General features: G+C 38.9%; 3 protein-coding genes across 8 annotated transcripts; 2 read left to right on the forward strand and 1 right to left on the reverse strand.

Moving 5' to 3' along the window:
* Positions 1 to 17,783: 17,783 nt before the first annotated feature.
* On the forward strand, positions 17,784 to 21,361 carry LOC109568818 (calcitonin receptor-stimulating peptide 2-like). Its single transcript, XM_070803142.1, has 5 exons — positions 17,784 to 17,876; positions 18,005 to 18,048; positions 18,886 to 18,980; positions 19,728 to 19,856; positions 20,399 to 21,361. The coding sequence occupies exons 3-5, from the start codon at positions 18,895 to 18,897 to the stop codon at positions 20,559 to 20,561; spliced, it is 378 nt and encodes a 125-aa protein (XP_070659243.1). The 5' UTR covers positions 17,784 to 17,876; positions 18,005 to 18,048; positions 18,886 to 18,894; the 3' UTR covers positions 20,562 to 21,361.
* Positions 21,362 to 26,449: 5,088 nt separating this feature from the next.
* CYP2R1 (cytochrome P450 family 2 subfamily R member 1) lies at positions 26,450 to 120,015 on the forward strand. 6 transcript variants are annotated; one of them, XM_070803627.1, is made up of 6 exons: positions 26,450 to 26,721; positions 34,708 to 34,849; positions 45,156 to 45,788; positions 47,378 to 47,707; positions 49,979 to 50,099; positions 94,270 to 120,015. In XM_070803627.1, the coding sequence occupies exons 1-6, from the start codon at positions 26,497 to 26,499 to the stop codon at positions 94,292 to 94,294; spliced, it is 1,476 nt and encodes a 491-aa protein (XP_070659728.1). In that variant the 5' UTR covers positions 26,450 to 26,496; the 3' UTR covers positions 94,295 to 120,015. The 6 variants fall into 6 exon arrangements, with proteins under 6 accessions (XP_070659728.1, XP_019830707.1, XP_070659732.1 ...); XM_019975148.2 differs by lacking the exon at positions 94,270 to 120,015 and having other exon boundaries at positions 26,451 to 26,721; positions 49,979 to 51,403; XM_070803632.1 differs by lacking the exons at positions 26,450 to 26,721; positions 94,270 to 120,015 and adding an exon at positions 26,993 to 27,123 and having other exon boundaries at positions 49,979 to 51,403.
* On the reverse strand, positions 69,639 to 231,594 carry PDE3B (phosphodiesterase 3B). The gene is made up of 16 exons (XM_019975147.2): positions 230,617 to 231,594; positions 133,881 to 133,931; positions 124,036 to 124,284; positions 121,094 to 121,236; positions 114,344 to 114,450; positions 106,977 to 107,178; positions 106,328 to 106,404; positions 100,881 to 101,032; positions 99,747 to 99,884; positions 96,784 to 96,895; positions 95,483 to 95,596; positions 87,027 to 87,214; positions 79,091 to 79,294; positions 76,697 to 76,858; positions 73,196 to 73,451; positions 69,639 to 71,992 (listed from the first exon to the last, which is right to left on the reverse strand). The coding sequence occupies exons 1-16, from the start codon at positions 231,592 to 231,594 to the stop codon at positions 71,778 to 71,780; spliced, it is 3,348 nt and encodes a 1,115-aa protein (XP_019830706.2). The 3' UTR covers positions 69,639 to 71,777.
* Between the last annotated feature and the right edge of the window lie 56,764 nt (positions 231,595 to 288,358).

Genomic DNA, 288,358 nt, shown 5'->3' on the forward strand with positions numbered 1-288,358 from the left:
ATGTGTGCTAAAACTTTGAAAACTGGATGGATATTACAATGACTTACCAAAACGATGATTTCTCCCAAAACAGATCTGTTACTCTGGCATTTTTCAGAACCTCCTAGAAATATCTACAAGGCTTTTAGCTCATGTCTTCCCCAAATCTATAGTGCACTAAGCAGGGTTCCCAAAAACTGTGTTGAGAATTTTCATATTGGTCTTCTTACATTCTTCAAATTTACTAGAAATTCACTTATTCAAGAGGGTTTGGAACATATACTATACTGTAAGAACTAGATACAAGAGTGAACGAGGCAGATATCATTCTTGCTTTAATGGAGCTTACAGTCTGATATGAAACAGATAATTATATGGGTTATAATCATATCAAGCAAAAAGAAAAATTTACTTTTTCAACAACGTCCCACTTATTCTACCTCATCACCATAGGAACTGGTTCTCCATCTTCCTGGAGAGAGAGCAGAAAAGATTTCTTAGTAGTATTTTGGCCAGTGAAAATTCCTGAGACAACAATAAAAGGAACAACTCACCACAGATTGACCATAAGGCAAACTGGGAAAAGGAGAAACCAACCCTTCTCTATCCTATGCTCTTTGCTCTGCCCTTGGGCTCCTCAGGGAGCTCATTGTTCACATTTTCATTTTAAATGGAAGTTTGCTGTGATGGCACTTATTGGTGCTAAAGAGAAGTTGGGCATTGATTGCTTAAGCCTGTTTAACTACTGGTTGAAGACAACTGGCCCTGGGCTGATGGGTTCCCAATGGGCCTTTAAGATCCTCCAGGCATTTTATGCCAATGGGTGACTTTGATCTGGACATTTGAAGGCTGATCAAAAACATCAGCTGAGAAAACTAATTACTTATTTGCCAAAAATGAAACACGATTTCTACTCATGTCCTCAGAACCCTATTATCCAGGGACACATTCCTCCCAAGGTTGCAGCCTGGATCACCAAGCCCTTGCCACATCACAGACTTTGTCTTTCTTCACTATGATTACACTCTTGAAAGAAACTACAAAATGCCCACTCATCAGGTATCCTTAGACTGAAGAGTTTCCTTAAACCGGACAAAGCTAAGAAGAAGAAACCAAGAAAATAGCCTCAGGATAACCTGAAATAGGCATCATAACATTTCATTACTGCCATCCTGACCATTACTGAATTCTTATTCAATGTCTGTAGGCCCTTCATTCACACCCAGATCTAATTTGTGTGGCTAATCTCTGTTTTTCCCCTGAGCACATTAGTTAAAGCTGTTGTTGTAAAAGACCATGAAACTGCTGATCATTACTCATAAAGGTTCACTTGGTATCTATTTACTCTGTACTTACGCACAAATCAGACAAGGGTTGTTTCTGTTCACCAGTACAGATTAATGCAGTAAATGTCCAAAAAGAGGCTTTTCATAATTCTTGATAAATATATAAGAAATATATAACATGTATAAATATATAAAATGTACATTTTATGAAGTAAATATATACAATAAATTTACAGGTTTGCACTCAGTGTTTGCAGATAGGCCTGTTGATCCCATACCATTCTACTAAGCATGGTTTTTGCTGTTTTGTTTTTCTGTTGTTGTGTATTTTACCACACACCAAATGAAAATGAGAGTGGGCAGACTGTTGGCAAAAGACAGTTACAGTGAAACCAGCAAGATGTGATAGTCGACAACCTGATGAACAGAAATGAAATAAAATACCTCTCAGTTCAGTTCAGTTCACTCACTCAGTCATATCTGACTCTTTGCGACCCCATGAAACACAGCACGCCAGGCCTTCCTGTCCATCACCAACTCCTGGAGTTTACCCAAACTCATGTCCACTGACTCAGTGATGCCATCCAACCATCTCATCCTCTATTGTCCCCTTCGCCTCCTGCCTTCAATCTTTCCTAACATCAGGTCTTTTCAAATGAGTCAACTCTTTACATCAGGTGACAAAAATATTGGAGTTTCAGCTTCAACATCAGTCCTTCCAATGAACACCCAGGACTGATCTCCTTTAGGATGGACTGGCTGGATCTCCTTGCAGTCCAAGGGACTTTCAAGAGTCTTCTCCAACACCACAGTTCAAAAGCATCAACTCTTCGGCACTCAGCTTTCTTTATAGTCCAACTCTCACATCCATACATGACCACTGGAAAAACCATAGCCTTGACTAGATGGACCTTTGTTGGAAAAGTAATATCTCTGCTTTTTAACATGCTGTCTAAGTTGGTTATAGGTTTTGTTCCAAGGAACAAGCGCCTTTTGATTTCATGGCTGCAGTCACCATCTGCAGTGATTTTGGAGCCCCAAAATACAAAGTCAGCCACTATTTCCACTGTTTACCCATCTATTTGCCATGAAGTGATGGGACCGGATGCCATGATCTTAGTCTTCTGAATGTGGAGCTTTAAGCCAATTTTTTCACTCTCCTCTTTGACTTTCATCAAGAGGCTCTTTAGTTGTTCTTCACTTTCTGCCATAAGGGTGGTATCATCTGCATATCTGAGGTTATTGATATTTCTCCCAGCAATCTTGATTTCAGCTTGTGCTTCCTCCAGCCCAGCGTTTCTCATGATGTACTCTGCATATAAGTTAAATAAGCAGGGTGACAATATACAGCCTTGACGTACTCCTTTTCCTATTTGGAACTAGTTGTATTATATTAATTTTAAACTGTAAAAAGAAAGATAATGTGATATCAACTAGTACAAGGCTGTTGGCCTTATATGTCTTCTTCTTTGTTTTTTGTTTTTTTTTTAATATTTATTTATTTAGCTGCCCTGGGTCTTAGTTGCGACATGTGGGATCTTTTGTTGAGGAGTGTCAGATCTATTCCCTGACCAGGGATGAAACTCAGACCCCTGCATTGAGAGCACAGGATCTTAGCCACTGGACCATCAGGGAAGTTCTGGTTCTGCATGTCTTATAGATGCTGAGAGTGGACAGTATTAGTGTCCAGCATGTTAAGTTATGTTCTTATAGTGTCAATGAAATCAAGAAAGTATTAAAAACTATATTCATTATATTCTTTTAAGAATGAAGAGGAGCACTGTTTGCAGATGACATGATTCTCTACATAGAAAACCCGAAAGACACAACCAGAAAATTACTAGAGCTAATCAATGAATATAGTAAAGTTGCAGGATATAAAATTAACACACAGAAATCCCTTGCATTCCTATACACTAACAATGAGAAAACAGAAAGAGAAGCTAAGGAAACAATTCCATTCACCACTGCGACAAAAAGAATAAAATACTTAGGAATAAATCTACCTAAAGAAACAAAAGACTTATATATAGAAAAACTATAAAACACTGATGAAAGAAATCAAAGATGACACAAATAGATGGAAAAATATATCATATTCCTGGATCGGAAGAATCAATATAATGCAAATGAGTATACTACCCAAAGCAATCTTTAGATTCAATGCAATTCTTATCAAGCTACCAATGGTATTTGTCAGAGAACTAGAACAAATAATTTCACAATTGGTATTAAAATACCAAAAACCTCGAATAGCCAAAGCAATCTTGAGAAAGAAGAATGGAACTGGCGGAATCAACCTACCTGACTTCAGACTATACGACAATGCTACAGTCATCAAGACAGTATGGTACTGGCACAAAAACAGAAATATAGATCCATGGAACAAAATAGAAAGCCCAGAGATAAATCCATGCACCTATGGACACCTTATCTTTGAAAAAGGAGGCAAGAATATACAATGGACAAAAGACGATTTCTTTATCAAGTGGTGCTGGGAAAAGAATGAAACTAGAACACTTTCTAACACCATACACAAAAATAAACTCAAAACGGATTAAAGATCTAAATGTAAGACCAGAAACTATAAAACTCCTAGAGGAAAACATAGGCAAAACACTCTCTGACATAAATCACAACAGGATCCTCTATGACCCACCTCCCAGAGTAAGGGAAATAAAAGCAAAAATAAACAAATGGGACCTAATTAAACTCAAAAGCTTTTGAACAACGAAGGAAACTATAAGTAAAGTAAAAAGACAGCCTTCAGGATGGGAGAAAATAATAGCAAACGAAGCAACTGACAAAGAATTAATCTCAAAAATATACAAGCAGCTCCTGCAGCTCAATTTCAGAAAAATAAACAACCCAATCAAAAAATGGGTCAAAGTACTAAACAGGCATTTCTCCAAAGAAGACATACAGATGGCTAACAAACACATGAAAAGATGCTCAACATCAATCATTATCAGAGAAATGCAAATTAAAAGCACAATGAGGTACCATCTCACACCAGTCAGAATGGCTGCTATCACAAAGTCTACAAACAAGAAATGCTGGAGAGGGTGCAGAGAAAAGGGAAGCCTCTTACACTGTTGGTGGGAATGCAAACTAGTACAGCCACTATGGAGAACAATGTAGAGATTGCTTTAAAAACTGGAAATAGAACTCCCACACAAGTCAGCAATCCCACTGCTGGGCATACACATCAAGGAAACCAGAACTGAAAGAGACACGTGTACCCCAATGGTCATCACAGCACTGTTTACAATAGCTAGGACATGGAAGCAACCTAGATGTCCATTGGCAGATGAATGGATAAGAAAGCTGTGGTACATGTACAGAATGGAATATTACTCAGTTATTAAAAAGAATGCATTTGAATCAGTTCTAATGAGGTGGATGAAACTGGAGCCTATTATACAGAGTGAAGTAAGTCAGAAAGAAAAACAGCAATACAGTATATTAATGCATATGTATGGAATTTAGAAAGATGGTAACAATGACCCTATATGCGAGACAGAAAAAGAGACACAGATGTAAATAACAGTCATTTGGACTTGATGGGAGAAGGTGAGGGTGGGATGATTTAAGAGAATAGTATTGAAACATGTACATTATCATATGTGAAACAGATCCCCAGTCCAGGTTTGATGCATGAGACAGGGCGCTCAGGGCCGGTGCACTGGGATGACCCTGAGGGATGAGATGGGAAGGGAGGTGGGAGCGGGGTTCCGGATGGGGGACACATGTACACCCATGGCTGATTCCTGTCAATGTATGGCAAAAACCACTACAATATTATAAAGTAATTAGGCTCCAATTAAAATAAATTAATTTTAAAAAATAAAAAAGAATGAAGAGGAGAATGCAATATATGTTTTCTAATTTTCCATACAAGTTGATGTAATTTGAAACTTGATGGCATGCGTGCTTTTGTGCTAAGTCTCTTCAGTCAGGTCCAATTCTGTGCAACCCTATAGTACAGACTATAGCCCAGCAGGCTCCTCTGTCCATGGGATTCTCTAAGGAAGAATACTGGAGTGGGTTCCCATGCCCTCCTCTAGGGGATCTTTCTGCCCCAGGGATTGAATCCATGTCTCTTATAAGTCTCCTGCATTGGCAGGTTGGTTCTTTTCTCTAGCAACACCTGGGAAGCCCACTTGATGGGGTAGAGATAAGCTTTTGTTTCAATAACAATAATAGCCCCGACTCAAGTGCATACTCCATGCCAGGCAGTGTGCCAGGTGTTTAAGATAAATTATCTTTAACCTGCTGGGCAATGACACTGCAACGTGACTAGGCAGGTATCTGAGAGGATAGGAAAGGCAGATTATTCTTTTGGGCCTTGGCTATTAGTTTTATTTTAAGAACTAAAAACCCAGATTGCCTCTTTCTTAAGAAAGCAGAGGAGTATGTAATGATTTCATTTAATTTACTCTATTAACCTGATACAATTTGGCACTTGAAGGGATAAGCCTTGTTTATAATAATAATAATGGCCACTACTCTTAAGTATCTGCTTCTTGCCAAGTAGGGGCTTCCCAGGTGGCTCAGATGGTAAAACATCTGCCCACATTGTGGGAGACCTGGATTTGATCCCTGGGTCAGGAAGATCCCTTGGAGAAGGAAATGGCAACCCACTCCAGTACACTTGCCTGGAAAATTCCATGGATGTAGGAGACTGGTAGGCTACAATCCATGGGGTTGCAAAGAGTCAGACATGACTGAATAACTTCACTCTCTTTCTTTACTACTTGCCAAGTAATATGTCTGGTCTTCAATATAAATACCTTTACTACTCCTAGACAGTTATTATTACTCCCATTTTACATGCTAAGAAACTGACTGAGGGAGATAACTGTGTGCTGGAGGACAAAAAGTGAGTAGTGGAAACAACTTAAATCCAGCTGGCTAAGACACCAACTTATCTTCATGACTCAGATAACCACGATGGCATGATCACTCACCTAGAGCCAGACATCCTGGAATGCAAAGTCAAGTGGGTCTTAGGAAGCATCACTATGAACAAAGCTAGTGGCGATTTTTCGAACAGTTGAGCTATTTCAAATTCTAAAAGATGATGCTGTACAAGTGCTGCACTCATATGCCAGCAAATTTGGAAAACTCAGCAGTGGCCATAGGACTGGAGAAGGTCAGTTTTCATTCCAATCCCAAAGAAAGGCAAAGCCAAAGGACACTCAAACTACCACACAATAGCAGTCATCTCACATGCTAGCAAAGTAATGCTCAAAATTCTCCAAGCCAGGCTTCAGCAATACATGAACCATGAACTTCCAGATGTTCAACCTGGATTTAGAAAAGGCAGAGGAACCAGAGATCAAATTGCCAACATCCATTGCATCATTGAAAAAACAAGAGAGTTCCAGAAAACCATCTACTTCTGCTTTATTGACTACGCCAAAGCCTTTGACTATGGATCACAACAAACTCTGTAAAATTCTTCAAGAGATGGGAATACCAGACCACCTTACCTGCCTTCTGAGCAATCTGTATGCAGGTCAAGAAGCAACAGTTAGAACTGGAAATGGAACAGACTGATTCCAAATTGGGAAAGGAGTACATCAAGGCTGTATATGGTCACCCTGCTTATTTAACTTATATACAGAGTACATCATATGAAATGCCGGGCTGAATGAAGCACAAGCTGGAATCAAGATTGTCAGGAGAAATACCAATAACCTCAGATACGCAGATGACACCACTCTTATGGCAGAAAGCAAAGAAGAACTAAAGAGCCTCTTGATGAAGGTGAAAGAGGAGAGTGAAAAAGTTGCCTTAAAACTCAACATTCAGAAAACAAAGATCATGGCATCCGTTCCCATCACTTCATGGGAAATAGATGGGGAAACAATGAAAACAGTGAGAGACTTTATATTTTCAGGCTCCAAAATCACTGCAGATGGTGACTGCATCCATGAAACTAAAAGACCCTTGCTCCTTGGAAGAAAAGCTATGACCAACCGAGACAGCATAGTAAACAGCGGAGACATTTCTTGGCCAACAAATGTCTGTCTAGTCAAAGCTATGGTTTTTCCAGTAGCCATGTATGGATGTAAGAGTTGGACTATAAAGAAAGCTGAGCACCAAAGAACTGATGCTTTTGAACTGTGGTGTTGGAGAAGACTCTTGAGAGTCCTTTGGATGGCAAGGAGATCAAACTAGTTAATCCTAAAGGAAATCAGTCCTGAATATTCATTGGAAGGACTAATGCTGAAGCTGAAACTCTAATACTTTGGCCACCTGATGTGAAGAACTGACTCCTTTGAAAAGATCCTGATGCTGGGAAAGATTGAAGACAGGAGGAGAAGGGGACGACAGAGAATGAGATAGTTGGGTGGCATCACCGACTTGATGGACATGAATTTGAGTAAGCTCCAGGAGTTGGTGATGGACAGGGAAGCCTAGAGTGCTGCAGTCCATGGGGCACAAAGAGTCAGACACGACTGAGTGACAGAACTGAACTGAACACACCAAAGTCTTACTTTTCCCAATCCCAGGTGACCCCTTACAGGCACCTCATGGTTCTCTGACAGTGTTCAAAAAGGAGTCATCAATGTTAGGACCTAATAGGAAGATTCCTATTTCATTCCTCTTTTCCATGGAGCATTGTTCTCAGCCTGGGAGAGGAGAGATATTCTGTATCTGGTAAGGCTGAACTAAGAGAGAATTTTAATCATCTAAGAAGAACCCATCCAGAGTAACTCCTTGACATGACCAGTTGAGTCTATCCATCCAGCCTGGTCCTCCTCAACCACACTCATTTCTTTCCCTGGAAGCTGAACTCACCCTAAAAACAACCTTTTGACTTCCAAAGGAATCTCTCCTGGTACTTGTAGCAAGAAGGAGCCTGCAGGGTTGGAAGGAGGCAGCCTGTGGAGGTTGGAAAAAGGAGCCTCCAGGGCAAGTCTGGACAGTGAAGTGGAGCCTGGTGTGCTGCAGTCTATGGGGTAGCAAACAGTTGGGCACAGCTGAGGAACTGAACAACAGGGTTAGAACTTCCCCAACCCCAGAAGTCCACACCCTAATCCTTGGAAATGCAAATATATTATTTTACATGGCAAATTCAGTTCAGTTCAGTCGCTCAGTCGTGTCCGACTCTTTGTGACCCCGTGGGCTACAGCACACCAGGCCTCCCTGTCCATCACCAACCCCTGGAGCTTACTCAAACTCATGTCCATTGAGTCAGTGGTGCCATCCAACCACCTCATCCTCTGTCATCCCCTTCTCTTCCTGCCTTTAATCTTTCCCAGTATCAGGGTCTTTTCAAATAAATCAGTTATTTGCATCAGGTGGCCAAAGTACTAGAGATTCAGCTTCAGCATCAGTCCTTCCAATGAATATTCAGGACTGATTTCCTTTAGGATGGACTGGTTGGATCTCCTTGCAGTTCTTTACATGCAAAAGAGACTTTGAAGATGTAATTAAACTAAGGACATTGAGATGGGGAGATTATCCTGGATTTATCCAGGTGAGTCCAATAAAATCACAAGACTCCTTCCAAGTAGAAGGAAGCAGAAGAGGAGGCTGGGGTGAGGTGATAGGAGGACTCAACTGGCCAATACTAAAAATGAAGGAAGGTTCTGAAAATGGAGGAAGGGGGCCTTGAGCCAAGGAACATGCTGGCCACTAGAAACAGGAAATGGAAAGGAAATTAATTCTTCTCTAGAACCTCCAGAAAGGACCCAAGCCTGCCAAGAATTTTGCAAATTGAGCACCACATTGGACCTGTGACTTCTAACCACAGACGTGTAAGTTAATAAACTTGTTTTGAGTTATGCCACTAGAGTAGTGATAATTTGCTATAGCAGCAATATGGAAGGAGTACTAATTCCCTGGGATTCCCAGGTGGCTCAGTGGTAAAGAACCCACCTGCCAATGCAGGAGACGTAAGAGACATTCAATCCCTGAGTCAGGAATATCCCCTGGAGGAAGGCATGGCAACCCACTCCAGTATTCTTGCCTCGAGAATCTCATAGACAGAGGAGCCTGGTGGGATTACAGTCCATAGGGTCACAAAGAGTCGGACGCTACTGAAGCGATTTAGCATGCACACACTAATTCCCTATCTTTTATTGTTTTTTAATTATTTCATCTGTGTGAGTATTACTTCCCTGTTGTTGCTACTGCTGCTACGTCACTTCAGTTGTGTCCGACTCTGCGACCCCATATACGGCAGCCCACCAGGCTTCGCCATCCCTGGGATTCTCCAGGCAAGAACACTAGAGTGGGTTGCCACTTCCTTCTCCAATGCATGAAAGTAAAAATTGAAAGTGAAGTCGCTCAGTCGTGTCCGACTCTTAGCGACCCCATGGACTGCAGCCTACCAGGCTCCTCCATCCATGGATTTTCCAGGCAAGAGTACTGGAGTCCTAGGAGACCATAATCATTCTTAGAGGAAAAGAATAAGACCAATCTCCTTTCTTTTTCAGGTTCAATTAGATATAAGCTTTAGGCTCTAGGTGAACTCACCAAGCAGTCACATTACAAAACTTCCGCTGACAACTTGCAGAAAGCATGGCATCCACGCAAGCACTAAGAGTTGTAGACCCATTTTTATTAAGAAGAGAAAGATCTGGTGCTGCCAGTCCAGGTGGCAAGCTCTCTCTCCCCTGTCAGAGGGCACTGTTACATATTTTACTATCAACAGTACAAGCGCTAACTATCACTCTGCCTCTTCCTCCTATTTTGAAAATTCTCCCTCTTCATGTTTAGCAACATTTTACAGACATATATCATACCTAAGCAGATAGACATAACATATATAACTATACATTATTGAATATACAATTGCTATTTTTATTTTGAACAAATTGTTATCTGTTGGATTAACTAAGTATAGGAAAAATAAATTGATCTGATACTTGATACCTATTCATGTTGTTTTATCACCTTTTTAATTTTTGGATGGCTGGACATGATGTACCAGGTCAAAGGAAATGCCAGAAATAGACCATTATGTGGTAGTGAGGTGTGGGGGCATGGAAAGATTTCCATAGCCCTATAATTAGGCCTCAGCCGTTTAGTGAGACTATTCCTCCAGACTGTGAGCTTCAAGGGTGTTTTTTCTTTTTTGTGTGTGTGTTTTTTCAATTTTTATACTTCCCCACATAGGTGAGAGAAGCAGCTAGAGAATCCTGGAGTTGGTGGTTTCCCTACTCCCACCTGAAAGCTTAGGAATGAAGTTAATTGGGAATTTCCCTTCTCCCAGGTCACTTAGGCTCTGATAATACCTCAGCAAAGTTAGGCTCTGATTAACTTAATAAGGGCAGACCTTATTAAGTAAAAACAGAATGCTCTGGTTCATTTCAAAAGGGTTCTTTTCTCCTTCCCAGGTTGAAATCACAAAGGAATTTTTCTCTAATATTTACTGTGAGAACCTAGTTGAGCTACTGGGGTTAAGTTGCAGATAGTGGCAACTTAGGAAGGTGAGCTTTTAAGTTTCAGAAATTGCCCACACTGAGCCTCCTACAAGTTGTCGGTTACAGTTCAGGTTTTCCTGCTCTGTCTGGGGCTGGTTTCAGGTGAGTTTGGCCTTGTGAGTGTCTGCTCTAGAAAGCCATTACTCCCTGCATTCACCTGTCTGTCTCCCAAGTCTTGAGGGCAGAAATTTGCCCACACAGTTCTTATCTCTCTTAGGGCTCCTAGAAGAATTGTTGATATTTTTATTCTATTTAACTTTTCATATGTTATTGTGATTTCTAAATTCCTTGTAAGTGGAACCCTATACAATCAATGTTCACTTAAAATTCTCTGGTTAATTGGACAGTTCTGAGTTTCCCCCAGACTGAAAAGAGTGAATTTGTGTTGTTGTTGCTACTACTCTGAAGATGTTATTGCTGGGGTTTTGCTGTTGTTACTGGTAGTGACTCTATATCATATACAAATTATATAGAATGAAAGGAATAACCTAGAGGAGAACTTCAGGAGAACATTCTTTGACATGAATTGTAGCAAGATTTTCTTAGATCTGTGTCCCAAGGCAAAATAAATGAAAGCAAAAATAAATAAATAGGACCTAATCAAATGCAAAAGCTCTTGCACAGCAAAGGAGCCCATCAACAAAACAAAAAGACAGCCTATGGAAGTGGGGGAAAATATTTACAAAGATGTAACTGACAGGGTGTCAATAGCAGAGATATACAAATAGCACATACAGCTCAATATCAAAAAAGCAAATGGCCCAATCAAAAAATGGGAGAAGGAGCTGAATATACATTTTTCTAAAGAAGACATACAGATGGCCAATCGGCATAAGAAAGGATATGTGATAGGAATCACTTCACACTAGTCAGAATAGCTATAATAATAATAATTGGTGGAAAGGGTGTGGAGAACAGGGAACCCTCCTACACTGTTGACGAGAATATAAACTGATGCAACCAGTATGGAGAGAAGTATGTAGGTTTCTTAAAAAATTAAAATAGAGATACCAAATGATCCAGAGATACCATATGCATTCCTGGGCATAATCTGGAGAAAACTATAATTCAGAAATATGCACGCACCCCAATGTTCAATAGCAGCACTGTTTAGCTAAGTCATGAAAAAAACCTAAATATTCCTCAGCAGATGAATGGATAAAGATGTGGTACATATATACAGTGGAATATTACTGACCCATAAAAAAGAATGAATTAATGCCATTTGCAACAACATGGATGCACCAAGAAATCATCACACTAAGTGAAGTAAGTTAGAAAGAAAAAGACAAATACCGTATGATATCACTTCTATGTGGAATCTAAAATATGACACAAATGAACTTATCTATGAAACAGAAACAGACTCACAGACATAGAGAACAGACTTGTGGTTGCCAAGGGGGAGGGATGGGTTGGGAGTTTGGGATTAACAGATACTATTATACATAGAATGAATAAACAACAAGGTTCTACTGTATAGCACAGGAAACTATATTCAATGTCCAGTGATTTAAAAAAATGGAAAAGAAGATGACAAAGAATGTATATATGTATATAACTGAAGAACTGTGCTGTACAGTAGAAATTAACACAGCATTGTAAATCAGCTATAAATGGGTAAAATAAGTTTCTTTAAAAAAATGTGTATACCGTGGCAGATGCATGTTGATATATGGCAAAACCAATACAATATTGTAAAGTTAAAAAAAATATATATATATATATATGTATATATATATATATAATAAAAATGGGTATATAGAGGAAAATTACTCAGCTATAAAAAGACTGAAATAATACCACTTGCAGCAACACAGATGGACCTATAGATTATCATTTTAAATGAACTAAGTCAGGCATAGATGAAGACAAATATCATATGAAATCACTTACATGTGAGATCTAAAAAAAGATACAAATAAACTTTTTACAAAACTGAAATAGATTCACATAGAAAACAAACTTATGTTTACTAAAGGGGGAAAGAGAGGAAGGGTAAGTTGTGCATTGGGAATTACATATACATACTATTATATATAAAACAGATAACAATGACTTACTGTATGCCATGGGGAACTATATTCAATATCTTATAATAACCTATAATGAAAAGAATCTGAAAGAATATATATATATATAACTAAATCACTTTGCTGTACACCTGAAATTAATAAAACTTTGTAAGTCAACTACACTTCAATAAAAAAAAAAAAAGAAAGAAAGAAAAGCCATCAGAAACAAGCTAAAAATTTTAAAAGACACATGCATCCCAGTGTTCATAGCAGCACTATTTACAGCAGCCAAGACCTGAAAACAACCAAAGTTCCCATCAGATGACTGACTTAAGATGTGGCACATATATACAATGGATTATTACTCAGCAAAAAAAGAGAAGGAAATTTTGTCATTGGCAACGACATGGATGACTGTAAAAAATATTATGCATAGTGAAAAGAGTCAGAGAAAGACAAATATTACATGATATCCCTTATATGTGAAATCTAAAATATAATACAAATGAATCTGTATACAAAACAGAAGCAAACGCACGTAGAAAACAAGTTTATGGTTACTGAAAGGGAGAGGGAATTAGAGAGGGACAAATTAGGAGTAACAGATAAAAACTATGTAAAATAGAAAAGAAACAGGATTTTCTGTATAGCACAAGGAATTATACCCTGTAATTATATCCTGTAATAACATATAATGGAATACAATCAGGGAAAAAAAAAAAAACTGAATCACTATGCTGTATGCCTGAAACTAATATAGTATTATAAATCAACTATACTTCAATTTAAAGAATAAAAGGCATAAGCCTTTAGGAGTCACCTTTTTTTTACTCTTATTTTTTAAAATATTCATTTATTTGGCTGTGCCGGATCTTGGTTGCATCATACAGAATCTTTCCTTAAGATGCGTTGACTCTGTAGTTGCAGGACTCAGGCATAGTTGCTCCACAGCATATGGGATCTTAGTTCCCTTGATCAGGGATCAAACCTGCCTCCCCTGCGTTACAAGGTGGATTTTTAAACTCTGGAACCACTAAGTCCCTAGGTGTAACCTTTTTAATTTGAAGATAATGAGAGGCATCTTTTTCTGCACTCCACCTACCAAGGACAGCAAGTCAGGACCTCAGACCTCCCAGGAGGCCTTAGAGTAGTATTTCAAACAGAGAGATCCAGAAACATGTTGGGCAGATAGGAGGGTGGAGATGCTGCATAACTGGGTGTTATACAGCATGCTTATTCTTGAGAGTGAGTGCAGGCTTCATAGATGTGGGTCATAATCATTCAGGGTGCAACTGAGAGTGAATGCCACATGGATCCCTCTGTGTGCCAGTGTAATTTTGCCTGTGCCTGTGGTTTAGGAGTAGGCACGTGTTTGGAGACAATATTGAGTTCATATGTGTGGAAAAGTATGACTTGAAACATGAGGATTAGGTTCCACAGTAAGTCTTCAACACCATCAAGACTGCAGCCAGCAAAAAAATTTTCCTTTTTGTATATTCCATCATGTAAAAAAAAAAAAGTTCACAAATTTGTGAAAGTGAAATCATGCTTTGATATGAAAGAAGATATCATAAGAGAAGCTAGCAAATATTTATAGATGAATGAAAATGAAGAATACAACATACTAAAAGTTATAGGATGCTATGAAAGCAATGCTAAAGAGGAAATTATAGCCTCAAATGCTTAATTAAAAAACAAGAAAGATTTCAAATCAACATTCTAACTTAACAACCTAAGAAACTAAGAAACAAAGAACAAATTAAATGCAAAGACATCAGAAAAAAGGAAGTAATAAAGACTGTAAGGATAAGGGTTTTTCACTCAGTTGAGTCCAACTCTGTGACTCCATGGACTGTAGAACACCAAGCTCCTCTAGCCATGGGATTCTCCAGGCAAGAATACTAGAGTAGGTTGCCATCCCCTTCTCCAGGGAATCTTCCCAACCCAGGGTCTCCCACTTTGCAGGCAGATTCTTTATCAGAGCCACCAGAGAGCAGGGTAAATGAAATAGAGGGAGAAAAAACAGTAGAGAAAAATCAAAGAATCCATAACTGGTTCTTCAAAAACATTAACAAAATTGACAATGTTTTACCTAGTAGACTAATTAAAAAAGAGAAGACTCATATTACTTAATCAGAAATGATAGAGGGACATTACTACCAATTTGATACAAATTTAAAAAATGAAATTTTATTGTGAAAAACCACATGCCAAAAAATTGGATAACCTAGGTGAAATGGACAAATTCCTAGAAACATAAAACCTACCAAAATTAAATCAAAAAGAAATAGAAAACCCAAGGGAATTCTCTGGCAGTCCAGTGGTTCAGACTCCACAAAACAAAGACTACTTTTGTTTCAAAGGGTAAGAGTGGGGAATTAAGACCCTGCAAGTCATGCCACTGGCTTCCCAGGTGGTGCTGAAAAGTTAAGTGAAAGTGTTATTGCTCAGTCATGTCTGACTGTGAGACCATGTGCACCACAGCCCGCCAGGCTCCTCTGTCCATGGAATTTTCCAGGCAAGAATAATGGAATGAGTTGCCATTCGTTTCTCCAGGGGATCTTCATGACCCAGGGATCAAACCTGGGTCTCCAGCATGCCAGGCCAATTCTTTATGTCTGAGCCACAGGTGGCACTAATGGTAAAGAATCCGCCTGCCAATGCGGGAGACACAAGAGAGGCAGCTTCAATCCCTGGGTCAGGAAAATCCCGGGGAGTAGGAAATAACAGTTCTGTTCAGTTGCTCAGTCATGTCTGATTCTTTGTGACCCCATGGACTGCAGCACACCAGCCTTCCCTGTCCATCACCAACTCCCGGAGCTTACTCAAACTCATGTCCATTGAGTCAGTGGTGCCACCCAACCATCTCATTCTCTGTCATCCCCTTTTCCTCCCGCCTTCAATCTTTGCCAGCATCGGGGTCTTTTCAAAGGAGTCAGTTCTTCACATCAGATGCCCAAAATATTGCAGTTTCAGCTTCAGCATCAGTCCTTCCAATGAATATTCAGGACTGATTTCCTTTAGGATTAACTGGTTTGATCTCCTTACCATCCAAAGGACTCTTAAGAGTCTTCTCCAACACCACAGTTCAAGAGCATCAGTTCTTCGGTGCTCAGCTTTCCTTATAGACTTGGACTTGCGCACTTCCCTCTAGTTACTCCGATCTCCGCGTCCCTTGCCGCCCGGTCTGAAGAGAGTCGATATCAGACACCCAGTTTCCCCGCCCCAAGATTTTATTCCCTTGAATTGATGCCACTCCTGGGCTTAAAAAGCAGAAAACTGGGATAAGAGCAGCTTCGAGGTTCACGTTCTGAGCCGTGAGACCACGAACCTGAAATGGAAGAGATGTGCCGCGAGGCAGGCGTGTCGAATGGAACACTGAGATTTCTTGACACTGAGGTCTGGGTGTGAACCTGTCACTCGGTCACTCATGTCTCGTTTCAGCTAGAATCATTTCTCCTGGGATCTGTGCCCCACCCCCAGCTCCCCCGCTCCGCAATGCCGCTGCAGTTCTTGCCGCGCTGGAGGTCTCTACAGGCTGTGTGGATCACGGACTGTGCGCTCAGACCCAGCGATCCTGTGTACAGGGAGAAGCGTCTTTCTCTGCGTTCTACCTGCTAAGGACAAGCCAGGACCTCGGACCTTCCTGGAAGGCTTAGAGCAGTCACTCCAACAGAGAGATCCAGAAACCTGTTGGCCAGGGTGTAGGAGGGTCGAGGTACTGGGCAATCGGGTTTTAGAGAACACGTTTATTCCAGAGAGTCATGGAAGTAGGGCGTAATTCTGCTCCTGCGTGCTGCACGCTTGCTGCCGGACTGTGAACATCACCTGGATGCCCCGGTGCACCAGTGTCATTTTGTGAGTGCCTGTGGTTAGGGAGCGCTCACCCGTTTGGAGTCAGTACTGAGTTTTGTGAGTGTGTAAGAGTAGACAGAAGCCAGCACGGGATTACACTCCGCCGGACTCTTCAGCACCATCAATCTTGGCGGGCTTTCTAGCAGAGGACTGAATTGCAGTAGATTAGAGTGCTGGGCTACCATCACAGGTCACTGGAACATCTTGGTAAACCGCAGCGGGCAGCTGGGCAAATGGTTGGGAAAGGAGGGTGAGCATTAGGTCATGAATGGTGGGGGAGGAGGCGTGGGTCTAGAGGTCCGCTTGGAAGCTGGGAGGCATCTAAGCCTTGCACTTCCCTGCTCATGCTCAGCGGGGCATCCAGCCCCTCCTTAACCAATGAAGGACCACCCAGCATGACTCCAGGTAGCCGCGGAGGGTGTTGATTGGGAAAATGTATCGTGATCTCACAGAATCTTCTATGAACTTCTTCTAGATCCCTAACTGGGTGGAGAACAGGTACATGGTTAGTAATGATAGCATTCCTTCAAGACTGGAATATGATTCCCATTTCAGAGATAAGTATGTTGAGACTTTACTAGTTTCTAGCCTGCAATCTTATTACCTGGCAAAGTTACAGCTGGAACAGAGCTGAAATCTGTCAAAGTTCCTAGACTTCCACGGCTTTATCTCCAGGTGCCCTGCTCTCCTACGCACGCTTCCTGCTGCCTGAATCTGACTCCCTGCTTGGGCACAGAATCATCAACTCTGCTGCGCATTAACCCTGAAGTGCTCTTGGACAGGGGTCTATGGTCAAATCAAGGGGATTCAGGATTCCCTGTAATGTTGGATTCTACCCTACAGAACTAGGAATGGAGTGGGATGCGTGGCTGTTCAAAACCTTTGAAACCGAACAGGTAAAATTAACCGTGACGTCAAATTGTCCTCAAATTCCAACTTACTTTTCCTGTGTTTTTCATTTGTCCTCACCAACCCCACTCTGTGTCCCCTTCCTACCCCCGCCATCAATGACCTCAGTGCAAATACAAGTGGGATGGTACTTCTGGATGCTCCATGTTCTGGATGCAAGTGGTGACATAATCCTCCTGGGGCTCACATCCTTCCCCTCATTGGTTGCCTGGAGCTCCTGGAACCCCCCCTAGACCCAGAGCAGCGGGAATAAAAGCAGCTGCTCGCGCTGGGAGGTTTCAGAGGCATTCAAGTGTCTCCACCACTTCTGCCAGAGTGCCATTGCCCACCGCCAAAGCTACTGCTGCTGCTCCTTCCTCTGCTCCCAGCCACCTGGTGCCGGCTATCAGGTAAGCCCGGACATTCCTGCTTAGCTGGGATTCTGTTTCTCTTTCTCCCCTTGCTTCCCTCTCTCTCTCCAGTACTTTTTCTTAGCGGATCTCCTCTTGTCTCAACGGCTCTGTCCATTGCTGTCCAGGTCTCTTCGACACACTGCGTTACTCTGCAAGGCTCCTTCCACAGGTAACCCTGAATGGTCTCAGTTTGCAAACTCCCTTCTTCACTCTCCTCATGCCCAGGCTGGCTCCAGTCTCTTTCTCGCGGCTCATGTACTTAGGTCAGTCTGGGATGCTGAAGCTCCCCAGGGCACTGCAGGCTGATCCTGATGCAGGAGTACCTTTATGAAGCCAGTGCTGTCATGGGTCACATTTTATGTCTAGTGGACCAAGGGAAATGCGTTTCAAATCCAGGACAGTGCAGGCAGGTGGGAAACAGGGACAGGTAGCTATTAAACAGAAGCCCTCATTTGTGGGTTCTGGGAATTTTTTTTTTTTTTTTTTTTTTTTTGCCAGTTTAAGTCCTGGGTCCCAATTTGAGACTTCCAGATTGATTCTTACTGGTCATATTTATCAATGTGAACAGCTGAGCATTGGAATTTGGTCTTTCAGTTTCTTGGGGATTCCAACAGCAGAAATTTGTCCTTGGGAACTTCCTTCCCCCACCATGTGTAGTAAAAGTCCCACACCAGCAGGACAGTTCTGGGTTGTACAAGCAGGAAACTGGTGGTCACAGGTACTCCCAGTGTGTCCTAAGTGTGTACGGTGTTGGTAGGGACCTATAGACCAACATCTTTTCACCCAATTTCCTGCCAGTTTTCTTTGCTAAACCAAGCATTCTACAGGCTTACTGGATCATCTAGTGGTTCACTTAGCTATTGCGCATATGATGGTGAAAGGGAGTGAAATGACCAGCCTGAAACCAGGACAACTGGGAGTTAGAGGCATAGGCAGGAGCAGAGCCCAGGTCTGTGGGCTCACGGAATTTAGACCTGCTACAGGTGGTGACATTCTTTTCTTGCAGAGAGGTATCATGGGGTTCTCGAAGCTGCCCCTCTTCCTGGTCCTCAGCATGCTGATCATCCACCAGGCAGGCATGCTCCAGGCAGCACCATTCAGGTAAGACAGCCCTGCCTGGAGCCCTGTCACTTCCCACAGCCCCTGGAATTATACAATTCTATGTTCTCAATTGTGCTGTGCTGAATCTGGCTCTTATGAGGGGGTGGTAATGTATGAATGTAAACATGTAGATACGTTTATCATAAATTTTTTATGAGATAAAGATGTATAGCACACAGTTTATAGACATATGATACATTATATTCCTTGCAAATTTCATATACTGTGAACCTCATAGCATTCTTTTGTTGATTTTTACCAGACATTTTTATCTTTAGGAAACCTAGTTACTAGTTTAACCATAATTTGTGCAATGAATTGCATCCTAATTTGCTAATTGCTTTGCCAATAAATGTTATTAAATCTGATATATAAAATCTGATATATATTTTATCTAATTTCTCACCTTCATTCAAATTACATTAAAGTGAAACCATTTTCAGATTTAAATAATTAATAATGGCTATATTTTATACTAAGCTCATAAAATTCCTGAAAATCTAACCATCACCTTTCACAAGTCTATATGATCCACTTGGACCAAGCCACTTCTCTAGGTCACACCAGATCCTAAATCCTGGTGAAGCAGCAATTTTGGATGAACAATGGCCTACGCCCTGTCCATTGAGAGCTGGTTTAGTCACATCTGTAGGGGAAGTCCCAGAATCCAAGAAACTTCATTGCTTATCCTAGAATGAGGACTTTCAGGGACTCGGAGCACCTGTTGCTCTTGTTTCTCCTCCCCAGGTCGGTCTGGAAAAATGGCCTTGTACCAGCTACACTCACTGAGGAGGAATCGTACTTCCTACTGGCCACAATGGTGAAATATTATGTGCAGAAGGCCAGTGAGCTGGAGTATGAAACTGAGGACTTCGGGTAAATCTGTGTATCCCTCTCAGAACATGGCTTACCTTCTCCATTGGCATACCAGGAAGACATATCCTTAAACATGAGATTGGGGGACTTCCTTGGTGGTCTGTGCTTCTGATGCAGGGGGTCCCAGTTTGATCCCTGGGTGGGGAACTCACGAGTTGGCCACATGTTGATCTCACATGTTGGCCAAAAAAAAAAAAAAATTGAGATTGGGATAGTGCCATAAGTGTCTCTCTCATCTCATAAGCCTTGGATGATTTTTAATTTACACAGAAAAGATGGCTGTTACAGATCTATGTTCTAAGACCAGTGACCCAAACCCCCTTTGTTTTATGATACCCCTGGAAATGTCTACAGGGAGTGATTGTAGTATTTTCCCTAATGCTCTAGGCTTTTCTACTGTGATGATCGTATTTAGCAGAAACATTTAAGGTTCACTGGTGCCTCTCAGAGTAGTAATTTTCCACTGATGGTCCCATGGGGCAGCACCTGCTCTCAACCTCTCACTGACAGATCTTTTCATTTTTCTCCATCCTACAAATCAGCATCATTGCCCAGGAGAGAACCAGTAATGCCGCCACTGGCATGACCCGTAAGATGGCAGGCTTCCTGGGCAAATCTGGGAGCAAGATTAAGAGGAACATCATGTCCACCAACGTGGCTCCAAAGCCTTTGGCCGGCACCACAGGGATCTTCAGAACCAAGTAGTGAAATAACTCCAGGAAGAAGGTGACCAGCCCAGTACTTCAAATGGCACAGCTGGTGGCTGGGTATTACAGACATGCATGCCACATTCTAACCCTCTCTTGGCCCGTACCTTAAAAAAATCCACAGCAGAGTTGCTGAGCCCAGTGTCTAGATACAGAACAGAGAGTCTCAATATCTGAAATCCCTCTAACTTGGGTTCATTTGTTTTCCAGTGTCTCCTGGTGATACTGAGATCATCTGCCGGGAAACATAGATCCTATTCATTTCAAAACACTGTTCCAGACTTCTCTGGTGATCCAGTAGTTAAGACTGCACACTTCCACTACAGGGGGCAAACGTTCGGGCCCTGGTTGGGGAACTAAGATCCCACATGCTTAAGATCCCTCACTGCAACATGCCACACCATGGTGCAGAAAAAGCAAGCATACAAACAAAAACTGCTCCTTGCAGTTATAATTGTGATTATTCTAGTTTTTGAGTTTGAAAGGCAAAGACCCGACCCTTTGAGAATATTCCCTACAATGTCATCTGGATTCAGAGATAGACTTGGGTTCAAATACTGTGTCCTCTACTATGTCACCATGGGCCAAACCCTCTATAAGCCTGTTTCCCCATTTAACTTGAAGGCAACAATACTAGCTACCTGTTAGCAGCTGAACTCTATTCTTGTAATTTGCAATGAAAGAAACTTGCAGAAAAAATAGCATGGAAGACCCGCATGTATGCATGCTTGATGTTGAAAATGTTCTTTTCCTTGAAGTAAACTGAAGCTAAATGCAAAATAAAATCATTTGCAGTTATCTAGTGTGCATCTTTTAAATATTTGATTCTATGTTCAGTAAATATGATTCATGTCTCATCGGCTTATCTGGCAGAAAATTAGGGCCCTGTCAGCCAACTTTGCCAAGAGGTATTACATCCATTATGAATTCAAACTAACTTAGTCTTCACAGACATATTTTGTCCTTAGAAGTATTTTGATTGTGAGATTTTTTTAGTGATAATATATCTGACAATGTTTATTAAATGGCAACCAAACCCTTAGTTTAAAACAAACTTAGCCAAAATACACTACATTTCCCTTGTGCTCTAAAGTTAGAATGTCCTTAAAATAACTTTAATATTCTTTAATGTGTGTGTGTATGCTCAGTCGTGTCTGACTCCTTGCAATCCCATGGACTGTAGCCTGCCAGGCTGCTCTGTCCATGGAATTCTCCAGGTAAGAATACTAGAGTGGGTTGCCATTTCCTATCCCAGGGGATCCTCCCAACCCAGGGATCAAACCTGCACCACTGAGGCACCTGGGAAGCCCAATCTTCTTTAATAAGCATGTTCAGTTTAACCTACTGTTTATTTTGCTTCTTCAAAGTTAACTCTTTTTAGAAGCACAGTCTAAGAATATTTATCAAGATCTTTTGCAAAGCAAGAGTAAAAAGGCTTCAAATTAGGACTTAAGTGACTCTCTGAGCGAGGTTCACAGATTTAAAGAATGGACTTGTCGTGTTCTAGTTCCTTACTCTTCCTACTTGGCACTCAAAGTTCCATAGAAGCCCAGTTGCTTGAGAAGAATTTCAGTAAACTTTGCAGTCAGTATGACTGTGGGGAATACAAGTCCCTGGCTATGAGCTAGTCCCGTGCCCCAGACAGCAAATTCTGACCTCCACTGATTACACTTCCTGTGTTATACAGGCTAATAATACTATTTCTTTACATCAGAAAACTTAACTATTTGTAATGATACATCTATTTGTGATTATTTGATTTATGTACACATTCCCCAATAGACTGTAAATACCATGAAAGTGAGGACCATAGCTAGTTTTGCTCACCATTACATCTCCAGCATTTAGTCTAGGAGGTGCTTAATAATTCTGTGATGAATGACTGAAGAAACATGTGCCAAGTCTAGAGCCCAGATTTCTGGTTCCACTGGTGCTGCCTTGCATTACCTTGGATAGAGAATTACATTTCCACTGAGTCTCAGATACCATGTTTGGAAGAGGGTTTTCAGCAAGATGGTCACTAAGTGTTTGTCCATCCACTTTAGACTTCTAATCTCTTTAAACATGAAGGAGGGAAGAGAAGTCGTCCAGATTAGAAAATGGCCCAGTAGGGTGCTGTAGGAGAGGCTGTGGCAGAGGGTGGTTGGCTGAGCATTCCTAGGAAATGGCATAAATGACTCCCGAATGAAGTGTGACCTGTCTACAGCCTTCGGAAAAATTGTGAAAGGAAAGAAGTTTCTCACTGAAAACTACTTTTTTCCTTATCAGTTTCTTAAATCCTCACACCCACCACCATCAACATGACCATGCTGACAACTCCAACAGATCAGTGTCCTCTCACCTCCCATTCTGTCCTGACTCTAAAAAAAAAAAAAAAAAAAAAAAAGCGAAAATAAACACATTCACATATAAGCGCACTTTTAAGAACTTTTTTTTTTTTTAAACACTTTACTCTCCTGCCATTGGGGTCTGCATTTTCCAATTTAAGCTGTTTGGGGGGATGTTTAACTCATACAAATTAAATAGTAAAGACTGAACTTCAGGCATGGTGGGAACTTTTTTTTAGTGGTTTAAGGGAGGCTTTCATAAGCTTCCTCAAATCCCATGCAGAAGTGCCACACTTTACCAGCTTTACCTCACTGCCTGACTCCTAGGAGCATCAACGAAATTCAAGTGCACAAACCCATCCTACATAACACTTTGTTAACAAAATCATCACTTAGGTACCCTTCCAGGGCTGAGACTCTGGTGAGGTATGTGAGGTATTCCCCTTGGGAGCAAATTAAGGGGGCACCAAAAAGCTTAGTAATCAAGGTGATATTTTAATGTTAACACTTTGAAATAAAAATGCAGAAAAAATTCATGATGAACAAGATACCAAGTTTTTAATGAGCCAACATCGGTATTGATTTTTTTTTTTTTTTTTTGCCTTAGGCTTCAACTCTTCCTCCCTTCCATTCGGATGAAACACAACTGTGAGTGTACATAATGAAATGTGCCAACAAGGCCCCTTGTGCTGATTGCATCACTGTAGGCTGGGGGAAGGGCTGTTGGGTGGGCACCCAGGGCTCAGACCATGGGAGCAGGCATCCAAGAACTGACAGGGAACCTTCAGAATGTGTCCTGGAGGGAGGCTTCCGAGTTCAAAAAAGAGGCTTCCGCTGGAGCACAGACACTCTTTAAAACCATTACCTGTCTGCACATAGAAACAGCAGAGCCATGTACAGGGTTTTCACATTCTTCAGGCAGCCATTCAGCCCTGCATACTGAAGAAGGGATCTCTGCCGTGAAACAGTGAAATACTTCATTTCCTGTTCTACCAAACATCCCTGTCCTGATAAAGTCCAGAGACAAACATAATATTGGTTGTTTTCTCTCACTGTAGGAGCAAATGCAGGGAGGGGGGACAAAGAGAGGGCTTTCTCTTCGCTGAGTGCTGAGAGAACACAGTAAACGATGACAGGAAGGATCTGTGTTCTGAGAGACTCTAAGTGAGTCGTGACGACCTCCCACACAGTGTCCCCAAGGGGCAGTGGGGGTGGGGATGAGGCATCTCATCAGTGCTGTTAGTGAGTCAGGCTGCCGTCAAGGCTTCAGCTCTCCTCTGCTAACGTAGGCAGGGGGAAAATGCCAAAGGAGAAATGCTCCTTACTTTATGTGAAAGGGAGAATATTTGGGGAGTGAAAATTAATCCTTTTTGAAAATAAATGATGGAAGGGGGCCACTCCTGAACCAAGCACCATACTGCCTAACAGCTGTGGCCAGCCAGACAACACAAGCGGGATGATGTTGGGGAAAGCAGGCAAGGGCTGACCTCAGACATCCAGTAGGTGATATGACTCCATTCCTGGTGCTTCTGCATCACTGTGCTCCACCTGCAATGCCAATATCCTCCCTGGGCCATTTCCACCGACCTTTGGTTAGACACTGAGGACTAAGTTTAGAATGGTCACCTAACATATTATTTTTTCCATTTTACTAGAAAGTTATTGATTAATAAGAATTTTAAGGAATCCCTAAAGGTAATATATTAGGCATTTGTAATAGGCAGTAGGTAGATATTCTGTGGCTGGAGATCCTGTGAAACATACAGGACACTGGAGAAGTCCATTTACCAGATAGTAAGCTCAAAACAGTTAAAAAGGAAAACTTAAGGCTAACGAACTACCTAGCTTCCCCTTCAGTGTTCTTGCATCAGAGATATAGAGAGACTAGAAACACTCTCAGAGGACAAGGCTTGCTTAGCAGATGGGGGCCTTTGCTCTTGGCATTCCTTCTTTGGAGTATTTTCCCCATATCTCTTCCCCTGAGTGCCCCTCCATCCCTACCCCTCACCTCCAATATATCCACATCCTAATTCCCAGAACCAGAGTATGTTAGGTTTCACGTCATGGAGCAATAAAATGGAATTAAGGTTGATAAGGGCTTCCCAGGTGGCTTAGAGGGTAAAGAGTCTGCCTGCAGTGTGGGAGACCCAGGTTCGATCCCTGGGTTGATAAACATCTGTCCGTTGAGAAGTGGAGATTATCCTGGATTATTCAGGTCCTAAGTAGAAGAGGCAGGCAGAGAAGGGGGCAGAAGGGTCATTGAGATCCAATGTGCTGCCTTTGAAGATGAAGGAAAGGGAACATGCCTTAAGAAATGTGCGTATCCCCTAAAATTTGAAAAAGGCAAGGAAACTAATTCTTCCATAGAGCTTCTAGAAGGAATGCAGGCATACAAACACCTAACTTTTGGCCTCTAAGACCCACTTTGGACTTCTGAGGACAAAAATCTGTAAGACAATAAATTTGTGGTTTTAAGGCACTCTAGTAATTTGTTACAGCAACAGTAGGAAACTAACACATCTTATCATTTGATCTAAGTTCAAATGTCATCTTAAAGAGACTTCTTGACATCTCTCACCTGATAAAGGATTTTCCCATGCCCAAGCACTTTCTATAACACATTTTCATTTTGTCTGCTTATTATTATCTACAATTACTTTACTAATGTGTTTACTACTTTTCCCTTTCACAAGAATGTAAGTTCTAGGAGGGTAGTGGTTTTCTTTTCACATATCATCTCCATTGCTTTGCATACTACTACATGGAAGATACTTAAATAATATCTGCAGTATGAATAAGCCTTAAGCTAACAAGGACCATAACATTCCTGCTACTGCTCAGTCACAAAGGGCAGCTGTTACAAGTGTCTCGTGGCCAGCAAGTCCTGTGTTGCAAGGAACTCCCAATACAAAACAGGAATAGAAGCAGAAATAGCAAACAGAATTTTCCAAGTAGTTAATCAGTTGCTTAATTTTAGGTACCTGGAAGCAAAAAGTTTGAACAGTAAGCACTATCCCTGGACAACTGTAGACCAGACAGCCTTCTGTGACGGCCAAATAGTAACCAGTTGGGGATGATCAGAAAGCTGTGAAAACATATGTAATTCACTCAGGTTGCCTAAATATCATGTAACCACAATTCATAAGGGAATCACATGTAAAAACACCTTATAACGTAAGGACAAAAGGATAAATTAAAAAAGGCCAAATCTTGAGATTACTTTCTTTTTATATTGATAGGTCAATTCTTTAATAGAAACTCTGAAGAGTATCAGCTTCTGCTAAAGACAACAGCGTTGATAATCTCCAGTTGTCTGGTCAGATACAAGCAGACCTGGTTCTTAAAAGGATAGCCACAGAAAGGGCTGGCTGCCAGGGACGTTGGATCCGCCTGCTCCAGTGAGCCGCGCATAAATCAAAAGGGCTGCACACCCTCCCATACCAGAACAAAGCCAGCAGTAACAAACCCGAGGGCCCTACGCTCAGCCAGCCAATGGCCATAGAAATGGGGCGGGACCTCGGGGGTAATGGACCAATAGGATGCGGTGGGGTTGGAGCTCTCCCCGGGTCCTAGGGCAGCGCGGGTTTGCAGCCCCCGCCCCAGGCCATGTGGGAGCCTCACAGCGCCGAGGCGTTCGCGGCAGCCCTCGGCGGGGTCTTCTTCCTGCTTCTCTTCGCCCTGGGGGTCCGCCAGCTGCTGAAGCAGAGACGGCCGTCGGGCTTCCCCCCGGGACCGTCGGGGCTGCCATTTATCGGCAACATCTACTCACTGGCCGCCTCGGCCGAACTCCCCCATGTCTACATGAAAAAACAGAGCCAGGTGTACGGCGAGGTACAGCCGACGGAGGGCCCGCGCCTTCCTCCCCGGGGTAGGGGATGGGGGTGGGAGTCCGATGCTCGTGGTTGCCAGTTGTCGGGACCCTGCTCCGTGTGCGCGCAGCGTGGGAGCAAGCCCGCTTCCTGTGCCAAGGGACAAGGTCCTCAGGCGGCGCCACTGCCGGGGGCTGGGGAAAGGAGAGCCCTGCCCATCCGTGAGCCCCGCCCACACCGACGCCCGCGGAATCTGGGCGGGATTCTCCCGCCCGCGAGGGCGAAGAGGTGCCGCTCCCGCGCATGTGCAGTGGGACCCTGGACCCGCGCCGGACGCCCCGTCGGGCGTCACAGGCGCCGACTTCAACGTTCGTTCCACGCGCCCGGCTTCTCGGGTTCACGGAACCTCACGCCGCGCGCGTAGGTTAGCGTCCCCTTACGGCTTCTGGGGATTTTCAGGGTTGAGTTAATGGTTAATAGGAGGTCTTTGGGTATTTGCATTTGAGAACGGCTGGTCTAGGCGTCTGCTGTGAGGAGGAGCGCAGGTGAAGGACTGTGAAAGAGCGAATGAATTAATGAGTGAAATCAGTGCGGTGTCCCACTGCTGTGCTGTCTACCTGGAGATAGGAGCGCCCTCGCAGCAAACACGGAGCCTCCCTTGCAGTGTGACCTCTCCAGGGCAGGTCTTCTAGTACTTTTTTTCGGCGGGGGAAATTTTGGCGCAGACCTGCTGAGTGACTTGTAGGGTTGCTGCACAGCTGCCAAAAGCAAGAGAAAGGCCAGAGTCCTAGCTTGCCTTGGGAAGAGTGTTCTAACGTGGAGGAGGCAGAAGTTTCCAGAAAACGCCTTGACCCAGCTCAGTTGATTTGTTTTAAATCCTTTCCTTTATAGGAAGCTACTAGCCAGACTCTGATAGGTTCTGTGATGAAGAGGTGAAGAAGGCAGTGTCAACATAAAAAAATGCCTGATGTGAGAGTTGGGAGTTAAATTTTATTTGGGGGCAAAATGAGGACTGCAGCCTGGGAGACAGCACCTCAGATAGCTCTGAGAAGCTGTTCCAGAGGCAATGGGGTAAGGCCGATATTTATGTGACTTTGGTGAAGGGGTTGTTCATGTAATCTGGGCACATATTTTTGCAGAAGGTTTTAGTAGTTGTGAGGAGAGGATGTCACCATGAATGAATTGAGTGCTTTTCTAGAAATGAAGAGATGTTAGAATTGGGTTCATAAATTCAGCTCCTGAAAATAGCAACCTATCTGAAGACCTGTTCTGCCAGTTTTTTGGAATGGAGTGCCTCCTTCCTGGTCTCCATCCTGACTGCCTTCAGGGCATAGTGAAGGTCAGCAGGTGCAACAGCACTTGATGTAGAGGTAGATGGCAAGTGCCAATTGGAAGTAGTTGACAGCAGTCACAGCCTGATTTTAGGTAGTTACAGTCCAGTGAGAGAGAAGCATTAATGATCAACCACAAATTGTGTGTGTTGTGAAAAAACAGGACTGTTGGGCAGTTGTGGCATTCAGGTTTGGGGTTACATTCATATTTAAACCAGTTTTTACAAGAATTATTCGAAGTTTCTGCAGTTCACTAATGGTCTCTATCACTATAGGAAGGCTGGACTTAAAGCAAATATATATAATTCTTAGATTTTATTTTCCATCCTCCAGTTCGTGAGTGTATTTGCATGGTTTTCATCAAATGTATTTGATTTCTGGTGTGTTGGTATGAAGTATCATCAGTATTACAGAGAAATCAGAAGATGTGAAAGAACAAGACCAGAGGTTGAGTCCTCTTTCAAAAAAGGTCAACATTTCTTAGGTTCTAGTTGATGTGGTGGTTGAACACTTCAGGCTAATGTTTACCATTTAAAGAGAACTGGGATTTTTTTTACAGCTGATGCATTATCTTTGCTATTGTTACTTGTTTTGCATGATAAATCATTTGTTCTTTTATTCCCTTAAGATTAATTACTGAGACCTTGTACAAGGGCAAGTATCGTACTCAGGCTTAGATCCCCAGATGGCTTAGGCAGAAAATGACTTCTCTTAAGAAAGCCATTCCTGGTTCTTTCTTTCTGGGGAACCCCTATCCCATCTGATGATAAACAATAGAATATATGAATGTGTTGGAAGATTGTCATCTTGGGATAGGTAGCTCTGGTTTAATGGATTTGTGGCACGAATTACCAGTTTTTTTGCTAGTACAACTATTTAAGGCAGCCATGGATCTTTACAGGCTTTCCTGATAGCTTAGTTGGTAAAGAATCCGCCTGCAATGCAGGAGACCTCGGTTCGATTCCTGGGTCAGGAAGATCCCCTGGAGAAGGGATAGGCTACCCAATCCAGTGTTCTTGGGCTTCCCTTGTGACTCAACAGGTAAAGAATCTGCCTGCAACGTGGGAGACCTGGGTTCGATCCCTGGGTTGGGAAGATCTCCTGGAGAAGGGAAAGGCTACCCACTGCAATATTCTGGCCTGAAGGGTTCCATGGACAGTATTGTCCATCGGGTTGCAAAGAGTCGGACACAACTGAGCAACTTTCATTTCCACTTTGGATCTTTACAAAGTGGTCTTTTTACTTAAGGTGGTAAAATCAAATAGGACTAACTGTGTTATTATATCCAAGAGTGGAGGGAGAAGAAAATGCAGAAATTGAAAGGATGTATGCATTGAAGAGTAGACATTGTTTGAATAAGTCTATTTTAGACTTAAGTTGAAAACCACCTAAAGTATTAACCCTTTAATCTGATTGTTCTTTATCTTAGTTGTGAAACACCCCTACAGGTCTCTCATTGTCTTAGAGATATTTTCCAATTATGACAAAGTCTCAGAGTTGGTTTGAGTTTTTAATGTACTATACTTTTCTTGGAAGCGGAAGGAAACTATTATCTTCTATACTTCTAGAAGGTTGTGGAAAGTTTATATGTCTTATAAATAGAATCTTATTTTTCTACTATGTTTCATGATGATCTGGAGATGTGTGCTCAGAGAAAGTCATGGACTTTAAAATTGCTTATGAGAAGTGACAATCACTTCAAGTGACAACTACTTTTATGAAGTCTGTGAATTCAATTCTCCTTCGTAATTCTTGAAAGGAAGACAGCCAGTCTTCAAGTCTTATACAGTCATTTTAAAGACATTCTTATATAGAAGTGTACCACACTGAGACTTAACATTACCTTAGAGATCCATCCTGAATGTGTAAGCTTCTGCAGTGACTAATCTTAACCCAGATTTCAGAAGCATTCCCTAGCTAGCAAAACTAGTATGAGGGGTTTTAACAGATTATTTTCAGGTAATGCACATAAGGATAATAAAGTAATTACTTTGAGGCAAGTGGAGTTGACAACCTATAATTTATTTATACAGTAAGCATTTATTGAGATTTATGCAAGGCATTGAATGAGATTTTATGGAGTGTTCGAAGATGAAAGGGATGAAATCACTGAATCAAAAGAGTTTATAATTTAGCCAACAAGCAGAAGATAAGCATTCATATAATGCTTCTGGTTTTTTGTGCCAGTGCTATGTTGCTTCAGTCGTGTCTCACTCTTTGTCTGTAACCCATTGTAACCCACCAGACTCCTCTGTCCATGGCATTTACCAGGGAAAAATACTGGAGTGGGTTGCCATTTCCTACTCCAGGGGATCTTCCTGACCCAGGGAGTGAACCTGTGTCTCCTGCATTGGCAGGCAGGTTCTTTTCCATTAGCGCCACCTTTGGTAGTATTGAATTAAGTGCCATGGGAGCTTTTAAGCATGTGCTGTGGTGGTTCAAGGGAAAAAGAGAATGCACCAAGAAAGGCTTCATGGTGGTTGGTCCCTAAAGACTTGGTGGTTTGGACAGTATGGCAGTCAAGGGGGGCATTCCAAATGAGAATACAGCCCAAGCAAATGTTGAAAAGTATATGGCAATTACCAGTTTTTATCAAAGGACTTTTTACATTCCTCTGTTATTAGCACTTAGTCTATAGTGTTGTAAAATATGCTTAAATGTGTTTCTCCACCACTTTTCTTTAATTCAACATATATTTATCAGTTGTTAGCATATGCTATGTACTATCCTAATTGTGGAGATTTAGCAATGAACAAAACAAGTGGAAATCCCTGCTCTTGTGTGGTTTATATTATAGTGATGGAAGGGAGGCAGTGAGCAGGACAGGAACAATGTAAACACAGTAAGTATATAACATGTTAGAGTATAAAATATAAAATAACTAAATTAGGGTAAGGAAGATGAAGAATACTAGGGGGTGAAATTTTAATGGGTTAGAGCAGGCCTCACTGCAAAAAAGGCATCTGAGAAAATACTGCAAGGAAGTGAAGTAGCAGGCTATGGGAATATCTAGGGGAAGAACATTCCAGGCCAAGGGAACAAGTACTAAGGCCTTGAAGCAGAAATATGCCATGTTGAGAGTCACCTGTAAAGAGACAAGAGGCAATTGAGATCATATAGAGGAGAAATGAAAGATTAGAGTGATGAAGATTACACTAAATGAAAGATTAGTGATGAAGCTGGTAAGAAACTGTCATATTTTGTCTGTATTGTTAAGTTGAAACATCATGACGGCTGAGAAGTGATGTGGGGCTTGGGTGAAAAATGGAGTCAACATGGCCAGCTCAGGACTTCCCTGGCTGTCCAGGGGTGAAGAATCTGTACTTCCTCTGCAGAGGGTGCAGATTCAATCTGTAATCAGGGAACTATGATCCAGCATGCTGTATAGTGTGGCTAAAAGAAAAAAAAAATCCAAAACAACAAACACCATGGGCAGTTTGGGACCTGAATATAGTTTAGGACATCTACCTGGTGTCCCAGAATTACGTGATATATGGAAAATCACACATCTGGTGTTGTAAGTATTGAGTGCTGAAAGTTGAGGAGGCACACAGGAGGAGGATTTTTTCTTTGTATTTACTTAAAATTATGCTTCTGGGAAAAGACTTTAAGACCATCCCCTTACTGCTTTGCAAACTGAAAAGAGCCCCTCCTTTGCTCAGCTGATAATCACTTCCTTTGTACTGAAACTCTCACACTGCCGCTATTGACATACCATTGCTTATGGCAGTCAGTCCACGACTCTTCCCCAAAGTTCCGGGTGTACCTTCTGCTCCGTTAGCAGGGTACATCCTTGTGCCAAAAACTCTTTTGCTCAGTTTGTTGATTCTGTTGCTACTTGGAGGTCTTTATCACTTTTTCTTCTGTAAATACTTCTGTTGAACTTCAGTTCTCTGCTAAGCCTGCATCCCACCCCCCCAAAATTGTGTGAATCATGGCCAAAATCCATTCTGCCTGTTTGCACAAAAATGAGGCTTGACTCAGTATTTTTGGCACTCAAAAACCTTCAGCTAGGGACTTCCATGGTGGTCCAGGGATTGAGAATCCGCTTTCCAATGCAGGGGACATGGGTTTGATCCCTGGTTGGGGAACTAAGATACTGCAGGATAACTACTGCAACAGGAGAAAGCCTGGATGCTGCAGCAAAGAGCCCTGTACACAGCGATGAACAGTGCTATATGGCCAAATTTTTTTTTTTTTTTTAAGTTCTCAGCCAGTGCCTGAGAGGATGAGGTTAAGCAATCATTGCATCTCACTGATAAGGTAGCACTGTTCCTTCACTGGATTAGGCCCCTATGTGGGGCTAACTAGAATAGAGTACCGGAGGTATGACATTTTAAGGGAACCTGTAGTGAAGCATGTGAGAAACTACAACAAGGAACAGGATGGATATTCCATCTTTTAGCTCAGAGGCAGCCACCTATACCAAAGTGGCAAATGCCTATACTCCAAGGTCAGATACCCTTAGGGCCCTCTGTTAACTTCATGGCATTCAGGGGCCTAAATAAATAAACCAGTGAGTTTCAGTATGTTTTGTTGAGGAAGGGGAAATTTTCCCCTCTGCCCCTCTTGAGTTCTTATGGCTGGACTAAGAATAGAATTGACACAAGACAGAGTAACAGGAGAGAAAGAAACACATTAGAATTCATGCGCATGGAGGTCTCGTAGAAATGGGATGGAGGAAATGACGAAAGCAGGCAGATTTTATATTTTTTAGATAAAGAACCAATAAATTTGCAAAGAATTGACAGGACAAGAAAAACTTTGGTTTTGGGTGCCCAATTAGTGAAGAATCTAAACAGGTCTTGTGATTGGGCAGTAAATTAAAGAAATAACAAGATTTGTTTAAAAAATGCTTCTCAGCCCCAAATTCCCTGTCTTTGGTAATCGGCAATAAGGAGTCCTAGGGCGATGAAAGTGAAAGTGGAGGGTGAAAAAGTTGGCTTAAAGCTCCACATTGAGAAAACGAAGATCATGGCATCTGGTCCCATCACTTCATGGGAAATAGATGGGGAAACAGTGGAAACAGTGTCAAACTTTATTTTTGGGGGCTCCAAAATCACTGCAGATGGTGACTGCAGCCATGAAATTAAAAGATGCTTACTCCTTGGAAGGAAAGTTATGACCAACCTAGATAGCATATTCAAAAGCAGAGACATTACTTTGCCAAGAAAGGTTTGTCTAGTCTATGGTTTTTCCTGTGGTCATGTATGGATTTGAGAGTTGGACTGTGAAGAAGGCTGAGTGCCGAAGAATTGATGCTTTTGAAGTGTGGTGTTGGAGAAGACTCTTGAGAGTCCCTTGGACTGCAAGGAGATCCAACCAGTCCATTCTGAAGGAGATCAACCCTGAGATTTCTTTGGAAGGAATGATGCTAAAGCTGAAACTCCAGTACTTTGGCCACCTCATGCGAAGAGTTGACTCATTGGAAAAGACTCTGATGCTTGGGGGAATTGGGGGCAGGAGGAGAAGGGGATGACAGAGGATGAGATGGCTGGATGGCATCACTGACTCAATGGACGTGAGTCTGAGTGAACTCCGGGAGTTGGTGATGGATAGGGAGGCCTGGCGTGCTGCGATTCGTGGGGTCACAAAGAGTCAGACACGACTGAGCGACTGAACTGAACTGAACTGAGGGCTTCCCTGGTGGCTCAGGTGGTAAAGAATCTGCCTGCAATGCAGGAGACCCAGGTTCAATCCCTGGGTCGGGAAGATCCCTGGAGAAGAAAATGGCAACCCACTCCAGTATTCTTGCCTGGAGAATTCCATGGACAAAGGAGCCTGGTGGGCTACAGTCTGTGGGGCCATAAAGAGCTGGGACATGACTGAGCAACTAACACCAGCACAACAACCTCCATATGCAGAGAGTACACCTTTCACATGAGAGATTTATTTCCTACTTTCAGGGAGATAAAAAGAGAGAGGTGTCCCTCATTTTTATTTATTTTTATTTTGGCTTGCAGGATCTCAGTTCCCTGCCAGGGATCACACCCAGGCCACAGCAATGGCAGTTCCAAGACCTAACCAGTAGGCCACAAGCGAACTCCCTAGAGTATCCTTTTTGTGTTGGCCATTTCTTCATTAACTTTTAATTCAAAATAATTAATGTGCCATTGAGGCATATTTTGGGATTACATATCCCAGGCCCCAACAAAAGTTGTCTTCAGTTTCAAGTCTCTTGGGCCTTCGACAATCCCCTCCCCTACCTAAACCTAGAATAATAAATGATATATAGATGGAGTCACCTCCTCAATTTTTCTTGGAAATAAACAGAGGTTCTGAGAGATCATTGACTGTTTTGAGTTGGAATGAATTTTAAAAGCGCGTATAACTCAAGTATTTCTTGATTTTCTATAGCAGCCCCGAAGCCCAAAAACATTAAGGGTTCTATCCAGTGACCTATATCTGTTTAATGGCAAAGCTTAAAGTATAACCCAGACCTCCTCAATCTGGTACTGTTTGCATTACAGCATTTACAAGATTATGTCTTCAGTCATTGAATGTGTAATGAAATCATTGTGCTTGATAGGTACTCTAAACAGTCAACTTGGTAATAAATGCCAGTATTTTCAAGAAATAACAAATACTGAGAGAGCTGGACTTAGTACATGTAGATTTCTCTGGTTATATTTCTCAATATATTTTTCCATTTAAATGTTTTTCTTTTCTTCTCAAAGATCTTCAGTTTGGATCTTGGAGGTATATCAGCTGTGGTTCTAAATGGCTATGATGTAGTAAAGGAATGCCTTGTTCATCAAAGTGAAATTTTTGCAGACAGACCATGTCTTCCTTTATTCATGAAGATGACAAAAATGGGAGGTATGTTTGTTTTCACCTATCTAGTGATTTACTAAACTATTATAAATCGCAGTTCTTATTTTATGTAAATTTATTACATAGTAGTGACTGAACAACTTACTTAAAACAACAGACTTAGGGACTGAACAACAACAATCACATAGTAGAGATTGGTTTCTGTTGTACTGATTAATTTATACCGTTCTGTTACAAGTCATGTCTGACTCTGCAACCCCGTGGACTGCAGCACGCCAGGCTCCTCTGTCCTCCATTATTTCCTGGAGTTTGTGAAAATTCATGTCTGTTGAATGTGTGATGCTATCTAACCATAACCACCTCATCCTCTGCTGCCCCCTTCTCCTTTTGCCTTCAGTCTTTCCCAGAATCAGGGTCTTTTCCAGTGAATCAGCTCTTCACATCAGGTGACCAAAGTATTGGAGCTTCAGCCTGGCATCAGTCTTTCCAATGAATATTTGGAGTTGATTTCCTTTAGGATTGACTGGTTTGATCTCCTTGCTCTCCAAGGGACTCTCAGAGAGTCTTGCCCAGCACCACAATTTGAAAGCATCAGTTCTTCCGTGCTCAGCCTTCTTTATGGCCCAACTCTCACATCTATACCTGACTACTGGAAAAAAAGTAGTCAGGCTTAAATTGAAGAAAATAGGGAAAACTGCTAAGACATTGAGGTATGACCTATATCAAATTCCTTATGATTATATAGTGGAGGTGATGAATAGATTAAAGGGATTAAATCTGGTAGACAGAGTGCCTGAAGATTGTGGACAGAAATTCATACTGATTAATAGGAAAGCATTAATTAGTTAATTTAAGTTTTAGAACCTAACATTTGAGGACTTTTAGGCTGTATTACACTCATATTTTACACGCTAATTCTTCTCTTGTAATCTAGTTCTAATAAATACTGTAAATGATGTTTTAAAGAATTAGCACAAGCAGGTTTTGTGAAACAAGTATACATATGTGTGCACACATACTGGAATCAGAAGTATGTTTTAAGCTAGTCTTGAGTGCTTGGTGACATTTTATGATCATTTTAGTTCTAAGTTTATAAACCCTGAAACAGCCTTTCTTAACTACTAATTAATATGATATGTAAATGAAGAACTGTACGGTATGTGTGAAGGACTAGTATTCTCTATGGTTTAGTCTTGATCAGTATCAGATGATTATATATTCAACAAGAGAGAAAGGCTGAAAGTTAATGGATGAGAAGAAAGCAACAGAAGACTAACATAGAATGTTGATGTCTATACATCCGTTTTCATAGTTAATAGTATGAGTTTTTATGAACTTCAAAATTTTCCAATTTAACGAGAGCTTCACACTTCATTTCCAAGAAAAATGCAATAGCTTGGTTACATAGACTAAAATATACATAGATTTAAAATGAAGAAGATAAAAAGTAACTATTAAATTGCAAAGCCAATCAACTTGTGCAAAGAAAATACCAACTTAAAAGGCTGAATTATCAGGCCAGGGTATGATGAACCTTGAAAGCAATAGTATAACTAAAAAGCAAATCTCCAACTTCTTAAATACTCTTCTAAGTAATAATTAGACCAACAAAGAAATTATACCACAAGTATAACAGAAGACCTTTTAGGAAATTATGAAAATGAATGATATGATCAGAATAATATTTAGGATAAAATATATGTTTTTTGGCATCGCCTTTAGTTGGAATGAAAAACATTCCATTAGAATTGGATTGGAATAAAAGCTGACCTTTTCCAGTTGTGTGGCCACTGCTGAGTTTTCCAAATTTGCTGGCATACTGACTGCAGCACTTTCACAGCATCGTCTTTTAGGATTCTAAATAGCTCAACTGGAATTCCATCACCTCCACTAGTTCCTAGTGATGCTTTCTAAGGCCCACTTGCCTTTGCATTCTAGGATGTCTGGCTCTAGGTGAGTGATCACACCATCGTGGTTATCTGAGTAATGAAAATCTTTTTTGTGTGGTTCTTCTGTGTATTCTTGCCACCTCTTCTTAATATCTTCTGCTTCTGTTAGGTCCATACCATTTCTGTACTTTATTGTGCCCATCTTTGCATGAAACGTTCCCTTGGTGTCTCTAATTTTCTTGAAGAGATCTCTAGTCTTTCCCATTCTATTGTTTTCCTCTATTTCTTTCCACTGATCACTGAGGAAGGCTTTCTTATCTCTCCTTGCTATTCTTTGAAACTCTGCATTCAAATGGGTATATCTTTCCTTTTCTCTTTTGTCTTTAGCTTCTTGTCTTTTCACAGTTATTTGTAAGGCCTCCTCAGACAGCCATTTTACTTTTTTGCATTTCTTTTTCTTGGGGATGGTCTTGATCCCTGCCTCCTGTACAGCGTCACGAACCTCTGTCCATAGTTCTGCAGGCACTCTGTCTATCAGATCTCATCCCTTAAATCTATTTCTCACTTCCACTGTATAATCATAAGGGATTTGATTTAGGTCATACCTGAATGGTCTAGTGGTTTTCCCTACTTTCTTCAATTTAAGTCTGAATTTGGCAATAAGGAGTTCATGATCTGAGCCACAGTCAGCTCCTGGTCTTGTTTTTTGCTGACTATATAGAGCTTCTCCATCTTTGGCTGCAAAGAATATAATCAGTCTAATTTCGGTTTTGACCATCTGTCCATGTGTAGTTTTTTCCTGTGTTGTTGGAAGAGGGTGTTTGCCACGACAGTGCGTTCTCTTGGCAAAACTTTGTTAGCCTTTGACCTGCTTCATTTTGTACTCCAAAGCCAAATTTACCTGTTACTCCAGGTGTTTCTTGATTTCCTACTTTTGCATTCCAGTGCCCTATAATGAAAAGGACAACTTTTTTGGGGTGTTAGTTCTAGAAGGTCTTGTAGGTCTTCATAGAACCATTCAACTTCAGCTTCTTCAGCATTACTGGTTGGGGCATAGACTTGGATTGCTGTGATATTGAATGGTTTGCCTTGGAAATGAACAGAAATCATTCTGTAATTTTTGAGATTGCATCCAAGTACTGCATTTTGGACTCTTTTGATGACTGTGACGGCTACTCCATTGTTCTAGGGGATTCTTGCCCACAGTAGTAGATATAATGGTTATCTGAGTTAAATTCACCCATTCCAGTCTATTTTAGTTCATTGATTCGTAAAATGTCGATGTTAACTCTTACCATATCCTGTTTGACCAATTCCAGTTTGCCTTGATTCATGGACCTAACATTCCAGGTTCCTATGCAATATTGCTCTTTACAGCATTGGACTTTACTTCCATCACCAGTCACATCCACAAATGGGTGTTGTTTTGCTTTGGCTCCGTCTCTTCATTCTTTCTGGAGTTATTTCTCCACTAACACATTCAAGTATGACCTAAATCAAATCCCTTACGATTATACAGTGGAAGTGAGAAATAGATTCAAGGGATTAGATCTGATAGAGTGCCTGATGAACTATGGATGGAGCTTCGTGACATAGTACAGGAGACAGGGATCAAGACCATCCCCAAGAAAAAGAAATGCAAAAAGGCAAAATGGTTGTCTGAGGAGGACTTACAAATAGCTGTGAAAAGAAGAGACATGAAAAGCAAAGGAGAAATGGAAAGATATACCTATTTGAATGCAGAGTTTCAAAGAATAGCAAGGAGAGAAAAGAAAGCCTTCCTCAGTGACCAGTGGGGAAAAACAGAGGAAAACAATAAAATGGGAAAGACTAGAGATCTCTTCAAGAAAATTAGAGACACCAAGGGAACGTTTCATGCAAAGATGGGCACAATAAAGGACAGAAATGGTATGGACCTAACAGAAGCAGAAGATATTAAGAAGAGGTGGCAAGAATACACAGAAGAACTATACAAAAAAGATATTCATGTCCCAGATAACCACGATGGTGTGATCACTCACCTAGAGCCAGACATCCTGGAATGTGAAGACAAGTGGGCCTTAGGAAGCATCACTAGGAACTAGTGGAGGTGATGGAATTCCAGTTGAGCTATTTAGAATCCTAAAAGATGATGCTGTGAAAATGCTGCACTCAATATACCAGCAAATTTGGAAAAGTCAGCAGTGGCCACAGGAATGGAAAAAGTCAGTTTTCATTCCAATCCCAAAGAAAGGCAAAGCCAAAGAATGCTCAAACTACCACACAATTGCACTCATCTCACATGCTAGTAAAGTAATGCTCAAAATTCTCCAAGCCAGACTTTAACAATATGTGAACTGTGAGTTTTCAGATGTTCAAGCTGGTTTTAGAAAAGGCAGAGGAACCAGAGATCAAATTGTCAATATCTGCTGGATGATTGAAAAAGCAAGAGAGTTCAAGAAAAACATCTATTTCTGCTTTATTGACTATGCCAAAGCCTTTGACTGTGTGGATCACAATAAACTGTGGAAAATTCTGAGAGAGATGGAAATACCAGACCACCTAACCTGCCTCTTGAGAAATCTGTATGCAGGTCAGGAAGCAACAGAACTGGACATGGAACAACAGACTGGTTCCAAATAGGAAAAGGAGTGCGTCAAGGCTGTATACTGTCACCCTGCTTATTTAACTTATATGCAGAGTACATCATGAGAAATGCTGGGTTGGAGGAAGCACAAGCTGGAATCAAGAATGCCAGGAGAAATACCAATAACCTCAGATACACAGGTGACACCACCCTTATGGCAGAAAGCAAAGGACTAAAGAGCCTCTTGATGAAAGTGAAAGAGGAGAGTGAAAAAGTTGGCTTAAAGCTCAACATTCAGAAACTAAGTTCACAGCATCTGGTCCCATTACTTCAAGGCAAATAGATGGGGAAACAGTGGCAGACTTTATTGTTTTGGGCTCCAAAACCACTCCAGAATGGTGTTTACAGCCATGAAATTAAAAGACGCTTACTCCTTGGCAGGAAAGTTGTGACCAATCTAGTCAGCATATTAAAAAGCAGAGATATTACTTTGCCAACAAAGGACCATCTAGTCAAGGCTATGGTTTTTCCAGTAGTCATGTATGGATGTGAGAGGTGGACTATAAAGCTGAGCGCCAAAGAATTGATGTTTTTGAACTGTGGTGATGGTGAAGACTCTTGAGAGTTCCTTAGACTGCAAGGATATCCAGCCAGTCCTTTCTAAAGGAGATCAGTCCTGAGTATTCATTGGAAGGACTGATTCTGAAACTGAAACTCCAGTACTTTGGCCACCTGATGGGAAGCGCTGACTCATTTGAAAGGACCCTAATGCTGGGAAAGATTGAAGGCAGGAGGAGAAGGGGATGACAGAGGATGAGATGGTTGGATGGCATCACCAACTCAATGGACATGAGTTTAGATAAACTCCGGGAGTTGGTGATGGACAGGGAGGCCTGGCCTGCTGTAGTCCATGGGGTCGCAAAGAGTCAGATACGACTGAGCGACTGAACTGAATTGATCTCCCGTAGCATATTGGGCACCTGCCCACCTGGGGAGTTCATCTTTTAGTGTCCTATCCTTTTGCCTTTTCATGCTGTTCATGGGGTTCTCAAGGCAAGAAGAATGCTGAAGTGGTTTGCCATTCCATTTTCCAGTGGACCTTGGTTTGTCAGAACTCTCCACCATGACCCACCCGTTTGGGTGGCCCTACATGGAATGGCTCATAGTCATTGAGTTAGACAAGGCTGGGGTCCATGTGATCAGTTTGGTTAATTTTCTGTGATTGTGGTTTTCATTCTATCTGCCCTCTGATGGATAAGGATAAGAGGCTTATGGAAGCTTCTTGATGGGAGAGACTGACTGAGGGAGAGTCTGGGTCTTGTTTTGATGGGCAGGGCCATGCTCAGTAAATCTTTAATCCAGTTTTCTGTTGATGGGTAGAGCTGTGTTTCCTCCCTGTTGTTTGACCTGAGGCCAAACTATGGTGGAGGTAATGAAGATAATGGCAACCTCCTTCAAAAGGTCCCATGCACTTCTGCATTCAGTGCCCCTGACCCTTAAGCAGGCCACGGTCAACCCAAGCCTCCACCAGAGACTCCTGGACACTCCCAGGCAAGTCTGGGCCAGTCTCTTGTGGGGCCACTGCTCCTTTCTCCTGGGTCCTGGTGCATACAAGGTTCTGTTTGTGCCTGCCAAGAGTCTGTTTCCCCAGTCCTGTGTAAGTTCTGGAGGCACTATGGTGGGGTTAATGGCGACCTCCTCCAAGAGGGCTTATGCCATTCATACCCAGGTCTACTGCACCCAGAGCTCCTGCCCCTGTGGCTGGCCAGTGCTGGCCCGTACCTTCGCAGGAGACACTCATACACAGCTCTGGCTCAGTCTCAGTCTCTGTAGCATCTCTGGATCCTGGTGTGCACAAGGTGTGTTTGAGCCCTCTGAGTGTCTCTGGTGCATAAGGGGTTTGATTCTAAACACGATTTCACCCCTCCTACCCTCTTGCTGGGGCTTCTCCTTTGCCCTTGGACATGGGGTATCTTTTTTTGGTGGGATCCAACATTCTCCAGTCGACGGTTGTTCAGCAGTGAGTTGTAGTTTTGGAGTTCTCGCAGGAGAAGATGAGCACACACCCTTCTACTGTGCTATTTTACACCCCTGGAAAGAGTGTAATCCTAAAGAATTTCCAATCCCAAAGAAAAGCAATGCCAAAGAATGTTCAAACTACCACACAATTACAGTCATCTCACATGCTAGCAAAGTAATGCTCAAAATTCTCCAAGCCAGGCTTCAGCAGTACGTGAACCATGAACTTCCAGATGTTCAAGCTGGGTTTAGAAAAGGCAGAGGAACCAGAGATCAAATTGCCAACATCCATTGGATCATCGAAAAAGCAAGAGAGTTCCAGAAAAATAATCTATTTCTGCTTTATTGACTATGCCAAAGCCTTTGACTGTGTGGATCACAACAAACTGTGGAAAATTCTTCAAGAGATGGGAATACCAGACCACCTGACCTGCCTCCTGAGCAATCTGTATGCAGGTCGAGACGCAACAGTTAGAACTGGACACGGAACAACAGACTGTATATTGTAACCCTGCTTATTTAACTTATATGCAGAGTACATCACGTGTAACGCTGAGCTGGATGAAGCACAAGCTGGAATCAAGATTGCCAGGAGAAGTATCAGTAACCTCAGATATGCAGATGACACCATCCTTACGGCAGAAAGCGAAGAAGAACTAAAGAGCCTCTTAATGAAAGTGGAAGTGGAGAGTGAACTCAACATTCAGAAAACTAAGATCATGGCATCCAATTCCATGACTTTATGGCAAATAGATGGGGAAACAGTGGAAACAAAGAGAGTTTATAGTTTGGGCTCCAAAATCACTGCAGATGGTGACTGTAGCCATAAAATTAAAAGACACTTGCTCCTTGGAAGAAAAACTACGACCAATCTAGACAGCATGTTAAAAAGCAAAGACATCACTTTGCCAACAAAGGTCCATCTAGTCAAAGCTATGGTTTTTCCAGTAGTCATGTATGGATGTGAGAGTTGGACCGTAAAGAAAGCTGAGCACTGAAGAATTGATGCTTTTGAACTGTGGGGTTAGAGAAGAGTCTTGAGAGTCCCTTTGACTGCAAGGAGATCAAACCAGTTAATCCTAAAGGAAATCAGTCCAGATTCTTTATTGGAAGGACTGATGCTGAAGCTGAAACTCCAATACTTTGGCCACCTGATGGGAAGAACTGACTCATTTGGAAAGACCCTGATTATGGGAAAGATTGAAGGCAGGGGGAGAAGGGGATGACAGAGGATGAGATGGTTGGATGGCATCACTGACTTGATGGACATGAGTTTGAGTAAGCTCTGGGAGTTGGTGATGGACAGGGAGGCCTGGCATGCAGCAGTTCATGGAGTCACAAAGAGTCAGACAGGACTGAGCGACTGAACTGAACTGTTTTTTGAAACTATAAATTTATAGTTTAGACTTTTTATCATGAAGAAATAAGAAGTATTCAGCTTAAGATTTTCAAGGAAATAATAAGAGAAAAAACAGAAAATTAGATGTGGAGTTTTGTTGTTGTTGTGGCCACAGTGTGTAGCTTGTAGCATCTTAGTTCCTAACAAGGGATTGAACACAGGCAAACGACAGTGAAAGTGTGGATCAAATTGAACACTGAACTAACCACTAACCACTGAACCACCAGGGAATTCCCTAGATGTGTGATATTAAGATACATGTACACTAAACTCTATATACTCAGAACTGGGAAATCAGATCCACCATAAACCCACTGTTTGAATAGGAAAAAGTGGCCCCTTTTTGGTGGGTTTGGCCCATGCCTAGGCATACAGATTGGCCAGTGTAGGCTTATAATCAGGTTCCTGTGTACCGTCTTATATGTAATTATATGCATATGTTACAAACATGTATCCTATATGCATACATTTCCCTTGGGCTTGCTGTCATCTCAGTGCCTGTGCACTAGTTCTCTACCTGCAGTGATCTTTCCTTGGATATCTGCCTGACTCACTTCCATCCTCTATGCCTTTACTTATGTCACCTTCTCACTGAGTGTTTTCCTGACCACTCTTACGTCTCTTACCTTGCTAAAGAATTTGTTTGACTCTTCTCGGTAGTATGTAAGGTCCATGAGAAAGAGCCATCTTTGCCTCTTTTTTTACTGATATATATCCCTGGCACTTTAGCTCCAGAAATACATTCATGTTGAGTGAATAGTCATCTGGGAGTATGGGGAAGAAAAGAGAGTATGGAATATAAGATTGTTGCACAGCCTTAAAGACCCTCTTATGTATGGTTAACTTTATCATCAGTTCAGTTCAGTCCAGTCGCTCAGTTGTGTCCGACTCTTTGCAACCCCATGAATCTCAGCACGCCAGGCCTCCCTGTCCATCACCAACTCCCGGAGTTTACTCAGACTCATGTCCATTGAGTCGGTGATGCCATCTAGCCATCTCATCCAATGTCTAAGTTCCAAATTTTGTGCAACAGCTGTTGCACAAAAGTTGTTGAAATGTGAATTATATAGGCACCTCAGGTAGACTAGAGAACATGACGTTTTTCATGATAGGTAGACCTATGTACCAATTACAAATGAAATTCCAAGTGAACTACATGTTACATAAATATATGTGCCGAGGATATTTTTTTTCTTGATAGTTGATTTAAAGGGAAGATATTCCATAGTACATAGAACAGCAGAGTGTTCTGTGGAGACTCTGAAATTTTAAGGCAAGTAATATTAGAAGTTTGAGTTTCATGTTTGTCTTTTTAGTTTGGGCTGCTATAACAAAAATATATAGAGGATGAGTGGCTTAAACAATAAACATTTATTGTCACAGATCTGGAGGCTAGGAAGTTCAAGATCAAGGTGCTAGCAGAACAGTGTCTAGAAAGAGCCTGCTTCCTATAGACTGTAGACTGCTGTCTTCTCCTGTATCCTCAAAAAACCAAGGGCCATCATCTCCACCCACATCCCTTCTTATAAGGGCACTGAGCTCATTCATGAGGGCTCATGACCTAATATGGCTTCCCTGGAGGCACAGTGGTAAAGAATCTGCCTGCCAGTGCAGGAGACACCAGTTCGATCCCTCAGTCAGGAAGACCCCCTGGAGAAGGAAATTACCCACTCCCATATTCTTGCTGGGAAAATCCCATGGGCAGTGAAGCCTGGCAGGCTACAGTCCATGGGGTCAAAAAGAGTCTGACATGACTTAGCAAATAAACAACAACAAACTCATTCATGAGGGCTCATGACCTAATTACTTCCCAAAGGCCCCACCACCTGATACCATCACACTGGGAACTGGCAGCACATTCAGTCCTTAGCACCTCCTTTTGGGTTGAGTATTTCCACTACCTCATTCAGGCCATCCTTGCCTCTGCCAGTTATATTATGTTACATATGCCTTTCATGGGAGTAATTTGCATTCTAAAATCTAGTCTCTCAAAGCAGAAAATTTCTAATTCTAGAAAGTTGATTTTTCAAGTATGTGTTTAGTCCAGAATAAAAAGTTGCCAACAGAACACACAGTCATTTGTCTTTTGTAAAATAAGCTTGTAGTAGAAGTTCAATAATAAAGTCATCCATGCTTACTTCACCCAGGTTCAATTACACAACATAGTTCAGTTTCTTGTGATGGAGATTATAGGTCTTTTCTGCCTGTCCTCAGGGAAGTATAGATAAGTGTATCGGTTTATAGTATTCCATGGCTACTGAGGAGTAAAGAATAGGGCTTGACTGCTGGGTCTAGTTTTAGTTTTATAGAAAATTTGAAGAAGAATGAATAACCATCTTCCCCAACCCCACTCTGCCACCATAGCATTTTTAACTGTTAGATACAGGGATGTAGGACTAATAAAATTTTTTAATAGTTTTATAAAAAGATAATTGGGAGAAAAATTACTAACCATCCCTTTTATTTTATTTTTTTTAGGCTTACTGAATTCCAGATATGGCCGAGGATGGGTTGATCACAGAAAATTAGCTGTAAATAGCTTTCGCTGTTTTGGATATGGCCAGAAATCTTTTGAATCTAAAATCTTAGAAGAAACCAAATTTTTCATTGATGCTGTTGAAACATACAATGGTAGCCCTTTTGACTTAAAACAATTAGTAACAAATGCTGTTTCAAACATAACCAATCTGGTCATTTTTGGAGAACGATTCACTTATGAAGACACTGATTTTCAGCACATGATTGAGTTATTTAGTGAAAATGTGGAACTAGCTGCCAGCGCCACAGTCTTCCTCTATAATGCCTTTCCATGGATTGGCATCTTACCTTTTGGAAAACATCAACAACTGTTTAGAAATGCAGCCGTGGTCTATGACTTTCTGTCTAGGCTTATTGAAAAAGCTTCCATCAACAGAAAACCTCAGTTACCTCAGCATTTTGTTGATGCTTATTTAGATGAGATGGAAAGAAGTAAAAATGACCCATCATCTACTTTCTCCAAAGAAAACTTAATTTTCTCTGTGGGTGAACTCATCATTGCTGGAACTGAAACTACAACTAATGTGCTGCGGTGGGCAGTTCTTTTCATGGCCCTTTATCCTAACATTCAAGGTGAGGATTCTCATCATCTTAAGATCTGTGCTTACATTTAGGGCTCACACATGTTTTACAGTCTTTGGCTGTATACAAAGCATTTCAGTTAGGAACTCCTGCTATGCTGTCCAAAAAGTGAAGTACTGAATAGCTATAAGGTTTTAAAAACTGTTAATTCATGTAAAAACCTCAGATATAAATCTTACAATACCTGTATTATAAATGAGGGAAAAGGCTAGGTGACTGATTTGCCCACTTCCTTCTAGTTCTAAGCCAGAACCTGAACCCTAGTTTTTTGGGAATTTTTGTTTGTTTGTTTGTTTGTTTTGGTTTGATTTTGGTTACACCACGCAACATCCAGAATCTTAGTTCCCCAACCAAGGATTGAACCCATGCCCTCTGCAGTGGAAACATGTAGTCTTTATAGCTGAACTGCCAGGAAAGTCCCAACCCTGGCTTTTTAAAAATTATTATTTATTTTTAATTGAAGGATGATTGTTTTACAATATTGTATTGGTTTCTGCCATACATCAACATGAATCAACCATAGGTATACATATGTCCCCTGCTTCTTGAACCTCCCTCCTAACCTCCCACCCCAGCCCACCTCTCTAGGTTGTTACAGAGCCCAGATTTGAATTCCCACTGACTCTTTACATGTGGTAGTCTATATGTTTCCATACTACTCTCCATTTGTCCCACCCTTTCCTTACCCCCAACCCTGTGCCCACAAGTCTGTTTTCCATGTCTGTGTTTCCATTGAAAGTGAAAGTCACTCAGTTGTGCCCAACTCTTTGTGACCCCATGGACTGTATATAGCCCACTTGGCTCCTCTGTCAATGGAATTGACCAGGCCAGAATACTGGAGTGGGTAGCCATTCCCTTCTCCAGGGGATCTTGCCAACCCAGGGATCAAACCCAGGTCTCCTGCCTTGTGGGCAGATTCTTTACTGTCTGAGCACCAGGGAAGCCCCTGAGTCCCCATTGCTGCCCTGCACATAGGTTCATCAGAAACATCTTTCTAGATTCCAAATATATGCATTAATATACAATATTTGTTTTTCTCTTTCAGACTTACCTCACTCTGTATAATAGGCTCTAGGTTCATCCACCTCATTAGAACAGACTCAAATATGTTCCTTTTATTCACTGAGTAATATTCCATTGTATGTGTATGTGTGTGTGTTTATATATATATCTCTGTCACAACTTTTTCCATTTATCTGTTGATGGATATTTGGGTTATTTCCATGTCTTAGCTATTGTGAATAGTGCTGCAATGAACATTACCAACCCTGGTTTTTTTTTAATTGAAGTTTCTAATGCTTCATTCTTTTCCTTGATGAGAGTAATGTTATTCTAATTCTAGATTTGTTTAATTTTTATTACCTACGTGTGTTTCACAGCACAGTTACTTGGAGTCTCAGGTACTGGTTGTATAAGATATGTGGCATGTATTTAAGTAGAACTCCCAGATAATGAAAAATCTGAATCTGAATGTACCCATGGCATGTTGGCTGGTTATCTTTTGTTTAATCCTAAAGAGAGTTTACTTTAGATATAATTCTAAGAATTGCATAATAATGGGAACACTTTTTCTCTTACAGGACAAGTTCAGAAAGAGATTGACTTGATTATAGGACCCAGTGGGAAGCCTTCTTGGGATGAAAAGTGCAAAATGCCTTATACCGAGGCAGTTTTGCATGAAGTTTTAAGGTTCTGTAACATAGTGCCATTGGGGATTTTCCATGCAACCTCTGAGGATGCAGTTGTACGTGGTTATTCCATTCCTAAAGGCACAACAGTAATCACAAATCTTTATTCTGTACACTTTGATGAAAAGTATTGGAGAGACCCAGAAATATTCTATCCAGAGCGATTTTTGGACAGCAGTGGACATTTTGCCAAGAAGGAAGCTTTGATTCCCTTTTCCCTAGGTAAGAGAGCTTTTTCACAGGGGCTTAACTTTAGAACAAAGTATAGTGATGATTAATTATGTGTAACATCTTAATCTGAAGCATTTTGTTGCAGAATTAATATCCCAACTCTGAAAACAGCATTGACTCTTACAGGAGAGAATGGTTTAATTAGATGTCATTAACACCTGTTTTTACTCAAAATAAACAAGGCATAATTTAGCAGCTAGAAAGTAACTGATGAGAAGCTCTGGCTTTTATTGAAAATCTCTTGCTTGTGAATTTTGACTTGTAATCAAAAATTTGTAGAGCTGGAAGTCAGTAACAGGCACCTTGAGAAACTGAGACCCAGGGACAGGAATGGCATCATAATTTAAAGTGAAACTGGAATCTAGCTCTCCTGATTTTTAATTATTATACCTTATCTCCAAAAATATTGCATCTCCTGAGAAAAAGTACATAGATCACAAGACCCATGGAAGATGGCTTGGAGAAATCTTTTCATTGGGGAAGGGTACACATACAGTCATTTGAAATGAAATGAACTTCTCCCGGGTCAATAGAACTAAGTGTTACACCTTAGATCTTTCATGGCATATCTCAGGCTCCGTTGCAAAGGAAGCAGAGACTGGAACTAATGAGCTTACAAAAGTACATGACCTGACAAAAGAAGGTAAAAAATGGGCCCTGGGAACTGAAATGCTAGGGCCCATTTCTATTCTTTGGAGCTTAAGAAAATCCTTTAATAAACATAACTTCCTCTCAGTTCAGTCGCTCAGTCATGTCCAACTCTGCGACCCCATGGACCACAGCACACCAGGCCTCTGTGTCCATCACCAACGCCTGGAGTTTACCCAGACTCATGTCCATTGAGTCAGTGATGCCATCCAACCATCTCATCCTCTGTCATCGCCTTCTCCTCCCGCTTTCAATCTTTCCCAGCATCAGGGTCTTTTTCAATGAGTCAGCTCTTCCCATCAGGTGCCCCAAATACTGGAGTTTCAGCTTCAACATCAGTCCTTCTAATGGACACTCAGGACTAATCTCCTTTAGGATGGACTGGTTGGATCTCCTTGCAGTCCAAGGGACTCTCAAGAGTCTTCTCCAGTACCACAGTTCAAAACCATCAATTCTTCCTTTGGCCCTCAGCTTTCTTTGTAGTCCAACTCTCACATCCATGCACGACTATTGGAAAAACTGTAGCTTTGATTAGACAGACGTTTGTTGGCAAAGTGATGTCTCTGCTTTTTAATATACTGTCTAGGCTGGTCATAACTTTCTTGCCAAGGAGTAAGCGTCTTTTAATATCATGGCTGCAGTCACCATCTACAGTGATTTTGGAGCCCCCAAAAACAAAGTCAGCCACTGTTTCCACTGTTTCCCCATCTACTTGCCGCGAAGTGATGGGACCAGATGCCATGATCTTCGTTTTCTGAATGTTGAGCTTTAAGCCAACTTTTTACTCTCCTCTTTCACTTTCATCAAAAAGCTCTTTAGTTCTTTGCTTTCTGCCATAAAGGTGGTATCATCTGAATATCTGAGGTTATTGATATTTCTCCCGGCAGTCTTGATTCCAGCTTGTGCTTCATCCAGCCGAGTGTTTCTCATGATGTGCTCTGCATATAAGCTAAATAAACAGGGTGACAATATACAGCCTTGACGTACTCCTTTTCCTATTTGGAACCAGTCTGTTGTTCCATGTCCAGTTCTAACTGTTGCTTCCTGATCTGCATACAGATTTCTCAAGAGGCAGATCAGGTGATCTGGTATTCCCATCTCTCTCAGAATATTCTCCAGTTTGTTGTGATCCACACAGTCAAAGGCTTTGGCATAGTCAATAAAGCAGAAATAGATGTTTTTCTGGAACTCTCTTGCTTTTTTGATGATGCAGCGGATATTGGCACTTTGATCTCTGGTTCCTCTGCCTTTTCTAAAACCAGCTTGAACGTCTGGAAGTTCACAGTTCACATATTGCTGAAGCCTGGCTTGGAGAATTTTGAGCATTACTTTACTAGCTTGTGAGATGAGTGCAGTTGTGCGGTAGTTTGAGCAGAGTTTTCCAAATTTGCTGACATGTTGAGTGCAGCACTTTCACAGCATCATCTTTTAGGATTTGAAATAGCTCAACTGGAAGCTCCATCACCTCCACTAGCTTTGTTCCTAGTGATGCTTCCTAAGGCCCACTTAACTTCCTCTAACATTCTTTAAATACCAGAGTTCCTGAAAGATATGTATTAAACATAAGTTTTGGTAAATAATTTTAAAAAACCATTATGCCTGCTTTCTGTTTAGGGAGAAGACATTGTCTTGGAGAACAGCTGGCTCGGATGGAAATGTTCCTGTTTTTCACAGCATTGCTTCAGAGGTTTCATTTGCATTTTCCACATGAACTGGTTCCAAATCTGAAGCCCAGGTTAGGCATGACATTGCAACCCCAGCCCTACCTCATCTGTGCAGAAAGACGCTGAAAGTACACAGATGTTTTGTGGAACAAGTTGTTTGCCTCACCCCCAAACCTTATTTAATTCCTGTGTTTGGACAGGAATCACAGCATCATAAAACCAAATGAACAGAGATGTTTCTTTAAAAACATCTACCATAATAATATGCATTAGTGTTAGTCGCTCAGTCGTGCCCAACTCTTTGCCACCCCATGGACTGTAGCCCACCAGGCTCCTCTGTCCGTGAGATTTTCCAGGCAAGGATACTGTAGTGGGTTGCCATTTCCTTCTCCAGGGGATCTTCCCAACCCAGGGATCAAACCTGGGTCTCCTGCACTGCAGGCAAATTCATTACCGACTGAGCTACAAGAGAAGCTCAATAATATGCCTTAGCCATTGTTTTTTCCTTATAAGTCTTATGACTTATAAGGTGGAATTATCTGAGGAAAACAGAAGTGCAGTCTATTCTGATTTGCTTCAAATAGCTGCCAGTGCCAGCTCCTTTCTAATCAGGTATTGTCATTAGTAGATTGTGTTACCACACAATCCAGTCCAGTTTCATAGTGGACTAAAGAAATTAGAACCCAAATAAGTGAGTTTGGACTACAGAGGTATTTTATTAGACTCAGTGATAGATGACAGAATATATATTATACAGTATATTTAATATGAAACCTGCTAATACTTTCAAGTCTTACTTCGTACTATAGTTTCATAAGAGTTGTATCATTTTTCCTACATATGAGGGTCCCTATGATATATAATAATGATATGATATTGATAATGATATATAATAATGTATTTAAAAATGACAGGTAGCATGACCTAGATGCTTCATGGTGTAATAAAGATCCTGTTTCTTCATATCCCTCAAGTTTGCTTTCCAGATGATACTAGCTTTATCTTAAGGCTGGCTTATGGAAGTACATGTTCTTTGCCCATGTCCTTTCAAGATATTGAGCTTGGATTGTTTTTGGGAGAGTAAAGGAGCTTTTCAGATGTTCCCTTAAGACTGTTCTTTGTGTCCCATAGGTCCTAACTAAGCTATGTGTCTACTCATTAACACTGTGTCTTGGGACTCCCCTTCGGTCCATTGGTTAAGACTCTGTGGTTCCAATGCAAGGGACACAGGTTCGATCCCTGGTCAGGGAACCAAGATCCCACGTGATATATGGCCAAAAGACCAAAATAAAAACAAAAAACCTGTCTTGTGAACATGAAAGCAACCCAAGTGCCCAGTAATAAATGATTGGATTAATAAAACGTGAGATATATATATGCTATTTATTTTCTTTACCTTGTATCTAAGGAAATGTTGTATTTTTCCCTAATCAAGGTAATGCAAACCTGATGAAAATTATTTAAGTATGTAGATTCACAACTTGTTAATGTTAGAAGAGGTCTGATCTCACTTGATGTGCTCATTTTATGGCTAAGGAAGTAGGCATTCAGACAGGGAAATGAAAAGCATGACCCTCTTTCACCTCATCCATGTATTTTTTTAATCCAAACTGTTTATTGGGATGGTTCCTCATTCATCCTGATTCAGAGTGCTTTTAGTGCTTCCATCTGAAGGAACATCCTTTTGTAAGCCTTGTTTTTCCTGCTGTGGGTGGTGGAGTCTTGCTGACTTTGCCAGAGTCCTAGTTAGCACATGGCTAACCATGGTGGTGATCTTCACAGCATTCTGGGCATTTCATATCCATGAGGTAAGAACTGCAACTCTGTACCAGGTGCTTCTTTTTATGTATTCTCTTCTGAAGAGGGATGAAGGGGCTTCTTTGTAAGAGGCACATTCTTGTCAGGAGGTCATCAGACCATCTCTTATTCTTTTTACTCGCACCCAATAATTTATACTATGCTTTATAGTTCATATGAGTGACTGAACTGAACTTACAGTTCATAAAGTTGTTTTCATACTGTCAGCGCTTGACTCTTTTCAGCCAATTAACTGGTAAAAGTAAAATACTGCAATTTTAGAAAAATATAAATTAACATGAATTTAGTAAGTAATCCATAATGGACAATATTTCTTTTTTGGAACTACATTGTAACAGACTATCGATCTACTATAGTGAGAAGGCCTTCTCTCTGATCAGTCAGTGGTGAGCTACTAACTTAAAATGTTAGAATTCACTTATGGTTTAAGATAGCAACTGAGCATACTTATTTCTTTACAAATGCCACTGAAATAACCATAAGGATAGAAAAAGGGATAAAGGCATTGATGATGGGGTTGGAGGGATATATTAGTGAATCAGCTACTTCCAGGTTCTAAAAGATGGAATGTAAATGGGATAATATTGAAAGAACCACAGATAGGACCATGCATAGACAAAGCCTGAGGTAGAGATGGGAGCTCATTCTTCACAGCTGATTATGGAAAAAGCAAGTGGTGAAGGAGAGTAGTACATAAGGACAGCAAGAGTGGAAAGAAATCATGTTGATGCTCCTGTCCCCACCCTGCTTTCCCTTCTTGTTTGTGCAGTTATAGAATGTGCTCCCAGCGCTAAAGTAAATGTCTAAATAAATTGAGTACTATGTCTGGGAGCTAGTGGTGCTCCTATATAGGGATTGGAGCTGTCGATTGGCAGCCCCTTAATTTGGTCTGATTTTGGACCTAAAGTTCTACATAATTCAAATGATTAATCAGGTGGGAGGGCAAATTTCAGTCAACCAAGTGATGACTGGGGAGACATCAGCAAAAGGGCTAGTGTTAAGAATTGAAAATATTTAACTATAGTACTAAGACTAAAACAAAGGCTGGAATAAGTGCAACAAAATAATATGTAAAAGTTTATACTCTGACAGTGTGGAAATAATGTATCTTAACAAAAATAAATGAGAGAAAAAAAGGTGGAAAGTAGAATAAATCTCATTGCTTCATGTATAATACTTAGAAGTCAAAGGATATAATTTGACAAATCAAGTAGTAAATGTGTGAGTAAATTTAAGAGTACAAAAGTAAATGGTAGTAATACTGCTTAAAATTGGGTCCTGGAGGACATGGAAGAAGAAAATGTCCATCCTAATTTATTACTCTTAGAAGAGAAGCAGATATTATCCAAACATATTATAAAAAGGTAGAAGCATAAAGATGACCACTAAATCAAAAATACAAGCCCACACACACACAAAAAAATACAAGGCTTCCTAAATGTCAGAACTAAAATTAATATTTTAATAAAGAACAGATTATATGAGAGAACTAAATAGGCTTATCTTACCTATTAAAACCATATTCAAATTGGATCACAGAGATAACTTGATGATATAGTTATGTTGTATATGAGAGACATCTAAAAAACTGATAAAAAGTTAAGAATATAAGGATGAGTAAGGTCATACCAGGCAAATGCAAATAGAAAGCATGACTCATGATCTTAATAAAACGAGGTAGAATTCAAGGCAGAAAGCATAAACAAGACAAAGAAATTCACTCTTTAATCCTAAAGACTCTGATTCTAGAAGAAGTTATAATAATTATGAATAACTGTTGCACCAAAAAGCAGCATCTTTCATGAAGCAAAGATGGCAAGAGGTACAAGGAAAAATGTATGGATGTATATTAATACTAAGAAACTAACTCACTTCTCTCAACCTAAGACAAAACAAGTGGATCTCAAAAAATGAAGATAAAGAAGACCTATGCTAAGAATTCCCTGGTTGTTCAGTGGTTAGGACTCCACTCTTCCACTGCAGGGAGCACAGGTTCAATCCTTTGTTGGGGAACTAAGATCCTGCGTGCCCTAAGTGAGGCAAAAAAAAAAAATAAAGTCGTCTGTACTCCATAATCAGTAAGGTAGAACTGAGGAATACACATCAAATTTTATATCTGATAATAGAGTATGCCATTTTTATACATGTTGATGAAAATTGACCATGCAATGGATCAAAAGTTGAACTTTGAAAAATTTCAGAAGTATAAATATTACAGATTTCATTATTTGAACATAAGATAATAAGAATGGGTATTAATAACAGAATAATAAAACCAAAAACCAAGATTGCCTTCGTATCTTGAAATTAAAATTGTAAAATAATCATTGGACAAGGGGAAAATGGAAACAATAATTGGAGAATTTCTAGAAAACATGATAAAAACATCAGAATCTATGGAATACAGCTGCAGTTGTCTTCAGAAGAAAATTCATGGCCCTATGTACTTGTTTAAATGAAAAATCTTGAGGATGAGCTAGGCATGCTTTTTTTAAAATTAGAAAAACAGCAAACCAAAGGAAAGTAGAAGGAAGAAATGACGAATTCTGGATAAACAGGAATTAATGAGTTAGACAATAGAAAATAAGACCAACAGGGTGTATCCTTTTTTAAAAAATCCATATGCTAAATCAGGGGTCAACAGTTTTATACTTCACAGGTGAAATCTGGCCCACCATCTGTTTTGTATGACCCCAAGTTAATGGTTTTTACACTTTTACATGCATGGTTAAAAAAAAGAATGGCTGAATGAGGGGAGTTAGGGTAAATGGATCAATATGTGATAAAGCAATATAGGAAAATGTAAATTCTAGCATCTAGATTGTTTAAGGGTATTTCTTCTATAATTCTTTCATCTTTTCTGTTTGAAATTTTTGATAAAATATTGGGAGGAACACTACAAACAAAATAATATTTTGTGATAAATGAAAATTTTCTGCATTTCAAATTTAATGTTCATAAAGTTATATCTCTTTCCAGAAAGAGAATTTTAATCATCGTAAGAAATTGATTTGTAGAACTCAGTGCAAAGAAGTTTGAAGACCTGAATGAAATGGATAATCTCCATGAAAACATAATTTACCAAAGTCTAGTTTTCATAAGAGAAAAAGTTGCCAAAGATGACCTTCAGAAAACTATTTGAGCTCTTCTAGAGCATAGAATGAAGAAGGAAATGGCAACCCACTCTAGTATTCTTGCCTGGAGAATTCCATGGACAGAGGAGCCTGGCAGGCTACAGTCCATGGGTTGCACAAATCAGACACAACTTAGTGATTAGAGAGAGTGAGAGAGAGCAGAGAAATGAAAAGGAAAATTTTTTTTTTTGGCTGCTCCACTCAGCATATGGAATCTTAGTTTCCAGATCAGGGATCAACCTGTGTCCCTTGCATTGGAAGCACAGAGTCTCTGAATCACTGGACCACCAGGGAAGTCCCCTGGATGTCAATTTAAATGTTCTAAATAAGTTATGCAGAAGGAAATGGCAACCCACTCCAGTGTTCTTGCCTGGAGAATCCCAGAGACAGAGGAGCCTGGTGGGAGGCCGTCTATGGGGTCGCACAGAGTCGGACACGACTGAAGTGACTTAGCAGCAGCAGCAGCAAATAAGTTATTAAGAAAGGATCCAGTAGTACACTTAAAAATTAATACATTCCAATTAAGTCGTTACTCTGGGAATATATGAATGGTTACAATATTAGAAAATGTTATTATTAATCATTTACAGAGAAAACTCATATGGACAAGCTCATACATACTGAAAAGACATTTGACAAAATTTAGCATTGAGTGAAATACAAATTGATAGAATGAATACATCAATATATACATATATACACCTCTAGGGGACTTCCCTGGTGGTACAGTGGTTAAGACTCCGAGCATAATGCAATGGTGGAGGTTCACTATCTAGTCAGGGAACTGAGATCCCACATGCTTCATGGTGTGACACACACAAAAAACCTATATATATATACCCACACATGCAAACAACATATATATACTATATATATATATATAGCAATTAGTATATACATTATATATATATAAGTATAATGTGTATTATATATGTTGTTGTTCAGTTGCCCAGTTGTGTCTGACTCTTTGCAACCCCATGGACTGCAGCATGCCAGGCCTCCCTGTCCCTCATCATGTATTATATACACACATTCCAAAACTGATGTGAAAATATTGGAGGGATTCCCGTAAAGTTACAAACAAGAAAATGAGTCCACTTTCACCATTCTGTTTTCACATTGTATTGGAGGTGTTCGCTAGCATGGTAACAACATTAGATTAAGAGACTTTGAGAGAGTAAAACTTTTTATTTGCAGATAATATGACTGTATTCCTGTACAATCTATGAAAAGAAATAGAAAGTAAGATTATTTAATGAAGTAATAGGATATTTGCTGACAAAGGTTCCTATCATCAAAGCTATGATTTTTCCAGTAATCATGTACAGGTGTGAGAATTGGACTAGAAGGAAGGCTGAGCGCCGAAGAATTGATGATGCTTTTGCACTGTGGTGTTGGAGAAGATTCTTCAGAGTCCCTTGGACAGCAAGGAGATCAAACCAGTCAATCCTAAAGGAACTCAATCCTGAATATTCATCGGAAGGACTGATGCTGAAGCTGAATCTCCAATACTTTGGCCACTTGATGCAAAGAGCTGATTCATTGGAAAAGACCCTGATGCTGGAAAAGATTGAGGGAAGGAGAAGGGGGCAACAGAGGATGAAATGGATGATATCACCGACTCAATGGACATGAGTTTGAGCAAACTCCAGGAGATACTGAAGGACCAGGAATCCTGGTATGCTGTAGTCCATAGGGTCACAAAGAGTCAGCATGACTTAGCAGAATATAAGATTTACATATAAAAAATCAATAGCTGTTATATATTACAGCAACCATTAGTAGATATATGGAAGAAAAAGTACTATTTTTCAATTTCAAAAAAAATAAAATACTTGGAATAAACATAATAAACATATACTGGAGTGGATAGCCTTTCCCTTCTCTAGGGGATCTTCCCAACCCAGGGATCAAACCCAGGTCTCCCACATTGCAGGCAGACTCTTTACCAGCTGAGCCACCAGGGAAGCCCCTTAGAAACAACAAGAACATGCAAAAGATGAGTGGGGAAAACATTAAAACATTCTTGAAGGAGCTGTCAGGGAGAAAGAAATTTTCCTGTACATTTCTGCATTCCTCTTGTATATCTAAGAATTAAATTGAGAGATTAACAAAAAATCAAACAATTTAAAAACATATATACATGGATGGGAGGGGCCTCAGAACACTGAGTATTGCCAAAATGGCTGAAGCCCTCAGGTTAAATACCTTTCTCAGCTAAAGACAGAAGAGGATGATCAAGGTGGGAAAAAGTCAGTTCTGGGAGGTTACCAAGAAAAGCACAGTAAACAGGCGAGTGTGAGGCAGATTTAAGTCGTTGACTTCTCCCAAGAGTTTCTGGAGCTTTGTTCATTTTCTGGTACAGAGACACCCTTAAAACTGGAGTTTTCCCTAAACAGTGTAAACTTCACTGAGGTTTTAGAGATTTCCCCAAGTCTGCTGTTTCTCTGAAAATGATCAGCTTAAAACAATATGTCATAGAGATGAATTTTAGGGTGGTAAATTCTGCTCTCCTACAGAGCTAATGAGGAGATTTTGACAACTGAATAAACATGTTCTTGGATAAGAAGACAACACAAAGATGTTGGTTCTCCCTAGGCTAAGGTGTGAATTTAATGAAACCGTGTAGTTTCTTTTATTTTTTTTTTCCATAAAACTAGACAAGCTGTTTCTAAAATTCACATAAAAAGGTAAAAGAATAGCCACAAACAATACCAGTGTGGGGGTTTTACCCCATCAGGTTTTGAAATATACTTTTGAGTTTGGCTAATTAAAATAGTTGTCATGGCATGGATAGAGTTGAAAAGAAAGAAATTCAAGTACATAAAAGAATAATCAAGTCAGTGGAGTAAAGATGGACGTTTTAGTAAATGGTACGACTACTTTTAGTCATTTGGTAACCAGTTAAAACATTTGAACCCATATCCCATGGCATATGCTTGATATTACTACTATAGACTGAAAAAAATGGACAGTCTAAATGTTGAGGATTATGCTTTATTTGGGGTATTACTGAGGATTTAAGCCTTAGATACAGCCTCTTGGAGATAAGGGAGAAGGCAGGATATATTGGAGTTTTTTGCAAAAAGCAAGCAAACAGAAACTCAGTGGTCGAACAGTGAAATATTACTGCTAATTAAGGAAAAAGCAGACTTCTAAAGTTAATGAGTTTAGCACTTTTCTGTGTATGGATAGATGCACGTCTGGGCCTATTTAAACTCTTCCTTTGACATGCACCTTAACTCTCTATAGCCAGTATCCTGTTTTTTCTCCATTTAGGGTGTGCACAGTGGTGGTGGTGGGTGGGGGTGGGGTGGGGGGGTGGAGTAGCTGCTGCAATGGCTGAAGGTTGAATGGCTGTTACCTCCTTCGTTTACATTCTGTAAACTTTTTTTTTTTTTTTTTTTGTAAACTTTTTTGTTTTGTTTAATATGATTTATCCTGGTGATCTCTCCATATTGCTACATATAAAACTTTTTTATTTTTTATATAGCCTTACATATTCTACTGCAGGATATACTATAGAAACATAAAACACAAAATAAAAACAACAACATAAATCCACTACAAGGCCAACAATAGTATAAGTGGAAACAAGCTGGGAAGATATAGGCAAATCTTATTGCCAACAAATGGCTAATCTCCCTAATATAAGAACACGGAAGGAAAAGTTTTAATAAATGCATTAGAAAACATTGGTCAGAAAAAAAGAAAAGAAAGTGAAGTTGCTCAGTCGTGTCCAACTCTTTGCAACCCCATGGACCCTACCAGGTTCCTCCGTCCATGAGATTTTCCAGGCAAGAGTATTGGAGTGGGTTGCCATTTCCTTCTCCAGGAGATCTTCCCGACCCAGGATTGAACCCAGGTCTCCTGCATTGTAGGCGGACACTTTACTGTCTGAGCCACCAGGGAAGCGTTGGTCAAAGGGCCAGTTATGACAGTTCACATAACATACACCACATTGTAAACATCTAAAAGATAACTAAACCTCACTCAAAAAAGAAATGCAAATGTAAACTTTACTAAGATAACATATCTCATTTATCATATAGCAAAAATCATAGAACTGTTAGGGGAAACACACTGACTGAAACTGCCCACCTGGCCAGCCACCATGGTGACCATTTGCTTGAGTTATTATGACGGGAGGCCCTTGTAAGGATCACGGAATTAACAAGTCACCAAAAACCGGCAGAATTAAAAGGAGACGTCTCATGTCCGACCACCTCCCAGAATTCTCACTCTCATTCATCTTGGCTGAGCAATGCCTGTACCACCAGGAAGGACCCTGAGTCAGAATAATTGGCCAAAGACAATCTGGAAACTAATCCATTATCATAAAACCTGATGCTGTGAGCCATGTGGCAGAGCAGCTCTTCTGGGTTCCCTTATGCGTCTGCTCTCCACCTGGACACCCTTTCCCAATAAAATCTCTTGCTTTTTCAGTGCATGTGTCCCCTTGGACAATACATTTACGAGTGCTCGCTCTTGGGCCCTGGAAGGCATCCCCCTTCCTGCAATAGAACTTGACAATAATCTCTATTGAGAAGGTAGTGCTGAAACATGCCCTTTCATACGTGGGTGATGAAATTACAAATTCACACACATTTCCTCTGGAAGGGAATTTGGCATTATCTATCAAATAATAGATGTATTTTGCTTTAGAATCTCTCCTGCAGATACACTTGAACACTTAAGAAGAGACATAAGTGCCAGGTTATTCACTGATGTGTTATTTGTAATAGCAAAAGGGAACAAAAAAGGTCAATGTAACAATACATATCTATCAACAGAGGAATAGTATAGCCTGTAATAAGATATACTATTATAGTAGTAATAACTTTAGAGTCAGGAAGTTTTCTTTGGAGTGATCTGTAGAGAGCTCCAGGATAAATCACATTAAAAAACAAAAAACAAGGAACAGCAACATACAGAATGTGGTAGCCAACCTCCGAAAATACCCTCAGTGACCCTCACCTGGTCTAATAACCTTGTTAATCACAGCTGGTCAGTGGGAGGGATAGAACGTGATGAAAGTGGTGGTGTATAAATTCTAAGGCTTGTCTAAAAGCATTGCAGCTTTTCACCTTGGTTTCTCTGACTGAGGAAGCCAGCCACCACGCCATGACGACACTCAAGCAAGTCCTGGGGAGAGGCCCATGTGGAGAGAAATTGAGGCCTCCCACCAACAGCCAAAGAATTGATGCCTTTGAACTGTGGTGGTAGAGAAGACTCTTGAGAGTCCCTTGGACAGCAAGGAGATCCAACCAGTCAATTCTAAAGGAGACCAGTCCTGAATATTCTTTGGAAGGACTGATGCTGAAGCTGAAACTCCAATACTTTGGCCACCTGATGTGAAGAACTGACTCCTTGGAAAAGACCCTGATGCTGGGAAAGATTGAAGGCAGGAGGAGAAGGGGATGACAGAGGATGAGATGGCTGGATGGCATCACTGACTCAATGGACATGAGTTTGAGCAAGCTCCAGGAATTGGTGATGGACAGGGAAGCCTGGCGTGCTGCAGTCCATGGGGTCGAAAAGAGTGGGACGCAACTGAGTGACTGAACTGAACTGACCAGTTGCCCAAATCAACTTGCCAACCTGCCAACCACACAAGTGAGCCAACTTTAAGGAAATAAATTCTCCTTAAACCTTGAGATGCCTGCAGACCTAGCTATCATCTAATTACGAACCCAGGAGAGAGATCCTGAGCCATTTCTAAATTCCTGATTCAAAAACTCGCAATAAATATAGTATCTGGTTTTCATCCACAGTTCCCTGGCTCACAGTTCCCAAAGCCTTGGAGGTTTCCTAAACAACAGGATCAGTGGGAGCAAGTTTTGTTACAGTATTTTGTCTGTTGTCCTCAATTCCTAAAAAAACTCTTCAGAGGCATAAAGGCAAAATGGGTGTCTTGTTATTCATAACAAGCGTTTTTCCACAACAATTGGGTTTATGTTAATGAGGTGATTTTGGACCGCACCTAAAGACTGGGGCTGGTTATCAGGGAACCAAGTTGATTAGAGGGTTGAAACTTCAGCCCCGCCCCCTGGTTACCTAGAAGGAAACAGATTCTGGAGATTGAGTTTATCACCAGTGCCTACAGATTTGATCAACCACACCTGTGTAGTGAAGCCTCCATTAAAAACCCAGAAGGCAGGGTTTCGAAGACTTCCCGGTTGGTAAAGCAGAATGTCTCTAACGGGCTGCTGTACCAGGCTCCAAACTCCAAGAGGACTGAATTTCCTTTGTTGCCCTACGAATCTCTTCATCTGGCTGTTGGCTCCTATGTTTTAATATCTTCAGTAAAAAGCTACTCCGTCTGGTGAGTAAATTGGTTTTCTAAGTTCTGTGAGCTGGTCTAGCAAATTGAATCCAAGGAGAGGGTTGTGGGAGTCTGGTTTATAGCTGGTTGGTGAGAAGTACAGGTAACAACGTGGACTTGAGACTGGCATCTGAGGGGGAGAGCTGTTTTGTGGGACTGAGCGCTCAGCTTGTGGGATTTGATGCTATCTCTGGGTAAACAGTGTCTGAGTTGAATTGTAGGACACTCAGGTGCTCTCGGAGAATTGCTCATTGGTGATGTGGGGGAAACCACACTCCTACATAGAAGTTTGTTCCAGAATTTTTTTTTTAGGTTTGATTTAAATAAAACTTAAGTTTGACATTAAAAATCTAGATTTCTTGTAATATGTTTTTTAAAAATCTAGATTTCTTGTGATATCCATATTTTCAGCTTTTCTTTAAAAAAAGAAGTGACATTTCCATCAATGCTGGGCTGGCGTTTTGAATAGCAAAAAACAATTAGAGCTGAACTGTGTTTTTTTACATGATATATACACATGTACTACACAAAGTCCACACCATCGAAGTTCATGTCATTATTTGAACGTTCTGTCTGATCTCATGGGTATTTGAACATGTCCCCCACACCCAACCTTTAAACATTTAAAGAAAGCTTCCACTTTGGTTCCCCTGTGAATCTTTGCTTCTCCCGGCTAAAATATCATAGGTTCTTTATCTGATTTGGCTCTTATCACTCTTCTCTGGACTTTTAATTTACCAGTGTTCCATTTATTTTATCTGGCTCTTTCAGAATGGGGTGGATGCAGACAGTATATTTTGAGGAATGCAAGTTAAGACACTTTTTGCTTTTTTATTTTTTTCCTTAACCAGAGGAACATAGGTAATTGACAACAGCTTCCAGGGCTGTTATCATGAGAGGGCTTATTAAATCAGCCCTTCTCCATTTTTCTGAAAGCAGTTATTTGAACTTAAATGCAATGAATCATACTAAGTCTTCTTAATGGTGGATATTTTATATCTTTTTGGATCTTCTTTGTCTTCATTCAGGCTGATGATACTGAAACACCTATTAAGGGAAAACAGATCGAGACAAAGCGTTAGCAACCAGATCTCCACTTACACTGTCTGTCTTCCTGATGACATTTAACTGCGAATATCCTCTTTAAAAGCTTTCCTTTGAAAAAGCAAGGACCGCCCTCCCCCCCCCCCCCACCTTCCCCCTCCCCCGCCCCCTGCCAGCTGGGACTTTTGACTATGTGTGAAGCCTCAAGAGATTTTAAAGTGTGTCTGGGACCCTGAACTTGGGGATCATTTCCAAGCTGAAACTGGTGACAGCAGAATTTGATGCTGTTCTCTGAAAATGCAATGAAAGTGTTAGTCACTCAGTTGTGGCCGACTCTTTGCAACCCCACGGACTGTAGCCCACCAGGCTCCTCTGTCCCTGGGATTCTCCAGGCAAGAATACTGGAGTGGGTTGCCATTTCCTTCTCCAGGGAATCTTCCCGACCCAGAGATGAACCTTGGTCTCCTGCATTGCAGGCAGATTCTGTACCACCTGAGCTGATGGGGAAAAATGCAGTAGAAATTTGTGTATCGATAGTATGTGACAATAGTGCCAAACTTTCTATTTTGAATAATTTAATTCTTTATCTCAATTCTTTGGGATTTCCTATTAGACAGTAATATCGTCTGTAAATAATGACTGGTATGTTTTGTCCTTTCCAATTTTAATGGATTTTATTTCTTACTGTTTTGGTTAGAACCTCCAGTAGAGTGCTGATGAAAAGTGATGGTGAGCATTCTTGTCTGTTTGAGGGAATGACTGACATTTCATTGTTAAATATGGGACACTGTCATTTCTTTTATGCATACCCCCCAAACTTACGTTTTAGGTTGATATTTTTTCCCTCTCTTCCATTCATCCATTCTTTTTTCATTCCTCTTCTTTTTCTTAAATGATTGACTTTTATTATTTTTTGCATTTATCGAGGTAGTAATTCTTTCTTCTCCTTTAATTGGTTAAAGTGCTTAATTACATTAATAAAAAAATTTTTTGAGGGGGTGCACCAAGCAGCTTGTGGGATCTTAGTTCCCTGAGTAGAGACTGAACCCTGAGCCCATGGCACTCATAACCACTGGACTGCCAGGGAACTTCCCAAATTTTCTGATGTTAATCCTTCTGTGCATAATAGCCCTCTTGGCCTAACTGCCTCCCAAAGGCCCACTTCCAAACATCATCTCACTGGGGATTAGGTTTCAACATATGAATTAGACCCATTGCAATGACCTTTTAGTCCAGCATCTCTTATCTGATAGTTCCTTACTAGTCCAAATTCTTAAGGAGGAATGTGATGGACTAAAGCTTAATCTATGGGTTAGAATTTGGGTTTGGTGTAAATTCTTGGATCAGACAACTGTGGCCAGAGGTCATATGGTTCCAAAAAGGTGGTCTAAACCACTGGAGACAATGTTTTCCAGAAAGGAAAGGTAGGCAATCAGACCTTTCTCTTTTCTATCTCTCATTCAATCCCTAAATTGTCTCAGTGTTGTCTTCAGAAGGTTAAGGCGTTGCAGGTATTACTGTCTACCTTTTCCTGCCAAGTTCAGCTATAACAGGTGGACCTTTACAGGCAAACTCTGTCCTGTCCATTTCTGAAATCGACGTATTCAGTGTAAGCGGTATTCAGTGTAATCGATGTATACAGTGTAAGTGTCCAATGTCTGCCAGCAGATGGGGTCTAGAAATTAGTCTGGCACACATAAGCAGAAAGTGTTTGTGTCTACAATACTGGTTTCCCCTCACCACTTACTAGGTCTTTTTTTTTTTATAGCCATAGTTAGCATATTTGTTTCATATGTGCAACATAACGATTACATATTTGTATAAGTGCAAGATAATCGTCACATCAACCAGGGGAATGACCACAGTCTAACTTTTTCCTCCCAGAAGTCTCCTTACATACTGCAAATAATATGATTCAGTCAGTTCAGTTCAGTCGCTCAGTCGTGTCTGAATCTTTGCAACCCTATGGACTGCAGCACGTCAGGCCTCCCTGTCCATCACCAACTCCCGGAGTTCACCCAAACCCATGTCCATTGAGTCGGTGGTGCCATCCAACCATCTCATTCTCTATTGTCCCCTTCCCCTCCCGCCTTCAGTCTTTCCCACCATCAGGGTCTTTTCCAAGGAGTCAGTTCTTCCCATCAGGTGGCCAAAGTATTGGAGTTCCAGCTTCAGCATCAGTCCTTCCAATAATCTGGACTGATTTCCTTTAGGATTAACTGATTTGATCTTCTTGCAGTCCAAGGGACTCTCAAGAGTCTTCTCCAACACCACAGTTCAAAAGCATCAATTCTTCGGCACTCAGCTTTCTGTATAGTTCAACTCTCAAATCCATGTGTGACTACTGGAAAAACCATAACTTGGATTAGACAGACCTTTGTTGGCAAAGTAATATCTGTGTTTTTTAATATGCTAAGTTGGTCATAGGTTTTCTTCCAAGGAGCAAGCGCCTTTTGATTTCATGGCTGTAGTCACCATCTGCAGTGATTTTGGAGCCTAAAAAAGTCTGACACTGTTTCCACTCTTTTCCCATCTATTTGCCATGAAGTGATGGGACTGGATGCCATGATCTTAGTTTTCTGAATGTTGAGCTTTAAGCCAACTTTTTCACTGTCCTTTCACTTTCATCAAGAGGCTCTTTAGTTCTTCTTTACTTTCTGCCATAAGGGTGGTGTCATCTGCATGTCTGAGGTTATTGATTTTCTCCCAGCAATTTTGATTCCAGCTTGTGCTTCTTCCAGCCCAGCATTTCTCATGATGTACTCTGCATATAAGTTAAATAAGCAGGGTGACAATATACAGCCTTGACTTAACTCCTTTCCCTACTTGGAACCAGTCTGTTGTTTCATGTCCAGTTCTAACTGCTGCTTCCTGATCTACATGCAGATTTCTCAAGAGGCAAGTCAGGTGATCTGCTATTCCCATCTCTTTAAGAATTTCCCAGAGTTTGTTGTGGTGTACACAGTCAAAAGCTTTGGTATAGTCAATAAAGCAGATGTTTTTCTGGAACTCTTGCTTTTTCGATGATCCAACGGATGTTGGCAATTTGATCTCTGGTTCTTCTGCCTTTTCTAAATCCATGTGGTTGCCCATGATCAAATGAGCATGAACTTGAGCATATCGACAAGGGATTTTTGTCAGTGACATCTCTGTGTAGCATTTGAGCTGCAACTCCAGTGAGTGTCCTGCCATGTGCACATACTTATCTCTGCTCCTGGGCTGTCCAGTACTTGTAGAAGAAACAGGAGATTCACCTTGTTGGTGTTGAAAATATTTGTTGAATGAGTGAATTAATAATGGATAAACAGTGCTGAGCAGCATCCCTCTTAATGGGAAAGATTATGGACATGAAAAATGTTTCCTGATAAGTGACTCCTGAGAGTCCTGGTTCCCAGAACGGAACAGTGCCAGGAGGTATCAGGCATCGTAATCTCGGCTGCTCTTAACACTCAAGTGGAGGACACCGGAGCCCAGAGGAGGGGTTTGGGACAGAAATTCCCTCTTAAACTAAGTAAGAATATGACTCCAAGAAATCTTTTCAAACACTAGGGCAGAGCAGGGGTGAGGGTGGGAAGACGGGGCAAAGGAAGGATATAGGAAGTAAATGGGGAACTGGTGACCTCTGCCCACAACATCTCCCTTGGGGCCTTTTCTAATTGGAAATCCCACCCTGGAGCCTGAAGCCTGGGTTCTGCAGGTCTCTTTTGCTGCACCTCCTCACCGGGAGTGTCCAGTTAACAAGAAGGATTTGAAGCCTTCAGTGTCTTTCACTTAATACAGCAGCTGCTTTGACACCACTCCATTTAGACAGCTCATTTCTGGTCCTTCATCCCATTAGAGGCAGCCCTTGCCTACTTCCATTTGTCTAAGGAGACTGGGCTTCTTAGAAGACCATTTACTGTAACTTATTCCATTAGAATCAGGAGCAAGAACAGTTTCTGCCATTGTCTGACAGACTAATCCAGGGCACCTAGAGATGGCTGTGAATTCACCCCCCCCCCCTGCCCCCCACACCTCCAAGCTTACAGGATTCCCGACCAAGAATCCAGCCCATACCCCCAGCGTGGAAGCACACAGTCCTAACCACAGGAGTGCTCAGGAATTCCTGGCTGTGAATGTTTAACCTGCAGAGTCCCTTTGGGCCGTCAACAGGAAGGGGACAGCAAATGTAGGGGAAAGCAGTTAAGGGGTGTGTCCTGACTGGAGCTTCAGCAGCAGCCCTAGGACAGGGAGGAGGTACCTGAGGAGCAGGTGATAGAAGATGGTGGGGGTGACAGGCAGGGTAAGGCAGATCTGGGTGTTCCTCCTTCATGCCCACCCCTCATGCACTTCTAGTTTATTGATTCTCAACCTTGGATGCTCACTGGAACCTCGTGGGACTTTTGCAAAATGCTGATACCTAAGTTCCACCCTTTCCTCCACATTCTGATTAAACCGGTCTGGTTTGTAGCCTGGGCATCAGGTTTAGAAAGCTTCCCAGGTGAAGAGCCTGTGAAAGGCTATGAAAGGAAATGAGAACATTTCATAGTAGAGAACTCGAAGGACCCCTCCAGAGCAAGGTTCTCAGGTGTAGCAACAGGCCAAGAGGGAAGGTCATCCACGTACAGTAGTTCCCTGCCAGTTTTCCCGTTTGTCCTCTTCTTTCGCTTCTAGTCATGTGGTCTCTGTCTTGTTTTCCTCACCTGTGAAATGGGTGCATGCGTGTGCTCAGCCATGTCTGACTCTTCATGACCCCAAGCACTGTAGCCCACCAGGCTCCTCTGCCCATGGAATTTTCCAGGCAAGAGTACTGGAGTGGGCTATTTCCTTCTCCGGGGGATCTTCCAGACCCAGGGATCGAACTCCACATCTCTTGCATTGGCAGGCAGCTATTTACCACTAGCGCCCTCCTGTTACCATTTTTGACTCTGAAGTTATTTAGGAGCAATTTCTTAAATCTATCCAGCATTCATAGTTTTCAGAGTTCTTTGCTATTTATTTCTAATTAATTGTTTTGTGATCATGGAACATGGTTTGATACATCTTTGAAATTTATTGAAACTTGTTTTATAGACAAGCGTGTGGTCAACTTTTTTTTCTTTTCCATTAGGATATTATTAAGGATATTGAATACAGTTCCTGTGGTCAACTTTTATAAATGTTCCTTCAATGTTTAACAAAATATTCTTTGTTGGATTTGAGGTTCAGTGTATGTCCAACAAATCAAGACTGTTCATTGTGCTATTTTTACTAATTTCTGGTCTATTTAACTTACTGAGTGTTAGGTCTCCTGCTTGAGTTGTAGATTTGTCCATTTTCTCTATCAAAAAAGTTCTACCAACTTTTGATTTATGCATCTTTGAGACTAACAGATAAGTACATTTGTTTTATGTACCTGGTGAATTTCCTACAAAACAGATGATAATACCTATAAAGGTTGTGACAAAAATATACCTACATTATGAGGGTTGTGACAATAATATACCTACATTATAAGGATTGTGATTTAAGCATCTTACATATTTTTTTTATCACATATTGAAGTTATCACTAAGAATAACGCCTAACACATCGTGAGTATGAGAAGATAATGTAGTCTTTTCTGGTTTCCATTGTTGGTGCTGAGAAGTTTGGATACTTTTAAAATTTCTTACTGCTTGTTCACCTTTGTCATTCCATATTTTCTTAAACATTTCATACGTCATTATTTTGTATTGTTTTTGATAATGCGATGTATAGTCTGAAGATATTGGGACGTCTAAATCGGCTATTTCTGCTATTCTTTCCTACGTCTGTTTCCTTGTGTTTGGCTGTTTTGTCAAAGTTCTCCAGAGAGAGAGAGAACCAACAGAACACATACACACCTCACTATCACATCCAAAATCTCCTTCTCTGGCATACCCTACCTCTGTGAATGACACTGACAGTTGTCCAGATCAGAAACCTGAAAGTTACTCTCATCATCTTTCTTACCATCACATCCAATTAATTGGGGCAAATTGATTCTATGTTTTAAATCTTAAGTCCATTTGCTTTACTGTTGTCCTACAACCCATCCTAGTCTATCTAGATCACTGAGGTTTCCCCATATCTAATCTTACTCTTCCACTCAACATGGTATGTTAGTTGAATGATCCTCACAAAATGTGAATCTAATTGTCACTTACAGATTAAACTTTATTCCAAAGGGAAATGGGGAAAAATTGAAAGGGTTTTAAGTGTCCTGTTGTGCTTTAAAAGGCCCTTCATGAACCACCTTCTCTCTACCATTCCTTCTTGCACTCTTAAGTCCCAGCTACCCTAAATCTCTTGGCTCCTCCAAGGTGGGTATGCTTTCTCTTCTCCTGGCCTCTACACATGCTGTTATTCTCTGTCCACAAGGTATCACCTCTGAGCTAACTCATTAAGTCTTCAGTTCTCAGCATTAAAATCTCTGGGACACTTTCATCCCTGCTCCACAAAACAGTCACTGCTCCCCCAACCCCCAACAAACACCCTCTAGAGCTGCTGACTGGCCTGGCAGCTACAGTAAAGAATGGCTTGGCTCTACTCATCTCTTCTGTGAAGGTTGTTCCTATGAGATGATGCAATATAGACAGAGACTGAAGCAGTGCCAGAATTCCTAGGATTCTTATAAAAATAAGTATAAAAATTTAACAGCATCAGAGTGAGAAGAGCAGAACAGTCTTCAAATCATGAAGTAACTTTAAAAAATAGCCTTTTATGGAGAAAAATGTCAGTAAACACACAGATATTATAGCACTACAAGATTATTTGTAAGACCAGTGACTTAAAACAGCGAATTCATGATGAAAATGATTCTAATTAAAAAATTAGTCTCATTAATAACCAAAATAGGACCTGCAATACGACTGGCTGCAATTTCTCAAGTAAGATTCCATCTACTAGTGCTGTTTATACTTAACATACACTCACATTCATTTCTTACAATTTATGAATTTAAGTTTCAGGAAGAATACTTTTTTAGTATTTGGGTTATTTTAATATATGTCAATTACTTAGTAAAGGTTAAATAATTTAAAGGTTAACTTAATGAGTTTTCAGTAATATCATTATAATAGCATAAAAACATGCTGCTTTTGAGAAAATAAAAATATACATTAAAAAACCCAATACAATGTTTTAGTAAAATAGTAAGGAAATTTGTCTCATTATGTACATATGCATGTGTATGAATTTTTATATATATATATGTACTTTTCAGTAGCAGAAATGTATTTCTGCAGGACAGAAAATGTACTCTAGAAAAACAGAAGCAAAGGATATATACACTGTAAGGGCAAACTCAGTAAATTAGATACAATTTTATTACTCAGTAATGAGGGACCGGTTTACAATGATGTGACAATGGTAGCAAAAATAGTAGGAAGGAGTTCAGCACTCAAAGTATCAAATAAATAAAGCTTAGTGATTCATTAAATATTCTGATATTATACAGGATCAAAACTTTCAACACTTCCATGGGTCCTTAACTGATATCTTTCAGATAAGCTATATAATCTAGATAGTTAAAAAATTGCTTGCTGACATCATACTTTAAAGGAATTACCTGGCACAGGAAACTCTACTCAATACTCTGTAATGACCTATATGGGAATAGAACCTAAAAGAGTGGGTATATGTATAACTGACTCACTCTGCCATACAGCAGAAACCAGCACACTGTTGTAAATCAACCATACGCTAATAAAAATTAATTTTAAAAAAGGAGTTATCTTGGAAAACAAAAAATGTTACATAACTTATTTTCCAAAGCCACATGGATTCAAAATATAATATGGTCTCTTAAGAATAATGGAAAATATTGGCCTACCATCTTGCTATCATTCTGGCTTGTACTTTATATATTCAAAAATTTTTCACAACCAGGGTATATATCTGGACCCTAGCAAGTTTATAAACATTGTAAATATGGTTCATTGAATTATCTTAATATGCTTTTGTGTAAATGGTATTACCAAAATATTTAATACTTTTAATATAAAAATTAAATAAGTACTCCCATCATTTACTTTATCTCAGAAACTAGACTTGTAGTTGGGCTCCAGATGTACTGAGTAGTCATAGGTCATTTCTGTTGTGTAGTCTCAAGGCAAAAGGAGATTAACAGAAAGATGAACATGGGTTTTATAGTAACTAAACACATGACACCCAAGATAGGGATCTAAAGATTAAGCACATATTCAATTACTTATTCAACATGTGACCTTTAGAGCACACACTATTTCATTTGTTCTTTATCTTTGATACGATTAATTGCATCTGATTTTTGTAGTAAGGCAAAAGACAGACATCTCCTTTTCCTTGGCTTTAATTAGTCTCAAATTCAAGAAGAGAGAATAATGCTTGTTTCATAAAAGGTTAATGTCAATATTAGGACAGGTTTTTGTTTTTCTTCTGACAAATTTGTGTTTATATTAAACTCAGTGTTTACAAATACTAATCCTGAGCAAGAGTAAAAATAAGAACAGTTTTGACTAAAGAATAAAATTCCTTCATTGTTAAACCTAAACAGCTTTAAAATTCAACCATGGAATATAAAATTGATAAGACTGGAATTCAGACTTCAGATGTCCACGGCAAACCTGAATACTCTGAGAAAGAACATACACGTAGTAGTAGATTTAAAAACAAAACAGTAAAAAGCATCAAAAATTGATGCACCTGGGTTTTGTTAAATATAACAAAGGTTACTCAGTCCTTCATGGATAAACCTAGCTGGAGAACACCGAACAGTGTACTGCATTAAACAGACCCCTCAGGAAGGCAACACTGGATTTCTCTTTTTAGATAGACAGAGACTGCTCCTCCCCACCTCCCCCAAAACAGTCAAAGACATAAAAGACACATTTGGAAATACAATATGAATCCTGTTTTGTGGGGCTTTTTGTTTGGGGGTTTTTTGTTTGTTTTTGGCTGTGCTGAGCGGCTTGCAGGATCTTAGTTCCCTGGCCGGGGACTGAACTCAAGCAGAGATTAAACCTGGGCCATAGCAGTGAAGGCGCCGAGTGGAATTCCCTTGTTGTTTTTTCTTTTTTTTAAATCATGTCTTTAAGAAAGCAGAAAGTTGGCCACTTAGGAAACTACAGTGAATTACTTGAGTTTTTAGGTACAGCTCCTGCCTCATGAACAATAAAAGCCTTCTACTCAGCAAAGCAGTATTATGACAAAGTATTTATACACCAGTAAAAGCACTGAGTATGGGCTTGGCAACACAAGTCAACTGAAACCAAGCTCTTAAGGATACTTTTCATCCGTGTGGTGAAAAAGTGCATGGGAGTGGGAAACGCTGGCACAGCAAGGATCCTCTCACAGTGTTAGGGCCTGTCGACCTAGGAGCGGTCAGCTCCAAGTCAGGGTGGTGAGCACTGGGCAATGACATCGACATAAGGCATGGCCCAAGGCACTTCTTCAACATGCCTTTTCTTTTATTCCAGCTGTCTCTCTTCCTCTTCATCTGCTTCTTCAATGACCTGAATCTCATCTCCTTGAGGTAAGGAAGAATTCTCCATCTGCAGTTTATTCCCATCAGCTTTACATTTCTCTTCTTCCTCTATGATTTCCTTCCATATCTTGTGGTTTTCGGTGAGATGGTGCATTAGCTGACAAAATATTTGCCGTCTGCCTTTCCGTCTTTGTGGTTCTGTGAAATTTAACACATGTGTATTCTAATCATAGCAATATGATTCAATCATTCAATAAATATCTGAGCGCCTGTTACATCCCAGGCATTTATTTAAGCACTGGGTTTAAAGTTATAGTAAGATTAAAATAATCTCTGCACCATGGGGCTCTCCTTCTAGTGGGAAGACCTAGATAAGCAAAGAAGCAAGACACTCGTGTGTTGGATAGTGTTAAGTATTATGGATAAAAATAAGTTAAGGTATTAGGGAAGATGGTGGGGGTGGGAGTTGTGGGGCAAAAGGAGGATAGTATTGAAATTTCAAATGATAATAATGCAAAGTTAAAAACCATCCTTCTAAGGGATTTTTTAAAAATGTGTTGAATTAAACACAATTATCAAAACTTTGGTGAGCATAAATAATTTTTACAAGTCAACTTTCCCAAGATGACATCAGATGGAAATGCCATACAATTACTCTTCACTATGCTACTCCTGAATACAAGGTAGGGTGGGGAAAAGTTCTTTTATTATCTTGTTCCACGCTATGTTATCTGTTCTGATTTATATAGCATGCTTGGGAAACAAAAACAGCTAGATATAATTTAAACCCTACATTAAAGAGCAAATAACTAGTTTAATTTATAGTTGCAAAGGTGACAATGATGTCTTTTTCATCTTCCATTTACACTCGTTGGTTTATATTGCTTTATATAGAAAAACTATGCCTTACAATTTGGTACTTCAAAGCCATAATGCTATAAAGCTTGGTTTTCCTCAGAGTCAAAAGAGTATATATTTTCCTCTTCTCCCAACTGGGTTGAATGAACTATTCCCAAGTCTATATGAAGGGTATGTTAACAGGAGTGCATGGTGTGAGAAGGGGTTAGGCAAAGGAGGACTAGTCCTTGAGACCAGCCACCTCACCTAAGTTCAGATTTGGCAACAGCTCCATCATGCGTGCACAGGCAGAGCCTGCTGAAGAGCACTGGCTGGAGGACAGCATCTCCAGAGATGCTGCTTTAACTCAGAATGCTTGTTGTATGATAGCATTCACATAGTGCCCAAGCAGTAGCTACTCAAACCGAGATTATTCAGTCTGCACACTTAGACAGTACTTAAGATATAACTACTGTATCTTTAAAAGGAAAGACCCAAATCCAAATTAAATGGACATTTGCAATTAACAACATTAAAGAAACGACAGTATCCCTATATTCTTACTAGAATTTAGATTGTCCTCTATTTCTTCATCCTCTGTATCTAATTCTTCAGCATCTTCTTCCTCATAACAACTTTCAGTATCATCGTCCTCTTCTGATTCTATCCACTGACCCGGTAGCAGACCAGCAGCGTCATAGGAGTTACACAGGGGACCCACTATGTGGGTGATAAAAGATTCCTGGAGTTTTGCTAGTTGAGGAGAAGAACGATCCATGAAGGGACTGATGGGCAAACCAAGATTTGCTTCTTCATCTCCCTGATCATATTAAAAAGGAAAGTACATCTTTAACTGCTGAGAGAATCACTGAGCTTTGTTGTTAAAATTTACCTTGAGGTTTTTTTAATCAAGAACAGTCTAACTCAAAATAATTTTTAGAAAGAAGTATCAATGAAAATTACTCTGTCATTCCAACTATAAAACTTTTTCTACTATTTGAAAAATCCTAAACAAGACTTTATTCTCACACTCCCAGTCAACCAGTATGGTTGATATACAGGCAGCAAGAAAAATATACATCTTTTCAACTAAGTTAAGCAAATAGTTATGAACAAATCAAAATTATACTACTAGAATATATAAATTCTATATAAACTGTCAAAATTCTATAGTATCAGACATAGATCCTCTTTCCCCTAGGGGGGAGATGGTATAATAGAAACATTTTTTGTTGCAGTTGTACCTCAAATGTAGAGTTGACTTTTCTAATGCTTTTCAACATCTCCCTTTTTTTTGTAACAGCAGAACCCTTTAATGAATCTAAATTAGAATATGTAAAACAGAAAGAGGTAGAGCAATTGTGTTTGAGGTGAGGATTTGCCCCAACTGCCTGGCCGGCGATCTGTGGTCCCCAGGGCTCTGGAGAGCACAGCTGGAGATCAGACACATGATTTCAGAACCTCCTTTGCTGCCTACAGCCTGTGTGGTGCTGGGCCAGCTCTATACCTAATTCACGTGTAAGATGTGAATAATCATCTACAGGGTTGCTATAGGATGACAAGCAGTATATATTGAGCACGGTGCTGAGCAGTCCTCAAACAGTAGTAACAATATTAACATTTTAGTGCCGAGTATCTGAACTGGTGGAGGGTGAAGACTCTTCACAGTGCACAAGTTCTGTAGGCAAGCAGTGTGTATCTGTGCTGAGCCAACACAATCCTGAGGAGACAACCAGAAACTGTCCTGAGATTAAAAAACTTACATGGCTTTGTTTCCTGTGAGGATGAACATTAATAATATTTAAAAAATGTATCTAGGTGGGTTTATTCATAGGATTCTACAGTTTCGTACATTTGACTTTTAAATAGGAGTTTGGTTTTTCTAAGCCCATGGCATGTAATGGGCTTTTTGCAACCTCTTGGAATTCTCCAGGCCAGAATACTGGAGTGAGTAGCCTTTCCCTTCTCCAGGGGATCTTCCCAAGGATTGAAGCCAGGTCTCCCGCCTTGCAGGAGGATTCTTTACAAGCTGAGCCACAAGGGAAGCCCAAGAATACTGGAGTGGGTAGCCTATCCCTTCTCCAGAGGATCTTCCTGCATTGCAGGTGGATTCTTTACCAACTGAGCTATCAAGGAAGCCTGATGTAATGGCTATAGAAGTACAAATAAAGACAGTATAATGAAATTAATTAAAAAAAAGGTTGAGCAAGGTTAGAAATTTGCATCCGTATCTAAAGAAAGCTGAATAGCATAACAAGACAGAAGGAAATCTGATGGTTTTGATGAGGGCTGACTTCCTATATACATTTAACCTTCATGACCACTGTGTTAGGGTTATCAAGTATATCATTTTTCTCCTTTGACACAGGAATAATGAAACTTAGAAAGATTAAGTGAAACTGTCTGAAATATTGTTTTTTTGTGTGACCTGGAATTATAATATTTTATTGAGCACTTATGTGTCAGAAAACTGTTATAAGAACTTGACATGTATTAATTCACTTAATCCACAAAGCAACCTTATGAGGTAGGTACCATCAATATTCCTGTTTTCTCAATGAGGAAATTGAGGCACAGAGAGGTTAAGTAACTTACCCAAGGTCACATTGCTGGTAAGGAAGAAGAGCCAGGATTCAACCTCAGGCATGGCTTCCAAGTTTGCTTAATAAGAATTAATCTCTATACTTTAAAGATATATTATAAAATGCATCTAAATGAAATTATCTCATTTTCTTTCACTGAATTAGTGGATTTTCTAAAACGGGCATTTTCTACCACTTTATTACTAATGTTTGTACAGATAATATAAAGACAGAATTTTCCCTAGCATAAAATTCTTTTGTGAATATGAACTGAAGCCTGAGGCAGTCTTCAATTATCTCTGAGAATGAGGATAGGAATATGCAAACCACTATACATACTGCAATCTACAAATTAAATATTTATAACTTTATTTCTTAAAATTATACATAATTTAGTTCAAATGTATCAGTGAAAATTATTCTAAGATTATTACTAAGATTTTACTAATCTGTTTTCATAATTACACAGTATGGTATTTTGTTAACTTGTAAACAGCACAGTATACACTATTTTATTGGGATGTTTAGCTAAGGTAGGTGAAAGACATGGTACATTTGCTGGTCACTCAGTACAGTCTGGGTGTGACAAGGTGTAACAGATAAGTGTGCATGGTTTGTAAGTATGCAGTGCGTCACTCCTACCAGAGTAGCAACTCATGGTGAGAAAGCCCTGACCCAGAAGTTTACTTGGTAAACCTCTTGATCTTTCTTGATCAGGGTCTAGTAAGGATTCCCAAGGAATACAATTCCAGTTAAGAGTATGTATTTGTTATTTTGTATTTGAGATAATGTAACATTAGACTTGTGGGGAAATCAGTATTTTTCTACAGTGTAGGGAGCCTCAAAATTGTACAAAAAAATAGGTAAAGACTGCAAAATAGTAGGATCATTTTAAAGACAACATTTAAAAACCCATGAGAAAACAGCATGTTGATATCTTAGAACCCTGAAAGCCACTGAGTGTCTACTTTGTCCCCATTTCTAGCTCTGATTTCTTACCCTTTGCCAGGACTTTGATCCTACATAACCCATCAACCCAGTTGATGTTTCTAAGGCAGTCTTTCTATAGCAGAGTTGAAAATGGCTTGATACTTTAAAAATACAGTCTAAATATATGCTGAATCAACTAAACAGCTTCTTTTGGAAATACATTATGCTTAGGTTATATAGGTTTTCAAGGTTGAAAGGGATCTTGGAATCATAATGTAGTCTTCCCTTAGCTCTAGACTGGAGTATATTCAACCTACTCCAGATTGACAATAAGCTATTACTTTTTTTTTTTTTTTAACTTCTGTCTTTCAATTTTAGCAACAAAGGCAAAGGAGCTGAGACAATATTAAAACCAGAGCAAATGCAACAATTTCTAACCATTTTTGGTTAAAGCAACTCATTTCAAGTATTTAATGTAGCTGTCCAAATCCAAAAGGCAGTGTCTTCAGATGACAGCTCTTAAAAGTCCCACCAATCCCATGTTTCAACTTACCTGCTCATAAAATTCATTGACAATGCCTTCTGTCCATTTCAAATGCAAGTCTCGAACTTTGGTTGGGCCATTAATATCTGCCAGTTTGATGCACACCTGGCACACTAAGAGGCGATCATTTTCATTACTCCATTCTATACCGTTACTATTTACATCATTGGCCTATCATTGGAAAAACAGAATTATTGTAGGTACTGAGGGCACAAGAGTCTGTTTTTTGTTTTGTTTATTTTTGGCTGCGCTGTTTGGCTTGTGGTATCTTAGTTCCCTGATTAGGGTTTGAATCCTCACCCATGGCAGTGAAAGCATGGAGTCCTAACCACTGGACTGCCAGGGAATTCCCCAACTTTTGTTTTTTACTGGATTATCTTAAAACTGTTTCCTGTCCTCTGGACAGGAAGGAATTTCAATAAATGTTTCTTTTGTTTGTGCCATGACATGTACCTCTATGGGTTAAATTTCTCTTTGAAGTGTCATTTACAGCTTTGTTTCAGTGGAAGTAGAGCACTGTATTATACAAGCAGAACAAACCATGAGTTTCAATATTTGTGATTACTGCAGAAAATTATAATTTGTGTATATTGTATATTGTACATATTAGTATATATGACATAAAATATATATGTATATGCAAAAGCAAATCATATAAGAATTGTAACTATTTGTCTCAGAAAGGCATGCTTAAAGATCTAACTGCAAAAGGCACAGTGATATAGCTGAAAGAATACAAGTCTTAAAAGCTGATCTCTATGGTTCTAAATCCTGCCTTAGTATGATTTACCAATCATTGAGTAATGCTGGAAAAATTACTTGAGCTCTTTGAGTCTATCTTTCTTCATCTATAAAATAGGAAAAATAATATCAATCTAGTTGTATTGCCTGAGGATTAACGAATGAAAAATGCACAGTTCATAGTAAACGCTAACATTGTTATTTAAATAAATGGTAGTTATCAGGCAAATTACCATGCCTTTCAAGAACTCAAATTTCTCTTGTAAGAAATAAAGTGAGAGGGCCAGATTAGTGACTTTGGAACTGTACTGTAATATTAGATTTTTAGTGGCATCCACCATCCTCCCTCCTTTTTTTTTTGGCTGTGCTGCATGACTTGAGGGATCTTAGTTCCCTAGCAGATTGAACCTGGACCTCCTGGGAATTCCCTGGCATCCACCCATTTTGTTAAAGGAACTCTATGTAGACCACCACCACAGAAAACAGTTAAAAGAAAGGCGAGCTCTTAAGATTGAAAGTATGTAGTCTAGGGAATTCCCTGGTAGTCCAGTGGTTAGGACTCTGCTTTCACTGCCAAGGCCTGGGTTCAATCCCTGCTCAGGGAACTAAGATCTGCAAGCTGTTCCCCATGTGTCACTCATGTGACATTTTCCTGAGACTACAAACAGATATCTCTGAGGAACACAGATTCCAAAGTTTTGGGCTAATCTTTCACCTGTAAAAAGAACTTCTGTTTACTTACTATGACTTAAGCGTTTAAATGAATTTTAAGTAAAAATAAAAATTAAATTAATAGAGCTACACAGCTATGAAGTAAGTTTAAAGGCAAACTGATATTGTGCTGATTTTTTTTCATAAATTTTTCATAAAAATTTTCATAAATTTTTTTTTCATTTATCAATATCACAACAGTGACACATACAGGCCTCCTTCCAGGAGGTTAAGTGTGTACTCCTTTGACACCCAGCCCCTCTACCCTGAAGGTAACACCTTCCTTTAGGGCAAGGATGTTATCAAGAAAACAATGGTTTCCTGCCTGCAAAATATGGGGCCTCTTTCCCTCAGGAATCTAAAGCAGTGGTTCTCAACGGTTTTTCACCCCAACCTCTGAGGGATACAACACGCTCCCATTAGTACCACCATCACACAATGGCAGTGATCAATTCCATGGTGAATGTGAGCTCTGTGAGGACAGCAACTTCAGCCTGTGTATGCCTTATTCTTAACTAGGATGACTGCACGCAGTGGGCAGTCCTAATAGACAGCAATTCAATGAGTGCTTCATTCTCAAGTACTTCTCCATTCCCACACCAGCCAGTTAAACACTTCACAACATAGAGAAGGGAAACAGGTACAGCAAAGCAGGAATAACTGGCTTCTTAGAAACACATATTTAATTTCATAAAATGCCTTTCTTGGCACTGTGCATAACTTTCTCAAATCTGTCCCTGAAAGCTTCAACTGACATAATTGGAAATGTCACAAGCAATCGTTATTTTTGGACATGTTATAATTTTTTTAATAGTGGCATATATATTGTCTTACCAGATTTATCATGACTTCATGAGTGATATTCTGACTTAACGTTAAAAAAATACCTTTTGTCAGTAACATCGACAATAATTTCTGCTTTGAAACCAGGAATTAATTTGCATAACAAACCTTGGCATTGAATTCAGCAAGGAAATCAAAATGCTTTTTAAGATCTGTGGCAAGGATTGCTTCTATGACTAAAAAACGAAAGCGCTTGAATTCCACATTGTCAAGATTAAGAAGGAAGTTGTATTCTGGACGAGAAAGATATAGAGTCCAGGCTGATGCAGCATGATGATTTTCCAAAACAGATCTGTCGTTGTATAAGACTGCCTAAAAAGGAACAAGAAAAATGAGGCAGGCATCTCAAAAGATATTGAACTTTAGTAATAAACAGAGTTAGGATCATGTTGGAAGAATACAATGAGTATCTATTACATGCCAGGCATTTTAATACTTGTGTAGAAGGGTTGATAATTTGATAAAGGATTAGACTGAAGTGCAAAGAGGATAAGGTACACTTTTCCAGCATTCATAGCTAGTAAGTGAAAGGGTAATTTGTCTCCAAGGTTCATCTTCCTTGCAGACACCATGCTGCCTACCAAGAGATATAAAGTTGATATTTGAGGTCTGCTTCCTTAAAGCAGTGAAACTTCTCAGATAAAGCTTCTGTAAATAAAATCATCAGGGACAGAGAGAGCAGGTTTCGGGATATATTACTATTCTTTAGTTAGCATGGAATGAATGGTGGTGGTGACTTAAGCAGAGGAACCCAGAATATTCTGTGCATGGTGAGCTGGAGACCCGTAAGTATGAGAAAGGCACATCCTATACTCCCAGCTGACACAGGACCTGGGAGTCAGAGAAGTATCAAACAGGTAAAAGCACAAATCCTCTGTCCAAGTGGTGTAGATCTAGGCACTGTATTTCCCATTTCACTTCAGTGGAAGACCCTGAGGTACCTCCTCAGTAGTCTAGGATTTGGGAATATAGATTCTAAAAATCACTGGATTACAGAATTTTTAAAGCTTCTTCCATCTCTCACAAGTAAAAATTTTTTTAAATTATTAAATATGCATGGTAATTAAGATGTTTAATTTGCTTCTGTTTTATGTATTGTTTTCTTTTTCCTTTTTGGCCACAAGGCATGTGGGGTCTTAGGTCTGACCTGGGATCGAACCCCCACACCTCTGCATTGGAAAGGGAAGTCTTAACCCCTGGACTGCCAGGGAAGTCCCCCAAGCATAGTAATTATTAAAAGAACTCTTATAGCTAGTGCTAAAGGCTGAGAATAAAAAATAAAAACACTGTCCCTATTTTCATGGCACTTTCTAATGAAAAAAGACAGATAAGAATATTGTATAATCTCAGCTACAATGCATATTCTGAGCCTAGTTAGGTCATTTTACAGATCTGTAAAAATTAATTATAGTCTAGATATAAACATAGATATTTACCATTTGATTTTTTTTAAAACATCATTTGATTTTAATGTTAGCAGTGATGATTTAAACTTTGGGTCACAAAAAGGTTGAAAAAAATATATGTCCATCAGTGGGTGAATAGATAAAGAAGATGCAATATATATACACAGAGTGGAGTATTTGTTAGCCATGAGAAGGAAGGGCATCCTAGCCTGGATGGACCTTGACAACAATATGCTAAGTGAGATAAGTTAGACAGAAAAAGACAAATGCTGATATCACTTATGTTTAATCTAAAACTGAACTCTATTTACAGTAGAACTAGGTGGTTACAAGAAGATGGGGAAATTGGGAGACAGTGGTCTAAGGGCACAAACATGCATTCAGAAGATGAATGGGACTTCCTTGATGGTCCAGTGGCTAAGACTCCATGCTCCCAATGCAGGGAGCACAGAATGAGATCCCCATGCCACAACTAAAGATCCTGTATGCTGCAACGAAGATCAAAGATCCTGTGTGCATTTACTGTACAGCACAGGGAACTACAGTCAAAATCTTGTAAGAACCCTATAATGGAAAACGATCTGAAAAATAATATATGTGGTTCATGTATAACTGAATCACCTTGCTGAAACATTGTAAGTCAACTATACTTCAATAAAACTTATGTATTATGGAATAAAAAAAAAGATCCTGTGGGCAGCAACTAAGAATTAGCACAGCCAAGTAAATAAATATATATATTTTAAAGTTGAATAAGTTCTGGAGATCTAATGTACAGCATTGTGATTATACAATCCTATATTATGAACTAAAAAGTTGCTAAAGACTAGATTTTAAATATTCTTACCACACACACCAAGAAGTTAATTATGTGATGTGATGGAGGTGTTAGCTATTGCTCTGGTGGTAATCATATTACAATATACGTGTCAAATTAAAACACTGAACATGTTCAACGTCAAAGACTTGCTAAGAAGTCAACTTACATATAAAAGTGATTTAACTAACTCATGTTTAAATCCAATAAAGACTGATAAATGATCAGAACAACTTTGTTCATGAAGAAGTAATCAAACTCCCAGGTCAATAAACCACAGTGCATAATGAGTGTCCTATAAAGCTACCGGACTTAAACTCTCAGTTAATGAGATCAGTTAAAAAAACAAGAAAACAAAAACCAGTAGTTCAGAATTCCTGCAGCATCCAAATTGCCCTTTGACATTACCAAAGAAATATAAAACTGAGGATGGAAAGAAATCTGAATCAATATTAGAATCTAGATATAATCACAATACTAGAAGCTTTAAAGACATGGTAAACATGGGAATGGATTGAGGAAAGGCCATCTAAGTCATCGCCTAAGAAGGAAAAACCCACCTGGAGAATAAGGGGACGGAGGCCTCTCCTGGACCCCAGTGAACAGACTGACTACCTCATGGGTTTGTGGAGGCAAGAATCATGGAGCAGTAAGGAAGAGGCAGATTCTACTTTAGAAAGAACACTGGACGGTCACACACATAGCAACAAGCAAAGCTTAACTTCAGGGAGGAAAACATTCCAAGTAAAACAGATAATGAATGAAGCCTCAGCTGGCTTTTACTGAAGGCACCTTGACAACTAGAAAATGAAGACCGTTTCCCCCCTAATTCAGAGCTGCAGTAACTTACATTCTTTGAATTTTTGCTAAAGCAACTTGCTACCTGCTTTCTCTAACTATGAATCTTCATTGTCTCCACAAGCAAATTTCTTCTCTAACATGGTAAAGCAATTTAGTTGGTCATAAAGTTTACTTTTACCCAGAGTCAAAAAGATTTGAAATGGAATGAGGTTTAATACAAAAGGATGGGGTTAATCTTAACAAATAATAAATACTTTTCAATAAATGAGCAAAAAGAAAAACCCATCAGACATAAACACTTAGATCAAACAGGAAGCTATGACAAATCTGAACAAATGTCTCCTGTTGAACCACAAGAAAAAGGAGACGTTAAAGTAAATCTCTAGGTCACAGTCGTAAGATTATAAGAAGGTATTTTAATCTTTCTGAAGTGAAGAATCTTGGATTAAGAAGGACTGTTTTCATTAAAAAACTAATATTCCTAACTGAAAAGAAAATCCAATAGAGGCAGTAAACAAATTAGGTGCAGCAGAAAACAATGCAGCTACTTTTTTTTTTAAGAAGTGCTTCTCTTTAAAGAAACAGTTTTGATAAGCAGCTTCCATCTAGGGACTCCTTTACCCTCAAGTTCTGCGTCCTAAGATTTCTGGTGATTAATCCTGTGTCTTCTAAGACCCTTGTCATAGTTTATCACTCTTGTTTTGCCTAAAACACATTTTTATGTACCTTTCTCAGATAGGATGGATGGAACATGATTTTTTTAAATCTTTGTATACCCAAGACTCTCTATTTTGCTCTTAACACTCAACTGTAGCTTAGCTGGATACAGAACTCTTAACTTGAAAATAATCCTTCTATGCCAGCACCATCTCCTCCCCTGTTTTACATTTTTCCTAGCATTTATAATCATCTCTCTTTTACACACACACACTTGTTGGTTTTTTCTTTACTAGAATGTGAGTTCCATATGGGCAGAATGTATTTTTTGCCTGTTTTGTTCAACAGTATTGCCTAGAATAGTGCCTGTCCTTCAGTATGCATTTCATAGCCTTGTGTAAGTTTTACTGCTAAGTCTCTTTAATTGGGAAGGATGAGTAGGAGGCCTGTTAATGTGGGTGGGGCTTGTTTACCCAGCAGGTTTTGCTTTGGAATTACCAGTGTGATTTCCAAAATGAGAAGGATTTACTCTGGAGTACTAAATCTCTTTGGCCATTTCCTTCAGTATTTAAGAGATGTGTTTTCTGCCTAGAAGTGAATAGATAAGTCACGGTAGCCTTGCTTTAAGGTGTATGGTGTATGTTATATGGGAGAGGTGTGTGTGTATGTGTGTAGCAGACAAGGGCAATGGCATCAGGAGTCGCCAGGGTTCCACTCAAACCTTGGCTTCCTTTCTAGTGTATTTTAATATCATTATATTTGCCCACATGATTTTCATTTTCCAAAAACAGTATGAAATTCTTTAACTTACTGGTGATAATATCCTTCTGCCTACTCCCCTCTGTTGTAATGCGTTTTATCTTTTATTATTATTTTGATCAGGAGGAAAGGGGGGGAAACGCACCTGCTTAGTTGCCATCTTGATCCATATTTGGGAGGACAAATGTTTATGACTGTCTCAGATCTATAGTTCTCAGTATTGTTTCCTTTGACCCCAAATCAAAATGTTTTGGCCAACTGCACTGGCAAAAAAGTTCGTTCAGTTTTAAGTACAAATAAAAGACATATATTTCATTTTCACCAAGAACTTTATTGAATGTGTTCACTAACCGAACAAACTTTTTGGCCAATCCAACTCAAACGGTAATATCTCAATCACTAATCAGCATCTTCCAGCCATCCATTCATTTGAAAATAGCTCAGAAATCTCTTATAATTTTAATACTGATGTCCCTCCAGGATAAACTTGACTGAATGTTTCCCCTTCTATGGCAGGGATTCAAAATAGTCTTCCTAAGTCTTCCCACACACTTCCCTTACCATGAGAAAGGAGAATGCTTGGTCCTATTGGTGGTATTATGCCCTATTGTCCCTTTTTATCATACACCAGAGAAATAATATCTTTCACTAATTATGGCCTGATTAGACTTATTGAGCTTCCTAAAATGAGAGAGACTGCTTTATTACCTAATAAACAGGTTAAGCCTCACGTTTTCACAAGAGTCCTTATCTCATAGGCACTGGCTGAAGAAGGTCTGGTGAACCTCATTACTTTGGGAACAATAGAGTATATTTCAGACAAGCTTAGCAGCCCAGCAGAGCAAAGAAATTAGGCATCCTTCAACATTCAGTACATGTTTCCTGAATGCCTTTTGTGTGCTAGGCATCATTCTAGGTATTAGGGAATAAAAGAAAAATGTCTGGCCTCATAGAAATTCATATTCCACTAAAATATACACAACAAAATACATAGTATGCTAAATGGTCGCTGCTGTGGAAAAAACAGAGGAGGAACATAACGAGTGTCATGGAGGAGCTTTTGAAATTTTAGGTGGAAGGAAGTCACAAAGGGATCTTTATAGATGTGTAGGGAAGGAGCACTGCGGGCGAGAGAACAGAAGGAGGCCAGGTTCTCAGAAAGGGAGTGTGCCTGGGACACAGGAGGAAATAGCAAGGAACCCAGTGAGGCTAGACCTGAGTGAGTTTAAAGAGAACTAATGGGGGCTAAGTCGTGTAGGACCTTCTGAGCCACTGTAATGACTGTCTTTTACTAGGAGTGAGGGTTCAGGGCAGAACAGGGCCCCTCTGGCTGCTGTGTGTTGAACCCGGACTGAAGAGCATCAGGAAGTAAGCGCAGAGACCAGGGAAAAGGCTATACTTTTTCACAGCTGAACTCTCTGATCAATTTCCTTTTCATTCCGGCCCTTCTCACTGCTTCATCTCTTGGCTGTCCTTAACAATGAGAGTTTAGAAATAACACATAGTTATTGACAGTGTCTAGACTTTATGTTTGTATTTTGTTCAGGACAACAGTTTTGAGTACATATAAATTATTGAATACATTCATGTGTCATTGTTTTAAACTATCTGCAGTGCAAGACAAACAACACTAGAATTCACTGACTTGTAATAGCCTTGAAGAAGAGGTAATATACAAGTCTGACTCACCTATACTCAATGCTGATCAAGAGAGAATGAAAGTAGAGAGTGGAATAGAATAGTAAATAATTTCTGTCTACGTGATAATCTGATCCAGCAGAAAACTTCCCAAATATTATCTCTTTTTACCCATACTCACATCAGGTACATATTTTGAGGTTCAGAAAGTAAGGGTTAATGGCCTAATGTCACACAGCTAATAGTGGGTAACCAGAAATCAAGCGCAGGTCTCTCCATCCCAAGACTAGTACTTTTTCTATTGTGCCCGTCTGTGACTTGCTATAGAACTAGGATTTTCAAAGATTATGAAGTGCTAGGCTAGAGAAAATGGGCATCTGATTCTTGCAGAGTGGGATTGCAAATGAGGAAATGTGCTTATAAGTGGGTTCAGTTCAGTTCAGTCGCTCAGTCATGTCCGACTCTTTGCAACCCCATGAATCGCAGGATGCCAGGCCTCCCTGTCCATCACCAACTCCCGGAGTTCACTCAGACTCATGTCCATCGAGTCAGTGATGCCATCCAGCCATCTCATCCTCTGTCGTCCCCTTCTCCTCCTGCCCCCAATATAAGTGGGTAATATCTCCCAAAGCAATTCTTAGAAAGTGGAAAAACATTAATATCTAGATTGAAATTCATCTAAAAGTTACCTGGAAATCATGAGCTATGAATAAAGTCTAATTAGAGAAAATGAATTACCTAGCACTTTTAATTTTCTCTCTCTCTCTGCATCCTATTCTTGTTCTGGCTAGAGAAACTATCTCCTATATTTTAAGTGCTGGGAGTGTGTGAAAGAAAGAGAAATGAGAAGAGGAACAGGGAGAATGGCTATAAAAGATGAAAGAATCAGAACTGAGGTTTGAACGTAGAGCAACAAAGTGAGGAAGTAAGACGAATTCAGTAAACAACATTGACAACTTGCTCTTTGTAAGCCAGGCAGGCAGGCAGAAATACAAAGCTGACATTTCAGGAATCATCTGCCTAAACAAAAACTCACAACCATACTTTTTGTTTTTTAGTTGCTAAGTCATCACACTAAATTCTGCTTAAAACCAAGCACAGCCATCCCTCAGTATCTTCAGGGAATTGGTTCTAGGACCCCTGCAGATGCTCATATAAAATATATATAAAGTAATGCAGTATTTTCATATAACCTACGCACATCCACTGTATACTTTAAATCTTCTCTAGATTACTTATAATACCTAATACAATGTAAACAGTTACTAGTATGCAGTAAATTTAAGTTTTGCTTTTTGGAACTTTCTGGAATTCTTAAAATTTTCAAACATTTTTGATCTGCAGTTGATTGAATCCAGGGAGGCAGAACTCCTGGATATGGAGGGCTGCCTGTATTTAGTTCCAAGTCCTAATATTTAAAGCTATTATAATTACAGCATCCATTTGTTGGAAACTCCTACCTCTTATGCAAATTGTGACCCTAAAGAAATCTTGCACCTTATCAACTGTACTGAATTCAAAAACAATGTACTAGAAGATTTTTTACATATATGAATATATGCTGAGCTAAGAGAATGCATATTATGGCATGTCTTAGAGGACAAAAAGAGGATAACAAAAATAATAACAATTCTCAGTTATTACAGTTTTTAGGCATATGAAGGATATGGCTAGAAGGAAGAGTAAGTCTTAACAGCTAGTCAAAATCTTACCAATTTGATCAAAGGCAAAGATACTGACAGCACAGGACTCCAGAATTTTATAAAAACAGTGAATTATTCTTTCAGGAATATTTTTATTTATCTTCCAGTTGAATATCTTTCCCTAACTCTTTAGCACATGTCATAACAACGTGTTTTATCCAACAGCAAAATGCTTCAACTGAAGAATGGTGTGCAAAGGGAAATGTAGCCTGGCTGTAAAATCTCAGCATCATTCCTCAGACTTTCTGAAAGTTATCTCCTACCTGAGGGGCATTGGTAGCCACTAGGAACGCATTTGTCCGTCCCGGGTGGTCGTAGTCATGCATGGCAGCTGCCACATACAGAGCCATCAGTTCCAGCGCAGGAATGTTTGAAGATAGACAGCCATAGCTCTCATCTGGAATCGAGCAGCTCCTCGACGAAATGTAAGCAATTCGCTCAGGGTTAATTGCTGAGGAACAAGCAAAATGAAAGAGCATTACATATAAAATCCTTACGGTGAGGCTAAAAGGAGCTTCCCAAAGGTAATATGATCATCTTATTTGTTGACTTACCTAAGAAATACTCTCTAAACATGGACATAAAATAGTATGCTATTTCCAACATACATGCTAACAGAGAGGAGCAGTGTTAAACACGACATGACAGGATTCTCATGATGCTCTGTTAACTCAAGCTAGTGGTTATCCTTAGAAACCTCTGATTTTCTAAACTTTTGTTATTTAAAGGTTAAACATAATGGCCAGAGTAATAGGAAAAAACAATCTAGAGAATAAAATTACATGAAACACTATAGAGACTTAGGAACTTAATATATTAACAAAGCAAGCATTTCAACATACATGCTTTTCAAATCTTACCCAAATAGATTTCCTTTCATTTGTAACCCTGACTACACTACTTCCTCTTCTTTTTCCTTCCATGAAGCCCCTTATAAAATACTGTAAAGAAAAACTCTGAAAACTGAAAAGGTATGGAAAACTGAGGAGTGATCCAGTCAGTATAATTCTTTGTATCTTCTAGTTAGAAACAATAATTTTACTCTCAGCACTGTGCTTTTGATGTCCTTAACACCTTACCATTTGTTTCTCCTTTTTTGGTAATTTGGTGGCTATACCTATTTAGATGGTCACTCAAATTGTTATTGCTAAAGGTATCTTAAAGTATTAAGAAGGAAATAATAAAGTATATTGTGAGTAGACAGCAAAGAAAACCACAAAGATATCAGAGAGATACAAAATTTCATTGGTTGTGTTCAGCAGGGGAAACAGAATAATGTCCTGACTTGTCAAAGTCCAAAAGGACTTTATCATGATTTAGTTCATTTAATATTTTCAATCACAAGGGTTTTTTAACATAATAACTTAAATACACAATACTGATAGTTATAAAGATACCTAATTATTTTCATGCTGTTTATATTTTGCACCTAAATTGAGTTTTAGAATTCCCCACACTAGAGCTTCTTTTAAAAATAAAAAGTAAAAACAAGATACTTAAATGTATGAATAAAGATATATTTAAACATTCAAGTTTCTAACAAGATTTAAATTACCAATATCAGAGTGAAAACTTTAATTTTTTCTGCATTATATGCATTCTGTAGTGCCCCTAGAATTTAGAATATATATATAAAATATTAAAAAATGCAAAAAATCCTTTTAAACTCAGTATATACTTACAATTGACATATTAGGATCTTAATACATTAGTCTGTGTATGTTTAATCTGAAATTACTAGTATAAAAAAAATACATGGCAAGACAACTAAATGGCCAGACAACTAGACATAAGTACTGAAGATTCCATTTAAAAGGAGGCCTCGGAAAAAGGCATTAGAGACTGAAAAGGAAGAGGCAGAACTATCTCTATTTGTAAATGACATGATTCTGTATACAGAAAGATCCTAAGAAATCCACTGGAAAAGTATTAAACTAAAAATGAGATCATAAAGGTTGCAGGGTACTAGATCAATATGCAAAAAATCCATTTTATTTCTCCACACTAGGGATAAATAATCAAAAAATGAACCCAAGAAAGCAATTCCATTTATACTAGCTTCAAAGAGACTAAAATACTTCGGAGTGAATTTCACAAAAGAAGTGAAAAACCAGTATCCTGAAAAATAAAAAACTTTGTTGAAAGAAATTAAGACAAATAAGTAGAAAAATATCCATGCTCATGGTTCAGGAGACTTAATATTGTTAAGATAGCAATACTCCCTCAAATGATCTATGGTTCAACATACTCCTGTCAATGTCCCAGCTGGCTTTTTTGTACAAGAGATATATAAACTGGCCCTAAAATTCATATGGAAATGAAAGAGATCCAGATTAGCCAAAACAATCTTGAAAAAGAATAATTTTGAAGTTTACTACAAAGCTTTAGTAACAAAAGATTGTGTGGTAATGACATAAGGATAGGTACATAGATTAATGGAACAGAACTGACTCCAGAAATAAATCCTTATACTTACGGTCAACTGATATTTGGATAAGGGAGCCAAGACCTTGTTGAGAGCCAACTATGCTTTGCATGATACAAGGCACTTTCATACATGTTGTTTCACTTAATGCCACATCTTAAAAGGCAGAAATGATTTTATAACGTTTAAGAACCAATCATGTAGAATACATAAAGAAATTTTTTCAACAAATGGTGTCAAGACAACTAGATTTCCATATGCTAAAGATGAATGTTAGACCTCTTCCTTACTTCATCCCCTCAAATTAGTTTTAGTGGATCCTAGACCTAAACTATGAAACTCTTAGAGCACTATGAAACCCTTAGAAGAAAACATAGTAAATCTTCATGACCTCAAGTTACACAAACCCTTTGTAGATATGACACCAAAAGCATGAGCAATGAAAGAAAAAATTAGTTAAACTTCATCAAAATTGAAAACTTTATGCTTTGATTGTTGTCATTCAGTCTCTCAGTCAAGTCTGACTCTGAACTCATGGACTGCAGCACACCAGGCTCCCCTGTCCCACACCATCTCCCAGAGCTTGCTTAAACTCATGTCTATTTAGCTGGTGATGCCATCCAACCATCTCATCCTCTGTCATCCCCTTCTCCTCCTGCCTGCAGTCTTTCCCAGCATCAGGGTCTTTTCTAATGAGTTGGCTCTTCACATCAGGTGGCCAAAATATTGCGGCTTCAGCATCAGTCCTTCCAATGAATATTCAGGACTGATTTCCTTTAGGATTAACTGGTTTGATCTCCTTGCAGTCCAAGGGACTCTCAAGAGTCTTCTCCAACACCACAGTCCAAAAGCATCAATTCTTTGGCTCTCAGCTTTCTTTATGGTTCAAGTGTCACGTCCATACATGACTACTGGAAAAACCATAGCTTTGACTAGACAGATCTTTATTAGCCAAGTAATGTCTCCGCTTTTTATTATGCTGTCTAGGTTTGTCATAGCTTATCTTCCAAGGAGCAAGCTTCTTTTAATTTTATGTCTGCAGTCACCATCTGCAGTGATTTTTGGAGCCAAAGAAAATAAAGTCTGTCACTGTTTCCATTGTTTCCCCATCTATTTGCCATGAAGTGATGGGACTGGATGCCATGATCTTATGCTTTGATAGACATCGTCAAAAAAGTGCAAAGATAACACAATGTGAGAAAATAGCAGCAAATCATAAATTTAATAAGACACTTGTATCCAGAACATATAAAAAACTTTTACAACTCAATAATGAAAAGACAAATGACAAAATTTTTAAATGGACAAAGGACAAATATACATATGACCTAAAAAACATGAAAAGATGCTCAACATCATTAGCTATTAGAAAAATGTGAATCAAAAAATCCACAGTGAGATACCACTTCACACCAACCACAGAATGGCTATCAAGAAGACAGATAATGATAAATGGCAGATAAATTAATATTAATTTATTATAATAATAAATTGGGATCTTCATACACTGCATGTGGGAATGTAAAATAGTGCAACCATTTTGGAAAATAGTTTGGCAGTTCCTCCAAATGTTAATCACAGAGTCACCTTATGACCCAGCAATTCCATAAAACTAGGTAGATGGCCAAGAGAAATGAAAACATAAACCCACACAAAAGCTGGTAGATGAATATTCATAGCAGCATTTATTCATAACCGCCCCAAAGTGAAAAGAACCCACATTTCCAATAGGTATACCTACATCAGTAAATTCAGAAAGATCAACCATTACCTTCCTTTGTCTTGATGTAACACTTAAAATCCATTCCCATATATGTTCCTCAGGTTTCTGCCAATATAAATTTAGGAAATTATTTTGGTATTCAGACTTAGATTGTGGCAGATCTGAGTTTAATTATGGATCACAAAGAAATGAGAGGTGGTGGGACTAGGTTTAGAGGTGAACTAGCATAAACCTACAAGTCAAGAATCTCAGGTGAGGTTGTTACAAGGTCTTCAGGCAACCAACATAAGGTGAAATGATTGTTTTTCAGCATGGAGGTACAGCAAGATATGAGGGGTTCAAGGTAATCAGATTTATTGAAATCGACTCAAATATTCTTCCAATTATAAGGGTCCTTTCTTTTCCAATCAATACCACAGCTCTGACATAAGAGGCCTAGTTGAGGCCATGAACTCAACTTGCATTGAATTTCAGGTAACTTCAGGATCAAACTTCGGATTATGTTTTCAGAAGTTACGATCCTCCTACTATAATAATTAAGAATTTTTTTTTAATTAAAAAATCTAATTATTTTTGTCTGCGCTGGTTCTTCACTGGTACTCAGGCCTTTCTCTAGTTGTGGTGAGCAGGGGCTACCCTCTAGTTGTAGTGCTCCAGCTTCTTGCAGTGGCTCCTCTTTTTGTGGAGCACAGGCGGTAGAGGGTGTGTGCTTCCATAGCTGCGTCAGGTGGGCTTAGCAGTTGCAGCTGCTGGGCTCTAAAGCACAGGCTCAGTAGTCGTGGCACACAGGCCTAAGTTATTTGGCGGCATGTGGGACCCCTTCTGGATCAGGGATCAAACTCAAGTCTCCTGCACTGGCAGGTGGATTCTTTACCACTTAGCCACCAGAAAAGTCAAGGAATTCTTTTAACTATCTGGTTCTCTAACCATTCATTAAAACTCTAAACTTGTTATTTCATTTCTTTTTTTATTGAAATATAATTAACGTGAAACACTGTGTAAATCTAAGGTATACAATGTGTTCATTTGATATATTTGTATACTGCAATATGATTACCACCTGTAGCATCAGCTAACACCTCTACGACACCACATAATTATCATTTCTTTTCCTGGGATGAGGTCAATTAAGATCTAGTCTCTCAGCAACTTTGAACTTTATAAGGTAGTGTTTATGACTATAACCACTATGCTGTGCATTAGCTCTCCAGGACTTATTTATCTACGAGCTCCAAGTTTGTAACCTTAAACAACATATCCCCAATTCCCTCACCCCCAGCCTCTGGTAACCACCATTACATTCTCTGTTTTTACAAGTTCAGCATTTTTATATTCCATATGTAACTGACATCATAAAGTATTTGTCTGATACTTCATTTAGCATAATGCCCTTAAGGCCCATCTGCTGCAAATGGCAGGATTTCCTCCTGTCTCATGGCTGAATAATATTCCATTGTGTGTACATGTACACACACACACACACATCTTTATCCATTCATGGATTATTTTCATGTCTTGGCTATTATGAATAATGCAGTAATAAATATGGAAGTGCATATATCTCTTCAAACTTCTATTTTCATTTCCTTTGGATATATACCCAGAAATTGCTCCTTCACATGATAGTTCTACTTTATTTTTTTGAGAAATAAAAATCTCAATACTACTGTTCACAGTGGCTGAACCAACCTGTCTTCCCTTTAACAGTGCACAAGCGTTCCCTTATATCCACATCTTGGCCGAAACTTGCCTCTTGTCTTGATGACAGCCATTCTAACAAGTGTGAGGTGATAGCCCACTGTGGTTTTGATTTGTGTTTCTCTGCCCATTGTTTAAAAATTGGATTTTTTGGGGTATTAAGTTGTATAAGTTCTTTATGTATGTTCGATATTAACCCCTTATACTCAGTATATGAACTACAAATATTTACTCCCATTCTGCAGGTTGCCTTTTCATTTTTAAAATTGTTTCCTTTGCTGTGTAGAAGCTTTTTAGTTTGATGCAGTCCCACTTGTTTATTTTTGCTTTTGTTGCTGTTACTTTTGGTGTCATAGTCATTTTTTCTATTCTCTACTGTAGTCAGAATAAAGCAGTGCATTTCATAGTCCTTATAGTCTTTGTTTCTACCACAGTTTTCCATTTCAGCAGCTACTTGGTTTTCCAAAGAAAACTGTTTCTACATATACTTTATTCCATAATATTGTATAAGGACTTATAACATTGCTAGTAAGAACTCAGAAGGAAGTGAGGAGCACAGAAAACAAGACACTGCCTTAGGGAATACTCAAATCCTCTTGAACAGGGTGATGGTGGAAAACTTCTGTTAAGGACACTGCCAAGAACCCACCATTGGAAACTAAGGAAAAGGGTGATTGTTAATATAGCAGCAGAAAGCTTGGTTGCACTGTATTCATGGAAGACAAAACATGTAGACAATGAACTTAGATATTTAGCTGAGGAGATTTCCAAGGAAAGTATTAAAGACAAGCCTGCTAACTTACTGTTTGAAATAAAATGTAAGAGGAGAGTGAGGAAGAATTGCTAAGCAAGAAGGTAAATCTGGGAAATCCTCAACCTGTCCAGACTGCACAAAATACGAGGAGAGATTCACCATCAGGAATGTGTACTCTGGACAGAAAACCAAGGTTGTAGTTGTACCGCTTTTTGCTAATTCCTTTGAAGGATGAAAAGGTCAGGGTCAGAGACATACTTGAAGCTGCTATGCTGCTGTCTTTGAAGAAGGGGCCATTAGCCATGGAATGCAGGTGGCTTGGGTAAGTTGGAGGAGGCAAGGAAACATTCTTCACTGGGGATTCCAGGAAGAAAACAGTCCTGCTGACACCTGGATTTTAGCCCAGTTGAATGATTTTCAGACTTCTGGATCCAGAATAATAAGTTAATAAATTTGTATTTTGTTTTTGACCACACCACACGGTATGTGGGATCTTAATTCCCTGACTAGGGATCACAGAGTCCTAACCACTTTGGCAGGGAATCCCCCAAATTTGTATCATTTTAAGCCACTAAGTCTGTAGTAATTTGTTACAGGAGCCATAGGAAAATAATACAGATTTTGGCACTTGGAAGTAGAGTGTTGCTGTAACAAATATCTAAAAATGTGGAGGTAGCTTTGGAATTGGCTAGTGAGTGAAGGCTGGAAAAATTCTGAAGAGTATGATAGAAACCAATAAAAGACATTAATTAATATATTCAAGAAGTTCACTGAACCCCCAAATAAGATGAATACAAAGAATATAACCTGAGTGTACCATGCACAAAATGCTAAAAACCAATAGCAAAAAGAAAAGGGACATGGTACCATTAAGGAGAAATAAACTTACGGCTGATTTGTCAACAGATATTATAGATGTCCGAAGATATAATGATATCTACAAATGTGCTGGAATAAGGATGCATTCTTCTAGGATAAAATAAATACATCTACAAACAAAAAGGCTGAAGAAAACAATCTCTGATGGAAGCACAGAACTACTGGAAAGAAGGAAGATCAGTATGAAAGTAAATATGGATGGCAGAGAAAAATGAATCAGTGACATCTGGCAAATCCATCAAACAATGGTGTAGTCCTTTAGACTAAACCACCAAAGAATGTGAAGAAGTGGCTAAGACTGAGACCTTTACACTGATTAGTATGATAACAATTCTCAGGCATTTGTAACTGAACAAATTCTGTCCTGATTTGTGTGTATTTCTTACTGGAGTATTTCTCCTCTCTTTTTTTCAATGTTTTAAGATTTTGGCTGCAGAGCTTTCAGGATCTCAGTTCCCTGATCAGGGATTGAACCCAAGCCATGACAGTAAAAGCACTAGATAGAGGTTTCCTCCCCTCTTTTATAAACTAGAATAAAAGAGCTGTGAATGTTACAATTCATCACATTTGCATCAATACAGTTATATTTATGATAAGGAAACAAAATTTGAATGTTAACAATTTTTTTTTAATATCACTGTTTAAATACTTATGTGAAGCTTTTAAACATGTCCCCCATCTGTTGGGAATGTTACATGTTTTAAATTTGCATGATATACCTAAAACAGAAAAAATAAGAACTGAAAGAAAAGCAAAACAGATTATCATAATATTCAGGATATTGGCTATCTCAGTGAAGAACCAGCAGGGTGGGACACAGACAAGAAACATGGTAAATTGAGTAGTATTGAATCTTCAAACGGGTAGTAAGTTTCCCAATTTGCATTCATCAAAATTTACATAATACTTTATATATACCCCTGGTGGCTCAGACAATAAAGCATCTGCCTACAATGCGGGAGACCTGGGTTCAATCCCTGGGTTGGGAAGATCTCCTGGAGAAGGGATGGCAACCCACTCCAGTATTCTTGCCTGAAAAATCCCATGGACAGAGGAACCTGGTAGGCTACAGTCCATGGGGTCGCAGTCAGTCAGACATGACTGAGAGATTTCCCATTCACTTTATTATAACAAAGGTGGCTTAATAAAAATGCTAAGAGAACAGAGATAATGAAATGAGATAGTTTGATTTATAATGCCTAATGAAATACTTTAAGGAAAGATTAGTAGAAGGGAGTACCTGTTTCATTTCCTGCTCCATGATCACTGTGGATCTCCTGTAGGCCAGGAATGGGCCGTGTTGTCAGATACCAAACAGCATGTAGGACGTCTGTGGCATGTATACGATTGTGATCTAAAGTCACCAAAATGTTTTATAAAAATGGTTATTTTGTTATTTTTAACATAGGACATTTTAAAAAGTACTTTCTAGTCTCACTGTATCCTCCTAAATAAAACATATGGCTTAGAATAATTTCCAACAATTAGGTTTTTGTTTCATCTTATTTTGTCGTTTCTTTCACATATACTATGAAAACATAGTATAGGGATCAAAGAAAAGACATCATTCCGGGGCTAACTTACTTAAGGTTACTTTTGCTTGTTTTTGGACCATGCCATTTGGCTTGCAGGATCTAGTTCCCGGAGCAGGGATGGAACCCATGACCCCCGCAGAGGAAGCACGGAGTCCTAACCACTAAGTCTAGCAGGCGCCAGGGAAGTCCCCAGAGACTCATCTTAACCAGTATATCCTAACTGGACGTGACAGTGAAGACTCTTCACCATGGCTTTCTTTTTCTCATTCCTTTCTTTTTCCCATTCCTCTGATCTTGAAGTACACCTTAAAGTATCATCTTATTCCATTTGTAAAATTCAGCCACTTTTCAAAATACATACTTTGTGATAATTATAGTACATATAATGCACGTTAAACTATTAAGCATCATTATTATTAATGAATCATGCCAATTTAAGAATAATTGGCTATTTCTCCAAAGAATGTTCCCCTGGAGGTTAAGTGTAGAATGAATCATAAAGAAAATTGTATTTTTTTCTACTATAAAATTAAAATTCTATTTTATCATAAAATCAAATTGCCATTAAAAATTATTCCACAAGTCAGGACACAGTTAAAAAATTCTGTGGGTAAATTTTAAACATTTTAAAATAAGAAATTTAGGAAACTCATGACAATATTACCAAACATCTGAAATGATAAGGTATTCATATAAATAATTAACACAGAAAACTTATACTATATAATTACATGAAAAAGCAGACTATAAATAAGGTATTAATAGTATGATTCACTTCATAAAAAATAAGTATATGTATAAGAAAAAGTCTTGAAGGATATATACTAAAATGTTAACAGCAGTCAATTAACTCTGGGTTGGAGGATGTAGATTTTCTTTTTAAATTACTATTTTTCAATTCTTCCAAACATGCAATTTAAAAAGTGTTTAAGGGACCATCTAAAGGGAGTTTACAAGGAATTTCAAAACCAGTATTATTTCAAGTTAAATAATATATAATACTTACAAGGAATGTCTCGATAACCATTTTCTAAAGCATGAAAGTAGTTCATGAATTGTAGAGTGGGAATTTTAAATATCTCCAATAAGCCAGTGTCTTGAAATAAGGTATACACAACCTAAATGTCAATTAAAAGAAAGTACACTTTAAAAACCAGAATTTCTATTTCTAGTTGAGTATAATGTTTTTTGATTTGCATTGGCAAAGCTAACTATGTACATGTCTCTAACTTAATAATTTATTAAAAATTTTCCTACAATGATTTCTTTCCAAAACATGAAGGAAGATACTACCCCAAAGCCCTTGAAAACCAGAGAACGATTACCATATCATATCCCAGTTTTAAAAATTTTCCACTCTTCCCTTCAGCTTTTCAGTCATAATTTATTGAAGGGCTTATGAATTGTATTCTAGTATAGCCCTAGGCGTTAAAGAGATGTCAGAACAATATATTTATCACATTTCTGACCCTAAATTACTCAACATGCTGCTGCTGCTAATTCGCTTCAGTCGTGTCCGACTCCGTGCGACCCCATAGATGGCAGCCCACCAGGCTCCCCCGTCCCTGGGATTCTCCAGGCAAGAACACTGGAGTGGGTTGCCATTTCCTTCTCCAATGCATGAAAGTGAAAAGTGAAAGTGAAGTCGCTCAGTTGTGTCTGACTCTTAGCAACCCCATGGACGGCAGCCTACCAGGCTCCTCTGTCCATGGGATTTTCCAGGCAAGAGTAATGGAGTGCCTTGCCATTGCCTTCTCTGACTCAACGTGATAAATTATGTGTTTTTTTTCACATATTTTATCCTTGTGTTCTCTCATTTCATTAATAAGATACTTTGGAGTTAATGACAGTGCTATTTCAGGAAGATTAATCTGACCCTGTTGTGTAGACCCATAAGGAAGAACCTTGAGTCTGGGTGGTAAAATGGAAGTATTTTTCCATGGTTCTAGCATGAAGTGGACCACCTGGCCTTGGGTAAAGCCCAGGGAAAGGGAAAGTGAAGTCGCTCAGTCGTGTCTGACTTTGTGACCCCATGAACCGTAACCTACCAGGCTCCTCTGTCCGTGGGATTTTCCAGGCAAGAGTACTGGAGTGGGTTGCCATTTCTTTCTCCAGGGGATCTTCCCAACCCAGGGATTGAACCTGGGTCTCCCGCACTGTAGGCACATGCTTTTACTGTCTAAGCCACCAGGACAGGGAGGACAGGTGAAAAAGATGAAGCCTAAGGAACACTGGACTGTATGAAAACAAGCTGGAATCAAGATTGCTGGGAGAAATACCAATAACCTTAGATATGCAGATGACACCATCCTTATGGCAGAAAGTGAAGAAGAACTAAAAAGCCACTTGATGAAAGTGAAAGTGGAGAGTGAAAAAGTTGGCTTAAAGCTCAACATTCAGAAAACGAAGATCATGGCATCTGGTCCCATCACTTCATGGGAAATAGATGGGGAAACAGTGGAAACAGTGTTAGACTTTATTTTTCTGGGCTCCAAAATCACTGCAGATGGTGACTGCAGCCATGAAATTAAAAGACACTTACTCCTTGGAAGGAAAGTTATGACCAACCTAGATAGCATATTCAAAAGCAGAGACATTACTTTGCCAACAAAGGTTCGTCTAGTCAAGGCTATGGTTTTTCCTGTGGTCATGTACGGATGTGAGAGTTGGACTGTGAAGAAGGCTGAGCACCGAAGGATTGATGCTTTTGAAGTGTGGTGTTGGAGAAGACTCTTGAGAGTCCCTTGGACTGCAAGGAGATCCAACCAGTCCATCCGAAAGGAGATCAGTCCTGGGTGTTCATTGGAAGGACTGATGTTGAAGCTGAAACTCCAAATTTTGGTCACCTGATGCGAAGAGCTGACTCATTTGAAAAGACCCTGATGTTAGGAAAGATTGAAGGCAGGAGGAGAAGGGGACAACAGAGGATGAGGTGGTTGGATGGCATCACTGACTCAATGGACATGAGTTTGGGTAAACTCCAGGAGTTGGTGATGGACAGGGAGGGCTGTCGTGCTGTTGTTCATGGGGTCTCAAAGAGTTGGACACGACTGAGCGACTGAACTGAAGTTTCAGTCCAAAGAGCTAGATCACCTTTCATGTCCTTTTAAATCTTAAGATTCAATAAAAAGTGAACCTTTATTACTTCTTTAGTATAAATTAAACCCCATTATTATGAACAATTAAACTACTTTTCATATATACATAAATTATAAGTACCTTATATTAATAGGAAAGTTATGACCAACCTAGATAGCATATTCAAAAGCAGACGTTACTTTGCCAACAAAGGTCCGTCTAGTCAAGGCTATGGTTTTTCCTGTGGTCATGTATGGATGTGAGAGTTGGACTGTGAAGAAGGCTGAGTGCCGAAGAATTGATGCTTTTGAACTGTGGTGTTGGAGAAGACTCTTGAGAGTCCCTTGGACTGCAAGGAGATACAACCAGTCTATTCTGAAGGAGATCAGCCCTGGGATTTCTTTGGAAGGAATGATGCTAAAGCTGAAACTCCAGCACTTTGGCCACCTCATGCGAAGAGTTGACTCATTGGAAAAGACTCTGATGATGGGAGGGATTGGGGGCAGGAGGAGAAGGGGACGACAGAGGATGAGATGGCTGGATGGCATCACTGACTCGATGGACGTGAGTCTGAGTGAACTCCGGGAGTTGGTGATGGATAGGGAGGCCTGGCGTGCTGCGATTCATGGGGTCGCAAAGAGTCGGACACGACTGAGCGACTGATCTGATCTGATTTGATATATTAATAGATTGTGCTTTTATATATATATATATATGGCTTTACATATTATAGGTTTCTCTTTTCAAATTTTCTACTGAAAACTTTATTTGTGAAAAAAAAAATTCAATGAATAATGTTGAACTTATATGTAAACCAGTATTATAATCTTAAGAATTTGCTTTTTATAAAGATTCAAAGAAAAATTAAAGCAGTAGAGATGTGAAACAAACCTGACTGAGGATCCTTCCTGATTTCTCTCCCATCTTTTCTACAAGTTCAAAAATTTGAAAATTCCAGTTACTCATATTTTCTATTAATGAGTCATAATCTTCTATTAAAATCAGATCCTGTGATGCTTCTTGTTCAATCTGTATATGTAGGGGGAAAAAACAAACCAACTTAACCTTACCTTTTATAAATATTGTTGTATCCACAGCTAAATGAGAACACTTAAAAATGAATAAAAAATGGTCAATATTATTGTTTATAACGGTTATTCTTAAATATAAACATGTCTTCTAGGCATCAAAAGACTTACTGGTCATTATACTACTTTTATAAATAAAAATATTTTATTTCCAAAAGACTACACAAATCTAAAATTTATCATTTTCATTTTGGAAGTTAAAGAGATCACGGGATAACAGATAGAAACTTAGATCCTTATACTGACATTTGTTACTAGGATAACTTCTCAAAAGAAATGGATGGATTTTTTCCCCCTAAAAAGCTTGAATTTTGAAAAAAAAATTAAGAAAAAAATGTCCTATGATTTAGATTACTTTCATTGTTTTTAATGACTGCACATACTTTATTGTCTCAGTTTAACATATATAATGAAAATATTAGCACAGAAAATAATATATTGACTATAAAACTAAAGAAATGTGTTCATTTAAAAGTGAATGCACTCAGTTCTAGGATGATGAATTTTAACGTAATTTTTTTAAATTCAAGGTTTTCCTTTTTTTTTAATTTTTATTTTATATTGGAATATAGTTAATTTTCACTGTTGTGTTAGTTTCAGATGTATGGCAAAGTAATTCAGTTATACATACACATATATCTATTCTTTTTCAGATTCTTACCTCATATAGGTTATTACAGAATATTGAATCGAGTTCCCTGTGCTATACTTTAGGTCTTTGTTGTTTATTTTATATATAGTAGTCTGTATATGTTAATCCCAAACCCCTCATTTATTTAAAGAAATTTTTCTTTCAGGTGTCACAGCGACTTTTCAGTAAAAACTTTAAGAAAATTATTGTATTAAAAACCTTGTGCTGGGCAAAAAATAATAAACTTAGTACTAACTAATAATATATTTCACCTTAACATAATCATATTGAAAGTTTATCTTTTACATTTGGTTGCTCTTCATTCTGTGCTGCTGCTTTTAGGTGATTTTCACCTTCCCAAAGTAATTTTCTGCCGTCTCTGTTCTCTGTTTCCACTTCTTGTTGAGCTTCGGTAAGGTTGAATGATGCTTTTGAGAAAACGGTATTGTCTTCGCCACCTTTCCAAACATATATAAAGTAATAAACAAGAATAAAACTTGTCCTATATGAACAACTTTATAAGAAAAGTTTGTAAAAAATATTCGGATAAATTGAACCACACTGGCATTCAATCTAAGCTGACACAATTAAGTTGTACCTTGCTGGACCATTTGGCGTAGGCACCTTGTGCTCAGGCCATGTTTCACCTGATACAGCTACTCATGGATGAAAGAGATGTGTGAATATTCACTGTAAAAATGAGACACTGAAAATGGCAGTCCCTCTCAATAGGAATTTTTTTAAAACCAATTTCAAGTAAACAATTTCTAATACTTCAAATTATTTGAGTTTTGGATATGAAAATTCTAAAGTCATAATTATGGATGAGATTAAGGCACATCTAAAAATTAAAACAATGTCATGAATTATTTCTTTACTAATGTCATTAATAATGTTCTTTTCCCCAAATTGCATGGAAATGGGATGTAGCATTGGTAGCTAACAGCATTCATTCATATGCAAAAAAATATGCATACTCATTCTATATGTAATAGATAAACAGGAAACTTTCCCCAAACCCATCAACAGTAAAATAAATAAACTGTAGTGTATTCACACAATTGAACACTGCAGAGCAAAAAGAATAAACTACAATCATAAACATCAATATAGTTTTTAAAAATACAGTGTCAAATGAAGGAAGACAGACACAGGTATACTCTGTGATTCTCTTTATGAAAAATTAAAAAACATATCAAAATGATACACATGAATACTGAAAGACAGGATAAACATTATCTTTGGGGGAGCAATTCCTGGAAGCAGGCATGGGAGGAATTTCTGAGGTGCTGGTAATATTTTATGGATCTGGGTGCTGATTATATATGTATATTAGATGTATGAAAATTTACCAAGCCACAAACTTCAGATTTACTTATTTTTCAACATGTAGGGATTTTTTTTAATAAAAGTTTTTTTTTAAGTGTTTTTCAGAGCACTCATTTGAGTTGACTTTCAGAAAAACTAGGCTTATTTATTCATTTTTATTGAAGTACAGGTGATTTACAAGGTTTGTTAATTTCTGCTGTAAAGCGCAGTGATTGTTATTCATATATATATATATATATATTCTTTACTTTCTTAATTTTTTAAATAAAAAAAAATTTTTTTGGCCCAGCAGCATGCAGGATTTTAGCTCCTCCAAAAGGGATCGAATCTGCAGCCCCTGCAGTGGAAGTACAGCGTCCTAAAACACTGGACTGCCAGGGAAGTCCTGCATTCTTTTATAGTCCTCTTTGCCATTATGATTTACCATAAGACATTGAATATAGTTCTCTGTGCTATTCACCAGGACCTTGTTATTTACCCATTCTATAGAGAATCCTTTGCACATCTGCTAATCCCTACCTCCCACCTCATCTCTACCCCAAACCCCTCCCTCTTGGCAACCAAAAGTCTGTTCTCTATACATGACTATCTAGTTTTAAAACGTTCACATCACCTCAAAAGGGGTTTCCCAGGTGGGGCTAGGTGGTTAAAGAACCCGCCTGCCAATGCAGGAGATAGAAGAGATGGGGGTTCGGGAAGATCCCTTGGAGGAGGGCATGGCAACCCACTCTAGTATTCGTGCCTGGAGAATCCCATGGACACTGTAGCCTGGTGGGCTACAGTCAGTCCATGGGGTCATAAAGAGTTGGACACGACTAAAGTGACTTCAAAAAATATCCTCATGCCTATTTACATGCCTTATTCTCAGGCAACTGCTATTCCAATTATTGTCACTATAAATTTGCATTTTCTAGAATTTCATATAAATAGAATCAAACAGTGTTTTATCTTTTTAGTTTGGTTTTCTTCACTTAAAATAATGTTTTAAAATTTATCCACATAGCAGCATATATCAGAAGTTTGTTCTTTTTTTGTTAATTAGAATCCTACAATATTTATTCAGTTACAAGTTGATGGAACATTTGGGTCATTTCCAGTTTAGCACTATCATGAATAAAGATGTCATAAGCAGACACAATCCTGTCTTTTGAGTGCTCTTATTTTTTCTGAGTAAATTCTTATCCTTGTTAGTGCTGGGTAATATGGTAAATTTATGTCTTATTTTTCTGTTGGTTTGTGTTTTGGTTTTTTTTTTTTGGCTGCGCCACACAGCATGATGCGGTATCTTAGTTTCCCGATCAGGGATCAAACCTGTGAACCTCTGGACCACCAGGGAAGTCTCTATGTCTAACTTTTAAAGAAACTGTCAAAATGTTTTCTGAAGAGGGTTTATTTTAACATTTTATATTTCCATCAGCAATGCACAAGGTTCCAATTTCTCTGCATTTTTGCCAACACATGGCATTGTCTATCTTTTTGATCACGCCTGTTCTAGTTTACTGGTATCTCAGTATAATACTAATTTGCATTTCCCTAATGACGTTAATCATTTTTTCATGTATTTACTACCCGTTCTCTATATCCTTCATATCCTTCACCAGAAGTCTTTCAACACAAAATATAAAATCTTTTGCTTGTGTTTTAATTGAGTTAGTTGATTTCTTACTATTGAGCTTTAAAAATTATATATCACAGATATAAGACCTTTATCAGATGTATAACTGCAAATTTTTCTCCCAATCTGTGGTTTGTCTTTCATTTTGTTACTGGTATCTTTTGAAGTGGAAATAAGTTTTGAAACCAGGTAGTATCAGTCCTCCAAATTTGTTGTTTTTCCAAATTGTTTTGACTTTTAGGTCATTTGTATTTCCATGTAAATTTTAACACCAACTTGTCGATTTCTACTTAAAAAAAAAAAAGCCTTGTGGAATTTGATCAGAATTCGGATGAATTTATAGATCAATTTGGAAGAACAGCCCTGTTGAAAGTACTGTTTTTTCCAATCTGTTTGCGGAATTTGATCAGAATTCGGATGAATTTATAGATCAATTTGGAAGAACAGCCCTGTTGAAAGTACTGTTTTTTCCAATCTGTTTGCTATTGCAATGTCTCTCAATTTATTTAGACTTTAATTTTTCTCAACAATCTTTTATAAATCTATTTTTGTGTTAAATTTATTCTAACTTTATTCTTTTTGATACTATTGTAAATGGAATTTTTTGGTAATTTTATTTATTTTTGGCTGCATTGGTTCTTCGTTGCTAAGTGCCTCTGGTTTTGGAGTGTGGGGGCTACTCTCTCTAGTTGCAGCGCATGATCTTCTCATTGAAGTGGCTTCTCTTGCTTCAGTAGCTGTGGCACATGGGCTTAGCTTCCCTGTGGCATGTGGAATCCTCCTGGACCGGGCATTGAACCTGTGTACCCCTCACTGGCCAGGGAATTCCCGTGGTGTAGTTGTAAAGAATCTGCCTGGAATGCAGGAGACCCAGGTTTGATCTCTGGGTTGGGAGGATCCCCTGGAGGAGAAAATGGCAACCCACTCCAGTATTCTTGCCTGGAAAATTCCATGGATAGAGGAGCCTGTAGGGCTACAGTCCATGGGGTTACAAAGAGTTGGACACAACTAAGCACGCACATACACACACCCTCACTGGCAGGTGGACGGACACACACACACACCCACACACACCACCCACACACACACACCCTCAGTGGCAGGTGGAGTCTTGACCACTGGACCAATAGGGAAGTCCTAGAAAGGTTTTCTTAATTTCAGTTTATGAGGGTTCATTTCTGGTATATAGAAATACAGTTGATTTTGTACATGATTTTGTCTCTTGTGACTCTGTGTGTGTGTGTGTGTGTGTATTCTTTGGAATTTTTTAACAAATGATCTGTGAATAAGAAGAGTTTTATTTATTTCCATTCAGGATTTCCTAATCTTTTTATCTTTCTAGAAATTTTCCTGGCTAGAACCTCCAGTACTATATTGAATAGAAGTGTTTAAAGCAAAAATCTTTCTTTTATTCTTGATCCTAGTGGGAAAGCATCAGTCTTTTTCCAGGAAGGATGATGTTAAACTTGTGTTTCTTTCAAAGATGCCCTTAATCAGGTTGACGAACTTTCCTAATACTATGTGTTTTCATCATGAAAGAGTGTTGGATTTTGTCAAATGTTTTTTGTGCATCTATTTAATTATCATGTGACTTCCCCCCCTCTTTATGGGGCGTATTACATTAATTAATTTTCAAATGCTATACCACCCCTGCATTCCTGGTATAAATACCAATGTCATGAATATGACATTTTATATGCTGCAAGATTCAGTGTGCTAGTATTTTGCTAAGGATATTGGCAATGTTAGTCTCTAGTTGTCTTTTCTTGTGATGCTTTTGTCTGGTTATGGTGTCAGAATAATTCTGGTTTTATTTATAGAATGAGTTGGGAAGTTTGCTCTACTGTTTTTGGAAGTATGTGAAGGATTGGTCTTCTTTGTTGTTGTTTTTTAATCTTTTAAAATGTAAACCCCCAAAACTATTATATTGTATACTACGGAAGGGTGAGTTTCAAAGTACGTGAAGAGACTGATATTCACCTGTAACCCCTGAAAGAGCCTATCTATTTCTGGTTTACCTTTATTCTTAAGATGCAGTACTGCAGAGTTTACCAAGTTAATCCTGTCATGGCAGCCTTTCAACTCTAATCTTTATCTCCGTAGTCCCAAGAAGCTGTCCCACGAAGCTACCAAAAGGGACTGTTTGTTCTATCAGTACTGGCCCCTCTGGAAGCAGCAAACACCTTTCGGTAGCCCCAAACTCGAGACTCATTTCCTTAGTCTCTATTCTCCTCCAGGTCTTACACTGGATATTCTGAGGAGCCTATGAGTTCTTCAGTGGCTTCAAGCAGATTGTTGTTGCTAATATTAATAGTTTGTAACTTTTCTAGCCACCTTCAGGAGGTATGTTGCTCTGAGTTACCTAGTTAACTATTACTGGATGCTTGAGTCATCAGTGTTTTAAAATTATAAAACAACTATAATTTTATCACCAACAATATTCCTTTTTTGAGGGTATGTTTCAGAATGATATAACTGACTAAATTTTAAAACAACTTGTTTGTGTAATTATTAAAATGTATGCAAACCCGAGCTTACATAATACAATTTAAATTTCAATGTTAATATAATTTCACTATTTATGAAGCCTAACCGTAACATAAGACTATGTTAATTTATACAGCACATTTTTACCCTTCAAAATACTTTCACCATCTATTATTTATAATTTGCTAGTAACTCCTCTGTAAAGTAGACAAAACATTGTTATCTTCGTTTTAAAGATGGATATCTTAACTCATTTATTCATTTTAAAAACAATGTTAAGATTGTTCTTAAAGTTAAAGACATATGACTTTTGCAGTCTCACCTGACTTTTCCCTGTGGCAGTCTGTACCAGACTCTGGTTCAGATGCTGAATCATATTTCAGTATTTGATGTCCACAGCTTGTAAAATAAAACAGGTAAATATGTATATATGACAAATGAGACAATTTTTGTTTTTATCTAAATACAGTCAGAAAATCTGTTTCTTTTTAAACTGTAAGATCCCAACTGCAAAATACCCTAATATTACAATCTCTCTATAAACTTAATAGGCTTTATCCTAGAAAACATCTTTGTCCCTGTGAAGGAAATAACATATTTTTAAAGTAACCCTGGGATCGGAGGTAAACACCATCGTAAAAGCAGAAATGAAAATGAACACCAAATGAACTGGTTACTGTAAGTAAGTACTAAATTAGTGCATAAAATTATTAGTACTAAAATAATTTTCATACATTTACTGATATCTTATGATGGATAAAATACCATTATATTTCCCTTTAGATGGAGATCATTTAGCTGGGAAATGAATAATAGCAGTGAAATGAAAAAACAATTGTTTAGAATAAAAACTACTAGATGAAGAAAAGGATATAGTATTAATCATCTAGTTATAATACAGAACTAGAAAACTATGAGTACTTTATTAAAATAACCTATATTTTGAAACCATAAACATCTGGGAAACTTACCTGTTACATAAATTGCTATCAGAATTTCTAAGCTGCTGATAAAAATCTGGTGAATTGGGTGTACTGCTCAGAGATTTGTGTAAAATGACAGGTGGTTTAGTAAGAAATTCAGCAGTATCAGGAAATTCTATAGGTGATCGGTTAGCTGGAGAGCCAGCAGACACTGGTCCATGACTGGGTGAATTCATGCTTGGTAAACCACCTTAAAAATTGAAAGAGAAGAAAGAGATATTATGTATGCATGTATCTGTTTATTGTCTATGTTTGGGTACTTATAAAGAGCATTCCCCTTCTTTAAAGAAAGCAAAGCATTTACAATTAAATGATAAAACTACATTTCTACATGGAGCTATCATCAAGACATTCTACGAATTCCGGCAGAATATAGACTATATTTGTTATCATCAATGACCGTGGAATAAGCACCCTGTGGCAGGCTGACACATAATAGTAAATACTAAGAGTACGAGGAAAACGTACATAATAATGATAATAACGTGTGTACACGATAATGTGTGGTACAGATTTTCCTAATCCATATTGATCTTCATCTGTCACATTTTGTGTCCCTACCAGCCTGATTATCCATTTTTACCATCTTTACTGTATTGTTTCAATACAATAAAATTCATTTTTATTTTGGAAACAGAGTTCTTAGTAGCACTAAGCAAGCTGAGTGTGATAAAATTATATGAGCATATGATAAAATTATATAAACACAACAGCAGATCCCTTAAATAAAATCTACATCTTTCCGAGCTCGTTCATTCATTCAACAAGTATTTGAGAGCCTATTATATGCTGGAAAATGTGCTGGGTTTCACAACAGAGAAAAAGATGCCATCCCTACAGTGTTCAACAAACCTAAAAAAGGCTAGTGGAAAATACAAACAAGTGCTAAGTGAGTGCTAAAATAAGAGGGGAAAAGTGCTTCAGAAATACATCCCTAATCCTGTTGATTTATTCAAGAGCCTTTGCTAGGTGCCTTGAACTAAGGGTGTATCTGGAGAAGTGTAGGTAGATTTAAAACTTTATTTCAAAAAAAAGATTCAAGTAAAGTGAGAATCAGAGAAGAAAGCAAATAACAGTTATTAAGGTATCATGGTATTTTCAGACATAGTTACAGATGTGTGTGATGATTAATTTTGTGTGTCAACTTGGCTGGGCTATCATGCACAGTTGTTTGGTTAAAATCTAGTCTAGATGTTGCTGTGAAGGTATTTTTCAGATGTGATTATCACTAGACTGAATAAAGCAGATAACCCATTGCTATGTGGGTTGGCCCCATTCAATGTGTTGAAGGCCTTAAGAAAAAAAACTGAGCCCCTCCAGAGTGGAAGGAATTTTGCTTTCAGATTGCCTTCAGAGTCAAGACTGCAATACTGACTCCTGCTACAATTTCCAGGTTGGCAGCCTGCCCTAATAGTTTTGGACCTGGCAATCTGCCAAGCCAATGCCCATCAATCAGTCAATCACTGTCCCCCTCTCCAATATATGTGTATGTATGTATGGGTATATACACATGCACAAACATCCTGTTCTGTTTTTCTGGAAAACCCTGACAAATACAATGTGTGTTCTTTTATTTAATCTTCATAATAACCCTGTGAATTAAACAGCATTTTCATTTTACATATGCAGGGCTGCCGCTGCTGTTCTATCAAACTGACCTGTTTAGAGGCTCCTATAATTTCATATAATGTTAGGGCTGAAAAAAAGATTTTTATAAATAATCTAGTCAAACACTTAAATGTTTCAGAAGAAGAAACTGAGGACTAGAGAGGGGAACTATCTTGCCTGCCAAAATAATGTTAGTTATTAACTGGAGACTAAAGTTCCAATTTTCAGCATTCTTTTCTCTAATTATACTGCTGCTGCTGCTAAGTTGCTTCAGTCGTGTCCAACTCTGTGCGACTCCATAGACAGCAGCCCACGAGGCTCCGCCATCTCTGGGATTCTCCTAGTGAGTGTCCAAAACTCTGACAAACAGGCTGAGAAGAATAAAGGATAAACTAATTTTAGAGTAGAAATTTGATATAATGTAGAAAAGCTTTTGAGGAGGACAGAATGGTACTGAAAACCCTTAGCAACCCTTAAGAAATAGTTTCTACAATACAGAGTCACCATTTTTATTCTAAACCTTTTAAACTGTGAAATATAACATACAGAAAAGTTATAACAGGAATGCTCACCACTCAGGCTAAAATATAAAACATGGCCAGAGATCAGAAACCCATGTCCAGTATCTAATTCTCAGTCCTTTCATTAAAGGAAAGCATTACTTTGACATTATGGTACTGTTTTTCTTGTCTTTCTTTATATTTGTACCACATATATATCTCTTTAACAATTTAGATTAGTTTTGCACTTTCTTTGAACTTTGTAAATGGAATCAGGCAGTATAAATGCTTTTATGCCTTGCTTACTTTACTCAACATTTTTAAAAGATATTTCACATGTTCACTCATTTTGAATGACATATAAAATTGTATGTATGAATATAGCACAATTTTATTTCTCTATTCAAGTACTGAACTGCCAAATTGTCTTCCAAAGTAACGGTAGCATTTTACTTTCCCATCAGTGATGTATGAGTGTTCCTACTTCTGAATATTTTTCCAATTCTTGTTAAACTGCCTTGAGAATTATAGACACCATAGTGGGTGTGAAGTCATGGTTCACTGTGGTTTTGATTTGCATTTCCCTAATGACTAATAATGCTGAGTATCTTTTCATGTGGGTAAGGGCCACTGGTATAACTCCTCTGGAGAAACATCTATTCAAATCTTTCACCAATTTTTTAGTGAGATCATTTGTGTTTTTATTACTGAGTTGTAAGATGTCTTCTGAAAGACTCTGGCCACCTGATGCGAAGAACTGACTCACTGGAAAAGACCCTGATGCTGAGAAAGATCAAAGGAGGGAGGAGAAGGGGACAACAGAGGATGAGATGGTTGGATGGCATCACCGACTCAACGGACATGAGTTTGAGCAAGCTCTGAGAGTTGGTTATGGACAGGGAAGCCTGGCATGCTGCAGCCCATGGGGTTGCAAAGAGTCGGACATGCCTGAGCGACTGAACTGAACTGAAGACATCTTTGTCTATTCTGAATACACAAGTTCATTGTCAAATTATAATTTGCAAATATTTTCTCCCATCTTATGGATTGTCTTCTCACTTTCTTTAGGTGTCTTTTGAAGTGCAAATGTTTTTAATTTTAATGAATTCCTATTATAAATTTTTTTCATTCATGCACTGTACTTTTGGTGTCATATCTAAGAATATCCAAAGTCACAAAGATTTTCTCTTATGTTTTCTTTTACAAGTTTTATGGTTTCATACTTACATTTGAGTTTATGAGCACTTTAGGTTAATTTTTGAGTATGATGACAGGTATGGTTCAAATTCACTCTTTTTCATATGTGTATCTATCTAGGTGTCCCAGCATCATTTATTAAAAACACTATTCCTTCCCCACTGGATTACTGTGGCACGCTGGCTGAAAATCAGTTGACCGTGTAAGGGTTTATTTCTGGACTCTCAATTCTACTCCATTGATTTGGAATATCCTTAGGCCAGTGTCACTGTCAATCAGTGTCTTGATAACCACAGCTTGGTAGCAAGTTTAAATTTATAAGTGTGAATGAGTCTCTCCATTTTTTTTTTTTTCTTTTTTACTAAAGATTGTTTTGGCTACTCTGGGTCCCTTGAATTCTGACATGAATTTTAGGATCAGCTTGTCAAATTTCTGCAAAGAAGCCAGCACAGATTTTGTTAAGGATTGTACTAAGTTTAGAACAATTTGAGGACTATTGCCCTCTTAACACCACCAAGTCTTCTGATCCATGAATATGGGATATCTTTCCATTTATCTGGGAATTCCCTGACAGGACTCCACACGTCCACTGCTGGGGGCTCAGGTTCAGTCTCTGGATGAGGAACTAAGATCCCACATGCCGTGCAGTACCAACCAACAACAAAATCATATTTGGGTCTTCTTTAATTTCAACGTTTTATAGTTTTCAGTGTACAAGTCTTGCACTGTTTTGCTAAATTTATCCCAAAGCATTTTATTCTTTTTGATGCTAACTTTAAATGGAATTCTTAATTTCAGTTTTGCACTGTTCATTGCTAGTATATAGAAATGTAACTGATTTTTGCATACAGATTTTGTATCCTGCCACACTGATTAATTTGTCTATTTGTTGTAATAGGTTTTAAGGAATTTCTTAGGATTTATAAATATAGGATGATGTTGTCTGCAAATAGTTTTACATCTTCCTTTCATTTGTTTTTACCTAAACTTCTCAGGGTAGACCTCTAACCCAATATTGAGTAGAAGTGATGACTATTTTATAATTATTTAAATTATTTTATAATTTTATCATATAATTTCTAGTTCTTTAAATTCGTTCTTTAGTGAGATATTGTTGTCATACTCTTCTTACTTTATGGTTTCCTTAAGTTCTTTAAAGATATAATGGTAGCAAATTCAAAGCCACTGCTAAATCCAAACTCCAAGCTCACTCAGGGAAATTCTGTTGGCTGTTTTTCATTGTCTACATGGCAAAAAATTCATGTTTCTTTGCATGCTTCATAATTTTTTTTTTATTGAAAACTGGACATTTTAGATACTATACTGTAACAATTCTAGTATCAGATCTCTCCCACCCTCAAGGTTTATGTGGCTTATTTTGTATTTGTTCATTTTATTTCTGACTATTCATTGAGTGATCTCCTGAACTCATAATGTAGATTTTTTTTCACTGAGGTGTGTAGCCACTGAGTGCTCTGATGCCTTTTTTCCCCTTTCCTCTTTGATTTATGCTTGACTTCTTAAGAGTCACCCGTGGGTCAGTATGATTTAGTTGAGACAGAAAATTTCTTTAAATGTCTTGCCTATGTGTCGTCATCTATTGATGAGAATATGTTTGAAAAGTTATAACTTCAAATTTCCAGGCAGTTTACAAAACAGCTTTAGCTTTTACTTCCTGCTTGTGCAGCACTTCAAGGTCAGCTACAGGTGGAGCCACCAGGGCCTTCTCCTTTCACACATCTTTCCTGAGCATGTGCACAGCCCTGAAAATGTGCTCAGCCTAGTAGATCTTCAGGAATATACCAGAGCTTTTCACTTTCCTGTGGTCATCTAGTGTCCAGGATTTCCTTTTAAATTTCCAGTCAGTTCTTGTTTGCCTCAGTTGATATCACAGCTTTACCCACTCAAAATGTTACTGGCAGAGGGTGTGGGTGTTTTTTGTTGCTGTTATTTTTCTGAAGAGCTGAGCTCTCAGTCAAATGAATTATCCACAACAACCTGGGAACAAGGACTTTTTCCAGTGAGTTTGGACAAAACATTTACTGTACTCTCAGGTTGTTGCTTTTAATGCAGTTTTTAAAGAGGTCAGACTCTAATGACTGCAAAGCCAGTGGCTTTTAGCTGTAGTACCACCGAGCTGGGGAGAGAGGGTTTGGGAACTGCTTTCAATTAAATTGTCACAGAACCTAATGCCTCACCAAGGTTCAGTAGTTTCTCTTGTACAGATGATTTCTAGTGTGTTCTCTGGCCTTTGTTAACTTCCAAAATTCTGCAACAGTTTAGTTTTTTGCTCCTATTTTTGTCCCTGGTGGCTCAGATGGTAAAGAATCTATCTGCAGTGCAGGAGACCCAGGTTTGATTCCTGGGTCAGGAAGATCCCCTGGAGGAGGGCATGGCAACCCACTCCAGTATTCTTGCTTGGAGAATTCCATGGACAGAGGAGCCTGGTGGGCTACAGTCCATGGGGTAGCAAAGAGCTGGACACGACTGAGCAACTAACACTTTTTTTATTTGACTGTCACACTGGATATTACAATGTACATCTTTGAAGTATTAGTTTCTTTTAAGTTTCTTTTAAGAACTTTTTAGTACTTTTCAATCACTGCTAGTATATCCAATGTACCCCTTTCCCCACCCTTTATGCCACTGTTTCCATATACTTCTTTATACATTATGCAAACTGCAGGGAGTCATTGTTTTCATGCACCCACATATTTAGGCTTCCCAGTGCTTTTCATTCATTCCTGCAGATCCATGCTTCAATGTGGATCACTTTCCTCCTTCCTAAAGAACTTTCTTTGCTAAATTCTCAGTAGTGCACATCTACAAGCAATACATTTTACCTTTTTTTGTATAAAAAAACTTGTTATTTCACCTTAAATTTTAAAGGATATCTTCACTGGATAAAGAATTTCAGGTTGGCAATTTTTGTTTTTGCAATACTTTAAATATGCCATTTCATCATCTTTGCTGACTATAGTTAATAATACTGTATTGTGTATTTGAAAGTTAAGAGAATAGATCTTGAAAGTTCTCATCACAAGAAAAAAAACTTGTAACTATGGTGACAGATGTTAAGTAGACTCATTATGGTGATCATTTTATAGTATATACAAACATCAAATCATTTTGTTGTACACCTAAAACAATATGTCAATTAATAGCCCCCACCTCACCCCCAAAGATTCTATTAAGGGTGGCTTATTAGGATATATCTTCCCTGATGGCTCAAATGGTAAAGCGTCTGCCTACAATGCGGGAGACCCGGGTTTGATTCCTGGTCAGGAAGATCCTCTGGAGAAGGAAATGGCAACCCACTCCAGTACTCTTGCTTGGAAAATCCCACAGATGGAGGAGCCTGGTTACAGTCCATGGGGTCGCAAAGAGTTGGACACGAATGAGCGACTTTGCTTTCACTTTGCTTTGTTTTGGTTTATTAGGATATAGGATACAGTCAGGATTTTTCCTACTCTCATATTAAGTTTTTTTTTTCCTCCCTCTACAATGACCATGCTACAAAAGAATGCCCTTTACTGAGGGTTTTCCTTTGTTCTTTGTCTACAGCTATTCAGGTTAAATAGTTCTATATTTTATCCCTGAATCCTTAGTGTCTAACAAAGTTCCTGATACATAGTATATGTTCAAAAATTAACAAATGAATGAGCAAATTGTCAACTAATAGCCAACCCAAACTGCTTAGTTTTATGTTAACTCAGAACACATAAAATGGTATTCAAAATTAGCTATGAATGTTGTTCTTCAGTTGCTAAGTCGTGTCTGACTCTTTGCGACCCCGTGAACTGCAGCACACCACGCTTTCCTGTCCTTCACTATCTCCCAGAGTTTGCTCAAGCTCATGTACATTGAGTCAGTGATGCCATCCAACCATCTCATCTATGAATAGGTAATTAAAACCCTGTTCTCAGCTAAGAATAGTTTCTGTTCGTATCTGAGAAAATATATTCTCAGCTATTAATAGGTAATGAAAAGTTTGCACTACCATATAGTTTGAGACCTCCCATATTTAAGTCACAAAGAATGATTTCTTACCAGCTCTTCTTAGACCTACATGGTGAGTTAACGATACAGATGATGACCTTTGCTTCGGGACTGTCAGTAGATTTGAACTAAAAGGCCCATTTAGATAGCATCCTTGACTAAAAGGGAAAGATAACAGGTTAAGATTTTTAAAAACATGAAAAATTCATTTTTTCCTTATGGTCTTCAATTCATTAGCAAATATCTGCTTATACATCCAGAGTAAACCAGGCACCAGCAAACTTTTCTGTAAAGAACCGAGTAGTAACTACTTTGGACTTTGCAGGCCATAAGGTCTCTGCAATTACTCAATTCTGCCACTGCGGTATAAAAACAGCCTTAACCAATGATAAACAAATGAGTATAATCATGGTTTTCAATATAATTTTATTGACAAAAAAACAGGTATGGGCCTCATTAGATCCATAGGCTGTAATTTGCTGAACCCTGGAAAGAAGCAGGTTATCCGTATCACTGGATTTCACCAGTGACTGGTGAAATACACTTCAGAGTCAAAGATTTCTGATTCAATAGGTCTGGGAAAAGGTCACAGATTGGCATGTCTGACAAGTGCTTAGGTGGTCCAGGGACCTCACTGACAATTACTGACCTAAAACATACAGTTTTTCACCATCTTCTGCTCCCCTTCTGCACAGATAATTGATTGCCCATTAACACAGTCATATCCTGTAACTGAAATATTTATTGTAGGTTTTAGGGTTCTTATGAAGAAATTAAATAGAGGTGAGCAATCACAGTATACCAATTGATATATAAAATGCATTTTAAGATTACATATTTTAAAGCCCTTGGCCGAGGGCCATACATATAGTACTTCCTTTCTTAGATATTCACTAGCCTGTTTTCTTCTGTTAGTCAACCCTGATGTGGGCAATTTGCCACAGGATTAAGAACAAATCTCGAGTCTTTATTTTTCACTCAACATTTTGTTAGTATAGGCTGAGTTCTCAGTAAGCTTCCCCCTCCCTCCAACTCCATTTTTTGTGTACTCCCATACCCTTACTCAAGAAAGATCTATTTTTCTGTGGCCTTAGAGGTTTTTGTCCATGTCTGTTATTATATATATCCATACCATATTACAGTTTCAGTGTTCACAGATTCTTATGCCTCACTAACTTGTGAATTCCTTTCAGGGGCCATAAGATACACCTCTTCATTCAGTTGTGGATACAGCACAGTCAGTGCCTGGTAAAGGTGTTCAGGAGACATTACTGGATTAAATGAATGATCTTGTCTTTAGATTGCTATTCTCACTTTTCAAGAGAACAGATCTTTTCTCTCTCCAGTTCTGAGTGAACGGACTCTTTCGCTAACTCCTGCTTTGGGGCTTTCTTTGGGCCTTTTTCTCTAAATCTAGTTTGTCTTATAATCTTATGAGAGAAAAAAATTCTGGATAACAAACAGAAGGCTTGTAAAAACAGTTGGCAACCAATTTATCAACAGAAAAATTTTCGTGAATAAAAATTATAAAAATAATAGCACTATTTTAAATATTACGTATCATCCATTATTTTAGGTAATTTGCATACTTCATCTCTTTTAGTCATCTGAACCACTTTGTTATTAGATAAGAAACCTGAGGCTTTGAGAGGCTTAGTATTGTGTTAAGCTAAAATTCACAGTGGCAGAGATAAAATTCAACTTCAAATTTCTCTGACTCTTAAATTTTTCTGACTCTGAAGTGTATGCTCTTTCCACAAGACAATTCTGATGTTATTTTTGTGTGTTTCTCCATCTGTTAAAATTAGAGGTTTAGAATAAAGAACTTCTACGATAACATCTAGCCTCTGCTGCTGCTGCTGCTAAGTCGCTTCAGTAGTGTCCGACTCTGTGTGACCCCATAGATGGCCTCCTACCAGGCTCCTCTGACCCTGGGATTCTCCAAGCAAGAACACTGGAGTGGGTTGCCATTTCCTTCTCCACTAGATTTTGTAATTTTTTTGCTCAAGCTAATAGTAATAATAATTTGTTCACAGCGTTTAAAAAAAAGGCAGTATGTACATAATAACACTCAATAAACTCATCTCCCTACCAGTGTGCAATCATTCTTTGTATTTGAATATTCATTGCCTTCAAAAGGAGTGGGAGAGATGGGGAAAGAAGAGTAGCAATGCCACCCAGGGCAATATTCAAATAGAACAATCTGTGTACTCTACCAACACCTACTTCCTTATTAATATTCAAAACAAAGACAGGTTTTTCTCCTCCACAGAAGAGCCTTGAAGCACACTCCCTAGTCTTCTACCTGAACGGGGGGCGAGGAGGGGGTGTCTTCTAGTAATTAAAATGGTTAGTTGTTTAGAATTGAGAAGTATAGGTCAAATTACAGGTTTTCAGCTCAGTTCCATAATCATCCCATTAATTCTTTGCCTAAAACCAGATAAATATTTACTGTAATAAGATATATAAAACAATACTGGAGAAAATAGAGGGCAAGATAGGCTAGGAGTCCCAGTGATTATTAATAGTTGGCAGGAAGATGATTAAAGTCAGAATTACATTGCAAGAGATGTCAAATGTTATGGTCATAGAGTTAAACCATATATTAACAGCTGATTTCTAAGACAATCAATGCAAATTACCTTGACAAGGTTTATATCACTTCATGTATTATTATTTTTTAAGTAGCTGTAAAAACTTGTTGGCTGTACAATGTCCAGATTTTGCAGAGTCATTATCTTAAGAACTGAGTGGGATGACACCAGTTAGCTGTCTTGAATCTCTGCAGTTCAAATAGGGTCCAGGCTTTAGTATAATTCGCTAATAAATTATGAGACACATAATTGAGAAGCTGGTTCCCAAGTACATTATTTAGGGGACATACTATTGCCAGGCAACATTATTAGGTTTAATTAAAGAGCACTTTCCATGATGAACGATGAATCAGAATAGGTTAAAGGCAAGCCTCTTTCTTTGGTGTGGGAGTACCTACAGCTGATAGCCCTCAAAGTTTTGGTATGGGATTTGCCTGTGTTTCCCCAGGGAAAATCTGTTCAAAGGAAATGGGCTGTGAGCTCTGAATTTGTACCGTCTGTCCACAGGGAGGGTCTGGGTCCCAGCAGTCCATGGACAACAGTTCAGCCAAGCTTTCAACTCTAGATACTAACGCTGTGCCTGGATAATTCAACTGTCAGCTAACTCCTCAAAACATAAATTCAACCTTGCTGGAATTTCCTGACCAGCAAAACTTCATCCTACGTCTGAAACTGAAGCAGAAAACAGTATCCAGTGTCATGTGGATAGCATACTCCTGCAAGATACTTGATAAGCAGCTTTTTATCTTCAAAGATCTAATGTAATCCCAAATTCTTCACAGTAGTCCAGCAGGTCTCAGAAGGGTCATAATGTCTAAAACAGGTAGGAAATGAAAATTTCCATGAAAGAGCAAAGAAAACGTGTTAAGGAGACTCAGAGGCAAAACAGATTACTTTTCCTTAGAGAACAAAGGAGGGGGTGTCAGGGTGTTACTCTGTAGCTGTGACATCTGAGCCCAGTCTTTAAGGACACACAGAAGTAAGGGTGAGAGGTCTATTCTAGGTAGAGGGGCACACATGTGCACAAACAGAGGGAATATCAAACAGTTTAACTTGCCTGGAGTTTCAGATAAATGAAAGTGATACTGGAGTTATTCTAGTGTTAAAAAGTAATGGCCTTCTTAATTAACCTCTCAAGTCCTCTCTGAGATGAACACTGGCAAGAAGAATAGGTAACACAGCAGCTGTTCAACTAGAACTACCTCTTCTTATGTTTTGCCTAGTATACCTACCACAAAGTTTATAATACTTCTTTTTTTTTCTCCAGGCAAAGCATTAAAAAAAAAACAAAATTAAGTCCTATATTACACTTTACACAAATAAGGCAGCTAAAAAGTATAATTCAGCTTAATTTTCTAAGGGAGTGAAACTAAAAAAGTTTTATGAGAAAACTTCAATGAAGTTTCCTCTTCAAGGAAGTGTCTTCTTTAAGGAAGACTCTAACACAACTTATGTGCCTGTTATTTTCATGTAGAGAGCTCCCCAAACCATTTTTCTACTCCTCTTTGAGGGACTGCTCATCTATCTCTGTTTAATTTTTCTAAGTAAGGGTGTAGCTTTGTCATGAGGGATTAACAGAATTTCAAATCTCAGGCTAGGAATTGGGACAGTATTCTACAGGCACGATAAAGGTTCAAAAACTTAATGATTAGAAGAAACAATATAATTACAATTTTGTTTAAGGACAATTTGTGGTGGAAGGTAGAAGATGGATTGGGTAGTGAAGAATATTAGAAATGGGAAGGATAATTCAACAGCCCACATAAGCAATAATGAAAGCATGAAATAATGTAGGCAAAGTGATAAAGGGAAAAGGGAACAGAATGGTAACAAGCTTTGGAGATTAGACGTGACAGCTGTTATCTGTAGAGTAAGGCAACAGGATGTAAAGACAACACCAAGGTTTTCTAGGTAGATCAGTTTTGTAAGCAACCACAAAACGAGAGGATTACAGCCAGCACTGTGCCGGGAAATGAGGACAGAATAACAGTAACAGAGGGAAAAGCAGCCGGAGAGATGAGAAATGAGGTTTCAGACACAGTTTCAGGGAACAAGAGGTTCAATATTTACATCATGTTGAAATCATGGGCAGGGTCATTTAAAATCATAGAGAAGCTTATGATCAGAATGTAGAGCTACATTCATATCAAAACCAGGAAATGTGCTCTCCATTCTGGAGCACTCTAATAAATTTGAAACGAATGCCTCATGAGTTCAGTCACAAGCCTGTTAGTTCTGTGCTTCTAAAACCTGAAGGTCCCCAAACAAAACGTCACCATATTAAAGATCTATAGCTGTGCGGTCTAATACGGTTGCCGTTTAGGTCTGTATGACAGCTGAGTATGGCTCTTTGTATTTTAACTAATTAAAATCAAATCAACTTTAAATTAAGTTCCTTAGTCATGATAGACACATTTCAAGTGATCAACAGACACACATACCTGGCGGCAACCAAACTGGACACACAGCTATAAAACATTCCCATCGTGACATCTCTACTGGACAGCACTGATCCAGAGACTTGAATTTCAAAAGGAAGAGGCTTGTAAATGCTTCACATGTTCCCCTTTACCCTATGTTCAAAGTACACTTAGAGATTCATTACAGAGCAGCTTCAGCTTCTGCACCCTAGAAAAATTCCTTCTAACCTCACCTCTTTAAAGGAGATGTTTCATAATACCACCAATTACTTTATAAAGTTCTAAATCTTTTATGAGGCATAATAATTTTGTTCTAATGAATATTAAGTAAATATATTGAATCTGCCTGCATTTACCTTTAATTCTGATATGTTCATATAAAAATTAGTTTTCCTTGGACCATGTTTCTATTTTATTATCGATTATGTGGAGGCAGTAGGATAAAAATAACCTTAACTCAATGTATCAGACATTTAATTTTAAAAGCGTTGCTGTTACGTCAGTGTGACGGAAAGATGAAAAAATAGAATCATTTTCATCATTCTTTCTTAAACTCAAAACTATTCTCAAGATGATGTCTCCCAGGGTTAAGAAATACCTGTCGTATTTTCAGTTCCTAACGTCATTTATTTCGTCATATCCTGCTTCCGTTATAAAAAAAAAAACAAACAAACAACAGCAACAAAAACTATTATCATGTTTAAGCTCTGGGCAAGCTTTGGACCAAAGCTCATTTTCCTGTGACGTTCTCTTCACACTTGAATCCATTCTTGTTTTATATATCATTTCACTGTTTTTCTTTTACAAAAATGCAGTTTCATTTAGTTGAACGTATTGTAGAAGATTCAAATTAATAAATCACAGAAGAATCTGGAAAATTACAATTCTCTGATATTTCATATATAAAATGCTAATACAGTTGAACAGAAATAGCTCTGATCCAACACTGCCACCTACTGTTTCAAATGTGTAACTACACAGATCAAGTTATTAAAGACCAACACATGCTCAGTCCTAAAAGAATGGTTTAATAGGAAATTTACATTGATTACAATTTTATTAACTATGGTTATATAACTGACTACATAGACACCTATAACTCACACAGGAGATAAATATCTGTCCTGGCCATTAAAAGGCAAAGTACCGAATCCTTTGTTTGCAGAGTAAATGGATATGCTTACATTCAGAAGATCAGGTCCTGCTATCTCCCAGCCTCACCTGGCTGTAGTTACCGACGCACTTCCTTTGCAGGATAAGCACTGCTTAGTGCCAGGTAAATCCTCAACAGGATACAGAATGTATTAGTAGTCTTAATTCCCCAGTAGGAAAGGGCTTGAAAGTGTCCTGCTACCGATATACTTCACGTCTGAGGCAGCATCTGGGGTGAACCTTGGGGGTGCTCCTGCTTTCACAAGTCAGAAACTATTGACCAACATGAAAACTCAGCCGTGGATGATGACTGCCTCTAACTTGGCCACCTCTACCGTGGCTTTCCCAGTTTCACATCTAAAACCGATTCTCGTTTTCTTACACTGCCTCCCTGGTTCATGTTCTTAGGTCTCCAGCATGCTTTGTACCCAACTTGCCTGTTTTGGGTGGAGAAGGCAGATTACCTTCTTTTTAAGGGTCAGTTTCTCTACCAGGCCACGTTACAAACCATGCTGTCCTATACCTAAAACACTTCCAGGGTTCCTTTAGGCTTTCAGAATTATTTCACACTTCATTCACAGAAACAGAGTGGCTGTAAGAGATTCAGGCTTCTTGAAAACGCTCTGGGATTTTACCTTAAAATGCCAAATTCTTGGTGAGGCCGTTTGCCATTATTGCGTTCCCACCTTGGAGAAGTCTGGTCGATAGGTGGCAGACCTGAGGTTCCCGAGCTCCTCCTCAGATGTGGGGTTGGTAAACTATTCCTACTGTTCAGCCCCTGTTGAATAATTTAACAGTGGTTAAAATTGTTACCCTTTAACATGCTGTAAATGTGATGCTAAAGATGGTACATGAAAATATCAGTACAAAGTACAACTAATCCTTGAACAACTTGGGAGTTAGGGGCACCAATATCCTTCATGCAGTTGAATATCCAGGTGTCATTTACAGCGGGCCCTCCCTACATGTTCTTCCTCCATATCTGAGATTCTACATCCATGGATTCCACCAACCGCAGATGGTGTAGAACTGTAGTATTTACTACTGAAAAAGATACTGCACACAAGCGGGCCCACACAGTTCAAACCCACGTCATTCAGGGAGCAACTGTACATTTTTAGCATGTACAGGAGAAGCAGAATGAATATGTTTTACTCCAAATATCACATTCTATACTGCTCTTTTATTTACCTTCCTCCTATTTAAAAATTGGTTTCTGAATTCCTGATAGTTTAACCAAAATTTTTTTCTTTTGTACATTTTATTCATAGTTTTATGAGAAATAAGCAACTGACAATTTAAAAAGTAGATGTACCCTGAAAAAACTACTTTTAGAGGCCAAGCTTAGGATCGGGGATGAGCCCTATTTCCTAAATCTTTTGTATTTTAAGTACAATGCTAATGTACATAGAGGCTAAACTGCAGAGTTCTGAGCTTCTGAATTAATGACTACATTAAATTCAGAACACCTTTCACATTAAGAATATTTATCCTAATTTTTGAAAATATTCTCTGGTTAATCCAAATGTTAAACCAGAATATTCCATTTTTGACCACTCTGAATAGGTTTTTTAGTGAAATTGACATAAAACCGTTTCTGCTTCTTATGCATTTCCCCTATGAGCAGACATGAAACCATCTCAGAGAGATAAATATGTCTTATATTTAAGTTTTCCCAAGGATGTTGATTTTATAAAGATTCAGTGTTAGTTACATTTACACTGAAAAAGCTGTTTACGTAACATGTTAGTTACATTTACATTGAAAAAGTTGTTTATGTACCATCCTTTCTGACTATAATTTAGGTCCATATAATCTTTCTTAGTTCTTATCATGCATATAAGACATTTACTTTAAATCATCTCTTCTAAGTCCCTTTTCTTTACTTTTTTCATAAATGCTTTTGCTCTTTTAAGTAACACCAGGCTTTTTATATTCTTTTCCAAAGCAGAGATAAAGTAGATATGAAATTTAAGTAAGAAGTTAAAAGAACACAAAGAAAAGAAATAAGGGTTACTTCCTGATTCTTCTGTGACTTATTCCTATCAGTAAATTGGAGTACTGAAATAAACCTGATTACCTAGATTTCGTTCAGGAAATGAGGCAATTAGGCATCCTGTTTGTTTAAAATGCTTCTAAAATGTACAAGTACACTTTTCTACATAGTAAACATAGTAACAAACAGAATACTGATATCAATGTGATTTTTTAAATTTCTTTGCCTGGCTGCATGGCTTGCAGGATCTCAGTTCTCCAACCAGAGACTGAACCCCAGCCACAGTAGTGAAAGCCTGGAATTCTAACCACGAGGCTGCCAGTGAACTCCCTCAATGCAATTTTTATGCCTAACAGTTTTAAGAATTATTACTTTTTAAAATTACTATTTGAAACCTCAAATGCCAATGGAAAATATAAAGGAAGAGCAACATACCAAATGAAAACCATTAATAACTCAAAATGTATTAATTATTTTATTGATGAAGTTATTGCTATCCCTATTTGATGCTGTGATTAATCCTTTTCTCATGGGTAGAGTGCTTTAAAAAAAATGTGTGTAACTACCATTGGGTTTTGAATAAGGCAGCTGCTATTCTATACACTTTAAAAATAGAGCATCACAACTACTTATGATCCAGATTTGTGATCAATAATTACCAAAATTTTGCCCTAATCAGGCTTACTTAATTTTTCAACATTTCTATATAACAATGCTGAGAATTAACAAAATGAATTGATGATCAAAGTCTCCAAAAACTATATTTAACCTTTTCTAAACTCTGTATACACTATTACAATGAAAATTAACTGATTGGAATTTCATCTTCTCTTAGTTTCTTTAACCAGTAGAACAAAGCAGTTAAAATAATCTCTAAAATATTTCTATTTTTAAAGTTTTATGATATTAACTACAGGTAAAGGTATCAATTTGACTATTGATAGCCAAATAAAAGAATTAAAAGCACTCTGAACATGCATAATATATACCTATTTAGAATAGTACTTATTATTTTCTAAAGGAAATCCTATTTTGAGTCAGTGATATTTAAAGAAAAATCAATCCCATGTCTAGTGATGGAAAAATCAGTGCCTATTGGGCTACAGTAATCTCCAGTGGGTAGGTAGAGAGTTCCAAAAAATGTGAAAATCAGTTTAATGCTATGGAATTTCATGACTATTATAATGATCGTTTTTTTTTTATTGGTCCAAAAAGAATTCCTGGTTTCCAAAAAATAAAATAGATTAATGACACAATTTGACTACTAGTTTGCTGTATAGCCTGAAAATAAATTTTCCTTCTGTTCTCTGCTTCTTAAAGATAATAAAAAATAGTTGTTACCAATGAAGTTATAACTGCTAATTACAGTAATATTATTCAGAATGAAAACTGAAAGCTTGCTTCATACTGAACTATTTGAAATTATAACTACCTCTGAAGTCCCAAGCAACTCAATGTACTATAAAGGAACCAAGCCCTTTAAAAAGAAATTCTATTTTATCTAAGATTTAAAGGAGCAGTTTTAATTCAAAAACATTATTAAACATGATAAATAGGGCTGGCTGATTATTGTATTTTGACCTTGTGAAGTTTTCGATCTCCTTTCTCAGCGGGGTCCTCTATCTCAGAGCAGGGATAAAATCCAGGAAATGGTGTGAGGGGATTCATCTTTGGCCTACAGGAGCCTGAGAAAGCACCCATCAAGCTACTGATACTCCGTAGGGAAGCAATGACTTGTGGAGGAAGGGTGGGGTCAACCAGAAGATCTGACACCATATTGCGAGCCTCATTTAGCACTGAAAGATCAACTCCACTTCCACCTCCAGAAATCTAGAAAAGAAAAAAAAAAAACAAGACATAAAATAACATATTTGTTAGACACAAAATTAAAAAAAAAAACTTTAAATCAAAGTCCATCTAACAATAGCTTAAGTAATTGAATCCTATTAAATATTAATTTTCACTTATTTGGACATAGCATAAATGATATAAGCAGTATGATTCTAAGCTTAAAATTTTGATGAAGTATATAACAGATATTGTGAACTTTAATTTTTTTCTACATTATTCATTAGTATATCTCATGTGGTATCAAAGGAGACAGTGATAAACTGAACTGAATGGTTAATACGGAAGGAATAACATGAGGCTGAGTCCTGAAGAATAGACAGAAAATACATTTTTCTTAATTTATAAATGTTTCATTGATAAATACATATATTTTTACTTTTCAAAAATACATATGTATTATGTTCAACTCAATTACCCACAGAAATCAGTGCTCTGGTGATCAGAATAGTGAATTAAATGTTACTTCTGTTGTTTTATTGCACCTTGAATTTACGTTTGGGTGTGTTTATAGTTCATAACTATTCATAGTATCTGTTGAGTTCACAGTTATGTATCCTCACCACATTTTTAAATTGAGAAGTGTTATGAAAGTTAGACCAATAATTAGCTTAATAATGTATTTGCTCTTTGAGGAATTCTTTTTTCTTAAGTATTATTTTGTATTACTTTATTTTAAAACATTCCCCATTATTGGGCCATAGCTCAGCTATTTCTAGTCTTTATAAGCGAACACCTCTCTTAATACGTCACTGTAGATAATTAGGCATATTTCTGATAGATAGCTTCCCGTTAACTTGAACTACTGAAGCAAAGTAAATGAACATGTTAAAACCACTATAAAACTACCCTCACATATGTTGGTCAAACCAGTATTTCCACAAATTGTATACAACAGTATCTGTTTTCCCACACTCTAAGAAATCTGTTGTCATTTGACTTGGGTGTTCCTTTATAGGCCGTGTGTCATTTCTCTCTGGCCGCTTCCAATATATTTTCTTTGCTTTTAATTTTCAAAAGTTTAATTAACATATTTTACAGAAGATTTGTTTTGGGGGGGGGGGGGAAACACTGATACTATTTGAGATTCACTCAGCTTTTAAATATATACATATATTTATTTATTTGGCTACACCGGGTCCTAGTTTCAGTATGTAGTATCTTTGGTTGCGGAATGCAAACTCTTAGTTACGGCATGTCGGATCTGTTTCCCTGACCAGGGATTGAACCCAGGCTCCCTGCACTGGAGTGCAGTGTTTTAGCCCCTGGGCCATCCAGGAAGTCCCTGCTCAGCTTCTTGAATTTGCAGAATTACATCTTTTGCAAAATTTGGGAAGTTTTCAGCTATTATTTCTTCAGATACTTTTTCAAACTCACTCTTTCTCCTGCTCAGACACAGATGATTATGAATCCAGGTCCTTAAGATTTTGTTCATTTTGCTTTAATTTCCATTATTGCATTTTGTAGCTCTATAAGCTTCCTCCCCCCTTTTTTGGTAACTTCTATTTTCTTTTTTTCCTGAGATTTTCTATTTCATTTACTTGTTTCAAAAGATTTGTAACTGCTTATTAAGACATTTTTATGATGGCCACTTTAAAATTCCTCAGTTCAGTTCAGTCATTCAGTTGTGCCTGACTCTTTGTGACCCCAGGAACCACAGCACACCAGGCCTCCCTGTCCATCACCAACTGCCAGAGTCTACCCAAACCCATGTCCATTAAGTCAGTGATGGCATCCAACCATCTCATCCTCTGTCATCCCCTTCTCCTGCCCCCAATCCCTCCCAGCATCAGAGTCTTTTCCAATGAGTCGATTCTCCGCATGAGGTGGCCAAAGTACTAGAGTTTCAGCTTTAACATCATTCCTTCCAAAGAAATCCCAGGGCTGATCTCCTTTAGAATGGACTGGTTGGATCTCCTTGCAGTCCAAGGGACTCTCAAGAGTCTTCTCCAACACCACAGTTTAAAAGCATCAATTCTTCGGTGCTCAGCTTTCTTTATCGTCCAACTCTCGCATCCATACATGACCACAGGAAAAACCACAGCCTTGACTAGACGGACGTTTGTTGACAAAGTAATATCTCTGCTTTTTAATATCCTGTCTAGGTTGGTCATAACTTTCCTTCCAAGGAGTAAGCATCTTTTAATTTCATGGCTGCAGTCACCATCTGCAGTGATTTGGGGGCCCAAAAAAATAAAAGTCTGACACTGTTTCCACTGTTTTCCCATCTATTTGCCATGAAGTGATGAGACCTGATGCCACGATCTTAGTTTTCTGAATGTTGGCTTTAAGCCAACTTTTTCACTCTCCTCTTTTCACTTTCATCAAGAGGCTCTTTAGTTCTTCTTCAATTTCTGCCATAAGGGTGGTGTCATCTGCGTATCTGAGGTTATTGATATTTCTCCCAGCAATCTTGATTCCAGCTTCTGTTTCATCCAGCCCAGCGTTTCTCATGATGTACTCTGCATAGAAGTTAAATAAGCAGGGTGACAGTATACAGCCTTGACGTACTCCTTTTCCTATTTGGAACCAGCCTATTGTTCCATGTCCAGTTCTAACTGTTGCTTCCTGACCTGCATACACATTTCTCAAGAGGCAGGTCAGGTAGTCTGGTATTCACATCTCTTTCAGAATTTTCCACAGTTTCTTGTGATCCACACAGTCAAAGGCTTTAGCGTAGTCAATAAAGCAGAAATAGATGTTTTTCTGGAACTCTCTTGCTTTTTCAATGATCCAACAGATGTTGGCAATTTGATCTCTGGTTCCTCTGCCTTTTCTAAAACCAGCTTGAACATCTGGAAGTTCATGATTCACATACTGCTGGAGCCTGGCTTGGAGAATTTTGAGCATTACTTTGCTAGCATGTGAGATGACAATTGTGTGGTAGTTTGAGCATCCTTTGGCATTGCCTTTCTTTGGGATTGGAATGAAAACTGACCTTTTCCAGTCCTGTGGCCACAGCTGAGTCTTCCAAATTTGCTGGCATATTGAGTGCAGCACTTTCACAGCATCATCTTTTAGGATTTGAAATAGCTCAACTGGAATTCCATCACCTCCACTAGCTTTGTTCGTAGTGATGCTTTCTAAGGCCCACTTGACTTCACATTCCAGGATGTCTGGCTCTAGGTGAGTGATCACACCATCGTGCTTATCTGGGTCGTGAAGATCTTTTTTGTACAGTTCTTCTGTGTATTCTTGCCATCTCTTCTTAAGATCTTCTGCTTCTGTTAGGTCCATACCATTTCTGTCCTTTATTGAGCCCATCTTTGCATGAAATGTTCCCTTGGTATCTCTAATTTTCTTGAAGAGATCTCTAGTCTTTCCCATTCTATTGTTTTCCTCTATTTCTTTGCACTGATCACTGAGGAAGGCTTTTTTATCTCTCCTTGCTGTTCTTTGGACCTCTGCATTCAAATGGGTATATCTTTCCATTTCTCCTTTGCTTTTTGCTTCTCTTCTTTTCACAGCTATTTGTAAGGTCTCCTCAGACACCCATTTTGCTTTTTTGCATTTCTTTTTCTTGGGGATGGTCTTGATTCCTATCTCCTGTACAATGTCACGAACCTCCGTCCATAGTTCCTCAGGCACTCTGTCTATCAGATCTAGTCCCTTAAATCTATTATAATTTCTAGTCAGTTTCAAATCTGAATCATCTTGGTGTTAATAATTGATTGTCTTTTCTCACTCAAGTTGTAAGTTTCCTGGTTCTTGATATGACAGGTGATTTTCAAAATTCTTGTCAATATTTTGGTAACTATGCTAGAAGACTCTGGGTCCTATTTACACCTTTTATAGTAAGAGGTGATCTTTCTGTTTAGGTTTAGTACTATGTCCTATACTGCTTTTTTCAGGCTGTAGTTCTAATGAAATTTAATTTTCAGGGCATTCACAGTGGTATTTTTAGTCTGCTTGATTTCCTTCTGGTTCCACCAGGGCTGGTGCCTAGGGGTGGGAGTTGCAATGTGAGAGACCTGGGTTTGATTTGATCCCTGGGTTGGGAAGATCCCCTGGAGAATGGCATGGCTACCCACTCTAGCATTTTGGCCTGGATAACTCCATGGACAGAGGAGCCTGGCAAGCTACAGTCTATGGGGTCGAAAAGAGTCAGCCACGACTGAGGAACTCCCCAGGTTGGGCTATCTGCTGCAAAGTCGGGGAAGGGAGTCTGCAGGTCACAGGACAAAGAGCACTTTCTGGGCCAGGCACATGTGTTGGGGAGACCTGGCCACCCCCTGCCTTGCTGGGGAAGGAGAGTCTCATGCTTAGTAGAGAATGAGCATACTTCTCTGGCCACTTCATATGAATGGAGTTCCAGATCAATTTGCCCTTGGTGTTGTTGGCAAGACTCATTCAGTTTTGAAGAAAGGAAGAGCCTACCAGCATCACAGTCTGTGGCTAGGTTGGAAGTCTACATTACCTTTTGCTGTTGGGTGACAGTTATAAGATATCCTATCACAGGTAGGGGTGTGTGGGAGGAGGGGAGTGAACATATATATATATATATATATGTTATATATTTAAAAAAAGAAAAGAGCAGTACAAAATAAGGTTGGAGAAGCATGTTGGAACCAATATTTGAGAACATCAGATTCCAGAATAAGGAATATGGACGATGGAAAGTCACAGATTTTGAGCAGGCCAGGGAGAAACACAGCAAGAAAAAGAGAAAGGAAGTGATGGAGGGCACTGAAAAGAATGCACTACTTATGATGTTAAAACCCGACAAATGTGAACGAGCATTCCAGCATACAGGCTAGCACGTGCAAATCTGCGGAGGCAGAAGCCTGTCTGGCTAGTTTGAGGAATAACAAAGAGGCCAGTGTAGCAGGGGCAGAGTAAATGAAAAAGAATGCGTAGATGAAGTCAGAGAACTAAAAGGGAGGAAAGGAAGGGACCTTATTGTGCAGGGTCTTTTAAGTCCGTGATTAGGACTTTAGTTTTTATTTTGGGTGAGATTGCAGCATAGTGAGCAAGAGACTGACATGACCTGATTTATTTCCAATCGAACTGAATATTCAAAGTATTTGTTATAATTTTAAGTTTAACTTAAATTATTTCCCATCAGCTTATATATTTGGCAAACTCTTGTTTTTGTACACAGAGTCAAGAATAAATTCTACATTTTACCAGTTATTGCGGGAGTGGAGGGGGGCGCACATAGGTGGCTGTGTGTCCCTGTAAATGCTAAAATATTTGCGATATGACCCTTAATAGGAAAAAACTTGTTAACTCCTAACTTATGCTATAATTTCAGAGATGCTTAGTATTTATTATTATTGAAATTAATATAATATTAGCTTATAAAATCCCTTATGATTATACAGTGGAAGTGAGAAATAGATTTAAGAGCCTAGATCTGATAGAGTGCCTGATGAACTATGAAGAGCTCTCTATAGTCTCAAGGGGCTGGGAGACCAAATATGGAATTTAGAGTTATAAAGACAGAGAGCTTTAAACACTTCCAAGCAAGATCCCAGAGAGAAGAGGAGAACAAAGATTCAAGCCTGAATTTGAAGCTGCCTTCCCCGCTGGAGATATTTGCCAATTTGTAAACAGAGGCCAAAAGATAGAGAAACCAAACAGAAATCCTCAAAAAGATTTCTATTTTGAAAGTAAAATAAAGCTGTCAGCAGTCTCAATGCTGGAGGGAACAAAACCAAAGAGTTCCGAGAACACTATGAACAAAAGAAACAAGAAAAGACAGAAAGCCTGAATAGTCCTAAAACTTTAAGAAACTTAATAATTTAAAACTTGTCCATAAGAAAGCTCCAAACTGAGATAGCTTCACCAGAGTATTCTTCCAAAGGAAGAAATGAAACCCATCTTACTAGACTCTTTTAGATAACAGAAAAAAAGTGGGGGGAATTTCCCACCTTATCTTATGAGGCCAGTATAACCTTTATGCCAAAAACATGATAAAAACAATAATCATAAGGCCAACTCTCATGTAAGCATGAATTCAAAATATTAATAAATAAAATCCAGTGATATATATTTTTAAAAAGAAAACAGTTCTTGATCAAATTTTCTTTATCTGGGAATCCAGGGATGGTTCAACACAGGCCCATAATTAATTTACCACATTAATAGAAAAAAATGGGGGAAAATTCAGGGATCATCTCAATAGACACAGAAAAAGCATCTGATAGAATTCTAGACCCATTTCTGACTTAGAAGAAAAAAGTTTTTGGTGAACTGGGATTAGGATAGAACTTCATTAATCTGATAAAGGGTGCCTATATTAAACATTAGTGGTGAGCATGTTGAATATTTTCTCCCTGAAGTCATGATGAGGACAAGGCTATCTACTAGTATCACTTCTATTCAACACTGCATTAGAAATCCTAAACCATATAGTTATACAAGAAAAGCCTCATATGATTGGAAATAATAAGCCTGTCTTTATTCATTGATGACATTATTATATCCCTAAAGACTCTAAAAGGATCCTCAGACAAGCTATTAGAATTAATAAGTAAATTTAGCAAGGACACTGGATACATGGGTCAATATATAAAAATCAATTAAACTCCCATGGGGCAGCACAAGTGGTTAAAAACATGGAATTTCTAAAAATTGCTACCTTTTACATTTTTCAACTTTAAAAATTAAATATCAAAGAACAAATCTAACAAAATAGATGCATGACACCTGCACTGAAAACATTATTAAGATAAACGATGACTCAGATAAGTGAAGGAATATACCATTTTCATGTATTGAAAGCCTCAGTATTATAAAGATGTAAATTCTCCTCATAGTGATCTATAGAGTCAATAAAATCTCAGTCGAAATCCTAGTATATTTTTTTGGATATGGAAATTTTCAAGTTTATTAAAGAATAGCCAAGATAATTTTGAGGAATAACAAAGCTAGAGAACTTACACTATTATAAAGTTATAGTAATTAAAATAACGAGTCTGGTATCAGTGTTTCAGGAGAGACAAATTGACAAACAGAATAGAAAGTCCTGAAACAAATCTACATTTTGTCACTTAAAAGACAAAGGTGATAATACAGTGCAAAGAAGAAAGATATATTTTTTTCAATAACTGGAAGTGGATCAATTAGATAACCATGTGGAAAAAAGCTGTCTTGATACATAAACCACAATACAGAAAAATCAATTCTAGATGTATTACAGATCTAAAAATGGAAAGTAGAACAATAAAACTGCTAGGAGGTAACAGGAGAGGGTAGACACTGCCCAGGGAGTAAACAAGATGTTCTTACGTAGGACACATACAAAAAACACTAAATAAAAAGGAAATAAGTTGACATAAAAGGAAATGATTGATGAATAGTGTTTTCAATAAGACACCATGATAAGCCACAGACAGGGAGAAGATTTCTTAAGGAATACTCATGTCCAAAATACATAAAGAACTCCTACTGATCACTAAGTAAAATGTAGATAATTGCTGGGGAAAAAATGGAGAAAAGATCTTCACCAGAGGATATCTGAGTAGCAAATTAACATGAAAAGATTCTCAACCTGATGAGCCATCAATGAAATGCAAATATTAAAACTACAATAAGATACTCTTCAACAGCTACCAGAATGATTTAAAACACACTACCAAGTGTTGACAAAGATGTGGATCAACTGGAAACATCTATATACTGCTGATGGCTGGGAGAAGTGATACAATCTCTTTGGAAAATTATCTTGTGCTTCCTACTAAAACTGAACATATACATGCATACCCCCCCTCTAACATCCAACAAAAGACATCAAGAATATTCCAGCAGCATAGCTTGAAATAGACAAAAAACTGAAAAATAAATGTCAGTCTACTATAGACTAGATGAATTGATTGTATATTCATTCAATAAAACACTAAATGGGATAAGAGTGGGTGAATTACTACTACACATAACAACAAATTAATCTTACAGAAAAATTTTGAAGTAAAACAGAAAACACATATGAGTGATTCCATTTACTTACAATTCAGAAAAAGACTAAGTTGTGATGACAGAAATCAGTATTGAAATAACACCTGGGAAAAGCTGATGACTAGGCAGGGGGCTTTTGGGGTGCTGAATTCATCTGAAAAATGGTCACATGTATATATTCACTCTGAGAAAATTCATCAAGTTGCACAGTTGTGACTTGTGCACTTTTATACATGAGTGTTACACTTCAAATTTTTTCTTTTTTTCGCCATGCTGCGTGGCCTACCGTATCTTTAATTCCTCGACCAGGGATCAAACTCGAGACCAGGACAGTAAAAACACCAAGTTCTAACCACCAGACTGCCAGGGAATCCCCTACATTTCGATTTTTTTTTTTTAAAGGACTATTTGAAAGGAAAAGAGAGGTAGAAGAAATAAAATTCTGTGGGACTACAAGCCCATGTGTGAACCATCACTGCTTACTTATCTTTAGATTTTAGCAGTAATTTAGATACTCTTTTCCTGGAGAAGGAAATACCAACCCACTTCAGTATTCTTGCCTGGAAAACTCCATGGACAGAGGAGCCTGGTGGGGTCCATGGGGTCGCAAAGAGTCGTCCACGACTGAGTGACTGAGCACATAGATACTCTTTTCATTGGAAACTGAGAATCTTGGTGGACATGACTGAGGCAAAGGCCACTACTGAGGTCAAGAAATCCCAGTCCCTTTTATTTAACAGGTCAGATGTAGCCTTCCTCACTTCACCTGACTAACAGTTACATCAGAGAATATAGGCTGTTGTGGTTATGCCATTTATTGTTTAAAAATAAGACTCAACCATTCAAAGGGGTGTTCATTTTTCAAAGTGTTATGTTTGAACAACTAACATTAAGTAAATAGATGTGATAAATAGTTAATGTTTCCGTACACACGTATGACAAGGATTTGATATTTATTAATGTTTATCTGTTAGTATAAAAAAACATCAGGTTTCAAAATAGCACATGGAATATAATATTACCATTTTTGTACTAAAATTATATAAACTATACATTTCAGTACACTGGAAAACTAGGAAAAGATCTATAAAGATATATATCAAAAGTTAACAAAGTTATTCCTTGATGTTTGATTTTCCTTTGTTCTCCTACACGTCTATTTTCAGTTTCACTGATACCAACATAAAGTGATGAAAAATCTTTAAAAAAGTCCATTTTGTATGATTCCATATGTGTATATCTATCTATATATATACATTTCATAAATAAAACTAATTTCTAGGAGTATGGATAGGGATTTTCTTTGGAGACATATGTAATGACTAGAATGGTACACAAGCGAGGCTTGTAGGATGCTGGTAATGTTCTATTTTTTGTTATGGGTACTAGTTACATGGGAACTTTAATTTGTGAAAATTCATTCATCTGTGCAGTTTTCTATTGATAAGCCCAGACTGTACCAGCAACATTTAAAAAGTAACTATATATGTTTGGTTACTGATCATTTTCTTTTCCTTTGCAATTAAAATTTATTTAAAAAAAATCTACCTAAATGAAGTTTTGGTTATTTTAATTCAGCTAAAGAAAAATCTTACGGCATAGAAATCTTTTGAATGTAATTTTATATGTCAAAAATTTGATTACAGATGTTAATTATTAGTGATATCATTTATATTTACCTGATAGTGAGGTTTATACCACTGCTTTAAATCCCAATCCCAAAGAATCATCTGAAAGAAAAAATAAATAAAAGAATTCATTTAGTTACAAAATGGAGCATCTTCAATTACAGATACAAAAACAGCTTAAATTTTGGGAGAGAAATTGGGGAGGTGAAAATAAAAATGATCTCTAGATGGAATATTTCATTAATTACACAATCTGTGATTGAAAAAGCAAGACAGTCAGAATAAAGTCACTAAACTAAGCTATATTAACCTTTAAAATATCTATTACCACAGAACCAAAAATATAAATCCAAAATCACATCCGTTTACTAAAAATACATGTAAAATGAGAAATCACCGCTCTCCCCGCTTCCCACCTTCTCCAAAGGCTCATAATTTGTCATTTTAAACCAGTGTCAGTAGGTGGTGCTACTTCCCTAGCAACAAGGCTCTGTTGTCCAAAGCACCTTTAAAAAGCTTGCCTGGGGTTTACATAAAGCATAAAAGAGTGGATTTATAAAAAGTTACACACAACCCTTTTGATTCACAGATTTAATTAGTTTCCCTGTTTCTCTTCTTTATAGATTATCAATAATAACTTCTTAGTACTAGACTAGTTTTCTCCTGCCCGTCTCTTCCTAGCAGGCTGTGGGGCTACTTCCCCATCCAACAGTCACTGCTCAAGGAGACAAAATTAGCTCAAATTTGGCAAGCTATAGCTGCTAACTACGATTAAAGCTAATTTCTTTTAAATTTACTTAAATTGATAAATAAGTTTCTTCCTTTTGCCTAAATAACTGATATAATGACAATTTTCTACATAGCTTTGAACCCTAACCGTGAACATGAGCCTAGTAAATTTGTAATCCAATCACACAATTTCTATGTACTAAAATATTTGTTTCTAGTCATAAGGCTCCTGATGCAAAAGATCTTAAAATGTTATTTCTTCTTTCATTGGTCCAATATTTCATTTAGAAGCTGACAGAATTTTTTTGTAAAGGTACAAATAATTTAGGCTTGGTAAGCCACATAAGGTCTCCATGGCATATTCTTTGCTTTTTGTTTTACAATCCTTTAAAATGAAAAAAACAATATTCTTAGCTCTGTGGCCACACACAAAAGGTTGCTAGCAGGATTTGGTTAGTGGGCTACAGCTTGGTGACCCCCTTTAAAAATCATTATTTGTCATTATCACCAACTTTTTGTCAACATCCTTGCAGAAGGTCATCTCTTGCCAGTGAAGAGAAACATATTTCTTCCCAAAGAAAATCCAGACATACTACAATCGCTTACAAAATTCATGGACTAGTACCTGCAAAATTGCTATGGTACAGCAACATGAAAAGAATTTAATATATATTAGTAGACTCATCAAATTTACACAGTATTTTATACAGTCCTAAGTGTGGTCCTCATAGAATTGCTTCAGGCTGTGATTTAAGCAGCATACAAAGACATTAATTAATGCAGTTTAAGACACTAATAACTTCCTAAGAACATTCACATTAAGATTAGAGTAACCTAAAATCCCTAAGTTTCTTGTATACTTGTCATAAAATGTAGTAGAAGTGTTAGTTGCTCAGTCATGTCTGACTCTATGACCCCATGGACTGTAGCCTGCCAGGCTCCTCCATCCATGGAATTCTCCAGGCAAAAATACTGGAGTGGGTTGCCATTCCCTTCTCCAGGGCATCTTCCTGACCCAGAGATGGAACCTGGGTCTCTTGCATTGCAGGCAGATTCTTTACCATCTGAGCCACCAGGGAATACATGTTCCATTTGCATGCTATGGTTACACAACTGGCTTTTTAGTCCCAAGTGCAATACCTTACTTCAGTTCTGATTTTAGCCTGTCCAAATTTCTTGGGAGAGTGGAATGCTGACCAGCCTATTTACCATTCTATTTACTATTTACCAATAAAAACTACCAAATTTACAAATTGTCATCATCATGACATTTGTAAATCTGATGTTTCCTTAAATTCACCAAAAAAAAAGTACAGAGTGGACAGGAATGAAGACAGGACCACCGGTTGGGTCACTAAAGATTACCTATGAGAGTTGTGTCTGAGTCTGCAAACTTGCCTAACATGCTATTGTCCAATCCATACTCCCACATTTCTTCTACAAGGGTACCATCAAATGGTGACATACCTGTGCCTCATTTCTCCTCATCAGTCTGAGTAGAAGTTGATTTCTTGCTAACTCCAGCATACTTTCATCATGAGGGTTTCTTAACATTCCTTGTTTCCCACCTACTACTCTGGTTTTGAATAAACTCTTGAGCAGTAGCTCAGTCTTATTTGCAGTCACTTTCTCTGTGATCAAAAATACATTTGCCAAAAAGCAGCAGGTCTTAGTCTAAAATCCCCTGCATATTAGGAACTGAAGACTGACTTCTGTGTAAACTGGACAAGTAGAATATTAGTGATTTTGAGAAAACAAAATTTCTGCCTAAGTAGTAGAAGATGTATGATCAGGAATCATACAGCTACAGCAAGACACATCTTAGAGCAGAGTTACTCAATGTGTGGTCCACAATAAAAAAGTACAGAAATGAAGAGTAAATGTTTAGAGATGTTTATACCAATTTGATATAAAATTTGATATTTCATGTTATTTGAATATTGCTTTTATCTGTTGAATTTGCATTCTTGGCATTGTGTTACACCTTATGTCGCCAATCAAAAAAATAAATGGCTCAAAATTGGTTTCCTAAAGCTCAAGGTACTAACAAAAACAGTAACATAAATAACTCCCAATAAATGTTAAGCCTAAATCAAGAACAATACTCTAATACAAACTCACTACAAATCTGTGGGTGTGATAATACCACACAAAACCATAAAAGCAAAAATATTACTAAACTATACAACCAGCTAAAAACTGGAATTTTTTTTTTTTAGACTGCATGTTATCTACTTTGAAACTTTTATGACAGTCACGCAAAATGTGAAGCCTTTTTGGTAAACCAGTAGAACTTTTCCAGAACAATCACATAAAGCTTTCTTATATGAAACTGAAGATTTCTGTTCCTAAAATAGAAGTGACATAAACTGGAGGCACCATTCAGATTCTGTGCTCCCCAAAGGAAAAGCATATAAAGAAGATAAACTATTGCCAAGAGATGTGTAAAATTAGCCACACAGATGATAAACTTTATGCTGGAAGAGAGAACAGACCAAAAAATCTCCAAAATGTATTTACTATGCAACACTTTGGAACATCACAGAACTGAAAAGGCATATAAGGTAAGAGTAATTACTGTCATATTTGTACATAGCAAATACTTTAGGGGCTTTCCTGGTGGCTCAAATGGTAACAGAGTCTGCCTACGGTACAGGAGACCTGAGTTCAATCTCTGGGTCAGGAAGATCCTTGGAGAAGGGACTGACAACCCTTCCGAGAATCCCGTGGACGGAGGAGCCTGGTGGGCTACAGTCCGTGGGGTTGCAAAGAGTAAATGCACACATGGGGTTAATCTAGACCAGTTCTTGGTTTATGTTCAATACACACAACAGACGATGGGGGGCAACCTTTTTATCATTGAAAAACGCATACTACAAAATAGGATTTTTTTCCTATTTAATCATTATTTTGTGAACTATGATACAGACTTGGAAATGTGCTGGAATTAGTTCTCAATCAGTTACTGCACATCAAAGAAGAGCCTGGCTAAACAATGAGAATATCTCTTAACTGCAGATCTATCACTGCTTTATTCACAGAAAACGGCTGGTGGTTAAAACACACACGCTGGGCACGATTCAGTGGTAGAGAAATAGTGTAAGAGTAAATGCATTCAATGTTTGGCCACACAAAGTACATCTTTTCGGTGTGCTGTGGGAAAATGCAGTGCAAATAAAAACTATAAATAGCAGATAGAAGTATTTTTTGCAATAAAATGCAAAGAGCTTCTATTTCTCAAGTTTTTAACCATGACAATGCCCATTAACTTAGCAACAGACACAGCCTCAAAAGTAATCTTCAGTGAGAAATCTCTTTATGATTACAGGGTCCATGTTGGATTTCAGTATTCAGAATCAACGTCAGAAAAACTACTTGCTGCATCCCACTGTAAATTACAATTTTGCTTTAATTTTTTCAATTTAAGAAAATAGAGAAAAGAATCTGGTTGGATATACAGATTGTGTTATATAGGTTGTGAATCTACAACACACAACCGATTTACTCATCAGTGAGCTAAAACAAATATCTTTAATATTGCAAACAATGTTCACTAATTTCATTTTTAAAAACTGAGTCATTTTAATGCATTTATTTAATACTCGTAGGTAACCGCCACACATACTGAATACACAGTGGATGGTGCATGAATATTAAAAGTTTAAGAAACATTGGTAGAAGCATTCATTCCTCCAAAATAACACATAGCTCTTTTACAATTTTACTTCCAAGCAGCCAATATATGTTCTATATCAATTGTTCCAAAGTCAGCAAAACCTAAACTTCACTCTCAATACCAAAGGAAATCCTATAAATAAATATAAGGATAAATAATTCAAATATTATTAAATTTTGAATCAAGTGAAAAAAGAGTTTTAGTGACTATGGTATGTTCTCAAAACATGGTTCTATTATATGATAAGACGTCATTTCATGAAAGTGAAGTGAAAGTGAAGTCGCTCAGTCATGTCCGACCCTCAGCGACCCCACGGACTGCAGCCTTCCAGGCTCCTCCGTCCATGGGATTTTCCAGGCAAGAGTACTGGAGTGGGGTGCCATTGCCTTCTCCACATTTCATGAAAGGATTAATTTTAATTGCTGTTTTTAGGAGCTTCCAGTACTCCATTTGTCTCTTTCCATCTAAATTCAAATTTACACAGTATCAGAAATTAGTATTTTCACACACTGTAGACATCTGTTCAAAAATACTTTTAAAAACAGTATTTTCAATTTAAGTAACATATGAGATGCCTATTATTAAAAAAAATTCTTTTAGTTGATTTGATAAAGTAAATCCAAAACTGTGCTTTTATAAACTCAGCTTTTCTTTGTGGTTAAAAAGTTGAATCCTGATTAAAGTTTCTGTTTGAATATGTTTGTAAGTCCAACATGCTTTACAGAGCTCTATGAAACCACCACCACCACAGTGAAACATCAGCAGCACAACCAGGAGATGTTATCAGGTTCAATTACGTCAATGAGGTTTTACTTCATTGTTCCCTAATGTAGCCAAGAAGAAAAACATATATGTGTCCTCAAGTTAAGCTTACAGAACTGTGACATTTATGTGAAATTTGAAAGATTAGCTATTATGTAACAGCTGTGAATTAACTGTTAAAACATACTTTATTTTCAGCATTTTTCACTTGAGCTTCGTGTATAAATCTAGGTTAATTTCTCAAATTTCAGTACTTTCAACTTTTTCTGTGCCTTTCAACTTTAGGCCCATTTAACTATGTTTATTGACCATAAACCAAAAACATAAAATAAATGGACACCCTAAAAAGCTAAACTAAAACTGTACAACTGTACTTTCTAATAGTCTAAAGTGCAACGACAGTCATCTTGACCCCTGCATGACAAATAAAGGCCCCAGTCAGAAAACCTGAGAATAAGGGCAAGAAAAAAAGGGTGTGTGTGTCTCTCCTGTGTGGTGGGGTGGAAACCTGAGAATAAGGGCCAAAAAAAGGTGGGGCAGGGTGTGTGGTGGGGGTGGAGACTAGTATTACTTGGAAACTAGCCTCATTTGCTATCCTTACCAATCAATCAAAACATACGACTACAGCTGTGGTGATTGAGCCTGCACGCTGTGCACCAGCACCGTCGGCCGCCTAATACACCATGGCTTCTTTAATCTTCACTAGAATTCTTTGTGGTAAGCCTATTTCCCCATTTTACAAATGACACAACAGAGACTAAAAAGGTGAAGTACCCTGCCCAGAGTCACATGACTAGTAAGTGGCAGAGACAGAAATTAAATTCAGATCTGTCTCATTGCAAAGCTTTTTAAGGATTCTTAAACTTTATGCTAAACGATCTTTTTTTTTCCCCACTTTGTATCGGGGTATAGCTGATTAACAATATTGTGACAGTCTCAGGTGAACAACGAAGGAAGTCAGCCATACATATGCATGTATTATGCTACACCATCCTATATTATCAGCACTACTATGTGCTAGTAATATGGCAGGTGCTTGGCAGCCATGTGGAATCACAACAATTGTGCAAGTAACCCCATTTATATATGGAGAAGTTAAGGCTTAGTGATTATACTAATTATTCTCCATTTGCCTCTCAGATCCCTTCTTTGTCCTCCTCTCCATGATGGGAAGGCTGACCCCGACACTCTGCATCTCCCAAGCTGCCATGCAGTTGACTTCTACTTAGGTTGGAAGATGATGGCAGGAAACTGGAGTGTGGGAGGAGAGGAAAATGGTTGTGCCCTTTCTGCTGCCTCCATGACTACAGCTCTTAATCAGTTGGTCTTCCCTTCCCAACTTCAGCTGTGACTCTGGAAACACTATTTCCATCCTTGCTCTATCAGCCTCAGGTGAGGTAACAGCTTTCTAGTGTTACTAGCTCTCGAGCTGCCTAACCATCCCTTGATCACCCTCTTAGGCTTGTTCCTTCTCTTAAGGTTTATTTGAACCACCTTGGAGTGAATTCCATTAATATTTCTTGCAATCCTAAATACAGGGACATTGTGAACCAAGTTCTATCAGGTGTCAGCTAGTAAACTGCAGTGGAGAAGGCGATGGCACCCCACTCCAGTATCTTGCCTGGAGAATCCCAGGGACGGGGGAGCCTGGTGGGCTGCCGTCTATGGGGTCGCACAGAGTCGGACACGACTGAAGCGACTTAGCAGCAGTAGCAGCAGTAAATTGCAGAGCGAGTATCTGAACTCAGATTTATCGCCCTTCAAATTTTATTCTCTTTCTACTACTATGCTGAAAGGATAATTATTTAAGCTTTTAATGAGATTTCTTTCCAAAAATAATAAAAAAAGATCATCAAATCATCAGATTACCCTCCAATACTTGATCCCGTATTTCCTGCATTTCATTCTGTTAGTACAGTTGAACTTGCTGAGCTCTAGTCAATGACTCACTTTTCCATAAATGGTCTAGATCCAATCTGCTGGTACCTGCATCTTGCTTCAGAAGTGTCCGACTCTTTGCAACTCCATGGACTGTAGCTCATCAGGCTTCCTCTGTCCGTAGGATTCTCCAGGCAAGAATACTGGAGTAGGCTGCCATGCCCTCCTCCATGGGTTTGATCCCAAGATCCAATCCAGGTGTCTACCTGAGAATGCTTCACAAGCAGCTCTCTCCCTCGCTCTTCCATCATTTTTTCTCTCTACTAAATCATTGCCATTATTCCCGTTAGACTATAAACATGCCGCAATTTCTCACCTCTCACACACACACAAACTTTTTCATGATCTTACACTCAGCCTGTATCCCATTTCTTTGCTCCCATTTATAGCAGAGTTCCTCAAGGGTAATGTTTACTTTTTGTTTCCAATTATTCTCCTATAATTCTCTCTGAGCTATACTAGGTGGTCCTTGAACATGCCAGGCCACTCCAATGAAGATTTTTTCCTAAAGCTGTACTGATAATTCAGAATTTATAACATAGCACTTAAAGTGTACATGTAAGTTTGGGCTTTTTTCTCAAAAGTTCCAAACTAGAAACAACAATATTTAAAGGGATGGTACAAATATAGGTTGAGTGGGAAAAATATGAAGTACTGAAGTCATAGAATGTTTGAAAAAGAGCTTTAATCTTTAAAAGTACCAACTAAAACATTTATAGCCTATTGATCTTATGAGACTTGTTTTTATCATTTGATGTTCTTAAATTGAATTAAAACACCTACTTTATTTTTAATCTTTCAGAATCATTTTAAAACAGTTTAACACACCAAGGTCTCATTAGCTGTGCTAAGGGAATTCAAGCACAGAGAGTCATTTTCTAAATATACGAAATAGCATCTATCTTATCAGTATTCTTAATCTCTTATCCACTCTAGATGTTTTCAAGTTTTTACCTACCTGCTTCTCTTCTAGACCCGTGTTCTTCTAGATGTATAACTTGGTACGTACCTCAACTAGTTTCTCTACCCTATCGTTAGGCAGAATTCTATCTCCATCTCAGACATGGTCTCTACATTCCTACTGAGAGATACATATTCTGGGGAGAATGTACCAAAAATAACTGAAAAAAAAAGGAATTGCAAGCCTATAACTTCCGTTTTTCCCCCAATGTGAATAGTGTTTTCCTTTTAAGTTACTGTATAATTTTACAGTATATTAGTTACTGTATAATTTTCCTTTTAAGTTACACCTGGGGCTTCCCCAGGTGGCTCAGTGGTAAAAATTCCACTTGCCAATGCAGGAGATGTGGGTTCAATCCCTGGTCTAGGAAGATGCTCTGGAGAAGAAAGTGGCAACCCACTCCAGTATTCGTGCCTGGGAAATCCCATGAACAGAAGAGCCTAGTGGGCTACAGTCCATGTGGCCACAAAGAGTCAGACACAACTCAGTTGCTGAACAACAACAAAAATAATTTTTCAGTATAGTTTAAGCAAAATATTAAATTAACAATAGCTAATATTAAAAGACCTTACTAAAACATGTAACAATTCAGGATCACATGGTGGTGGTGGTGTAGTCGCTAAGTCATGTTCGACTCTTGCAACCCCGTAGACTGTAGCCTGCCAGGCTCCTCTGTCCATGGGTTTCTCCAGGCAAGAATACAGGAGTGAGTTGCCATTTCTTTCTCCATCAGGATCACATGAGGAATGTCTTAATAAATATTTTTATGAACAAGAGCAAAAGAGAAAAAAACGTTCCACACCTCAATAGGAATATGCTACAAACTCGACTGTGATTTGGAAAAAAAACTGGGAAATCACAGTGGCCTTCTGGGGATTTAAGGTTGACCTAAAATCTAAAGACATGTTCCTCTATACTCTATGCCAGAGCCCAGGCTCTCAAACACTTTACTGTACTACTTCTCAGCTACTAAGCAGGCTACATTGCTCTGCTCCTCCCCGCCCCCACATCAACTCTATACTGCTCACAGAGCTGAAAGATCCACAAACTGCACACATTCAAGAAAAACAAAGGAACTATCTAGTCCTAGGCAGGCATACCCTCTGCCTAACAAAGCAAATATAACAGATTGGTTTTTTTTTTCTTCTGTGATTGCCCATTATAACTTATCTGAGAACAGATATAGTTTAAACTTAAGAATGATGAACCAACCAGACACCAGTCTTACTGGTAAAATAATTATATATATATATATATATATGGAAAATAAAATAACATGCAAATTCTCTGCTGGAAGTCCCTATGTTTAGGAATTCTCCTTGACTCTCCTGATATTTAGGACTCTAATGTTTATGCAGACACATAAGCTTTGTATTCCCAAACAACACAATGGAGAATCCCAATGGTATTTCGCCATGAGCAGAGAGTGTATTTCGCCAATAATGTGTAATCTTTGCCCCAAGAGGAGTACTTGAAGAGGGTTAGAATACTGCTGTAGGAAAAAAATCTAGAAATTCCCTCTAAGGGTTCAGCTTCAGGCTTTGATACCCTCTTGCAATCTGCCCACTCCACCCTGTCTTCGATCATTAGAACTATCAGTGCCCAGAACTATGGGCCCAGAAACCATTCAGATTATGGAGATTTCCCGTCTTCAAACATGTCCAGCCCATTTGGAGAGAGGGTGGAAATCATTGTAGGTAATAGCTAAATATTGTTTGGGTAATGCATTTTAAAGAGAACAAATGGTGACTTTTAATCAGTCTCAAGTCTTTTAGTGTCCTCAAATTCCTACCTCATTGCAACTAAAAGAAAAACCTAGTTGAAGGGGGCAGGCAACCTCAAGTATGGCAAACCATAGGCAACAAAAGAGGCTCTGAAAACCTTGTGTTTACTACATTAGGTACTCTGTGGGAGCCTAATTTAGATATACAGGTATTATTACCTTCAACCTATGAGATCACTTTTTATAAATAATTAAAGTAACTCGTTGAGTGAATAAATGACTCATTTTTTAGTTCCTCCTTCCTCTTCCCCATAACAATTCAATTCGATCTAGATGTTTCTGATTTTTTGCCATAACCGTATTTTCGGATTTTTATCATATCAGGCCTTGATCACTTTCAACAGCTTCCCATCAATTTTATCTACTTTATACAGTAAAATCAAACTTCAAAGCCATATATTATGGTACGCTCCCGTTAGAAATATTCAGAGTATATTTGAACTTAGGGGTATTTAGAAGTTAAGTCCAGTGTTCTCATTTTACAGATAAAGAAAACAAGGACCAGAGTAATTAAGTGATTTTTCTTTGTCTTTCCTACTCTCTACCTAAAATCACTCAACTAAAAACATCTACCTGTAAGCAGTCAAGTAAAACAAAGGAACTATTTGGTTTTAAATGAGACAAGTCTTCCCCTAAGGATTTGTTGTTGCTGTAGCTCAGTTGCTAAGTCACACTGGACTCTGCAACCCCATGGACGTAGCACACCAGGCTCTTCTGTCCTCCACTATCTCCTGGAGTTTGCTCAAATTCATGTACATTGAGTTAGTGGTTCTATCTCATTCTCTGCCACCCCTTCTCCTTTTATAATTCTACCAACTCATCTTTCCAACCAAATTCACATATGATTATCTCCCCAAACCCACGGGGGAAAATCTAACAACAAAAATCTGCTTACCACTTTCTACATCTGAGTTAAACCTTCCCAATTTCCTTGGTTCCTATTCTCTACTTCCTATTTCTTAATCTCTTAATGTAGCTGACCACTTAAAAGAAATACTTAAAGGCTACAATGGAGGAATTCTTTAATAAAGTTTTTTGAAAGTAGCAACTGGAAGTTCCTTTAGAAAGCCACAATCATGACTTAGATTATTCAATATGAACTACCACATTGCCAATATAATAAAGATTCAGGACCACAAACAAAGAACTCTTATTCTGTCAAATGGCTACATCTCCAAAACATAAGGGACATTTTATATAAAAAGGACTATATAGGAAAGTAGACAGGTATATGTAAGAATATTTTCTGGGCTTCCCTGGTGGTCCAGTGGTTAAGAATCTGCCTTGCAATGCGAAGGATGCAAAGGACACTGGTTTGATCCCTGGTCTGTGAAGATCCCACATGCTGGGGAGCAACAGTCCGTGCACCACAACTACTGAGCCAGCGCTGCAGCTACTGAAGCCGGCGTGCCTAGAGCCTGTGCTCTGCAACCAGAGAAGCCACTGCAATGAGAAGCCCACACACTGCAACGAAGACCCACCTTAGCCAAAAACATAAAAATAAACAAACCTATTTTTTTAAGTGTTTTCTTACCACTTGTTTATATAACTTGTCATGGGTAAAATTTTAAGTATCAGAGATACATTTACTAGGCCTTTTTCTGTGTTTTATTTATTTATTTTTTTTAGAACTGGGGTTTCCTTGGTGGCTCAGATGGTAAGAGTCTGCCTGCAATGCAGAAGACCTGGGTTGGATTCCTGGATTGGGAAGATCCCCTGGAGAAGGGAATGGCTGCTCACTCCAGTATTTCACTGCAGAATTCCATGGACAAAGGAGCCTAGAGGGTTACAGTCCATGGGTCACAAAGAGTCAGACATGATTGAGAAACTAACATTTTCATTTTCTCTTTCACCACTGGTTTATATAACTTCTCAGGGGTAAAATTTTAAGTAACAGAGATAAATTTACTATGCCCTTTCTTGCCTTTTTTCTTTTTTTTTAAAGAACAGATTATTAAATTTAGGAGATAGAAGTATTAAAGAAAATTATAAAAAGCATCAAAGTAGATTTTAATTAACCAAGAAACTTAAAAATGTATACTAACAAAACTATTTTTCCACTTAATATTAAATTTTACCACTTTTCATTTGGCATTTTTATCAGTCAGGTGGAAATTACTCAAGTTGGCAGCAGTATATTTGAGTGAACAAGTTTAGTCATGATAACAGATAAAAATTAAGCAAAGATAATAGCCCCATAGTGACTTGATATGAAAATGGAACCTCTAGTCAAAAAAAAAAAAAAAATCAGATTTCCCCAGGGATCATCAAAGTATCCCACAGTATCCCAAACATATGAAACAAAATGTACTAAAAGTTTTATGCTTTGCATAGGGAAAATGACTTTAATACCTTTTAAATACAGAGATAAATTTAACACATTTAAATAAAAATTTTACTAAGAGACCACTAAACACTAATTTTCCATGTATAAAATCATGAAAATCTGGAAACTAATTTAAATTAGCTAATACTACAATGTAACATGGATCGGCTAAAGAAACCGACAGATCAAAAGCAAGTTTCAAATAACTCTAGAGACCCTATCTAAAAACTCAGAGCAACTGTTGACTCTTTTGTTTGCTATCAATTTATTTTCAAACATGAAGCCTTCTGACAGTGCTGCACAAATAATACTCACCATTAGTTACTCCAACTGGCAAAGAAAAGGGAACCGACTGTTATATTAAGGTCTACCAATGATCAATATATTAGTAACAATTTAAAAAGACTTCTTAACTATCTGTCCCCCTGCCCCCTCCCCCAATTAATGGTTACTCACTCATTAGGGGACAAATGCACACAACCTAGCATTCTGCTGAGATTACTGAGTCCAGCACAATGGGAAATGGTGCTATTTTTTGACCATGAACCTATTACAAAATAAACTAACCTACTCTTTTTTGTAGCTGATAGTTAATGAACTCAGCTCGATAAACTATCAGCCTGGCAACATGGAGTCAGGACAGGCACTATTTACTGATTCACCAACTATTAAATAAATCAGATGCAAATTATGCACCTTCAGCCTCTAGGAGGACAAGGTCATCCCACCATCTAGCAAAGTTAGCACCTAGCACATAAGAGTTGCTTAATAAATACTTGTAGAAAGAATTAACCTGTAACTTGTCACATTAGTTATTATTTATTTTTGGTTGCACTGGGTCTTCACTGCTGTGCCTGCATGCTTTATCTAGTTGTGGTGAGCGGGGGCTACTCTTCACTGCAGTACGTGGGCTTCTCATGGTGGTGGCTTCTCCTGTTGCCGAGCATGGGCTCCAGGGCATGTGGGCTTCAGTAGTTGCAGCACATAGGCTCTAGAGCACACGATCTCTAGCTGTGGTGCTGGGCTTAGCTGCTCTGCAGCATGTGAAATCTTCTCCGACCAAGGATCGAACCCATGTCCCCTGAACTGGCAGGTGGATTCTTATCCACTATACCACCATGGAAGTCCCACTTTTCCCATTTTATAAGTTTGAAATTTTGATTATGTAGCCTATTAATGCTAATAGTAGCTAAATATTTAGCGAGAGCTTGCTTACCATATGACATGCTGTCCTCATTTTTACAATTAATCATGGCTGCAAGAGACGAAACTGACCAAGTTTACATGACAGCTGAGTGGCAGAACAAGAACTCAAACTGGTCTTTCTACCTACAAGATCCAGAATTTTAATAACAATATTTCACTGGAATGCTTGTAATTCATTATCATACTAAGAATCTCTACTATATAAGTCTCTCTTACCCCACAGCAAAGATCAGTTTACAAAAATATGAAAGTAAATGGGACTTCCCTGTTGATCCAGTGGCTAAGACTCCAGGCTCCCAATGCAGGGGGCCTGGGTTCAATCCCTGGTCAGGGAACAGGAGGTCCCACATGCTACAACTAAGAGAATCTCCTGCTGTAACTAAGATCCTGCCTGCTGCAATGAAGACCAAAGATCCCAAGTGCCAAACTAAGACTCGATGCAGCCAAAGAAATAAGTAAATAAATTTTTAGAATGTGAAAGTAAAGAATTTTCAAATGATAAATAATTATAATACATTACTTGCCTTCCTGGCATATAGTACTTGGTCTACTGCTGAAGCTGAGTTCTTAATCACTAAAAACAACATTTGCTTCTATTAGAGAACAGAACAACTTTATGCAATAGAAGAAGGAGCCTGCTGCTGCTCCTGCTGCTAAGTCGCTTCAGTCCGACTCTATGCGACCCCATAGACGGCAGCCCACCAGGCTCCGCCTTCCCTGGGATTCTCCAGGCAAGAACACTGGAGTGGGTTGCCATTTCCTTCTCCAATGCATGCAAGTGAAAAGTGAAAAGGAAGTCGCTCAGTCGTATCTGACTCTTCGCGACCCCATGGACTGCAGCCTACCAGGCTCCTGCGCCCATGGGATTTTCCAGGCAAGAGTACTGGAGTGGGGTGCCATCGCCTTCTCCTAGAAAACCAGGGGCTAAGCTATTTTGTTCCAGATGCCAGCATACAAAAGAATGCACTATCTTAAACCTGTTGTGAATATAAAATTAAGAATGTACTTTATAAAACATAAAGCACTACAGAAAATGCTCAGAAAATGGTATTTTCTGATTTTAATTGATTTTAATTGAATATAATTTCATCTGTTTATATGCTATTGTCCAAAATACATGTTGCCTAGATTGCTCACACTTAAGACTATGTTAGTGTGCATTGCTGTATAAACAATTTTGCTCCCTATGCTGAATATTCTCTATTTGTCCCTTCAGATCCACTCTCTAAATGGCAGTTTTCTCTCAGGAGGCTGAGCATTTTGGACTGCATCAAAAGGTTGTCATCTGGCTTTTCATGGGGGACTACAGGAGGCACCAGCAGGAGAGGAGAGGGCAGGAGGAGAGTGAGGCCGAGGTATTTATAGGTGAGGATACCATCAGCTCCCTCTGAGACAGCACAGGCTCACAGTAGCTCAATTCCTCCTCTAAAGCTGCAGCTCCTGTGAGGGACCTTCTTCTGTATCTCCCAGAGTTTTATCCCTTGTCTCTTCAGGCAGTAGTAAGGGTTATTTCCGTTACCTCTCTTCACACTTTTACAAATTAAAGTGAAAGTGTTAGTCACTCAGTTGTGTCCGTCTCTTTTCAACCCCTTGGACTGTATGCAGCTTGCCAGGTTCCTCTGTCCATGGAATTCTCCAGGTAAGAACACTGGAGTGGGTAGCTGTTCCCTTCTCCAGGGTATCTTCCCAACCCAGGGCTTGAACCTGGGTCTCCTGCATTGCAGGCAGATTCTTTACCATCTGAGCCACCAGGGAAACCCCCTTCCTCGGTTGGTGGGTAATGCCAAGCGGCAATGCCACTGCTGGTCACCCACACCCCGCACCGGACAGGCCAGGTTCCTGCTATAAATAGTTCTTTATTAAATGATCCTGTGGTGGTGGTTTAGTCGCTAAGTCATGTCCAACTCTTGTGACTCCATGGACTACAGCCTGCCAGGCTCCTGTACATTGGATTCTCCAGGCAAGAATACTGGAGTGGGTTGCCATTTCCTTCTCCAGGGGATCTTCCCGATCCAGGAATCGAACCTGAGTCTGCTGCACTGCAGGCAGATTCTTTACCAACTGAGCTATGAGGGAAATCCTATAATGATCCTCAGTTATTCCATTTTAGTGTGCCATTTGTTTCTCCCTAAAACCATGGCTGATGTACTACCCTACATCATGTGATTTAGGCACTGTTTTTCATAATTCTCCTTTAATATCCTTAGCACCCAGCATGAACACCTGCATACAAAGTATACTAGAAAGGATACTAGACAGAAAATAAGAATATCTTACTTCTGTTTTTACTTCTACCAATGACTAGCATCCACTAAATCAAAGAAGTTGGATTAAATGGTAAAGTCTGTTCCAGAAATGATGTGTTTTTTTTTTTTCTATACTGACAGCTGAAACCTCACCAATAGACTTTTGTGTTTGGATAATAATGAGAATACTTAAAAACAAATGAGTAATTGTTTAGCACTTTTTATTTAAAGGGCCAGAGAGTAAATATATTAGACTTTGTAAGCCAAAAAGCAAAATCAAAAGCTACTATGTAGGGCTTCTATAACTACAAACATATTGCTACAGTTGAAGTTTTTGTAATGAAGTTCTGCCCATGGGAAGAATGAAATGAATCTGGAAGGAGCATTTCATTTAATTGGGACTCCTTTATATAGTTGCTTTTCCCTATCCTCAACATCAGTGTCACCTGTTAATGTTCATCTGTAATGATCTTATATATGTCACCTTTGAAAATTTCTTTTCATACAGACAGGGACTGGCAAATATTGGTACCAGCCCACAAACAAGTGATTTTGATTGAATATAATCATTACTTTAAAGGTATTTATAGAATTATATTAGAGTAACTGTACAAAAAAGATCTTCACAACCCAGATAATCACAATGGTGTGATCACTCACCTAGAGCCAGACATCCTGGAATGCAAAGTCAAGTGGGCCTTAGGAAGCATCACTACAAACAAAGCTAGTGGAGGTGATGGAATTCCAGTTGAGCTATTTCAAATCCTAAAAGATGATGCTGTGAAAGTGCTGCAGTCAATATGTCAGCAAATTTGGGAAACTCAGTGCCCACAGGACTAGAAAAGGTCAGTTTTCATTCCAATCCCAAAGAAAGGCAATGCCAAAGAATGCTCAAATTACCGCACAATTGCACTCATCTCACATGCTAGTTAAGTAATGCTCAAAATTCTCCAAGTCAGACTTCAACAATACGTGAACCATGAACTTCAGATGTTCAAGCTGGTTTTAGAAAGGGCAGAGGAACAGTGGTTTTAGAAAGGGCAGAGGAACCAGAGATCAAATTGCCAACATCCTCTAGATCATCAAAAAAGCAAGACAGTTCCAGAAAAACATCTATTTCTGCTTTATTGACTATGCCAAAGCCTTTGACTGTGTGGATCACAACAAACCCCGTAAAATTCTTCAAGAGATGGGAATACCAGACCACCTGACCTGCCTCTTGAGAAACTTGTATGTAGGTCAGGAAGCAACAGTTAGAACTGGACATGGAACAACAGACTGGTTCCAATTAGGGAAAGGAGTACATCAAGGCTGTATACTGTCACCCTGCTTATTTAACTTCTGTGCAGAGTACATCATGAGAAACGCTGGGCTGGATGAAGCAGAAGCTAGAATCATGATTGCCGGGAGAAACAGCAATAACCTCAGATATGCAGACAACACCACCCTTATGGCAGAAAGTGAAGAAGAACTAAAGAGCCTCTTGATGAAAGTGAAAGAGGAGAGTGAAAAAGTTGGCTTAAAACTCAACATTCAGAAAACTAAGATCATGACATCTGGTCCCATCACTTCATGGCAAATAGATGGGGAAACAATGGAAGCAGTTATAGGCTTTATTTTTGGGGGCTCCAAAATCACTGCAGATGGTGATTACAGCCATGAAATTAAAAGAAGCTTATTCCTTGGAAGAAAAGTTATGACCAACCTAGACAGCATATTCAAAAGCAGAGACATTACTTTGCCAACAAAGGTCCATCTAGTCAAAGCTATGGTCTTTCCAGTAGTCATGTATGGATGTGAGAGTTGGACTATAAAGAAAGCTGAATGCCGAAGAATTGATGCTTTTGAACTGTGGTGTTGGAGAAGACTCTTGAGAGTCCCTTGGACTACAAGGAGATCCAACCAGTCCATCCTAGAGGAGATCAGTCCTGAATATTCATTGGAAGGACTGATGCTGAAGCTGTAACTCCAATACTTTGGCCACCTGAAGCGAAGAACTGACTCACTGGACAAGACCCGATGCTGGGAAAGATTGAGGGCAGGAGGAGAAGGGGATGACAGAGGATGAGATTGTTGGATGGCATCTCCAACTCAACCGACATGAATTTGAGTAAACTCTGGGAGTTGGTGATGGACAGGGAGGCCTGGCATGCTGCAGTCCATGGGGTTGCAAAGAGTCAGACACGACTGAGCAACTGAACTGAACTGAAATGACTGGACATTGCAGAAAATATTATCTTTCTATGGAAAACAGTAATAAATATGAGGAAATTTTTAAGTATTACGCTAAAAAAGTAAAAACAATATGGGGCCAGATGGTAGCCCCTGCTCCCCTCTGATCCCCTAAAAGGGATAAATTCAGACATCATTCTATTTTCAACTAAATTAGCTCTATCACTTAAACACAGGGGCATAAAAATAACAATACTTCTCTCTCAGAGAATGCTGAAGATAGGGGATGAATAGCTAGCTTAACATTTACCTAAGGAAATCAAAGCTATTGGATTCTTAAACAATTTTCAACTTTACTAAAGAAATCAGAATTGGCATCTGAGAATATGTCAACTTTAAACACCCAATAACTCAATTTATGAACCAAGGATTCAATAATGTCAAATGTTATTATTCCTGAAGAGATTTCATTTTTAAAAAATCCACCATTGAGAGCATCCAATTTTATTTTGACTTTAAAATTCAAGTATTTGTTTACATTTCTACCTTTTAGACTTTTTGATGGCAAGATTCCTTCCTTACTTATCCTCAGTCACTAACAAAGTACATGGTTCATGGAAGGCACTCTAAAGAAATAGAGAATGGATAAGTGAGTAAATAAAAGCCAGCTATCAAGGTGTGCCTAAGAAAACTGTGACCTGCTGAAATGTTTACAAAAACATCATCTTCTTGACATGAAATTTTTGCAGACTTTGGAAGCGTCTCCTTCAAATATCCTCACACAAATCACTAAACATTCAGAGAAAGTGCTGGTTTGGCATTGTGGCTCAGACAGTAAAGTGTCTGCCTGCAATGCAGGAAACCTGGGTTCGATCCCTGGGTTGGGAAGATCCCCTGGAGAAGGAAATGGCAACCCACTCCAGTACTCTTGCCTAGAAAATCCCATGGATGGAGGAGCCCGGTAGGCTACAGTCCATGGGGTCTCAAAGAGTCAGACATGACTGAGCAACTTCACTTCACTTTTCACAACTTGATTTTTAAAATAAAGCTGTTACAATACTCAGAAAGTCATCCAGCACAAATTTTACTCCATATGTTCGAGTGAAAGGCAAGCGAAAAAGTAAGTTAGTGTGATAGCTTTTCTAAGAATGCAAGTTTCACTGGTGCTGGTTAGGAAACATTCATATTTGGGATATACACCATGATCATTATCCCTACGTAACAATATTACATCAATACCACCTTACCATAATTAACAACCATTTATTGAAAACTACTATGTGAGATCTCGTATACCAGGAAACACACACATAGATACACAGTGGCTAAACAAATGCAGAACTCACTTTATCATACTTAATATAATCCCACAGTGCCACTCTGATTTTCCCTAGTCTTCTCTTAAATATTTTCATCTGTGCCACTGGCAGATCTATGATCTGTGCTCCCTCTTTCCTCTTAACTTTCTTTGCTGCTGCTGCTAAGTCGCTTCAGTTGTGTCTGACTCTGTGGGACCCCATAGACAGAAGCCCATCAGGCTCCCCTGTCCCTGGGATTCTCCAGGCAAGAACACTGGAGTGGGTTGCCATTTCCTTCTCTAATGCATGAAAGTGAAAAGTGAAAGGGAAGTTGCTCAGTAGTGTCTGACTCTTACCGACCCCATGGACTACAGCCTACCAGGGTCCTCCATCCATGGGATTTTCCAGGCAAGAGTGCTGGAGTGGGGTGCTATTGCCTTCTCCGTAACTTTCTTTAACTAGCCATAAAATAAAATGATTTTAAAATATGTACTGAAGAAAACTCCATGGATATTCGCTTCAGGATAAAACCACCTGAGCTGAAACTTTTATATTTCTCCCTCCAAAGAACTAAATTCCTTTTCCATTGTGTTAATAGTCAGTTGATCTTTCCTGTGACCCCATGTCTCAAAGATAAGGGAAAAAAAGGTGGGGCTTGGGAAACAGGGATTTAGGTTCCTGACAAAAGACAATTATGTTTGTCTCCCAAACATTACCATTCCTAATATCTGGGCTCCAAATAGTTTATCAGATGAGCTGTAATCATTGAATAAGAGTCCCAAGGCAATGGGATAAATGAGAGCAGAAAGGACAGTTCAGAATGTGAAAATTCAATAGACCATATTAAAACACTAGATAGCTTTCAGAGGAAGAAGGAACAGAACAGAGAAAAAAGAAGAAAGAATGGGGCAGGAGGGGGGAAAAAAAGACAGAAGCCTTTGTATTGCACAGACAGACAATAAGGGTCCAGTGCTAACCAGAACCAAGAAGCAAATGTAAACAGTGCGATCGCCATAGAGAGAAAGTTTAGACAGTCATATGTGACTCCTTAAATTTTAAGAAAACATTTCAAATTTATCACAGAAAACAGAGCCATGATTCCACAGCAGAAAATTCAAGGAAGGGATGAACTTTAACAGAGCTAGGAAAAGAAATTTAAATTGACCAGTACATTCAAAAAGGCCAAACCTCAAAATCATCTATGACTTGTAAAATACAAGAGACATCAAAAGGGACTTTTCTGCTGTTAGAACTTATCTCAGAAAGTATTTTAATCCTAACAGAGAAAGCAAAACTCTGCCTCCTAGATTGTCCCATTTTTCTGTGTCAGGGATTGAAAAGATGTGAGCTAACATTGTAATGCTGGAACTAAAGCCCAGTACAGGTAAGTTCAATTTCCCTGTAAAGATGAATTACAGTCAAAGGATATGGAGAGAACTAACACATGAGGTCATTTCTAACTGAAGGATTCTAGAAACAAACAAATGTAATTTTCTTCTGAAAGGGAAAAGAAGAGAAAAAAACAACGGATTCCATAAAATGTAAAAGATAATTGTAGCTGGGACCACTGGCACCCCATGTCACAGCTCCTCAGCCCACTTCTGGTCATGGCCGTGGTGTCCTGGGAAAACTCATATTAACAGAATGCTGATTTACTGATGTATTGATTTTTATTATTTTGGCTGTACCATATGGCATGTGAGATCTTAGTTCCCTGATCAGGGACTGAAGCTGTCTGTGACCTGCAGTGGAAGCCTGGAGTCTTAACCACTGGACCAACTGCCAGGGAAGTCCCCAGAAAACCACTTTAAACATGCATTAGCTCATCTTCCCATTTTCCCATCTCAGGGCTTTCAATGGCACTACACTGGGCCACTCAGCCTGTGAGCAAGCAGGTTAACTCCCCCAGGTTGAGGAGGGAGAGCAACCCTCAACTAACAAAAAGCAACAGTGGGAATTTCCTGACCATCCAGTGGTTAGGATTCCACGCATCCACTTCAGGGGGGCCTGGATTTGATCCCTGGATCTGATCTGATCAGGCAACTAGAATCCCACAAACCAAGTGGCACAGCCCAAAAAACCTGATTGGCATTCTGAACACTCTTCAGGAAATCCCAGCATAATCTAGTCCTGGTAATACATTCGTATATGGGCTTTTCCTCCTTCCTTGTTTCACTCTCCTCTACTTCCTTCCAATTCCACTCCCACTCTCAAATTAAACTGACCACTCCACATCCTCGTCTTAGTCTTGATTTCTAAAGGAACCCAACACAAATAATGAAGCTGATATTAATGGATCAAAAACAAGATTTAAGGAATGAATTGCAAGAAATTAGGTGAAAAAGCAGGGATCAGAAATTTATATCAAGTCACTAGAAAAATGAATGACAGTCTCTTTTTTGACAAGATTTACTGTTAGATGGCAGATCAAACAAGTGAGGTAGGTAAACTGTTCATTTCTCAAATCTGATCAAAATGGGGAAGTATGAATTTTATAGCACTATAATATAAATTAATAAATTGTTCGAACTTAACGGTACTGCAGGTCAACTTGAAGAGACATAGCTACTGCAACACCTATAACATTCTAATAGCATGTACGGTATAAAATAATGGGTTCCACATTTGAACCCACAGACAAGTGCCAGGAGTGCTATAAAATCACTAGGTGCATAGTCAGTATTTCTAAGTGTGAGGTAGGACTGCAGAATCTGTTTTTTACAGTTCCTCAGCTGATTCTGATGGGCACCAGGTGTGGCAATCTGTGATACAAAAGGTTTGCTTATCATATTTGTGGATGACAAAAACAAAGAGCAGAGAATACAATAATAGTAACTCAGAAATTATAAAGACTAGGACAGGCTGACTCAAAAGATAGACTCTGGAGAAACTTGACTAATAAAATATCCAAATCCATGGATTCCCTGAATTCTGTTCATGGTCTGTGCCCCTGGTAGAGGCCATCTGAAAGACATTCTCAGTGATAGAGAAGGACAGTGTGACACATGAGGAATGACTGAAGGAGTTAGACATTTTTAATCTAGCAGAGAAATTTCAGCAATGAAGACCAAAACAGAGGGGCCACAAAAGCTGTCCTCAAATATTTCATAACTGTTATGAGGAAGGCAGTTTAGGTTATTCTTTACAGCCTCTAAGAAATCTAGGGCCAATGACTTAAAAAGAAACACAGGGAGACAGACTTTGCTTCACTATAAGCATTTCCTTTTAATTGGTTAATGATATTCAAAAATGAGATGTATCATCTTCAGAAGGACTGAGTTATTCACCATTGGCTCTGTCCTTGCAGAAGCTAGTATATTATTTAGGTATGTGTTCAAGAAAAGTAAGACTAGATGATCTTTTACTTCCTTCCTAACTTGAATATTCTATTGCTTTATGTATATACTAACCCAGATGGAAAACAAGTCATATAAAAAGCTCCTTGTATCATAGGTAAGTCTTTAAGCATTTATTAACGTTAGCTTTTCTTTTAGTACTATCAGTGTAGTATAGATATTTCAAATGATGAAGAAAATTACCACTTTCATTTCACTTTAACTATACTGTAGTTAATACAGGCAGGTGCCCGGAGGCTGTCCAAAGCCATAATGAATGATATTAAGAGAGAGAGAGAGAAAGAGAAGTGAAAAAAATCAGATGGTGAGAATTTCATTGTTAATAATTTTTCCCATTTTAAAATTATTAAAGAATAAATGTAATAACCATCTATTTGGGTCAGAATTTAAATAATTACTCATAAGAAGTTCTATGTAAAAATAGAATTCTTAGCTCACTTTTATGTTAAAATAAGCAGTTATTTTACATAAGTGAATATTGTTATACAAAAGTCAAGCTAATATAAATTAATTATGTGAAACCTGAAAGAATATTTATTTGAGTTCTAAAATCACCTCTGTACTGAAAAGCCTTTCTATTTCTGAGAAAGATTTTTAAAATACACAGAAAAAGTGTTAGTGTTTTAATTCATGGATGCTGCTTCTTCAGGCCACCTGCTTCAAATCAAAACAGCTACCAATGGTAAACTGAGATTGTGACCAATCTATGATCAATATGAAGCATAACAGCTACATAACCAAGAGAAGAATAAGTTGCAGAACAGCTACCCATTATAAAACCAATTCTGAAGTCTGAGGTCCAATATGAATAATATGGCTCTAAAATAATATTGTCTGAAGTAATTCTTAGCATTTTAAAACATAATTTTAAACTATGTGATCTAATCTTATTAATATTTCATGTCTGTGTAAACTGATAATATAATTTATGACACTGTTAAAGAAACTGTTATGTTACATATCGTAAATAAAGTATGGCCCCTTCATAGAAACAAAAAATTTGACAGAAAATATCAAGAACAGAGCTACAAAGGAGCAGAGTTTTCAAATACTATTGAAACTATGTTGGAATCAATTCAAACTTAATTGTTATGAGATGGGTAACAACTAAGGAAAAAACAATACAAAAAAAATCCAGAAAAAGATGGGAAGGCATCAAACCAGTACACTAGAAAATATCGATTAAAAGCAAAAGAAGGCACAGTGGAGAAATCTAGCAGGGAAAAGGTATAAGGAAATAGAGGATTTGAACCACATTGTAAATCAACTAGACTTAACAGGTATGTACAGTACAACACACACAAAACTGTACACAGAACATATCCTAGGATGAGTCAAATATGTTAGGACACAAAACAAGTCTCAGTAAATTTAAAACAACTGAAATTATACAAAGTATGTTCTCTAAACAATGGAATGCAACTAGAAATCAAGAACAAGGACAACTGGAAAATTCACAAATATTTGAAAATTAAACAATATATTCTTAAATGGGTCAAAAGAAGAAATTACAAGTAAAGTTAGAAAATATTTTGAGGCAAATAAAAATGAGAACAACATTCTAAAACCTAAAACAGTGTTCAGAGAGAAATTTATAGCAGTAAATGCTTACATTAAAAAAAAAAGAGAGAGAGAAAGATCACAAATTAAAAAGCTAACAGAGTAACTTCAACTCAAAAAGTAGCAGAAATAAAGTAATAATAAAGATTAAAATGGAGCTAAAGCAGAGAACAGAAAAGCAATACAATGAATCAACAAAACCAAAAGTTGGTTTCTTTTTTATCAAAATAAATTTGGTACATTTTTTAGTTAGGCTGACCAAGAAAAATCAGGAGGAAATTTGAACTGCTAAAGTCTAAAAAGAGTAGGGCCATTACTACAGATATGACAAGTAAAAAGAATCATAAGAAAATGCTATGAATTCTATGTTGTTACCTTTTAGTCTCTAAGTCATATCTGACTCTCTGCAACCCATAAATTAAATAACACAGGTGATATATGGCCAAATCCCTAAAAAAAAAAAAAAACTATCAAAACTGACTCTAGAAGAAATTCTTCAGAAAATCTGAACAAATCTACAAGAGATTCAATCAGGAATCAAAAACCTCGGAACAAAAGTAAAGCTTAGGACAAGATGGTCTCAGTGATGAATTTTACCTGACTTAAAAATTTAACACGAGTTCTCAAACTTTTCTGAAAAAGTGGAAGATGCAACAGCTAGTACACGGATCCAAGGGGCCAATCTGTTGCAACTATGCATGTGAGCCCATGCTGATTCCACTACCTCCTCTCTCAGGTACTCAAAATCCATGTTTTTCATCTTTTCAGAAAGAGACTAATGCCAAACAAATACATTTATTGTTTGTGGAACCCATTTTTCCTCCCTCTGAAAATCAGAGTACTGTGTACCTGTCTCCAGCATTTGAGAACTTTCCTCTTTCTCTACAGTGCCTCCAAGAAAAATAAAGGCTTTTGTTTGCTAATCTCTTTTGTAAATTCTCTCCATACCCTGGGACAAAATCCATCTGTATTAGGATGTTTGACTATGTCTGTGAATAACCACATACTCTCCTATAATCTTCACTGATCTGAGACTTCAGTTCCCTTAGGGCAACTCTAGTTCCACCCTTTACAGTTAGAAAGTAGATCACTCTCCTTGCCAAAAAAATACTGAAATAAAATGTGTATAAAAGAGAGCTCATTTTCTTTATGATCTGAAAGCCTTACAAAATCTGCCACAAGCAGCAATCCTGTATCCTCTTTAAAATTCTTGCTTTACACAGACACTCCCAAAGATGACTGCACTTCAACAAGCTTTTACCAACCCTTGGGGCTCTTGCGTCCTTTTATACTTCAGGCTATCTCTTATGTGCTCTTACTGAGCATCTTTTGCTCATTTAGTCTGTCAGACTGTGTTCTGTGCCTTGTTTCCAAGGCTATCCTCACCCTAGCTCTTGTACTCCAGTCACGGGCACACCCTACCAACACCCAGTCTCAGGGCATCAAGCCTAGATTAAAGGCTTAGCCCTCATTTGGAAGGGACAAGAACACAGATAAAACTAGATTAAAGCCTCAAGTGAAGTCGCTCAGTCGTGTCCAACTCTTTGTGATCAAGTGGACTGTAGTCTGGCAGGTCCTCCATCCATGGGATTTCCAAGGCAAGAATACTGGAGCGGTGCCACCTCCTTCTCCAGGGGATCTTCCCAACCCAGAGATAGAACCGAAGTCTCCTGCATTGCAGGCAGACTCTTCACCGCCTGAGCCACCAGGAAAGCCCATCGAAACTAGATTATCTATTTTCTACTATCTTTCTTCAGTATATCCCTATCTTTGATAAATTTTAAAAGGCTCTCTGCCAAATCCTGAATATATACCCCAAAAGCATATGGTGAGCCTAATGCAGTGCTGTCCAATAAAAGTTTTTTTCTTCATTATGGAAATGTTTTATCTAATTTGATTGCCATCAGCCATGTATAATTACTGTGCATTTGAAATGTGACTAGTGTGACTGAGGAATCAGATTTTAAAATTTTAATTAGTTTTTAATCGAAGTTGCACAGCTCTTTCTGGCTAGCCTGACAACTACTGTGTGGCCATCTCTTCTAAATAGTGCAAGTAAAGTGCTTTCTTTCACCTTGTAGTTCTAGACAATATCCCCTTATTTTTCCACTCTGTTCACCAGAAGATCTAACATTCTATTTAGGATAAATCTAGTAATATTTTTTAAAGTTTTTAAAAGCAACTTTTTCATCTATCCCCTTTCTTTCTTCTTAGTCCTGCTTCATAACCTCAAAACAGGAAATGTTAACAGTTATCATATAGCTCCAAAGTTCCTAGTTTTCCCCTTCCTCCTTTGCATCACATTCCTCTACTCCCTATTTCCCTAACATTGGCTCTGTACCCCCTGGATTTTGTTCTATCTAGGAACTTTTCACCTTCCTTCAAATTGGAGTACAGAGGTATGATTCTCAATGCCATCGCCTTCTTTTCAAGTACTGCAGTCAGTTCACATTTATCATACACTCATCTGAATGTTTTCCTTTGTTTGACAAAAAAGAAAAATGTGACATCTCTGGAAATTAGTACAATAGTCCAATAAAGTTCCATACACCTTGAATGAAGTTGAAATTTCAATGACAACTCTAATTACTGTCTTCTGGATTACCATCTATACCAATCTCAAGGGCAAAGTACCCAATCACTTCTGACTTTTCAGGTTTAGTAGTATGTCAAGTACAGCACAGGAACTCCGGTAAGTTTTGCTAAATAAAAAGAGCATCAGTGACAATGAATCAAGAACATGGACTTTAGAGTCAGGACTGAGTTCAAGTCCTAGATCTGCCACTTACTAAATACATGATTACAAGTAAGTTATTTAAAATATTCTTCTGTTTATTCATCTAGAGGAGAGATAATAATAGTTTATACTTTCTATCAAAAAGATCTAGCACGCTTCTTTGGTGTACTGTACTTTGAAAAAAAAAATCTCTCACAGGAAAGTTACCTCCAAGAATTACTGTGAAGGAGTAAATGAAGTAGCGTCTGCAAAGCACTTAACACAGCGCTGGGAATGTATTTCTGCTAGACATTTTAATTGTTATCATCCTTCTAACTACTGTGTTTTCTCTTTCTGGCCAGGCATATGGTTTGGTTCTTATTAACAAATACCATAATACAAGTAATATAGTCTCCCGGACATAGTTACCAGACCATAAACTGCCCAACTACAAGAAAACGTATCATTTAACTATTATTCAAATTTTTCCCACCTTCTAGAGTCTCTTATAAAAGTACATTCAATTTATGGACAACTTTTGAAGAAGTATTTTAAAGCTCTGAAGTCAATGTTGATGAGACTGGCAAATACACTATGAAAAATTACTGCCAAACAACAAAAATGTGAGGTAGAAAAGTGGGCTGACACTAGAAAGCAGCACAGTATACAGTAAATACTATTGAAATACAAAATGACTTTCATAACTGAAAAAAAATATGGACAAAATTATTATCTTTTCTTCATTATTATAATACTTTGGGAGTACCTATAAGTGTCTCAGGCAAAAGATATCTAAGCAGTTACAGGCCAGGAGTAGACAGGGGAAAAGCACTGGGCTAAGATTCAAGAGAATACTTTTGAGTCCACGTATTACCACATACTCGCACCATCTTCACCTTTCTGGCTTTTAACTTTTTTGTCCGTAAAACAAAGGTAAAGACTATCAGAGGTCCCCAAACATCATGAGAGTCACTTAAGAAACCTTTTAAAAAGTACAACTCTCTAGACTGAGCCTACCGAATCAGAACTCTCTGGGAGCAGGTACAGGGAAATAGCGTTTTTAAATGCAACTCAGTTAATTCTGAGGTGCAGCCACTGGGGACCAGTGTACTAGAAAGCTAAGATTCCCTTCTACTTCTAAATTCCATAGTTTGTACACTTCTGCTTTCTTCATTTTGATTTTCTGATAGCAAGACCTATCAGAAATTTACTCAAAATAGCAATACTGCTAAGATTAGATGAAGCTGATCTCCCATCTCTTGCCTTCTGCATGCACAGAAGTCACAGTATAACAGATGAAGGCACTTCAGAGGAGACCTGGATCTACATACTGGCCATGGGGCCTTGGGGAAGTCATATAACCTCTATATATCACGTTTCTCATCTGTAGGGTGCTACTGGACTAAAATGAGAATACTGTACTAGGAAATCTCTTATACATATTATAAGAGTTTAGTATTTAGTATATTAATATTCTAAGTTCTCTGTAACCATGAAAAATATAGTGTATATTGTGGTTATTAAACTTAAGTATGTATGTAATACAATTTAAAGGTTTTTCAGTAGAAATGTTAAATTTACAATGTTTAATCTATGTTTCTAAAAATACATTGTTGCAAATTTAACAGTCTATAAATTATAAATGTAAGAATCTAGTTAGGTAATAATAGATTTTGAAATCCAATGAAAGGCAATCTGCACTGTAATAACTGAAGAATAGAAATTCTAATCCCAGCAAGAAACACTAACTAGGAATATTACTGAGTTTAGCATCGATTCTGATTGCCTGAAGTACAAATGCTAATATCCAAATTGCTTATGGATGGACAAAACTATAATTTTAGGAAAAGTAAAAATGACAATGACAAAATCCAGAGTATGTGTTCTACCCTAAAATTTTCTAATGGAAAAGTGGATCAACAGCAACAAAAAAGATACCCCAGGGTACAGTTTCAAAAGCCAATATTTTTTATCCTAGCCATAATATAGATTCATTTGCTTATTGTTAGTTTCTTTCCTGGATGAATGCCTACTGACTGTCTAAAAGACAGAGTAATGACCAACACGTGTTTCAAGAAAACAGAACTGCCAAGAACTGAGGAAGGTCAGATATATTACATCAGAAGTGAACTTTCTTCCACAATGGCACAATACAAGCGTGAACGCCATACGTCAGAGAGAACAGTAAATGCGAGGCATCTTTGTCACTTGCTTTTCTTTTTAAAGAAGGAGGCTGGAACAAAAAACTGACTTGGTTTTCACATCTTAGTATTTTTTTTAACCAAGAACAAACAGCAGAAGAGAGAGTTTCTTGTGATTCACTACCATTGCCAAACCTTTTACATTCCTGTTTCTTCCGTTCCATGCCTTTTTTTTTGGCTTTCCTCATTATACCCTCTTGGTTTATGGTACCACAGCCTGTTCCACGGGCCTCCCAGGGACACCCTTGGGTGCTGTTTATTTAACCCATACACGTAAAACTAATTTTAAATTTCTCCTCTGTAATAACAATTCTTCCTAATTAACCTGTAAATTATTCTTGCCATAATTACCTTGCGTTTAACTTTAATTACAATGAAAGGTAGAGACAAAGAAAGAACTTGGATTATTAGTCAAAAAATTTATCCAGACCCTACAATGAAGACAAATGAAATGCCAAAGAAAACCTATAGTTCTTAGAAAGCTAAAGTGTTAGTCACTCAGTTGTGTTCTTTGCAATCTCACGGACTGTAGCCTGCCAGGCTCCTCCATCCATGGGATTTTCCAGGCAAGAATACTGTAGTGAGTTGCCATTTCCTTCTCCAGGGGATCTTCCTGACCCAAGGATTGAACCTTGGCCTTCTGCATTGCAGGCAGACTCTTTACTGTCTGAGCCACTGGAGAAGCCCAGTGAAAGCTAAAAGGTGCATTAATAAATATCTGAACATATTCTACAACATTTAAAATATACTTCTTCAAACAAAAGTGCTCACTGTAATTGATGCATAATTATGTCACAATTACAAAACCAAAAGGTTGATAAAAATTAGGTGGGATAAAATTCGGGGGCAAAGGTCGAAAGATTTTCTGAACTTCTTTATAAGTACTTCTATCTTCCTCATTCTCCTGCAGCTACATTATTATCATTTTTTAAACTATCACATTTAATGTGTTAAGGGGCAGGAAAAGTAAGACAGTAATATTCTAGGCTTTGTGCCATATATATTCTTTCTTGTTGCTGTTGCTTTGAACATTCCTTTAAAAATTTAAGAACCACTCTTAGTTCACAGGCAGTACAAAAAGAAGCCAAATCCTGGATCTAGCCCAAGAGTTGTAGTTTGCTAATCCCAGTGTTACTATATGCCTATTACAATTCTAAGGATCTATAAATATTAAATCATTCTAGTAATCCTGTGAGGTTGGTGCAATTATTATCATCATCTCCATTTCAAAGCAGGGGCAACTGGGGTATAGAACTTGCCCAAGGTCACAGAACCAAGTAAATGATGGAGCTGAGATTCACATCTGGGCAGATTGGCTCCTATTCTCTATAGATTCTCTGTGTACTTTCTCTATTACAAAGGACTTAAGAGTATAAAATGTAGGAATTGATGCCAATTCAGAAACCTTCCTGTTAATAAAGAAAGGAACTGTCATACTGACCAACCCCTTCTACTTCCAGAGATTTTTAAAAAATGTCACAATCAGACTGGAATTCAACTTTCAGCAATACTGGATAAGAGAAGACAACAGAACCTTCCAATCTCTGAAGAACAGCAATGTCAAACAACTTAAAAACTATACATATACTATGTAATCAAGTCTAGGGGTGAATAAAGTCATGTTCAAGCATGCAAGAATTCAGAAAGCATACTTTCATACAGTCTTTCTTCAAAGGTTCCTTGAGAATGTACTTTAGCACAATGAAGGAATACACTGAGCAAGAGAAAAACAGTTCAATTATTATGGAAGTTCAAAGGAAGAAGAAGTTGTTTTTAAGGAAGAAGGTTAAGTAGGATCTGATTACTCCAGAAAAAAAGGGGGTTGGGGGGAGGAAAGGGATGAAAATACCGGAATGGGGGAGGATAGTGAGAGCAGTGGAAGGACAGCTCATTTCAGACAGGGGCCATCTCTTGGTTATCCCTGTGGATTGCTCTTTGGTTAAAAAGGATCAAAATTAGCATCTGAGTAAAGTCCTTCTCAAATTGCAGTTCTAAAACAACACAGATTTTGTTAAGATCATCTAGGAGGTTTCTAACGTTTTCATGCTTTTTAACATGTTTATATTACTTTTGTGTATGAAATGTATCAAACTAATCAAATTTTGTTAATAGCTGTCACTTGACCAGAATCAAGAAAGGCAACACATTCTTAGCATTTATTCTAGATAACAGATGAGGAATCAGCAGGGGGGCCAATTAGTCAAAGTTCTTTGAAACTTACTTAGCCTCTTTGTACCTCAGTTTCCTCATCTGTAGAACAGAGTTAAACAGATAACAGTAGCAGCAGCAATGTAATAAAGAGTATGGCTTTCCCAGAGTTGACTTCAAATCTTGGCTCTGCTACTTAAACAGCTGTGTGACCCTGGAAAAAGTTTTAACTTTGCCTAGTCATCTGTAAAAATGGAGCTAATTTTGTAATCAATTTCAAAGGACTTAAAATTAAAGACGATAACAGGTATAAATCACTTAACATAGTGTTTGTGTTTAAGCACAAAGTGTTCAGTAGATATTATTGATCTATACTGCCAATGCAGTTTAAATACACACATTGTCCTCCCACCCCAAAGCTTTACAGTCTGGATCTAACAATAAAAGTTACAAAAATTGAGCATACTGAGAAAATTCATTTGTTTTAGTAGCGCCCAAATAGCCAGCAGATATTATAGAAAAATTAAATGGATTAACCTCAACACCTCTACTGTAATACTCACACAATTAATTTCAAGCTTTTTGTCTGTGGCAGTCAACCACGGAAACCAGACTATTGTGCCTTGAAGTCCAAAACAAACATTAGTTGGAAAAAATTAAGGCATTTATTCTAGAAATTCTAATATCCATACTGTATAGAAGTTACCCCTAGGCTTAGTATGATTCCTAACTAAAAAAAAAAAAAAATCACAAATACAGTGATGTCCTCTTGGGATAATCAACATATCTGATCTGCAGGTGTTTGAGTACTGGCTAAAGGAAAACTTAACAGCCAATTCTTTCCGTTGCAATGGTGAATGGAATTGTTTCCTTAATTTCTCTTTCTGTTTTCTCATTATTAGTGTATAGGAATGCAAGGGATTTCTGTGTGTTGATTTTATATCCTGCAACTTTACTATAATCATTGATTAGTTCTAGTAATTTTCTGGTGGAGTCTTTAGGGTTTTCTATGTAGAGGATCATGTCATCTGCAAACAGTGAGAGTTTTACTTCTTCTTTTCCAATTTGGATTCCTTTTATTTCTTTTTCTGCTCTGATTGCTGTGGCCAGAACTTCCAAAACTATGTTGAATAGTAATGGTGAGAGTGGGCACCCTTGTCTTGTTCCTGACTTTAGAGGAAATGCTTTCAATTTGTCACCATTGAGGATAATGTTTGCTGTGGGTTTGTCATATATAGCTTTTATTATGTTGAGGTATGTTCCTTCTATTCCTGCTTTCTGAAAAGTTTTTATCATAAATGGATGTTGAATTTTGTCAAAGGCTTTCTCTGCATCTATTGAGATAATTATATGGTTTTTATTTTTCAATTTGTTAATGTGGTGTGTTACACTGATTGATTTGCGCATATTGAAGAATCCTTGCATCCCTGGGATAAAGCCCACTTGGTCATGGTGTATGATCTTTTTAATGTGTTGTTGGATTCTGATTGCTAGAATTTTGTTAAGGATTTTTGCCTCTATGTTCATCAGTGATATTGGCCTGTAGTTTTCTTTTTTTGTGGCATCTTTGTCAGGTTTTGGTATTAGGGTGGTGGTGGCCTCATAGAATGAGTTTGGAAGTTTACCTTCCTCTGCAATTTTCTGGAAGAGTTTGAGCAGGATAGGTGTTAGCTCTTCTCTAAATTTTTGGTAGAATTCAGCTGTGAAGCTGTCTGGACCTGGGGTTTTGTTTGCTGGAAGATTTTTGATTACACTTTCAATTTCCGTGCTTGTGATGGGTCTGTTAAGATTTTCTATTTCTTCCTGGTCGAGTTTTGGAAAGTTGTACTTTTCTAAGAATTTGTCCATTTCTTCCCCATTGTCCATTTTATTGGCATATAATTGCTGATAGTAGTCTCTTATGATCCTTTGTATTTCTGTGTTGTCTGTTGTGATCTCTCCATTTTCATTTCTAATTTTATTGATTTGACTTTTCTCCCTTTGTTTCTTGATGAGTCTGGCTAATGGTCTGTCAATTTTATTTATCCTTTCAAAGAACCAGCTTTTGGCTTTGTTGATTTTTGCTACGGTCTCTTTTGTTTCTTTTGCATTTATTTCTGCCCTAATTTTTAAGATTTCTTTCCTTCTACTAACCCTGGCGTTCTTCATTTCTTCCTTTTCTAGTTGCTTTAGATATGTTAGGTTATTTATTTGACTTTTTTCTTGTTTCTTGAGGTATGCCTGTACTGCTATGAACTTTCCCCTTAGGACTGCTTTTACAGTGTCCCACAGGTTTTGGGTTGTTGTGTTTTCATTTTCATTCATTTTTATGCAAATTTTGATTTCTTTTTCGATTTCTTCTGTGATTTGTTGGTTATTCAACAGTGTGTTGTTCAGCCTCCATATGTTGGAATTTTTAATAGTTTTTCTCCTGTAATTGAGATCTAATCTTACTGCATTGTGGTCAGAAAAGATGCTGGGAATGATTTCAATTTTTTTGAATTTACCAAGGCTAGATTTATGGCCCAGGATGTGATCTATCCTGGAGAAGGTTCCATGAGCACTTGAGAAAAAGGTGAAATTCATTGTTTTGGGATGAAATGTCCTATAGATATCAATTAGGCCTAACTGGTCTATTGTATCATTTAAAGTTTTAACCTGAAATATTTTAAATTGTTCTCTTTGATTTGGCAAATACATGATCCATCCTAGTATATTTTCTTTAATAGCTGTATTTTTAATATAATTATTTTCCTCTCAAAACTATTTAACCATTAAAAATGACACTAAAAAAGGCCTCAAATTACAAATAGCTCTTCAGAGGATATTTAATCTGACCTACTCATCACATCCAACTATTCTTGAGCCATGGTTTTCAACCTAGGTGCCCCAATAAAGTACAGTCACTCAAACCCCATCCATCCTCTGACATGCTGTTTGAGCATTAACAATTCTTACTAACAATGGAAACATTCAGGACAGTTAGGTACCAGTATGTAATCTAGATAGAAGAAAAAAATATTTCTTAGTAAGCTTTTTTATTATTTTTATCTTATCTCCTTTTACTTGCCCCTCTGCTTGCCCAGCTTTTGACATACCGTCTCCTTTGCTTAACGTGAACATGTGAGACACACGCCTGTCTCAGAACCAATGCCCTTGTTCTTAAATGTTCTTCTTCAAGATACTTGCATGTCTCCCTCGCAAACCTCTTTTAGGTCTTTTTTTTTGCTCAGATGTCAACTTCCTAGGAAGGTCTTCCTCAACTATCCTGTTTAAAATTACAACTCCCCTCTCCACCCTCAGAACTCTCTTTTTACCTTTCCTTACTTAATTTTGACCATGGCCCTCACTTATCAACAGCTGACCATTATTAGTTTTCACCTTTATTTTCTGTCTTCTTCTACTAGGTGGCTCAGACGGTAAAGCGTCTGTCTACAATGTGGGAGACCTGGGTTCGATCCCTGGGTCGGGAAGATCCCTTGAAGAAGGAAATGGCAATCCACTCCAGTACTATTGCCTGGAAAACCCCATGGACAGAGGAGCCTGGTAGGCTACAGTCCATGGGGTCGCAAAGAGTTGGACACGACTAAGCGACTTCACTTTCTTTCTTTCTACTAGTATATTGGAGAAGGTGATGGCACCCCACTCCAGTACTCTTGCCTGGAAAATCCCATGGACGGAGGAGCCTGGTAGGCTGCAGTCCATGGGGTCGCTAAGAGTCGGACACGACTGAGCGACTTCACTTTCACTTTTCACTTTCATGCATTGGAGAAGGAAATGACAACCCATTCCAGTGTTCTTGCCTGGAGAATCCCAGGGATGGGGGAGCCTGGTGGGCTGCCATCTATGGGGTCGCACAGAGTTGGATACAACTGAAGCGACTTAGCAGTAGCAGCAGCTACTAGCATAAGGCCATTGAGGGCAGTTCCTTTATGGGAACTAAATTACAGCCAGATGGCTAAATAGCACCATACAGAAAAGCATTTCTACTAAGGAAAAAAAAGTAATAATATTGAAATAATAGTACATTATCAAAAAAAAAAAAAAACCATTAAAACATGCTCTGACTTAGTTATATACCAAAAAGTCCTTAAATAAAGTACATAATCACTATTTAGAAGACTGATCTGAAAGAAATCATTTTTCCTCTATATATGTCAATTTCCACATCTATAAAATTGACATTATAAGGGTGTCATAAGGATAAAATCAAAGTAAAAGGCTTTAAAAGTTTACAAACTATACAAAAGTAAAGTGACAGTAGTGGGGTATAATCAAGAGTTACTATTCAGAATAGGAACAAAATTCTAAACATAAAACCCATTTGAGAAATTCTCTACATTTCTTATCTGAGAAACGCTACATGTGAGAAATTCTCTTCCTGATGACTGTTGAGAAATTCTATATTTGAGAAATTCTCTACCTCAGAATTTGAGCATTTCCCTACCTGATGAATTCTGATGGCCCGCAGAGTTCACTTGCCCTCTACACAACCTGAAAACGTCAGACATTCACTTCCCAATCATTTCTGGAGTTATGGTATTAGCATATGTCTTTAAATCAACTACTCAGAAACACACATCAGGGCCTTAAATTGGGGGGATAATGATACAGTGGGGGGGAACATTAGAGAATCCATTCTGGAGACAGATGGAAACTGGTGATAGCAACACCAAGGTTCTGACATAACAGTGTCAGAGCTAACAAGTAACATTTGTGAGTTAGGATAATTAAGGTGCAGTAAGTAGTCACTGCTGGTGGCAGCCATACATATATTCATCAGATGAATGCTTTGCTGTGATTTGGGGCTGTAGTCCTGTCTGCTGCTGTGCAACTTCTCTTTATTTTTGTCCTTTTTTTGAAACTAGTTTTCCAGATTTCCCAGGGACTCTCTGAGCTGCTCTATATTCTTTCAGCATTTCTTTTTCAGTTTTTAAAACAGTCAAAATTGACTTCTGTTAGTAACAAGTAATAGAATGTTTCAGTAGAACTTTTGGCTTACAAATTAAAATATAAAAACCTGTAAAATCTTGGTATTTCACTATGTAGTAGTTAATTTCTGCAACCAAGATGGAATAATACAGGGGGCAGTGAAAAATATGACTCAGTTTTACTAAAGCAACATTTATCATTATATAAATCTGAGAAACTACAACTAGCCAGGTTCCACCCAGGCTAGAACTTTATTGCTTTTGGTCAGAGGTCACTGGGGAAATAAGCACAATGCGATCTTTGAAATGTTATAAAATATAAAAAAGGAGTAAACACAGAAGTAAATTAATTATTCCCGTCTCTTGAAGAATTTTCCACAGTTTGTTGTGATCTACACAGTGAAAGGCTTTGGCGTAATCAATAAAGCAGAGAAAGATGTTTTTCTGGTATTCTCTTGCTTTTTCGATGATCCAACAGATGTTGGCAGTTTGATCTCTGGTTCCTCTGCCTTTTCTAAATCCAGTTTAACGTGCAAGTTCACGATTCACGTACTGTTGAAGCCTGCCTTGGAGAATTTTGAGTATTACTTTGCTAGCGTGCGGTCGCAAAGAGTCGGATATGACTGAGCAACTGAACTGAACTGAGATTAATTATATTCAAATTAATTTCAAAAAGAATCATCAAATTAATACACTACTATCATTTTATTTGGAATTCCTAAAACAACTGAACTATGATCATCAATAAAAGGCTTGATGCTTTCTTATTTATCTACAACAGTCAAGGATGCATTTGCTATTGGCGTTCTAAGGTAAATGCTAAAGAAAATATCTCCAAGAAACACTTATTATGCCCTTATCTAAAACTATATCAGAAGTAAAAGGGAAGGTTGTCTAACTTAGGAGCTCCTACAGAAGATAAATGAACTGGGTGGAGATAAAGATAAGATTGTTCATGAGTTATCTTCAGTATGGTAGTGAGCATGATCTGGAGTCACACTGCTATAAAAATGTCTGGGCTGTGGAAAAATATCAATGACCATACATATTTGAGACATTTACTTTAATTACTTTTAAGTATTCTATATCACTGACAGATAAGGCAGATATGCAACTCGAAAAGATATGCATCTATGAAAAGACTTGTAAGCATATTTAGAAGTAGTGTCGTATCTTGATGTTTATGATAACTACATGACTAAAATTTAAATATCATAGAAATTCTGCTATTACATAAAATAATTTTCTGCTTAGCCAGGTCAAAGAACAACTCCATGAAGCAAGAGTATAGTATCAAATAGCTCTGGATTTTAATTCTAATTCTACCTGTGTTGATAAAGATCAAGATAATCTTTGTAACATCAGTTTCCTCATCTTTAAAAGGTAACTGATTAATACTTACCCTACAAGAGTTTTGTGAGAATTAAATGAGATAATGTAGGTAAAAACCCTACCACTGAGTTTCTAAGAGTGTAAGAGATGCTCAAAAAAATATTACTTCCTCTTTCTTTTCTCTGATCCTCCTAACTTTTCTCCACTGCCTCTGGCATTCTTTATATTGCTAACATGAAAAGAAAAAAAATGAAGTCAGCCAGTCATGTCCAACTCTTTGTGACCCCATGGACTGTAGCCTGCCAGGCTCCTCTGTCCATGTGATTTTCCAGGCAAGAATACTGGAGTGGGTTGCCATTTCCTTCTCCAGGGGATATTCCCAACCCAAGGATCAAACCCAGGTCTCCCGCATTGCAGGCAGACTCCTTACCATCTGAGCCACCAGGGAAAAGTACTGTCTAAATCTAGGTTCTTACAGTTTCTTCACAATGGTAGCAGTAAAACTATTTTAAATTTTAAATGTGACTTTCATAAAAACACAAAAATTTATTTAAACAAACTTTAGCCTTTCAATATTAGGACATCATCATCATTTTATCAGCCACATTTGATTTGGCCAATGACCTGAAATGAGTAAACTTAATTCATAATTTAAAATTTTAAATTCTAATTCTAAAATAATTCCAAAATTAAATTCTTAAAATCTCTTTATCTTTCATTAAACACATTACTAATTATCTTATAAAATCTACTCATATATTATAAACTCTACTGTAGGCATGTTGATAAGACCCTTCTGTATTAGATAAATGAAAGAAATGTGTAGAACTATCACATAAACAGTTCCAACATTCTTTTTCAATGATGCCTATGAGTATGCTCTTTATCACTGTCAAAATGGAATGTCATGAATCCAAAAGAGTATGTTTAAGAAGTGTGAACTTGATAATGGCTACTCTGACATTCTGGAAATTTTAAGTCTTGTAAGGTTAATTAAATTACTCACAGAATAAATAGTGCTTATTCATATAAGCACAAATAAATCTAAAATTAAAGTTCATAGCTAACAGAGGTAGGCCAAAAAAGATACAGGGAAAGAAATGAGATTTAGGAAACAAGTCTATCTGATTAGTAAATTTTATTCCAGTCATTATTTAATTAAATGTTTCATCTATCTCTGAAACCTGATTATTGTAAAAATAATGGAATTACCAATAACCCAGTCCAAAACATGAATTCATATAACAGACATAAAGGGAGAGGAGGAGAATTCTTGACTACCAAAACGTTTAACCAAAGGCATAAATGTTTAACATACTTGAAGACACTTGCTTTGTTAAGGTAGAGACAGATTAGCATAGTGCCTAAGAGCAAAAGCTCTCCGACAATACTGACAGCCACTTCCTAATTGTATAATCTTGAGGAAATTAGTTCAAGCTTTCTGCACCTCATATTCCTGGATCCTCTGTCTAGAATAATAATAGCACCTGTCTCCCAGGGTTGTTTTGAAATACTAACTCAATAAACACATGAAAATCTCTTCAAAATATCCCATGTACACAGTAAATAATACACATTAGCATCTTATTACAATCACTACTGCTACTGTTGACACTTGAAAGTATCTATGATGGCTATGCAATGCAATAAAATCATCAAGCAAAGCAAACAGCTGGAAAAGCTTAATTTACTAATGAATTATCACTTAAAGAAACAGAAAGCATTTATCAAGGACTCTAATGAAATGAAGAAAGAAAAAGTATCTTGGTAAATAGAAGGTTTAGGGAGGAAGCTGCTGCTGCTGCTAAGTCGCTTCAGTTGTATCCGACTCTGTGCGACCCCACAGACGGCAGCCCACCAGGCTCCCCCGTCCCTGGGATTCTCCAGGCAAGAACACTGGAGTGGGTTGCCATTTCCTTCTCCAATTCGTGAAAGTGAAAAGTGAAAGTGAAAGTGAAGTCGTGTCCTACTCCTAGCAACCCCATGGACTGCAGCCTACCAGGCCCCTCCGTCCATGGGATTTTCCAGGCAAGAGTACTGGAGTGGGTTGCCATTGCCTTCTCCGGGGGAGGAAGCTAGGTTCTCGCAAAAAGACATTATAAGCAAATGCACCAGTTAACTGATGACAGCTCAACCTCAATCCAAGAGAAGACGGATGGATCCCAAGACGAGAAATGGATAGGAAATGTTTAAGCCCTCCCATGCTTTCATTTCCTTCCTTCAGTGATCTCCCAATTCTCTGTTCCCCTTCACAGCACGACTCCTCGAAGGACTTTTCTACTTGTCTCTTTCTACTTCTTGACCTTTATTCCTGCCACTAAAATCTCATTTCTGCCCCAACCATCCCACTGAAATAAGTCCTGAAGCCCACAAAACAGGCTTTGCCTTGTCAAATTCAATGGTTAAATTCACAAACCTCATCTTGGTCACCCTCTCAGTATCATTCAACACAGCTGTATCCTTAGAATATTTCCTCTCTCTGTTTCATTGATGTTTCTTTTCTGGTATTCCTAATTTCCTGGGTTCTTCTATTCTGCTTTATAAGTGCAAAGGTAGCCCACAGCTTAAATCTGGGTCCCCTGTTCTGCTATGGCTACACAGTGCCCCTTGATAATCTCCTATGGTTTTAAAAAACCATCTCTATGCTACTCCTAAATTTACATTTCAGCACTGAACTCTCCCCTGAGCACTAGACTTAAATATTCATTCATTCAACAAATCTTTATTGAACTCACACATTATGCACCCGGCATTATTACAGGCTACTGGGATACAGAGATAAATCAGAAAAGGTCTCTGAATTTTAGATAGGGAAAAAGATAATAAACAAATGTGTGTCTGTGTGGGGTGGGTGGTAAGTGGAATGAAGAAAAATAAAGTGGCTTATGGAAATATAGAATGATAGGCAGTCATGAAGAGATGGTCAGGAAAAACCTCTCTTACAAGGTTACACCTGAACAGAAATTGGTATGAAATGAGAACAAGGTCTATGGAAATATACAGGAAGAGCATCGAAGAGGAAGAAACAGCAAATGTAAATACCCTAAATTCAAGAATAATGCTGATACTCTGAAGTAGAGTGAAAATGCATCTGAATGTGAGGTGAGAAAAGCAGAATGTGACCAGGTCTAATAGAGCATTATAGCCATGGTAAAGTGTTTAAACTTGACAGGGAGAAAGACTGGAGTACTTAATCAAGGAAGTGACATTGTAAGATATTCATTTTCAAAAGACCACTCTGGCTGCAATGTGCCAGACAGATTACATGGGGACATGACTGCTGCTGGGAGGCCACAGAAGAGGTTAGTGTAACTGTCTAGGTAGGGAGAACTGGTGATTTCCACTGAAGAGATAGTATCAGTAATCAAAGTAATCAGATTGGGCATGTATTTTAAAGAGAGTTGTCAGCAGTTATTCTAAGAGACTGAATATGGGATTTAAGACAAACAGAAGGAATAAAGAATGACTGACGAACTGCGTGAATGACGGTGCTATCTACTAGCCGGAAGCAGTCACTGTCACCCACTTGGCTCTCAGATACCTCAAAAGTAGCAGGCTAAATGAAAGTTCTTTATCTACCTCAAAAACCTTGTTCCTCTTTCAATCTTCCCCATCTCAGATGCTTCCACATAATCCCTTTCTATTTCCTTCTAGCACTTGTCCCTATCTGAATTATTTAGTTTACTTATATACTGTCCTCTATAGTGCAAGCTCTAAGAGGGTAAAGACATTGATGGTTCTGTCCACCGCCATACCCTAGATCCTATAATATTGCCTGATACATAGCAGGCACTCAAATATTCATTGAATGGATGAGTAAGGAGTGAAAGAACCTCCTACCCTCTCCTTTGTATTCTCTTTGGTTAGCCAGTTAATATGGAGCACCCCAATTTCTAGATTCTCCTCTCACTAGCTTTCACAAGGTATTCTTACCTAACACTTTAATCTCCATCTATTTGCCCATTTTTTGAACATTTTTACCTCTAGGCCAGAGTTCTTTGAAATCCAACCTCGTATATGTTTCTTAAGATTTCAACATGGATGAATCAATGGTATGTCAAATTCAGCAAGAGAGCTAACTAGTGAGCTCAAATTCAGTAAAAGCTACCTAGTGAACTCTAACTAGTTTGCCACCAAGCCTGTCCCACTTCCAATATTCTGTATCCTAATAAACAGCATCACCATCCATCCAGATAGGCAAGTCAGAAATATTTCAGTCATCCTTGATACCTCCTCCCCCAGCCCCTGGTAATCAATCTATCACCAAGTCCTGTGGACTTTATCTTGCAACCGTTTTTCAAATCTATTTCCTTTTCTGAAAAGACGTTCACCATCACCCTAATCCATCTTCTTTAGCTGAATTATTGAAATACTTCCTAATAATCTCCCCACAGTTACTTTGGTAACAGTACAATCTAATTGTCCATATTTCAGCTACAATCATCTTTTCAAAAGAAAGCCTTAACATCTACTACATAAAACTTTTCAAAAGCTTCTCATACCTCTTAGGGAGAATAACAATATGCCACCCACCAAGGCTGGCCAGCCTAGCCCGTGCACATATTTCGGGCCTAATTTCACACCATTCTTCTTTTTGCTTTCTGTGCTACAACCACATCAGTCTTCTTTCAGCTCCTAAGCATGTCATTACTCACCTGCAACAGGACTGTATTTCTATTAAAGAATCTCCCTGTTTCAGTTTATTTACTAAAGAATCTCCCTGTACTCAGTTTTATAGCACTTCCCTCAGGTTGTAAATACTTATTTTACTGATGTCTGTTTCTTTCACAAGATTATAAATGCTGTGAGAGCAGAGATTGTGTCTCACTTTCTTCACCACTGCATCTCCAGCATCCGCCAAAATTTAAGAATTCCTCAGATGCTCAGGCCATGGATTTCTGAACCTGAGAAGTTCTCTGATGGCAGTATGGTACACTGACTGGCTAAACTAGAGTCAAAAGGCTTTGGATTTAAATCCCAAATGCATCTGTCCTTGTAACTTTAGGAAAGTTACTTAATCTCTTAAAGCCTGAAGTACCTCATGGGATTCTGTGAGGATCAAATACATACTGCACATAGGATGCTTAGCATAGTTTCTGACACACAGAAAAAGTTCACTATATGTTAGCTACTATTAGCTATTTTTCATTCATTCAAATAGCCATTTAGGTTGGCGAATTTAAGTACCTTATTTTTACCTTTTTCTAACTTATATTACCTTAAACTAAATTCAATATATTTTCATAAATAATTTTTTAAGTTTAGAAAATTATATCTATTCAACATTTAATACCAAGTACCTGCATCCTCAAAAAAAAAAATCACAGCATAATAAACATATAGTAAATATATATTAGTTATCTCCTCTGGGGAAAAAATGTTATGCCAAACTGAGCAGCTTGAAACAAACTTTTTTTTTTTAAATCTCATAGCTTTGGGTAAATAATTTGAAAATGGCCCAGCTGAGTGTCTGGCTCCAGTTCTCATGAAGTTGTAGTCAAGCTGTCAGCCAAGACTGCAGTCATCTTGACTCAAAAGAGCTAAAAGATCTGCTCCTAAGCTCTTCACATAGTCGCTGGCAGACTTTAGGTCTTCAAAAATTTTTAACGAGACCTGATGTAAGCAATATGATGAAAATGTCTCCCATCATTTATAAAATTGTTATGAAATTATGCCACCCATTATGCTATTCAACATCCCCTATAAAAATTCAATAAATTTCTGTTTCATCTTATAGAAGTTTTTCTCTTGACAAAATGGCATATGTCTTTTTACTATTCAAAGGTGTTATTTTTTATTGGATTTCTCTTTTTATTCTGATCGTTGGTATAGATAAATTTTTTGGTCAAACTTAATCTCCACCTAGACTTTTATAGACTCTTCTTCCCCTCCTGTCCTTATTCTGTCTTCTTTTATTATATGGCTCTTTCATCATCATTTTAATAATTCCATTATTAGTATATCACTTAACACTCACATACAGTATTTGGTATTAGGAAGAGTATATGTAATCAATTATTAAATTATTAACTAGTTTTTAATAGAGTTGATAATCTCAAATTTTATTTATGAAACCACCAAAAACATTTCAGTTCAGTTCAGTTGCTCAGTCATGTCCGACTCTGCGACCCCATGAATTGCAGCACACCAGGCCTCCCTGTCCATCACTAACTCCTGGAGTTCACCCAAACTCATGTCCATCGAGTCGGTGATGCCATCCAGCCATCTCATCCTCTGTCGTCCCCTTCTCCTCCTGCTCCCAATCCTTCCCAGCATCAGAGTCTTTTCCAAAGAGTCAACTCCTCACATGAGGTGGCCAAAGTACTGGAGTTTCAGCTTTAGCATCAGTCCTTCCAAAGAACACCCAGGACTGATCTCCTTCAGAATGGGCTGGTTGGATCTCCTTGCAGTCCAAGGGACTCTTAAGAGTCTTCTCCAACACCACAGTTCAAAAGCATCAATTCTTTGGTGCTCAGCTTTCTTCACAGTCCAACTTTCACATCCATACATGACTACTGGAAAAACCATAGCCGTGACTAGATAGACCTTTGTTGACAAAGTAATGTCTCTGCTTTTCAATATGCTATCTAGGTTGGTCATAACTTTCCTTCCAAGGAGTCAGCGTCCTTTAATTTCATGGCTGCAATCACCATCTGCAGTGATTTTGGAACCCCCAAAAATAAAGTCTGACACTGTTTCCACTGTTTCCCCATCTATTTCCCATGAAGTGATGGGACCAAATGCCATGATCTTCGTTTTCTGAATGCTGAGCTTTAAGCCAACTTTTTAACTCTCCTCTTTCACTTTCATCAAGAGGTTTTTAATTCCTTTTCACTTTCGGCTATAAGGGTGGTGTCATCTGCATATCTGAGGTTATTGATATTTCTCCTGGCAATCTTCATTCCAGCTTGTGCTTCTTCCAGCCCAGCGTTTCTCATGATGTACTCTGCATATAAGTTAAATAAGCAGGGTGACAATATATGGCCTTGACGTACTCCTTTTCCTATTTGGAACCAGTCTGTTGTTCCATGTCCAGTTCTAACTGTTGCTTCCTGACCCGCATATAGTTTTATCAAGAGGCAGATCAGGTGGTCTGGTATTCCCATCTCTTTCAGAATTTTCCACAGTTTATTGTGATCCACACAGTCAAAGGCTTTGGCATAGTCAATAAAGCAGAAATAGATGTTTTTCTGGAACTCTCTTGCTTTTTCCATGATCCAGAGGATGTTGGCAATTTGATCTCTGGTTCCTCTGCTTTTTCTAAAACCAGCTTGAACATCTGGAATTTCATGGTTCACGTATTGCTGAAGCCTGGCTTGGAGAATTTTGAGCATTATTTTACTAGCGTGTGACATGAGTGCAACTGTGTGGTAGTTTGAGCATTCTTTGGCATTGCTTTTCTTTGGGACTGGAATGAAAACTGACCTTTTCCAGTCCTGTGGCCATTGCTGAGTTTTCCAAATTAGCTGACATATTGAGTGCAGCACTTTCACAGCATCATCTTCCAGGATTTGAAATAGCTCAACTGGAATTCCATCACCTGCACTAGCTTTGTTCCTAGTGATGCTTTCTAAGGCCCAAATACACTTAAAATAATATTCTATTTTTAAAATGTGTTTACTTTAACCATATGTGAGTGAAAACACTATCTGGTCAGCCCTTTCAATACCATAGAGCTAAAAACATGTCAAAACTGTTTAAGCTCTATAAGCATGCTGTCCCATACAACAGCCACTAGCCATATGTAACAATTTAATCAAAATTAAACTTAAAATTCCATTTCTTAACCATACTCGCCAAAATTCAAGGGCTCAATAATAAACATGAATTACAAAGTAATATACATCTTTCTGTAACTTAGATCCACAAATAGAGAAGCAAGCTCTTCACATCCATACATGACTACTAGAAAAACCATAGCCTTGACTAGACAGACCTTTGTTGGCAAAGTAATCTCTCTGCTTTTGAATATGCTATCTAGGTTGGTCATAACTGGCACCACACACATACATACTCTCACACATTTACAGTCTCTCTGAATCTAACTGTCTCTTCCCCTGGACTAGAATCTCTTCCCTAGTCCCTTGTCAAAGTAATGAAAAATTATCACAGGTTAGATTACCTAGGATGCTGAGAAAGTAGGCTTTCTCTTTAGTCAATAATCAAACCACCTGCTATAGTCATTAAAAGTTGCACACACATAACCACCACCACCAGCACCATCCAGTACTACCCAGCTTGTGGTAAAATGTGTTTTCCCACAACTCTTCTGAAATACAAAACAGCAGTAGAAACACCCTGAAATCTAGCCAAATTGTATTACTTGAGATTGTTTCCATCACATGCTATTTCCTCTGCTGAAAGTGTTTTTCTTTACCATCTTTACCTAATGAAATCTTGCTATATAAGACTTTATAGACCTTAAAACACTGATAGTCGGCACAAGATATTTAATATATAATGCTTTGAGTAACAGATATTTGTATGAATGTAATTGGCCTAAAGACTATTTCTTGCATTTTTGTATTTATCATGGTGTCCTACATATAAACTGGTGATCAAATTTTTTAATAAATACTAAATGAAGCAAGTCTATGTGCCTGACAGTAAAGGATCTCAATATCATTCTTTCGTACAACTTCATGAGGCATTAAAGGAATCATAGGACAATCTCTAGTATGGTCAAAGTATTTTTAAGACACTACGCTTTATGACATTATTTAAACCTGACATTAGTAGGAGGACCTGTATGTAATTATACATACAATCTATTTCAAATCCTAAAAGATGATGCTATGAAAGTGCTGCACTCAATATCCAAGCAAATTTGGAAAACTCAGCAATGGACACAGGACTGGAAAAGGTCAGTTTTCATTCCAATCCCAAAGAAAGGCAATGCCAAAGAATGCTCAAACTACCGCAAATTGCATTCATCTCACATGCTAGTAAAGTCATGCTCAAAATTCTCCAAGCCAGGCTTCAACAGTATGTGATCCATGAACTTCCAGATGTTCAAGCTGGATTTAGAAAAGGCAGAGGAACCAGAGATCAAATTGCCAACATCCACTGGATCACTGAAAAAGCGAGAGAGTTCCAGAAAAACATCTATTTCTGCTTTATTGACTATGCCAAAGCTTTTGACTGTGTGGATCACAACAAACTGTGGAAAATTCTTAAAGTGATGGGAATACCAGACCACCTGACCTGCCTCCTGAGCAATCTGTATTCATGTCAAGAAACAACAGGTAGAAATGGACATGAAACAGACCGGTTCCAAACAGGAAAAGGAGTATGTCAAGGCTGTATATTGTCACCCTGCTTATTTAACTTATATGGAGGGTAATGAGAAATGCTGGGCTGGAAGAAGCACAAGCTGGAATCAAGATTGCCGGGAGAAATATCAATAACCTCAGATATGCAGATGACACCACAGAAAGCAAAGAACTAAAGAGCCTCTTGATGAAAGTGAAAGAGGAGAGTTAAAAAGTTGGCTTAAAACTCAACATTCAGAAAACGAAGATCATGGCATCTGGTCCTATCACTTCATGGGAAACAGATGGGGAAACAGTGGAAACAGTGTCAGACTTTATATTTTGGGTCTCCAAGGTCACTGCAGATGGTGATTGCAGCCATGAAATTAAAAGACGCTTACTTCTTGGAAGAAAAGTTATGACCAACCTAGACAGCATATTGAAAAGCAAAGACATTACTTTGCTAACAAAGGTCCATCTAGTCAAAGCTATGGTTTTTCCAGCAGTCATATATGGATGTGAGAATTGGACTACAAAGAAAGTTGAGTGCTGAAGAATTGATGCTTTTGAACTGTGGTGTTGGAGAAGACTCTTGAGAGTCCCTTGGACAGCAAGGAGATCCAACCAGTCCGTCCTGAAGGAAATCAGTCCTGAATATTCATTGGAAGGACTGTTGCTGAAGCTGAAACTCCAATACGTTGGCCACCTGATGCAGAGAACTCACTCATTTGAAAAGACCCTGATGCTGGGAAAGATTGAAGGTGGGAGGACAAGGGGATGACAAAGGATGAGATGGTTGGATGGCATCACTGACTCAATGGACATGAGTTTGAGTGAGCTGCAGAAGTTGGTGATGGACAGGGAGGCCTGGCGTGCTGCAGTCCATGGGGTTGCAAAAAGTTGGACACGATTGAGCAACTGAACTGAACTTGTATGTAATTCTCCTATGCAACCACTTGCAAAGGAGATTAGTTGTCAATCCACAGGACTATTATCTACTTTTAAAACACATCTCTTGCACACCCACGTAAACCACTTTTCCAATCTTGGGTAAAATTGAAATGCAAACACACATAAAGAAACCAGAAGTACACATGGTAGAAGTTTTTGCACTATACTCTAGACACAGCGATCCTAAGACTTGCAACATGACTAAATTTTTTCTTGTTTCTCAGCTTAAAGCATTTCTATCACTCCAAGTATTCAGTGTGCAGCATGATTTTAAAGGAAATAATTTTCTTCCCTAACCTGTTCTCAGGTTCTAATCAAACTGCAGATTTGCATGTGGCCATATTATGATCCTTGGCCCCTATTCAGACCGACTATTCCAGTTGAGAACACAAAGAGCATTTTTACCAGCTGTGAATGCTGACACTGATTCATTACCGTTCTGGTCCTCTCGCCTGCATTCTGGTCATGCCTTAACTTCAGACAGGTTAGGCCCTGCTCACTCTATCTATGGCAACCCACTCCAGTATTCTTGCCTGGAGAATCCCAGGGACGGAGGAGCCGTGCGCTGCCGTCTATGGGATCGCACAGAGTTGGACACAAGTGAAGCGACTTAGCACCAGCAGCAGCACTCTACCTGAGAGTCTTAAAAAGCAAAATCAGTAAAGAACCAACATACGAAAAGCTGCAAATGAAATTTTATCCCCTTTTGACCATTATATTTTTAATCAGCGCTTATAAATGTGGCTAAGTTTCTAATTAAAATCATACTGCAATTTTTCTTTGCAAGTTTAAATAGAAATTTACTTTAAATATGGTATTCTCTGTAGCATCACTAGAAAGAATCATGTGACAAGAAAAACATCTTAAACTCAGGAATATTCCCTTAAAAAATTATAATTTTATGTCTTTCCCCAGGCATTTATCCTCCATTTAATGGTCTGTCAAACACCAGTTTCTGAATATTCAACATGGAAACAATAAAGGTAGCTCTTTGAGCAAGAAAAATTATTGGGACAAATAGTATCATTATTCTACCCATCAGAACTCTGCATTGCAAGTGACAGAAAGCTAACTCAAGCCACATTAAGCCCCCCAAAAAAGACATTAGTGGCTTATAAAGCTGGGCAGAAACTGGCATAGTTCTGAAAGAAAAACTATAGAAAAGAGGGCCTCAAAAAATGGGAGTAGGTCTCCTTTGGTTGGTTGGTGTGTGTGTCTCTCCCTAACCACCCTCCCCCCACACTCAACTCTTATCCCTGATAGCGTCTCCTTAGCTTTATCATTTAAGCAGAACTTAAAGCACATGTAATGAGTAATGTGCCCACCTCTTTGATGGTTGGGAGGGCTAGGGTAGGGGGAGAATGGGTGGCCAAGATTCATTTCTAAAAGAGGGGTTGGGTTGAAGGGAATATCCTGAGGAACCCAAAACAATTAATTAATCAAAAAATTCAGCACCACACCCATGCCAGATGTCACACTAGACCTTTACATATGATATTTCCGTGGAAGGCTCACAATAACATCATCAGAGTGGTATTACCATATCCATTCTCTAGATGAGGAGACTAAGGTTCAGAAAGCTTAAGTAACCAGTAAAAGTCCTGATTTAAAAGCAGGACTAATTCCAAGTCATATGTATACTCATTAACCTTTTCTATAATGTCGTCCCAAATGTCTTCCAAATCAGAAACGGACAGTGATACATTGTACATTGCAACCTCTCACCAAGGGAGCTTGAACTATAAATGCAGGTACTGTTTTACTTTTAGAGGGATTCCTCTAAGTCAGGCAAGATTAAAGATACTGTGAAACCATAAACAGGAATAATATAATTAAGGACATATATCCAAATAGTAGGGCTTCTCTGATGGCTCAGATGGTAAAAAATACGCCTGCAACGCAAGACACCCAGGTTCAAACCCTGGGTCAGGAAGATCCCCTGGAGAAAGGAATGGCAACCCACTCCAGTATTCTTGCCTGGAGAATTCCATGGTCAGAGAAGCCTTGCCAGCTACAGTCCATGGGGTCACAAAGAGTCAGTCATGACTGAGCAATTAACATTTCCACTTTCATTCAAATAGGAAGGATGTGAAAGTTAGCCAGGAGGAGGGAAAAAGGGTATTTTATCACCATTATTCTTATTAGTAATGCTCAAAATTCTCCAAGCCAAGCTTCAACAGTATGTGAACTGTGAACTTCCAGATGTTCAAGCTAGATTTAGAAAAGGCAGAGGAACCAGAGATCAAATTGCCAATATCCGTTGGATCATCAAAAAAGCAAGAGTTCCAGAAAAACATCTACTTCTGTTTTATTGACTACACCAAAGCCTTTGACTGTGTGGATCACAACAAACTGTGGAAAATTCTTAAAGAGATGGGAACACCAAACCACCTGACCTGCCTCCTAAGCAATCTGTATGTAGGTCAAGAAGCAACAGTTAGAAATGGACATGGAACAACAGACTGGTTCCAAATTGGGAAATGAGTACATCAAGGCTATGTATTGTCACCCTGCTTATTTAACTTGTATGCAGAGTACATCATGAGAAATGCTGGACTGGATGAAGCACAAGCTGGAATCAAGATTGCTGGAAGAAATATCAATCACCTCAGATATGCAGATGACATCACACTTACAGCAGAAAGCAAAGAACTAAAGAGACTCTTGATGAAAGTGAAACAGGAGAGTGAAAAAGCTGGCTTAAAATTGAACATTCAGAAAACTAGGCATGGCACCTGGTCCCATCACTTCATGGCAAATAGATGGGAAAACAATGGAAACGGTGACAGACTTTATTTTGGGGGCTCCAAAACCACTGCAGATGGTAACTGAAGCCATGAAATTATAAGACACTTGCTCCTTGGATGAAAGTTATGACCAACCTAAACAGCATATTAAAAAGCAGAGACATTACCATCAAAGGTCCATCTAGTCAAAGCTATGGTTTTTCCAGCAGTCTTGTATGGATGTGAGAGTTGGACTATAAAGAAAGCTGAGCACCGAAGAATTGCTGCATTTGAACTGTGGTGCTGGAGAAGACTCTTGAGAGTCCCTTGGACAGCAAGGAGATCCAACCAGTCCGTCCTGAAGGAAATCAGTCCTGAATAGTCATTGGAAGGACTGCTGCTGAAGCTGAAACTCCATTACTCTGGCCACCTGATGTGAAGAACTGACTCACTGGAAAAGACCCTGATGCTGGGAGAGATTGAAGGCAGGAAGAGAAGGGGACGACAGAGGATGAGATGGTTGGATGGCATCACCGACTCAATGGACATGAGTTTGAGTAAGCTCCGGGAGTTGATGTTGGACAGGGAAGCCTGGCGTGCTGCAGTCCATGGGGTCGCAAAGAGTCAGACACGACTGAGCGACTGAAGTGATTCTTGTATACAACTAAGAACAAAAAAAAAATGCCCAATATGAGGAGGGTAATAGGAAGCCCCATAATAAAGCTATGTCATAAAGTACACAGGAAAAAAGAGAAACGTATTATATGAAAAGCAACAGCACAGAAACTTATCTTCTTAACTTTGGCACAAGCTGAAGGTGTGTGTTGGGGGGCAAATAACTCTGCTTCAGATCTGAAACACCATCCAGAACTAACAGACTTGTAATCGGAATTCATACTACTAGTGCAGTTCAAATACTCAACCACTAAATTTAATTTAAAATGGTCTCAGGTTGCTAGGACCCCAGGCAATGCCAGAAGCAAACACAAATCTTTTATGCAAAAACTGACTTTCAACCCACACTGACACTGATTGTCAGATACCATCGATTGTAATGCACATCCAGATTCCAGAATTTTTAACACATAGGGGTTGGGGGGAGAGGTGAATATTAAAATAAATGAGGTACGAAAAGACTGGAAACCACACACTCTACAGTGGTAGCATTTAAATGAAAATTTACTTCCAAATTCACTTTCTCCAATTCTGAACTCTCTAGCCAATTCCTTCCAATTCCCCAATCTCACCTCACTACCCCTACTACCACACAAACTTTTTGCACTTTCTTCACAGTCCTAACATGTAGTCCATAACCAGTCTTTCTCAATTCAAGATTCTAAAAATATTTAGTTTGTAACACAATAGTTAATACCTGCTACTCATAGTAGCCATACTGTTCTTCATGAGAAACTCTGTGAACAGAATTAGTAGCATTTCTGACAATACAGCTAGATTTTGGAATTATTTCTCCCTACTTAGTACATGTTAATACTCTCAACTCAATGGACATGAATTTGAGCAAACTGTGGGAGATAGTGAAGGACAGGGAAGCCTGGCGTTTTGCAGTCCATGGGGCCACAAAGAGGTGACATGACTTAGTGACTGAACCACAATAACTTGCTACATAATAAAATACCACTGATCAAAAATCTTTTGAGTTTATAAAAAAGATCTTTGGGTTTATAAACAGCTCATCTTCATTAAAAAATCTTTAATCCATTTTAAAAACACTTTATTTGAACATAACTGCAACCTTACAGAAGAGTTGCAAAACAAGATTTAATTCATAGAAGCCCTGTTTGTCCTTTACCTGGACCTGTCTATTGTTAACATTTTGTCCCATTTGTTTTATCATATACACTCTCTTGCATGCTTACTCTATTTTTTTCCTCTTGAAATTTTTAAGAGAAAAGTTCTTATATCATACCCTCTATCCCTAAATTCTTCAGTGTAAATTTGTAAGAATAGGGATATTCTCTTACATAACCATACAGTTAACGTCAGAAAAATCAACACTGCTAAATGCTTTTATCAAATCTACTGCCCTATTCTAATTTTGTCAACCAGCCCAATAGTATTCTGTATTTTTTATTAATAGTATCAGATTGCTTGATCCAATCTGTAAAATTTAAATCCATTTTAATAATTCATTTAAAAACTATATTAACTATATTTAATGACAGATAAAGTCTATACTGAGAAGTCTAAAATTGTACTTATTGTTATCTGAATTACATGAACTTTAGCTTGCATATAAAACTACTAAAATAAATATTATTAATTTTAATTGCTTTAGCTCATTCATGGCCTGTATTAGTTTTCTAACAACTATGATGAGCACTGTGCTACTTATCTTTGAAATTAAATGTAAAATTCAAATTCTGCCACGTAAGTATTTATAAATATGTCACAAGGGCCTAAAAAAATAATGAAAATAATTGGTACTTTTGCCATAACCCAAAATATTTTATCACTAAAATTTACCTATTTACTATCAACTCTTCTTTTTTGTGCATTAGCTAGAATATGAAGGGAAAGTACTAGAACACAAACGTGGGGCATATAAACTGTTGCTACTATTTTGAAGGACCATTTGGCAACTGCTCTAAAACTTTTAAAGGCATATGCCTAAGGATAAACTTATACAAGATGCAAGTACACAAATTATAAGAAACTGGAAGCACCTTTATCAATAGAAGCCAGGTCAATACATTACACTATATTTAAAGAATGGACTACCATGCAGCTACTATAAAAAAACAAGATGGGTCTATGAAAGACACCTATAATAAATGTTAAGTGACAAAAATGTTGTATAACAGTACTGCAGGTCTTATATATGTAAAAAGAGAAAGGAAGGGAGGACATACTATATATGTAAATTTACATACACAAACACATGCTTACATGTGTTTACATAAGCATATGAAATTCTAGAAGGAAACACAAGGACCTGTTAGCAATGTTCATATCTGGGGAATAAGACTGGAATGTAAAAGTCAGGAACTTTTACTTTCCATTTTACATCTTATTCTACTTTTTAAACTGCTAATCAAAAGCAGAGTTGTTTATATTTTTTAATCTGTGACAATTTTTTAAATATCAAAAGTAAACTAGCAATCACAACTGAAAGTGAAATAAAAAGAATTATCACCTGCTAGGAATAACATAAAACTGTATTTTTTCATATTCTAATTCTAGTCTCCAATGCAGAAGGGGAAATTAGCAGTTGCTGCACACACAGCCAATATTTTTCTATTATTATCTTTCTAGTAATTATCAATGGCACAAAATTTCTAGATGGCTGACCAGAGCAAAGGATACTTGTGGCCTATGGCCCTAAAAGAGAAAAATTACCTACCAACATGACAGAAGTTAAATTTATAAGGAAAAACTTGAACAAGTCAGCCAGTCACTTCATAAAATCCATGATATTCAACTAAATTATCAAGTTGAATGAAGTAAAGAGTGACTTATTCACTATTCACTAGTAACTATTTAGTCACTATTCCAGTGACTGAAAGATTAACGCAATTCCTCAAAGTACATTCCCTGGAGAAGGAAATGGCAACCCACTCCAGTATTCTTGCCTGGAGAACTCCATGGGCAGAGGAGCCTGGTAGGCTACAGTCCATGTGGTCGCACAGAATCAGACACGACTGAGCGACTTCGTTTTCACTTTTCAAAGTACATTAATCCAAAATAAAAAATTACTAGCAAACTGCATAGTTGGTAATTCTATATAAATATGAAAGGTTCATATCTTGTAATAGCATTCATAAAACATGAACCAAAATTATTAATACTCATGTATGTGTCTAGATCTATTAGACTCCATTATATACATCTGTTGTCGTTTAGTTGCTAAGTTTTTTCTTTTGTGACCCCATGGATTGTAGCCTGCCAGGCTTCTCTGTCCATGGGATTTCCCAGGCAAGAATGGAGTAGGTTGCTATTTCCTTTTCCAGGGGATCTTCCTGACCCAGGGATTGAACCTGCCATCTCCTGCACTGGCAGGCAGGTTCTTTATCACTAAGTCACCAGGGAAGCCTTGTGTATATATACATCCACATATAAAAACATATTTATGTAGTTATATAACAAATACATATATAAATAATGGAAGGAAAAGGTGCTATATATACAAGTTTTCTCCTCCACTGCTTTTAAAACAATTTTTATAACCTGTTATTTCACTAAAAAGAAGCCAGGAATCAGTCAGGCCTGGTTTATCTCCAGAGACTATAAAATTAACAATTATTTCTTTTATTATACTTCCAAATCCCCAATAAAAACCTTTGTGGATATTTTTTTGGTTTCCTAAAAGCCACATTGTTAATATCAACCACATGTTTTCCATTCTTTTTTTTGTTAGTGACATCAAAGTTCACAGAGTACAAAATGACTCCCAGGGCTATATGTGAAATACATGTCCCTGCCTATCTTTACACCCTGTCTCCTTTATCACTCTTACACTCAATCATTATCCTTCAGCAATATTCATTTTCTAAAGTATTCAAATACACCAAGCCCATCAAGCCTGAGAAGTAGTTGCACTCCTATTCCCACTAACCAGAAAATCCATCTCCAGTTCTTCATGAGACTATCTCCTCATCATTCGAGCCTCAGCTCAAATGTCCTCTTCTTACAAAGGACTTTTATAACCATGGAGTATAAATTAGTCCTTCCAGGCACACTCTACCCCACCATCCTATTTTATTTTCTTCTCAGGACTTATCACACTATTTCAAGCTGTCTTGTTCTTTTATGTATTATTTTTCCAATCATTTTTCCCCAGTATTTTCCTCAACAATGATTTCTAAGCCTTGTGACAGCAGGAATCTTGACTATCTTCTTCATTGTGATATCCCCAGTATCTGGTACACAGTAGTTACACAATATGTATTTGCTAGATGATTGAATTAGGGAGAAATTAATCTTGCCACTACATTCTCTCAGATGTTGGCAATATAATCTAATATAGCATCCACCAAAATGTGAAAATATATGTATATGAAAACCACAATTATGTCTTTACAGCTATTTTGAAATCTATGAAAATGACCAAGAATTCTAAAAAATGAATGAATATTGCTCCTGTCTAAATGATCATTACATAAACCTAATACACTGGCAACAAATATAATTTAAAACCCCAATCATATATATGATCTAAAATTTACAATATATTTTGTTTCTTTGAAAGTGTCATTACCAACATTTTTCTTTAAACTACATTATATTGCTTAGTAACACATATATTAAAATAGCCATAGTGAGATACAGAAGTTTTGCTTTTGATATGATCGTGATGATGGTACGTAAACGTTTGTTGAGTAGTTACTATGTGCCACCACCTTAAACACATTAGCTCGTCTAATCCTTACATCACACTAGGAGTTGCAGTACTATTACCGTTGTCATTTTACAAATGAGAAAACTGAGAAAGCGGGCTTAATTTATCTAAGGTCACTTAGTAAATTACAAATTCAATCTACCTTCTTAACTGAAAAACAGATGTTAAGAATTAAGAACATGTAATACTTTAAAAGATAAGTCAGTTTATTGAGCCTTTAGTTTCAGGTATTATATATAATGTAGTTTGATTTTCATTCATTTAACTCAATTAAAAATTATTTACATTAAGTGTGAGCGTAGATCAATATCCGAATTTGACTTGCACTGCCATCATCAATAAGAAGGAAAGGGAGGGGAGAGAAGAGGTGGAGGAGGAGAAACAAGGAGGGAGGGCAATTACTGCTAGCAAGTATAATGCACACCATTTCCAGGGCAACTGTCAAAGTCCTGGACTGCCTGATTCAGCCCTTCTGCCTCTGTTTACAATCGCTCTATCAGTCTAAAAACATGGTCACTGCATCCTGTTTTGTACAGCAGTTAATTCAACATATACAAAAGGGTATTTAACCTTTTTTTTTTTAATAAGCTCAACATGAAAGATCTGAAATAGCTAGTATCCACATATTTCTTTGGAGAAGGCAATGGCACCCCACTTAAGTACTCTTGCCTGGAGAATCCCATGAATGGAGGAGCCTGGCGGGCTGCAGTCCATGGGGTTGCTAGGAGTCGGACACGATTGAGCGACTTCACCTTCACTTTTGAGTTTTCTGCTTTGGAGAAGGAAATGGCAACCCACTCCAGTGTTCTTGCCTGGAGAATCCCAGGGACGGCAGAGCCTGGTGGGCTGCCGTCTATGGGGTCACACAGAGTCAGACACGACTGAAGTGACGCTGCACATATTTTTTAAACAGTACACAGTTTTCACCTTATTACTATATAAGTAATAAAAACATTCCCAGTATTATACAACAGGATGCAATTGTAACATACACTTAAAATACATGCTATATCAACATTCAGTTAAAGGTTAAATTATTTCATTTCTAAATGAGCCAAGACCATACATATACTTTCTCCATAGTAAATATTACACATTCAACCATGAACACTGTAGTTTAACCACGAACATGGATTTGAAGTCACAAAATAAAAGCCAGAAGCTACAATTTCATCCCCCAAGTTGTTTTTGCCTGTTTTATTCTCTGGTTTCAGACTACATGTTAGGACTGTTTTGTTCTGTAGTATTTAAAAGCTACAATTCCCCGTTTGTTTATTTTTGGTTTGTTTTAGAAGAGGAAGCCCTATAGTAAAGATTCTATGTACACAGTGCACTTACACAAAGTTAAAAACAGAAGTTATAATCTTTCTTGAAATGTAATTCTGATTTTCAAATTTTAACACAAACTAAACTGTTAGTATAAACCCATAATGGTAAAGTAATAAATAAAAACTGAAAAGGACACATAATTATATACTACGATAATTGGACAAGAATACAAGATTGTCCAATCCAGTGCCACTTTTCTTAAATTCAGACTTATTGAAGTAAAAATTACTTATAGGTGTTTAAAATGTTCAGTGTGATGGTATTTGGCAAATACTGTATAACTGTGTAATTATCACCAAAATTAAGATATGACTATTTCCATTACCAACATAAGTTCCCTCAAATTCCTCTACATTCAATTCCCCCTACTGATGGCCCTAGGCAGCAGATGTTTTGTGACACTGTAAATTATTTTCATTTTCTAGGATTTTATATAACTGAATTATACAGCACTTATTACTTTGTATATGGCTTCTTCCATTTAGCATGCTGTTTTAGTGATTTGAGATTCACATGTTATATGTATTCATAATTCATACCCATTTATTAATGAGCAATATATTATGACAAACCTAGATAGCATATTAAAAAGCAGAGATATTACTTAGCCAACAAAGGTCTGTCTAGTCAAGGCTATGGTTTTTCCAGTAGTCATGTATAGATATGAGAGTTGGACTGTGAAGAAGGCTGAGCGCCGAAGAATTGATGCTTTTGAACTGTGGTGTTGGAGAAGACTCTTGAGAGTCCCTTGGACTGCAAGGAGATCCAACCAGTCCATCCTAATGGAGATCAGTCCTGGGATTTCTTTGGAAGGACTGATGCTGAAGCTTAAACTCCAGTACTTTGGCCACCTCATGCGAAGAGTTGACTCATTGGAAAAGACCCTGATGCTGGGAGGGATTGGGGGCAGGAGGAGAAGGGGACGACAGAGGATGAGATGGCTGGATGGCATCACCGACTCGATGGACATGAGTCTGAGTGAACTCCAGGAGCTGGTGATGGACAGGGAGGCCTGGCGTGCTGTGATTCATGGGGTCACAAAGAGTCGGACACGACTGAGCAACTGATCTGATCTGATCAATAACTTTACAAAAAGACTCCTGAAGTTTGTATTAAAATTTCACTGAATGCACAGATCAATTTGTAACTCAGTGTTTCTTAATCTCTATCCATACATTAGAATTATCTGGGCACATCAAAAGATAACTCAAGCCTAGCTAGACCCCCATCCCAAACCAATCAAATCAGTAGGTTCTAATATGGAGTTATGATTCAGAAATGCTGATTTAATCTTTCAGAGAGAATGATTTCATTAAAATTAAAAATATTTGAGACTACAAAGAACTTTTTTGTCACAAATATAACTGGCGTGTAATTAGAAACTGGGATACCCATTTAAAAATTAATTTCCATTTGTTAGACTACAGATCTAATATTTAGATAAGACCTAAGTTAAATATCAAGCCCCTGGTCATCAAGCCAAACTTAAAAAAGAAAAAATTGGGGGGGGGACTTCCCTGGTGGTCCAGACTCTGAGTTTCCAATGCAGGTTTCCCAGGTTTAATCCCTGGTCAGGGAACTAGATCTCACATGCCACAACTAAAAGGTCCTGCATGCTACAACTAAGACCTTGTGCAGACAAATACATTTTTTTTTTTAAAGAAGAAATTTGGAAATTTTTCAGAAGATATTTGAGGAAGAAAAACTCCAGAGAAAAAAAAACCCTGACAATCAAAAATTTTATGTCTTGGTAAACTATCATTCAAGAGTGAGAGTTAAACAAAAAAACTTTCAGACACACAAAAAGAGCTTACACTAGCTGAACCTAACTAAAAGATATTTCTATATGAGAAAGAAAAATATTAAAACAGAAGGAAGGAGAGTGGCACACACACAAAAAATACTACTAGCCCCGAACTCAGCAGTTCAAACACGCATTTCAGGAACAACTAACCCCAATTTTGTACAAACTGTTTCAGATTACAGAAAAAGAGGTAACACTCACCAACTTTTTTCATAAGTATAGTGCCACCCTGACATCAAAATCAGATGAGAAGAGACATTAAAAGAAAAGAACATTAAATGCTAAAATATCTTATGCAAATAGACACAAAATTCTCAATAAAATATTACCAAACTAAACAGCAAAGTAGAGGAGAAAAACCAATATAAGCTTAGCTGCCTTGGTATCAACAAGTTGTGGCAAGTCTCCTAAAATGTAATTAAATAAAATATCTTGGCATTAAGAAAAGGAAGAGAAGAGAAAAAACAGCACATCAAGACCTAGTTGGGTTTACCACAGTATTGCAAGAATTGCAAGTATATTTTTCTTTATACTTTTCCATAAGTTTGAAACACTATATGTCATAATTTTTTTTAAGCTCCAAAGGGGTGGTAATCCTCAGATAAAAAAGATTGAAACCTAAATAATGTCCATAGTAGGGAAAAAGAATAGGAAATCAATTTACTCACAGAACCCTCCAAATACTTAGAACTTGAAGATCTCAATGCCACAGAATGTTGGGGTAAGACTTCCCACTAAAATCTTGGGAGTTTGATTGAAAACCTACATATTCATACTAATTAAGATGCTACCTCCATCATGCTCAGTCAAGCCATTACTTCCCTTCAGACTGACAGACCAGAATGTTGGTCTCTGGAGGAATTCTACAGAGACCAGACATCTAGAGAAATTCTGCATTTGGTATCAGCAGTAGAAAGCAGACGTGACATAGCATACTGATACAGGCCAAAAGTAACAGGTAGTTAACCTCACCAGGAGCAACTTTAACCAACAAGGGACAGATTTTGGTAGATAAACTGCTCAGTTTTCCTGCACCTCAGATAGACAAGTCTGTGGTTATTACGCTCTAAACCACCAAGGAAATGTTTGATATTTACACTGTCCCATATGGTAGCCACTAGCTGCAAGTGGCTATTGTGCACTTGAGATGTGGCTAGTGTGAACAAAAACTGAATTTTAAATTTTATTTAATTTAATATTAAATAACAACACGTGACAGCACAGAGTCTGAGAGTCTCTAGTAATACTGAATCCTTAGCTGTGCCCACAGTGGTAACCTACTCAATCAATATACTCTTTACTATTAAACAGTTTTCCTCTTGTACTGTCTCACTTCCCCATTCTCTCTGATTATAATTCCTGGAATCATCTCCCTATCTTAAGAGTCTGCTTTTGCGAGACTAAGACTATAAGGATCTGATGAAAGCTTCCTGTAGAAAGGCAAAGATTAAATTGAGCCACAAGAAATTAGGAAATGACAGGAAAAAGAAACAGAACAAATCATCAATAAACTGTTATTAATAATCTCAGAGATAAAAGTAGATATTCTATCTATGAAACAAAAATGTAATATTAAAATGGGAACAGAGAATAAGAAAGCTCTAGGAGAAATTAAAACCATGGCAAAAAAATTTTATAAGTCAGTGGAAGGATGAGAAGATAAAGTGAAAGACAGTAAGAAAAACAAAAATCCTAACAGTTGTACTTTGGAAGAAAAAAAAAAAGATTTAAAAAAATTATGCAATTAACCCAAGAGATACAATGTCCAAATAGGAGAAACAATGGCAAATTAATAGTAAATCCAGAAAGAAAGAATTGAAAAGAAGAAAAAAAAGAGAAATTATTAAAAAACTACAGGAAATTTTCCCAAAATTAAAAGATATCAATCTCCTAAATTAAAAAAATATATATATCAGCACATGACTGAAAAAAAGACGGGCTAAGGCACAATATAACAAAAGTTCTGAAGACCAAGATAAAGAAAATCCTAAAAGCTTCCAGAGAAAAATCAAGATTAGTTTCAGACTCTTTAACAGTAACAGTGGATGCTTTTTTAAAAAGTAGACTTAATTTAACAGTAAAAAATATTTTTATAATCTGAGAATGTAAATACCAAAAACAGATTTTAAAATTGGGACATAGCTATAGTAAAAGAATGGAATAAGAGTAAAAGGGGAGGACTCTGAAACCTAAAATCTCAATTACATACAAGAATTACTTAAGTCAAGAAATTGGCAGAAGAGGCATATTATTTTTAATTATGTAGATAAATACCACAAGAAATAATGAAAAGAATTAGGAGTGATTATGTCTGAGGAGCAGAACTGGAGAGAGGGGAAGAATTAGAGAGGGGACTGCAATTTTTCATGTTAATCTTTTAGTGCTATTTGGTTTTTTAACCATGTGTATGTATTACTTTGGATGAAACAAAAATGTACTATAAAAGCAGAACAAAAATTTTATGCTAAAATGGTTCAAGTTTTTGAAACTATTTTTGATTATCAGTTGTAAAGAGATGGTATAATAACTGGAATCCAAAGATAATTGCAACACAGGAAATATCTACTACTCATTTTAGACATTTCATTTAGTAAAACTTAAGAAAATGCTAACAGGAAATATAGTTAAAACTATTCATTTGTGCTAAGGGAAGACAGAATATGAATAAACCCATTTATTTTTGCCATTAAAATACACCAAGAAAATATAATCTGTTGGGAAGATGAAGCCTCATATATGGAGAACGTTAAGCTCTATATATTTTACAAAGTTAATATTAAAACTGGGTACTATCACAAATCAATGAGCTAGACATTCACAGAAATGTTAGGCACATAATCAGCCCTTAGTTTTGTTAACTAAATGACCAAAGGAGATACTCCAAGCAGGGCTCCTAAAAAAAACCAAAGAAAAGCCAGTACAAAAATAAAATTTACCATGGATAATATGCAAATAGCAATTGATAACTTAGTATATATTTAGTCACTTTTAGTTTCAGTTTCATCTCTTTTCCTTTCCAGCTAACCTTTTGCCTTTCACTGTGTCATTTTCCCATAAAATGACAGCCACGATAAAAGAAAGAGAAGAGAATGATGACATCAGAACATTTACGATAGGAGAATAAATTCACTAGTCAAGAGATCTTGCCAGCAATAAAATCACTTGAACTTTACAAGTGAGAACAGAGGTTAAAAGAAAATTTCATTTAGAAGAAAAAATTCACCTGGAATATTAGTGATTTTTCTTTTTATTCAACAAATATTTTAAAAAATAATACCCTAAAATTTTTTCCTAAAAATGAATAAACTGACAAGCCTTTGCTATGAAGTTTTCAAAGCACTGTACTGTGATATTAATTGTGGCAAAAGATTATTACAGTTGTCAGTTCATAAGTAATTCAACATCTAAACATTCCTTTCTAAATTCTCATTTTGACAGCTTACCTGGATAATTTAAAATTTCTTCCTGATTCACAAAGTTATTATAATAAAATCAATCCACTTCCTCTTCTACTATCTCAGAATTTTAATACAACTTTTAGGGCAAGCGTTTCTAATTCCATTAATATACAGAACCTCCAAACTTAAACTTTTATTATTCAGCACAAATAATTAACTATCAAGTCTATTCATTTGGTTTTATATAGAAATCAAATGAAATCCTTCTCATACTAATAATTAACCTCACTAAACATTAGAATCCACATATTAACCAATTAGACCTATAAAATGGCAAAAGAATAAGATGTAAAGTAAAAGACTAGCAGGCCAATACTTTTAACTCTAATATTAAAGGCTACCAAGACTAAAAATAACAGCTATTCCTTTATCTCCCCAATGGTTGTGACCACTGAGAGCAACAGTTGTGTTGCTTTCATAACTACGAGCACCCGGCACAATACCTAATGCTCTCCATCGAATTTTAGTATATGAAAAACTGAATAAATTGTTTATATATTATCTCGATAATATCTATTCCTTTAAATTAAATTTGTGTCTCCATTGTGGGAGGCACCCATAATTAACAAAGATTTTAGAAAGCAATAAATACTACATTTGTCAGCAAAATAATCCCATTAAGATATCAATATCCCAAGTACTAAAACGATTAAATGATCTCTTGGAAAAGCTTTCAGCTCTAAAACTCTGAGATTTCACTACCACAGAATATTTTTCTCCTAAAAAGAATTACCTTCTCTGATATTATTCTTTTGTAAGCTTCACTAAATAACACTTTATGCTTTAAAAATGAGAAAGTGTTTCAAAGGGAGCCAGACTTTCTAATTAACTGGAAACGAGAAAAAATTATTGAGGCTTTCATACGAAGGGAAGAAAATAATGTCACTGGCACAATATAAATTTTAGTGACTAAACAACATTATAACTTGCTGAAAAATCATAAAGGAATCAAGCATTTCCAATACAATTCTGAAAATAAAACAGAAAGTTATAAAATGAGAAGTCATTAATAAATAACTGCTTGAAAACCTAAAGTTTTTAGTGACTGACGAACAAGTACCCCTTTTCATGTATTTTGTGTCCCCTAGAAAGAGGAGATGCTTCTACACGGAATAAAAGTTAACTTTCTTTTTATAAGAAAGGGTCTCTGATGAGAATGCCTGAAGTTGAGGGGAAATAAAGTACTAGATAAGTCTTAAAAACCACCTTATATTTCCTTTGTATAAAGTTTTTTCCCCTATCCTTGGTCCTGTCAGTATAGGATAAGCTGACTCTCTGAACCTATCATATGCAAGGAAATATCTTAACTTCTACAAAGTCAAAGAACTTTTGCCAGGACTATGTGGATTTGGAAAAAGAGGAATTCCAGTAAATTCCAAGTAACCATTTGTTACCACAGAGAAATAAAACTGATTTGTTCAGTTTTGGAATGGACGAGCTTTTCATTGGACAGAGCCAGCTGAGAATTATAAAGCTAAGCTACTTTAACCCACAACCCTCACAAACAGCTAAGAAGCAGTCATCAAGGGTGTGATTCTTAGGCTAGCAGAAAGTACATTTTCAAAAGTTCTTTCAGCTTTCAAAGGAATAACTTCTGTTAATAATATTTCTTAAGACCTCCATATGACCACTTGGTCAGTCACTTTCCTCCATGTACATTATGCATCATAGGTTTTGAAGTAAGACAGATCTAGTTTTTAATAATCAGATCAGTAACTACCAGCTGCCTAATTCTGGTTCCCTAACTATAGAGAAGACAATCATACTCTATATTTTGATGACTACTTCATAAGCTTTATAAGAAAAAAAAAAAGATGATCTCACAAATTAAAAGTAGCAGAAATCAATCTTACACAACTTTTTTTTTAGCAAATAGTGAAAAAAAGGAAATACTAAGTCATTGTATGAAGCCAGCATGACCCTAAAACCAACACCTGACATGGCCATTATGAGAAATGAAAATTATAGAGCAACATCTCTCATAAACAGTGATGAAAATTCTAAAAAATTAATAATAATAATTTAACAAGGCAAATTCAGCAAAATATAATAAAGGATAATACATATGACTAAGTGGGATTTATTCCAAGAAAATAATGTTGTCTCAACATTTGGAAATAAACCACAGTAACTCACCACATTAACAAAATAAAAAAGAGAAATCCTAAGATTATCTCAAACATGCAGAACAAGTATCTGATAAAATTTAACAGTCATAATTTTAAAAACCTCTTAGCAATCTGGAAATAGAAGGATAATTCCTTAATCTGATCTGTGTTAAGTCGCTACAGTCCTGTCCAACTCTTCGCACTGCTGTGGACTGTAGCCCACCAGGTTCCTCTATCCATGGGATTCTCCAGGCAAGAATACTGGAGTGGACTGTCATTTCCTCCTCCAGTTTATCTTCTCAACCCAGGGACTGAACCCACATCTCTTATGTCTCCTCCACTGGCAGGTGGGTTCTGTACCAGTAGTGCCACCTGGGAAGCCCCTTAATATGATAAAAGGTATCTTTTACACAAAAAAATACACACACATCCTCACCTACAGCTAACATCAATTTTGACGTTTATATACTGACTCTATTCCCCAGAAGTTGGGGAGAAAACAAGATTGTCCACTGTCATCACTCCTATTCAACTTAGTATTGGAGATTCTAGTCATTACAATGAGACAATAAAACAGCAGAAAAGTATAAAGATCAGAAAAAGTAAAACTGTTCTTGCTCACAGATAACATGATTATATACATAGAAAATGCAAAGCAATCTATGAACAAGCAACTACAATGAATAAAAGAACCCAGTAAGGTTGTTTTGATACGAGTTTAAGACTTTTCTACTGTATTTCTATAAAGTAACAGCAAACAAATGGAAAATGAAATTTATGAAACAGTATTATATAATAACAAAAGTCAAATAATGAATAAATTTTGCATAAGATAAGTAAGATAACTACACTGAAAAAAAATGAGAAAAAAATTTAAAAATGAAAAGAAATGGGGAAATACACATGGTTCATAGTTTGGAAGATTCAATATTATTATGATAACCAATTCCCCCCCCAATTAATTTATAGGCCCAATTCAATCCTAATCAAAATCCCAGCAAGACGTTTTGTGGAAACTGACAAATCAATCCAAAAATTTATCTGGAGATGCAAAGATCCTAGAATAGCCAAGTTCAAACTTTAACATGAACAAAGCTAAAGGACTTAACCAAATTTCAACATTTATTATAAAGTGATAGTGTGACAATGGCCAAATGATGGACAGATATACCAGCGATACTGAGTTCAAACACAAGTCCAGACATATATGGTCACCTGTTATGAAAAAGATGTCACTGAAAATCTGTGTGGAGAAAAGACAGTCTTTTCAATCAAAGGCACTAGAGTTTTGGAAACTAGTATGAAATAACAAAGAACCTTGAGCTCAATTTCACATCATTAACAAAAGTTAATTCAAGGTAGACCACAAAACTAAAAGTCAAAGGTAAAAACTACAAAGCTTCTAGAAGAAAATATAAGAAAATATCTTCATGATCTTCATGTAAGCAAAAATTTTTTTAAATATTCAAAAGGTCACTAAAACTGCTAACTAAAAACTCAAGTTACTAAACTATTAATAGAAAAAAATAAGTTATACTTCATTAAAATTAAGAACTTCTGTTCAGCAAAAGGGGTGCTAGTTCATCCCAAGTGGTGCTAGTGGTAAAGAACCTGCCTGCCAATGCAAGAGACAAAAGAGACACAGGTTCGATCCCTGGGTCAGGAGTATCCCCTGGAGGAGGGCATGGCAATCCCCTCCAGTATTCTTTCCCAAAGTATCCCATGGACAAAGGAGCTTGGTGGGCTACAGTCCATAGGGTTGCAAAGATTTGGACAGATGAAGCGACTTAGCACGCACGCACGCATTCATCAAAAGATATTCATGTTGATGTTTGACTGCCAAACATCAACATGAATATCTTTTGATGAATGCGTGCGTGCGTGCTAAACTCATGCAAAGAGTTGACTCATTGGAAAAGACTCTGATGCTGAGAGGGATTGGGGGCAAGAGGAGAAAGGGACGACAGAGGATGAGATGGCTGGATGACATCACGGACTCGATGGACGTGAGTCTGAGTGAACTCCGGGAGTTGGTGATGGACAGGGAGGCCTGGCATGCTGGGATTCATGGGGTCACAAAGAATCGGACACGAGTGAGCGACTGAACTGAACTGAACTGAATGCAATGCAATTCTGTAAAGCAATTATCCTTCAATTAAAAAATAAATTTAAAATAAAAAATATTAATAGAGCAAACAGATAACCCACAGACCAGAAGATATTACCAGTACGTAAATCCAGAAAAGGTTTTATATCTAGAATTCATAAAGAATATAAAATACTACTATAAAGCAAGTGGGAAAAAAAAAGACAATCCACTGTCAGTAAAAAAAAAAAAAAAAAAGACAATCCATTTTCTTAAATGGGCAAAAGATCTAGTTAGGAATTTCACAAAAGAGAAAATCCAAATGGCCCATCAATATATAGAAAAGTATTCAAACATCATTAGCGTCCAAGAAATGCAAATTAAAGTGACAATAACACACCACTATCCAACTCATAGAATGGCTACACATTCAATGGAAGTGTTGATTAGAAAGTGGAATAACTGGAACTCGTCATCAACTACTACTGGGCGTGTAAACTGATACAACTCTGGAAAACTACTTGGCACTTAACTGCCAAGAGTCAAACATATACTCACTCTGTGTAAGAATATATACTTATTCTGCATGCGTGCATGTTAAGCTGCTTTAGTCGTGTCCAACTCTTTGCAACCCTAAGGACTGTAGCCTGTTAGGTTCCTCTGTTCATGGGATTCTCCAGGCAAGAATACTGGAGTGTTGCCATTTCCTTCTCCAAGGCATCTTCCTGACCCAGGGATGGAACTCGAAGCTCAATCATTACAGGCAGATTATTTACCACTGAGTCACCTGAGAAGCCTCCAATGATTCTGTAAACCCAACTCCTAGGTATATAGTCAACAAAAATTAATATATGTCCACCAAAAGATGTATAAGAATGTTTACAACAGCTTTATTCGTAAATGTTCCTCCCAAATGGTAGTAACTCAAGTGTCTATAAACGGGAGAATGAATAATACATTTGTACCATACTATACAGAACTGTAATAAACTAGTAATATACTGAACAATATTTTTGGATATTGTAGGTTATTTTCAGCAAATGAAACCAGATATAAAAGATAATGTACTATGTAACAATTTACATGAAATTCAGAAATAGGCCAAACAAATTCATGGAGATAGAACTTAGAATAGTGGTTAATATATGGAGGGAGTAATGTCTCCAAGAATAAACAAAGATTTCTTCTGGTGTGTTTGGAATGTTGTATATTTGGATCTGAGTGGTAATTACATATGTATATACCTATGAAAATATTCATTGAGCAGTATATTTAAGATTAGTGTATATGTTATACCTCAATTTAAAATTTCTGTATTCTCTAAATTTTAAAAAAAGCTTCAATCTGGAATTTGGAACTATCTGCAGGAAAAGAAAGCATTTAACAGAGGACTTGGTCAACTCATAACCTATTTGGTTCAAAAAAATGCATATAAAATAAATGGAAATAAAGTCATGCTAAAAAGGAGACTCAACATTTATTGAGAGTCAATAATAACTCAAGCATTGTGCCAAGGCTATACTTGCACATATATACACATACAGAATCTTATTTAAACTCTAACAAAACTTCAGGACAGGTACTATTATTAATAATAATAGAGATAAGAAATTTATGGTGAATAGATGTTGCTCCTATTCAATTTTAAATGGTTTGATCTTCATAAACACATTTTGGTTTGCATAAAATAGGTTTCTAAATATACTGACAAAAAGTGATTTGTTAATATCCCAACTGGCTTTCCTATCACTTTATCTAAATATCCTACCTGGCTTTCCTATCAAATTATCTAAATATCCTCCTTCAATACAATGTCATCTTACTCTCTCTTACTTTTCTTTATGACACACATTGCTATCTGATAATATATGTGCTTATTTGCTTATTTTCTATCTCCCCCACTAGAATGTAGGTTACACGAAGGCAGAGACCTTGGCCATGTTGTTCATAGCTCTCCCCCAGCACCTAGACACATGTCTGGCATACAGTAGACACCTAATAATACTAGTGGATGGAATGGAAAAGTAGTAATAAATATCCTGACTCTCAATTTGTTCCCTTTTGCATAATATCTATAAAACTAAAAGAAGATGACTGTATTCCATGTCTTTGATAAAAATGTTTATATACCCTTACCAGCAAAAGACTTGATATATATCTTTAATATGGTTGAATCACTTCATACTAACAAGAATTTAGAAGACTGAGTTTAACAGGTTAAACTAATAAAGATTATTATCTTCCAATTACGTCACAAATTGTGTTATTCTGGAGCCAACTAAGCAAAGAGCTGACTTCCCTGGTAGCTCAGCGGTAAAGAATCCACCTACCAATGCAAGAAACTCGAGTTGGATCCCTGGGTTGGGAAGACCCCCTGGAGAAGGAAATGGCAACCCACTCCAATATTCCTGCCTGGGAATTCCATGAACAGAGGAGCCTGGTGGGTTACAGTCCATAGCGTTGCAAATCAGACATGACTTTGAGACTGAACATCAAACAACAAAGCACAGAGTAGGTCACAGTTTCAGGAAGAAGTGCTTGGGGCTAGAAAACTAGCATTGTTAATACTCAGCATTAACACAGAGCTAAAACAGTGATAACTATACAACAACTGAAGTCCTCCATTATTTACGAATAGCCAAGATAGGCAAATAACCTAAGTGTCCATTGATGGATGAAGGAGTAGGAACTGTGATACGTGTGTGTGAGTCCATATATCCACAAATAAGCTACAGATTTCAGAGAACAGATTAGTGGTTTGCTACAGTTGGGGCTGTGGGAGTGCACGAAATTGGTGAAGGAGGTCAAAAGTACAAAGATCCAGTTATAAAATAAGTTGTGATTATTTTAATAATACTTTATTGCATATTTTAAAATTTCTGAAAGAGTAAATCTTAAAAGTCTTTGTCATAAGAAAAAAATTTTTTATAACTATATAAGGTGACGGATGTTACCTAGACATTTTTTGCATTAAACACAAGTACTGAATCATTATTTGTACACTTGAAAGTAATATAATGTTATATATCAATTAAATCTCAATTAAAAAAACACTACTTAAGTGTGTAAGGATGAATGTTTGCACCTTCACTGAATTCTGTTTAATGCACTCTCTTGTCTTAACCCCATTTCCTCACCTCTCTGCTCTAGCTACTATCTCTGCTTTGCTTTAACTTCTCTTGCTATTTTCTTTAATTTTTCCTTCTGTGCTATATATGTGTATCTATACATAGACACACACATATATATGCATATATAAATATATATATATTTATATATATATATGGTTCCCTAATAGCTCAGTTGGTAAAGGATCTGCCTGCAACGCAGGAGACCCTGGTTCAATTCCTGGGTAGGGAAGATCCGCTGGAGAAGGGAATGGCTACCCACTCCAGTATTCTGGCCTGAAGAATTCCATGGACTGTACAGTCCATGGGGTCCCAAAGGGTTGGACACAACTGAGTGACTTTCATTTCACACACACACACACACACACACACACACACACACACACACATATATATGTACACCATGTATATATCTTTTCCCTCTCTCTAACATTTTTTTTTTTAATTTGTGGTTGTGCTGGGTCTTTGTTGCTGCAGGGGGGCTTTCTCTAGTTACGGCAACCAGGAGGCTATGCTGCAGTGAACGGGCTTCTCACTGCAGCGGCTTCTCTTGTGGAGTACAGGCTCTAAGGTGCACAGCATTCAGCAGTTGCAGCATGTAGGCTCAGTAACTGTGACTCTTGGGCTCTAGAGCACAGGCTTAGTAGTTGTAGTGCACAGGCTTATTTGTGCCACAGCATGTGGGATCTTCTGCGACCCCTAAACCCCTGTCCCCTGCATTGGCAGGTGGATTCTTAGCTACTGTACCATCAGGAAGGCCTCTCTAACATATTTAGATATGCATCTATCTTTGAAGCATACACACACATAAAACTTGCCTGGACCTTGCTTTAACCCCTGCAAAACAGTGTTATTTGACGTACTGCCACTTCCTTCAAAAAGTATACAACCTCCACTCCCTACTCCCAAATTCACATGACCACCAATAACGACCTTTGTCACCAAGTCACACTGCCTTCTGTACGACCTCAATGCATCATTTAAAACAGAACACATCCTCCATCTTTAAACTATCCTCATGACATCCATGACTTTGTGCCTCCCAGGTTTTGTTGGGCCTTGACTTTAAACAATTTAGGGGAACCTCTTTAAGTCAAAAAAGCAAAATTACAAATATGAACTTTGATATAAAGGTGAATACTTATCTAGAATGGGGGGAGAATCACAAGTTTCACTAAAATATAGAAAAATAACATCATAACTCTATCAGTAATAAACTCCCTGACAAACTTCCAGAATACGTCTTCTACATTTTAATTGTATATTTTTCATGAACACTTCTTCGTGTGACAATGATATGTAAGATTTTCTATGATTTTCCATGAGGAGATGGAAATACGTAAGATTTTTCATAAAGAGGCCGATTTAAAAAAAACTTTCTGATGACTAAATCACTACTCACATTTTAGAAAATATTCTTTTAGGTTCACAAACTGTTACTAGCAATGTCATAAACTTAGTATTTAGTAAATTTACTGTGTCACAAATTTTAGTATTGTCAAATCTGGGGAAACTTACCTTTGTTTCTTTTCTTTATAAGCTATCAGGTTCAAAAGAGTTTTCTCCATACTAACTTCTGGTTCTGTATATTTCAAATTGTGTTTCTCTTACCCTATTCACATACTTCTAGTGTCAGATTCTGTAGAATGTGTCTATATCATCTATAATCTCTGGCCTTGCATATTTTTTATAACACTGAGTCAGTACAGTAAGTAACAAGAGCACAGTTGACCCTTGAACAACTGCGGGGCTAATAGTGCCAACCCTCAGAGCCACTGAAAACCTGCATATAATTTACAGTAAGCCCACCATATAGGCAGCACCTCATAGCCACGGTTCCACATCCACGGAGTCAACCAACTGCAGATAGCATAGTACTATAGTTGTTTATTACTAAAAAAAGAAAATCTGCATGTAAGTAAACCCCCACAGTTCAAACCTGAATTATTCAAGAGTCAACTGTATTCCAAATGTCATTCCCTACTATAGCAGAAGGAACAGGAACATTCCTATGCCTAACTATCCTCTGAAGTAATAATGAACCACATAAACATATGCTACCCAAACTAAATGTATCCCCAGTTCAACTTTCCTTTTCCATTAGCTGGATCCCAAAAATACCTATAGGCACTCCAATGCTACATGACATGAGGGAAAATGAAGAATGGGAAGAGACAGCACTCTTCACTTAAAATACTTTACTTTTGGAAAGCCTATAGAAATGTGTGGCCATGTGAACACCTTTCTCCCCAAGTCATAGAAGAAATTTGCACAAGTGGTAAATCTCCCACATCCTACCACTCTTCTTCACGGACTGCTCTGTGACATGCCAACCACTAAACAGAAGTATTTCCCACAATTTTTGCTTTTCTCTTGAAAACCTGCATAATACAGATACTTCCCAAAGTCATGTTGTCCTTAATTTTTTTAATTTCATCTGCACTTCTTTCCCACCTGCGCCACCCCCCGCTCAACATCTCATCTATTCTCAAGCTTCATCTATGACTTAGCAAATAATCCTCACTCTAGAATGTAGTGACTAGACTATCAACTCTATGGGAAAGTGATATGTCAGCCTTGTGCTCTGCAGGAAAAAGCCTGACCCCGAGGCATCACATTTCCCCGAGGCCTTCAAGGAAACATACTGAGTAGCTCTGAAAGTTGATCTCTAGACTCATTCTCTTTTCAAGCTTCAAACCTATAATCTTCAATTCAGAGTACTCCAGGGTACTCTGGAGTACTCTGAATTTCATTTTAGTAATTCCTTTTAACGGAGAAGGCAATGGCACCCCATTCCAGTACTCTTGCCTGGAAAATCCTATGAACGGAAGAGCCTGGTGGGCTGCAGTTCATGGGGTCACAAAGAGTCGGACACGACTGAGCGACTTCACTTTCACTTTTCATTTTCATGCATTGGAGAAGGAAATGGCAACCCACTCCAGTGTTCTTGCTTGGAGAATCCCAGGGACGGGGCAGCCATCTATGGGGTCGCACAGAGTCGGACATGACAGAAGCTACTTAGCAGCAGCAGCAATACCTTTTAAACTCCTAGTAAAAAATTTTCAGAGTAACATTTAAGAAAATTAAGGCTCAATGAAATTATAGGCCTTGTTCAAGAAGAACACAGATTATTCTACTGCTTAAACTTCCCTTTTAAAAATAAGTCACGTAGCTCATAAGCCATACAGACCTAACCTGGAATCACACTCAGTACCCTATACAAAAACACCATAATTAGAAATGCAAAGCCTAGTGCAAGTTATCAAACATGAACAGATAAAAGACTTTTGAGAAAGAAATCAAATACAATAAATAAGACTAAATATCAATAACTAAATAACAATAAATATGCCTGCATACACGTCTTAAAATTTGTATACAGAATGTACTCAGACAACACAGAGTACATATTCAGTCATGTAGTCCTGCTCCAGTGAAAGACTCCATTGTAAACATACTACTAAAACAAAAGAGTTCCCAAGCAAATAGGACAAACTGCTGACATAAGCGTGGCACTGACGTATCTGTCTATTTGCCTTCAGTTGCTAGGATTCACTGTGTCCATTTTTCTCTAAGCTCTAAAACATGCAACTCTTTGATGTTATGAAGAGTCCATGGTTAAACAAAAAGTTGGCAGAACATTTAACATAAAAAGTATTTCAAATTCAAATCTCTAATTTCTTGAAAACACATTTTCCCTATGGTTAAAAATCAAATGTTAGTGAAATTTGAAATTTCTTTACCAAAAACAGCAACAAAAATCAATTTCAATAAAATGAAATGAAAAGGGAAACTGCATACTTCCAAGTTACTACCACAGAAATAAAATCCTGAATGCAACTATAAAAGAAAATTATCTCCTATTTAGTCAGAAACGTTTTGAACCTGTACAATAAGAGAACTACACATTTTGCATTACTCAAAACAAGGAAACTATGTAGTGATTTGAGTAAATTCCTAAATTACTCAATTAAGATCCATTTCACCTTTAGAATTATAATCTTAAGATTATAAATGAATGTATTAGACAATAAGTAAAGTGAATTTTATGTAACCTGTATGATCTATGAGTGAAGAGGCGATAAGAAATATGTTTGGTAGGCAAGAAAATAGAAACAGTGGCAACTTTCTGTAGCTCCATAACTATTAATATAATCCTATCTCAAATTATACATCAGTGGGAAAGCTCCCCCAGGAACTTTCATCTGCTCTTGGTACACCACAGCTGTGATGCATTAGATGGACTTAAACTACTTTTGATTAGCAGCAAAACCAATCAAATTTCCAGGAAACCTTCAGAATTCATTAATATTAAATGAACACAATTCCATTGTTTCTCTAACAGCATTTAACAATATTTCCTCACAGTCCCCACATGGCTTTCTAACTACTAAAATATTTTTCAACTTTTATATTCTTTGGGATACAACTTCCATTTCTATTTAAAAATTCAAATATTTCAAATCAATTCAATATAACTTATTATAAACTTACTATGATTTTTTAATTTAAATAAATATTTGGGAAGTCACAATTAATAATTTTTCTACCAATACAGTCCAAAGGGTCACAAACATTCAGACACAACTTAAGTGAGTGAGCACACGCACACACACACACACCCCACACACACACTACCTATACAAAGTTTTATGTAGTTTTATGTAGTTATTTCACTTGCAAAACCATTTGGCATTATTCAAAACTGAAGCATAGACATAGCCTACCACCTAGAACTCTATCCAGGAAAAACATAGCAAAGAAAAGATAATACACAGGCATCTAATATATGTAGAGAATTGAAATTATATAAAGTAAGTTAACTGCAATAAAATTTAAAATTAGACTAGAAATCAACAACAAGAAGATAACAGAAATACTCCAAACACTGAGAAATTAAATAACTTCTAAATAAGCTATAATTCAAAGAGAAAATTTAAAGGAAAATTAGAAAATAATATGAACCAAATAAAAAGTAAGATATAACAGATTAAAATTTATGACATGCAGCTAGAGTAGTCCTTAGAGGGAAAGCTAAAACACTAAATGCCTATATTAATATTAGAAAAGAAGAAAAATCTAAAATCAATAATCTAAGCTTCCGCCTTAAATTAGAAAGAGAAAAAAATAAGCCTATAAGCAAGCAGAAAAAAGGTAACAATGATAAAATCATGTATCAATGAAAAAGCAACAGGAAAGCGAGAAAATTAATAAATTGAATATACAGTTTAAAGCTTTCCAAAGAGAAAAAAGGAATTTCTAGTCCCTAATGCTATCACTAGAATATTCTACTAAATACTTAAAGAATAAATAGAACTAATTCTACATATTCTCTTCTGAAAACAAAAAAGGGAATACTTCCCAACTCATACTGGGACATCATTACTCCATACCAAAATCAGACAAAAACAGTACCAAGAAAACTATATACATATCCCTCATGAACATGGATGCAAAAATTCTCAATAAAATACTAACAAATCAAATTCAGCAATGCACAAGAATAATAATACACCAGAACCGAGTGGTACTTAACCCTGTGATGCAAAAGCTGGTTCAATATTTAAAAAACAAGCAATGTAATCCAACAAATTAACAATGTAAAGAAACAAAAAAGACATACTTTATGACCATAACACTTGACACAGAAAACTCATTTGACAACATTCAACTTTCAGCAAACTAAGAACAGAAAGAGACTTTTCTAACCTAATAAAGAACAGGCCTGAATTCACTTAATAGATCCTTATTAAGTGCTACGTTAACTACAGCGCTACCTACGGAACTGAGGATAAGGAATGCAAGAGGGATGACACTGCCCCTGTGCTTAAGCTCAACATCTAAACAGGAAGGCAATCACATACTTAACTACAGGCACTTTAACAGTAGCATATATAAAACATTATAAATGTTAAAAAAAAAGGACATTCTATCCAAGGGATCAGAGGGGTAGAGGTAGAAAGTCTACTGAAATAGTCCAAGCCAGTTTTCTCTCACTTGTACAACTGCAACAGCCACCTACCTTTCTGCTTCCACTCTACCGACTCCCCACCAATAGTCGATTAAAAAAAAGCCAGAATAGTAATTTTGAAGCATAAATTATACCATGAAATTGTCTCATGGCTTCCCGTTAGAATGCAGTTAGAAAGAAGTGCAAGTGTCAACATGGTCTACAAGGCCCTATGTGATGCACGTGCTTCTTACCTCTCCTACCACTCCCTACCCAGCCATCTTTCTTACTAACTCCCAAGTATGCCAGGGTCTTTCCCACCACAGGGACCTTATCTTTGCTAGGTCCTTCAGCCCAGAATGTTCTTCCCCCAGAGCTTATGTGACCAGTGCCTTTTCAACATTCATGTGTCACTTAAAATGTCTCTTCAGAGAGCGTCTCCCTGACGATCTTACCTAAAGCACCACCTCCACCTCCACCACCCTGGCCCATTATTCCATTTTACTTTTTCATGAAATTTAGAATTACCTGAAGTTATTTTACCATGTTTTTATTTTCTATTTACCTGTGCTACAATTTTTAAGACTCCATTAGAGCAAGAACTTCATGCATCTTGTTCCCAGTACTAATCACAGTATCTAGAACAAAACTTGGCACATTTGTATGTGCTCAATAAATATTGCTAAAGAAAGATGACATTTAAGATGGATTAAGGAAGGGGGGAGGGCAGGAGGGATTGACCTTGTCAAGAGGAATAAACAGAGAAGGAGAAAAGGAAATCAACACGGTTTATCCAGTGTTTCAACTTTTACAGACTCTGAAGAATAAAGCTACAGTTGTGAGGTATCCTGAAGATTTTGTTGTGTTTTCATGATGCATTAATATTCTTTCAAACATCCCCAGTCTTTTCTTGAATACTTCGCCTGGCATGCAGATCATTAGCTCATGAGCTCATGAAGTAATCAACTCTGATCAATACCTTTAAATGACCAAAAGATTTTCTCATGTTTGTCAAAAAACTGCCTGCTGCTGCTGCTAAGTCACGTCAGTCGTGTCTGACTCTGTGCGACCCCATAGACACCAGCCCACCAGGCTCCCCCGTCCCTGGAATTCTCCAGGGAAGAACACTGGAGTGGGTTGCCATTTCCTTCTCCAATGCATGAAAGTGAAAAGTGAAAGTGAAGTCGCTCAGTCGTGTCCGACCTCTAGCGACCCCATGGACTGCAGTGCACTAGGCTCCTCTGTCCATGGGATTTTCCAGGCAAGAGTACTGGAGTGGGGTGCCATTGCCTTAATCTCAGTTCTGACCCCAGAAGTTCACATGAAAATAGTAAGTTTAATCCCTATTTTATAGGGCAGGCTTTCAAATATTTGAAGACAAGTAAAACCTCCTAAATATAATTTTTAAAATAGATATTAAGAACATCTCTTGACAGTGCCTGCTGGGCCCTGGGCTAAGCACTTCATATGAATGACTCATTTAATACTCACAACTTCTCTATGGTAAAGTTATGATGACTATGCCTATTTTACTAATGAGAAAACTGAGGCCTGGATTAGGTAATTTGTCCAGGTCATCAAGCTGGAAAATGAATTCTGATGCCAGACTACAAACACAGACAGTCCAATTCCAGAGCCTACATTCTTAACTATTAACCTCACTCTCTAAATGATTCCTGCTGTTTCTACTGTTAGGGCTCCGTCACCATGTGCAACACACTCAGATGGCAATGCTAAGGCTCAAAACTTGACTCCATATCTTCTACCTAATGATGAAGGCAACACTGATTCTCATGCATTTATAAAAGCCATGATATAATGTAAATTTAATAACAAAAAAGAGGAAAAGCAGTGTAAAAATTAATGTTTCCCTGCAAATACTACCCATTTTTATGGCCTACTATTCCTCTTTGTTCAGCACAGACTCCAAACTGAAATACTTTCCATTTTCAGAGCACAATTTTTATTTCACTACTTCTCTACCTTTGTTTTCATGATTTTCTCTTCCTAAGCAGCTATTCCACTTCTGCAGAGAATGGTATATACTGTGTTTTTCATTTTAAAATTTTATTTACTTATTTATTTTTGGCCACACCTCGCAGCATGCAGGATCTTAGTTCCCTGGCCAGGGATTGAACCCATGCCCCCTGAGTGGAAGTGCAGAGTCTTAACCAATTGAATCACCAGGGAAGTCCTCTACTATGCTTTTAAAAAGCCAGTTGTGCTGGGTATGTTTCATTTGCCCCTCCAGAGCCATTCTCCATTTTTCTCCACTCTGTTGTCTGTCCCCAGAAGGCTGTCCTGAATAGACTGTAATAACAGTCTCCTTTGCCCAGTCTTTTGGGTAAATTCAGCCAATGGAGACAGGAAAAGAATGAGCGAGGAGTAATGTCACCTCTAGTTAGTAATCTACCAGAAGCCAAAGCTTCTATTCAAATGCCCTCACAGTCTTGACAATAACCTCCTATTCCTGCCCTTACGTGTCCAAAGGCTGTGATGGCTACCTACTATTGCTCACTAGATACTTCATTATCCCATGTCAGCTTCCCTTAACCCTTCCCACACTTCTATAAATCACTCCTATGGTAAGCTCTCCCAAGTTTACCCATTTGAGTATATCATCTATTTTCTGCCAAGGACCTCACTGACACATCACCACTCTTTGCCTACACCTTCTCTGTTTATACTTCCTTTATAGCACTTTTTTTTCCCTGCGCTAGATTTATCTTTGACTCTCCCAAATCATTAATTTCTTACCTGTAGTAGGCACTGAATGAATGTTTCAAGAGTAAATGGGGGTGGTGGGGAGCATTCCTGGTGGCTCAGTGGTCAAGAGTCCACCTGCCAATGTAGGAGACATGGGATCCCATATGCTGCAGAGAAACTAACCCTGTGGCCACAGCTACTAAGCTGTGCTCTAGAGCCTGGGAGCTGCAACTACTGAGCCCCTGTGCTGCAGCTACTGAGTCTGTGCTCTGCAACAAGAGAAGCCATCGCAACGAGAAGCCCACATACTGCAGTGAAGAGCGGCCCCCACTTGCTCAACTAGAGAAAAAGCCCTCGCAGCAATGAAGACCCAGACAGCCAAAAACAAATAAAATTATTTTTAAAAGAATAAATGGGGGGACATAACATTAAAAAATCAAAAGAACAATACTTCATGACATAAAAAAAAATACAAAACCCAAATTTCAGTTTCTATAAAGATTCAAAGACAAGAAAGCTAATCTATTAGGATAAAGGTCAGAATCGTGGACATTTCTGGATGTGGCGATTAACTGGGCAAGAACACAAGGGAGCCACCTATGGTGCTGAAAATGCTCCTTATTTTGATCTGAGTAGTAATAATATGGGTATATACGTATATGAAGTTTTGTTGAGCTGTACACCTAACATTTGTTCACTTTACGGTATGTACAGTAGACCTCACTAAAAAAGAAAAGGAAAAATAAATCTATATGTGGCTGCTTATGTTGAATCAATACGGCTAACACCTCATTTATCCAGAGATTCTTTATTAAAACAAGCAAAAAAGGTCTCTGAACAGACAAAATAGATGTTACAAAGTCCATACACTTTATCCATGAGAAAGACTTTCAGGCCTTTTCATCCTTACATTTACACCCAATTCCAATTAGCTTGGTTAACTAGCTTCCTGACCTACTATTGATAATCAGTAGCAAATTGGAAAGGTAGGGAGGATGTGTGTTAAAGATTGATAAGTGAGAAATAACAGCGAACAATAAGCAAGCAAGCAAAATAACCTTTAAAGAGCAGGTAAAAACTCAAGATACAAAAAAGTCTGAGATCACTTACTATATGGCAAGGAGACTTTATAAAGCACTTAAGGCATCCTTCTATCACAGCACAGTAAGATAAACAGTATAAAATGAAAACTCTTACTTTTTAGGGAAATAATGAACTATTTTCATCAAGATCTGTCAGTAAGCAGAAACAGGGGGAAACATATGAGAAACAGTCACATTAAAAATGCTTTTAAACTAATCACCTGTAAAAAGATAAATGTCAGTTACCAGGCATAAATGTACTTAGTTTAAAATAACCACATCTCTGGAGCTTGCTAAATAATTACAACTAATAATTTACTATCATCTTCCTCTTTGGTTTCCCTGGTGGCTCAGAGGGTAAAGCATCTGCCTGCAACGTAGGAGACCTGGGTTCGAGCCCTGGGTGGGGAAGATCCCCTGGAGAAGGAAATGCAACCCACACCAGTATTCTTGCCTGGAAAACCCCATGGACGGAGAAGCCTGGTGGGCTACAGTCAATGGAGTCGCAGAGAGTCGGACACGACTGAGTGACTTCACTTTCACTTTCCTCTTTGGCAAACTATAAAAACTAGCAGATTTGTATGCAAAGTTCTCCCTAGAAATTTTTTTTAAAGTGCATCTAAGCACTGAAAGTTTTCCTTCTATCAACACTGGTTAACTGAGAACCATTCAAACCAAATTTTAAGCATTTTTTGTAAGCCATATCTGAAAAACTAACATCAAAGTTGTTTATAGCACTACTGAACCACTCCAATGTCACTTCAAATCACCACTGTAAGCCACTTCTTTTTTTAAGAGGGAATTCCTACCCATAAGGTCTACATTAGTCTCCTAGCTCTGAATGTTCTACACTTCACTTACAAACTCTGTCACTCCTAAAGCAATCCCTCCCCTGGCTAGAGAAGATTACTGCTGGGTTCTGTGATTTCAAGAATGTATTTTTTAGGAATTCTCCTCCTCTTGCTATTTTCGACAACGGTATTATAAGTGTGTGCCTGTGTGTTAGTAGCTCAGTCATGTCCAACTCTTTGCAACCCCGTGGACTGTGGCTCACCAGTCTCTTCTGTCCATGGAATTCTCCAGGCAAGAATACTAGAGTGGGTTTCCATTCCCTTCTCCAGGAGATCTTCCCAACCCAGGAATCAAACCTAGGTCTCCCATATTGCAAGCAGACTCTTTACCATCTGAATAACCAGGGAAGCCCTGGAATTATAAGTAGTATCCAGCGACTAGGAAAAAATAATGCCATGTTAAGTGATAAAAAGAAGAGTATTTAATGTGGTAATTCAATGCAATAACCTATTTGGTATATGCCAAGCACAGGGCATACATAAATGAATGAAAAACTATCTGTGCATTTAAAGAAGGCAAGAAAGAGGCAAGAAAGACCTGTCAACAAATATATTCAGTGTTAAGAACAATAGTAGGTGAACACTGAGAAGGAAGTGACTCAGTTTTGTCAAGAGAAGGAAAAAAAAGAACAAAAGTAAAATCTGTAGCAGTTTTAAAATTAAGTACATGCCATGCAACTATGTGAAAAACTACAGTAGCAAAAATGAGGCCATGCAAAATTTAAAATACTTGTTGCATAAAATGTGTTAGGGTTACAAATGGCTTTTCCTATTTTCATGTTGAAAGGCAATGCCTTGTCCTCAATCCTACGAGTTTCTGTGAGTTGGAATTTACCCTAAACTTTCTAACCTCTGTGTGCTTAGTCACCCAGTCATGTCCAGCTCTTTGCGATCCCATGGCCTGGAGCCTGCCAGGGTCCTCTGTCCACGGGGATTCTCTAGGCAAGAATACTGGAGTGGGTTGCCATGCCCTCCTCCAGGGGATCTTCCCAACCCAGGGATCAAACCCAAGTCTCCCGCATTGCAGGAGGATTCCTTACTGTCTGAGCCACCAAGGGAGCCAAGAATGATGGAGTGGATAGCCTATCCTTTCTCCAGGGGATCTTCCTGACCCAGGAATTGAACCAGGGTTTCCTGCATTGGAGGCAGATTCTTTCCCAGCTAAGCTACCAGGGAAGCCCCTGGCCTCTCGTTATTCCCTCACTATTTTTCTCCTAGAAGAATAGTAACTTACATGATTGGTAAGTTTAGACTAAAGAATTACTTAAGCATAATTCTACCTGTTGCTTTTTTGCTCTTGGGGGCCTACCTGCTAGCTGGAAGTAATTCTCAAGTGCTCCTCCACAGATGGGCTCTCCTAGCAAGCAGGGAGGATGTTCCTGGCCCTGTCCTGCCTGTGTGCAGGTATATCTATTTAGCTCTAGGCTTTATGACTAGAAAGCAAAACTGCCTGCATACATAACCTATGTCCTGCAACATGAGCTTTATCAGGAATAAAGGTGGTATTCTGATCTCTCATCTGTCACTCTTTTCTCAGTTTGTTCAGAATTTGGGAAAGAAATGTGGGTTTTATTTATTGAGACCCCTCAGACACAACTAAATTACAGTGTCTTCTCATTTAAAATAAAACCTTCACTTTCATCTTATTCTAAGCAGCTGGGTGTAATATATGTACATGATTCTTCTTCAAAGACCTCATCATTCCTAGCAGAACTTTTGTCTTAGCAATGTTTGCTGAAGCAATAAATTTTCAAATAGTAAAGCTCATTCGTTATGGTGCTTGTGTGCTCAGTCACTTCAGTCATGTCCGACTCTTTGTGACCCTATGGACTGTAGCCCACCAGGCTCCTCAGTCCATGGGATTCTCCAGGCAAGAATACTAGAGTGGGTTGCCGTGCCCTCCTCCAGGGGATCTTCCCTGCCCAGGGAAACCCACATCTCCTGTGTCTCCTGCATTGCAGGGAGATTCATTACCACTGAACCACTTAATTTACAACAAAAGCAAACTATAAAATGACGTATAAAGTAGTAAATAAGGTGTTCACTATGTGTATGTAGGTATTTTACCCCTAGCAAAAAATATTTTTCCATATATTTGTAAAAATTCACATCCATAATTATTTCTGTCTGCTTTAAACCATTACCATGTAAGTAATGAAAGATCTTTAGGGAACTTTAAAAGGTAGAACAGAGTGTTAAATTGAAGAAGCAGTAAAGCTCAGTGCCTAATGACTGGAGGGCTGGAGGAATCACTTTTTTTATACAGTTTCTCTTCCTTCTGTTCGCTCATCTGTTGTCTATCTCTTATCAGCCCTGGGGTGGGGCTGCATAACTGTCAGCATGCTTAGCAGACAGTGAGCTATAAAGCAAGAATTATGAGTGAAGGCATTTGTTTGAAGTTTCAGTGTACCTCCAACCCCAAAGTGACAAACTGGAACAAAAGTTTAAGTGACAAAAATGATGGCTGCAGTAGCTGACAGATTCTTCATCTGGTAGACCAAAGGTTCTTAACCTTTAACTCTGAAACTTCAAAAGATAAGAAGCCCCAATTATCCCTTTTAATCACTTTTAAACTCATCACTTGCATCTTTGTTGTCCTAATAATAAACAACTGCTAAAAGATTTTTCCCCATATAATCCCTTATGCACAGCCTTTTTACTCAATACAGGCTGCAAAAGGAGTTCCAGGACAATAAAAAGCATTGTCTGAAATATATAAATTTCAATTAACCTTACCACTGATTTATTGCCAACATTCGCTGGATCATCAAAAAAGCAAGAGTTTCAGAAAAACATCTATGCCTGCTTTATTGACTATGCCAAAGCACTTGACCATGTGGATCACAATAAACTGTGGAAAACTCTTAAAGAGACAGGAATACCAGACCTGACCTGCCTCTTAAGAAACTTACATGCAGGTCAGAAAGCAACAGCTAGAACTGGACATGGAACAACAGGCTGGGTCCAAATACGAAAAGGAGTATGTCAAAGCTGTATATTGTCACCCTGCTTATTTAACTTATATGCAGAGTACATCATGAGAAACGCTGGGCTGGATGAAGCACAAGCTGGAATCAAGATTGCCAAGAGAAATATCAATAACCTCAGATATGCAGATGATACCACCCTTATGGCAGAAATTGAAGAAGAACTAAAGAGCCTCTTGATGAAAGTGAAAGAGGAGAGTGAAAAAGTTGGCTTGAAGCTCAACATTCAGAAAACTAAGATCATGGCATCTGGTCCCATCAGATCAGATCAGATCAGTCCCATCACTTCATGGCAAATAGATGGGGAAACAGTGGAAACAGTGGCTGACTTTATTTTCTTGGGTTCCAAAATCACTGCAGATGGTGACTGCAGCCATGAAATTAAAAGATGCTTATTCCTTGGAGTGTTGTGTCTTTTGTTAACAAAGTACAACAAACCTTTGTTGACAAAGTAATGTCTAGTCAAGGCTATGGTTTTTCCAGTAGTCATGTATGGATGTGAGTTGGACTATAAAGAAAGCTGAGTGCAGAAGAACTGATGCTTCTGAACTGTGGTGTTGAAGACTCTTGAGAGTCCCTTGGACTGCAAGGAGATCCAACCATTCCATCTTTAAGGAAATCAGTCCTGGGTGTTCATTGGAAGGACTGATGTTGAAGCTGAAACTCCAATATTTTGGCCACCTGACGCGAAGAGCTGACTCATTTGAAAAGGCCCTGATATTGGGAAAGACTGAAGGCAGGAGGAGAAGGGGACAACAGAGAATGAGATGGATGGATGGCATCACCGACTCGATGGACGGGAGTCTGAGTGAACTCCGGGAGTTGGTGATGGACAGGGAGGCCTGGAGTGCTGCGGTTCATGGGGTCGTAAAGAGTCAGACACGACTGAGCGACTGAACTGAACTACCATTGATTTTAAAGTAATCTGGCATAAAGTACCAAGCAGTTCAATAATGAAAATTTTAACTATAATAACAACACTAATATTGCATGGCATCCTTGCCAGGTGCCAGACACAGTTTCAAGAACTTCACAAGTTAAGATCATGGCATCTGGTCCCATGACTTCATGGCAAATAGATGGGGAAAATGTGGAAACAGTGACAGATTTCATTTTCTTGGGCTCTAAAACCACTGCAGACAGTGACTGAAGCCACGAAATTAAAAGACACTTGCTCCTTGGAAGAAAAGTGATGACAAACCTAGACAGAGTATTAAAAAGCAGAACCATCGCATTGCTGACAAAGGTCCGTCTAGTCAAAGCTATGGTTTTTCCAGTAGTCATGTATGGATGTGAGAGCTGGATCAGAAAGAAGGCTGAGCACCAAAGAATTGATGCTTTCCAACTGTGGTACTAGAGAAGACCCTTGGGAATCCCTTGGACAGCAAGGAGATCAAACAAGTTAATCTTAAAGGAAATCAAATGTGAATATTCATTGGAAGGACTGATGCTAAAGCTGAAGCTCCAGTACTTTGACTACTTGATGCGAACAGTTGACTTATTGGAAACGACCCTGATGCTGGGAAAGATTGAGGGCAAGAGGAGGAGGAGGCAACAGAGGATGAGATGCTTGAATGGCATCACTGACTCAATAGACATGAGTTTGAGTAAACTCAGGGAAATAGTGAAGGATAGGAAGCCTGGCATGCTGCAGTTCATGGGTCAAAAACAGTCAGATACAACTTAGCTACCAAACAACAACAACAGGTTATTAACTCATTTAATCCTCACAACACCACCTCACATCAGTGAGACAGATGCTTTTATTACCTCCAGCTTATACCTGGGGAAACTGAAGTACAGAGAAGTTAATATTTTGCCTAATATCCTGGAAATACCCTCTGGCATCCAGAGATGCCATTTAAACTCTGAAGTCGTCTGGCTTCAGCACTGTGCAACACATCTTATTGTTAATGAGAACTCCAAAGACAGTAGGGAATGGAGACCCATCTCCACCTAGAGTTCTTTCCTTTACTCAAGATCAACATGAACTATCAAGAGAAATGACAGTAAGAGTAAATACAATAATAGATATCCACTGTCAATTCCAAAATATACTATGAGAAATACTAAATAGAGATGTTTGATCCCTGTTGTCAGGAAGGTTACATCTCATTTGGACATAGCAAGTATGCACATGAGAAAACATGCATTAATCAAGAAAACCAAGCTCTTTGTCATTTCTCCTAAAGCAGGTGCTTCTCCCAAACTGCCTACATTGACTAACAATACCACTCACCTTTCAGACAGCCAGAGATGAAATATCTTCAGACCTCTTTCTTCATATGAAAATGTTCATACTTCTCTGTGTCTCCACTGCAGTATTCTCACTATAGAGAGAAGACTCTCAGGGCATCTCACTATTCTCATTTTTCCTTCCAAGGTAAAGGCTATTTTTTTCTAGTTACAGTTCTGGCTTGTTTTCCCCTCAGAAATTTGGCGCTGTGAGTAATGTTTCAGGACATCAAGGCTACTTAATTTTACCTATATATCTATCACTAGCATTCCTTCTTGATTTCAGTTCTTCCTGTCTGAAGTATGTGTACTTTTGCTGGTAAAAAAAAAAAAAAAAAAAAAAAACCTCAGTTTTTATTTCTCTTTCTAGAAGATTTTACTGGGCATTTACTAGTTTGACAGCCATTTTCCTTAAGCACATGACAAATAACAGTCAACTGTTTTCTGGCTTCCATTCTGTTATTAATAAGTCATCTTTCAGTGTAATTGCTGTTCATTTTTTTTGGTAAGCAACTTCTCTTTTCTCTCTGCTCTCTTTTAGAACTTCTCTTCTGTGTGTGTTCTGAATTCTGCAACGAAGGCATCTAAGGGTGGATTTCTTTTTCTTTGTTCTGCTGGGATTCAGTGGGCTTTCTGGATATCAGCTGGTATTTTTCATCAGTTCTGTAAAGTTCTATTTTACAGCCATCATCTCTTCAGATATTGCCTGTTCTCCCTTTTATTATCTCCTTTTGGAACTTCAGTTAAATTCATGTTAAACTTTTTATTGTCTAACTTTTTTGATCCCTCTTTATAACTTCCATCTATTTTTCTCTCTGCAAAACATTATGGACAATTTCTTTGGATCTATATTCTGATTCACAGGTTCTGTCACTCAACTGCTGTTTAACATGTGCATCAGGTTTTAAATCTGTGATAATTTTTTCATCTTTAAAAGTTCTATTTTCAAATCTATATGATTATTCTTTAATCCTCTGTTCTGCAAACATTTCCCCATGCTTCTATTTCATTTAAGCATATTAAACATGTTTTTGATATCTTATATATAATAGCTCCAAGCTCTGAAACCTTTGTGGGTTTCTTTTGTTGCATACCTTTTTCTGTAGGTTCTTATTCATAGTGTCCTATTTCTTTGCAAGTTTTGTTCACTTTTTACTATGTACTGCTCAATTTCCTTGGAACTTCATCTGGGGGAATTATCTGATGTCTTAAGAAAATCTGAATTTACTTCTATTTTACTTAGAGAATTTTAATTTATTTCTATTTATCTGAGACCACTTTACATTTTTCACTTAAGGTTCCTAAGTCTACATATGCAGCATTACTTTAGATAAAAAACTAAATAAGTACTCTGATTCTAACTGTATGATATTTTTCTACTTGGGTCACTTCTTTGAGTCTCATTTTTTTATGAGGCTTCCATACACACAAAATTAAATTTGTTTTTTTCCTGTTAATTTGTCTTTTATCAATTGAATTACTAGCTCAGCCAAAGAGCCTACAAGGGAAGAAAAGAAATTTTTTCCTTCCCCATACTACTCCCACTTCTTTTTAGGGATCCAAGATTTTTCTTACTCAGTGATTTCTTTCAAAAGATATATTCTAAAATGCTTAAACTTGTAGCTTAGTTGTTTCCATTGGTTGAGTTCTTAAGGGCTTGTTATATACTGAAAGTGGCACTTAGCATATTACTTACCTACATTGACTAAACATTTGATATGTGCTCTCTCTCGTGCATCCTTTTTGTTGTCCCTCCAATAAGTAATTTCATCCAATTTGTAAAGTTCTAGTCTCTACACATTTACCCACAAACTACAGGGGGTGGTTTGAAAGATCCACCAAGAAACTGAGATTTTTAATACTCTATCCAGTTTCTGACAGGTAAAGAAGATAAAAAAGTCAATAACAACACAGAAGGTATGACAAGGACATTTTACAACTTTATCAACCAGATAGCTAATAAATAGTGTACCTAACAATTGAAAAATGTATTTGTTCAAGCACATAGATTATTTATGAAAACTGGAGAAGGAAATGGCAACCCACTCCAGTGTTCTTGCCTGGAGAATCCCAGGGATGGCAGAGCCTGGTGGGCTGCCGTCTATGGGGTCGCACAGAGTCGACACAACTGAAGCGACTTAGCAGCAGCAGCAGCAGTAGATCATATGTTAGGCCACATATTTTGCCCACATGACACTTAGATCAGAAATCAACAACAACTAGAAAACTTGCACATGATTAGGATTTTTTCCTAAATAATTGTTAGTCAAAAAGGGAAATCAAAATGAAAATTAGAAAATTCTTTGGACTGAACGATAACCATACTACACACCCAAATTTGTGAAATTCAACTAAAGCAATATTTAGAGAGAAATGTATAACCTTAAATACATACACTGGAAAAGCGCAAAGTTAAAATGGGCTTAGCATCTCAATTATAAATTTTAAAAAGGAACAAGAGGGAATTCTCCGCAGTCCAGTGTTTAGGACTCCTTACTCTCATCACTGCCAAGGGCCTGGGTTCAATCCCTGGTAAGGGAACTAAGGTCCACAAGCCTTCCAGTGCAGTCAAAAAAAAAAAGGAACAAGAAAATAAACTCAAAAAGAGAAACAATAAAAGAGCTGATATAAATAAAACAAGTACCAGTCCCAAGAGTTGGTTTTTTAAAAAGATTAGAAAACAAATTTCTAGTAGGATTGATTCAGAAACAAAGAAAAAAGATAGAAAGGATGTTAGGAATGAAAAAGACAAAAAAGCAGATGTTGAACAAAATAAACATAATAAAAAGATATTATAAAGAAAATAAATTTGACAAGTTATACTAAAATTTCTAGAAAAATACAACTTAAAATTTTCAAAGTCAACTTCTCCTCTAAATTGTTCAAAAGATTTAATTCAATGGCAATCAAAATCCCAATATGAATTTTTGTAGAACCTGAGAAACTTATTCTAAAATTTATATTGAAAAGCAAAGGTCCAAATGTAAATGGCAGATTCTTGAAGAATAAGATGGGGGGAAAAAAATAAGAAGAAGAAGAGGGGACTTACAGTATACTGTCACACTAAGCTATTGTGATTAAGACAGCGTGGTACTAACACAGGGCACGTAAACTAATCAATGAAGCAGAACAGAGAAGCCGGATAGACTCATACACATAGTGAAATTTGATACAGGACAGAGGCAGCACTGCTGATAAATGGAAAATAAACTTTTCAATGAACTGTGTTGATGTAAGTGGGTATATGGGTTAAAAAAGAGCTATACGGGTAAAAAATGAGCTAGGACCTCTATATCACATTATACATGTAAATCAATTCTAGGTGGATGAAAACTATTTGAAAGGCAAAACTTTAAAACTCTGAAAAAACAACACAAGAGTCTATTCTGACTTCCAATAGGGAAGACATGGAGGGTCTCACACCATTAGAGGGCAAGACTAGTAGCCTTGATAATATTAAAAATTAGAACCTCAGTTTCAAAGACACCATGAAACCTGGAAGAAGATATTTACAACCGAAATAACCAATAAAAGATTATATCCAAAATATATAAAGAACTCATGAACTAAGAAAAAACAAAACTGAATTTTTAAAACAGCGCAAGACATGAACACATAATCCCTGAATAATAAATGCACTCCATAAACATAAAAAATATTCAGCCTTATTAAGTAACTATATAAATGCAAATTAAAATCTCAAAGTAATACACTTCACACTTTACTAGACGAACAAAAATTAAAGTCAGTAAATAGGAATCATTGGTTCAAGGGCATTCTCATTCTCTACTAGCAAAATATAAATTACGTGACCATTCTGAAAAACAATTCAACTTCCCAGAGGGTCTTAGTTTTCTACGGCTATGTGTATGGGTTGAACCCTGTCCCTCAAAAAAGGATATACTGAAGTCCTGACTCTCAATACCTTAGCATGTGACTTCATTTGGAAACAAGGTCTTTACAGAAGTGATCAGATTAAAATGAGGTGATTAGGATGTAGGCCCTAGTACAATATGACTGGGGTCCTTATAAAAAGGGTAAATTGAGGCAGAGAGACAGGGCACAGAGGGAAGACCGTAAGAAGAGACATGGGGAGAGTGCCATGTGATGAAGGCAGAGGTGGAGTGACAAATCGAAAGGCTGGAAAATGCCAAACATTGCCAGTAAAACCAGCAGAAGGTGGGAGACGGGCATGGCACAGATCCTCCCCTCAGAGTCCTCAGAAGGAGCCAACGCTGGGACAGTCTGACCTTGGCTTTCTAGACTCCAGAACTGTGAGACAATAAGCTTCTGTTATTTAAGCCACTGGGTTTGGGGTGCTTTGGCATAGCAACCCATGCAAACTGTTAGTCGTTAATGCAAACTAATACATTCCGGTAACAAATTACCACAAACTCAGTCACATAAAACGAGTTATCATCTTACAGTTCTGCGGGTCAGAAGTCTGACACAGGTCTCACTAAGTTAAAATCAAAGTGTTGGAAGGGCTGCCGCTTTTGAGGACTTGGAAAAATCCACTTCCCTGTCTCTTCTACCTTCGAGAGCCTGCCTGCTTTCTCTGGCTCCTGGCCTTCTCCCACTGTCAAAGCTAAAGGTAGACTGAGTCTTACACTATATTACCCCAATCCTATTTCCATTGTCCCTTCTCCTCCGATCTCTGCTTTCTTCTTTCATTTTTTAAGGAAGCTGTGATTACATTGGGTCTAAAAAGATAATCCTGGATAATCTCCCCACCTCAGGATCCTTAACTTAATCCTATCTGCAAAGTTTCCTTGCTACATAAGGCAACACACCCACAAATTGCAGGGATTATTACATGGACACCTTTGGGGTGCCATTATTCAGCCAACCACACATAGTGAACTTGAATATGAACATACCTCGTTGTTGTTTAGTCGCTAAGTCATGTCTGACTCTTTGAGACCCCATGGACTGTAGCCCACCAGGCTCCTCCGTCCATGGGATTTTCCAGGCAAGAATACTGGAGTGGCTTGCCATTTCGTTCTCCAGGGGATCTTCCCAACGCAGGGATCAAACCCAAGTCTCCTGCATTGGCAGGCACATTCTTTACCACTGAGCCACCAGGAAAGCCTTACAACTTAGCGATTCTAGATGCATGCATGCACCTAGGAGACATTTACCTCATGCGAAGAGTTGACTCATTGGAAAAGACTCTGATTCTGGGAGGGATTGGGGGCAGGAAGAGAAGAGGACGACAGAGGATGAGATGGCTGGATGGCATCACCGACTCGATGGACATGAGTTTGGGTAGATTCCAGGGGTTGGTGATGGTCAGGGAGGCCTGGTGTGCTGCAATTCATGGGGTCGCAAAGAGTTGGACACAACTGAGCAACTGAACTGAACTGAACTGTTTGGTTTTGGAGTCAAAGCAATTATTTTTAAGTCAAGTTTAGCTCATTTACACTGACTGACGTGGCAGATAAGTTTAATCTTAGTTCTTTTCGAGTATAGTGGTACATTTTCTGGTTTTAGAAATGTTAAAAAGCAAAAAAAAAAAAAAAATTTCACAGCAGCATTGTAGATAATAGCAAACAACTGAAAACCACCCACAGGTCCATAAACAGTGGAATGGATAAATTTTATTATGCTCATAAGATGAAATACTATACAGCATTGAAAAATGAACAACATCTATCCACATCAACACGAATGAATCTCAAAAGTTAAGCAAAAAAGTTACAGAAAAATTCATATAGCATGATTCTGTTAAGGTTCAAAAGCAGACAATAATGACAACATATTATTTCTATTATTTAGTAATAAATAATAATAGAGTCATGTCCAACTCTTTGCAACCCTAAGGAGTATAGCCTGCCAGTCTCCTCTGCTGAAGGGATTTTCCAGGCAAGAATACTGGAGTGGGTAGCCATTCCCTTCTCCAAGGGATCCTCCCAAGCCAGGGATCAAACCCACATCTCCTTTGTCTCTTGCACTGCAGGCAGATCATTTACCACTGAGCCATTGAGGAAGCCCATGTTCAGGGGAGTTATAAAGCCAAGTAAAGGAATGAATAGCAAAAAAAAAAAAAAAATCAAGATAAATGTATTGTCTCTGGGACAGAGAAAAGGGGATACAAAAGAAGTTAACACAAAGGAAATGAGTGGTAAATACTTGATATTTTTCTTTTTTGTCTTATTTTCTTCCTTAAACCATATTTAAAATATATATATATGTACAGTCTTTTATGTATGGCATTTCTCATTAACAAATATAAATGCTGCTGCTGCTGCTAAGTCGCTTCAGTTGTGTCCAACTCTGTGTGACCCCATAGACGGCAGCCCATCAGGCTCCCCCGTCCCTGGGATTCTCCAGCCAAGAACACTAACTTTAAAATATGCTGAAAGCAAGTTTTACAAAATGTAAGGAAGCAACCAAATAATGTACTCTATCTGATAGAGGAGGGAAAAATCTATAAAGATAAGATACCTTCCAGGTAAATCAATACTGGAGAAAAAGTTGTAGGCTATAAAAGAGGAAGTAGGAAATACTCCTCTTCCCCAAATTCCAAGAACAGACTTCCAACAATCTCTTAAACAAACATGAAGCAGCTTGTAAATAATATGGTGAACAATGTTATAAACTGTCAGGAACTGCCCGCAGACAGAGCCCAGCTCTACTAAAGTTCTGCTTGGCTAACACAGCTGTCCAGTTTGTTTTGGTCAAACTGAAAGCCCTTAGGTAAAGCAGGCAACAGTCCATTCACTTCCATTCTTCCTCACCTCCCCTCCTTCCTCAACATACAACGTAAAAAAAGGCTCTGTGGCTGGCCTCTGAAGGCACCTGAGTTTGAGTCCAGCTGCATCCTAATAAGTCACCCTGAAATAACAATATCAGGTACCAAGTTTACCTATGACGTCATCATGAACTATGTGATTTCAAGAGTACCTCCTGTCTCTCACTTCCCTTTCTCTCCCACCACTACCCTCAACCTCTTTTAACCAGGGACACTGTTTATCAAGTAATTGGAGATGGCTGGCAAATTAAGTACAGCCTTGGAAAACCATGACCACAGGCGCATATGCTCTTTATAGCAAGCACTAGGGGAACTTGGAGTCAAGACGAAGCTTCTAGTCCTGAATCCCAATAATATCTCATGTCATAACCTAGAGACAATATTCTTTCTCCAGAGCTGAATTTTTTTCCTTTCTACAAATCTCTTCTCTCTCTTCTCTCTTCTATATCTATATAAACATGCTAATTTCTAGATAAACTTTTCCAGCATGTATAGATTCTTTCTGCTTTAGGAAAGGTTTAAGAAGGCAGGAGAATTCGCTAAGGAAACAGGCTGACTTGGTAACTGAAAGAGAACAAGGAAAGAGACTCAGAAAAGGGCCTGCCACTGAGAAGGATTAAAAAAATCAGAGGACAATGAAAAACAAACTTCACTAAACTTGACTGAAGCCAAAGTTTTACTTATGGCTGGCCCTGTTTACCTTCCACTCTGTGTGGGAAAACAAACTATGGAGATGTTACTGTTTCATGTGGTACAATGAAAATATTCTCTCACACATCATCACATCACTGCTCCACAGGACTTGTCAACTTTTATTTTTAAACGCGGCCAACTCTGCTACCACGCAGTTTTGTTCTCAGCTTATACACTTAATTTGAGCATCCCTTTGGTATCAAAAGGCTTCTTAATCTTAACACATTTTAATACATTTCTTAAAGGAGATTTTAATCAGTGTGAATGGTAAAAGCAAAAGAAAAACTCTACATACACATCAGGAACAATAAGCAGTCCTCAAACAGCTAGAGCCATGGATGGATGCAGGGAAAAGGTGTTCCATAAGTTCTAACGGCTTTTTAAAAAAACAAAACACAAGGCTAAAAACAGATAATTACGGGCTGTGCAAGTAAGGGTCAAGGGCATGAACCTTATTCTGTGTACAATGAAAAGCCATAAGAGATTTCTGAAACACAGCAAGTGATTTGATAAAAATCTGTTTTTGAACGATAACTCTGATGGCAAGGTACATATAATATTTACAAAATAAAGCATAAAAAACACTATGTAGGCTGATGTTTCATTGTAAAATATTAACACGAAATTAGAATTGGCCAAATTTCACAGTATTCTTTAAAAAATTCATAGAAGGTTATGCCTTGCAAATTCCTTAGGAAAATAATCACTTAAACTAAAATCTTTTTAAAAGCTTCATACTACATGTGTATCCTTTTTCAAATAAAATTAACACTTTAAATAATATTTATGTGCTTTAAGGCCACAGAATTTTAAAATATTTACCTAACCATTTAGAAAGCACTCAGCATTTTAGGTATAGAAAAATATCTCACAAACAGACTAACCTCGTATTTACCTAGTCTATCACACACAAAATGATCTGGTTTACAGCTGAAATCTCCACTGTAGAAAGTATAATGAAAATGACACAGAAATGTAGTTTGTTAAATTCTGGCCAAAGTATCTCATATAGGCAACTAAAAAAAATTTTTTTTAACTTCCTATTAGTTTCAGCTGAATCTTGGCAAATATACTCCAAACTTAGTGCTTCTTTCCATTAACCCAAGGAGGAACATAGTCAGCAGTAACTAAACAGTAAACCTAACTGTGAAAATCATGTTTTACAAACATATGCTATTATGCTTCAATACAGTATCCAACATAACAATCTAAAAGTTAAAAATTACCTAACATCTACTTTCACACAATTAAAAACATTTTTATTGACACGAGTTTTCAATTGCTTTTCAAAGATGTTCATAAAAATGTTTAAATTCGTAAGGAAATGAAGTATAATAAATTTATCAATCCAAAAATGAATGTCCACATATACGGGTTAAAAGAAAAGTTCTATTAAAAAATACAGACTATTTCTTAATATTTTTCAGTTATCATACCTTGGAAAATATAGGCTAGCAATATCAACATTAAACATTTAAGTAAAACTTCAAGATCTATTAACTTGTGAAGTTTTTTTATACTTGCATTTGTAGCTTACAAAAAATGTAAACTAACTACAAGAAATGAGTTCTAGAATTGAAAGGTGGTATAGAATTCATCTACTGGATCCCCTGATTTGACAAGAGACTGAGACTCAGAAAAGCTCACCAACTTTTCCAATATGACAGTAGACCCAAGACTTTACCCTTGAATCTCTATGAATCCAGGGCACTTTCCCCAATATCAGATTCTACCCAAAACTGTTTGTCTCCCTTCATTTTCTGAAATAAGAGAGTGACTTTACAATGATCACATACAAAGTTTGGCACTTTTAAAATTAGAAAATCCCTTAATCTTTTACTTCTATAAAAGTATAGGTTTCCACTTAATTTCTTTCATATAAGGTACATGCAAACAAAACCACAGATCCACTGCTGAACTTCAGGAAAAAAGCATAAGTAAAAATTTTCATTATTACAATGTCTGCCAAGTTAAAAACATCTAGTAGTTTCTAGTATTACCAAAAGAATATTATAGTTTGACCCTGAACATTAGCTAACCATATATAAACCCCTGAACTATTAGCATATACTTAAGACCCCCCAAAAAATGTTCCTATTCATAGTGGAATGTGAAGTGTTTTCTGTACTAATAAAATATGCCTTTTTTTAAAAGCACAAATTGTATTTTCCTCTAATACAAATAACAATTAAAGCTACCTAGCATAACAATGCCACACCTGGTTAACTGTTGAAAAAAGGTTGCTGTGATGGAAAGAGCACCAAACCAGGAATTTTCAATTAATAAGATAACAGCCATAATTCACTACTCCAACACACTACAATTATGTTAAACTGTAATACTACTACGCTCAGGAAAAGTGTCTACCAGTGTAATGAAACTATGTTAAAACACTTTCCTGGTGTTAAAAAATGCAATCTATTCACACAAAGTCAAATGTCCATCCAATGTTATTCCTGTCTATGAAAATAGTTGGTATGACTTTTCTCTACAGTGAATCTTCTTCTGACAATTTTTCTCCTGATACATGTTTTCCTGGGCATTGTCTACTATTATCATTGGTAGTAAACTGAGAAAACAAAACGCATGATATTTTTTGAACAATTTTTTTTCAAGCATTTGACCAAATACAGACCACAAAAGCGGCCTCTGAAAACACTTTTCAGGAAGCAAGGTGTTTGTCTCTTTGAGCACTACAGATAGTGTAGTAGTTTATAGATTATATTGAAGAGCAAAGAGCAAAAAAAAAAAATCAGAATTAGTAACAATAAGAAACTTCTGTTTCAGATATATTAGGTCCCCAGTGTAAGATGTTTCACTAATCAAAAAGTCTGAAAACCAAGGGTATAAACTCCTGATGCTGCTGCTGCTGCTAAGTCACTTCAGTCGAGTCCAACTCCGTGCGACCCCATAGACTTGCTCATTTAAGCAAACCTCTACATTTATCCTCTTAGCTGCTTAGAAGAAGGTATTGAAAACTGAAAAATCTAGGTTCAAATCCCAGCACTTCCACTGTTAATGATAATGTGTGAAGTTGGGTAATCTCTATAAGCCTCAGTTTGCTCATCTCTAACTTGAGGTTAATGTCATCTATTATACAGTGTCCTTGTGAAGGTTTAAGACAATACAAGTATTTTGCACTTAGTAAAATGCTCAGTGAATAGTAGCTATACTTAGTGAGTTTCTTCCTAATGTAGAACAGGTAAGATTTCCCTAGGCTATCAAGACAAACTCTTTCCCTAATAATGATTTCAATTCCTTAAAAAAAAAAAATGTAAACCTACAGAAAAATAAATTGTAAACGTTTTTGGTATATTTCCAAACATTACTAAGATTAAAGGTTAAATTGTTACAACATTCTCCTAATTATGCAACAAACACACAGGACCACGAGTTAGTCTGTAAAAGATTATATTAGCTTATTACTGCTGAAATTTGGGGTGGGGGTGGGGGAAGAAACCTCTTAAAATTATCCCCAACGGTCTTTTCATCTAAGTTAACAAGTCTCTGTTCCAAAACTCATCACTTTTCTTTTAATTGTAAGACCTAAGATTTGTCCTATTATCAAGAATAATACTGATTATTTAATACCGATTAAAATTCACACATCTATATATTCACTCATTCTAACGGCTGTATGTTATCTTTGAGGGAAACAGCACCATTATTACAGCAACAAATAAATGACACCAGAAGTGTCATAATGTAATTCTTCAAATAATTCACTTCATTCTTCTGAGAACGCATCTACTGCATAAACAATCTCTTTAAAAAGTGTAGCATGCTTAGTCTGCTATTTCATTTCTATTCAAAGATAAATGGTACTTCTGCGTTTTTTTGTTTTTGTTTTTCTAAGCTTCCTGTATTTTAGGAGTTATTTCCAGAATAAAACTTTTTTTTTTTTTTCACCCTGGAAGTAAACAAGCTTTCAAACGCACTAATTCAATTCAGGAACTGAAGCGATAAAACCGCCCTCCTTTCCTTAGCAAACCTTTCCTTTCTGGAAACATACCTGTTCTCTCGAGATGCAAGGCAACGAAGGTCTCCTGAACATTTTGCAACTGCCATAGTAACCGCCTGAAGTTTCTCCGAATGACACGCAGCTGGACCTCCTCCGGGGTCTGATCACAGGCACTTTTTCTTCTGCGGTACTGGACAACTGAGGTTGCTGGGGAGCTTCCCTGATTTGAAAGAAGTGATCCAGCCCCAGGGCCAGCAGGCAGCCGACGCCCCCCACCAGGCAGGACAGCAGGGGCCGGAGGGCTGGAGGCAGCGCCCCAAGGCTGGTGAAGGACACCCACCAGACGAAGCTGGAGAAGAGCAGCACCACGATGCTGTGCCGGAGCCTCCCCGGCTGCGCGAGCGTCAACAAGCCCACGCAGCTCAGCACCAAGAACCACCGGCCCGCCACCGCTGGGGGTGTGTGCGGGACCGGGGCCCTGGCGTCTCCGTCCCCCCGAGACCAGGATTCCCACTGCCCCACCAAGAAGTCCCCCAGGTAACAGCAGGCGGGGAGTGCCAGCAGCCACCAGGAGCCGCCGCCGCTCCGGCCCGGCCCGGCGCCCCGCTTGGTCCGGGTCAAGAAGCAGGTGAGGAAGAAGAAGGCACAGGCGATGCTGAAGAGGGGGCTGAGGCTTTGCGAGCAGACGCTCAGCAGGGTCCGCAACCGGGCGGCCCCAGCAGCCCAGCTCTCGGGCCCCGAGCCGAGCAGCAGGGCGAGGACAAAGGCGGCCAAGGCGCCCAGCAAGAGGCGCGCCCGGGAGAAGGGGGAGCCGCGCCGCGGCTGCTGAGGGGAGGCGGGCGGCGGCAGCAGCAGCTCCACGTTGCAGAAGCGGCAGAGGTGGAAGAAGAAGCCGCGCGGAGGGTCCTGCCGCAGGGGGCTCACGCAGCCCTTCACGTAGCCGTTCCTCACACTCTCGGGGGGCGAGGCGGCCCCGTCCGGCGGCGGCGGGGACCGCATGGCTTTGGCGTCTCGCTCGTCCCTCCTCATGGCCGGGACGCCCGGTGGCCGCGGGGGCTCGGCACGCCCCGCTCGGACCGCAGCGGCCGCTCGCGCTCCCTCCCGCCTGACCCCCACGCTCGGAGCGCCCCCGGCTCGGCGGCGCGTCAGGGCTGCGCCCGCCGCCGCGGCCCGGGGTCCCCGCCGCGCGGGTGGAGGAGCGGCGGGGTCCGGGACATGCTGGCTGAGAAGAGGGGCGGAGGGGGCTCCTCTCCGGGACTTCGGTGGCCGGACCCCGCCCCCCTTCCTGTTACCCCGGGCACTTCTTGGGACTGGAGTGTCCGCGTCGCCTCCCGGCTCCCGCGGGCTGCAACAGTTACCTCTCGGCCCCAGCCTGGTCCGTTGGGCGCGCGAGCGGCGGGCGGGCGCTCCTCCCCCGCCGCTGTCCCGGCCGGGTGCGCGCCCCGCCCGCCCGCCTGCGCGCGCCCGCGCCCCGGCCCGTCCGGCAGCCAAGGGCGCCGCCGCTCCTGCCGGCCGCCTGCCCCATCGCGGGCTGGGGACCCCAGCCGCCTCAGCGTTCCCAGACTGGGGAGAGCGCGGCTTGCGGCCGCCCGGAGACCGATCCAGGTTGGGAGGAATGGGAGGGACCCTTTTCGGATAGAAGGGGGCAAGCCCGCCATCCTGGGATTCCCCCCAGGCGCTCAGGTTCCTTTGGGGTAAGTCACAGACCTCAGGCAGGCTCCGACAGGTTACCACTGGGGGCGTAGGGAAAGAGGGCGCTTATGGTCCCCAAGGGGAGTGCCTAGTAGAGAAACCGAGTTGAGGTGGGGAGGCGACGGGTCCCGCCTTTACCCCCATCCCAGTTTAGGGTGGACCCTTGGGATGTCCAAGCCGAGCTGCGACCTGGTAAGTGCCAGTCCCCACCAAAGTCATGGGGAAGAAGCCTTGATCACTGTGGCTAGGTCTGTCCTTAACAGCAGCGGGGATTCTTGAGCCATGCAGCAGGCCCTTGCAGTGGCTTTTTAGGGAGGAGCACGTACGTCGAGCGCTCCCTGGGAGCATCCTAGTCGGTATTACCGAGTCTGTCTTCCTCAAGAACCATCTTAATAAAGGGAGGAGCTACCGTCCCATCGTCCCTGCACCCTTGCCAAACTACCAGTGGGTCCACATCTGTTTCTGCCTCAGGAAGCATGGAAAATCTGTTGTCGAAAAGATCTTCCCACATTGAAGGCTTTCCACTGTAACTGCATATTGGGGGTGGGGGGAATGGGAGGATTAGGAGTTCACTCCAAGACCATTGCCAGGTTTGGATCAGTTGGCCGTGAGAGAAGCCAAATAAGATGCTATCTGTGAATTACTGATGAAACTAGCTACATGTGGGAAACACGGACTCGAAAGCGGGAAGAACTGCTGTACGGAAGGGACTGCTCTGGAATCTCACCAATCATAACTATCTTAGTGACTGAACTGTGTTTCCCTCCTCCAAAACTCTCCCTTCCACCTCATGACAGGCCTGCATGTCTCAAAGAGCTAATTCCACATTTTTCCAGGGAGATGTGAAACCTTACTGTGTGGTAAATCCCACAAACAGGCCCATTTTTCACCAATTAATCTTTGCCCACAGCCAAGACCATTTTTGTATATGGTCATAGTTCACATGCATAGCAGAAATCACAGTGAAATTAGCACAAGAATTGGACCAAGATGAAAAAAGACCAGAATTTTTGTCTGCTTCTTAGATAAAGGAAAAAATATGTAATAGAGTTTTCAAATTGATTACTCAAATGCTTGCCCTAAGAGATAAAAATCCATGGGGTCTTTTTTTTCACCAGGACAGTTGAAATTCTTTTTAAAAATATCTCATTTCAACAGAACTCCGCAAATACATTTTTAAATGTATTTAAAAATAAACAGGACTCATCATTACCAAAGAGTAAATTAGGAAGCTTGATGGATACATTTTGAGCTTGTACAGAAGGGCATGGCAGGCTAGTGTCAGCGTCACTGAAATGCCCATTATAAATTCTAATTGGAAATAATAAATTGCTCTGATATAATAAATTCAGATTAAAGTTGTTAATAAATACAGTTGTTATCATTATTACTGTTGTTTTAAAACCTTAGGCTATCATCTGAAGTAGGATAGGCATGGTAATGGAAATAGTGGTAAACTAGAAATCCATTTCATTGTTTCTAGTCATGGCCCAGCCATTCATACCCCAGCATAAAGCAAGTCATGTAACTTTTACAGGCCTCAGTGTCCACAGTTGTAAAGTGAAGCAATTTGATTTTGATGATCTTAAAATCACTTCCAGTTTTAAAAAGCTGTGATTTCTACATGCCAAAAATATATAGGCATTTTTAGGATCCAAGTATTGCTAAGAGTAATAAAGTAAATAAGGCAGAGCACCAAAAAATTGATGCCTTCAAACTGTGTTCCTAGAGAAGACTCCTGAGAGTCTCTTGAACAGCAAGGAGATCAAGCCAGTCAATCTCAAGGGAAATCAACTCTGAATATTCATTGGAAGGACTGAAGCTGAAGCTTCAGTATTTTGGTCATCTGATACGAATAGCCAGCTCATTGGAAAAGTCCCTGATGCTAGAAAAGATTGAGGGCAGAAGGAGAAGAGGGTGTCAGAGGATAAGATGACTGGATTGCATTACCCATGCAATGGACATGAACTTGGGCAAACTAAGAGATGATGAGGGACAGGGAAGCCTGGCATGCCGCAGTCCATGAGATCTCAGAGTCGGACACGACTGGGCGACTGAACAACAACAATTGCTACGAGCAACCTTTGAATTATTCATACCACCAAACTAAAGCAAACTCTGTGTTGACAAAGATAAAAGGATTTGTATCCAAGGACTATTATCTGGAAAATAAAATGCAAAGTCCTCTTTGTACTTCCCAGTTCTCCTTCCCTGAACCAATTCCAGCACCTGAGAAGATTGCAAAATAAAATGTAAGGACATGCCCAAAGACCATCAGTTAACTTAACTAAAAGTGGAAGTGTTAGTCACTCAGTTGTGTCAACTCTTTGTGACCCCATGGACTGTAGCCCACCAGGCTCCACTGTACGTGGGATTCTCCAGGCAAGAATACTGGAGAGGGTAGCCATTCCCTTCTCCAGGGGATCTTCCCAACCCAGAGATGGAACCCAGGTCTCCTGCATTGCAGGCAGATTCTTTACCGTCTTAGCCACCAGGGAAGAACGCTTTCACTTACTTAACTAAAAATATGAATCAGCTAGCGATGTTTATAACAACTTCCTTCTCTCTTTACAGTTTTTGTCTGAGATTATTAGTAGGTCACATGTCTTAGAGTTCAAATTATTTATTTTTTTGCCACTATTAAGCAACCAGTAGAATTATTTAGCTCCTGTCTTTGGGTTTAAGAATGTACGAACGTTATCTGTTGTGGAAAAAAAAGACCTAAAGTGATAACATACTTTTGACTTTTCTCAACCATCTCTATCTCAGCCTCATTTTTACCTGACTTTGCCTTCCCTCATGTCTTGACACATAATCTCCCCACTGGACTCATTCTTCCAGTTTACTGATCCCTCACATAGGATCCTGGTGCTTACCACCCAGCTCCTGAGTCCTTCTGGTGCAGTGCAACCCCCGTCTATTTCTGTATTCTGAATAGGAGGTCCTTGCCCTCAAACCCTGAAGACCCAGTTTTCCCATGTGCCCCAGTTTATAGGATGAGAATTTTGTTTTGTTCTCTATATTAGGTCCCCAAATCAATAAGCTGCCAATGATGCAATTAATTATGGAAGAACTAAAATCGTGCCTGGCTCATTCCAGTGTCAGGGCCAAAAGCTCTGCCCATAAACAGTAGTCTACTGGTAAGGACCCGATTGGTGGGCCTTCTAGATGCCACTGCCTGCCCACTTATCTAAGCGTACAGGCACCAAATGAGATGTCCCATTGCTGGGCTCAACCCAAATGTTAGAACACCCAGTTTTTCATGTGGGACCTCTGGGTCTCATTATTCCTTGTTTGGAAATTGCTCTCTGTGTGAATTCTCTTGTTCTGTCCTTTGTCCTCAAGGAAGCCAAAATAACACATGACCTCTTCTTAGGTCTTAGCAACTCCTCCCCACTTCTTCTGTCCTCTGATGAGTCTTAACTCCTCATCCTTATACCTTGTGCTTTCAGTCTCCTTTTTAAAAGAAGACAGGATTTCCTAAACTCTAAAATCCAGATGTAAAGAAAATCCATTTCTAGAGCAGGATTCCCAGAAATTCCCTTCCAAAATTAAAAATTTTAAATGGATCATAGTCCCTACACATATTGGTAATCATATTATCATGGAATATAAGTAGGAAAGGGTGGGTAAAGGTGAATGGATGAGGGCTAAGACTCTATCCAGTCACTATCACTGTTCCATGATTAAGTGAATTCTCAGGTTCTGACTCCTCAGCTCAATTTAAGGAGGAGCCTAAAGATTTGCTAAGAACAGTTGAACAGTAGCAGATAAAGATTATCAGTTCTTTAAGAACTTTTTAAATTACAGTTCTTATTCTGTATTGTCATCTCTCAGCCCTAGTTTTCAAATTTCTTCAAAAGAATTGTTATGCAAATAAAAGCAGACTTGTTATTGAAGTGGGCCTCCCTGAAGTGGCTCAGAGGGTAAAGAAACCTCCTGCAATGCAGGACACATGGATTTGATCCCTAAATCGGAAAAATCCCCTGGAGAAAGAAGTGGCAACCCACTCCAGTATTCTTGCCTGGAGAATTCTATGAACAGAGAAGACTTGCAGGCTACAGTCAGTCCATGCAGGTCGCAAAAAGTTGGACAAGACTGTGTGACAAACACCGTTATTGAAGTGGAGATGTCCTGGGTCAGAGCCTGACTACTAGCAGGTCTCTGACACCTCCTACTCTGATCTGAAGCCCCTCTTTGGAATCCTTGGGCCAAAAGAAAGGAAGAAAGTAGAGAAGGAGGGAAACAAAGAAGGGAAGGAGGGAGGAAGGGAAAGAAAAGGGAAAAATTTTGGAAGGGAGGGAGGGAGAGATGGGGGAAAGAAAGAAAGGAAGGGAGAGAGGGAGGAAAGAAAGGAGGAAAGGGGAGGGAGGGAAGAAGGAAGGAAGATTTAAAGCCTCTGTAATAGACTGTAAAATGGATCTGAATTGGATTTTGGAAAGTGGTTAGGATTGCGTTCTCTTTCTAAAATGTAACTTTTCAGAATTCAGTAATAAAGCAATCCTAATTTTTCAGGGATAAAGATATAAAGCAGTCTGAAAAAGAAATTTTCATAAATAGCCAGTAAATTAAGCAGTGTCACTGAGATTCCAAATTCCAAAACTAGAAGGCTTTCTTAAGATAGGAGAAAACTTTAAAAGGTATTGAAAGAATGAAAGAAATAACATTTTCAAACTTACATTTGAAAACAAGAAGACTGGCTTTTCTCTGGAAAGAAAGGTATATTCTATTCCTATGGTACAGAAAGGTTTGTTCTGTTTTCAATATGCAGTGGCAGTTGCCTAAGTGTGTTGCTGCTTCTATTGCTGCTAAGTCGCTTCAGTAGTGTCCGACTCTGTGCGACCCCATAGATGGCAGCCCACCAGGCTCCCCCGTCCCTGGGATTCTCCAGGCAAGAACACTGGAATGGGTTGCCATTTCCTTCTCCAATGCATGAAAGTGAAAGTGAAGTCGCTCAGTCGTGTCCAATTCTTAGCATCCCCATGGACTGCAGCCTACCAGGCTCCTCCATCCATGGGATTTTCCAGGCCAGAGTACTGGAGTGGGGTGCCATTGCCTTCTCCATCTAAGTGTGTTAATACTACCTATTTTTCTTCCAGCTAATACTCATCTCAGAATCTGAACCTCACTTTGACTCACTCTTTAGATCATCTCAACAAGTATTTATTGATTGCCCTCTATATGCAGAGCGTCATGCTAGATGCTAGTCAGAATAATTAAAAACTACTGTAGAAACTTCTAGAAGCTTCCTCAAGATGCAGTTTTATGTGGGAGGTAGGGCCTATGTACATAGATCTTTAAAGAGCACAAGAGAATACATGATTAAAAAAAAAAAAAAACTTGGGAATGTGCTTGAGAACTATTAAGAAAGGAGAGAGTCATTCTTCTCTGGAGTCTCCCTCCTGTGTGGTCATCTCAGCTCGTTTTCAAGTTTTGTCCTCTCCCCAGTATCTGGATGGCTGTCTTCCTCCCTCTCTCCCCTCTGCCCACCTTCTCTCTCTCATCTCTATATTTAATCCCTCACTTCTTTTCTCTCTCATCTCTATATTTAATCCCTCACTTCTTTTACTTCCTCGGCTCTCCTACGCACCATTCCCTTCTGCCAGCGATGAACCTCTCTCCCGTAATGAATGCATTCATTCATTCAACGTTTATCAAGTGCCTGACATTGTGCTGGGGACTGTGCTAGCTGACAAAGATACAATGATGAAAGATGGGATTCCTTCCCTTCAGGGTTCATGGTGAAAGCTAGAAAAGTAAGTAAGCTCAGTGTACTGAACGAGCTCAGAGGAGGGAACCTAACCCAGACCAAGGGTGGAGTATTGGGCAAGGAGTAATGCTCTTGAGGAATCAGAGAAGGAGATTTTGAGGCTCCATACTGAAAGATGCCTTCCAGACTTTCCTGGCTCAGACGGTAAAAGCATCTGCTTACAATGCAGGAGACCCGGATTCCATCCCTGGGTCGGGAAGATCCCCTGGCGAAGGAAACGACAACTCACTCCAGTACTCTTGCTTGGAAAATCCCATGGACGGAGAAGTCTGGTAGGCTACAGTCTGTGGGTTCACAAAGAGTCGGACACGACTGAGTGACTTCACTTTCACTTTCACTGAAAGATGAGACATTAACTAAATAAAATAGGAGAAAAGATAGCCTGGACAAAGGAAGCAAGTGAGTTTAAAGTTTTGGAAGAACAGTGCATTGGGCTGGAGTGTAAGATACGAAGCGGGAAAGAACAAAAGTGTAAGGAATTGAGGAGGCTAGAGAGATGGTATGGAGAAGGCAATGGCAACCCACTCCAGTACTCTTGCCTGGAAAATCCCATGGATGGAGGAGCCTGGTAGGCTGCAGTCCATGGGGTCCTAGGAGTTGGACACGACTGAGCGACTTCACTTTCAGTTTTAACTTTTATGCATTGGAGAAGGAAATGGCAACCCACTCCAGTGTTCTTGCCTGGAGAATCCCAGGGACGGGGGAGCCTGGTGGGCTGCCATCTATGGGGTCGCACAGAGTCGGACACGACTGAAGCGACTTAGCAGCAGCAGCAGCAGCAGCAGCAGCAGAGAGATGGTATGGTCCTAACATGAAACTGGAATTTATTGTTACGATTTGTTATACAAATGTTCCTTTTCTATTTGTTTGTTTACATAGTAAAGTCTTCAATATACTCCTCAAACATAAGAATCCTGTCTTAGTCTCCATCCTATGCATAAGCACTCAGTTAATGCATAAGCACTCAGTTAATGCTCAAAAATTTTTGAAGTAAAACAATTTACATCAGAGTTTTTTAGTTGCATGCCCTTTGGTTTTGTTATTGTTTTATTAGTCAATGAGTTTTCACTGAAACTTTTAATACCTGATTTAAAGTTTCCATATTATTACTGAAAAATATTTTTCTTAACATCCATTTGCACAAAATCAGTAAAAGAACACTTTCTCTTAGATTTATAGAAATTATTAAGCTTGATTTGATTTCCACTATAAGGTAAATGTTTAAGAGATGTGTGGGCGAATTATTTTTTTTTACTCAAGTGATAGTACCTAGATTTCTTTTGCCATGAAAGAATATATTCTACTGCTTTAAGAATTTTCCTTTTTTTATGTCTCTTTTTCAGAGCAACAACTGTATCTATGAAGCAAATCCACTATATTCTTACCAAAAGTAACTGGTCAAAGTATAGACCTGAAACTGTTAATCTGAAATTGCTTGGATTTTTTTTTTTTTTAATTAAACCTAAAGCCCGAATCTTGAACAATAAACAGCAATGCAGACTCTTTCCAAGTTTCCTGTTCCCTCCTTAGACAAGCGGTAGTTTCTTCAGCTCTGGCTATCCCAGCAGATCTGAAGGGTCACAGCCACGACGGTGGCAGCCTACCGTTGACACTGAACTTGTGGTTAATTGTGGAGTTCTGCCACAAAACCACCTCACTACCACAAGCTGGATTCTTGCCCAGGAGGGTGACACACTGCCAGGCTAAGCAACGTACAGGAGGCAGGAAGAGCAAACTGCCTTTTACCCCAGGCAGCCGTTGTTTCTGGATTCCAGTGGAGCCAGAAGTGAGGCACACTAGGAAAATTTAGAAGTATGCTTTCTCCACTAAACCTACTTCAAATGTATTTGTGTTGTTTTTTAAGAGAAGCTCAGAAAGATTCTTCCAATTCATTATCTAGCATCATCAACAAAGGCAAGACTATTCATTACTAAATTTTTCAAAATGAGCATTGGGATTGGAAATAAAATGATTGCTGTTAACTAGTAAGTGAGCCACATACATATGATCACTGCAAAGAGGAGCAAATAATGTGTCTTTGTGTGTGTTGCTAAGCTCCACACTGCAGCAGGGCAGCTCTGGGAACTTTGAAAGTCAGGGCAGCATGCTGCGAGGGAAGGAAACTTTAGAGTCAATCAGATCTAGTTACCACTTTGCAGCTGCAGGACCTTGGAAGTTACCTAATGTTTCATGTTACCTGCCTCATCTACAAAATGGGAATAACAGTGTCTACCTCATAGGGTCATCGTTAATCTGTAAAATGACTACCAATGACTAGATGCTTTATAAATGTAAGTTTATTTTTCTTATATCCTATTCTCTTAACATTCTTCATCCTTTCCGGACTTTCCAGGATTCTATCGATGCTGGGTTTTTCCAAGATCCCCAGATTATATCATCTGTTCAACTTGTTTTCAAGAATTCCTTTCAATGCTATATCAATCAACCAGGAATCTGTCTTTCTAACTACACAGATAGATAAATTAGCAGCTCTCTTTCATCACAAGGCAAATGCTATAGGGATTTTATGCTCTATTCTAATTCTTTACTATAAATGCAAACAAATTTAATACATTAATTTTTAAAGGAATGACTGACTACACAGTATTATCATAATTTTATGGGTTTACACATCTGAGATCCCATTCTGCTAAAAAGATGTTGATTAAGGTCCCATCAATGATAACATGGAGAAAAAGAAAAAAAAGTCAAACCTTACAACCAGTTTCATCCATAATAACATAAATCACAGTAAAGACAAACATTTTTATTTGCAAAAGTCTATTCATTCAGACTGTGCCAAGCATTGCCCTAGATACTAAAAGTACAAATATGAATAAGCTATAGCCTTTGCCCTCCATTTGGTAGAAGACAAGATATGTAAACATTGTAAACAAGTGCAGCACATATGAAATGCTCTAATATAGCTCTTTAAAAGTATCTGTAGACAAATAGATAAGAAAGCTATATACACATATACACAATGGAATATTACTCAGCTATTAAAAAGAACACATTTGAATCAGTTCTAATGAGGTGGATGAAACTGGAAGGTATTATACAGAGTGAAGTAAGTCAGAAAGAAAAGCACCAATACAGTATATTCGCTTATACATATGGAATTTAGAAAGATGGTAATGATGACCCTATATGCAAGACATCAAAAGAGACAGATATAAAGAACAGACTTTTGGACTCTGTGAGAGAAGGCAAGGATGGGATGATTTGAGAGAATAGCATTGAAACATGTATATTACCATATGTGAAATAGATCACCAGTCCAAGTTCAATGCATGAAACGGGGGACTCAGAGCAGGTGCACTGGGACAACCCCAAGGGATGGGATGAGGGAGGTGGGAGGGGGTTCAGGATAGGGGGCACATGTACACCCATGGCTGATTCATGTCAGTGTATGACAAAAACCACCACAATATTGTAAAGTAGCCTCCAATTAAATTAATTTTTTAAAAAAGTATAGCGGCGGTTTGAAGACACGCTACCCTGGGTACCAAAGAACACATAGAGGTTTCCCAGGTAGATAAGGAGAAGGTAGAGCATCCACACAGAGCAGCATGTGCAAAGACACGGAGGTGTGAGAGCACAGACACTTTTGGATCTGTTACCAGGTAGGTGTCATTTGGGTTGGAAGGAAGGTGGACATGGAGAAATGAAGCTGGATAGGTGGCTTCCCTGGTGGCTCAGATGGTAAAGAATCTGCCTGCAATGCAGGAGACCCAGGTTCGATCTCTGGATTGGGAAGATCTCCTGGAGAACGGAATGGCATCCCATTCCAGTATTCTTGCCTGGAGAATTCCTGGAGAGGAGCCTGGTGGGCTACAGTCCACAGGGTTGTAAAGAGTCGGACATGACTAAGTGATTAACACTCAGGAGGGTGGAAGTCAAATTATGGGATGCTCTAGAAGCCATCCTGAGAAGATTGGAATTTATTCTGTGAGAGATAAGGAACTTTAAAGGGGTTTGTTTGTTTTGGCGAAGCCGTGCATCTTGTGGGATCTTAGTTCCCTGACCAGGGATTGAACTCTGGTTCACTGGCAGGAAAAGCCCATGTCCTAACCACTGGGAAGCCAGGGAATTCCCAGGGAACTGTTAAAGGTTTTTAAGCAAGGAACAGGCATGATCGTTTTTTGGGAAGGGAGGGGCATGATCAATTTTAATTGTACATTTCAAATCTCAATGCTAGCACCACTTGAATAGTTTGGTGGAGTGTGAAACCAAAGCCAGGAAAATCATTTCAGAAACCTTTATAATAGGTCAGAGGGACGATAAAATTCTCTAAGGCAATGGAAGTACATTTGGAAGGAAAGGACTGAATTAGTAGAAAGCAACTACAGACCTTTCAGATCAGTCCCATAGAGGGAAAGGGGGAATTCAATGAGGGTTCCCTAGGTCTAGCCTAGGCGACTACAATATCTTGAAACCATTAACTAGGATAGGAAATATTAGAGTAATCATTGGTAACAGAGATTGTGAATTTCACCTTGAACAGGTTTAAATCCAAGTGGAGATGTTTCTTGGCAGTTGGATATATGAGTTTGAAGCTCAAGATAGCAGTGTGGACTAGAAAGAGAGTTTGAAAGCCTAGAGTATGCAGGCAGAATGGAACCCTGGGAGGGAAATGAGACACCCCCAAGAGAGTATATAGTGTGAGGACAGGATCAGTATCTGAATTCTGAGGAGTATCAGCATATAAAGGACAAAGAGCAAAAGAATTGCTCAAAAGGATGACTGAAAAGGAAGTGGCAAAGTAAGAGAATCAGGCAAGAGTGTTGTCACATATCAAAATAAGGAAGTTGCAATAAGGGGAGACAAAAGACATAAAGTGCCACATCCTAAAAAGATGACAACAAAGTATCCACAAACCATTGTCAACCTTATGTGGAACAGTGGATTGAGGAATAAATTAATACTTATGTTGACATTAAGAAAAGTTTCTTTCTAGAAAGTTTAGCCAATAAGAAGCTTTACGTTTAATTTTATCATTATCTTTGTTAGTTTTAGCTAAATATACATAGCACACACAGAAATGTAAATAGCTTGCTGATACAATATAAAGACCACACACACATTTTCTCCTGTATTAAAAATAATAATTACAGATTTCCCTTAATGGTGTACTTGCAGGTTTCCCTACATTTTTATAAGTATTATAAACTAGTACTTATTTTGTATTCATTGTGGTGTCCTACAAATAAGGAATAAAAAATCAGACAATAAGTTTACAGATTCTATATTATACAGAAACAAACGTCTAATACAGCTCTGAGAGATTTTTTTTTTAAACTAAGCGATTATTATGTAGCTTTAATGAGTAATATGATCTTAGTCTGATTCTTTTTTTTTCTCATATCACTTTGAAGTCAGTGAGAAATCCTTTTTTAAAAAGACTTGGATGATAAGATCATTTAAGTCATCTCATTTAACATTCTTTGTTTAAAATCACAATACTTTCACCACTTCTGGGAATAGTAAACAAGTCACTAAATCCAATGAAAAGCATGATGTAAATTTGTATATTTAGAGCATTAAAAAATATATATCTGATTAGATAATTCAGACACAAGGAAGCATATTTAAAGTCCTTTTCCTGCTAAATAACCCAGACTCACTGCAATCCTCCAGTTAACCTAACTTCAGTCTTCAGCAGAATTATGCTTGGCCTGTTACCAGTGACAACTCTCTAGCATGGTTTGGTGCCTTGGAAACTATATTAAATGTAAGTGCAAACTGTGAAAAAATAACAAGAACCGTTATATAAATTCAAGATTTTAATACTGTCTTTTGGGGACATATAATCACATTTGAAAGGATGATAAACATCCACTCAAATATGGACAAGACTTTAAACAAATCAAAACTATGGTTTTTTAACCAGGAAACCTCATGTGTATGGCAGATTTTATTCCTGAGCAACCCCTCCTTTTCACAGGTGAAAAGGTTTACATCAGATTTCCGCTCATTAGAACCTCTCAAATGCCTTCCGCACCAGCAACCCACTTTCTTAAAACAAATACCAGCCAACCAGGAAGCCATGAATTTTTATTGTGCTATAAAGTAGACCAGACATATCCAAACCTTCATAGGAATGATCCTGACTAAATCATTACTAAAAATAGTTTCAAAATGAACTGTAGGCTCCAAGTTTCTCTAACAACCAAAATTCCTTCATCCTTCATCAACCTCGTTTTCAAGCTCTTTGCTCTTTCAGAGCTACAGTGCAAGCAGTTTCTCTGGCCACATATTCATAATAAGAACTAAAGGGTCCACTTCTATTTGATTACAGGCACATGAGAATTGAGATAATGTTAGCTTCACTCCCTGTAAATATTTACATTTGTCAAAATTCTGTTTCCAATTTTCCCGTACACCAGCCGCCTCCAAATTATGAGCTACTTCTTGTAGTATATCACAGGCATAAAAATAGTGTATTTTGCAAAGAATTAAGCCAAATCTTAAACTTGAAAAAATAGATCCCCTTTAATTCCATTCAACAAGTATTTATTAGTTTAAGCCTTGTTCCAGTTACCCTTAAGAAATATATGCTGCGCATGTGTGTATGTGTTTGAGGATGGAATCATTTGTCAATGGCCAGTGGGGAACAAGGCCTATACAAATAATTATAATGCAAAAGAGAATACACTAAGAAATAGCCAGAATGCAGTAGGGATTAAGAAAGGTGACATGAAGTAGGTAGGATTAAAAACCCATCTAAAAGATGGGTTAAGATTTAGAGATGAGAGAGGAGGGCATTGTAAGAAAGAAAAAGAGCATAAAGGTGAAGAAGTTCACCATTATCAGAACATAAAAAGAATGATAAGAAAAAATTTAAAAATTAGGAAACACATATAGCACACCAGGTCCTCTAATCTTCTACCTTTATTCCTTACAACAATCTGAAGGTAGTGATCTTCCCGATCCAGGGATCAAATCTGCATCTCCTGCATTGGCAGGCAGATTCTTTATCACTGAGCCACTAGGGAAGCCCAGTAATAATAATACCCATTTTACATATGGGGAAATCGAGGCACAGAGAAATTAAGTTCTTCAGCAAATATTACTCAGCTAGTAATTGTTGAAGCCAGAATTTTAATATAGGCACCAGACTCCAAACTCTCTCAGTTCTTTCCATTGTATTGGTGACTATTAAACTTTGATACCCAAAAATCATTTAGATAGACAACTTTTATCCACATGGTAAAAACACAGATTGCTGAACCCCAAACCCCCAAAATTCTGAGTTAGTAAACCCAAGATGAGGTTGTGGAATATGCATTTTCCCCACACACCTCAAGTGATCCAGATGCGGGAACCACAATATCCTGAGACAGACCAGGGCAATATTTAGCAGGATCTAGGTGATGCTACGGAGAAGGCAATGGCACCCCACTCCAGTACTCTTGCCTGGAAAATCCCATGGACGGAGGAGCCTGGTAGGCTGCAGTCCATGGAGTCGCTAAGAGTTGGACACGACTGAGCGGCTTCACTTTCACTTTTCACTTTCCTGCATTGGAGAAGGAAATGGCAACCCACTCCAGTGTTCTTGCCTGGAGAATCCCAGGGATGGGGGAGCCTGGTGGGCTGCCGTCTATGGGGTCACACAGAGTTGGACATGACTGAAGCGACTTAGCAGCAGCAGCAGCAGGTGATGCTAGTGGTAAAGAACTTGTCTGCCAATGCAGGAGACATGGGTTTGATTCCTGGGTCAGGAAAATCCCCTGGAAGAGGGCATGGCAACCCACTCCAGTATTCCTGCCTGGAGAGTCCCATGGACAGAGGAGCATGGCGGTCTATAGAGTTGCAAAGAGTCAGTCACAACTAAAGTGACAGCATGCACACACAGAATGGCCTTGAATATACTTAATGATTAGTGTTATGAGATTAATTATATCCCCCTTCAGTTATATAATGAAACCCTAACTCCCAGTGTGACTGTATTTAGAGATAGGACATTAAAAGAGGTAGTTTAGTTAAATAAGATCATAAGAGTGAAACTCCAATCCCAGATGACAGGGTAGCCTCACAAGAAGAGGAAGAGACACCTGGAGTGTGTTTAAACAGAGAAAAGGCCAAGTGAAAATGTGGCAAGAAGAAGACTCTGCAAGCCAAGTGGGAAAGCCTCAGGAGAAACCAACTCAGCCCACATCTTGTTTTGGACTTCTAGTCTCAAGAACTATGAGAGAACAAATTTCTGTTGTTTAAGCCCCTAGTCTGGTGTTTTGTTATGGTAGCCCTAGTAGACTAGCTGTAGTTCAGTCGCCCAGTCGTGTCCAACTCTTTGCGACCCCATGGACTGCAGCACACCAGGCCTCCCTGTCCCTCACTGTCTCCTGGAGTTTGCCCAAGTTCATGTTCATTACATTGGTGATGCCATCCAGCCATCTCATCCTCTGACGCCCTCTTTTCCTTCTGCCCTCAGTCTTTCTCAGCATCAGGGACTTTTCCAAGGAGTCATCTGTTCACATCAGATGACCAAAATACTGGAGCTTCCACTTCAGCATCAGTCCTTCCAGTGAATATTCAGGCTTGATCTCCCGTAAGATTGACTAGTACAAGTAGACTAGTACAAGGAGTTCCACAACTTCTTGCTTCTCTTAAGCTACAAACATCATTCATATATCAGAAGCTGTGCCAAAGATCCCTAATTATCATCACCATCATCAGAGCTGAGGTCTATATGGCATTTTATAGTTTACAAAGTCTTTTCACCTGCTCTGTTGCACTTGAACTTTGCAACAACCTCTAAGGTAAGGCAGACTCAGTAAGGCAACAGGACTGGTGCAGGTTTCTTACAAGTTGTAGGACTGAGTTCAGGACTTCCAATCACAAATCTTAAGCTTCTTTTTCCTATATCACACATACACACACCATCAAGTATGGTTATTATATAAAGGACCCATCTGGGAAAATATCTTTCTTTAGCTTAGAAAGCAAATACCTTTACCCCTATTTTCTAGTAAAGTAAGATATGGTTTTAGGAATTTAAGAGGTGTATTCAAACATAATAGGAAAGATGAGATCAGAATGCTCTCCAAGATTCCTAAGTCTGGTGTTCTTCTCAGATGATCGACTAGGCAATAATATTCTCCCATTTATATGAATTAAGATTATGCTTTTAGGCCTTTATGGCACATACTTTTTGGTGGTTTTCTAGTAATAGGAATATGTTTGCTCAGATAGCAAGGAGATAAATGTGTGTAATACCAGGCTGTACAATGGACTACAGCTTAAGTAATAATAGAAACTAAAAAGAAAAAAAAAAGTGAAAGAGCAGTTAAAGAAGAGGAAGTGACTCCTCTACTTTCATTTTCTTTTGGTAGCACTTCCTTCTTTTTTAGGGTAGTGTAAACAATAAATTGTGAATTAGTGTTCTCAGATGACAATGCAAACATTATATCAACAGTTTGTAAAAGATCCAGTACAAGAAAGTAGGTTCTCTGAGGCTTAATACTCTCTACCATTTTCTTGTTAGAGAAGGTCTTATTTTCCCAATGGCATTATGTTAATTTGTGTCCTCTGAGAAGCAGATGCCAAGATAGAATTAGACGTGCAAGAGATTTATTGAGGGAAATGCTGGTAAAGGTAAAGAAAAGACAGCGAGAGGACTGGGGAGAGCCTTCCGACTGGGATGGAAGCCTGACACCAGTGAAAGAGAGGGGAGGAAAGATTGAGGTAGAAGGAGTCTTACTGCAGCACAGCTCTGAGAAAGTTTCAGCCAAGCCAGAGGAGTGTCCTCAAGCCAAAGTCACCTGTTAAAGGAGTCGCTGTATCACAGAAATGGGCTTAGGTTAGTGTACTTTTATCACTGGCTAAGGGAAGCCCAAGGGATGTAATGGCCCCGTGCAAAAACAAGGGTGGATGCAGCAGGTGAAGTTTGGGTCCAACGCTGCAGATTTCAGTGGCACAGTTTCATGGTTTCCACAGTCCACCCGTACTCTGGATGAATCTGCTTCTCTGTGCAGATCCTCCATGATTCCTGTGGGCCTTTCTTCCTGAGAGAAAACTTAGAAGAAAGTTAGTGAGATGAACCAGAGCTCCATGGCTGCAGTTGGTCTTGGGGCTACAGCTGGTACTCACCCTCTCCCACCTCTATTGTCCTTTCTAAATTCCTATTACTCAGGAACCACCTTGGCAAGTCTTGTTAGCTTACCTCAGGGTGGAACATAATACCTTCATTCCTGATGGGTACTAGTCCTTGGCAGTCATACCTTTTGCAAGTCAAGGGTGCTGCCCATGCCTATCCATTGGTACAGTGGGCCAAGGGAGTACCTGCTTTCCATACACATTCCTATCCTTGTGTAAAAGCAGCACTACCTTCTCCTGATGATCAGGATGGGTTACTCCTCCCAGAATGACGACTCCTTTTTTTGCGTCCTGGTCTCTGGACACAAGGAATCCAAAGTGCCCTGGCAGGATCCCCAGCTTATACAGTTCATTGAGATACTTGCTCTGTCCCTTGGAGAGTACACCCCTTCTGGGCACCAGAACCACCAGCCCTGCAGAGCCCAGGATTTCCGGTATAGGCAGCACAGTGGTTTATCAGAAGTAATATAAGGCTATTCCTGATTCCAGAGCTTGGTGTTCATTGTGTTCTTCCTACTGGGGACATGACACCTATAAAGGTCTCTGATTTAGTCCAGATCCCCATGTCATCTACCACAGTGGTGACATCACCCATCCCTGCCCTGAGCTGATACCTATGGCTATATGGATTAGAGGGGGAGAAGGTTCTCATATGACCAGCTGGAGGAGGAGAAAAAAAAGCCTGTGCTTTTCTCCAAAAAGATAGCACTGCATCCTTTCAGAGAGTCACTTCAGAGCAGTGCCCTTTTAAAGGCACTGTGTGTATTCCAGTGTTCTGTGAGGTTGGGTGCTTCTGTACAGTACAGTATATGATATGGCTGATGAACCCCCGCAGTCGTGAGGTCAGGCCTGTACCTCCTTTGAAGTGAAATGCATCACCTGTCCAGATGTTCATTGTGTAGGATTCACACCTGTGAATCAGGCATTCTTTAAGCCTCCAGATTGCAGTGCTGGCAGAGGCAATGCAATCAGGAAAGATAAAACTGTACCCCAAATGAGTATCTATCACTGTGAGGACAACCCACTAAGCTCTTGTACTAAGTACTAAGTTCTCAGCTGGTCTTATGAAGAAATAATGATATATAAGCATTTGTCTTTGTTGTTGACAAGTTGGACATTCAGAAGCAGCAGAAGCAAGATTAGCTTCAGTAATGAAAACTCCACGTTATTGAACCCACGCATAGACTGTAAGACTGTCTCTGCTACCATGGCTACTTTGTTCATGTGTCTGTTATGGCAGTTCCAGGATGGCCAATGACAAAAACTAGCTTATGTCCAATAGTCTAGTTATTACATGCTATTCACTTCCCCTTCTATGGTGGATGCTTTCTGTTGAGCTGTAATGTATAATACAAAACTCTTTACGTTCATCTGTGTGTGTGTGTGTGTGTGCGCGCACGCGTGCATGTATATTAGTAGCTCAGTCTTGTCCAACTCTTTGCGACCCCATAGACTGTAGCCTGCTAGGCTCCTCTGTCCATGGAATTCTCCAGACAAGGATACTGGAGTGGGTTGCCATTTCCTTCTCCAGGATATCTTCCCATCCTATGGATGGAACCCGAGTGCCCTGCATTGCAGGCAGATTCTTTACCATCTGAGCCCCCAGGGAAGCCCTTTATGTTCACCTACATGCCTCTATCTTCTTGTCTCCAATTTTCCCATTTTTTTTTCTTTCCAAGCCACTTCCCAAGTCTGCATATACTAGATAGACCACTTCTCATTCCACAAAACAGAAGCTGACTAGGGGTACTGTCTGCAGCTCTGCCCATCAAGAAGATTTCCCCTTGCCACTGTCTCTCAGGGTTATCCTTGAATGTGGCTATAACACAGCCATGGTCCATGTCCAGCCTATACCCACACCCATAAATCAAGCTGGGGCTTTCCCTTCTTGTTTAGCTGCTCATACAGGGTCTCCCACATGGCCCTAGAAGCAAGCTGAGGAAAGGTTCTGTTGCAGCTATGGTGAGTCACATACAGTTTACAGTGTCCTCTGTCTTACTGGCGCTCGGTTCTAAATGCATCATTCCCGTATTAGAATGGACTGCTATTGGACCTATCTGACTTTATGATTTGATATACTCAACAGAACCCAGCTCATAATGGGCAGCCCTGGATCTACAGTCACTTGGTGCCCCATGAAGAAGTCTACCTCTACCAGTCCCAGTATCTCACCGATAGCTATTCCTCAAAAGGCACATAATTCTATGCTACAAAAGGCATGGTCTTGCTCCAGAATCCCAGAGGCTTGCATTGTTATTCTCCCAATGGGGCTTGTCATAAGACAGTTCATCTTTCTTACCCCAACACCTCCAACACCATAAGATCTGCTGGACTGTGTGGCCCAAGTGGTGGGACTGTTTGTTCTGCAACGTGGACATTTCCATTCAAAGCTGGCTGATGTCAGTGTCATTCAGTATATGGAGCAGTATTTGTAGATTTGGAATGTGCTGCCTCCAGAACCCAAACAGGCCTACTAGGCACTGTGTTTCCTTTTTCTGTGGTTACAAATACAAGATGCAGCAATTTTCTTTTACTTTGGAGTAGAATACCTTGTCATGCTTCTGACCATTAGACCCCTAAATACTTCACTGAAGGTTCAGATTCCTGAATCTTCAGAGAATTTTTATCTTCAACCCTCTGGAACACTGTGTCTTACCAAGGCCTTCAGCACGCTTCTGGGCTTAGTTGCTCAGTTGTGTCCAACTCTGCAACCCCCTGAACTGTAGCCTACCAGGTTCCTCTGTCCTTGGGATTCTCCAGACAAGAATACTGGAATGGGTTGCCATGCCCTCCTCCAGGGGATCTTCCCCATCCAGGGATTGAACCCAGGTTTCCCGCATCAGGCGGATTCTTTACTCTCTGAGCCACCAGGGAAACCCTTCAGCACACTAGACACCTCTTACTTGTCCTGAACAATCAGCATGATGCCATCAAAATAATGTATTGGTGAGATGTTCTGTGGGATTTCCAGGCAGTCCAGATCTCTTCAGAGTATATTATAACAGAGGGCAGAAAAGTCAATACGGCCCCAAGTCAAAAGCTTAAATGTATATTGTTGTCTGTCCCACAGGAATGTGAACTATTTCTGATCCTCTCTTCTAACTGGAATAGAAAAGAATTCATTCACCATATAGATAGCTACGTACCACAGGCCTGAAGCCTTATTAATATGCTCCATCAGTTATACAATGTCTAGCAAATCAGCTGCAATTAGAACTACTAATTACTTAACCCTGAACTACTAAAAGACAGAGTATCCAGCATTATACATATTTTGTATCTAGAACACTTAGCATTTTGCATACATTCTAGAACATTTGTATCTAGAACACCCAGTACTTTGCATACATTCTGTAAGTATTTTATAAATGATTTAATAAATTGGGAATTGAATTCAAGAAGATGCCTAGGGGTGGGATGAATTGCAAGATTAGGATTGACATGTATACTTTACTATGCATAAAACAGATAACTAATGAGAACCTATTGTATATAGCACAGGGAACTCGACTCGGTGCTCTGTGGTGACCTAAATGGGAAGGAAATCCAAAAAAGAGGGGATATATGTATGCATATGGCTGACTCACTTTGCTGTAAAGCAGAAAATGACACAGCAGCATAAAGCAACTATACTCTAATAAAAAAAAAAAAGTAACATGTTTACATGAAAAAAAAGAAGAAGCCTGCAGGTGTTGATATCAGTTCAGTTCAGTTCATTTGCTCAGTCGTGTCCGACTCTTTGCAATCCCATGAATCGCAGCACGCCAGGCCTCCCTGTCCATCACCAACTCCCGGAGTTCACCCAAACTCATGTCCATCGAGTCGGTGATGCCATCTAGCCATCTCATCCTCTGTCATCCCCTTCTCCTCCTGCCCCCAATCCCTCCCAGCATCAGAGTCTTTTCCAATGAGTCAACTCTTCGCATGAGGTGGCCAAAGTATTGGAGTTTCAGCTTTAGCATCAGTCCTTCCAGTGAACACCCAGGGCTGATTTCCTTTAGAATGGACTGGTTGGATCTCCTTGCAGTCCAAGGGACTCTCAAGAGTCTTCTCCAACACCACAGTTCAAAACCATTAATTCTTCGGCACTCAGCTTTCTTCACAGTCCAACTCTCACATCCATACATGACACAGGAAAAACCATAGCCTTGACTAGACGGACCTTTGTTGGCAAAGTAATGTCTCTGCTTTTGAATATGCTGTCTAGGTTGGTCATAACTTTCCTTCCAAGGAGTAAGCGTCTTTTAATTTCATGGCTGCAATCACCATCTGCAGTGGTTTTGGAGCCCCAAAAAATAAAGTCAGCCACTGTTTCCATTGTTTCCCCATCTATTTCCCATGAAGTGAGGAGACCAGATGCCATGATCTTAGTTTTCTGAATGTTGAGCATTAAGCCAACTTTCTCACTCTCCTCTTTCACTTTCATCAAGAGGCTTTTTAGTTCCTCTTCACTTTCTGCCATAAGGGTGGTGTCATCTGCATATCTGAGGTTATTGATATTTCTCCCGGCAATCTTGATTCCAGCTTGTGCTTCTTCCAGCCCAGCGTTTCTCATGATGTACTCTGTATATGTGTTGATTTAGATGAGGTCTAATTCAAATGACCCTGATGCTGGGAAAGATTGAAGGCAGGAGGAGAAGGGGACAACAGAGGACAAGATGGTTGGATGGCATCACCAACTCGATGGACATGAGTTTAAGCAAGCTCTGGGAGATGGTGAGGGACAGGAAGCCTGGCGTGCTGCAGTCCATGGGGTCGCAAAGAGTTGGACACTACTGAGCAACGAACAGCAACCCTAATTCATAGGGTCAGTATGAGGATTAATTAGTTACTAAATGTAAAGCCTTTACAGCTCTGCCTGGTGCCTAAAAAGCACATAGTGTACCTCATTAACTTTATTTTCTGGGTCATAGAGAACTAGCATATAGGACAGAGAGTTGTGACATTAGGTTAACTTCTTGACCGATGTTTTAAATGACATGTGACAGATGTGAGTTGCCCTTTAAAATGAAAGTGCCTGGAATATTTTTCCTGAGGTGTGAAGTTTCCAAGGAAAATGCAAAAGAAAAATGACCTTAAAGCTATTATAGAAACAGACATTTAACCCAATGGGAGGAAAAAAGGTGGTTGCTGTGTGCCAATGCATTACAAGTGTTGCTCTATTTTAGATAATTTCATGAAGTACTGAAGTTGAAATTCTTGACAAATGTGAAACATGGTCTTAAAATTAAATAAATGCACTTGTGCTCACTAGCCATCTCACAAAAATGACCTTTTCCATTACCTAAATGTCTGTTTAAATGCATATATTCACATTTTTCATCTCTGTCAATGTAAGAGCCAATATAGGAAAATGACAAAGTATTATGCCAGAACACAGACAAAACACACACACACACACCCACACACACACCCACCCACCCACTTAGTCTTCATTAGGACAAATATCTCTTTTTTGGGCATAATACTGTGATTAAGCAGACTCAAAGCTATTATCCTCTGGTGTTCGCTTAGTGGTTGAATTTTAAATGATGTTGATGACTCTCAGGGAACTGCCAGGTCTCATTAAACTTTCCCAACAATTGTCACAGCTGTGAAATAATTCCAGGGCTTCTAAGAAAGGATCCACACTTGCTACTTTTAAGAGAGCTAGGAAAAGGGTGTTGGACAAAATACAAACAGGACTTCTTTCACCTACAAAAAGAGCTGAGCTACTATGACACTTTCAGTACCCTTTCGCAGTTACCAATATGCCATCTTACAACAAGCGAAGCTCAAACAACTTCAAAACTTAGGAAGTTGCTTTGTTGCTTTATTGCCAATATCTCTGTCCTAACAGTCTTCCAGAAAAAATCACCAGACTGAGTTTATTCCACCAGTGAGTCAGTTGCTTATTAGCACTTTTGACATCCAGATGGTTTGAGACAAAGGCTAAATTGGGGGTAACTCCCAAGTGTAACCAGTGGAAACTCTCTTTTGCTGAGGGACTCTCTTGTCTACTGGGCAGTGGGCCAGAATTTGGGTTTCTTTCACAACCTCCCAGCACCACTGTGTCTTTTCTATTACCCTTGAAAATCGTGTCACCTGAGAGGCCAAGAGTTAAACTGGCTGTACTGTCTGAACTGGGAAGTTTGGAAGTAAATCAGAATGGACCAATAGCCTGGATCTGTTTCATGAGTAAACAGAGGAGTTCAGGCTTGAGACCCTATAAAGTTAAGTCAATATTAGTTATAGAGGAAATCCTGTTGTTCTTTCTTCTTTTAGAGTTGCTTTTAAAAAAGTAGAGGTTTCAGTATGTTCTAGTGCTAAAAATACCATTTCTTGCACATACACACCCACACGTGCACCAACACACACACACAAAAGCAAGAATATTTTTAACTGAGCAGAAAAAAAATTGCTATTGTCTTTACTATCAATATTAGGTCCCAGGTGGCACAGTGGTATAGAATTCACCTGCAGTGCAGGAGATGCTGGTGTAATCCCTGGGTAGGGACGATCCTCTCGAGGAGGAAATGGCAACCCACTGCAGTATTCTTGCCTGGAAAATTCCATGTACAGAGGAGCCTGGCGGGCTATGGTCCGTGTGGTCGCAGTTGGATACCACTGAGCATGCACACAACACAAGAATTAAGGATGTTTTCCCAATATCCTTCAAGTATAAAACTTAAAATGCCCCTATTTATGAAATGGGAGATGCTTGTCTAGATTCTGATACTATGTAGTCACCTTATCATAAATATTAAGATAAAGATAAGTGATGTTATTAAAACCCTTTGCTCTGTGTATTAGGCACAAATTTCTCCCAGTACTCATGACCTAAATTGTGTGCAACAAGAGCTGAGCAAGCATTTAAACTTCTAGAATAGCAGGACAATGATTTCTAACCCCTTTGAAGTAGGGACACCCCATCTTGTTTGTTAGATTTCACAACTCTCTCTCCTGACATACTGTCCCCCACAGCCCCAAGAAAAAAAGTTATCAATCTATGATATGGAATTTTTAAATTTTTAAATGAATTGAAATTAATCGTACTTTGCTTCAGGGTTTAATTTTGTTGTTAGTTTTTAAAAAAAATAATTTCCTCTTCTCTGAAGCCTAAGTCACCTTAAAGCTAGCGCCTGAATTAGCCTCTCTTCTTGCTGTATTCTTACAGCTTTTATATAAATCTATATCACAGTATCTTAATATTGTATTTATTTATTTTTAGATGCACTGGGTCTTAGCTGCCATATGTGAGATCTTTAGTTGCAGCGTGTGAACTCTTAGTTGGAACATGTGGGATCCAGTTCCCTGATCAAAGGTTAAACCTGGGCCCCTTGCATTGGGAGCAGAGTCTTCCCTGGACCACCAAGGAAGTCCCCTTAACACTGTATTTTTCTTGATTAATTTTAAATCTTTCTCCCTGGTTTACATGCAGGAACCAAATCATGTTCATCTTTTTTTCCCCCAGAATTTCTAGCACAGTGCTAAAACAGCAGATTCAGTAAATGTTAGTTAAATGAATTAATAAATGAGCAGTAGTCTTGGAGACAGAAACACACCTAGGGTGTCAAAAACATAAAACAAAAAATCATTACTCTATCTAAAGATGGCTCCATATAAGATCCTCTGTTTTAGAACTCAAATCCAGTGAGAGAATGGGTGGGAAACATTTTACAAACCTGGGTAAATATGGGCAAATGTCACTGGCACTTATTATTTAGTAGCCTTCAGGGAATAGTTTCTAAATCTGTGAGGACAAGAATGAACTTGGCTTACTTCAGTAAGAGGATCATTAAAGGATTAGTAAATGGAAGCAAGATGACATGAAGTTGTCCCATAATATAGTGGCAGTCCAGTTTTGAAAAACTGGGTCTTGCTGAAATCTTTCCCAATTTTTCATTTATGGGCCCTAGTTGATAAATGACCATTTCTTTAGATGCTTAGGTTTTGAATAACTTCATATAGCATTACCAGAGATATGCGTTCCTACGTACAAAATACACAGACTTGATTGGTCAGGGAAACATGTGTTAGTTACATTTGGATAACTACTGAGAGGCTAAAATAACTGCCGCATTTTGAAGGGACCACTGGTAGTAAGCTTCAACAGTTCTGGAAGATGCAGTAAAAATATCAGGGCAATTTGACAAGCTACTGTGATTCAAATAGATGTCAGTGGTAGTCAAAGTCCACAATTATGTCAATGAAACTCGTTTCCATTAGTCAATCAGTAACTAAGGAAATGGTTAATTGAGATACAATCACAAACTAGAAAAACAGGATAAAGAAGTAAAAGGAGAAATCACATTTCTCGAGAGTCACATGCTATCAGAGAGCAAAATCTGATGTCTGGAAGATAAAGCAGGCTGATTTCAAAAATAGAAAGGGAGGCAATGAGGTAGGGTATGAGTAATTCCATCAAAGCAGTGCAACTGGAGCCTTTCTGAACAGTTGATGACGTCCTCGCAGAAGGGAGCTGCCTAAAAACTGCTAGAACGTAACTACTATACACAAGCATAATCTGCCCAAGGTCACACAGCTAGTAAATTGCAAACTGGGTTTTCAAAACCAGGTTGAAGGCCACCAAAATCCAAGTTCTCTTTTTTTCTAGACAACGGAAAACCAAGATATATGCCAAGCTGCTAGGCTATGTTGTTTCTTTCTGTTGTCTGATTCCAGTTGCAGAAAAGCCATGGGTAGCAGCAGCAGTAAGTAGGAAGCTTTCCACTTCTCCAGCTCACCTGTTATGCTCTTTTATTAAAAATAAAAGCCAGGAATTAAAGAGGCTCAGGATGACCTAAGGCCTAGGAGCTGAAACAACTAATTGATTCCTGAGCCAACAACAAATCCTAGTGTGCTGTTAAATTCTTACTTCTGTATTTTCTGGGATTTTTAGCAAAAAATTTGTTTGTTCTTTCACTTAACAAGCAATTATCAACCATGTACTATGTACTAGTCACCCAAGATTCAGAGATGAACAGAAAAAGATTTCTGCTATTAAGAAGAATGTAGGTGAGGCAGGAAGGAAGACGTAGAGACGGACAAGCAAATAATTGCAGCACAATGTAGCACTTATATTGAGAACTGTAAAAAGGAATGTATATAGGTACATCACATTGAGGGGGAAAATATCTCTTTCCAATTCCTGATGTTTCCTTCTAGATGCAAGGGGCTCCACTAGTGTTGTTATTATGCAGATGCTAATTCGTGTCTGACTCTTTGCGACCCCATGGACTGTAGCCTGCCAGGCTCCTCTGTCCATGGGATTTCTTAGGCAAGAATACTGGAATGGATTGCCATTTCCTTCTCCAGGGGATCTTTCTGACTCAGGGATCGAATCTGCATCTCTTAAGAATCCTGCACTGAAGGCATATTCTTTACTGCTGAGTCACCAGGGAAGCCCCTAATGTTAATATCCCTAATTTCCTCCACACCTCATCTTTCCTCAGGAAAGGAGAATTTACTCAATCTGATTGATGACTATGAAAAGAGAAGTGGCATGCTTAGGCAAGCTCCCTGTTTATCCCTTCTGTCTGTCTGCCTGTCTGTTATTCTCTCTCTTACTCTTTCTCTCCCTCTCCTTGCAACCAGCCTGCCTGTAAGGAAGATCATTTCTTTGCTCTTTCATGCCCCGAGTTTTCCAGAAACAAGTTCCATATAAGGAAGCGTGTAGAAGTTCAGGACTGCCATCACTAGAAGTTCAGTATTAGAAATCCTTCTTGTTCATAGATATAAATCTCCAACATCAGGTTTATCCATAATAAATGTCTCCCATTTCAAAAGGCAATATATCTGTCACTTAATAACATTCATGTGACTTTGGCCAAATTACTTAACTTCCTTGTGCTCCAATTTCTCCACCCACAAAAACGGGACTGAGTATCTACTCACAGACTGTTGTGAAGATTGAGTTCATACATACACAGCTCTTAGAATAGTGCCTATTACAAAAGTGCTCTACCAATGTGAGCTATCATTGCTATTATCATTATTATTTTGGGCTCCATCTGTCTTAGTCTTTTATTTCTCAATTTGTTGAAAAGTTGGGCAGGAAGGACAAGTGCTACTGATTGGGATCCTCCAAGTCTTACTTCCAACAGTTGTAAAAGTTTAAGAAACCTTATATGGTTTACAGAATCATTGTCCTTTTATTTATACTTCTTGGTTCCCTTATTATGTGAAATCCAAAAGGCTTTATTACTGGATTCCAAATGTCAGGCAAAGGATCTCAGACTTTAGCCCAAGTGAGGCAGAAATTGACAAAGCTAATTGTGTCATTTTTCAGTCCCTGCTTTCTGATTTTCCTTTTAAATTTAGACTCTCTTTTCAGCCAGGTTGGCCCCTCTGATCAAGGCAGGCAGGCAGTTGCTTACCTGATTCTCAATGATTCCTGCCAGGTCCTTCAGGTTTTCTATGCATTGTAGAGATCCCTCCTCACTCTGGCATCTGCCTGTCCCACTCTGGATTTTGCAAAGCCCTTCTAAGAGAGGAAGGCTCTTCTCTACTTAGTCACAAGGATTCTTTCTCTGGATTCAGACCTGCCCTGAGGAGTCTAATGGAGGAAATGAACAGGTAGGCAAAAATAATTGGAATACAATGTGTCAAATACAGCCAAGGAGATATCTAAATTGTACAAAAGCAGTATAGCAGTCAGGATAGGAAACAGATGGCATACTCAAAAAGAATGATTAAAGAGAGTTTAATAATTTATTTAGAAAATTGTAAGCAGATTTAGGGGTAATTAAGCATCAACATTGAAAAACTGCTCCCACTCCTAGTCCTAAACAGGCAAAGGAAAGGAGCTATTACCAAAATCCAGAAAGACAGCTCTAGCTATAAGGAAGGTTGACCTAACAGGAACTCTTTTGGTAGATTAATGCAGCCCTTGTCAATCCAAGGCCTGGGAGGAAAAGAGGGAGTTAGGGAAATATTACTACAATCTAACTCTCTTCTGCCTTCTGAGCTTCTTCCAGGGCCTCTCATTGTTTAAATCTACCAGAAAGTCAGAAAAAAAAAAAACCTGGTTAATGTTGTCGAAAGAGGTCAGCCTCCCAGGGCACAAGATAGATGGAGAATGGTAGAGAGGGTGTCAAAAAGGTCAAGCAAAGAATAGCCCAGCACAGAGAGTAGCAGAACTAACTCTTCCAGAGGACTTCAAAGATAGCCTTTTAGAGGAGGTAATATTTGAGCTACATTCTGAAAGATAAGTAGGGGTTGCTGCTGCTGCAGCTGCTGCTAAGTCGCTTCAGTCATGTCCGACTCTGTGCGACCCCATAGACAGCAGCCCACCAGGCTCCCCCGTCCCTGGGATTCTCCAGGAAAGAGCACTGGAGTGGGTTGCCATTTCCTTCTCCAATGCATGAAAGTGAAAAGTGAAAGGGAAGTCGCTCGGTCATGTCCAACTCTTAGCGACTCCATGGACTGCAGCCTACCAGACTCCTCCGTCCGTGGGATTTTCCAGGCAAAAGAGTACTGGAGTGGGGTGCCATTGCTTTCTCCCATATTCAGAAGCATGTGGATATAAAAGCAGTGTGCACAGTATATGTAGGCAAGCAGTCCCATGTGGTAGAAAGACATAATATTTGTGGAGACATGGGCCTGAAAAGAACATTTAGGACCAGATTACAAAAATTCTTAAAGGCCGTGCTATATAATCGGACTCAATCCTGTAGTTAGTCAGGATCCATTCAAAGACTTTCAGAGAGATAGAGACTGACATGAATGTATTTAAGTCAGAAAAAGATAACTTTAATGTCAGTAGAGAGGATAGAGTAGAGTATTGAGAAACCAGAAGCAGGAAGATCATTTTGGAGGCTCAGGCAAGATAAGGATGAATGGCACTTAAAGCAGTAGCAAGGCTGATGAAGCAAAGAATCTGTTCTGAAGATAAAATTAACAGAATTTGAAGACCTGTTAAAATAACTACGGGAGTGCCAACGAAGATAGTTCTAAATGAGCATCCAATTTCTCGTTTGAGGAACTAGATATCAGTAGATGGTGGTTCTATTCAAGAAGACTAGGCTTGTAGGAGACTACATAGAGTTCAAGCTTTGTACACACAGCGTTTGTGGGCTTGTGGAGCACTAGCTGGGAAATGTCTGGTTGGCAATGAATAAAAGCTGGCTAGGAGTCTAGAGGGAGACTTGGGAGTTTGGAGAATACAGATACACAGTTTGGAGAACAACAATTTCTTTTTTGTAACCTATATGAAGTATTGCCACCAGATTTTTCTCAACTTCTGAAACTAACACAGGAAAAAATGTAACTCATCGTGTAATGAAGTAAATCACAATGAGAATCAAATAATCCATTGCTGATGCTCCTTGCCATGGGAAGCATTTTTCATTTGCTCATTAGTGATAGAAACTCATAACTGAGACTTGCATGGTAGTTTAGCAGTGTTCTTTACTAAACAAACAAACAACCCTCAGTTTTGAAAACTGACTACTATTTGCTTCTTAAGTTTAAACTAATTTATTTTGTAAATAAATTCTAAGTTTCTCGTAACAGCTTCATTTTATTATATGAACCCATATTTCATGACTTGCAATTGTTCTTCAATTGAGGCATTTGGTAATACAGTGCCCAGAAAAAGTGCTTTCCCTCATAGCAGGTACATAATAAATATTTACTGAGTGAATGGATGGTAGATGGATAAATGAAAGCAATAGTTTATATTAATGTTGATTTTGTTAGAAGTTGTGTGTATGTAAAAATCATAATCGAGGGAGAACTAGAAACTGTCTGGTTTTGCTTCATCAGTGGAAGAAAGTCAGAATTAGATAATTCCCTGTTTCTCTTTTGTGTCCAGCTGCCTTAACCACCTCATCTAAGAAGGACTGAAATACTTCTCTTCCAGTTCTTTGCTGTGTTAAATGATTATTGATATAGAGTCTCACAATTTTACTTCTTTGGTATAATTCCAGCATAATTATCTCGAAATCTTAGAAATACTGTTTTAATTATCTGAAACCAGTGGAAGTCTACCATTAATAGCACACTCTGAGGCACATGTAAAACCAATTGATTTTTTTAAAAGTTTTTCTTTTACATTTGAGTAGAGTTAACTAACAATGTGTTAGTTTCAGGTGTCCAGCAAAGAGATTCAGTTATACATATACATGTACCTTTTTTTTCCGAATTCTTTTATCTTTTTCCGTTGTTGCATAACATTGAGCAGAGTTCCCTGTACTATACGGCAGGTCCTTGTTGGTTATCCACTTTAAATTGAATAGTGTGTACACGCCGGTCCCAAACTCCCTAACTGTCCTTCCCCCTTCCCTTCCCCTTACTTCCCTAATCATAATCTCATTCTCTGTGAGTCTGAAACCTGTGAGTTGAATTTTGACTTCTAACTTTACACATGATGACAGTGTGACTTAATCTACAAATCAAAAATTGCTGAATTTGGACTTCCGTGGTGGTCCAGTGGCTAAGACTGTGCTGCCAATGCAGGGGCATGGGTTTGATCCCCGATCAGGGAACTAAGATCCCACATACATTCAGTGAGGCCAAAAGATTTTTTTTTAATGTTAAATTATTGCCTAAACTCTATTTTCTTAAAATCCTCTTCAAACTTTTATTTAAAATAACTTAGAAACAACTTTCTGCTTGTGAAATTTGGAGTGAGTCATTAATACACTTCACAACCATGTCCCTTTTCCTACCTTCATCTTAGTGTGGTTTCTTTGTTTTCAGTGGATACTATCAACCCTGAACCTTTTATCACTCATCCACCCAGCCCTCCCAGTCCCTGTAACAAGTAGAAAGATTTCTTTCCAACTGCTGCCTCTCTAAAGAATGAAGTGCAGATACATGCAGGCTAAAGAAAGCTGGATCTCAAGTTAAATCATTACACAGCCAGGCACCCACAGATCATCTGATTTCTGGGTAAACAGAGCCTACCTCTAAATGAGTTAAAGGTAACAGGAAGATGTAGGAATATTGAAGATGCTTGACAAACTTTATCTTTCACTGAATACCCTGAGTTTCACTGAATACACTGAATAAGTACATGTACTTAATATGTCTCTCCTATAGGGTACAGTCCATGTCCTCATCGTCTATGTATTTTTCTCAGCACCCAGCACAATAATAGCAGTTGCCAGTGGAATAAACTGATAAACTGTTCCATACATAATTTTTCCTTCTTTCTAAATTTTTTGCATTGTCCACTTTTTCTTTAATGAATATAAATTGCTTGCATAATAAAAATAATGAAAAGTCCCCAAACTATTTTTAATGTGTTTATTTTTATATGGACCTGTGGTATTATACATAGTGTATATATATATATATATATTTGCACACACATATGATTGTACTTACAATAAAAGAAAGTAAAAGAAGAGTTTAAAACTGACTTGTGTGTCTTTACATAACACATTTTCAACAACATATGATAATTTGATAGTTACAGAATAGTTAAATACCGAATATGTATTTGTATTATTTTAAAAGATGGCTAACAAAAACTGAAATGAAGGTTTTGGTTGTTTTCTTATGACACAACTGGGTGAAAAGCAGAACTACACAGAAGTTTCATAATAGAACTCCAAACTACATCAGGCTGGTTCACTGTCAGGTTTTGTTACATTCCCCCTAACTCAACCCAGACTCCCTGAGGCTGGCAAACAGGGCAAAGTTTGAGTCAAAACCACACCCTTCCTTTGAGCTTTGGGGATACACTTAGAATTCTGGGAGAAACCAAAAGAAACAGCAGTGTCTTCTTCCAGATGTGGCCAGCCTGTCACTTTCAGTGTTTATTAAATAAATTTCAGACTCAGCCCAATAACTAAAGACAGTTGCCTGCAAGGAGAAGGAGGGGAGGGCAGGAGAATCCTAAAGTTCTGTTCCACTCTGAATAAGGTGTGGATATTGTAAGATTCTTTAGGAGAGGGAGCAGTTTGGAAGGAGGCAGGGTGAGGAGGGATGGAAGGAGGAAGGGATGTGAGGAGGGAGGGAGAGATGGGAGGAGGGAGAGAGGAACCAATGAGGACAGTGTGGCATAACCAAAGATTAGGATTAACCCAGTTCTGTGGTCCTGAGATCTGAGAAAAAACTTGACCAAATCATGTTCACTTGTCTGGGGGCTGTTTCCATGTCTGAAGTAGGTTGTATTCATAGATGAGCATTAAAAGGACAATGTAGGCATAGGGGTTTACTCTTTTTTGGGGGGAGAGGCGGTTACTGTTAAAAAACAAAAACCTCTAAATAATCCAGTATTGTAGAATTTGCTATTATGTATAATTTTCTATTATTTATGCTCCTAATTTATAATTTTTTAATTTACAATTTTCTATTATTTATAGTTTTCCCCTTTAGCTATTCCTATAAATAATGAACTGGAAAATAATTTTCATCTCAATATTTTAATTCTTTTTCTATTTATAATAGTCAACATTCATGGAGCTCTAACCCCTTTTCAGGCACTATGCTGAGTATTTTACATAGTTTCATAGGGTAACACTTGCTCCTCACTCCTGATATTGCCGTGCATATGGGAGAACATCCATTAGAGTAACTGCCCATGCCTGAATACACTGATTACTTCCCAGGAGAGGATAAGCAACTTTGATGAGTTTGGGATGAGACTCAGGGCACATGACAAAGACCAAATATAATTGATGGTCCTTGTTGTTTCTTTCCTCTTCCCCGTTCTCTTTCACATAGTCCAGTCTGCAAAAAAGCATGTGTTCTGGTCTGCTCTCAGTGAGGCTAGCAGCAGAGCAGTACAGGTCCTACCCCTGTAAGTTTGGGAAGAGACAATGACAAGTCTTAAGTCCAGACCCTAGGTTTCATATTGACCTATTAGGAAACTGTCTCCTGGGAATATTATGCAGCTCAGAAAGGTGAAGGTAAGCATTTCTTTGCTTCAGGCAAACACAATACATAGATTTCATGTCTCCCTATTAGAGATCCCACAAAGCAAAACTTAGAGGACTGTGTAAGAAAAACACATGTCTGGGCCAGAAAACAAAAACAGAGACAAAATTAAAAGTGTGTAAGAAAACAGAAGAAAGGAGAGGCTCAAATTCAGCAAACAACCCTAGCTTTACTATAAGCTGAGAACGAAAGGCAGCAATCTAAAATCAGGTTGAACCGTTACAAATTCAGATGAGTCTTTCTGAAAAATAACAGCAGAACAGAGGAAGGCAATGTAACACGAGGTGTCTGCTCTCTTGCTGCAGAAAAAGATGTTGCTGAAAGAAATGCTGCTGAAGGCTTGTGACATTCCAAGGGAAAGACAAGGTCTTCAGGAGGACTTAAGATAGGTAATAGAAACTCCCTAGACCCATAGGGGTACAGGTTCCAAAAGCAGTTTTAGTTCAGGTCACTGCTGAGGGTGATTATCCTGTTGAAACAATTGTAGGAAGCAAGAGGAAGTCATCCAGAGGAGGCAAGAGGTGAAGGCAACAAGCCCTGTGCATTGAGATTGAAGTGCTGTTCATAAGAGAGCATGTAGGCTATGTGAGGAGATAAAGCCCCACTCTTGAGCGTGGGATCCTAGAGCCATGAGACTCAATGGGAAAGGGGAAAGTAAGAGGTTTTGAATACATTTGACAGGAAGGAATGGTACTTCAATGTAAAACCTACTGATGGGAACTGACATCATGTGAAAAGTTTTAAATGTTTTTAGAAGCCAGAAGTACTGCAAATGTCTCTCCCTGAGAAAGGAGATCTGGCTCTTCCTTCCACATCAGAACTGAGAAATTAACCTCTTGATGGGTGATTTCTCCCAATTGAGTTTAAGCTCACATTTTCTCAACTCCAAAAATTTGGAAGTGACAGCCATCAAACTGTATATAGAAACCCAACTACTTATCACCCCTCTCACTGCTTTCACTTGGTCCAAGCCACAATCCTGCCTTCCCTAGATTATTCCAATAGCTTCCTAAATGATCTTCCTGCTTTGGTACTTGGTCCTTAGAGTCTCTTCTCAACCCAGCATCCAGGTGATCTTCTCAGTTCAAGTCAATATTCTGCTCTGACCACTCCAGTGGCTTCCAGATCAGACTGAATGCTCACATGGCTCCACCTGTCTGGCTCTCTGTGTCCCTCTAATTTCATCTTTTATCACTTTTCATCGCCTTGCTCCCTAAACTCCATCCACACAGCCCTCCTTGTTTTTAAACATGCCAGGAACACTCCTGCCTCCCACCTTTCAATTTTCTCTGCCCTTAAGAATCTCTCTGTAGATTAACCCCAGGGATTGCTCTTTAACATCTTCTAGGTTTTTATTCAAAATTGCCTTCCCTGACTATCCTAGCTAAATTTCTAATCCCCTCCCAATATGTCACTAACATGTTACATATTTACTTATTTACCTCATTTAGAGAATGTCTTCCCCAGTAGAATGCAGTTTTGCTCCATGAAGGCAAGGACTTTTCTGTTTCATTCACTGCTAGAATACCTCCAGGAACTTAGTAGGCATTCAATAATTATTTGTGATGTGAATGAATGAATCTTAGTGAGACAGAAATCCTGATTATTTTCATCTATTCACCTTGATTTGGGTACCTTTGATAGAGTCTTTGGCCTCATTAAGTGATGTGATCTGGGAGCATATTTTCCTGTGGTAACATTATGATCTAAGGATTAGTTTGCTTTATAAATTGTATAGTTTTTGAGCTAAGACTCTTTTAATCTGTATGTTCTAGGAATTCTTTGGACTTTTTATAGGAGTCGGGATCATGAAGACAAATTCTAATTTTGGGTTCTTGAAGGAACCATATCGATTTCAGGTGATTCGGTGCTGAGGGGACACACCCACATATCTGCTTTCTCTTGACTAAGATTAAGAGGATAGGAAAATGCGAGGAGATAAATTTTGGATTTTAATGTTTTTAACTTTAACTCATAAAGTTAAGAGAATTTGATCTAGGGTTTTAATCCTTTTGGACTTTAACTTATTTGGACTTCACTTCCAAGAAGGGGGAATCTAATTTTTTTTAAATATAATTTCTCCATAGAATTTGATTATGGGATGTGAAGTATCTTATTGTTAGGATGTTATTTGGAGTATGTTTATGTCATCACTTGGTACCATTGTGGAATCCTAATGAGCTATATGCATACTATAGCCATGAACATGCACTGCTCAGATCTCCATCTGCAGGAAGTTCGATGGACTGACAGTCTCTGGATCCACCACCATGTTTACACTAAGGCCAGCTTTCCAACCAGCTACTCCCAGCCAACAGCTGAGGATGGTTAGAGTATTAAACAAAGTAGGTTGGGAAATAAGTAAAGAATTTATTTTCATCCTGGGGCACAAGGTTACCTTTAAGTTAATTTATTTAATGTACTCATCTGGCCTGTTTCAGAACATTCTAGGGTAGAAGCAACACTATGGACCTGGGGTATACCAGGAGGACCCATAGAAGAGCATGACTAACTCCTCTGATGGAACAACCCTATGAAAGTAAGAACTGTACTGTCCTGAAAATCTGCTCATCTTTTCCCCTCAAGGGCACAGCCAGAGAGCCTGGTTGATTATAAGTTAAATGGTCAAGTCCAGTGGATTAAGAGAACAAATGTCTGGGAAATGTTTAGGGGTACAACTTTCTTCCTCTTATTCTGATATTTTCATTTTAGAAGGAGCTTCACTAATGTAATACCCTTTGTCCACTCTCTGTCGACCCCTGTTTCCTTCCACAGGGAAAGAGGGAGTGGTTTTCTTCCTGATGAGTTAGAATAATTTTTAAATGCTTCTCTCTGCCCCTTCCTGTTTCATTTTAACTTGGGATCCACAGACAGCACGCCCTCTATCCTGTTCCTTCATGCTATAGGATTACAGTGTTGGGCTCCTGTGGGGTGGGGTTGTGGGGGACAAGCAGGTTCCACTGGGGTTGCATGTGGGAAAGCCTATGATGGTGATACATCTAAGCCACATATTCAATCCTGGTCTGTAGAAGTTTAGCAGGTGATACTTTCATCACCATCTGTCTTCTTTTCTGCCCCATAATTGGTGCTGAACTCTGGTATGGAGATGGATTATATATATTATATCTTTCCCTTTTTATCTAGGAGGAAACCGAGATACAGTGAGATGAGCAATATTCTCAAGATCATACAGCTAACAAGTGGCAGAGTAACAATTCAAGGAAAGGTCGAGTCCTTAGCTTCTATGCTTTCTCATTTTGTCATTTCTTATTATAGTTCTATTTCCATGATGAAAGTTTTTGATACACATGAATTAGAAACATTAAACTAGTGAGTACATTAGTAGTGTTGGTAAGATTTGGTTCTGTCATCTTGCATTTATTTATCTGGATTATTTTGAAACTCTAAATTGTAACATTTGAAATCTCTCACTGAATGTCTTGACAAATATTTCCGAAGAGGTTATTTGAAGGAAAACATACCTTCTAATTATCTTGTTCTCACATGCTGACCTCTAGCACAGGACAAGGAGTGAACCAAAATTGTGTTTTCCCCCAGTATTTTCATCTTTGTATTGGGAACCTGGAAAGGCTTGATTTAGGTATTTCAAGCAGCCTGAACATAATAGTCGAGGAATTAGAATTACAATGATAAAGAATTAATCTTAAAATTCAAGCAAAATTCATCAAACTTATATATCTATTCCACACTTTCTAGGCATTCACTCCTGGTCCTTGGTTCTGTTTTTCTGGATTGTTCTATTGTCTGTAAAGCACTGTTGATTTATGCAGTGATTTGAATATTTTCTTTAAACCTATTTTATAAAAATAAGTGGAAAGCAGAAAAATAAAATGCTAATACTTAGGACTATTCAAGTAAGACAAAGATGGAAATAATTAGGCATGCTACAAGCAGCACATATTTGGCCTCAATTAAATTCTTATTGGATTTACACTGGTCAACTGTTTAATTACAAATGCAAGAAACAAATTTTAAGCATTTTTTTCAAAATGCAAAGATGTAGTGGCAGATGTAGATCCATAAAAGTATGAATTGGAAATCAGTATCAAGAAATATTTCAGGAGACTTCTCCACAGAGTTGGACATAACTAAGGGTGCCACATGCTTCCCTGGTAGTCTAGGAGTTACAACTCCATGAGGCACAGGTTCCACCCATGATGTGGGAACTAAGATCCCACATGCAGCCAAAAAAAAAAAAAAAGAGGAAAGATAATTCTAAAAGGAAGAAGAAATTTGCAAAGAGAATTTTTAGTTCTATAGCTCGGTTAACAGGGATCGAGGTTGTGACTTGATTCCTATATGAGGGGAAAAAGATGAATATTTAAGTTTCTCTTGAGTAAGTCAGTGCATGATCTTGTGTTTGATTCCCCACAAGTCCCCTGAAAAATTGCTTCTGGCAAGTCCTTCCCAACATTAAAATACATTTCTTCTGACCAAGCTGAGAGAGCTAGAATTTAAAGACGGACATTATTTTAGGAAACTCATTCTGATGTACATTTGGTGTTTAAATTATATGTAGAATGTCTGGTACGGGGTTAGAACCCTTGATAAAGTGCTCACAGTGAGAAAGCTTAGTCAGTTTCATCTGTTTGATGAAACTTGATGCTTCTGCTCCTCCTTTCCCACTTGCCATCAGGCTGCCTCGCCATCCAAGGTGAAAAGAGGGAGGTGAATAAGAACTAAGGGGCAGGAAATGTCTTGCCTGACTGGCACCAAGGGACTCTGGCACTGGTTTTCTTTAGCTGTGGCAAAATGTTTAAAGCTCTTTCTTCTGGCTGATGTTCAAAGCTGACTATTCTTCTCATGGGTGGTTTCACGGGCACTTTGGAGGCTCCCACATTGAACTGCCTGTCCTGTGGGTAAAACATTTGCTTCCATCGGCTGACTTATGCTTCCTCCCACAGCAGTGGGAACCAGGTGAACCAACCCTCTGTTTGGGTCACTTCACAGTTCTAAGGATAACTCTTGAATGAAATTTGAAATGGGTCCAGGTCGGCTCTCTTCAGCTGAACCCACGTGGAATCCATGAGAAACGCCATCTTTGTCCCTGCTTTCAGTGTACTCAACGCAGGCTGCATTCTGTCTTTCTCTTTCTCTGCACTTTAGACCAACATCTTCAGCTTCTTGTCTTGTCTATCCAAGCTTGTTTATTTAAACTTTATCACCACCTCATCCATTGCAAATATGGCTACTCCAAGTATAAGCATAATTTCCTATTCCCCCTTCCAAAAAAATGTAGGGTCACACTATAAGCATTTTGTAGATTATAAACTTATAAGACAATAACAATTACATAGATAAGATGACAAAATATAAAATCATATTAATATTATAGTTACAGTATATAAACATTATGTTTACAGCATAATTAATTATAATTATGTATATAATTATAAAATATAAAATTTTATGTATAAACAAGTTTCAATAACTATCATTCTTTCATGGCTTTGAAGGGAGCTGGAAAGCCTGGCACAGAGCTCCCTGCTTAATGAATGTACCAAGTCAAGGATGAAAGTATGAAACAAGGTCCACTCTTTTCTCCCAAACAAATGTCCCAGAGGTGGTGATGAATAAGACAACTTTCTGTGCTGCTCTCAAATAACTTGATGATAGCTGAGCCTTTTCATTGCCTAAGACAGCTTTGCCCAAGTGCCCATTTCTGGGAAATCATTTCCATCATAGTAAATGGGATTCCCTGTCCAATAAACCGTTAGCAGTTGGTGGGTTCCTCCATCCTGTGGGGTCCTCCGCCTCTGGTAGGACGTATCTAAATGACAGATGTGCCCACAAAGGTGGTCTCCTTGAGCCTGAGGGAGAACCCACTTACCTAATTGTGCTATGCAGGGTGTGAAGCGTGCAACTATACAGCTAGAGTGAGCCACCAGTGCTCCATACTGAAAATGAGAGGCTTTACTAAAATGTAGGTAGAAGTGAAAGGTGGGGAATTGTGACCAGTGAGGGAATCAGTTTCACTATGTTTTTCTGACTGCAAGCCCTTCACATGCTCTTCCTTTTTTTTTTTTTTCCGGTTGTTCTGGGTTTTCGTTGCTGTGAGCAGGCCTTCTCCAGTGGTCAGTGGGGGCTTCTCTTCATTGCAGTGTGCGGGCTTCTCATTGCGGTGGCTTCTTTTGTTGCAGAGTACAGGCTCTAGCGCACACCGGCTTTACCACTTGCCACACACAGCCTAAGTATTTGTGGCATACAGGCTTAGTTGCTCCAAAGCATGTGGAACCTTCCCGGATCAGGGATCAGACCTGTGTCCCCTGAATTGGCAGGTGGATTCTTATCCACTGTACCACCAGGGAAGTCCCACCGGATATTCTTATGCATGATTACTTGGGACAAACATTGACAGGTCTGGTTTAGTGTAATGGTTATGTACACAGATGTTGGGAGGTAGGTAACTTGGATTTTAATTCTCACACCTCTACTTAGTAAATGTGAAGCCTTGGACAAACTATCTGAGCAAGTACATGGAATAAAGGTAGGAGTACTCACTTCTGCTCCTTAATGAGATCTAAAAATCCACTGAAATCAGACTCTGAAGCCCATAGTTGTCAAATAACTTTGCAGGGAGCATGTAGACAGGGTTATCTGGGCAAAGAGACACCACCTGCCACTTTCTATTTTTATTGAGTCTCCATTCCTCCAGAGTAACCAACAACTCTCTAGATGCATCTGACAGGATATGCTTCTTCTCTAGGCTGTGTCTGGGGACTCTTAGGCAAGAATACAGGCAGAAAGTCTCATGTTTTGGGGTGGAAGGACAGAAGGCATTGTGGATTTCAAGTGGGAATTTCACAAGACCCACGGACAGCCATGCAACTGGGGGCATCCAGAGATGAGGACCAAGTGTAGGAATGGGAAGGATCCCTACAGCTCCTGGCTACAGTTGTTTGGAGCTCTTTACTCCAGTCTTACACTACTCACCTGACAGCTACTCTCCTCATATCTTTTCCAACAAAGTCCCACTTTGACCAATTTAGCAGCAATCTTTGAGCTGGCACTGGCCCTCTCCTCTGTTGCAACACTGTGCAAACCACAGGCATAACAGGCCCAGCCCCTCGTCCCTGAAGCAGTCAACTGACAGCCACCTGAAATGGGGAATCATAGCTGAAACTCTGCCTGGCACAATGCTCCTCCCTGGAAATGAGTGACTTATTTCCTTATCTAAAACTGATCCCTTTAATATGCCCCCCAGGTTAGCCAGTTTAAAAAAAAAAAAAAAAAAGTGGTACCTAAGAGAATAAGGAATAATCTCTTTTTCTGCTCCACCATTCTCATTATTGTTAACTCTGTCTAGTTCCAAGCATCACAGGCACACCCAACAATACCTCCCCAAGTGTCTCTTTTCCATGAACAGGCAAACCTTTCCCAGAAGCCCCCAAATAGACTCATCTTTAATGTCTCACTGACCAGAATTGCATAAGGTGACTGATTCATTTCTACACCATTCATGGACGAGGAGAGTGATTGGCTTAAGGAAGCACAAGACTGAGTGAAAAGGGTAAATTACAAGGGGAAACATGTTAGAAAGAGGAAGAAAGAGAACAGATGATGAGTAAACAATGCCAGTGTCTACTCCTCCTCCACAAAGGATCTGCAGGCTCCTCTGTGTTATAAACCAAACTTAACTTTCTGCTGCCTTACTTACTCAGTCCAACATACTGAACAGTCATAGATTTTGCTGAAAGAAAGGTGATCTTGTGCCTTACACTTAGGAGGACTATGTTTTGGTTTTTTGGTCTTGCCTGGATCTTGTTCTCCTCTATTGCTTTTTTGACAGTAACCCTGGACTGCCTTTGCTTTCCTATTGAGAAGACTTTTATCCCATATCTCTGAGGCTTATTAGGCCACAGGGGATTACAACAGAGTTATATGTTATTGATCTGTAAATAAAGCTCTACCAACTTTCCAGGCAAATGGGTCAGAAACTTTTTGGAAACATTTCCAAAATACATCCATGAAACTCTAGGAATATGCCACAAAAAAAAGAGGATTCTGCGGTCAAGTAGTTTGAGCAATGTTGAATATGGTTTCATTTTCTTGTAGATTGCAGACTGAGAGGCTCTGAGAAGTCCTGCAGTTAAATAAACTGACTCTGAGTTCTGGAATCAAACTGCATATTTTCTGGGCTCTGTCACTTTCTAGCTGTGCAAGCTCTTTAAACCTCTGTTACTTGAGAAAAAGAGGGTCTAGTAATGGGGGTTTCTGGGAGAAAGAGGTGAGATAATCCATGTGAAGCCTTTAGCACAGATCTTTTCAGTCATTTAACCTGACTACCTACTGTGTATCGAGGTCCCAGGTCTTTCTAATGGAGGAGGGAGAGGACAGAAAATAAAAAATAAATAAATAGAATGATTTCAGATGATGATGAATACTATGAGTAAAATAAAACATGATGATGTTATTGATACAAAGTGTAACTAGGATGAGAATGGTAGTTTTAGATGGGAGGGTGAGATAATGCATTTCTGAAGAAGGCATTTTATTTCAGATCTGATATAAGAAAAAGACTGGAGTCCTTTAACATTTATTCATTCATTCACTCAACAAATATTTACTGAGCACCAACAATCTTTCCCTGATAGCTCAGTTGGTAAAGTATCCGCCTGCAATTCAGGAGACCCCAGTTCGATTCCTGGGTCGGGAAGATCCGCTGGAGAAGGGATACGTTACCCACTCCAGTATTCGTGAGCTTCCCTTGTGGTTCAGCTGGTAAAGAATCCGCCTACAATGCGCATAGACCTGGGTCTGATCCCTGGGTTGGGAAGATCCCCTGGAGAAGGGAAAGGCTACCCACTCTGGTATTCTGGCCTAGAGAATTCCACGGACTGTATAGTCCATGGGGTGGCAAAGAGTCAGACATGACTGAGCGACTTTTACTTTCACTTTTCAACTATGTTTCAGGAATGTTTTAGGCACTGAAAATAGAGCAATAAACAAAATTAGATAAGAATATCTGCTCTGAGGTTTCCCCGGTGGCCCAATGGTTAAGAATCCGCCTTGTAATGCAGGGGACAAGGGTTTGATCCCTGGTTTGGGAAGATCCCACACACAGAGGAGCAACTAAATCCTTGCACTCCAAATACTGAGCCTGTGCTCTAGAGTCAGAGAACTGCGACTTCTGAGCCTATGTGCTGTAACTCCTGAACCCACAAGCCTTAGGACCCATGTTTTGCAATAAAAGAAGCCATTGCAATGAGAAGCCCATCCACTGCAATGGAGAGTAGGCCCCCGCTTGCTGCAATTAGAGAAAGCCCCAAGTACAGCAATGAAGACCCACCACAGCCAAAAGGTAAAATAAATAAATTAATTAAATAAGTACATTAATAAATTCTTTTTTTTTTTTTTTTTTTTAAAGAATATCTGCCCTAACAGAGCTCACATTCTGGTACAGGAAAATAAAAAGAAATATATGTAGTGTGCAACCTGGTAGCTAAGTGCTATGGGGAAAAGCAGAAAAGGGGGGGAAAGAATAGTTAATTTTAGCTTTAAAGTTTAAAGGGGTTTCAAGGATCCCTCATTGAACATGTAAACACATAAGCAAAGGATGACCTGAAAGAGATGAGGATGTGGCCATGCAGAAACCTGGGGGAAGATAATTCCAGCTGAAAGAAACCAGGTCGTGGGGCAAGAGTGTGCTTAACATATTCAAGGAATAGCAAATGGGTTAGAATGCCTAAAAGGAGAGTAAGTAAAAAAGTGGTAAAAATAATAATAATAATAACAGGTGCCAGATTATGTAAGGATAAGCAAAAGTCTGAAGTGAAATTCTTTCAGGCAGAAGAAACGGCAACCGTGAAAGTCCTCAATCAGAACCAAAGTTGGCCTGTTCAAGCTAAAAACTGTGACTGATAAAGCTGAAGCACACTGAGCAAGGGGAAGAGCTGATATGAGGTCCAAGAATTCATCTGGGTCAGATGAACCTCAGGCTATAAACATAGGCCAATGCAAAGAATTTACATATACAAATATGTGTATATATATATTCTAAGTACATTGAAAAAATAGCTATGACAGTTGTTATTCATGAAATACTATTCTGTTGCATAGATTGAGAAATGCTGCCGTAGAGCCAGTTTTAACTCACTCTTTTGCTCATCCCATATCAACCAATCACCAAGTGTCACGAGTTATACCACAACAGAAGAATCGGAGGAACTTGCTAAAAGGCCTCCAAACTCTCTTGTACTATTTCTTAAGTTACAGTTAGATCAAATCATTTCTCTCCTCAAATTTTTCTATTGATATTTTTACTTGTAGAATCAAATCCATGTCCATAAACTGGCAAGGATTTCAAGGTCTTCCTCGAGGTATCTGTTGACAAATTCCCATTAAAGGCATTAAATGGCATTAAATGGCATTAAATTGTAGTGAGTGTACATGCCTGATCAGAGCTTATTCCATTCCCTCAGCCTGAGCTCGCCTTCCCTGCGTTTGTTGCTTGTTGAATGTCTTCTCTTCTTTCAGAACCAGCAGAGTTCCCACTCCTCTGAAGTTCTGTCTGATACCCCTGGGCAGAGTCAGCACCTCACTCCTTCAGCCACGTACCATAAATGTCATCCGTGCCTCTGTTTGCTGTGTTCATCAGATTGCTTTTTTTGTAGACTTAGTTATCACTTCTCTCACTCCCATTAGACTGTAAGCACACTGAAAGCAAAGTCTTTATTTTTCATCATTTTTTTTCTAGAACCAGTGCCTAGAACAATTGCTAGTGTGTGGCAGGTGCTCAATAAGCTGCTGATGAAACAAAATGCAGAGGACTTCCCTGGTGGTCTAGTGGTTAAGAATCCGCCTGCCAATGCAGGCGACATGGGTTCTATTCTTGCTCTGGGAAGATTCCACGTGTGGTGGAGCAACTAAACCACGCACCGAGAAAGCCTGTGCTCCGCAACAAGAGACGCCACTGCAATGGAAAGCCTGAGCACCAGAACTAGAGAATAACCCTTGCTGACTGCAGCTAGAGGAAAGCCCAGGCAGCAACGAAGACCCAGCACAGCCAAAAATCAATACATTTTTTTCAGACTTTGTCTTTTTAAATATTTTTTATTTTTTGGCTGTATTGAGTCTTTGTTGCTGCCAATGGGCTTTCTTTAGTTGCACAGAGTGGGGGCTACTCTCTAGCTGCGGTACTCAGGCTTCTCTTTGTGTTGGCTTCTCGCTGCGGAGCACAAGCTCTAGGTGTGCTTCGGTAGTTATGGCTCGTGGGCTCAGCAGTGTGGTGCGTGGGCTTAGGTGCCCTGTGGCATGTGGGATCTTCCCAGACCAGGGATTGATGCCATGTCCCCTGCATTGCAAAGTGGATTCTTAACCACTGGACCACGATGGAATCCCTAATACTTTTTTAAAAAATAAAATAAAAATACAAGGTAGGATGTGACAAACACCTTTATGTAAGCACTAGGACATAAAGAGAATAATGGCATGACCATATTGTCAAGGAGTTTATAAATCCATAATAGCTGCTACCATTGATTGAATCCTAACTACGGTGCAGGCGTGCCGTTTAACACTCAAAGCAACACAATGAGGTAGGTGTTCTAACTTGCAGTTTACAGAATGAGGTTAAACGGTGTGTCCAAGTTCATAGAATAAACAACAGGATTCAAGCTTAGATCCCTCCAGCTTCCAAGCCTGTGCTCTTTTCACTATACATTGTATCAATTGGGATCTAGCCAGGAAAATAAACAGGGCTTTCAGAGGAAGGGACATTTTTTTTTTTCTTACAAAGGATTAGTTACACAGATGAATGGAAGAGTGAAGAAACCAAATAGGGAATGGTGAAGCAGCCCAGACATTTAGCAGAATCGAGAGGTCGTTCCCCTTGCTGTATGAGTGATTCTGGGAGAAGGCAATGTTACCAGAGCCCAGAAGCCTGGGCTGTCAGGCACAGGAAGCTAGAACCACGGTGGGGACCTGCCCAAGGGAGAGCTGGGGCCAGGAAGGGAGGGGCTGTCCACCAGGACCCTGCCAGATTCCACAGGAAGCAGGGAAAGAAAGAGCGAGAACTCCCCTGGCTTCTCCCTTCCTCTGCTTCCAGTCTTTCCCGGTGCTTCTTATTGCTTTAACCTATCAAGAATCAAAGAACAAGAGAGCCTGTGAGAGCAGAGCCTGGGCAGGGTGGGGGTGGGCCTGAGACCAGGGCAAGCATGTTCTCTCCACCCGAAATGAAAAGAAATAGTATTTAACAGGGGGCTGGGCGGGCTATCGTCCATGGGGTGGCAAAGAGACAGAAAAGACTGAGCAACTAAATAGTAACAACAAAGGATGAGTGGCAGTGATTTTAAGCAAATTCAAAAGAAAGCGAAATTAACAGTGGCTGCAGTAGCAAGGGAGAGACCCCCCAGAAGGAGGAAGGCACACTGATTCTTAAAGAAAGGGAGAATTCCTGTAGGCAAAGAAAAGAGAGAAGGCATTCTTGAAGAAGGAACCACTTAAGCATTTTCCTGCAGGTAAAGAATGCTATTCAGTCTTTCAAAAAAATCTTCCTTCTCAGCAAAAACTATATATATGTGCACATTGTCAAGAATCAGATCAGATCAGTCTCTCAGTTGTGTCCGACTCTTTGCGACCCCATGAATCGCAGCACGCCAGGCCTCCCTGTCCATCACCAACTCCCGGAGTTCACTCAGACTCATGTCCATCGAGTCAGTGATGCCATCCAGCCATCTCATCCTCTGTCGTCCCCTTCTCCTCTTGCCCCCAATCCCTCCCAGCATCAGAGTCTTTTCTAATGAGTCAACTCTTCGCATGAGGTGGCCAAAGTACTGGAGTTTCAGCTTTAGCATCATTCCTTCCAAAGAAATCCCAGGGCTGATCTCCTTCAGAATGGACTGGTTGGAGCTCCTTGCAGTCCAAGGGACTCTCAAGAGTCTTCTCCAACACCACAGTTCAAAAGCATCAATTCTTTGGCACTCAGCCTTCTTCACAGTCCAACTCTCACATCCATACATGACCACAGGAAAAACCATAGTCTTGACTAGACAAACCTTTGTTGGCAAAGTAATGCCTCTGCTTTTGAATATGCTATCTAGGTTGGTCATAAATTTCCTTCCAAGGAGTAAGCATCTTTTAATTTCATGGCTGCAGTCACCATCTGTAGTGATTTTGGAGCCCAGAAAAATAAAGAATAATGAAAACCAAACACATACACACCATCCAGGCTTAGGAAGTAATAACACCATCATCTGCAGTTTATTTTTTAAAATATTTATGGTTTAAAAAACACATATGCATACACATATCTGTGTATGTATATATGATAACATTTACTATTATAGCTATTTTTTAATTGTACCTTAAAAAAGTGTGTATTCATACAATTCAGTGGCATTAATTACATTGACATTGTTGTGCAGCCATCACCACTGTCTGTTTCTGAAACTTTTTCATCACTCCAGGAATCTCTGTAGTCATTAAGGAATAACTGTAGCCCCTGTCTCCACATGCACTGTTAATTAATTTACTTTAAAATATATTTAGGGAGTTCCCTGGTACCCTGGAGAAGGCAACAGCACCCCACTCCAATACTCTTGCCTGGGAAATCCCATGGACGGAGGAGCCTGGTAGGCTGCAGTCCATGGAGTCGCTAAGAGTTGGACGAGACTGAGCGACTTCACTTTCACTTTTCACTTTCATGCATTGGAGAAGGAAATGGCAACCCACTCCAGTGTTCTTGCCTGGAGAATCCCAGGGATGGGGGAGCCTGGTGGGGTGCCGTCTATGGGGTCGCACAGAGTCAGACACGACTGAAGCGACTTAGCAGCAGCAGTAGCAGCTGGTACCCTAGTGGTTAGGATTCCAGGCTTTCACTGCTGTGGCTTGGGTTCAGTCTCTGGTTGGGGAACTGAGATTCTGAAAGCCACATGGCACAGTCAAAATAATAATGATGATAGTAAAACATATTTAAAAATAAGATGGATGAATGGATAGGTAGAGGGATGTTAATGGATGGATAAACATGGTAATGAAATGTTAAGAGATATATAGTCATGTATAATAAAATGCTAATGCTAAGATCTAGGAGGTGATGGATTTATAAGTTTTTTTCAACTTTCTTATATGTTTGAAATTTTCTCAGTGAAACTGGGGGGAGGTGGAGGTGGATTTCATGCTTGGGCCTCAGCCCCAGACATTCTCATTTAATTGGTTGTGCTTGGGCCTGGATGATTTCAGTGTGTGTTGCCAGGGTTGAGGACCACTGCATAAGTACGAGACAGCAAAAGAGACACTGATGTATAGAACAGTCTTATGGACTCTGTGGGAGAGGGAGAGGGTGGGAAGATTTGGGAGAATGGCATTGAAACATGTAAAATATCATGTAAGAAATGAGTTGCCAGTCCAGGTTCGATGCACGATACTGGATGCTTGGGGCTAGTGCACTGGGACGACCCAGAGGGATGGTATGGGGAGGGAGGAGGGAGGAGGGTTCAGGATGGGGAACACATGTATACCTGTGGCGGATTCATTTTGATATTTGGCAAAACTAATACAATTATGTAAAGTTTAAAAATAAAATAAAATTAGGGAAAAAAAAATTTTTTAAATAAAAAATAAAAGCATACTGTGGGATCCCAGAGCCAGGGTGAGCAGAAATTAGCATGGGATAAGCAGGAGAGGTTCTCATGGTAAGTACACTGGGGTGGTTTGCCGTTCTCTCCTCCAGTGGATCACGTTTTGTCAAAACTCTCCGCCATGACCCGTCTGTCTTGGGTGACCCTACACGGCATGGCTCATAGCTTCATCGAGTTACTAAAGCCCCTTTGCCACAACGCGGCAGTGATCCATGAAGGGAGGAGAGTGAAAGAGCTAGCTTAAAACCAAATATTAAGAAAACTAAGATCATGGCATCCAGCCCCATTACTTCATGGCAAATAGAGGGGGAGAAGGTGGAAGTAGTAACAGATTTCCTCTTCTTGGGCTCTAAAATCACTGCTAATGGTGACTTCAGTCATGAAATCAGAAGATGTTTGCTTCTTGGCAGGAAAGCTATGACAAACCTAGACAGTGTGCTGAAAAGCAGAGACATTACTCTGCCAACAAAGGTCCATATAGTCAAGGCTATTGTCTTCCCAGTGGTCACGCACGGTTGTAAGAATGGGAACAGAAGGCAGAATACCAAAGAATTGATGCCTTCGAATTGTGGTGCTGGAGAAGACTCCTGAGAGTCCCTTGGCCAGCAAGGAGATCAAACCAGTCAATCCTAAGGAAAATCAACCCTAAATACTTATTGGAACGACTGATACTGAAGTCGAAACTCCAGTATTTTGGTTATCTGATGCGAACAGCTGACTCATTGGAAAAGTCCCTGATGCTGGGCAAGACTGAGAGCAGCAGAAGAGGGCATCAGAGGATGAGATGCCTGGATGGCATCACTGATGCAATGGACATAAACTTGGGCAAACTTTGGGAGATGGTGAGGGACAGAGAGGCCTGGTGTGCTGCAGTCCATGGGGTTGCAAAGAGTTGGGCAACTGAACAGCAACAAGCAGGAGAAGTGGAAAGAGAGGAGAAATTTCTGGGTGCATAACAGAGGTGGGGCATCCAGGTAGAGCTCTTAAGTACTTTCTGTGGCTAGACAGCCGGATGGGCCAGTTCCATGTGAAGGAGGCAAAGCAGCTGCTCAGTAGGCCACTGAGAACATGGGATCAATCGGCATTTTCCTGAGTTCTTTATATGGAACTAAGCAGTTTATACTTACACATTTACGTTTGCATGATTCATCATTTGCAACATTTCCTATAGCTTTAATTAAAAGCTAAGATACTTTAAGCATGTGAGCCCCCTTTAGCCCTTAAGAAGTATAAGTTCCATTTTCAACACATGTAAACATACATTTTCATGTTTTACTAACTCATCTTTAAACAATTTTCATGGAGGTGAAGAGATGAGTCTGTTGAAGCAAAAAGAAAATGTTGTAGCCTGGGTCACCTTGGGCTCGTGTGTCGGGACAGGGAGAAGAAGAGACAACTAGTCCTGGGTAAGATAGGGGCCCGTGAAGGAGCCTAGCTGTCAGGCTTGGAAATTTCGCAACTTCAAAGAAGCTTCCCTACCCCAATTAATCAGTAATAATTGTCCCTCCCTGGAAAACTGATATCTGCACTACCCAGTTAAAGTATGCCCTCTGCAGTAGTACAAATATTTCCTGTAACCCTTCTTCCACTCCCAGGTATTTTAAGTCTTATTCTGGGGGTTGTGGTGGTGTGGAAGGTTGTCTCCGCAGTAAATGACTCCAATCCATTTAACCATTTAACCATGTGAAAGGAGTCAGGAACACTAACATCTGATCCCTTGTCATGGGACCCTAGCCTGGCTCAGTACAGGTGCCAGCTGGAGGCAGATCAGGGCCCAAAGGCAGAGGCAGAATGGCATACGAGGAAGAAGATCAAAGGTCAGTCTCAGAGCAGCTGTATCACAGGTGAGATCTAAGGGGAAACTGCCAGACTAAAAGCAGGAAGCAAACAGAAGTTCAGGAGCCAGAGGAATGCAAGAGCACATCGGGAAGCGGTGTGCACGACAGCAAGAGGATCAGAACTTCGGCTATGAATGAGGCTCATTCTTTTGGGGAACTCACCCCGTGGAGCTTGGGTGAGCAGGAAGGAGTTAGGAAATGCGGGGTCGGACGATCTTTACACACAAAACAAAGACCAAAAAACGTACGAAAAAATCAGACCATGTTATCGCACGGCCTATTAGCAGATGTTCATTTGGATGACCCTGAGCCACCCAGAAGAGGTTAAATGTGATGCCTCCCATTTAAAAAGGGAAGTGTAGAAAACATTTTGGAAAACACTGCAAATAATATGGCTAAAAAGAAAAGAAAAAAAAAAAAAGAGGTCTTTTTACCCTGGAAGGGTAACCTTCAGCTGCCAGGAAAATTCACATATGTGTAATCCCACACTGTCCCCATAAATCTAGGTAGCTATGGCAGTAATTCAGAAAAGTGGAGACATAGCTTTTTAAATTTAGATGCTTCCACTCTTCAACTTTAGGTTTCTCCGCTTTTCCTAGCTAGGTGACAGCTATTTTCCTTTCTCCCTCATTGTGGACTCATAAGGTATATTAGCATTCTTTTATAGCTTTGATCCTATGTAGAAACTTGGAAAACTTTCAAGGAAGGACTACAAGGAGCTAGCATAACTCATGGGCATATTCGCTATGGCTAGAGACCTGTGACTCTGTACTTGGCCCCTCTGCGTTCCATCACTGAGGAGGAGAGAGAATGGAAGGGTTGGGGGGAGGTAGGAGAACAGAGCCCTGAGGCCATATGGAGTAGAAGAGAAGAGCCCCCGAGGAAAGAGGCTGCTGTGTCCAGAAGTAGAAGTGTGGGAAAGAATGTCTGGCAGATACCCCCCACAATCTATCAAACTCTCACAGGTAATGAGGGAAATAGCAGGGACCTGCACCCACGTTTGTCTCTCTGTAAATGTGGTGTTTTCCCCCCCTTTCTATTGCTGTGTCTCCTTTGCTGGGGAAAACATTTACAATTGCTGCCAAACTCCTGGTCTGCCTTCTCTCCTACCCTGCTCTTACCCCCAGCCTGGAGTCTGCTTGGTGGAAATGTAGCATATAATGGGCCCAGAGTTAATCATCTGCAGCTTTCCCCTGATAAGTCACAGTGTGCTTGCTGCGCTCCTTCCAAGAGTCAACAGCATGTGGGGATGTGCTAAGGGTGGCCTATGGCATTCAGAGCGCTGGCCCAGATGGGAGGCAGTGTGCTGCGGAGGCTATCTGAACACCACCATCTGGAGTGCCTCCATTGCCCTGAAGGCACTTGTCTCCAATGGACACAGCTTAGAGATGCCAAAAAACGAGCCAAGTTTGCTGGATGGACAAATGGCCTGACGTCAGTGGAATTTGCTCATAATTTGGGCCTCATGTGTGATGTACTGTCTGAACTCAAAGGGCTATCAAAACACTCAGGGAGGAAGAGGAGAAGTAAAAAGAAAGAGTGGAGGGAAAGGAGGAGGAGAAAGAGGAGTACGAAGTGTGAAAATAGGTGGATGAGAAGAAGGAGAAAGAGGAGATTTAGGACACAGCCAGGAGCTGTGGCAGGACAGGTTCAGCTTTTGACTCCTGGGGCCAACGGTCCCTGTTAGTTTGTTGAAGGCATCGGTGCCAAATAAAACATGGCCTTTTAAAGCACTGAATTACGTGAGTGCAGAGCTGTTAAAATCAGTGTAGCAAAAATCCAGCTGGGTTTGGCCAGTGCCGCAAAGTACAGAATGATGATCGCTTGTTCTGCCAAGACCCACGCTTCCCCAGACGTGGTGGCCTGAGCAGAATTATTTGAATATATGTCCATTCTTTAAAACAAGGAATGTTCTATTAAGAAATAGACATCTGTTGTTTCTGTTATTTTTTTCTTGCTCTAGGTCTAGAGACGGATTTATTAGGAAGCTTCCGAGCCTTTCAGTTGCATGGGTCCCAGGAAGTGCTGGGAGACTCTAGGAGTTACAGAGTGTTGCAGAAGGGGAGCAAAAGCCACGTAACAATCAAGAAGCATTTAAATATAAGCATCGCTGGGAAATTGCCTAAACAGACCTCAGCAGAAAAGAACTGAATCGCTCACATTTCAGTAATTTTTTGCGACTTATTTCCTCATTCTAAACAAAGTTCACTTTCAAAAATTTTTGTATTTTCAAAAATGCAAAATTTTGTATTTCAAAATGTATTTTCAAAATTTTGTATTTCAAAATGTATTTTGCATTTCAAAAATACAAAAATGTTTGTGTTATTTTTATTGAGGAAAGACTGAAAATTTTGAAGTATCAGGCTCCACAAAACCTGAATCTGTCCCTGTCTGCTTCCATTGCTTTTCTACTGGTCACCACACCTTAATTTGTCTTTGTGGAAAGGCCGTACTAGTCATTCAGTGGTTATGCACAGATCCAGGCCTAGACAAAAAGAGAGGAAGTGATTTGTTTAGGAATAAGCATATGATCCAATTTGGGCTAGTCAGAATCGAGCCCAGACTTTTTCTCTTTTGTTGGCTGCATCAGGTCTTTAGTTTTGGCATGTGGGATCTAGTTCCCTGACCAGGGATCCACTCTGGGTCTCTGCATTGAGAGTATGAAGTCTTAGCCACTGGACCGCAAGCAAAGTCCGTTGCTAGATCTTTCTATCATGGTTGTTAAGTTGTGGAAATGAAAGTCTGACACTGCATTTTGCTTCTACAAAATGAACTTGCCTGAGAATAAAATTAGTAGATAAAGGCAGAGCTGAGAAATTCAGAAGAAGCCAAGTCCTCATCAGTTCAGTTCAGTCACTCAGTCGTGTCTGACTCTTTGCAAGTCCATGGACTGCAGCACACCAGACTTCCCTGTCCATCAGCAACCCCCAGAGCTTGCTCAAACTCAGTTTCATTGAGTCGGTGATGCCATCCAACCATCTCATCCTCTGTCATCCCCTTCTCCTGCCTTCAGTCTTTCCCAGCATCAGGGTTTTTTCCAATGAATCAGTTCTTCGCATCAGGTGGCCAAAGTATTGGAGCTTCAGCTTCAGTATCAGTCTTTCTAATGAATATTTAGGACTGATTTCCTTTAGGATGGACTGGTTGGATCTCCTTGCAGTCCAAGGGACTCTCAAGAGTCTTCTTCAACACCACAGTTCAAAAGCATCAATTCTTTGGCACTCAGCTTTCTTTATAGTCCAACTCTCACATCCATATCTGACTACTGGAAAAACCATAGCTTTAACTAGATGGACTTTGTTGGCAAAGTAATGTCTCTGCTTTTTAATATGCTGTCTTGGTTGGTCACAGCTTTTCTTCCAAAGAGCAAGCATCTTTTAGTTTCATGGCTGCAGTCACCATCTGCAGTGATTTTGGAGCCCCCAAAAATAAAGTCTCTCCCTGTTTCCATTGTTTCCCCATCTATTTGCCATGAAGTGATGGGACCAGATGCCATGATTTTAGTTGTCTGAATGTGGAGTTTTAAGCCAGCTTTTTCACTCTCCTCTTTCACTTTCATTAAGAGGCTCTTTAGTTCTTCTTTGCTTTTTGCCATAAAGGTGGTGTCATCTGTGTATCTGAGGTTATTGATATTTCTCTGGCAATCTTGATCCCAGCTTGTGCTTCATCCAGCCTGGCATTTCTGATGATGTACTCTGCATATAAGTTAAATAAGCCTTGACATACTCCTTTCCCAATTTGGTTTTTCCCCTGAAACCAGCTATATTGAAGCTAATATACATAACCTTGGGTTTTTCAGATAGACAAGTTAATTAAGCCCTCTTTTTTGCTTCAGCCAGTTAGAGCTGGGTTTCTGTCATTTGTATCTGAAAGAGTCTTGACTAATACAGGTCCCGCTGTACTAGAAAAAAAAACTACTAGTTCAGAAGATGGTTCATTACTGTATTTGCCTCTTTTCCCTTCCAGCTTTATTAAGATATAATTGACATATATCATTGGGTCACGATTTGATGCAAGTACCTCATGTGAAATGATTCCCACAATATGGTTAGTTACATTCACCACCTCAAATAATTACAATTTTTTTGTACTTGCCTCTTAATAGTTATAATAATAGATAATGCTTATTGATCATTCTTATTAAGGGCTTATGTATCCTTCTGAGGTATGCACTATTCTTATCAAACCCATTTCACTAAAGAGGAATCTGAGGCACAGAGAAGTTAAGTGATTTGTCCAACTGGCCCACTAGCATTAAAACAAATATCTCAGACTTCAAGCTATGTTGACCTAGTCCTTTCATTTTTTCAGCAAATATTTATTGAGGACCTGCTAGGCATGGGGATTTAGGGATGAGTATGACATGGTTCTTTCCTAAAGCCTTCAAAGTATTGGAAGGAGGTTGGATAGGAGACAAGGTCAACAATTCCCATGAATGAAGTGACGTGGAGTCACAGTCGAGGGAGGTGCCAACTCATGGAAGGGAGCAGGGAGGGTTGTTAATGAAGGATGGCAGATGAGGTGCAAAGAAAACAGGTCTTGAGGTGCCAGCAGGAATTACCAGGCAGAGAAGAGGATTCCAAGCAGTTGGAACAGCGTGTTCAAGGCTAGAAATGCAATAAAGGACATGATTTGTTTGGGAAATAGCAAGAACTTTGTTGTGGCAGAAGACAGTTTTTGAGAGAAAGTGATGAGAGATGAATCTAAAAATTTAGAGACCAACTCATGAAGTGTTATGAGGAGGAACGTTGGATTTATCCAGTATTCCTAGGGATCAACCGAAAGATCTCAAGCAAAGAGTGACATGATTACATTTATATTTCCGACAGATCACATTAGACAACAGTGTTACTGCTTTGTCGTCATCAGTCCCTTTTGTGCAGCCCTGCTTTTTGAATTTGAGGTTCTTCAGGTTAATCTAAATTTTAGCTTCCACGACCACGACCACTGTTGTCATATTTCTCTTTCCTCAATGAGCAGTGTACCCTGAAGGTTCCTTCACCAATCAGCCAGGGTTACAGCATCCTTTCAGAGAAGCAATTCCCAGCCATCTGTGGAGAGGTATATCACTTTCACTTGATGTGTGTTTTCTTAACACATACATATGTCTTTGTGATACACTGCCCTCTGGCCCTGAGATTCTGATAGACCTGAGATTTGGGAAGATGCGTGGGGGTTGATTGGAGAGACTAGCATCTTGAAAAAGTTCATTCTTTTAAAGAGTGGGGGGTGGGGGCACGTCCCTGATGGTCCAGTGATTTAGAATGCAGCTTGCAATGCAGGGGATGTAAGTTCGATCCCTGATCGGAGAACTAAGATCCCACATGCTGTGGAGCAACTAGGCCTGTGTGCTGCAAATACTGATCCCTTGTGCTCCAGGAACCACAACTAGACAGTCCATGAGCCACAATGAAAGATTCCACATGAGGCACCAAAGCTCCCGTGTGGTGCTGCAACTAAGACCCGATACAGCCAAAAAAAAAAAAGAAGAATGGGGATCTGGCCATGGGAATAAGTGTCTAATAAGCTCTCAGTTCTGTGGTTCTAATTAAAACATTACAAAATCTTCATGACTATATGAATAATGATAACCTCGGTAGATGGTTCAATGGCAGCCCCCCAAAATTTATGTCCATGTCCTTGTATCTGGCCCCCTGATTTGGAAAGAGTCTTTGAAGTTGTAATTAAGGATACTGAGATGAGATCAGCCTGATGAATGTCCTCATAAGAGACAGAAGAGAAGAAGACAGGGACCAAGAAGAAGGAAGAGATTGAAGCAATATAGCACAAGCCAAAGAATGTCTGGAACCCCCAGAAGCTGAAAGAGGAAAGGAAGTCTTCTCCCCCAGAGCCTTCAGAAGAAGTGTGGCCCTGCCAACACCTTGATTTCAGACTTCCGGCCTCCAGAATGATGAGAAAATAAACAAGCTGGTAGTTGTTTTACCACCTGGTTCGTGAGCATTTGTTACAGCATGCTTAGGAAACTTGGACAGTTTCTTTTTAATAAGTTGTACATGAAAGTCACTTTTCAGAGGGAAGACAAGTTTCAAAACTTCTACCATTCTATAAATGGTAGAATGCAAATGAATTTGGGCAAGTTAACAATCTCTCTGAGCCAATTTTCTCCACCTAAAAGCATGGAAATAGTAATCATGTCATCACAGAGTGTTTAGATCAGCAGTCCCCAACCTTTTTGGCATCAGGCACCAGTTTCATGGAAGACAATTTTTCAATGGACCTAGGTGGGGGTAGGGAGATATTTTCAAGCTGATTCAAGTGCATTACATTTACTGTGTGTTTTATTTCTATGACTTATTACATTGGCTCCATTTCAGATCATTAGGCATTAGTTCCCAGAGGTTGGGGACCCCTGGTTTAGATTATTAAATGAAATAAATGATACCCAGCAGACAATTAGCCAAAAAAAAACAACACCACAGGTGCTCAAAGATTTATCCATTTGAGAATAGGACCCAACACATACTACACAGACATCCTGGTGAAACAAGGACTCTCAGGAGAGAGCCGAGATGGTTCACATGCAGAGTCCTGGCCTATGTCAGAGTCACGTTTGCATGTAACCACTTAGACCCATCTGGTGTCAGCTCTTGCTCTCACCAGCTAACCACTGCCCTCTCCCTCAACCTTCTCTACTTCCTGTTTACGTAGATTGCCGCTTCCTGGCCAAGGGAGCTGAACAGTTTCAGCCAGACTGCTTTTCCCCTGGACCTATGCCAAGACTACCTTCTCTGCTTTCCTCGTTTCATTCTGTTTTCTTCTTGTTTTAGAAGCTGTCGCATTAATGAGGACAGATTGCTTGCGGCTCTGAGCAATCCACAGCAAAGCAGTTGCTCCTCTTCCTGCCTGTTGGACTGATCAGATGGACATGAGAGAAAAACATAGCAGGAATTACGTAGCCATGAAGAAATTGGTCCAGCCCTGCTTGCCTCAGCCTCTTCAGGCTATTGATACTGAGGCTTTTTTCATTCAGCTGTGCCGGTCACAATGCCTCCACTCCCAGGCCTAGCCCTGACCTGTTTGTGTGAAGCTGTCCTGACCACAGTTGGCAGGACAGCAGTGAGTCGAACTTGACCAGAACACCAGGGTGGGAGGCTGCTGAGAGAATCTAATTTGCAATTCTCAATGTGAAATAAATGTCCAAATTATCTGAGAGGCTCTTTCAAAACAGAAAACAAACAAACATTTAAAACTGGAGGATAGGCATGGGTATTTTAGGGGGAAAAAAAAAAGGCAGGTGAAAATGATTTCCCCCACAATTCCAGGTTATCATTCTTTTTAAAAAATTAATTAATGTATTTATTTTTGGCTGCACCGAGTTTTTGTCGTTGCGTGCAGGCTTCTCTCTAGCTGCAGTGAGCAGGGGCGACTTTCTTGTTGCAATGTAAGCTTCTCACTGCGGTGGCTTCTCCTGCTGCGGAGCATGGGCTCTAGGGGGCTCAGGCTTCAGTCGTTGCGGCACTTTGGCTTAGCTGCCCGGTGGCATGTGGAATCTTCCTGGACCAGGAATCGAAACCATATCCCCTGCATTGGCAGACAGATTCTTATCTACTGGACCATCAAGGAAGTCCCAGGTTTATCATTTTTAACACAGGAGATGAGAACATGGCCTCTCATCTGACTGGATTCAAATGTTAGCTTTGCCACCAATGAGCTGTGTGACATTGCACATGTTACTTAACTTCCCTGTGCCTCAATTTCCTTTTCTGTAAAATAGTAATAATACCTCCCTTCACTCATAAAAAAGGAATCAATGAGTTGACAAGTTAAAAGCACTTAGGCTCTATAAGTGTTTGCTAGTATTAGCATTACTTTTATGTTGCTTTTATTGATCTGCTTGAGAAAGAGGAAGTTGATAGACTATGAAATGCTTTAATGAGTTATTTGAAGATGATGCAGGTAGAGGA

The sequence above is a fragment of the Bos indicus genome, chromosome 15 (genome assembly GCF_029378745.1).
Source record: "Bos indicus isolate NIAB-ARS_2022 breed Sahiwal x Tharparkar chromosome 15, NIAB-ARS_B.indTharparkar_mat_pri_1.0, whole genome shotgun sequence".
In the NCBI taxonomy this organism is placed as follows: Eukaryota; Metazoa; Chordata; class Mammalia; order Artiodactyla; family Bovidae; genus Bos; species Bos indicus.

Excerpts from the sequence above, each read along its gene's own strand:
- LOC109568818 (XM_070803142.1), top strand. The coding sequence starts at position 18,895 with ATGGGGTTCTCGAAGCTGCCCCTCTTCCTGGTCCTCAGCATGCTGATC. Across the intron at positions 18,981-19,727 it reads CTCCAGGCAGCACCATTCAG|GTCGGTCTGGAAAAATGGCC; the intron begins GTAAGACAGCCC and ends TCTCCTCCCCAG. Across the intron at positions 19,857-20,398 it reads TATGAAACTGAGGACTTCGG|CATCATTGCCCAGGAGAGAA; the intron begins GTAAATCTGTGT and ends CCTACAAATCAG.
- CYP2R1 (XM_019975148.2), top strand. The coding sequence starts at position 26,497 with ATGTGGGAGCCTCACAGCGCCGAGGCGTTCGCGGCAGCCCTCGGCGGG. Across the intron at positions 45,789-47,377 it reads CCTTTATCCTAACATTCAAG|GACAAGTTCAGAAAGAGATT; the intron begins GTGAGGATTCTC and ends TTTCTCTTACAG. Across the intron at positions 47,708-49,978 it reads TTTGATTCCCTTTTCCCTAG|GGAGAAGACATTGTCTTGGA; the intron begins GTAAGAGAGCTT and ends CTTTCTGTTTAG.
- PDE3B (XM_019975147.2), bottom strand. The coding sequence starts at position 231,594 with ATGAGGAGGGACGAGCGAGACGCCAAAGCCATGCGGTCCCCGCCGCCG. Across the intron at positions 106,405-106,976 it reads GATAGCAATTTATGTAACAG|CTGTGGACATCAAATACTGA; the intron begins GTAAGTTTCCCA and ends TTATTTTACAAG. Across the intron at positions 73,452-76,696 it reads TCAATGAATTTTATGAGCAG|GGAGATGAAGAAGCAAATCT; the intron begins GTAAGTTGAAAC and ends TAATATGATCAG.